Source organism: Colossoma macropomum, unplaced genomic scaffold (assembly GCF_904425465.1).
Source record: "Colossoma macropomum unplaced genomic scaffold, Colossoma_macropomum, whole genome shotgun sequence".
Classification (NCBI taxonomy): domain Eukaryota; kingdom Metazoa; phylum Chordata; class Actinopteri; order Characiformes; family Serrasalmidae; genus Colossoma; species Colossoma macropomum.
The window spans coordinates 20,244,069-20,506,484 of NW_023494789.1; the positions used below are offsets into that span (position 1 = coordinate 20,244,069).

The 262,416-nt window shown below is 38.6% G+C and overlaps 11 protein-coding genes across 22 annotated transcripts; 3 read left to right on the top strand and 8 right to left on the bottom strand.

Annotated features, from left to right (window-relative positions):
• The first annotated feature begins 6,000 nt into the window (after window positions 1-6,000).
• On the top strand, window positions 6,001-49,995 carry rapgef4b (Rap guanine nucleotide exchange factor 4b). 4 transcript variants are annotated; one of them, XM_036570460.1, is made up of 30 exons: window positions 6,001-6,157; window positions 9,752-9,894; window positions 10,023-10,111; window positions 15,515-15,661; window positions 25,573-25,645; window positions 26,503-26,567; window positions 27,959-28,065; window positions 28,393-28,514; window positions 28,899-29,082; window positions 31,476-31,560; window positions 31,756-31,816; window positions 31,987-32,063; window positions 32,161-32,307; window positions 32,420-32,526; window positions 32,662-32,747; window positions 32,903-32,981; window positions 33,202-33,352; window positions 34,466-34,554; window positions 34,665-34,695; window positions 34,813-34,891; window positions 35,022-35,168; window positions 37,980-38,077; window positions 38,163-38,288; window positions 40,237-40,415; window positions 42,523-42,613; window positions 43,389-43,439; window positions 43,545-43,632; window positions 43,804-43,868; window positions 44,425-44,479; window positions 46,186-49,995. In XM_036570460.1, the coding sequence occupies exons 1-30, from the start codon at window positions 6,090-6,092 to the stop codon at window positions 46,311-46,313; spliced, it is 3,018 nt and encodes a 1,005-aa protein (XP_036426353.1). In that variant the 5' UTR covers window positions 6,001-6,089; the 3' UTR covers window positions 46,314-49,995. The 4 variants fall into 4 exon arrangements, with proteins under 4 accessions (XP_036426353.1, XP_036426352.1, XP_036426354.1 ...); XM_036570459.1 differs by lacking the exon at window positions 6,001-6,157 and having other exon boundaries at window positions 7,566-9,894; XM_036570461.1 differs by lacking the exons at window positions 6,001-6,157; window positions 9,752-9,894; window positions 10,023-10,111; window positions 15,515-15,661 and adding an exon at window positions 21,910-22,078.
• A 1,404-nt stretch (window positions 49,996-51,399) lies between these two features.
• LOC118808074 (mitogen-activated protein kinase kinase kinase 20) lies at window positions 51,400-68,600 on the top strand. 2 transcript variants are annotated; one of them, XM_036570464.1, is made up of 12 exons: window positions 51,400-51,530; window positions 54,289-54,485; window positions 56,527-56,614; window positions 59,961-60,062; window positions 60,350-60,415; window positions 61,673-61,701; window positions 61,853-61,990; window positions 62,754-62,840; window positions 63,896-63,970; window positions 64,647-64,753; window positions 66,365-66,506; window positions 67,579-68,572. In XM_036570464.1, the coding sequence occupies exons 2-12, from the start codon at window positions 54,327-54,329 to the stop codon at window positions 67,924-67,926; spliced, it is 1,341 nt and encodes a 446-aa protein (XP_036426357.1). In that variant the 5' UTR covers window positions 51,400-51,530; window positions 54,289-54,326; the 3' UTR covers window positions 67,927-68,572. The 2 variants fall into 2 exon arrangements, with proteins under 2 accessions (XP_036426357.1, XP_036426358.1); XM_036570465.1 differs by lacking the exon at window positions 51,400-51,530 and having other exon boundaries at window positions 67,579-68,600.
• A 5,179-nt stretch (window positions 68,601-73,779) lies between these two features.
• LOC118808075 (tubulin alpha chain-like) lies at window positions 73,780-78,225 on the bottom strand. The gene is made up of 4 exons (XM_036570466.1): window positions 78,099-78,225; window positions 75,702-75,924; window positions 75,283-75,431; window positions 73,780-74,928 (listed from the first exon to the last, which is right to left on the bottom strand). The coding sequence occupies exons 1-4, from the start codon at window positions 78,099-78,101 to the stop codon at window positions 73,951-73,953; spliced, it is 1,353 nt and encodes a 450-aa protein (XP_036426359.1). The 5' UTR covers window positions 78,102-78,225; the 3' UTR covers window positions 73,780-73,950.
• Window positions 78,226-79,513: 1,288 nt separating this feature from the next.
• Window positions 79,514-83,074, bottom strand: LOC118808077 (tubulin alpha-1A chain-like). The gene is made up of 4 exons (XM_036570467.1): window positions 82,882-83,074; window positions 81,348-81,570; window positions 81,092-81,240; window positions 79,514-80,986 (listed from the first exon to the last, which is right to left on the bottom strand). The coding sequence occupies exons 1-4, from the start codon at window positions 82,882-82,884 to the stop codon at window positions 80,006-80,008; spliced, it is 1,356 nt and encodes a 451-aa protein (XP_036426360.1). The 5' UTR covers window positions 82,885-83,074; the 3' UTR covers window positions 79,514-80,005.
• Window positions 83,075-87,712: 4,638 nt separating this feature from the next.
• On the bottom strand, window positions 87,713-110,595 carry bin1b (bridging integrator 1b). 6 transcript variants are annotated; one of them, XM_036570468.1, is made up of 17 exons: window positions 110,183-110,594; window positions 103,123-103,203; window positions 102,292-102,346; window positions 101,561-101,655; window positions 99,795-99,890; window positions 99,604-99,711; window positions 99,136-99,228; window positions 98,079-98,164; window positions 97,851-97,926; window positions 97,689-97,744; window positions 97,522-97,548; window positions 97,164-97,230; window positions 96,418-96,543; window positions 91,940-91,966; window positions 91,313-91,378; window positions 91,106-91,207; window positions 87,714-90,540 (listed from the first exon to the last, which is right to left on the bottom strand). In XM_036570468.1, the coding sequence occupies exons 1-17, from the start codon at window positions 110,261-110,263 to the stop codon at window positions 90,439-90,441; spliced, it is 1,344 nt and encodes a 447-aa protein (XP_036426361.1). In that variant the 5' UTR covers window positions 110,264-110,594; the 3' UTR covers window positions 87,714-90,438. The 6 variants fall into 6 exon arrangements, with proteins under 6 accessions (XP_036426362.1, XP_036426361.1, XP_036426365.1 ...); XM_036570469.1 differs by lacking the exon at window positions 97,522-97,548 and having other exon boundaries at window positions 87,713-90,540; window positions 110,183-110,595; XM_036570472.1 differs by lacking the exon at window positions 96,418-96,543 and having other exon boundaries at window positions 110,183-110,590.
• Window positions 110,596-111,037: 442 nt separating this feature from the next.
• ihhb (Indian hedgehog signaling molecule b) lies at window positions 111,038-120,155 on the bottom strand. Its single transcript, XM_036570475.1, has 3 exons — window positions 119,856-120,155; window positions 114,942-115,203; window positions 111,038-111,977 (listed from the first exon to the last, which is right to left on the bottom strand). The coding sequence occupies exons 1-3, from the start codon at window positions 120,153-120,155 to the stop codon at window positions 111,292-111,294; spliced, it is 1,248 nt and encodes a 415-aa protein (XP_036426368.1). The 3' UTR covers window positions 111,038-111,291.
• A 986-nt stretch (window positions 120,156-121,141) lies between these two features.
• Window positions 121,142-140,379, bottom strand: nhej1 (nonhomologous end-joining factor 1). Its single transcript, XM_036570476.1, has 8 exons — window positions 140,283-140,379; window positions 139,693-139,926; window positions 138,947-139,165; window positions 138,658-138,796; window positions 137,087-137,145; window positions 122,995-123,193; window positions 122,810-122,895; window positions 121,142-121,438 (listed from the first exon to the last, which is right to left on the bottom strand). The coding sequence occupies exons 2-8, from the start codon at window positions 139,900-139,902 to the stop codon at window positions 121,352-121,354; spliced, it is 999 nt and encodes a 332-aa protein (XP_036426369.1). The 5' UTR covers window positions 139,903-139,926; window positions 140,283-140,379; the 3' UTR covers window positions 121,142-121,351.
• Window positions 140,380-158,636: 18,257 nt separating this feature from the next.
• Window positions 158,637-168,048, bottom strand: atg3 (autophagy related 3). The gene is made up of 12 exons (XM_036570477.1): window positions 167,843-168,048; window positions 167,279-167,320; window positions 167,131-167,180; window positions 165,964-166,034; window positions 164,008-164,115; window positions 163,876-163,925; window positions 163,614-163,701; window positions 162,236-162,270; window positions 161,917-162,072; window positions 161,676-161,803; window positions 159,943-160,011; window positions 158,637-159,583 (listed from the first exon to the last, which is right to left on the bottom strand). Exons 1-12 carry the CDS (start codon window positions 167,912-167,914, stop codon window positions 159,502-159,504), a joined length of 951 nt encoding a protein of 316 aa, XP_036426370.1. The 5' UTR covers window positions 167,915-168,048; the 3' UTR covers window positions 158,637-159,501.
• Window positions 168,049-168,840: 792 nt separating this feature from the next.
• gpr161b (G protein-coupled receptor 161b) lies at window positions 168,841-187,934 on the top strand. The gene is given in 6 exon segments (XM_036570481.1): window positions 168,841-169,593; window positions 171,526-171,954; window positions 175,529-176,232; window positions 176,584-176,691; window positions 187,256-187,587; window positions 187,589-187,934. Coding segments are annotated over 5 exon segments (1,767 nt in total). The 5' UTR covers window positions 168,841-169,593; window positions 171,526-171,595; the 3' UTR covers window positions 187,853-187,934.
• On the bottom strand, window positions 180,938-199,886 carry LOC118808082 (DDB1- and CUL4-associated factor 6-like). 3 transcript variants are annotated; one of them, XM_036570479.1, is made up of 19 exons: window positions 199,700-199,882; window positions 199,030-199,091; window positions 198,853-198,945; window positions 198,586-198,768; window positions 197,312-197,425; window positions 197,055-197,190; window positions 196,400-196,611; window positions 195,329-195,416; window positions 194,391-194,507; window positions 194,057-194,233; window positions 192,302-192,407; window positions 192,121-192,218; window positions 188,860-189,022; window positions 188,709-188,750; window positions 184,683-184,821; window positions 184,183-184,339; window positions 183,872-183,960; window positions 181,903-182,008; window positions 180,938-181,759 (listed from the first exon to the last, which is right to left on the bottom strand). In XM_036570479.1, exons 1-19 carry the CDS (start codon window positions 199,788-199,790, stop codon window positions 181,707-181,709), a joined length of 2,226 nt encoding a protein of 741 aa, XP_036426372.1. In that variant the 5' UTR covers window positions 199,791-199,882; the 3' UTR covers window positions 180,938-181,706. The 3 variants fall into 3 exon arrangements, with proteins under 3 accessions (XP_036426372.1, XP_036426371.1, XP_036426373.1); XM_036570478.1 differs by having other exon boundaries at window positions 192,121-192,221; XM_036570480.1 differs by lacking the exons at window positions 180,938-181,759; window positions 181,903-182,008; window positions 183,872-183,960 and having other exon boundaries at window positions 184,183-184,342; window positions 192,121-192,221; window positions 199,700-199,886.
• Window positions 199,887-205,761: 5,875 nt separating this feature from the next.
• On the bottom strand, window positions 205,762-239,510 carry hs6st3a (heparan sulfate 6-O-sulfotransferase 3a). The gene is made up of 2 exons (XM_036570483.1): window positions 238,079-239,510; window positions 205,762-208,725 (listed from the first exon to the last, which is right to left on the bottom strand). Exons 1-2 carry the CDS (start codon window positions 238,633-238,635, stop codon window positions 207,984-207,986), a joined length of 1,299 nt encoding a protein of 432 aa, XP_036426376.1. The 5' UTR covers window positions 238,636-239,510; the 3' UTR covers window positions 205,762-207,983.
• Window positions 239,511-262,416: the final 22,906 nt, after the last annotated feature.

A 262,416-nucleotide genomic window follows, 5' to 3' on the forward strand; every position in this document is an offset into this window, starting at 1 on the left:
TTTTTTTGAAAAATATTTGCCCATTTTGAATTTGATGCCAAAAACACATTCCAAAAAAGTTGGGACGGGGCAACAAAATGCTGGTAAAGTTGTGTAATGATAAAAAACACCTGGTGGTTGTTTGGCAACAGGTCAGTAACATGATTGGGTATAAAATGAGCATCCCAGAGAGGCTGAGTCTTTCAGAAGGAAAGATGAGGTTCACCACTCTGTGAAGAGTCAACAATAATGTTTTTCAATGTAAGATAGCAAATAACCACTGTCTGTGAAAATAGTTTGGCGTTGCATCCACAAATGCAGGCTCACAAAACACAAAGAAGAAACCATATATAAACAGGACCCAGAAATGCTGTCGCCTTCTCTGGGCCCAAGCTCATTTAAAATGGACTGAGGGGAAGTGTAAAAGTGCCTTGTGGTCCAACAAATCAACATTTGAAATTCTTTTTAGAAAACATGGACACTGTGTCCTCCGGGCTAAAGACCACTCAGCTTGTTATCAGCGCACAGTTCAAAAGCCAGCATCCATGATAGTATAGGTGTGCATTAGTGCACATGGCATGGGTGACTGGTACATTTGTGAAGGAACCATTAATGCTAAATGATATATACATGTTTTGGCAACATATGCTGCCATCCAGATGACGTCTTTTTCAGGGAAGGCCTTGTTTATTTCAGCAAGACAATGTAAAACCACATTCTGCATGTATTACAACATCATTGCTCTGTATTAAAAGAGTCCAGGTGCTAAACTGGCCTGCCTGCAGTCTAGACCTGTCACCCACTGAAAACATTTTGCGCATTATGAAATTAAAAATACAACAAATGAGCCCCTGAACTGTTGAGCAGCTGAAATCCTATATCAAACAAGAATACGAAAACATTTCACTTTCAAAACTACAGCAATTGGTCTCCTCAGTTCCCAAATGCTTACAGAGTAGAAGAAGTAAAAGAAGAGGTGATGAAACACAGTGGTGCCCCCGTTACAACTTTTTTGAAACGTGTTGATGCCATCAAATTCAAAATGGGCATATATTGTTCAAAAAACAATTAAATTTCTCAGTCTCAACATTTGATTTGTTGTCTTTGTACTATTTTAAATGAAATATAGGGTTTAAATGATCTGCACATCATTGCATCATTTTTCAGCTTTCGACATAACGTGAAAGTGCCTGTTGCCCGTTACATAATGTATAAATTTCAATGGATCGTAAGAAAGGTCCAAAATTACTTGGAAAAATATCTGGTTACATTGACTTACATTAAAAGTAAAACGTTTTTTCCTTCTCCTGTAAAGTTACCATTTTGGAGATACAATGTTTTTTTTCTGACAGCAGTGCTATATATGCATATATATATATATATATATATATATATATATACACACACACATATATATATATATATATATACACACACATATATATATATATATATATATATATATATATATATATACACAACCCCAATTCCAAAAAAGTTGGGACGCTGTAAAATGTAAATAAATGTTAATAAAAACAGAATGTGATGATTTGCAAATCTCATAGACCCATATTTTATTCACAGAACATAAAACACATATCAGATGTTGAAAGTGAGACATTTTACCATTTCATGAAAAATGTTAACTCATGTTAACTCATTTATATAGTTTTAGGAGAGGAATGTTGTCCCATTCTTGTCTGATGTAGGACTCTAGCTGCTCAACAGTCCTGGGTCTTTGCTGGATTTTTCGTTTCATGATGTGGCAAATGTTTCCTATTGGTGACAGGTCTGGACTACAGGCAGGTCTGTTCAGCACCTGGACTCTTCTTCTGCAAAGCCATGCTATTGTGGTGGATGCTAGTGTAGTTTAGCATTGTCTTGCTGAAATATGCAAGGTCTTTTTTGAAAAAGACACTGTCTGGATGGCAGCATATGTTGCCAAAACCTGTATATTTCGTTCAGCATTAATGGTGCCTTCACAGATGTGCAAGTTACCCATGCCATGTGCACTAATGCTCCACCGTGCCATCATGGATGCTAGCTTTAGAACTAATAACAAGCTGGGAGGTCTTTAGTGTGGAGGATGCAGTGTCCATGATTTCCAAAAAGAATTTCATTGGACCACATGACACTTTTCCACTTTGCCTCAGTCCATCTTAAATGAGCTTGGGCCCAGAGAAGTTGGCAGCGTTTCTGGGTCCTGTTTATATATGATTTCTTCTTTGCATGATACAGCTTTAACCAGTGGTGGATGAAGTACACAAATCATGTACTTGAGTTAAAGTAGAGATACCCAAGGTAAAATATAGAAGTCCTCCCTTTAGACCTCTACAAAAGTATTTGCCTTCAAATGTACTTAAGTAGGGAGGCACGGTGGCGCAGTGGGTAGCGCTGTTGCCTCACAGCAAGAATGGCCTGGGTTCGATTCCCAGCCGGGCGGCCAGGGTTGTTTCTGTGTGGAGTTTGCATGTTCTCCCCGTGTCTGCGTGGGTTTCCTCCGGGTACTCCGGTTTCCTCCCATGTATGTATATGTCTGTCTGCCCTGCGATGGACTGGCGACCTGTCCAGGGTTTATCCTGCCTTCCGCGCAGTGACAGCTGGGATAGGCTCCAGCACCCCACCGCGACCCAGAAGGATGGGATAGGCTCCAGCACCCCACCGCGACCCAGAAGGATAAGTGGTTTAGATGATGGATGTATGTATGTATGTACTTAAGTATCAAAAGTAAAAGTACTAAAAGACTCTAATGTCTTATGATCATTTTTGTAACATGACTCTAGCTTCATTAATTCATATTAAGTGAAAATACTCCAGTGTCACTCTTGGTAAACCAATCTTTTAATAGAATGTCATTAATTAGTCTGTCACTGATGTCTACTAAAATTATAAGCACAAAACAATTTCCATTAGGTAGAACCAAGAGGCTATGGAAAGTTTAGTTTAAGATTTATTTGCAACTTAGTTACAAGTTTAAGTTTAAAGAAAACTTGCTTCAAACACAGATTCACAAATGAGTTTTCCTTTACTATGTTGCATCTGTAGGTCTCTGTTCATAAACATAAACTAGCAAAAAAAAATAATTTACTATAAAATGAAATATTGTTTGTATAAATTGAGAAAAAAGACACATGCCAGTCACAAGTGCATATGTGTACATATTTCTATATTGTGGTCTATGTACACAAAGTTAGGTTAGTTGCATCATTTATGTTGACATAGGCACCCCCAAAATTTTACACTGCTGCACTGACGTTGAACCATACGACGGCGTTTTAGGGTCACTGTTAATAAAAATAAAAATAGTAGACTTCAAGAATAAAGTCGTAGAATTACAACATTAAAGTGGCATTAATACCAGGAAAGGTTGCAATATTGTGGCCAAAAGCTTTGCAAAGGGAAGGTAGCACCTCCTGCTGTTAAAATGAGGGGCGGAGTTATACTTTCATATCGATTTCACCCATAAAGAAATACTCCTGACACATCAGCACCAGCCTGTTATTAGTATAAGAAATGGCTGAAACGGCAACTGTTCATTTAGAATAAAGAACCAGACTCGGAGGAAACCGTCTGTCTGTTTGTTGAAGGAGAATTGCAGGCAGGGTCGTCTACAAGGCTATCGGTGGCTACATCTCCGCGCCATTCAAAGAGGTCATGAAGTTTCACAGACCATGAGAATGGTAATCAAAATGATCGATCCACAAGCAGACAGGAGTGTGTGGAACTCTGGCACGCCAGTACAGCAACCAAGACCCCAACCCGTTATGGCAGCCCCCTACACTTAGCCCACTTTATCCTTGAAATATTACAACTTTTTTTCTCGAAATATCACAACTTTTTTCTCGAAATATAATGACTTGAGAGTAGCAGCAGAGATTGTGCTTTGATCTCTAAAACCAGATTGGAAGTCTGACAAAACTGAATTTCATGAAGAAATGTGTTAAGTTCACTACGGATTCTAAGATTTTGGCTAAGCATGACTAATTTGAGATGGGTCTGTAGTTATTAAGATCTGAGGTATCACCTCCTTTGTGAAGTGGAACTGCATGGCCTGTTTTCCAGATACTGGTAATTCTGCTTGATAAAATAGATAGGTTAAAATACATGTAATGCGTTCCAAAGTGATTGGGATCACAAGCTTCAGAAAAAATGGTCCAAACTATCCTCTCCTGTAATTTTTTCAGTGTTGATGGTGTTGACGCCTTTCATGACTATGCAAGGAAACAAAGGGTGAATTGTTAAGAGACCATATCTTTAGGGACCATATCGCAAGCTCATTTAAAATGTACTGATGCAAAGTGGAGAAGTGTCCTGTGGTCTAACGAATCAACATTTGAAATTCTTTTTGGAAATCATGGACGCTGTGATAAAGTGGGATAAAGACCACTCTGGGATAAAGACCACTTGGCTTGTTAGGCCTGTCACATTCATTTCATATGCCTGAAACATTTGCCGCATTATGGAATGAAAAATACAACAAAGAAGACCTCGAAATGTCGAGTCCCTGAAATCCTATATGAAATAAGAACGAGAAAGCATTTTACTTTCAAAATTACAGCAGTTGGTCTCCTCAGTTCCCAAACGCTTACAGAGTGTGGTTAAAAGAAGAGGTGATAAAACACAGTGGTAAACATGCCCCCATCCCAACTTTTTTGGAATGTGTTGTTAGCATCAAATTTGTTGTCTCTGTAGTATTTCCCTTTAAAAATATGGCTAACATGATTTAACCATATAACCATATTGCATTATATTTTTATTTACATTCTGCACAGCATCCCAACTTTTTTTGGAAATGGGGTTGTACAATGGCCAGGATATAAAACCAAAATAAGAACAATTGTGTCCTGGTCAAATACTGATAAAAATAATTAAAGATTTTGTTAACTGACAACTCTTTCATTCATTCATTCATTCATTCACATTTGCAACTTGTTGCCTTAAATGAATGAAGTTTTGAAACTCAGTTTTTAAATGGCCTAAAATTATACATGGAGTTAAACACACTCAAATTTTAAGTTAAATAAAGTATAAGTATATAGTATACATCATATAAACTCTTAAAGTTAATTTTTTAAATTTGGTTCAAATGTTTATATCATTTTTTTAATGTTTGAAGTTTCATGACATTGTAATACATAATATTAATGATCACAAGCTTAAGTGTAAAAGAAAACTTTTTAAATCACATATTTGAACAACAGTTTTGAGAAAAACTACTCAGTTGGCAGCAATTTAAGTTGTTTTGTTACAACCCAACTGACTACTCAGCAGAGACACTAAACACATTAATGGTTAGGATACCTAAAACATGTATAGTGCATCTTGCATTTAACCTACATATAGGTTATATATATATATATATATATATATATATATATATATATATATATATATATATATATATGCTCCAGTGCAAACATGCCTTGGCTGATCATGTCCATTTCGAGTAAACTGTGCAAATTTGATTGTCCGAACCACTGCTTTATTTTAGCCTGACCTCCTCCAGGGCAGGACGCTGTGCCTGACAGCATCTCATCACTTCCTCTCCCGCCCACTCTTCTTTCTCTGCTGCTGCAGCATCTAGGTTGTCACCACGGCGACAGTCTATTACTGTAGCGACTGACCCGCCTCGGCACCACCGCTCGACCCGTTTTCGGGGCAGCTGCCCCTGTGTCAGTACACACCTGCTACAGTCACCAGCACAGGGATAATGCTTATGGCCATGGTCCTTCACGACCACATGCTGTCCTTGACCCGCAGATCAGCTAGTGTGTTTAATTAGGTGTGAAACTTTGCCAAAAGCAACGCAGCCTGACCGTGTTTATCGTTTATAATGCATCCTTTAGGGTTTTCATTTGTTCATGAAAACATGACCTATACCCAATTTTTATGACACCTTGAAGTAGCTTTCCTGCCGGACGGTGCTATTGTTTCTGTGAGCTAACATAGCGAAACTGAATCCGCGCCACTGCAGTCAACGGCAGTGGTTGAGAGGGAGGGGTGCTAGGAGGTGCGGGGGGGGCTGTCAAACCCCTCGTAGACTAAAGCAGGCTGATGTAGCGTAGAGTAGCTTGCTAAAGCGTCTACGATACACAGCAGTCTAGCCGAAGATGGTAGCGGTGTACACCTCCGCCCAGTCAGTTGCCTCCACCGAGTGGATTGTCTGCCTTGACAAGAGGTGAGCAAAAATCCATGTAGGTGCTTTGCCACTGCGATTTGCACCCCTTCGTTCGAGCAACAAGGTGGACAGCGTGATGCCAATCCGCCATCGCCGTCCGCTGTTATTGCAGCATGGTTGTGCGTTTATAAGTGGACGTTTGATGATTTTGCCTGTTTTACCATGCTGTCCATGCAAGACTGTTAAATGCGCGTTCAGAAACTGCTTGTTTTAGGCTATTTGGCATTGCTGACTATCTCTAATAACGGTACGTGATTTTTAATCGAGCACTTGCGTATTCCCCAAACTGAAACGCCACGTTCACGATTTTCTAGCGTGTGTAAGGCTAAATGTCTCGCGGCCAGCAGAAGTGGCTGTGATGCTGCAGGGACACAAGCATGCACCAGACTGTGTGTGTATGTGTGTGAGAGAGAGACAGAGAGACTGACTAAAAGTGGAGACCCCTTTGTAATTCAAGCAAATAAGCGAGGAGGGAAGTTTCAAGGTGCTGTTAAGGTTAATGGCCAAATCTTTATCTGTTCACTGAATTCCGCGTGGCTGCGTGTCTCATTCTCACTGTGAAGATGTGCTGCATTGGCCCCCCTTCTCACTCCGAACCCCAGCCCCTTCTTAGCACACGCAGGTTACCATGGCAATATGAGGAAGTGTGAGATCACCTTTCTAGCTGGTGAGATTGGCCTGGCAGCAGCTGATGTCTTCTATTGAGTCTTTAAACCTATCAAAAGGAGATCATGTTTAAACGAATCAATATCATATTCATTCAGCGGATTTCTTTGCTTTCAGGGCCATGCACTTAACTCTGGAGCACTCAGCACCAGTCCTTTACACTCAAGATCAGCGCCCACAGCACAGAAGTGCCCCCCTGATGCTGAGCTCTGTGCTGCTCAAGCTGCCGCTGCACTTCAGAGACTCACTAAATTGTGTCTGTTCAGAGCAGAAAATATCTGCCTTCTTAATACAGGCAGTATTGTGGAAAATGTACATTCTTCTCAACAAGTATTTATTTATTTATCAGTTAGCCATTTCATTTATGGCATGCTGAGATGTCTGTTGTAAATGATTGACCGATACATTTTTGACAGTATCGTGAAATGAAGCAGTGAAGGCTAATCCTATGGGTTGGACAAGGAATCGGTTCAACTGGGGTTTGATGCAGCCTATTAACCTCTGTTCTACAGACTGTGAGATAGGTTGAGATACCTGTCTGAGCAAATATCCCTGCAGCCCTGAGATCAGGCAGAGGGGGTGGGGTGGTGCATTTACATCAGCTGTCTGAAGCAAAAGGGATGGGGACTACATAGCATGGCAGACCCAGTAGTATATATGAACACATCTGAGAGAGATGGAGGGAGAAGGGAAAGGAAGATTTTAGAAAAGACCATTTAGTTGATTTTGCAATTCACAATAGTAGAAGTGCTGGTGAGCAATGCAATTGTAATAAGACAGAGAGAGAGGGAATGCAGGCAATAGCAAGAGATGGCTTTACTCTGGTGGGGATCTGAAATGCACTTGCAATTCTGTGCCCAGTGGATGTGTTCTTGTTTCCACACCGCTGACTCCAAGCACATAATGCCTGGCCTTTAACACACACACTCACAAACACACTCTGAAGAATGCAGAATGACTGGTCAGGATCACTCAGGTCAACATGTTATGCCTCACTGTGACCTGCAGGCAAATGAACAAATACAAATCACACAAATTGCCATGCTTTGCAGTAACTCCACTGGACCATAATTTAGAATACACATTATATCTTTGACATTGTACATGTTCTTGGTACAGGAATTCGTCATATAGTACATGATGCATTCTTAGGCTTATGGCTTTGCCTGTGGTAATTTGATTAAGTACAGCCAAGCAGAGGGGCGTATAAAAGAATCATCAGTTATGTTGTAAGCAAAGCAACCTCTGATAAAGAGGCATCTTGTTTTAGACAGTTTTGTACTAAGTCTATAGTTTTTGAAGATCTATAAGATGGCCTGGGGGCTGATAGAAGTTATGATTATCATTATTGGCTTATTTAGATGCCTGTTAGCCAGGACAGCTACTCTTCCTTACATGATAACATACAGAATGTTATACAGCTTTACAAATGACAGTATATGAATAGAGCTAACTCAGTATAATACACAACACTTTATTCAAAGCATCAGCAGGGCATAATTGTTCTCCATGAACTCAATCAGGTGACCTAGAGAAGAGAAAATAATACAGCACTCAACACTGGTCAGGACCTTTAACATCAGCAGTATAATAGAATAGTGTTTCTTGGTATAGTATTTAGTAACCATTGCTTCTGTAAACATGTTTTTCTGCTTGGTAATCTATTGTTCTCTTACGTGTGGGCTACTGCATTGGAGTAACATTGCATTTTCCCGAAGGCTGAAAAACATGAGGTGTACTGCACTGTCTTTTTTTCTTTGTACTGCTACAAAAGCTTCATAACTGTCAATCAGCTGTGCTGGCTAGCTGTCATTATATCGTATAGGCAGAAATTTCAGGCACTTGCCTTTTTAGAAAGTGATCTGCTACTACCTAACAAGCATTGTCCATGTCACTGAAGACCTGCCTTAGCTTTTATCTGTTTGGTGAGCAAAGAAAAAAACACTCTTGACTTAGGCCACTTGACAGTGGCGCCTGGACTGCCCTGCACAAAAACAAAAACAGCAAGCAAAACCCGTCTCGACCTTTAAAAACAATTGAAAAACTGCAAAAATGCATACAGTGTAAATCTTTCTGCTAATGTGAGTGAGAGTATTTGATGAGCTCTTCTTGTCTCTAGCATCACCTTAAGTTACCATCTCTGTGGCAACATACTGATGTCCCTGATGCAGAGAATGTAATGAGGGTCCTGTCTTAGAGACAACGTATGATGCATTTACACAGTGTATGTACACACTCACTCTTAATAGTGAGTTGGGAACAGATGTAGACTATTCCTGTCAGACCATGCCGTTGAGCAGTTGGCAGCTGAACAACTATGGGAGCGAGTGCTTTAATGTATTGAACTTCCATTAGATTGGGATTCTGTTTGGTCTAATCTAAGTAAAATCTCTAAAAATTTGGCCCATCGGCTTGTCCACTATTAAACAATCCACAGATCATGCAACACCTTATAGAAGGTACTATATGCGTCACATTTCCAACTACAACTGCAGTGTCTGCTTAGTAACTGCTAAATGGCACAATTTATATTATTCCATTCAAGAACTCTAGAGGCTATTAATAGAGCAGTGGTAATTTTCTACCATGTGTTTTTTTTTGTGTATTTTTTTTTCTTTATGATGTTTGTTTTATAAACCTTTCAGCTGAACTTGTCACCCTGCCTCTCCCACCTCCTTCTCCTTGTTGTAAAAACCAAAAAATATGCATGTAGACTATCCATTGTTGCGTAACTCACATGTATGAGCACGGTTGTGTGTGTTAAGATGTGAAATATTAAGAATGGCAGTTTGTGTAACATGGTGTACTGCATTAAGTTCTATATAAATGATGACACTGCTGGCTTGACTATATGTTCCTTGCTCTTCTAACTATGTATATGTGCTGTGTATTTGTGTATGTGTATGCGTATTTATTTGTGCTACTCAGGCCAGCAGAGCGCTCAGGGGAGGATGTGGACATCATTCTGGCCAGGCTGAAGGTGGTGAAGGCCTTTGAGAAGTTTCACCCCAACCTCCTGCAGCAAATCTGTCTGTGTGGCTTCTATGAATACCTGGAGAAAGGAATCACCTGTAAGTGAAAGCCGTGCGCTGTGTTGGCTTCAGACCTACTGGAAATATTGTATCTAAAATTTAAAAAAAAAGGTGCAAACTAGATTACCCACTGAGACATCCCTCCCACCCCCCCCCTCCACCCCCAGTGTATCGACAGGGAGATATTGGCACTAGCTGGTATGCTGTTCTGTCTGGCTCGCTTGATGTGAAGGTGTCTGAGACTGCCAACTATCAGGTAAAAAAAAACACACACACTAAAAGTATTGCCTCAATTTAGAACATTCATGAGGTTGTGAGTTATTTTTTTTGTTTTAGATATAATTGTGTCAGTGTGCTCATACACAGACAGTTTGAGTGGGTGGTGATCCCGGTCACTGGCTTCTTGAATGTTTTGTCGCGTGTGTAGGTGGTGGGAGTACTGTGGAGAATCTGATCATGTTTCTTAAAGAGCAGGGGATCCGATGAGTCACGCTTAAAGCTCTGTTCACTGGCCCTAAAGGAAAAGGGATTCTAGAAGACTCTGAAAAAAGCTTAAAGATTCTGCTATGGGCCTATACTTACAATTGATACAGTTTTATTAGTACATGATAGATGAGAAGTAAGCAGAATTGCTCTGCAGTTTACACCTCAGTTAGATGTTAATATTGAGATTTGTACATATAGGCCTGCTCTCCAGTAAATAGTTAAGATATTGTCTCCAATAGTTAGAGAGAGAAATAACAACAAGGCCTCTTTTAGTCAGCAGCATACACCACACTACTACACTACTACCTAAGCCCACATATTCAATCAACCATTATTATACAACATTATTTCTGGAGTGTGGGATATGTTTCCATCCACAAAGGGAAGGCATATAGTGGACCATTCTGTTTTATTGAAAATGTTAGAGTACACATGATAATCTGTGCTTACATTTAAACATTTTTATCACCTATTATGTGTTTTATATAAGCAATAAAAATCATGTATTTCAGATCCAAGATGAAAAATGATTAAATTAATTTGTAAATCTTGTAGATTTAAAAAAATAGTCACACACATCAGGGGCATTTCAGTCTGAAGATAGTAGCTTTCTGTATTATTATTATTATTATTTATTTTTGAAAAAATGTTCCAAGTACACAAACTGCAATGCTTTTTCATAACTATATACAATTTTTCATTTTAGCGAAACTGCAGATCTGCATATCTCCAGTTAGGGCAGTTCTTTTTTTGTCAAAGAATCACTGAGAATGAAACAAATATGCACAGTAAACTGTTGGGCACGTTAGCCAGTATAGCCAAGGACAGATACACCCAGAAGCAATAGTGGCAGATAGGACAATACATTTTCTAAATGGGAGAGAATCCCTTTTAAATTTTTATATTGTTTAATTACAGCAGCTGACAGCATCTTATACACACAGATTTTGCAACATATTTAGCAAATAGTTAACTGATTCCATCAGTATAACGTATTAGACATTTAATCAACATTCAGCTTAAATCCTGCATAGCTGAAACCTACATTAAGATTTACATTAAAGGGTGATTGGCCTAGTTGTAACTATGTCCACATTTCTTTTGTTAAATATGCTCTAAATACTCTACCATTTTTTTCAAAGGTTCAAATCACTTTGATGTCATTGGAATCATTCCTTCTTTCTGTATTGTTCATTAATTGTTTAGCACGGAATAGCTTTTCAACCAGAGCAGCATCTGTGAACTTCCACAGCACACTATCTGAATAGGTTCAATAAGCTACAGTTTGAAATTGTAGATAAACAACTGTTAAGGCTACATATTAAAAACTCATCCAAGAAGACTCTTTATGAGCGTACATGGTGGCTTGTAGGCTACTCATTAAATGCAATATTTATATCCAAGTGGTGAATTAATTAAGGTTAGTCTATAAATTCTTACTCTGACAGAAGTGTTATTGTGGCATTTGGAGTCTTTTAATAAGGTGGTAATTCCATTAAAATTTTTGACATCTGGTTTATAGGGATCTACAAGAATTCTAGCAAATTTGTTGGCCTACCTGTGAAGTATTGTACTTACTTACCTGAAATGTTGCTAAACATCCCTTAGAATGTTTTGTACTGAAATCCTTAAAACTCAAGAAATGCTATTTTTTTCGGTAAGGTTAGGCTTTTAGGATGATGACTAGGGTTAGGATATGATATATATACACACAGTATATGTATCCAACAGGTTAAATAGCCTAATCTTTATACTAGGCTATGATTTGAACTAGATTTGCACTTGTATGACCAGAGTAGAGTAGTGTTTTGTAAAACTATTCCAGAAGCCTTTTTGAGTGAAGTAAAGGATATTAGAAGGTTTTAATTGCCAAACTGTGTCACTCTTTAATTTAGGCTATTTTCTGCAGGATATGTCAGTAGGTGGCAGTACATCTTAAATCTATCAGCACAGGAACTGAAGTTTGTTATTTTATTTTTTTTTGGTACATGCTTGGTCTAAAATTGGGAAAAAAAGCAAAACCACGAAAGTCTGAGGTGTAATTAATCACAAAGCAGTGCAGATGCTGTTATCAGTAACATACTGTTACCATGTAACATAAAGAAACAGAATAAAGGAATTAGTAACTAAATGTTGAAGATTAAAAGGTAATTATGTAAAACTTTGATAATGTTCCTCACAAATATTTTTAATAAGAAGTAAAAGTACTGTCACTTGAAAGTACTCAGAAAAGAGTAATACTATCAAAATATTACTTGAGTAAATGTTGCTGAATAAATTTTACTACCTACTTCTGCAACAGCATACAAGTGAAAGGCATTTAATACAATGGTAATCGTTGCAAGAAGTAGGCGTCCCCCCTAAAATGCCAGAGAGAATAATAGAAGAGGAAAAATCAATGAAGAACGCTGAACAGACATGGCATCTATGCAAAGGCCCCCGAGAAGAAGCCTCTTTTGTCGAAAAAAGAGCAGAGCTATCCATCTGACGTTTGTCAGAGACCCCTTGGACAAGCCTAATGAGTTCTGGAAGATTGATCTCAGGATATATCCTGAAGTTGTCCGAAGTAGTCCGAAGTTGAACTACAACCTTGTTTCCAAAAAAGTTGGGACACTGCAAAATGTAAATACAACCTCAGTTCCAAAAAAATTGGGACATTGTGCAGAATTGAAATAAAAATAGAATGCAATGATTTGCAAATCAAGTAAGCCACATATTTAAAGGAAAATACTACAAAGAAAACATATCAAATGTTGAAACTTTTTTTGTTTTTATTGTTTTTTGAAAAATATATGCCCATTTTGAATTTGATGCCGACAACATATTCCAAAAAAGTTGAGACAGGGGTATGTTTACCACTGTGTTTCATCACCTCTTCTTTTAACAACACGTTTGGGAGCTCAGGAGACCAGTTGCTGTAGTTTTGAAAGTGAAATGTTTTCCTGTTCTTGTTTGATATAGGATTTCAGCTGCTCAACAACTTGGGGGCTAATTTGCAGTATTTTTCATTCCATAATGCGCAAAATGTTTTCAGTGGTGACAGGTTTGGACTGCAGGCAGGCCAGTTAAGCACCTGGACTCTTTTTATACAGAGCAATGCTGTTGTAATACATGCAGAATGTGGTTTTGCGCTGTCTTGCTGAAATAATCAAGGCCTTCCCTGAAAAAGACGTCATCTGGATGGCAGCATATGTTGCCAAAACATGTATATATCATTTAGCATTAATGGTGCCTTCATAGATGTGCACATCATCCATGCCATGTGCACTAATGCCCCCCATGCCATCATGAATACTGCACTGATAACAAGCTGAGTGGTCTTTAGCCTGAAGGACGCAGTGTCTATGATTTCCAAAAAGAATTTCAAATTTTGGTTTGTCAGATCAGAGGACACTTTTCCACTTTGCCTCAGTCCATTTAAAATTTTCAGAAGTGTTTCTGAGCCCATGCAGTGATTTCCACTAGAAAATCATGTCTGTTTTTAATGCAGTGCTGCCTGAGGGTCCAAAAATCATTGCCATCAAATACTGGTTTTGACCTTGTCCCTTGCATACAGAGATTTCTCCAGATTCTCTGAACCTTTTAATGACATTATGTACCATAGATGATGAAAAGCAAAAATTCTTTGCTAGCTTATGTTGAGAAACTTTATTTTTGAATTGTTGCACCATTTGCCCATGCTCTTTACTTCTTGAAGACTCAGCCTCTCTGCGATGCTCTTCTTATACCTGATCATGTTACTGACCTGTTGTCAATTACCATTATTAGTTCCGTCAGGTTTTTTTTTTTTTAAGCATAACACAACTTTACCAACCTTTTGTTGCCCCAGTCTTAACTTTTCTGAAACGTGTTGCTGGCATCAAATTCAAAATGGGCATATATATTCTTCAAAAAACAATAAAATCGCTCAGTTTCAACATTTGATATATTGTCTTTGTTTTTTTAATTAAACATAAGATTTAAATTATTTGAACATCATTGCATTCTGTTTTTATTTACATTTTACACAGCGTCCCAACTTTTTTGGAAATGAGATTGTACTTGGACAAAACAGGATAGTCTGTGTTTGGTGAAGAGCCAAGACAACCTACCACCAGCAACATCTTACATTGTCAAGCATGATAGTGGAATGGTGTCCTTGTATGATGTTTATCTCACTCTGGCCCTTGGCAGCTTAACATGATTTGGAAATCATGATGTCTGAGAAATATAATAGAATTATTGAGAAAACATCAGGCCAACGGATTGAAAATTCAAGCTTGGCACAAAGTGGGCGTTCCAACAGGTCAGTGATCCTAAACATTCACAGTGTCCTGGAACAGCCACAACAAAGCGCTGACCTGTGTCCTATTGATGCTTTGACAGGGTGTGGAGAGGCCTGTTCATGCAAAACAGTTTTGAAACATGGCAGAGTTTCGAAAAAACTCTACTCTGCTTGACTATAAATTATAATCCATGCAAGAGTTGCTGCTTGCCTTAGAAAGAGGAGAGTGGTGTCTCCAGTATCGGAGCTCAATGCCACTTCCTCTTTCTGGCAACTAGTCACAGAATCAATAGAGAACAATGCAGATATGATCTACTGTGCAATTCTTACTCTCTCTTTCTACAGAGACTGTCCTGCAGTCATGAATATTCACTTTCTACAGATATTTGTGTGGACGTGTGGTTTCACTAATAATATATTCATTCTGTTGTTGTAGCTGTGTGTGAGGCATGGATTTTTAAGCGCTCTGCGGGGTATTCTGCTGCCACAATGAAGCACTGATCAAATCAGTCTGAAACACATGGATTGGATGGCTCAGCAGTTCGTCCAGGGCAGTGGAGCAACACAAATACGCAGTGCTTAAAAACATGCTATTTGAAATGGCATTTTTGTTGCTAAAGGGCCTACATTCCTGGCCCTGTGATGTTTTGAGTAGCTTTCTTTTTGAGTAGTTATCTGTGTGTACTAGTCTGTTCAGCAAATTTGGAGTTAAATACATTCAGTAACATGAACATATGTGAAATATTTGTTGAAAGTGGTGTGTGTGTGTGTGGTGTCCACTATGTGATGCCATAGCTCTTGCCATTAGCAGTGACCTTTTTAAAGTCAGTATGAATAAATTTGAATAATTTGAAGATTAGCACATACTGTGATTCAGACTTAATTATTTTTCTGACTCTATCTTTCTAGGATGCTGTAACTATCTGTACGCTGGGAATAGGGACTGCGTTTGGAGAGTCTATCCTGGATAACACGCCACGGCATGCCACCATTGTCAGCCGAGAGAACAGTGAACTCCTGCGCATTGAACAGAGGGAGTTCAAGACCCTGTGGGAGGTGTGTGAGTCTGTTAGTCTGTTTGAGGTTTTAGAATATGGATGTGTGGGTCTGAGAGTGTGACCATAAAAATCTGCCTGCAGTAAAGTGCCATAGCTGTCCTCAGGAGGGTGCCATGTGGTTTTGAACATCATGGCACTTTTAGTAAAATGTTTGTGTGTGTGTGTGTACATACGTTTGTGTGCATGCACTTTGTAGAACAACCAGGGAAAACACATCAACATAAAAGTATTTGTATTTATAAAAGCTACAGTTGAATGCAAAAGTTTGAACACCCCTGGTCGAGTTAAATGTTTTTAAAATCACGTTTTGCATACAATTTTAAATGTACCATAAATGCACGTTTTTATGTTTCCAATATGTGAAATTCAGCAAATAAACAAGAATTGTAAATCCAACTGTACTATGAACTATGCTCTCTGTAGAGGATGTGTCCTTATTTTCATATCAATAAAAAAGTAATGTGACCATGGGCACCCAAACTTTTGCAAACAGCTTTATTTGTTAGTTTTCTGCAGGCCACTGTAGGCTGTGTATAGGTGTATTTGTGTGTTCTCCTCGGTAAGAAGCACATCATGGTCTTTATGTAATGCATTCTACATGTGGAGTCCTTTGAAATTGTGTGGTACAGAAAGAGCAGAGCAGCAAACACTGCACATAGAAAAAGGACAAATGATGAAAAAAAAACAAAGAGCTACCATTATAAAATATGGTATGTAGGTATGTTCATGGGTCTTTGTGTGGGTGTTTGCGTATGTACTGCCCACAGCTTGTGATCTCCATGATATTATGCTCACTGGCTCTTCAGTCTGTTATTGTTGGGCCATAAAACTCATCTGTTTATTTTGTTTTATATTTCAGTTGGAGTTGGGAGTTAAGTTTGTGAAAGCAAAAAGACACAGAATACTGTGTTTAAATGTCTGTTCAGAAATATCTTAAGCATAGTGTGAATATCAGCAGCCTATCTTAAAGCTCAAGCATCAGTAAACTCTGCCAAGCTTTTAGTCTCTCATAATTTCTGGCCTTCATAGATAATGTACAGAAAGTGTGTGTAAGTATGTACGCAAGTATGTATGAAAGGCAAAATTTATGCATTTACAATATCAGAGTAGTCTGAGCACATTTAGGCAGCTGTGTTGTTAATGCTGCCTATGTATGCTGTATCACCTCTTGCTCACAGTTTACAGATGACCATATGAGCTGCCTCTTTTTTGCATGTCTTGTTTATTTACATACACACTCACACACACAGACAGACACTTGTGATGTATTTGTGCACTCGCACACATACAGCCTGCTGGTGTGTTGTTTACTCATAGGTCAGAGTGAGATGCTGGTTTGAAAAGCTTTGAAAGCATAATTGGAAGGACCTCAGTGAAAAAATACAGCATGAATTATGTATCAGTTTTATGGAGCAAATGGTGCAAAGCTCTCTGTCTCTGTCCACCCCCCCTTTCTTTCTCTCTTTCTCTCTTTCCCTCTCACCTGCTATATTCTTATAGCTCCAAGTAAAGTGGATCCCTAAGAGGAAATTCAGCTGCAATGGCATGCATACACATGGTCTGTTCAATGTCATATCTTCAATAATTGATGAGACTGCCAGGTATATATATAGATATGTGTGTATATATGTGTGCACTCTGGACCAGTGGAAACATATTCTGTGAAGTGACAAATCACGCTTCTCTATCTGGCAGTCTAATAGATGAGTCTGGGTTTGGTGAATTCCAGGAGAAAGTTATCTGTGTGACTGCATTGTGCCAACTGTAAAGTTTGGTGGAGGAGGGATAATGCTATGGAGTTGCTTTTCAGGGGTTGGCGTAGGCCCCTGATCTAGAACGGAGATTGTGAGCCAGGCCCTCTTGTCCAACATCAGTGTCTGACCTCACAAATGACACACTTCAAAATCTTGTGAAAAGGCCTGTCTCATAGTAGCTAATGTTAATGTTTATGAGTCCACCGTTAGGAGAACACTGAACAACAATGGTGTGCATGGCAGGGTTGCAAAGAGAAAGCCGCTGCTCTCCAAAACAAACATTGCTGCCCGTCTGCAGTTTGCTAGATCACATGGACAAGTCAGAAGGAACAATGTTTTGTGGATGGATGAGACCAAAATAGATCTTTTTGGTTTAAATGAGAAACGTTATGTTTGGAGAAAGGAAAACACAGCATTACATCATAAAAACCGTATCCCCTCTGTTAAACATGGTGGTGGTGTCATGGTTTGGGTATGTTTTGTTGCATCCGGGCCAGGACAGCTTGCCATAATTGATGGAACAATGAACTCTGAATTATACCAGCAAATTCGAAAGGAAATGTCAGGACATCTGTCCGACAGCTGAGACTCAGGAGAATGTGGGTCATGCAGCAAAGACAATGACCCTAAGCACACAACTCATTCCACCAAAGAATGGTTAAGGAGGAAAAAAGGTACTGTTTTGGAATGTCATGACCTTAACCCTATAGAAATGTTGTGGAAGGACCTGTAGCAAGCAGTTCATTGGAGAAAACCCACTAACATAACAGAGTTGAAGCTGTTTTGTACAGAGGAATGGGCTAAAATTCCACCAAGCCAATGTGCTGGACTAATCAACAGTTACCAGTAACGTTTAGTTACAGTTATTACTGCACAAGGGGGTCACACTAATTACTAAAAGCAAAGGTTCACATAGTTTTGCCACTCATGTATTGGATCATTTTCCTCAATAAATACATGACCAAGTCTAATATTTTTATCTCATTTGGTTAATTTCCTTTTTTTCTACTCTAATCTACTATTGGGACTTGTGTGAAAATTTGATGAAATTTAAGTTCAAAGTTATACTTATGAATTATGAAAATTCTCCTGTCTCCCTTTCTGTTTGGAAGAGGGGTAACCTTCGCTGGCCTTGCGCACCTCGCAATGCTCCTACTCAGTCATCTTGTCCTAATGATTTGGCCCTTGTTAGAGTTGCTCAGGTGTTCATGCCTGCCCATTTTTCCTGCATCCAACATGTTCACTACATAAATTGAGTGTTCACGTATCATCTAATATATCTCAGACCTTGCCATGTCCCATTGTTATGAGGTAATCATCGTTTTTTGTTTCATCTGTGAATGGTCATAATGTTTTAGATTATTGTTGTATACACCAATTGGTCACTTCATTAAGTCCTTTTTACATTCATTGTCTGTTTTATCAGCTCCACTCACCATATAGGTGCGCTATGTAATTCTACAATTACAGACTTTAGTCTGTCTGTTTCTATGCATACTTTGTTCACCCCCTTTCCCCCTGTTCTTCAATATTCAGCAGCCCCACAGGACCACCAGAGAGCTGGTATAATTTGGGTGGTGGGTCATTTTCAGTACTGCAGTGACACTGACAGGGTTGTGGTGTGTTAGTGTGCATTGTGATGGTATGATTAGATCAGACACAGCAGTACTGCTGGAGTTTTTAAACATTGTGTCTGCTTACTGTCCAACCTATCTTGTTGGTCTACCTTGTAGATGTAAAGTGAGAGACAAAATTCATCAATTGCTGCACAGTTTCTGTAGGTCATCCTCTAGTCCTTAATCAGTGGTCACAGGATGCTGCTCAAAGGATATGTTTGGTTGGTAGACTCCAGCAGCACTGCTGTATCTGATCCACTTGTACCAGCACAACGCACACCACATGCCATCACCACTTCAAAGTCATTGTGGTGCTGAGAATGTTCCACCACCTGAATAATGCCTGCTCTGTGGTGGTCTTGTGGGGGTTCTGACTATTGAAGAACAGGGTAAAAGGAGATGGGCAGAATTGCTCAAAATGTTCTCCAGTTTTGCTACAGTCCTCTTCTTTGTCTCTGCCTCCAGTGACTCCAGAGTCAGTCTTGTGATGGTGCTGGCTTTTTTGATCAGTTTGCTGAGGTGCTTGGCTTCCTCTGCAATAACATTGCACCCCCAGTAGACCACTGCAGGGAAAAGAACACTGGCCACCACAGACTGAAAGAATAACCCCAGTTTGCACACCACTCAACAGGCTGAAAGAATGGTCCCTGTACACTTTGAAAGACCAGAGTATCCATAGAACAAAAAGTGTGCACTGGCCTTTTCTGTCCATGTTATCTTTTCAGTCCAGTCAGTAAGGAGGCTGTGGGTGCATCAGCCTGTATTGCCCTGAGCGTGTTTCCCAGTTGGAGGAGCAGGATGTGGTTTAAAGCTGGAGAAATCAAAGAACTTGGTTCTAAGTATGGCTGTGGCTTGTAATCTGTGTGAAGAATGTATATCAGAGCATTATCCTCACCTGTGTCTATCAGGTATCCAAACTTTTGGGGTGTCCTGATGGTTCATGACCAAAGTCAGGAGCTGTTTAAGGATCAGCCTCTCAAAGGTCTTCATGATGTATGATGTGAGTGAAACAGTTATTGAGGGTGCTAGACCATCCTGTCTTTGCCACTGGGATGAGTTAAGGCACTTTCTGCAGTCTCAGGGAAAAAGTGAGAACAGTTATGGTAGCATCCCACAGATCTGGCTGATACAGGTCTTCACTGAAGCAGGGATAGTGGAAATTAGGAGAGATGAGAGGGAAGTGGGGTTCCCTGGTTGGAGGAGTGAGGTGATGGGGGTTGGGGAGAGGAAATACAAGTGCTACAGGAAGGGGGGTGGGATACTACAATTGCTAGAAAAAAGCAGGTGGCACAACACAGTTGAAATTAGAGGTGTTGGTCATGGCTGGACTACTTAATAAGAGTCAAATATAATTAAAATAAAAACCTGACTTGCGCTCCAGTTCCTTCAGCTCTAACCACACTCATTTTCATTCCTGCAGGTCCTTGGTTCTGTGATTTTGTCATGGGGAAACAGTTGATTTAGCCTGTAATACAGTAGCTAAGATCTTCAGTGACCTCTCTATGCAATTCTCAGAGCACGTCTCCTTCTGTACAGCTTCCTTATCCTCTTATTTTCATTTTTTCATAGTCCTGGTGGTGACAGGCAGGCAGGGAAGAACAGGTAGAAGTGGAGGTGAGATGCAGCATGTTGTGTTCTGGCCTGCCCAATTGGGGCAACAGCTCTACACTTGTGTTGCAAACCCATGCTGTAACAGTTAGGTGCCCTGCAAAAAGAGCAAGTCCACCTTCTGCCCTCTTAATGCTGTCTTTTGTGTTCCTGTTCATTTTTTAGAGTGTACATGCAGGTTACTGTGTAATGGTATTGACAAGTACATAATAGAGTGTGCAAAATGTTCAGTGCATAACACATACAAAAAAAAATAACAATAAACATGCATGTGAACGTATTGCAAGCCTACACTATTGCTTAACATATGTCTAAAGTCTAATTAAACAGGTAAGGATAATTTAAATTTAGGTTTTAAATTATTGCAACCACACAGTACTAAAAGTGAAGTAAAAAAAATATACTTCATATAGAGGGAAACAGAGGGATTTGAGCATACACTAACGCTTATTCATGACCAAAAATGACTGATAACATTAGAGTAGTATTGACTTAAAGAAATTATTCAATTATTATTATTTCAAACTAACCTTTATCTGCTGCAACTTTGGCATATGATCAGTTTCCACAGACCATAGGAAACATGTTGCCTCAAACTACCCTTTTAATAGAAACCGACTGGCAGGCTCTGAAAGTGTGACCATTTGGTTGTATTGTAATGCTGGACTATTCCTTTAACTGTAACACTGAGTTGACTGACCGTAAAGGGCATTTGTTGTTTTTATTAGGCTCTTCCCCAGACATGTCTGGGAAGTTGTTACTTTGATGGGGACTGCTTTTAGTCAGAAAGACCTTCTTAAAACCTCCTATAAAAAACCTTCTATGCTAGATTAGCCAAGCTCTTCTCAAAGAAAGACAGACCAGTTTTAATATGCTAAATGTGATTTCTTTGTGCCTAATGGGTACACACACACACATACACACACACACACGCGCGCGCGACTGTCTGTCTGTTCAATGTAAATACAATTTAACATCTTCAATCATTGATGAGACTTTGCTCTCGAGAGCCTTTTAGCAGCCCATACACACATTCTCCTTGTCTCATCTTCTCTTTTTACCCTCTCTCTCCTTCACACTCACACTCTCTTCTTTATGCACGCTATCTTGCTTTCACATTCTCACTCTCTCTCTCTCTCTCTCGTATGAAGGGTGCATTGTGTGTAGCTCCCTGATTGGCTTACAGTAATCGCCTGGCAACGCCTGGTGTCCAATCACACACACACATACACACAAACTTACAGACATGAGTGTGTGGAAGAAGAGTTTTGTTTTGTGCGCATGCATCTGTGTGTGGAGGGTTTCTCTGATAGAGAGGAAGATTTGGGGGCTGTAGTAGATGATGCTGCCGTGTCGGCTTTGTTTTGAAAGTGACAGAGACAAGAGTCTTTTTTTTTGGAGGAATCTGTCAGACTGCACTACAAAAACCTTTCTTGGGTAAGTCTTGTCTGGGAAATCTTTTAGATTTTATTTAGCTGAAAGTGTAGTATAGTGTTTTGCTGTCTGATCTGTTGTCTATATGGTATACCGGTACTGGTGTCACACAACAATGTTATTCGTAGCTAGCAGTAACGTAGTTAACTGTAATGTTGTTTGTGGGTGCTTACGATTGTCTGTTTTAAAAGAATGATTAAAATACATAAAAGTAGTTAAATTAACTTAAAGAAATAAGATTTTTCTTTGGTTAATGTTTACATTACTGTGTATAATTCACGAGTTTGTGTAAGGAGGCTTGAGTTGAGTAATACACACTAGTACTGGTGGATTTAGTGCAGTGCAGTATGAAATGCTGAGTAATAATCATTGTACTCATAGGTTTGGTAATATTTAAATGTGGCACTGGTGGGGTATTCTATCTGTTCCAATTTATCTAACTTCAGAAAAAAATAAATATTGTGATGCATGTTTGTTTTGTCTGTTGTCTGTTTTGTAAAAAGTATTAAGAAACTGTATTTTTGCTATAGCAGCCATATTGATAATATGTATACTGAATGTGATAGAGTGATATAGATTGTGATCTATAATGATGTCTCCCATGACTAATATAGTGTAAACTTCCACAGGTTAGTGTTTAATCTATATCATTGTTTCTTACTCTACTGTTGGCCACTGGGATAGGTTGGGATAAAATCCTTGTGGCTATTGTCTGGTATTCTGCTTCTAGTGCAAACTCCACTAGTCATCATTGTTTGGACTACAGCAGCAGAAACTTGCAGGAACTGCTGTGAGCTGCATGTTGAGGAGCTTCTCTCTCAGATCTGAGATCAGCTTGTGTTCCAGGCAGGATGGGGCACAGCCTGACCTGGCAATGGCTTAAGAAAAGGAACACGCTTCCTGTGTGTGCGTGTGAATTACATAATCATGGTTTAATTATTCAACCTGTAAGAGAGCAGCCAGCTGGAAAGCAGAGAGAGAGAGCAGTTTTTTGTTTTAGTGTTTGTATGTAGCGAGGGGGCCTGGGGGCTATTTGCAAAAGAGTATATTGCCTTTTATTAAAGTGTAAGGATGCAAGGGCTCCCGAGTGGCGCAACCGTCTAAGCGTCTAAGCTCCTATCATCAGGAGATCGCGAGTTCGATCCCTGGTGATGCTACAGCCATCCGTAGCCGGGAGTCCGAGAGAGCACAATTGGCCTCCCTCTCTCTGGGTGGGTAGGATGACCCCTCCTTCTCCCCCCATCACTCAGCGCGATGCTAGTCAGCGCAGGCGTCTGTTAGCTGACGTAACAGATCTGGCGGTTGGCGCTTTCCTCCGAGCGCGTTCGGCTGTCCGGTGACGTTGCGTGAGCGGCAGTTCGAAAAGAAGCGGTGGTTGGCTTCACAGGTCTCGGGGGAAGCCTGTGTCACCTTCACCCTCCTAGCGTTGACAGCATCGTGTGATTGGGGGAGTCCTAACTAGCGGGTGGAATTGGAGACGACTAAATTAGGGAGAAAAATCGGGGTAAAAATTTTATTAAAAAAAAAAAAAGTGTAAGGATGCAGGGTTGCAGAATGGGTATGTTGAGCACACATATACAATTATATCTATACGGAATGTGTTACAGTTAATTTATAACATGCTGCAGATAGGTAGTAGTTCAAAAAATCCACGCGATGCAGTCAGTTTTATTTTATTTATTAGGTCCAGTTCAGCTGTGTCCTCTAATTTGTTCAGCCAGGCCCTCAGTTTCATCAAGGCTAAACATTTGGTGGTGTTCAAATTTCTTTTCTGTTTTTTAATGGTGCTCAATGGACACTTTTCTCAAGGAAACAAGTTTCTTTCCAGATGTTACTGTTTTAAAGCTCATAATCAGTTCTCGGCATGTTTGTCCCTGTGAAATAATGTCATGCTTATTCATCTGTCTCCCCAGTTATCCATAATCTGTCTGTAGGTGGGAAGGGATCCTGTGGATTTTACACATTAATCTGTGTCCTCAGCTGCTTAGCAGCTTCAGCTGTGCCAGAAAGGGCACATTAGCTTTACTATTCTTCAGTATATTGTAAATAAATGTAAATGTAAATTTGAATTTTAGATGATTGAAAGGTGTAATGCTGTAGATTTGCATGCAGGATTGTTTTTCTTCTTTCAGCAATTCTGTACTTGTGAACAACATGGAATGTAAGAGGCAATAATGTTTAAAATGGTATTGTAGTTGCCGATTAAAAAAGGTTGATTGACAGTCAAGGTTGCTGTCATTGCTGAGGTACTGTCCAAGACTAAATACAGAATTCTATTCGCTATGTAATGTCCACTATTTCCTATTTTACTATACAGCAGCGCTTTCTGTGATGAGTTTTCCATCAGACTGTGAGATTTACCCTAAATAAATTTTAGTATAATGGAGAAGCATTGTGATGAATTCACAATTTTGTTGTATGAAAGTGGCCTGTTTCTGTGATGACGATAATTAGTGAAGTCAAAGAAGACGAATAGACATATAATAAATGTGTAATGTGTAATAAAGAAGTTGTATAATAATAAAACATATTTTTAAAACAAAATCCAAAGCCTTGGACAATGTACAGTACTGTACATAAGTCAGAGACCAGAGACCCTTCATTTATTTAATTTAAAGGCAAAATGCCCATTAGGTTTAAGTTATATGTTTTTCAACAGATACTTCTGAGGAAATTAGGTATAAGATCACTTGCGTAAGAGTTTCCAAAACGGAGTTAAAAATGATTTAACTAATAGAGAAGAGGGGTCTAACAAATGTGTAGGATCTGATAGGCTGTCAAAATTGTGACCATCAGATAAACAGCACTGAAAAGACACCATTTTTGAGAAACAGGAGAAAACCATGTGGGTTTAGAGAAGCAGACAATGCAACCAGCTGAACTTTGGAGGTGTGGAAAAATTTTCCTGCAGACGTCTTTGAACAACTGAAAGAAAGTCTAATGAAATAAAGGCATGGTCTGAACACACTAAATTTGAAACATTTTATATGGTATTAAGTTGTTGAGGCTTCTGTGTAATTTCTTTGTTAAATGTATGTTTTCTGCTTTTTTCCTGACACTGCAAAATTATTAACATTTTGACTGAAAAACATGTTTTTATATGCATGAGTAAACGAACAGGACTTTCTGAGACAAATCTTTGAATGAAAATGACTGTGTGTGCACATGTGTGTGTATGTAGTGTACTTAGGTAAGGGTAGTTCGGTCATTTACAGACAGCTGTTCCCCCAGCTGCATCTATTACCTCATCATCCATTACCATGGAGACAAGGTGACACAAATACAGACTGGACAAAGACATAAATAAGGGAGGTATGAATATTCATAAGGACGGTTGCTAAGTCACGGGGGGCTTAACTCTAATTGGGTGGGCTCTCTATGGGGTGCTGGCTAAGAAGCTGTGGTGACAGGGTATCTTCTGAGGAAAGTGTTAATTCCATAAGTATGCAGTACATATGACTGATTCTCTCTGTAACATGTAGTAATGTGTATTACAGAAATACAGACAGTGCATGGCAGGACTGCTCGCCCCTCCTTATGGGGTGATGGAGAGCGGAGCTAGCAATGACAGTGAGTACCTATCTCTCTTGCTCTCTCACACACACAGACAAACATATCATTTAACTTAATTGATCTGAGTGGTCTTTTAATGGTTCTGTACAGTTGCAGAATCACAGTTGTTCTTAAAACCCTATTTCTGTGAATGAAATTGCTATAAATAGGGCCGTTTGTTAGTCTAGCTTCTGCTGATACATAAAGTTCTGTAGGGCTGGGACAATAAGCAATTTTGAAAAATCAGTAAATCAGGATAAAATTAAAAAAGTTTCATTCCAAAATGCATTATATCCATGTGTAACAATTTTGAATATAACAAGTTTTTGAAAAGAATAAGAACTGATATATAATATATGATGTATATAATTTCTTCTCTAATAAAGGTGGTATGAATCATAAAATAGCATTGATGTTTCTTATATATGTAAAGGCCAATCCCAACAAAGTATATCATAAAAAAAGAAAATACTTGAAAGTGGTGTGTAATGGTTTTTGGAATTAAACCTTTTGATAATTTATTTATAAATTGGTATTTTTATTATTTAAAAATGTTTACAGTTCAGCATTTAATAGGCATGTGTCTGGAAGCTTTAGACATGATGATTAAACATTCAACTAAAGTTCAACAAAGAAATATTCTTATTTAAAGCAATATTTTACAGGTCAAATCTTTAAATCTGGACCTTGAATCAAGTTTTAGGTCTTGGAATTTGTAATTTCTGGTAGTCAACTAAACTTTTGGTGTAACTGATTGGTCACCTAGTGTCATAACTACCAGCAATTACAAAATCCAGGACCAAATCTAGATTCAAGGTCTGGCTTTTAAGTTCTCTGCAAGATATATATATATAAATCTGTTTGCCTACCTGCAGGAATACCAGACAAGGACAATCTCTGCACAGATCCCCTGAATTTTATGTCAAAAAATCTGAACAAGGTACATTTTCCCTCCTGTTTATTATCTGTTGTTAAATGCTATTTACTATAAGTTGTGTTTTTTGGAATTGCAAAGAAACGTTTTTCTGTGCCGTCACTTTTTCAAAACTCTTCACATACTTCTCTGCAGAAACACACAGCTCATCACAACAGGTAATTTTATACAAAGTGTTGCAAACCTATACAAACACTGTCAGTTATAGCACAGTCACCTCAAAAACACTAAAAACTGTTGCCTTTAAGGTAGTTTTTGAGATTTGAATTGATGTAAAATATTTGTTTTGTTTATCTGCATTTTTTCATTAAAATTATTTGAGTTGGAAAAAAAAACTGTTATTTTGCTTGTCACCACATTGAACTGACAAACCATTTGTTACAGGGAATAAAAAACTCATTACATCAGAAACATTACTAAACAGAATGATATATCTTTGCTGCTGAAGAGGAACAAACAGAAACTAAAAAACCCAATACAAAGTCACAGATACTGTGGATGCTTACTCTACATGGTCTGCATCATTTGGCCACATGTTCTCATTCACATCAAACATTTATGTCCCTTTTTCTTTATACACATACATAAAAGCACTTACTGATCACTTGCTGTGCCCATAATGGAGCACTGTGAACAAAATAACTTTAGAAGTGACCCCTTTTTAGAAATGCTCAACTCTGTAGAATCAGTATCATTTTGTGGGCTTTGATTGTTGACCAGTATCGTATTTGTGACTTAGCAAATTGATATGCAGTGTATTTTCCTGTTCAGTGGAGATCAGTGTTTTGATAGTTTTGCAAAAGTGCTTGCAAGTATTTACAAATTAAGCTACAGAAATAATAACCGTTTTGTTACAGCTGAGACACAATTTTTGGAATTATGGTCACTGAATGCATATTTTGTTCAAGCATGAACATTTTTTTTCATGGTTTAATCCAAACAAATTGTTATTGTTATAACTGTATGAAGAGTTTTGAAAAAGAGAACTCCTTAAACAAAAATGCTTGTAAATGATTATAAAAAAATGTAATTTACGAGACATAACTGCTCATTTAATTGTTTCCCAGTAGTCCTCACTGGGATGTACACTCCTACATGGCTTCAGGTTATTGTCACTTGTTTCACAGAAATACAATGGAATTGTGTTCATAGAGAATAGAAAGGGTCATTTGCTGCTGCCAGTCTTTTATGTCATCAGTGTCAGCCAGGTGTACATATGGATTTGTGCTCTTGTTTTTTTAGATTTAGATTGTTACATCTAAAGGCTTTATCTCTCTTTGTTTCAATCCACCTCTCTTTCCATCACTCTCTTTTCTTGCTCTTTTTCTATTCCTATCTCCCTCTGTCTCACTGTCTCTCTTTTTTCCATTCTCCCCATTTCCTTATCTCTCTCTCAGGTCCCATCAGAAAAGATTTTGAGGGCAGGCAAGGTCTTACGTAATGCAGTTTTGGCGAGAGCTCCCCACATGATCAGAGACAGAAAATACCATTTGAAAACATACAGGTACATTTTGCACATGGCTTTTTTCAGTTAACGTGATGTGCATAACATGTATCTGCATCTCATTGCTTATAATCACTGTGCTGATATTAGTTATATATAGGTGATTTTTAGTAATTAGTTTGAATATAGTCAAATAGCTATCAGTCCTTCGATACATGTAAAATGGCATTTGTGTTTTAGTTTTAGATGCTGAATATATTCACTTTGATATAGCACAGAGTTGTCAGAATTGTCTAATATTGAAATAGAAAAGAACTCATCAACACATCATTTTCAGTGCCAAGCATTCATGTTCATTTGTGCATTCTGTTTGTTTTGTATCTACAGGCAATGTTGTGTGGGCACTGAGCTGGTTGATTGGCTATTACAGCAGAGTTCATGTGTTCACAGTCGAGCCCATGCAGTTGGCATGTGGCAGGCTTTGCTAGAGGAGGGAATTCTCAACCATGGTGAGACTGCTACTTGCACATATCTATCTGTCTAACTATCTATCTATCTTATCTATCTATCTATCTATCTATCTATCTATATATCTATCTATCTATCTATCTATCTATCTATCTATCTATCTGTCTGTCTGTCTGTCTATCTAATGTCTTTCTGTCGTAGCTTGGTGGTTTGGAGATACAATGTTTCGTTCTGACAGCAAAGATATGTGTAGCTAATAGTCATATTACAACACTACTATCAAGATTTTAGTATTACTCTTCATGGCCTCATTCAACAACTTTAGAAATGTCAGAGTCAATCTACAAAGAAGCACACAGCACTCAGTTCCATACAGACTGTAAGAAGCTTTTGAATTTTTTAATCATTGAGATCTTCTTCTACAGTGGATCAAGAGCTTAACTTTCAAGACAAGTACCTGTTCTATCGTTTCCTTGATGATGAAGAGGAGGATGCGGTGTTGCCTAATGAAGATGAGAAACGAGAAGCAGAGGAAGAGCTGCAGGAGACCCTCCTCTTCCTCTCACAGATTGGCCCAGATGCACACATGCGCATGATTCTCAGCAAAGTGTGAGTGGACCACCGCAGTACCCACAAGTTAACAAAATTGAGTTAGTTTGAATTACAATTAGGAGAGACTAACACTTTCTGTTTTAGTTGTTTGTGCTTTACCTTTAAAATGCAGATACAAGATAACCATATTGCGTGTTACAAATAACAGTAGTGTAGAAATCTGCTTCCATTGTTACAGTCTAACCCATTACTAAGGAGAGGTGTAATAGGGCCGGGAGTGACTTATACTTTTATACGATTGCCAACATACATTTCTTCTATTTCTTCTATTACCTCTATTACTTGTTTTAAAAACTCTTCACATAGTTAGCACAACAACGCTCTGTTTAAACCAAACTATAAGCATGTTTTTCTTTGCTTAAATATAAGCATTCAGTGACCCATGATTTCCAAAATTCTTTTATTCTCACTCAGTGTTTGCCTTTAATAGATTTGTGTATTTCTGGAGCGCAGTTAGCAAATGCTTATGTACACTGTTTCAAAAGGTGTTACACTTATCTCCAAAATTTAACCTGAAAATACACTGCATATCAGTGTACCAAATAACAAATACTATATCAGACAACAGTCAAAGTCCAAATAATTATAATGGTTATAAAGACAAACTGCCAATTAAATGTATATAAATAAGCCAGTCACAACTGATTCCTGTCTGATCTGAAGTCCTACCCAAGTGTTGACCATCTATAAAACAGGATAAGCTAGGGCTTATTTGCATGTGTACAAGCAAGAGAGGACATTAGTTGTGGTGTGGATGAGCATAAGATTAAATTATGGAACAGTAAGCATTTATAGTACCTGCAATTTTTTCTTTGCTAGATAATGAAAAGTATTGGATTTGTAGTTTCTATCACTTCATTTGTTTATATACAGTAAAGAATTGTCATTTCTGATGTCATGATTTTTTTTCACTGTAAATAATGGTTCAGCTGTCGGGACCAAGGGCTATCCCCTTCAACCCCAGGCCTCCAGCATAATATTAAAAAAGAAATCTTTTAATACCGGCTTAACATTTACACTAATAACTGTTTTAAGTCTAAGTTCTCAAAAGATGTCAAAAAGGAAATAGTCTTCATACACTGAGTTTGTGGAAAGAGAGGAAAAAGGCTGCTTCTTTATTTCAGCATCAAGTAGCACAACTGCACAAACAGTGTTTCAAACAACAGTTTATATACCATTTTCTGGGGTAATTTGATATCCCCCCTGCCTTACTTCTCAAATTTTGATATTAGTTTATTCTCTAATAGGTGTATCTCTTCGTTAATCAATTTTGCCATTGCATGTTGCAGTTACTCCTAAAAACTGGTTTCAACCACTTTTTACCAGTCTTTACCAGTATGCGCAGGCCTCTCTGTGAACCCAGGGGCATTCCAGTGTCTAGAATCTCCTATGCAGACAGGCTAAGGCCTACCCTTTGTGAGAGAATTATTATTCTCTGTTAGCCAATACTACCTATTTGGTTATTGATTACAATATCTATTCTGTTTGATTACTGAGGGAACATTGATTCAAAATCTCCATCACAGCATAAAAAAATAAAAATAGTAATAATAAAAATCCATGTGGTGTCAAACTATTTATTTGATTATATACAACTTAAATATTTTCGATGAAACAATGCAAAGCTAGATGTTCGTTTATATTTTAAAAAATCAACATTTTACATCAATTCAAACCTGAAAAACACTTCAAATCAACTTCTGCCTTGTTCTGCTTTTTGCAGCGTTGTTCAGAAGATCAGTACACTAACACAACACAAAACAAAACTACAGAGCAAATAACTTTTTCACCTCTCCATAAATTTACATGAAAAAGGTGGGAATTAGTTTATTTTTAAATGTTTTTGCAGTTTTTTAGTTGCCCATTTTAGGTACAACATGATCTGTAGTTTTGAGTGTAATAACCTGTAATGAACTACAATTCTGATACACACAGAAAAAGGGAAGCAGTGGAACCCATTCTTTCTTTGTTGGTCATGACATTGCTAAGTTTTTTTTCTCCTGTACATGAAGAAATAGCATACATTTTACATATTAAATTAAACTAGAAGGAACAGTGATTTAGAATGTGTCAATTAGCACATTTAATCTTTGTTAGTATGAGCGCTAAGCAAATTATAATCACATGAAACTTCTGTTAGCTCAGAATGGTGATGTGCATCTACAGTAGGGAGATCACCCATTTTTGATTGTTGGAACCAGGGGTCACATCTTATCATCACATCTTAATATGTGATACAGTCCTCTCAAGTCTCACCTACTGCAAAGCAAAATACTGTAAGAAATATAGTCTGATTATTCTTCTATCAAAGAGAAATCACAGATTTTAAAAGAAAGAGATACTTTACCTGTTATTCTGTCTTTGCTCTTTTCTTATGCATTTCTGTGTAGGCCGGGGCAGAGGACACCTGAAGATCTGGAAATTATTTACGATGAGCTGCTGCATATTAAAGCTCTCGCTCACCTCTCCAACACTGTAAGATGTCTTTATATATATATTGACCTTGTTCGGTTACTCTTACACATGCATAGTGATTATCTGTTTTGTGTCCATACATGGCATGGAGATTACTGTTTATAGTATTTTGTAACACTGAAAATGTTTTGTTTTTAGTACATTGCATTGCAGTTGTACACAAAGAGTTACTTGTGGTTGTGTTGCTCTCTGCAGGTGAAAAGAGAGCTTGCTGGTGTGCTCATATTTGAATCACATGCCAAAGCAGGCACAGTGTGTAAGTGCAAGTAGTTTATAAATATTTACTTCTGTTCTTTGCTTAGAACATGTAGTAATAGGAAAGATCGCAGTTTTGTTCTAATATGCAGATTAATGTGCTTGTTTTCAAGTGGCTTGCTATGATAATCATAATTAATTAACCAATATGTTTTTGTATGTGCTATTTAGTGTTTAATCAGGGTGAGGAGGGCACATCCTGGTACATTATCCAGAAAGGATCTGTAAATGTTGTCATCTATGGCAAGGTGAGGCTCTTGACACGGTGGGACACACTGACTCTTACTGGTCTCATTACATGAGGCTCAGTGCAAATAAAATGTTGCATTGGCTCTGTGTTTGTAGGGGGTGGTTTGCACTCTGCATGAGGGTGATGACTTTGGCAAGTTGGCGTTGGTCAATGATGCTCCACGTGCTGCCTCCATAGTTCTGAGAGAGGACAACTGCCACTTTTTACGAGTGGACAAAGAAGACTTTAACCGCATACTCAGGGTGCAATACACACACACGACAGATGTTATTCAACTTATGAAAACACAGTTTAAAATAAAGAAAAGTCTTCCCCATTGTCTCAGTGATTGTCTAAATGCATGTGTATGTGCAGGATGTAGAGGCAAACACAGTACGCCTAAAGGAACATGATAAGGATGTATTGGTGCTTCAGAAGAGTCTTCGCCCCTCCAGCCATGGAAATGTCCCTGCCCATTTCAAGTATGCACCTGCCAATCAGTTTATAAATGGTTTATGAATGTGTTTAAGTTGTTTTTTCGTCTGTCTGTCTGTTCACCAACAATCAATTAATTTAACATCCATTGGTGTATTAATTAGTATGTATTTGGTCTGAAGGTACACTGTGATGTCAGGAACCCCAGAGAAGATTCTGGAACATTTGCTGGAGACAATGCGTCTGGATATTCATTTCTCTGACCCAGGTTAATAGTCCTTATTCGAAATTAGCAACATACATTTATTAAACTTATAGACCACACTGATAAAAAATAGAAATAAATAGATTAGTTTTGTTGATGAAATGGATGTTTGGATGGAAGATCTGACTGTTTGCTTAATTGCTGCCTTTCCAACACAGATCCTGCTCTGGATGACTTTGTTCTCATGCACTGTGTCTTCATGCCCAACAGCCAACTGTGCCCAGCCCTGCTGGCCCAATATCCTACTCAAAGTCATTCTCACAGTTCAGTTTTACATTCTGTTTCACATCTCCAAAATTTAGCTGCCCTAAGCTTTTTAGCAACTGATGCTATTAACAGTCAAAACATTTTAATTGAACCTGATTATAGTGAGTATTTTTACTTTCCTCATGATGAAGTAAGCCTCTTGTCTTCATACAGTTTGTGCTTATGTGTGTAGTCCTTAGCATGTGTGCACCTACCATTCTCAGGCGTCTCAGGGTTCAGAGCAGGAGCGCATGGACTATGCTGTGGCTAGTAAAAGACGTGTGCTGAGCCTGGCTCTGCGGTGGGCCAATCTGCAGGTCCACCATCTACTGGAGGATGACACTGCGCTCAGCTTTTTAGAGGTTAGACACATACAAACACACACACACAGTTGTCCTATCTGTGGGACTGTAGACACTCAAAACACTAACCACCAAACCACACTACAGTCCCCCAAATTACTGGGAGAATGATACTTCTTTTAGTTGTACATACAGACATGCTCTCTACTTACTATATAAACCGATGTGCCGGTTTAATAGGTACCTTGTACCTACACTTACTGACTGTTTTGTCAGGGACGCCCACTATATTGGTGCACTTTGTAGGCATTAATTACTGACTGCAGCCAAAGCTAAGTGGTATATATAGTGGTGTAAAACTCACTGCAGTTTGACTTTGGAGCAGTGGAAATGTGGTTCTATGGAGTGATTAATTATGCTTCACTATCAGGCAGTCTGATGAAGTTTAGGTTTGACGCCAGCAGAATGTTACCTCATTTAATGTATAATGCTGCCAACTGGAAAGTTTGTTGGAGGGGGAATAATAGTCTAGGGCTGTTCATTGTGGTGAGGGCCCCTCAGCAGTTAAAACTCCATAATGCTTCTAACTTAGGACAACACTTTGAGACCCTTTACTGTTTCAGAATAACACTGCCCTGGCACTCAAAGTGAGGGCCTTGCAGATGTGGTTTGTTGAGAGTGGAGTTTTGTCTGGCCTGCACAAAGCCCTAACCTCAACCTCAGTAAACACCTCTAAAGTGGTTTGGAAGACCCATTTGCAAGCCAGATCTATAGAGGCTATTGCTGCAGAAAACAGGGGCTCTTTATTCCCTTGAATTTGGAGCAAATATGTAATACAGCAAGTGTGCAGACACTTTTGTACATATAGTGCATGTACATAATACGTATTGCATATACCACTGAAAAAAAAACTTTTATCTCCAAAATGATATAGCTTTTACATCAGAAGGACAAAAAAAGTCCTTTAATAAACATAAATGTAAGATTTTATTCCATGTAATTTTTGAACATTTCTATTGGTCTATTTGAAGTGCTCAAGCTGCCATCTTCAAATGGTGTAAAAAATTAAACTATGAAGTTAGATATCACAGCAGTGTTATACATATATTCGAAATATGTAACATTGTACTGAAAAGCCTGTTTGTGTGTGTGTGTGAAATTGTGTGTATACAGGAGCTGTATGGTTTTATATCAAACGACGCCAGAGTTTTACGCCCACTGAGGGAACTACTACCAGAACTGGAGAAAATCATTAGGCAATAGTAAGCATATATGACATGTACAGTAAATTTATAGAATATGAATGAGTATATGAGTGTTGTGAAAACTGAAGCTCTTAGAAAGCAAACTCTTTTTTTCTTCTTTTTCTCAGTCCTGACGATGCTCGAACCTCTCAAAAAAAGGTGTTTTGCTAATTGTGTCAAACTGTTTTACATGCTTAATTATCCTCAATGATCTATCTAATAAAGTTATTGTGTGCTCCTGTTTTACTGTAATAAAACACTTCGTTTCACTTTTAGCATAAAGTTCTGTTGCGGCAGTTCAGCTCTGGAGAAGAGAGGCTTGCAAAGAAACAACCAATCAGGAGCTTTGATGACAGTGAGTATGAGTGTATTTGGTGCACATGTGGATAAATAACGTTAGCGTTATCAAATCTTATGTCCCGTTGTGTTGTCTCTCATTCTTGCCTTCTCGCTCTTTGTGTTGTATGTGCGTGTGTGTTGTTTAGTACTACTGAAAGTGTACTGCAGTGATCACACATATACCACCATCCGAGTTCCTGTGCTGGCGACTGGGAGAGAGGTGACAGCAGCCGTAGCCGATAAACTAGGTTCTACTGAGGAGCTACTTCTGATCAGCCTCAGTTCTTCTGGAGGTACTCTTATGTAAAAGAATGGTGGTAATACAATAAGAAACTCAAAAATTTCAGTAGTGCCATATGATACTACTATAATAATTTATAGAATAGCATATAATAATATGTGTAATTTTCTTGTAATATCCTCTGTGCATGACTTTAGAATGTACAGGAAAATTATGCAAAGACCAGCAGCAGTTTGTTGAAATAAAGTTAAACAGCATTGAATTTTCTCTTTACAGCACAGAAAAAGATTTTATAAAAGGCCATCTCACTGCTTACTTGGTGAAAGAAGTCTGCCTGGTGAATGTTTCAGCAGTTTTACAGAATGTATAATTTATATGTCAAAATAGAACACGAAAAGTTATATTGGTTAATATATATACCCCACCAGACAGTGAAAAACGTTTTTTAAAATCCTTATTTAGAATGATTGCTTCAGAATCAGAAGGCATTGTGATTTGTGGGGGAAATTTTAATGTAATTCTAGATTACAATCTAGAGCCAACAAGCCTTAAAAGGAATAAGATGCACATGACTAAATTCATGAATGCTTCTTTAAAGAAACAAAAATTGGTCGATGTTTAGAGAGAATTCCACCCATCGGAAAAAGATTATACACGTTACGCCTTCCCACATAACACTCAATCAAGAATTGATTGAGAATGTATTTATGAATAGCTGGGAATTACATAGGGTAACAGAATGTAAATTTGGGGCAGCTGATATGGACCATAATGCAATCTCTCTAGACATACATTTGGGCAATATACAGAAAAACACTGCCAGGAGACTAAATATAGGTATTTTGAGCAATAAAACCACAATTGAACAGAAATGATAAATTAAGAGATATATTGAGGAAAATGATATATAATAAATTAACACTACTATTTTATGGGATGCTCTGAAGGCTGTTATACGTGAGAAAGTTGATAGCTCCTACCTCTCTTTAGAAGAAACTTAAACGAGCTGCATATCTTAAAGGGGAACTCAAAAAGGGAATTTTTCAAAATGTGTGTATAATCAAATAGTTAAGATGTAAACAAAGTCATTCAGATTGGGTTGGTGTAAAATGTTTCATTCTAGAGAAACTTACAGACTCATATTTTTTACAGTGGCTGGAACCAGACGTCGCCAACACAAATATATATATAGTATATTTAAATATATCACTGTTGTCGGAACAAAACTTCGTATCTCCAAAATGAGAACTTTACAGGAGAATGAAAAAAACGTACTTTACTTTTAATGTAAATCAACAGAACCAGACTTTTTTCCAAATAATTTTGGGCTGTTGTAAAGGACAACAGGCATTTTCAAATTATGTCAAAAACTAAAAAAACGACAAAAATGGATATACAAGGTTTTGTCCCGACAACATCGATATATAAATATGTTTAGTGTTAGAGTGATTTGGTTTTAGCAAAGACTCAATTAAGTGTATCAAAACTATATATCAAAACCCAACAGCTAGGATCAAAAGGAATGTTAGCTTATTAGATTATTTTTCAGGCAGCATAACTTGGACCATTACTTAAATGGTGTGATGAAAGCTACAATGCAAGGTGGAAAGACATTGAGAAGACATTGGAAATATGAAATATGAAACTTACAAAGATATTAGAAGATTCACTAGATTCAATAAATTCCCATACACTAGACAATTGGTTTGATTTAATTAAATGGTATAGTTTGAAAGGCAAATAATAATAAGTTGGTTCACTTATGATGAGCGATTTAAACAAAGCCTGACTGACCAAAAAAAGGGCATCACTGCAGTGTGTAGAATTGTCAAGAATGGAAATGTGAGTTTCCAGGAATTAAAAGAGAATTATGGTTTAAGAGATAAGGGTTTTTTTGGGGTATTTACAACTAATGGATTATCTTACAATCAAAATACAAAATACAGAAACTTTCAAGCCTCTAAATTCAGTGGTAGATGCTGTAGTGAAGACATACAATGGGACAAAATTTGAGGTGACATCCCAGCTTTACCGCAGCCTGAGGGAATTTAAGCTTCCTCCACTCTGTACATTAAAGCTAAATGGGAGAGAGTTAAGCATTGATATTACAGAGGAAGAGCAGGCTAAAATGTGTATAACACAACACACAACCACTAATTTAAGGATGTGGAAAGAATTTGGATGAAAAAGTTAAACCTGCTATTTTATAATGTCTAAAATATTGAGTAAACAAACGGGTCATCAACAGCCATGTTGGAGAATATGTGGTAGTAAGGAGGCACATCTTTTAGAAATTATACCCTTTAGGGAAAATTAACAATAAAAACATTTTGAGCCATTCAGTTCCCAAAGAATGCAGCAAAGATATGTACCATTGAGATATAAATGATCATGTTATGGATAATGACAAGTATTTAACAAGAATACATCTAACCAACAAAAAAGCAATAACACGAAAGTGGTATAAGATTGTATCTCGTTTTATACAACAGTAGGTAGACAAATTCTGAGACAAATTTATGCGCTAGAAAAAATTACTTAGCAGCTTTGAGTGAGAGAAAACGTATTTGTTAACAGGTGGCAAAAATATACGACATATGACACCATAGAAACGCACAGGGATAAACAGACATGCAAGGATACTACACCTTTAAAATTGCTCTTTTGATCAGAGTTTTGTAACCACAGACAACCTTCCCCTTCCCTTCCCTTTTCGAAGTTGTTCTTATTGTGACATTCCTTCATTGAATATACCTACAGATGCTTGGAAAAATCTCAAAAATCACTTAGGTGTTAAAAAAAGATTAGGAAAAGACAAAAGGGTCAGCTGATTGGTACTTTTGGTGCTTTTGTTTCAATGAAGAGAAGCAGATTCTGAAGCCCAATGATGTGTCAGTGTTCCAGTCACTAGGAGTAAATGGGCGACTGTTTGTCTGTACAAGAGAACAGCTTGACTCACTGGTGAGATAATCCACTTATTAAAATATTTTGCATGTGTGTGAGAAGAAGTATGTTGTGATGCTAAGTATTCTGTGTATGTTTCCAGGCTTCTCTTCCAGAGCAAGAAGGTCCTTCCACAGGTTCCATGTCCAGTTTTGAGCTTATGAGTTCTAAAGACCTGGCTTTTCAGATGACCCTGTATGATTGGGAACTCTTCAGCTGTGTGCATGAGGTATAGATTATGCACACATACACACACATAGTATTACACACACTTGCTTTACTAGCTTAAGATTGTCCATCATGGCCAGTGATTACATCCTTCTCTACTCCCAGCACACCTGATCCAACTAATCAGCTAATTAAAAACATCTTGAGCTGAGTGAGTGTTTAGGGTAGGGTACTTCAGGACCATGACTGGGAACCACACTGTTCTAAAGGAATAGCCAGAAGATTCGAAATGTTTTCTAAGCAATTTTTAATTTAGGTATCCATCTGGACTTTTGTCCATTTTTAGTCTTCTTGCGTAGTGATAGTCCAATTGTAGCTGCATGGTAGTGCATTTAATGGCATCTAAATGGATTGCCAAACTGTGATGAAGGTTCTGAAGGTCTTGCAGATGGTTTTCTGGGTGTGGAAAATTACCATGCTAGATTGTTTTGTTCAGAATTCTCTTAACATATTATGTAACAAGACATAATAGGTGCAGCTATGGATTTGTACTGATGAAGAGAAACACTTGTAAATGTGGAGGATTGGTTGATTCTTGACGTAGAGTGTTTGTCTTTAGTACAGTGACAAACATTCCAATTAAGTTGTGTGCTCTTAAAACAGTTGAGAGTTTAAAGCTGCTTATAGTTATCGGGGGCATGAATGTGCATACTCAAGAGTGTGTTCTGATTGATCTACCTTAGAAACACCTGAAGAGAGAGTTCTATGTAGCCTCAAGTGCTGGGTCAGCCCACTCGCAGCTTTCATATCCGTGTACTGGGAGACTAGAAAATATGTTTAATAAGACCAGTGCAAGAACACAATTCAACACCAGTGACAACAGATATTTTGGTATTTTACTCAGCCATATTGCAGGTTGATGCATAAAGGAGCTTACAAATACCTTTGGTGAGACTTAAAACTAACTCTGGCATGAAAGTAGGATGTTATTTGTTATGGTGAAATGTGTGTATATATATATATATATATATATATATATATATATATATATATATATATTATGTTTTTTTTTTATATATATATAAAATATATATATATATATATATATATATATTTAAGGTGGAACGGGTAAATTTGAACAAGAAGCTGGAGAATAGGAAGCGACTTCAGCCTCGTAAAACAGTCGAACGTTGAGAGACATTTAACTGATCTACTTCTGAGGAAAAGTTTTCTGGCGGAGATGGGAGGAAAGCGGCTGTAGCTGAGCTAAAGCTTAAAGCAGAGTAAAGTAAATCTGCATTTTCGTTTATATTGTTTAGTCTATACTAGGACATTAACACATACTGAGACATACTGGACATTAAATGTTGCGGCTCCCAAGGTGGTTTGATTTTTGTTGAAAGGACAAAATGTTAATATTTGAGTTGTGCCTCCTGACCTAACCTGGCTTTAATGCAGAGGGAGCTGGTCGGATTTCTTGCTCATCCAGTTGTGTTTTTGTTATGTGCCACCACAGACTGTCCAGGTGCTGCACTTCCGCACTTCCAAGTTCCGCCTTTTGCGTTCCGTCAACATTACATTATAAATTAAATATTTAGAAAATCGGTTTTTGACATTTGTGAATCGATTCAGAATCATTCACGTCCTCATCATGATGCATCTAAGAGTCGATTTTTTCCTGCACCCCTAATATATATATATACATATGAACACTTTGTAATGTATTTATATTTAACTTATTTGTCATATACATTATTCTGTAGCACGGCATTGCTCTTTCAGCTGCTATGTTTTGACAAAATTCATGATTTTGTATCGTTATCATGTTTGCGTTCATCCATATTCTTCAAGTGTACTAATACCACCCTTAAATAATGTAAGTGGCAAAAAGATGCCATAGTAATGCCATAGGAGAATCACATTTGTTTCAACATTTGTTTTGTTGGATGGTTCTTTAAAGTAGTGTGTGTGTGTGTGTCTGTGTGTGTGTTTGTGTGTCTTTCCTGCAGTATGAACTGGTATATCACACATTTGGGCGGCAGGCATACCGTCGCTCCACAGCCAACCTGGAGCTGTTCCTGCGCCGCTTTAACCAAGTACAGCTGTGGGTAGTGACAGAGGTCAGCCTGTGTGGTACCCTCAGTAAACGGGTACAGCTGCTTAAGAAGTTCATCAAGATTGCTGCTCAGTAAGCAAAACACACACACATATTGTTTACGGGCAAACCTCAGGGACCACCCAGTGGTTTATTCCATGTCCAGCAGACATTAAATAAAAGTAATTTATTTTTCATGTCCATTTTGAATTTGATGCCAGCAACACATTTCAAAAACTTGGAATAGGGACAAACAAGGACTCTATAAAAAGAGCATCCCAGAGAGTCTTTCAGAAAGATGGGAGAGGAGTTCACTACTCTGTGAAAGTCTGTGTGGGCAAATAGTGCAACAATTCTAGAATAGCGTTTAAAAAAATAGCAAAGAACTTTTGCTTTTCATTATCTATGATACATAATAACATTACAAGATTCCAGAGAAATCTCTGTATGCAAGGGACAAGGATGAAAACCAGTATTGGCTGGCTTTTATCTTCAGGCCCTCAGGTGGCACTGCATCAAAAATAGATTACTGGGCTGAGGAACACTTTCGAAAACCATTGTCTGTGAACACAGTTTGTCACAGCGTCCACAATTGCAAGTTAAAACTCCAAAAATCCAAAAATGCCACTGCCTCCTCTGGGCCTGAGCTCATTTAAGATGGACTGAGGCAAAGTGCAAAAGTGTCCTGTGGTCCGACGAATAGAAATTTAAAATGCTTTTTGAAAATCATAGACGCCGCGTCCTCTGGTCTAAAGAGGAGAGGGAATATCTGGCTTGTTATCATCTCACAGTTCAAAAGCCAGCAACCATAGTGGTATGGGGTGCATTAGTGCACTTGGCATGAGTAAATTGCACATCTGTGAAGGCACCATTATTGCTGAACAACATGTACAGGTTTTGGAGCAACATGAGCTGCACTCTAGATGATGCCTTTTTCAGGGATGGCCTTGATTATTTCAACAGGACAATGCCAAATCACATTCTGCATGTATTACGACAGAACTGCTTCGAAGTAAAAGAGTCTGGGTGCTAAACTGACCTGGTTGCAGTCCAGACTTGACATCCATTGAAAACCCTTGGCACATTATGAAACAACAGTTACGACAAAGGCGTTTACAAACTGTTGAGCAGATGAAAACCCATATCAAGCAACAACGGGAAAACATTTCACTTCCAAACATACAGCAATTGGTCTCCTCAGTCCTAAATACTTACAGAGTGTTATTAAAAGAAGTGGTGATACAACACCTTTTAAAATGCCCCTGTCCCAACTTTTTTGAAACGTGTTGCTGGCATCAAACTCAAAATGGGTCAAAAAAGTCATTACATTCTGTTTTTATTTATATTTTGCACAGCACCCCAACTTTTTTGGAAAAGAGGTTGTATAATATCAAATTTATCAGTATTTAATTTGTCTACTCTTATCTTTGTGCATCCTACTGCCACTTTAACTCTTCCATTCTCCATCTTAAAACCAACAAAAGGTTCTCCAAAAAGTGTCACTGACATCTTCAGCGATGTCTTTAACACCCTTCAAAGACACACAAGCAACTATTTAAGCTAAACTACCACACTTTAGTCACTTTGCAAATGTCATTCTAATATGCATCTGAAATGGTTATATGAGGCATTTCTGAAGACATTAGAAACCTCAACACTATGGGTCTGAAATGATGTGTAGTTGTCAAGAAGCTGTTACTGAGAGAAGGATATAGGCAATAAAGAAGAAAATTTACACTCCAATGCTAAAACTGGACATCTGAGTTGTGCAGTAAGAATTTATGGACTGATGAGTTTAACTTTGTAATTGGGATTACTTGAATCGTGAGAAGCAAAAATGCAACCAAAAAAATATCCCTGCAGGTTTCTTTAAAAACTGAAAGCAATTCCCCCGTAAAGAATGGAAGCTGTAATAAAGGCAAAGAGTATACACACTAAATACTGAGAAAAGTGATATGCTTAGTTGTTAAAGTTTCTGTGTATTTTTCTGTGAAGTGTTTTCTGCTTTTGTCCTGATACTGAATAATTTGTACTTAAAGGCATTTTGACAGGAAATTAAATTTAAAAAGAGTGGTCTCTGATTGTTGTACAGTACTATATGCAACCTAATTCAATAGAAGTAGTAACAGTATTAACCTCTGAACAATGTCATTGGGTTTTTGAAGAGACTTAAAAAGAATGATGATCTATATTTCTTCAGCTGCAGAGAGTTTAGGAATCTCAACTCCTTTTTTGCTATCATAATGGGCATGTGCAATCCAGCTGTCAGCCGACTCAGTCAGACATGGGAGGTAAGTATAACACAAACAAGCACAATGTACCATATTCACAAACCTCAATTCCTGAACAATTGGGACAGTATTTCAGTTACTAATAAAAACAGCTGGAATTTGTAAATCCACTTTGACTTGACTTTAAATGAAAACAGTGCAAAGACATGATATATATTGTTTTACCACTTTATCAGTTTTATTGTGTTTTGTAAATATAAATTCATTTAAAAAAAGTTGAGACTGGGATCATTTAAAACTAGAAATGTTGTGAAATGTTCAAAAACATCTTGAACAGGTGATGCAGTCATGTTTGGGTATAAAAGGAGCATCTAAGGAAGGCCTAGTAATTATGAGCAAGGATGGGTTGAGGCTCTCCGCTAGTCGCAGGCTTGTACTAATGAATAATTCAATAGTTTAAGAACAATGTTCCTCAATGAGCAATCACAGTATTTTAGAGACTGTGCATAATATCATCAACAGATTTGGGAAATTGTGAGAAATTCTAAAGGGCGAGAACGAAAACCAAAACAGAATGGCTGTGACTTTCGACCCCTCAGTTTGCATTGAATTAAACACTGTCCCACCTTTTTTGGATTTTAAGTTTTTACATGTTGTATGAATTTAATGATGTATAATCACATGTCCATGTGTGAATGGGTGCGTGTTAAACAGCCTGTTAAAATAATCTGAGCCTCTGCTGGATGTCTAGAGGCAAATCAGTCACTCCTCTAGTAGTGATACAAACATTTAGCAAATACTAATACAATTTTTTTCTTTTCTTTTCTTTATGCAGAAGCTACCCAGTAAATTCAAGAAGTTCTACGCAGAGTTTGAGAGTTTACTAGTATGTATCATATCAGCTTGATGTTTAGCTTGTGATGTTTTTTTTCCCATATACATTCCTCACTGACTGTTTTAGCTGCCACTTATCAATGCTCTGTCTGAATAGGATCCATCCAGGAACCACCGTGTGTACCGCCTCACTGTGGCTAAGATGGAGCCACCAATCATTCCCTTCATGCCCCTCCTCATTAAAGGTAAGGCCAGATCCAAGCAAAATGATGGCTATTGAATGTGCCTTGTGTCATTTAGGTTTTTCTTCCCACAGTAAGTTACATTCACTAAGAGTAAGGGTGAGCTGGTGAATCATGAGCATATGCAACAAAATGTAATGAGTTTAACACCCAAATCAAAACTTCAATCAACAGACATGACGTTCACTCATGAGGGTAACAAGACATTTGTTGATGGACTGGTGAACTTTGAGAAAATGGTAAGTACAATTCAGTTAGCTTTTTAAACATATAGACATTTAAACACATAGACCAACCTAGAGGTGACAGCAGACATAGTCATGCTGCATGTCAATTCAATGTGGAGGTCAGTGAGCTGCCAAATAGCTGACAGTTGCATACATGGACAATATGTCAGTGACGTGCATCTCATGTAAACATGTTTCTACAGATACAGATAATAAAGCGTCATGGTTCTGTACTCTGATGCCTATGCATATTGCACAATAGACAATATTGTGCAAATATACAATATTGTATATTTGCCCACTACTGTTTACTGACCACACTAGTACTTTACTATTGGCACAAGTGTAATTTATCTGAGCCATGGCCTTCAAGACTCCTTGCACCCACAGTGACCTGCTTGTACCATTTACACTACATGCTCCTACTACTTTTAAAATTGTTATATGTGATATTGCTTTGATGGAGAACCACACACTGAATCTCATTGTACTTATACAATGACAATTAAAAGGTAAATCATTTTTATGTGGCCTTTGGTATATAATAATTTTCGTTTGCTTCCTTCAGCGTTTGATTGCTAATACAGTCCGGGCAGTGAGACACTGCAGGAGCCAGCCCTTCAGTAAGTTGACTTTAAAGATATGTTACATCTGTAGAATCTAATAAACCAAATAGGTCATTATTACATAATGAACTGATCGCAATTTGAGCAGATCACAATTATATGAGCTGACTGCAGTTATTTTCCATAGTTGTTTACAACATAACAAACAGAATTTAATTAGATGTGTTTTTATCATTTGTTTGAGGCAATTCATGTGAATAAAAGAAAGCAGAAAATACATTTATTGAGACACATCATTCATTTTACAAAAACAACAGAAGTTCTTACTTCTGACTGGTAAACATATTTAGAGTGCAGCATAATGTTTTTGTTAACTGAGCTTGATCTGTCTCTGTCATCAGTTCGGAGCTACTAAGTATTAACAGCTTACAAGCAAGATAGATAAACAGCCAATTTTTTGGGCATGTATTTTAATACAATTTAATTGTCTTTCACAAAAGACTATAACATTGTTAATTGCAATTATTTATGTGGCAATTATTCATTAGCTGAATATTCATGATCTTCAGGGACTTAAAATCAAAGGAAATTAATTTCATGAAAAAAATCAAGAAAAAAGAAAAAGTTCAGTAATACCAAATTCAGAAGGTGAATTTAACCAGTTTAAAAATCTGTAGGTGATTTCCAGTTTTGTATTTGCTAAACTGGAAATACTGACTGAGTAGAGACGTAACTGACCTCAGGTTGGGTTGTTAGTTAAAGAAAGTACAACCCCATTTCCAGAAAGTTGGGCGCTGGGCAAAATGTAAATAAAAACAAAATGCAATCATGTGCAATTCAGTTAAACCCTAAGAAATTTTCATGTTTTTGAAAAATATATGCACATTTTGAATTTGATGCCAGCAACATGTTTCAGCAAAGTTGGGACGGGTAAATGCTGAAAAAAACCTCTGGTGGTTAATTAGCATCAGGTCAGTAACATGATTGGGTATAAAAAGAGCATCCCAGAAAGGCTGAGTCTTTCAGAAGTAAAGATGAGGAGGGGTTCACCACTCTGTGAAAGACTACATGGGCAAATAGTGCAACAATCCAAGAATAATATTTCCTAACATAAAATAGCATGAATGATTTCATCATTTACTTTACATAATATCATTAAAAGATTCAGAGAAATCTCTGTATGCAAGGGACAAGGCCAAAAACCACACCAACATTGGCTAGCCATGATCTTCTGGCCCTCAGGCAGCACTGCATTAAAAACCGACATGATTCTGTAATGGAAATCACTGCATGGGCTCAGGAACACTTTCAGAAACCATTGTCTGTGAACACAGTTCATTGCTGCATCCACATATGCAAGTTAAAACTCCACAATGCAACGAAGAAATCATATCTAAGCAGGATGCAGAAACATCACCTTCTCTGGGCCCGAGCTCATTTAAGATGAACTGAGGCAAAGTGAACTAAACTGGCCTGCCTGCAGTCCAGACCTGTCACCACTGAAACCATTTGGAGACCCTGAACTGTTGAGCAGCTGAAATCCTATATCAGGCAAAACATGCAGTTGGTCTCCTCAGTTCCCAAATGGTTACAGAGTGTTGTTTAAAGACATGGGCATATATTTTTCAAAATGCAATAGAATTTCAGTTTTTGATTTGTTGTCTTTCTACTATATCATTGCATTCTATTTTTATTTACATTTTGCACAGCATCCCAACTTTTTTGGAAACTGAGCTGTAAGTTGTTTTGTCTATTTCTCCTAGATGTTGAGGCATCTCCAGCCAGTAAGAATCCCCAGGAAGTGCGCAACTATGTGCGACAGCTGTCTGTGATTGACAACCAGAGGACCCTATCCCAACTCTCCTTCAGACTGGAGCCAAGAAGAACCTAAGAGCCGAAATGCTCTGTGATCCCACTCTCCTCTACAGTATCTACATTTTCTTTCTTCTTTTTCTCATGCTCTCTCTCTGATACATCTCTCTATCTCTTCCTCTCTCTTTGACACACAGAAACACTCATCCATAGCCAGAAGTGGGTAGCATAGCCTAAACCAATATTCAAGTAAAAGCACTGAAATAATAACTCAAGTAAATGTAGAAGTATCTCTCCTAGTATCTTGCAGTTCAAAACCCTACTTAAAGTAGGGTACCAGTGATTTTTCAGAATGTTCGTATAATTCAGTCGTTGAGATGTAAAGAAAGTCATGTAAAGTTTGATGTAAAATGCTGCATTCTAGAGAAATTTACTGACTCAGATTTCCTTACACTGGTGGGGACAGGTGCCAGGGGTCACAATAAATGTGGCCATTTTATTTACTACCCAAAATGACCAGTGAACCTACACATCTTCTGAGTTTTTATATGTACTGTTGATGATGGTAAAATAGAGGAAAATCTGAAAATATTTGTTTGGGCACTGCATCGCCCTGTATCGCCCTACCTCTCAACCTTTAAATGTATTAAACATAAGCGTTTTAGAAAAACCTGTATCTCAAAACAATCATGAAACAATGTCTCAGGCATCAGGCAGCATGTGTAAAAATTTCACTCTTCGGACATTTGTTTCCTAACACCACCATTCCGAACAATTGTGGCTTTGTAAGTTTCTCTAGAATGCATCATTTCATACTAAACTACTCTTATGCAGCAGTTTTGAAAAATCTATTATAAAAAATCTGATCAACATCTATATGAAGTAAAGATTGTTAGCTTCTCTTCTCTATTTGATACAATCTTGGTCTAAAATAAAATAGCAAACCTCTAAAGAGGTCTAAGCAACAGTAAAGAAGTATACATGCTGTCTGTAATGGAGTAAAATGAAAAAGTTATTGACTGAAAGTTTGCATGAATGAACGGAAAGAAATGAAAGGAATGACTAAAATGCAGCAGTAAAAAGTATGTTACTTTCCTCTCAAGAAAGTTTGAAAATACTCAGCAAAATGCAAATCCAACAACATTAATATGAGTAAAGGTAACCAAGTAAATGGAACTAGCCACCTCTGTCCATAGCTTGCATACAGTGTCCACCATTAGTAAATCGAAGCTATACCTGTCAGCTGCAAAAACTGTTGAATACTTACTGTGTGTGCTACCACTGCCAATTGATCTGTGTGTATGTATAAGGGCATTCATTTCTGTCCAAATTTACGTTTTAAAATATGTGTATGCTGGGGGAGACGTGTGTTTGTACATTCAAATGCAAAACTATGAACACCCCTCGTTAAATGACATATTTTATTGATTATTATGAGTTAGTTAAAACATGCTTTACAGAGAACAATCATAAATATTACGTTTTTCCACACATTTTAAAGCAAAATCTCTATTTATTTGGTAGGTTTACAAAAAAACACAAAAAAATATATAGCTGCATTTATAGGGGTCCAAGCACTGTCAGCCTTCATTGGCACTATAAGTCTCCATTGACATCATAAGTTATTGATAAATATTAATTTTCAGTGTCTTACAAAGCTCTCAAGATACAAACCTCGCATTGCTTTAAATTGTCCTTTGCTTCAGTAAGGACAGCTCTGACAGGATTTGAACCTGAGCACCTTCTGATTGGAAGGGAGATGTTTTCATGCTGAGCCACAAGTGGCCCATGTTAACACTACATTTTTTGGGACAGTTTATTGGTAGAGAGCAATAAGGAACACCATTTTAGGGACTAGTTCCTTTCAGTTATTGTGATTATTAAGTAACATAATAGACCCTCTGTTTATCATTCTGTACAAATCTTTCAAATTTAGTTATAATAAAACAATTGCTGATATATTTGTAGCACTTTAAGTCAAACTAAGCCAGGTCGCATCAATTTGTTCAAATATTGCTGCCACACTCTGGTTAAAAGTTATGTTTTTAATAACTGTTTATCTTCAGACTCCACAGATTGTTCTAAGACAAATTTTGAGGTGATTTGATAAAAACTAAAGTAATAGCACCACCACATGGCCAACTGAGATCAAACATTATAGGCTATTAGAAAATGTCTGTGTGGACCTATTATTCAATTTGTGTGATGATTGTCCAGTGCTCTCCAAATGCCTGTTGAAATTATTTTGTCTTCTTTGTCCAGTGATTGAGTTGTCCCTAAGACCTTACTTATCAAGTGGCCCAAAGTTGCAGCATGCAAATTTTAAGCTTAATTGGCCAAGTGGCTGCTGAGAAACAGATTTTTGGTTGTTATAGTGCCCCTATTGAACTATCCTGATCTGTAGCTATTTAAGTAAATTTAGGTCCACCCAGAAAGGCTCAGTTGATATGTGGCAGCCATATTGTTTACAAATATCCAGATTTTGTAAATAAGTCTTGACCAGGAGTCTCCCATCCCATATAGATACAGTGAGGGTTTTTTTATGGAGTGATGCAAAGATTCAGATGACGAAAAAGGCCTCAGTTCAGGAGATATGGGCCAAAAATGTAAAATGTTGCTCTGTAGCGCTATCAGCAGGCCAGTTGGGCTCAATTTATTTGCTGGAGTAGTAGGTGCAAAACTACACCTATGCACCAAATTTGGTGTCTGGATCACTTACAGAGCCTACCCTACAATGTCAATAGTGTTCCATTCTCCTATGGTGCTTGGACCCGTAATGAAATATAAAATGTGCCATAACTTTTTCCAAGCCCACATTTTATGTTTATGTTTTACCAATATGTTAAATTAAAAAATAAACACTAATTTTGCTATAAAATGTGCAGAAGTAAAAGGATGTGTACTTTTTTTACTTAATCACAAAACATGTCATTTGATCAGGAATCCCAAAAGTTTTGCATACAACTGTATGTATGTGTATTTACTCCATACTAATTATTACTGCCAGTCATATCTGCAGATTTAAAAATTAACCTCATTTGCTGGCATTCGGAGAACTGATATTCAGTGTCGAATGACACATTTATTGTGTGTGCGTGTGTGTGTGTGTGTGTGTGCGCGTGCGTGTCTGTGTATTAGTGTCCTTAGATTCAACACAAAGTGTGCTAAAACAATCTGAATATGCCTTGTACTTTGAAAAGGCAGTCAAGTCATTACTATAGTAGACCATTACAGTACAGTGTAATCCTATTTTCAGTACTTGTGATACATCTGTATGTCCCTCAGAACACTACCTAGTCATAGAAGGTTTTTGAAGGTCTTTAAATACTACTTAACTGAGTTAAGGGGGGCCAGTAACTTAATGAAACATTACATGTGCAACTATGAAACATCACACTAATGATGCTTTGTTAAATCTCCAGATCTTGTGTTCTTTTATTTGAAGCCTTTTATAGTGGGCTACATCAGTATTTTTGCTCAAGGACTATTTTTATTGCTAGTATATTTCTGTGCTATCAATTTACCTCTTGCCATAGCCTGTAGCATTTTTGATGTCTTTTTGTATATTCGGACATATTTGAATATTTTTTGGTTGACATCATTTTGTTAATTTATATTTTAATGAACCTCAGAATGCCTTGTTTGTTTTCATCCTGCCTAGGAGAAAGCATCTCTTAGAAGCTGTAGAGTTCTTTATCTGTTGGAATATGCCTCTACTTACACTGTATATAGTATGATCTAAATAAACGTATTGCTCAATGCTTTCTGTCTGATTGCAACAATTTGCTGTGGCACCAAGTTATTAGGGCCCCAGATGAAATGTGAATGCTTTGTAGTACTCTGTGTGACTATGCACAAATTTTCTTTCTCTGATAAAACATGGTGGGCATCCAGGAACGTAATGCCTAGAAATACTAAATTTGCCATAAAGTGTAACTAGACCCTTACTAGTCAAGTATATGCCTCAAAGCTAACCACAATTTTTACTCCCATGGGGGTAGGGGGCAACTCAAAGACTTTATACTTGTATTGGACTAAAAACAATTTGATATTTGTCTGCAATGTATACCCACATTAACTATTATGCTTTATATTGAACTAAACTATTGTTCAGGACAGGGACGGGTCATGGTCTCACGTGGCCTTTGGGCACAAGTGTATTTAAAGGCCTCCCTCTGCCCCCTTACTCTGACAATAATGCAAAAAAATGAATTTTTAAAATGAATTCTGTGCTTCGCTGATGTCACAAAAGAGTTCATTTGCATATATCCACCTGTTCAGTCTACAGCAGTTTAGCGTGATCCACTCTTGCTGAAATTAAAAGGAGTGTTTCAGCTTGGACTGCTTTTTGAATGACTCCCAGTACAGGGCAGTCAGTAAGAACAGAGTTCAGTTAGATATAGCAGTCTTAAAGGCACAGTTACAGCTTGTTTAGTTTGAAGGAAAACAGAATAATAATCCACTTGTGTTTGTTTATGTACACTTTGAACAGTGCTGTAAAAATATAATGTAACTGAAATGAATAATTCTCTATTTGTTTCTATATTTCTGTATATTTTAGTGTTAGGAGGCTTTTAGTTATTTAAAACAGTGTATAATCATTAATTTGGTCATTACATATAACGGCTGTTTATTCATCTAATTTTTACATCTACAGCACACTGTCCCTTGTCTTTGAGCTTCCTAGGACCTTGTGGTCTAAGGGCTCCCGAGGCCAGTTCAGTAATTGATTCAGGGGTGTAAATAGTGGGGAGAAACTTAAGTGAAGGTATGAATACTGTGGTAGAATCTTAATTAAAAGTGTAAGCCAAAGATATACTTCAGTGAATGTCAATAAGACATCGACATTTAAAAATACTCAGTGCTGGCGGTCGAGCACTGAAGATCTAAATAAAAATGTTGGGAGTCAAAAGTATGTTTTTTTTCTCTTGGACATGTAATTAAGTAAGAGTACAAGTATTCACTTTTAATAGTACTTAAGTAAAGTACAAATCTTCTGTAATAGTACTTAAGTATAGTCAAAACGAACAATTACTTAAGTATTTGCCACCCCTGCCTTTGTTCAGTGAGCTTTTGCAAATGCAACTCCCGTCAGTGTCCCAGTTCCATATGTGGCCGTGGTGCGGCGCTGTAGGCTTTTGTTGAGTTTTATGGCGCACCGGGCCCCCGTCGCGTGTCCTGTTATGGAAGTGCAGTAACACGAGACAATAAGGCTCCGCATTATTTTATGACGCGGATTGTCCGGAGCGAGAGACCAACCGTTACTACAGGACGGTGCGGAAAACACGACGAACAGGTATGGAGGCATTATTTTATTGGCTTAATTCATCATACAGATAATGAAACAAGTTGTTTAATTAACTTTAATAAACATCTGGTAACAGCACATATGTTATAAACCATCGATATATCTTGGATGACATGGAGTGGATTAAGAGACTAGTCACATTTGAGTTTAATCTACATGTGAATCCTTAAATTATACCGCGTCGCTAATTCGGAAAGTGCGGATCTCCTGCTCAGACACACTGTTTAGAACCTGGAAACTGGAAGGTGGTGAGGAGGGCAAGAATATTCCAGATAATGTTAGCTGCATCTTTATTATGTCATATGCTCTGTTAGCGTGCTGAGTCAGTGTGTGGGGTGGGGGGTGCGGGGGGGGGGTTCTGTAACTGTCACTGTTGTTCACAAAATCAGCACTTTTAAGTTTTTTGTCCTTGAGAAAATGAGTGCACTGAGGAGCTGAGCTGGCCTGCAGGAGCTGCGTCTTGTCAGGAATATTTGAACGTGTGACACAGTGCACTCTGTTTTGCTCTGATGTCACCGTGCCCGCAGCCACACTGATCATTTGTTGTTTTTAGCGGCTGAGAATTTGATGTGTTAAAAGATAGGACTGTGTGAGTGGGGGGTCTGTGGGTGTTCATACCCTCGTAGTTCTACAAAAGTCCAGACAGGGGAAGTGTGGGGTAAACGGGGAACTTCAACTGTTTTTTTTCCCAAAATATCTGTATAATTCAATCGCTAAGATATATACATAGCAATTCAGAGTGGTCTGATGTGAAATGGCGCGTTTCAGAGAAACTTACCGACTCCGATTCTTTTACAGCGGTTTTTGATAGGAACCAGGAGTCGCAATGTCTATGACGCAAATATAACCATTTTATTTACTATACAGAACCACCAGTGACTAAACACGTCTTCTGAGTTTTTCTATGTAGCGTTGATAGTGTTAAAATAGTGGTAAATCTGAAGAACTAAGTTTACTTTGGGCTATTACTATTTTGCTTTACAACACTCTGCATGTACAACCCCATTTCCAAAAAAAGTTGGGACGCTGTGCAGAATGTAAATAAAAATAGAATGCAACAATATGCAAATTATGTAAACCGTATTTTTAAAGGAAAATACTACAAACACAACATAAAGAAATTGTATCGTTTTTTGAAAAATATATGCTCATTTTGAATTTGATGCCAACAACACATTCCAAAAAAGTTGGGAAGGGGGCATGTTCACCACTGTGTTTCATCACCTCTTCTTTTAACAACGCTCTGTAAGTGTTTGGGAACTGAGGAGACAGATGCTGTAGTTTTGAAAGTGAAAAGTTTCCCCATTCTTGTTTGATGTAAGATTTCATGCAGAATGTGGTTTGGCATCGTCTTGCTGAAATAAGCAAAGCCTTCCCTGAAAAAGACGTCTGGATGGCAGCATATGTTGCCAAAACATGTATATATCATTCAGCATTAATGGTGCCTTCACAGATGTGCACGTCATCCATGCCATGTGCACTAATGCACCCCCATGCCACCATGAATACTGGATTTTGACCTGTGCACTGATAACAAGCTGAGTGGTCTTTAGCTCAGAGGACACAGTGTCCATGATTTGATTTTTGAAAAAAAAATTCAAATGTTGATTCGTCGGACCACAGGACACTTTTCCACTTCCCCTTAGTCCATTTTAAATGAGCTCAGGCCCAGAGAAGGGGGCAGCGTTTCTGGATCATGTTTATACATGGTTTCTTCCTTGTGTTTTAAAGTTTTAACTTGCATTTGTGGATAAACTGTTTTCACAGACAGTGATTTTCAGAAGTTTTTCTGAGCCCATGCAGTGATTTCCACTACAGAATCATGTCTGTTTTAATGCAGTGCCGCCTGAGGGCCCAAAGATCATGGCCAGCAAACACTAGTTTTTGGCCTTGTCCCTTGCATACAGAGATTTCTCCAGATTCTCTGAATCTTTTAATATTATTATGTACCGTAAATTACAAAAAACAAAGATTCTTTGCTTTTTTATGTTGAGAAACGTTGTTCTACAATTGTTGGACTATTTGATTGTGCAGTCTTTCACAGAGTGGTGAACCCCTCCTCATCTTTACTTCTGAAAGACTCAGCCTCTCTGGGATGCTTTTTTATACCCAATCATGTTACTGACCTGTTGCCAATCAATCACCAAATATAATCACCAATATATATCTGGAGGTTTGTTCTAAGAGTTTTGTCTTAATTTTTCGTTCGCTTGATGGAAGAAGTAGCACTGAGAGTTGATTGTGATTAGCTGAGAGGCACATAAATCATTATTTTGCAATTTTATTTTGCAGCCAGTTACCAAATAACAGCTGTTATTTAAAAGGCCAGTATCACAGTAATGCATGACCATACATGATGTATAGTGCATGCAGCTTTATGTTGTGAAGGTGCTGCATAAGACAGAGGCAGTAACAGCAATGGGTCAAGTGGTCCTGGAAGCAGACGGACAGTCAGAACATGCTGTAAATCACACACAGAGGCCAGGCATTTCACACGTCTTTTCTTTGTACAGTGTCACGTGTGCCACTAGTGTCGAAGCAAATCCCCACTCATTGAAGACTGAAATGTTTTCCAGTGGTTATTAAAGCTGATGAAAGATAAAGGCACTGAATCACTGTATATATATATATATATATATATATATATATATATATATATATATATATATATATATATATATATATATATATATATATATTAAAAGGAATTACTTGCTTTTTGTCTCATCTCTCCCTCCTTCTGCAGATTGTGGCGTTTTGCGTGTGAGCACATGTCAGTATGAGATGTCGTCCCTCAGTGCAAGTTTCGTGCAGATACGTTTCGATGATGTTCACTTTTATGAGAACTGTGGTGGCGGGAGCTTCGGGAGTGTGTATCGGGCACGCTGGATCTCACAGGACAAAGAGGTGGCTGTCAAAAAGCTGCTGAAGATTGATAAAGAGGTGGGACATAAATATGAACCTACACAAATCAACTGCAGTGCTTTGTTTTATTTTGGTGTATAAGTTTGAGTTCCTTTTCGGTTGATGTGGCCCTTACTAAGGGGCCTTCCTATGATATGCTATTCTCATAAATACACTTTTCTGGGCATCATGTGTATTCTAGAATGTTGAACAACTGCATTAATCATAACAAACTGTATTATAGGAAAAACCAACAGCCTTTACATAGCAAGTGAATTTCAATCAATCAACCTTTATTTTCTCTCAGAAATACCTTAGGGTTGACCCTCATTTTAAATGCAACTGAGCATTTACAATGCAAAGGGAATGAAAAGAAATTAAAATGTAATTGAATCAGTTTAAACTGAAATAAACAGAACTACATAAATAATCAAACAAGCAAAATGGAAAAAGAAATTAAGAGGACAATTATGAATGAATTAAGAAGAGCAACAAGAAAAATAAATAAAACCAAGATATAGTAGTTAAAACCAGCTATAAATTTCAACTTAAAAGGATAAAAGAGGCAAATTAAGTAAAAGGATTGTAAAAAAGTAAAAAGATAAAATAAAACAGAATAAATTAAACAGTAATAGAATTAAGATCAAAATTAAAAAAAAGATTTTAATTAATTAATTTAAAAAAGAAAAACCTTAAACTCAACTAAAACACTCACAGGGTGTCTGAAGGTGGCTAGAGATTAAAAGTTTAAAATGACTTTAAAGACTCCCTCCTTGCTGGTGTGCTATAGCTAAAAGTAGATTTTCCCAGATCAGAAAAAACTCCTGGGTACCTGACAGGTGATCCAGTCACTAGAGCAAGTCTGATAATTACTGTTACCATTATTTACAGAGATCATAGATGGTGTATGGCTGGAGAGTGATTTATAAATAAAACTAAGCCAGTGTGTTTCCCTTTGTGCTGTTAGTGAGGACCAACCAGCTTTTTCATACAGTCTGCAGTGATAAGTGTTGTAAGGGTGATAGAATCAGTCTAGTGGTTTGAGGGTACTGGTGAACACATGTCTATAAACTACATCACTGTCGCTCAGAACTGATAGTAACGTTGCCTCCATGACCCTTTTTCTTGCATACATAGGCAGACAAGACTTATTTCGATAAAGGAATCCAAGTTTCTGCCGACGCTTACTGACTAGTTTTATTAATATGAGATTTTAATATAATTTTTTTTTTTATATACACTGTATAGTAACAAGCAGCTGATTGGAAAAAATACTTTAAAACAATGTCCCTGAGATCTAGCGGCATGTCTGTAACTATTTTGTGTACAGTTGTGTGCAAAAGTTTGAAATCCCCAATCTAATGACATTTTTTGTTGATTTTCTAAGTTAAATAAAACACATTGTCTTCAGGGAACATTTTTTCTGCAAATTTTAGTGCACAATGTCAAGTGTGATATATTTGAAAAAAAAAACATAAAATAAATAAAAAATAAATAAAAAAACAAAACCTGATTGTCTTCCCCTTCAGTTTTGCACAGATCACATTTTAATTTTGTGAATGTAAGATAAAAAAACATTAGAGTACTCGTAATTTGTAGCCTTTTTATACATGGCACTACTGTTTTAATAGCAGTTTCTCCCTGAGATATGTTCATTGTCTGAAGCATGGCAGAGGGCGAGAGGGAGCACCTGCCTAATATGAGATGCTTTCCAAGCACGGTTCTAGTCTTTCATGACTCTCTCTCATATCTGATATGTTCTATGTGTCAAATATAGTTGGTTCCTGCAGGCTCACAGCTTTCAGTAAGAGCCAGAGCCCCCCTCATGTTTGAGGATCACTGTGTTCTGCTGTTTACTGAACTTGAACTGTTCCCGCTGACCACTACACTTACTCAGCTTTTCTGGTCACTGCTGTAGTCTCATTTGGAGTTGCCTTTTGTGAAGAGGTTGCTGTTTCCAGTGTATAAATGATAATGATATAGCTTACTGGACATTTGTTAGGCATCCGTTAATCGGTTGGTCAAGTGTTTACCTGATTGTCTTCCCCTTTAAACAATTTGTTTCTTTTCTCATGTTCAGGCTGAGATTCTCAGTGTTCTGAGCCACAAAAACATCATTCAGTTTTATGGAGCGATTCTTGAGGCACCAAACTATGGCATTGTCACAGGTAACAAAAGTGTGAATGTGACTAGGGAGTTCATTATGCAGCTGATTTTCCCACTTATTTGTGGATTCTTGGTTTGAGCATTTTGCATGTATTTTTTATCATTATGGTTATCTTCCTCCTCTGCTCCTGGCTGCACATGTTCTGCCTGCTCTCTGTTAGCCTTCAGTTCTTAGTTCTGTTTTCCTTATTTGAAAGTTGAGAGCTGCATACACTTATAAAACAGGTTGACCACAGATTTTCTATTGAGAACAAATGAAAATGACATTATCTCAGTCATCTGTCCAAAACTGCCATTCATCATGCTTTGGTTGTTGTGGAAAATTACCTTATACTACTATGCTAAAGCTTATTCTGATGTTCCATGACTCTTACACTCTAACACTAATATGTGGGGTACTGAAAGAGTACTGATAGTACCTATTTGACAAGGTATAATGATTCACAGGAGTATTTTATAATAATGCACTCGCCACAAGCTAATATGTTTGCCCCAAATTAATACCCTTAGAGTATATGCTAGTATGCTTTTCCTCTCTGGTCTTGATTTTGAGATAAAGAAGAAACAATGTTTTCAGAGGAGGGAGGGTCTGCCCTCAGTGTAGGCTGATTGTTTAATTTTTATTGTACTTCATGCAATACGATCTGTATTAAACAGATTTGTACTTGCATTGAGAGGCTCATACTGAACGATACAGTATGACACCTTGCATTGATACATATAATTACCATCTTTCAGTAGATGAATGGCAACTGTAACTAGATTATAAAAAAAATGAATGACCTTGAGAATTAGAGGAAAGTTATTAAACAGTGCTCGGGGTAACATATAAAGTCCACCTTCATGAACAGTGTTTAAATAGGTGAATGATATATAATATAATACAATAATAATTTGGAAAGCCACTTACAATAGAATGTATAAGCAACTGCTTTAGTAATGAGCAGATGCCTTGCGTGTTATTTAGAAACAACAGTATGAAAAAATAGCACAAGAACACAGCACATTTATTTGAGATATTTAGCTGAGATTAGATTGAGAGATCACCGTTTTTTAAATATCTAATTTAAATAATTTATAAAAGTACACTTTTTATGCGCAAAAACATCTGTTAAAGGGTAATTTGTAATTATGCAATTTGTGACTGTCCACTTCTACTAGTAAAAAAACAGCTTGAGCTGGTCACACATTGCTATGCTTTCATTTTAGCACATAAAATTAAAGTTAGCATATATGAAACCTTGTGCTGCAGGTAGTTATGGAGCAGCACATTGTCAGTTCCGTGCTTACAGTAATCCATCCTGTCTCTTTCTGTCTTGCCTGTATTGTACTGGCTCTCCTGTCACACAGTAGATTTGTGGTTATGCTTTTAGCTGGCAGTACATTTGAAAGTTGATCTTGGCTGTTTATTACTGGGTTGATCAGCACTTAATGGCTTTGCTCATAGGAACGAAATTAGCTTAGTTGATGCTGTGTTTGTGCATGTGCTTTCATGTCCTCAACCCCAACTCTGACTTGCCCATGACCTTACCCTGTTCTTACTATGTGGAACCATTTTGTTGTTTGCATTGTTCTAGCAGTAGAATGACACAATGTGAAATATTAAAGCAAAACCTAAATCTAGCGTATATACTGGTGTTAAAAAATTTGCCATTTTTTGTTTTGGTTTCAGTATGTATAGTTTTGGTCCATGAAAGAGATCACTTTCTGTTAAAATGATAATTACACAAAGTCAAACATCCATCAAATTTTGGTCATTTAATAAGAATAAAAATTCCAGCTTTTAGATAGCTGCTACTTTTGTCTTTTGCTGAGTAATTTTGTTCATTTTTATAGATAATAGTGCTATACAGTGTCAGAAAAATCCAAATCAGTCCTATCTGTGATTACTTAACAATGTTATTACTCAGTAACATTAAGGCAAGTGTGTAATGAGTGAGGCCATTGTTTTCCAATCAGGGAATGCCCAGATTGGCCAAAATTTGCTCAAGCACACGCATCCTCAAGCAGACTTGTATCAGGTATTGAACAGGTCTTATTCAGAGTCATAACAAAGTTGGTTTAGTTTGTGCTCGGATGTATTGAGAGCAGAAGTAGAAAAAAGTACAAAGACAATGTAAGTGAAAAAGAAGAATACTGAATTGAACTCTCACTCAAGTGGAAAAGTGAAAGTACGGTGATAAAAATATTTTATAATTATATTATTTACTTTTTGGGTTAAAGTATAAAGTATCTGCATTTAAACATGCAAATATATAAAAGTAAAAAGGAAATGTTTTAAAAAATAACTTAAAAGATTTATTTTATTGGTGGTATGTGATGCGGTTATGTGATGCAATGTCTACTCAGGCAGTACTGATAAATTAGCTTAGCTGTTGGCACTTTCATTTTAAATTGATATGAATTTGGTTAGACATTTTAATAAAAACAACTAATTAAAATGCACAGGAACTCAGCTAATTGTGAGATTGGCTGGTCTTTAAAATGTGTACTTTGTACTTTAAGGTTTAAATGAAAATGTAAGGATTTAAAGTTTTTTCTCTCGAAAATGTGAGTGAGTACAAGTATTCAATTTCAATAATACTTGAGTACAGAAATGAAGTACAATACAGCTACTCAAATATTTTCCACCCCTTACTGAGAGCACCAAATAAATTTTCATTTATCTGAATACTCTCCTATTTCTGTTTTCTTGAAACCACACAAAGAGTGAACCTCAAATAAATTAACTTTGAAAAGGGAAAAATTACATTTTTGACATAAATCACTCACTACAATCTCCATGTGTTCTTAACCTGTCAAAAAATAAATAAAATATTTACTTTGAAAGAATGATTTGGGTTGAATAAGACTAGTTGAATTGTTTATTATCACATGAAGTAATGTTTTTAGGTTGAACAGACAAAGCATTTCTTATTGATTGTCTCTACTAAAATCACTGTAACATGGTTTATTTTTTATGTTTGCTGAGACACTTGGATTGGCTCTAACCCACTGGCTTACCCTGTTTCCCCTACTATTTTTGTCTTTTCTCTGTTATGCACACCTGATTTACTGCTCATGAAGGGTTGATAATTGCCTGATGAGTTGAGGTGAGTTAGAGCAGGGAGGCAACCACTATTGTAAGCAGTGTTTGCCTCTTCACTAGGAGTTATATGTGATAAATTAGCACCAGTGAATATCTCTCTCTTTGGTTTGGATAGATATTTGTCTGTTCTCTGTTTCTATGCTTGTTCTGAGGACAAATAAAATGTGTGCATCTGTGCAGGTTATGTTTGATCCTTGATACTGAACTACATCTGAATCTTACTCTTTGCATATATGTATGTCTTTGTACGTGTATGAAAGAATACGCCAATGGAGGGTCGCTGTACGAATATTTGTCTAGTCCAGACAGTGAAGAGATGGACATGGGTCAAGTAATGATGTGGGCAATGGATATCGCTAAAGGTAGGGATGTGTCTGCATACTTCTGCATCATGATCATATTCTAATTCAGGCATGTCAAACTAGAGACCTTCCAGGGTAAGGTGCTGTGAATAGTAATGTTTACCCTCATCTAACGCTCTGAGTTCAGTTCATGAAGGCCTTGTTAAGTAGCTGATGCGCTGAATCAGGTGTGTTTAATTAGGCTGTATGCTGAAGTCTGCAGTGTTTTTACCTGTGAGGACTGGAGCCTGACAAATATGTTCTAATGTAATGGGATTCTTATAATTGATGTGATTTTATTTTTTTAGGAATGCATTATTTACATGCAGAAGCTCCAGTGAAAGTCATTCACAGGGATCTGAAATCACGGAATGGCAAGTTTTTATGTTAATATATGTGTAGATGTGTAGTAGTGTGCACTCTATATGAAGGTACGTAAATGGTTCTTGGCTTGGATGTATGGTTATAGGAAAAATGGATGGGTGTAGAACTTTTACATTACGTGGATGTTAGTATAACATATTTTATTAAAAAAAAATGTCCTTTAAAGGGGAATTAAAATGATTTTTCAAAATGTCTATATTTAAATCCTTACAGTGTAAATGTAAATAATGCCATTCAGAATGATTTGATTCTTTAGGGAAATAAAAGTGGTTCTTCTATTGTATTGCTCAAAACAACCCCTTTTGGCACCTTTATTATATCTGTACATTTTCTAAGGAGATTTTTTCAATTATGGTTTATAAGCAGTAATGCAGTTAAATAAACTTAATGCCTTTTGCTAAATAAAGTTAGCATTAACACACGTAGTAAAGAGTGAGCATATTTCATACTCACTGTTAGTACTTAGTGGCACATTTTGAATGTAACAGCACCGCTCATAATCAACATCTCACTAGCAGTTATAGTGAGGCCCTCATGGGGAGCTCTTTTATCCACAGGCCACTGATTAGGAATATATAATAGCAGCTGTTCCATAAGTTATTCCAGTTTTGCAAATTTAAAAAAGAGAGAGGGCAATGCAACGTAATTGTATTTCAAATGTTCATATACTTTTATTTATAATAAATAAATTATATTGAATTAATTACTGATCTTCTGTTAGGAAATTTCCTAGGTTAAGAAAATTCATGAGATTCAACTTAAAAAAAAAATTGCATTTAAATATTATAAACTAGACACCAAGCACTTGTGGATGTTTCACTTAATGTTTCTAAAGTACTTTTGTCTCACACACACACTCCATCACAGGGCTACTTTTGTAACCTCTGTGTTTTTGAAGCTATGGAAAATCATCTACAGCGCTGTTCATGCATAAGTTATTTTTTTTCCAGCTGCCTAGCTTCTAAACGTGAAACATGTAACTAGCATATTTGAATAACTATATACATTTATTGGCAAATAGTTCTTATATAACATATTGATTCCAGACTTTCAAACAGTAAATCCATAGTGTACTTAGAACTCTGTTATTAAACCTAATATATCTATAGTTGCAAGGAGAGGAAATTCTGACGGCTTTAGAGTCTGTAAGAGGGGTGAACAAAGCTGTGTGTGTTTGTGTGCATGTGTGGGTGTTTGTGACAGAAATGTAATGGCTTTCTGAACTAACTCTGAGTTTTCTTTTTTAGTGGTGTTAGCTGCTGACAACGTACTGAAGGTACATATTATTTTAGCAAAGTTCAAATTCTTTGATATCTGTTTGTTGCGGCCGAATGTTCTGTCATTTGTAAGTAGCATGCTAATGTTGTTGTGTGTATATTACTGTCTTCCACCCTACGTACTTTCCACATATTTCACTTTTCCGTCAGATATGTGATTTTGGGGCATCTAAGTTCCTGTCTCACACCACACACATGTCGTTGGTGGGTACATTCCCCTGGATGGCCCCAGAGGTGATCCAGAGCCTGCCTGTATCTGAAACCTGCGACACATACTCGTATGGTGTGGTGAGTACTTGAGTGTGTTTTGCGTGAGTGTCTGTGTGTGTGTGTGTGTGTTTGTGAGAGAGAGAGAGAGAGAGAGAGAGAGAGAGAGATGGAACTGATCTGATACCATGTAGTGCTTCAGGCCAATATCAGCAGAAAATGCTGCATTGGATATTGAAGGGAAAAAGAATGAATCTGATCCTGTAACAAATCTAGCACATCCTCACATTGTGTGATGTACATTGTGTGATGTGATGTTGTTAGCTGTGTTTTTCTTTCTGTGGGATACTAGAGTTTTTAGTAGTTTGAGCATGATGGCATACATTCAAGTGCTCATCTTAGTGCTTCAATTAAAATGGCTCATTTTAAAGCTTAGCAGTTGTTTAAGAAGAAACATTGGATCAGTATTGGATGATACTCAAGATTTCAATATTGATATCCGTGTCAGAAAAAAGTGGTATTGTGCCATCTCTAATGTATGTAAGAGCCATGTCTGAGCATTGGATTGTGTGCATATGCGCACATGTTTATTGTCATATTGTCATATCGAAACTTCATCTCTCTGAAATGTTAACTTAATAAGACACGAAAAACCTTTTTTTGCATTAATGTTAAAACTTTGGACAATTTCTGTTGGTCCGTTTTGTTATAAAATGTCAACTAGCAATTTCATGCTAGAAAAATTGGAATTATGGGGTATTCATATGACTGCAATTATATGTGTTGTAGGGTGGGGTTTTTTCAGTATTGAGTAAGATTTTGAGGTGATAGTTTTGTCTTGCAGGTTTTATGGGAAATGCTGACCAGAGAGGTGCCCTTTAAAGGATTTGAGGGCTTGCAGGTGGCCTGGCTGGTTGTGGAAAAAAATGAGGTAAAACATTACATATCCCACAAATCTTCTGTGGCCTCTCCAGCTAGATGACTGGTAAGAGGAAGTTCACTGTTATGGCAGCATTTGAATGCTTGTTTATGTTTCTATTCCCACTTTAACTGCTCAGTTCATGATATTATTACCTCCCCTCCTCTCCCTGGTTAGAGGAACAGGATGATAATAGATTCCTGTGCATTTCTGGCTGGGTATTTATAGTGGGCTGATCTCAGACATCTGTGATTGAGTGAGGGAGCGAGACTCTGCTGCTTTTATGGAACATGAGTGCTCTTTACTCAGCCCGAGCATGATATCTGTAGTATATGGTTGTGTGTATATGTGCGTGTGTGTGTGTGTGTGTGTGTTTGTGATCTTCTCTGCCTGCTGTGGGCCTTGATCATAAGATCAGACCACAGTGCTTTAGTACAAGCATGTAATCCAGAAATGTACTTTAGATAAACAAACCCAGTGAGTGAGAGTGAGCGGAAGATGAAGAGAATGGAAAGAGATCTGAAAAGAAGTAAAACTAGAATTAAAACAGACTGACTATAAGAGGGAATGGGAGAGGTCAAAAGTTTGATGGAAAGATATTTTGGGGTGCGTTACTTTCCCAAAGGATTGCATTTTCCATGCTTTCCAGAGTTTAAGATTTCTGCTGTGCCTCTATAGTATCAGCAAAATAAAGTGGGTTACATGTGAGAGCTGCACTGCACTTCCCATTCAGCATACCACAGTGTCACTGTACGATGTGCACTTTCAACCATACTTTGTTTTGAAAGGTCATTTAGGGCTCATTTCTAATGTACAAGTATAAGCAACACTCACATTAAACATATTATTAATCCTATTATAGCATATTTGACTCTCAGGCTCTTTTCAATGTGTAGAAACAGCAGCACCACCACCACCCCCCACCCTAACCCCATGTTATAAACAGTCCTGAGGGAGAGATTTTTCCACTACTTTGTGGGCTGAAATTGAACTTGGGCTATAATTGGAATTTTATGTAATGATGGCCAAATGATTTTTGTGTGTGTGTGCGTGTGTGTGTTTTTCAGAGGCCGACCATTCCAAGCAGTTGCCCTGCCAGCTTTGCAGAGTTAATGAGATCATGCTGGGTGGCAGAGCCCAAGGTAAATGTGGTCCAATATGTCATTTTCAGTTAAAACTAGGAAAAATATTCACATAAGAAATAATTTGAATATTGATCTGGACAGTTATGCACTACAGAAGCTAGTAGGAACTTGCAGAGAATATATTGCCTGTTTGAAAAGGACAATACTCACTATCTCTGTCCATTTCCTTGATCTGTTCTTTGTAGCCTCATCTGTTAATTGCTTGCATTATCTGTTAGCATTCATTTCCACAAGATTACTTTAGGTTAACAGAAGAGTTTAATACTCAGTGTCATCACTAGTCTGGCAGAACGTCACCTGTCATCCCCCATTTAAGACAGCTTCTAGACAAAATTAAGTCTAGTCCTAGATTTCAGTGTAGAATACCTGCTTACAGTGTAATTTAGATTAAAACTAGACTTAGTCCATGTCCAGCAGTAAAGAAGGAAGAGTTGTTATAAAATCAAACTGACTGAGCTAATTGTTTGGTTCCTTTCGTATTGTTGTTCAGTTCTCATAAAATACTCTATAATAATACTCTATTGGCAATGTGCAGAAGCACCCCCCTAACCCTAATAATGTTATAAACACAGTGCTGGGGGAGAGAATAGCAGGGTCACCATAACTGTCAATAACATTTCAGTAATGAATATAAAGGATAGTTTCAATAAAAATGTTTTTCTTTTGTTCTCAGGAGAGGCCTGTGTTTAAACAGATCCTGGCTACTCTGGAGTCAATGTGTAATGACAGTAAGCTTCCTGACCAGTGCAATTCTTTCCTACACAACAAAGCAGAATGGAGGTATGTCCTTTTGCATACACACAAGGCTGTTTCATAACATTTGGAGGGCCCTCACCCACCTCTGTAATGTTATTTTGTATGTAAGAATGACAGTGGATTAATACAGCTTTTATTTTGAAGGCAATATAAACACAATATAAACTATAAACATGATGAACTACAGATGAAAAATAATCTTTTTTTCAGTGAAGATGTTTGTTTGCCAATATCCTGATAAGCATCAATGCAAAAGAAGGGCTATATACTCGCAGGGCCTCTTGTAGCTTGGGGACCTGAAATGACTGCATATATGGCTTTTAGCAAGAAATGACCCCTCCCCACACACACACACACACACACACATCCCAGCACACACAGACACACACACACACACATACACATACACACACACACATACATTGTGTGTAATGTCAATATCAGGAAGTTGTACAAGAAGTGTTCCTGCACACACAGAGAGGACACACAAGGCTGTAATGAGAAAGTCAGAATGTCTGTTTTTATAATTCCTGTTCCTGGTTGCAGTCTAAATAAAGGCAGGAAAGAGAGTGTGGGAGGGTTGAACAGAACACGAGAGGTTAAAGGAAAGAAAGGCAGCTGGAAGAGATGTATATGTGAGATGGGATCAGGGGCAAAAATAGTCAAGGGTTTGTTGTGGGAGTGTGTTCTGGATTCCCAGGAGCTAATACAGCCAAAATGGCAAGAGACAAACATCAAGAGTGCTCCACTCAAACAGATCTGCACCAGAGGAAAGAGAGTTCTCTTCAGAAAGGAACTGAGAGAGGTTGGAAAAAGAGGGTCTGAGGGAGAGAGAGAGAGAGAGAGAGAGAGAGAGAAGGAAAGAGAAAGTGTGTGCATGAGTCAGAGAGACAGAGACGGAGAGAGGGCGAGAAATTCAGAGAGTGTCTGTCAGTAAGTGGCAGAGAAACCAATTCTAGCAGCAGGAGGGAAGTTTGGAGAGTGTGTGTGTAGAGTGAGCTTGGCAGAAGCAGACAAGGCTTCAGGGGTAAAACACATGAGGAGGGGGTTTCTGGCCCTGCATCACATACCTGTTTATAAATAGCTGCACTAAGGGCTTTGTGTCTGAGCAGCCGTGGCCCTCTTACAGCATGGCACAGAATGACCCCTGCTGGTGTGGTGAGGTAATGTGCAGTAAGGTGCAAACACTGCTATTTAAAGTCAACCTGAAATCAAAATTGACTCAGGCTTTTTTTCCTTCTTAGTTTGTGCCCCTGGTCGTGTTAAGTACAATGATCATATAATATAAATAAATATCATATGATTAAAAATACAGTTTTGATTACACCGCTTTTAGTAGAAAATGACATCCTACCCACCAGTGGACGGGGAAAATAATAGTAACCAATAATATGGTTACTATAATATGGTCAATAATGTGGTCACCTTCCCCTCCCACCAGCCCACTTATCATCAAGCAAAAAAGTGTAGTATCTGCATTGTATGGAAGAACAATGTGTTACATATCATCCTAGCAATGTTACTGTGGCTTTCTGATTTGAGTGAAAAACGTATGATTTGTTTGTGATACAGTGATTTTTAGCATATGTAGTTTTTTTGTTCTTCTTTCTCCTTCTCTCCTTTTCTCTTTCCAAGGTGTGAGATTGATGCAACTCTGGAGCGGCTGAAGAGGCTGGAGAGAGAACTGACCTGCAAGGAACAAGAGCTGGAGGAAAGAGAGAGGAGACTGAGAGAGTGGGAGAACAGACTCATGGAGAGATCCAGATCATGCACTCCTGTAAGAATTTCAAAATGGACCCTTCAAAGTTTTACTTTACTTTGTACATGTATTCTCTGAGATTTTAGAGTCTTACCAGCATTAGTCTTTGTGTACAGTCAAGCTGTTTATCAATGAAAAATGCAGGTATGCATAAATGCATAAAAGGTTATTCTCATTAATACATTACAGTAGAGGTGCCCAGTCTTATCTGATTCCACTTGTTTAATTAATCTCAGTCATCAAATCATTGATCAAACCTTTGAAATGAAACCCTGCATAACTTGTGGATAAGGATGGATACCATTGCTTTATATGTTTGAAACAAATGTGTCTATTACATAAAAACAAATTTCTGTAAAACTCATTTTGAAAACTGACTGAAAGATTTCATTTCAAAAAGGAAAAACCTCACACAATATAAATATTCTTGTAATAAATTTGTTAAGGAATTATACTGACAAAAAATTACTTGATTTTAAATGTTGTTGTATATAAGTGTCATATATAGGCCTTTTTCAAAGTACAGTTAAAATTCGGCTCAAATCATTCTGTAAGCCATTCAATTCAATGTAGAAGATGTGATTTAGAGCCTGAAAATCTATTTGGAGCTCAGTATTGAAATTTTACATGGTAGAAAAAACAGAATTTTTTACTTGAATTGTTTCTTGGAAATCCATGACGTGAAATAGACTACAGAGTAGGGGTGTAAATATAACTTGGAACCATTAGGGGGAGTCAGAAACCTTATTATCTAGAACTTTACTTTTTCTGAACTTTACTTTTCCTTTAAGCGATGCCATAAAAGAATCACTTTTGGTTTCTTTCAGAACAATGTTTGAAAATGATTTGTGAGTGTGAAGAAACCCTAAATGCTTAAAGAACTTCACATAACATTAAGATTCTACACTCACACGTCCCAAAAATGGTTCTCTAAAGAGTAACCCATTGAAAGGTTATTTAGGGAACTAAAATAGTTTTTCTATGGCGTCGTGCAGGGAACCCTTTTTGGCACCTTTATTTCTAAGAATATGTTCTGATTTAAACCCTTTTTTTGGTATCCACATGCAAACTATCTTTCTCTCTTTCTCAGTTCTTCTCCCATATCTCCCCTCTGGCTGCCACCCTGAGCGCCGAGTCTTTCTATGAGTCTCACTCTGAGGAGACCAACAGCTCTGAGGTGAGCTGTCACATCTCCTCCTCCTGTAGTAACGGTGATCTGGGCGGGGCCAGCCTGCAGGCGATCATGCGTGGCTTTGGAGGCGTGTTTGACTTGGATGTGGGCATGCCTGGGAGCAGCCCAATGCGACAGTCAGGCATGCAGGTGAATATGCAGGCGAAGCAGAACTCCTCCAAGTCCTGCAGTGTGCGCGAGGGCCGCAAAGTCAATATGGCCATCACTATGGACCCCTTTGGCTGGTCCGACGACGACAGCGACTAAGAAGCTCTTTTGAAGGATGTGAGGGTCACTAGGCATGAGAGGGAACAAGCCATTAGGTCAGAGATAGGCCAAAGGTCAAATATCTATTTAAAGTGTTTAAAGTGAACCAATACATAAGATGACCTTAAGTCCACTGACTGGAATAAAAATTAATAGGAAGCCCAGAAAATCCCATCAAATATACTTAAATATCTGTCCTATGTCTTATGACCTAGTCTAAAAGCTTATGTTTTCCATTAGATCCTAAACAGATATGAACACCGCACTGCTCTGTAAGCAGTAGGACTGCTATTCTGTCTGTTAGTCAGTACCGAGTTAGCTTTTTACCAAGCCAAGCTAAGCATAGCCTAAAGGAACAATGTCAGAGTTTTATAATCAGAGGTTTAACTCAAGCTGTAAGTTGTGTAACTCCCCATATATGGCATAGTTTAGTCTTTCCGAATGAACTGTGCAGTCCCAGTCATTTCAAAAACACATTGCAATAGCAATTCTTGCTGAATTGAGTGAATGCAGTGTCACTGGCTGTTCCAGCATCTGTGAAGTGGTGAAGTATTTGATCTGAGGCCTGATGGTTATGATTTGTGAAGGTGTGTTTTTGTAAAGCCCTTGTTTTTTAATAAAGGAATCACTACAGAGTTTGTCTGAATTCTTTTCCAAATACAGATCAATATGAAGAAATAAAAGTGTTGTAGTTGGAGATTGTTTTGTTTTTCGATGAGTATTAATGGAGATAATTCTATAGCCTGTAAAAAAATGGAATTCTGTTTTTTGCAATTGTGCTGGTACTTTATTCTTCAAATTAGCTCAGAAGATATCAACTTTATAAAAAAACAAATTCTTGTTTACTGTATTTGTTTATTTACATCTAATGATATGCAGTATTTTTGCAAGCAAACTTTATTTCGACTCAGAAGTATATTGAGGGTGACCCTTACTTACCAGTGGTGGACAGTAACTAAGTAAATGTAATTCGTTACTGTACTTAAGTAGTTTTTTCGTGTATCTGTACTTTACTAATTTCCATTTTGGGCGACTTTTTACTTTCACTGCACTACATTTCAAAGTCAAATATATTACTTTTTACTCCACTACATTATGCGAAATCCATCGTTCCTTTTGGCTTATGTGTGCATAAAAACGTAACATGTCAAAACTAAAGAAGCGTGAAGCAAGAACACCAATCAGGTTACAGCACGCACTTTGTTTTGAGCTTGTTTTGACCTGTTGGATATACCTACCCAGTGCAAGCATATGGTTCAACGTCAGTGCAGCAGCGTAAATTTTTGGGAGTGCCTATGCCAACATAAATGGAACTAACCTAACTTTGTGTAAATAGACCACAATATAGTAATATGTACACATACGCAGTTGTGACTGGCATGTGTCTTTTTCTGAATTTATACAAACACTTTCATTTTATAGTACATTTGTTTCAGCTAGTTTATGTTTATGAACAGAGACCTACAGATGCAATATAGTAAAGGAAAACTCATTTGTGAACCTGTGTTTAAAGCAAGTTTTTTATTAAACTTAAACTTGTAACTAAGTTGCAAATAAATCTTAAACTGAAACTTTGCTTGTTTGCAAAAAGTTATTTCATAGCCACTTGGTTCTACCTAATGGAAATTTATTGTTTTGTGCTTATGATAACTTTAATAGACATCAGCGTCAGACTAATTAATGACATTCTATTAAAAGATTGGTTTACCAAGAATGACACTAGAGTATTTTCACCTAAAATAAGTTGATGAAGCAAAAGTCTTGTTACAAAAATGGTAATAGGACATTAGAGTCATAATTAATCTTTTAGTACTTTTACTTTCGATACTTAAGTACATTTGAGGGAAAATACTTTTGTACTTTTACTCAAGTGGAGGTCTCAAGGGAGGACTTCTACTTTTACTGGAGTAATATTTTACCTTGGGTATCTCTACTTTAACTCAAGTACATGATTTGTGTACTTCGTCCACCACTGTTATTTACAATGTAGCCAAGCAAGTTAAGCAGTGATTGAAAAAAACATTAAGAAGTTTATTAAATAAACCAATTCAAGATCAGCCAAACAAGATTTTTATAGAATAAAAGCAAATTGTTACAGTTCAAAAAACTCTAGATACCTGACAGGTGATCCAGTCACTAGAGTCAGTCTAATAATTACTTTCCTTTATAGAGCTCATAGATGAGATATAGGCTGGCACATGGCCAGAGTGATTTATGAGTAAAAATAAGTCAGTGTGTTTCCTGTCGTGCTGCTAAATAAATATTAAAGGATATATGGTTTTAAACTATATGCTTAGGTGCCTAAGACTTTTGCACAGTACTGTATATTTTAGACATGTTCTGGCAGTGAACCTCTGTACCCTGTGGTAACAGTATCTCTGGAAAGCTAAAGCCATAATCTCCATGCTAAAGCCTGGGCTGAAATCCAGCTTGCATAAGAGCACATACTGGTGTTCCTCTCTGTTTTTCGATGTCTGTCTCATGGTTTTTGTGAGATTGCAAATGGCTGTTTTTTGACACTGTTCCTAGTGTATGTGTGTGTGAGAGAGAGATAGGCTGGATGCCAACTCAGACATGGTATGCGATGGTCTGAGAAGCCCACCCTGCACCCTACATGCTCTACATGCTAAAGACATTGTATGTACACAGAGGCAGATCTACAGATGACTGCTCTGATAGCTGAAGGGCTTCAAATCTGTAAAGGTCTAGGAGTCTTTATGACTGCTTTCCCAAAAGTTCTGAATGTTTTCTTTTTCAAGCGTATGTGATCTAGCTTTACACTCACAAACACATTTCTCCCTGATGCAAATGGACATTTAATCTTAAAACTACCACAGAAAACAGTTTAGAGGACTACAGCCTGTCTACTGAAATTTGCCCACATTACAGAATTATGTGCACACTAAAGGTCACAGTTCCAAAATGTATCATTTCAGAATTTATTAGAATAGTTTATTTCATTATTTATCCATTTTATAGACAGATGGTCTATTCAAACCTTCAAGGATTCTGAGTTATTAAATCCTGTAATATAATACAGAGTGTGAATTATACAATGACAATCAGGAGAAAGGTAATGTCTGCAGTTTGTAGATCATGATGATAAATCTATTACACCAGCTCACTGGGCACATGCCACACAATAACCTTTGTAGTCTGGGGTCAACAAAGTATTCCAGAGGAAAACTGCCAGCAAGTCAAGTCAGAATCACACACACACAACAACAGCAGACCATCATTACACTCAAACACAGACCCACACAATGCTATGCCAGAAACGAAGATGCTATCAACATGCAAAAAAGGTAGGCATGTGTTACTACCATGAAGCATGTAGGCCTAGCCTGACTAACATTAAATGCATAGGTCACCCAATAATCTAACTCTGTCGGCTGTTGTCTTGTATTGAAAATTAACTGCATATTAGACAGGATCTTTATTCATGGAAAAGATAGTAGCTTTGGCTCTTGAGCTTTCTTTACTATCAATATCAAACACCTTATTAAAAGTCCTAGCATAGCTGAGAACAGTAGGGTACGATTGTTGTGCATCCCACCACTTTCTGAAAGTATTTACATTGTATGATGGCATACACCTCTACGTAGCCTCCTTTATAACTCACCTCTTTGCTAGTAGGTCATGTCTGGTCATTGTCTTCCTGACCTCCTCCTGCTGGCTGACTGCCATTCTGACCTTGCTCTGCTTCCTTAATACAGCAGCACAGAAATGTAAAACTCACCATGACCCATACTATTCTGCTCAGTATTAAGCCTGCATGACAATCACAGACAATACAGGCTGCATTATCATCACTGTGCCCTACTTCTTGCGAACTTCAACTTACTCTTTTTAGCACCAAGAAAGTTCTGTATATCTCCTCTCCTCTTGCTCATTTTTATTCTTTGACTGAAATCTAATCTGAGTACAAGAAAGTAATACATTTGAACTAATACAATTACTCGGGCCTTCCACACACATGGATTTTGATATTGTTCAGCTACCCATCCAGGAAAAACCCCTGAATTAAAACACAGAGGGCGCCTATTATAAAAGCTGGTAACAAAAGGCGAAAGATTAACTATACCACAGCTAAAGCTGAAGTTACAGTTTAGCTAACTAATGTCAGAAACTTTGAAAGTAAGAAAGTAGTGTATTAAACAAGTGATAGCCTGAACTACCCATTGTTTATTAAAACTACACCAAAACATCAACTGCAAAATACAGACACTTGCAATATTGAAAATATATATATGTATATATATATATATATATATATATATATATAAATCTTTTTTCAATATTGCAAGTGTATTTTTTTGTTGGAAACCTCGTATCTCCAAAATGGTAACTTTACACGAAAAGGAAAAAACATACTTCACTTTTATTGTAAGTCAATGGAACCAGAGTTTTTTCCAAGTCATTTTGGGCTGTTTCTTTCAGTCCATTCATCATAAAATTTCCATACAATGCAGAGGGTAACAGGTATTTTCAAATTATGTAAAAAACTTAAAAAATGTCAAAAATGGAGATACAAGTTTTCTTCTGACAACAACAATATATATAATACATCTTGAAATGTCCCTAAGAGGTAGGTCTGTAGCTGCTAAGTGTTTATATCGGTTGAACTGCTGTTGAAACACTGCAAGTCTGTTTGGTGATATAACTGGTGTGGAACTGTGTAGAAATGTGGTGTAACTGTTGTCCCATTAGATTGTTGTTGGTGGAAGGGAGTGGGAGTGCACATTGCGTTGCAGTGCACTGTGAAACAGGATAACGTTGATAAAAAATCGAAATAGTTTCACGGGTCTGATGCAGCCCCTGTGCCTTGCATTTGACCTATGGGATGTACAGTACCTACACAGGCTTGCGCAACAACAGCACTGGTGAGTAGAATGAGGCAGAGGAGGTACAAAACTAAAGTTAAGAAATTGTATGGTGCACTTCAGGGGTATCTGATATCATATTCTTCCAGGCATGAATATGGGAAATATGCTGTAATATTTATAATTACAGTTAAAAAGGATTAATAAATATTGGGAGGGGGTTCCAAGTCTTAATTAGGAAGGTGAGACCCCCCCAAGCCCCCCTATACTTCAAACCATGATTCCAACACCTGGAAGAGTTGAACACAATTTCTCAAATGAGGCAATGTGGATGTTAAATGTATCTTTGTGTTATTTAACTTGTTTCTTTGTGCCATCGAGTCCTTTTTAGAGTGATCTACAGCTTCATTCATTGTTATTTCTTACACCAACCAGTTACTTGAAATAGCTAGAATTGCATAAGAGCATACCAAATTCTTTTTTATGCATTCACTTGAAACCAAGTCAGTTTTTAAATGACTAAAAAAATCCAAACTTTGGAAGTGTCAAAAGCTTACATATGGCCCAGGGCACTGAAAGAAGTAATGAAGTGTTGGAGATGGTTTCTTTGAGTATGCTTCAGTTGCACTTGTGTATGAATTTTAAGAAGCCTAATTTAACACATCACAGCCACTGATGTGTCAAACTGTTGCCATCATTTTCCTGTGAAAACCACACTCGCCTCTTTTCTTAGAAATGCTAACCGACATCTTTTTTGCCTTTTCACTTATGCATATTGATCTATATTTGCTAATTGCATGCGCGCACACACACACACACACACACACACACAGAAAGAATAACTCTCCCAAACTTCTGTCCATAACTCAAAATCATTAATTTGCAGGTAGTCAGGCATGAATATTCTTCCAAGCATGAACAAGGGAAATTGAAGTTTTGGAATAGAACAGTTACAACCATGAAATTATAATCTTCATACATATTTGTGATTATAAATATAATAACCTCAAAATAAATACACAAACAAGAGCAAGATTTATTTATTTTTATTTAAAATGAATTCTAAGACTTCAAAGTGGTGGACTGTGCATTTAAATGGAATGATTTTTATACCAATTTCATATTCTTGCAGCAACAATACTATGTGCTGTTAGCTGGTTGTCTTCTCTTGATGAACTAGAGTAAACCCATTTTGGCCATTTTAGTACTCTTCTCCCTCCTCCCCCTCATCTCCAACGCTGTCTGTGCCCACTTCTTCGTAATCCTTCTCCAGGGCAGCCATGTCTTCTCTGGCTTCTGAGAACTCGCCCTCCTCCATGCCCTCTCCAACATACCAATGGACAAAGGCTCTCTTGGCATACATCAGGTCAAACTTGTGGTCTAGACGGGCCCACGCTTCAGCAATGGCTGTGGTGTTGCTCAGCATGCAAACTGCCCTTTGCACCTTGGCCAGGTCTCCTCCAGGAACAACAGTGGGGGGCTGATAGTTGATTCCCACCTTGAAGCCAGTGGGACACCAGTCCACAAACTGGATGGTACGCTTGGTCTTGATGGTAGCAATGGCAGAATTTACATCTTTAGGCACAACATCACCACGGTAGAGGAGACAGCAGGCCATGTACTTTCCATGGCGGGGATCACACTTTACCATCTGATTGGCTGGTTCAAAGCAGGCATTGGTGATGTCAGCAACAGAGAGTTGCTCATGGTATGCCTTTTCTGCAGATATCACAGGGGCATAGGTAGCCAGAGGGAAGTGAATGCGAGGGTAAGGCACCAGGTTGGTCTGGAACTCGGTCAGATCTACATTCAGGGCTCCATCGAAGCGCAGGGAGGCTGTGATGGAGGAAACGATCTGACCAATGAGCCTGTTGAGGTTGGTGTAAGTGGGGCGCTCAATATCGAGGTTCCTACGACAGATGTCGTAGATGGCTTCATTGTCCACCATGAAAGCACAGTCGGAGTGCTCCAGGGTTGTGTGGGTGGTCAGGATGGAGTTGTAAGGCTCCACTACAGCTGTGGAAACCTGAGGTGCTGGGTACACAGCAAACTCCAGCTTGGACTTCTTTCCATAATCGACTGACAGACGTTCCATCAGCAGGGAGGTGAAGCCAGAGCCAGTGCCTCCACCAAAACTGTGGAAGATCAGGAAGCCCTGAAGCCCAGTGCACTGGTCAGCCTGAAAGAAAGTTAAGTAGAATTTTACATCTTTGGACTAATATAGGAATATGCAGCTGCTCCAGTTCTGGAGAAGGCTAAACCAAAATTTAGTGTTTTCCCTGCTCAAACACCTTATTAGTTACCAGGTATATTTCAGAAGTGTACTGACCAAACTGTTCTGAATTAGACACTCCTCACTTAAATAATCTGGAATTACTTCTCCAATGACTTCAGAGTCATACACTTCTTAGCGGTCTTCAGCACCTCTAAATGTACACATGTGTCTAGCACACCCAAACACTGGCTTGGAGCATAGCAGCTAAATTTGCTCATGTCGGTAATTAGTTCAACACAGCCACCCTGGAAGTCTCACCAGTTTGCGGGTCCTGTCCAGCACAAGGTCAATGATCTCTTTGCCAATAGTGTAGTGACCACGGGCATAATTGTTGGCAGCATCTTCCTTCCCTGTGATTAGCTGTTCTGGGTGGAAGAGCTGGCGGTAGGTTCCTGTGCGCACCTCATCTGGAGTGGAGAAGAAAAAAGAACCATGTTAAAAGTTCTGCCATTAGTTACAATTGCATCTGATGGCCTAACAAAGTTCAAAATAAGCATTTATGTAGATTTATCTGTAAAACCATGCTCTGTCCCATCAGTCAAAAAACTACTACTACAAAAAAAAAAATCACAATTATTTTTATTTTGTGTATGCTACCAGTATTATTTTTACAAAAAATTCAGACATAGTCAAGTAAGAGTAATATTTTTCCTTTGATTAAAAGAGAGAACTGTTACCAATGACAGTGGGCTCCAGGTCTACAAAGACAGCTCGGGGAACGTGCTTGCCAGCTCCAGTCTCACTGAAGAAAGTGTTGAAAGAGTCGTCTCCTCCACCTATGGTTTTGTCGCTGGGCATCTGCCCATCTGGCTGGATCCCATGCTCCAGGCAGTACAACTCCCAGCATGCATTGCCCATCTGGGCTCCAGCTTGGCCAACATGCATGGAAATACACTCACGCTGGTGAAAGAAAAAAAGTGAGGGAGTTTCCACATTACTTACTGACATTTCAGCAAAGGGATAACAAGCATATCTAAGAGGTTTCATAACACCAGTTTCTGATATGTACATTTTTAAAAGCACCACAAGCATCAGATTATAAATAAAAAGCTGGAAAATGATTAGTTGTTTGACTGTTTCACTGTTATCAGGCTCTTGAGCGCTGCCCTTGTTTAAAGAGAGGGAGGAGACGACAATCCCGCCACACGTCTGTTTCAGTCATTATCAGAGATGGTGGTGGCGTTGCGTGTTGTGTAGGCACTCATTAAGGCAGGATGTTCCTCTGTTCATGCTAAACTATGACAAGACAAACCCATCTGTTCCATGCATTGTAACTCATTATCAGGCTGCCCTAAATAACCCTGTTCCAAAGATGTCATCAATTTAAGGAATGATCAATAGACCACACATTACCAAATCTCATCAATAAAAGCTGTGAGAGCAGGGACAGTCCTTTCAGCTAATAGTGTAACCTGATCAGCACTGGGTTTGCATTTACACATAATCTGTACTTCACAGATCTCAACTATAACTGGATCATCTTTATTTGCATAAACAGCACCATAACTGCATGGAAGGTACTCTGCACTGTTAGAAATAAAGGTTCTGTGCAGGTACATTTTTCATTCATCAAGGTACAAACAATGTAAATGTACCCTTAAACGGTAAAATAGTGATTTCAAGGTCCTTAAATAAGTACACGTGTACCTTTTCATAACCTAATGTTTTAAAACAGAACAGTAAACTACAAAGCCTGGAGACGAGTCGGGGTGTGTGGAGTCAATACAACTTAGACAACATAATTTTAATGGATTATGGTACAATTATGTTCCCTGACTAAAGATACTGAGATAGGGTATCACCCAGTGACAAGAGGGGTACTGTTCCCTCAGGGGACTTAAATTATGTAAAATACTCTCGACAAGTAACGCCATTTCAGTGTCCTTACTTTTTTTTTATTCGGCAGCCCATCCCCGCCAGTTTGATAAGGAAATAAACGCCGTTTTATTCTTCCTTCTCTGTTGCTAGCAGAAGCATGTTAAACTTTCTACTGAGCATAGTCAGTCTCTTTCTAAATAATTTGGCACAATGTCATTATGTAGAAAATAAAATAACTCATTATAATATTGAGAGAGAGAGAGAGAGAGAGAGAGAGAGAGAGAGAGAGAGAGAGAGAGAGAGAAAGAGAGAGAGAGAGAGAAAGAGAGAAAGAGGCGCCGAAGTTCAGTCCCCACCCCCCGCCTTTACCGCCAAACTTCCTCTATGACTTGGAGAAAAAAGAGAAATGGAGGGAAAAACAGTGATAGAGACAGCGACCTAAACGCAACGATACAACGACACCCGCGAGTTCATCCATCCCTCTACATTATTGCTGGCATTCAGGCTAAAATCCACTTTCCGCGTTCTATCACTTGCTAATCCTTATCGATTTTCAATATTTATTTTGCAAAATGCGAATGTCAGAGTACTTGAATTCCTTGTCTCACGGAAATATTGCAGTTAAACTCATTGGGATCATCTCAGACCGCAGAAGTTCTTGATATGAACATCAGATCCTGATTAGCATTTGAGTTAATGAATCAAGTCTTTTGCTTAACCTAAAAGATCAAATATATTTGGACTCATGCATCGATCTCACATTAAACGCCATCAATGGGTTCAATATGGCTACCGCTAGGAAGACTGCAGTGCAGAGCAACAGCCCATAATCTCAAAAGGGCATTTTGTTCATATTGGGCAACCCTACTTCAAAACTACGTGCTGCGCGTGATGCAAAGCCTAATCTCTTTTCTCTCGGGAGGAACCCGCTCACTCCTTTGCTCTACTGCTGTAATTATATTCACTTTCCTGGCATTTTTCCCGATAAGCTTTGGAATTCCTAAACCCTGGTCGCTGTACGTTTCTACGGCCACTGACTGAAGCGAGCCCTCTACACGGCTTTTGACTAAAGTAAAATACGCTAAGATAACGATCACGCGCGAAAAAAGTGTGCTAGTGTTATAACCTCCATCATGCAGTACCATCGCGGGGTTTGAAAAGTCAAATATGCTACAGTCAGAAAATATAACATGTACATGAATCATTCTACACGTTTGATTCTGACTGCAAACAGCTTTAACAAAAGTAAGACTCACCATTGTTCCGGATTTTCCCTCTGGGCCGACGTCGAGGATTCGGTAAATGAGGGCAGTATGGGTGGGGAGACGTCTATCTGTGTTTATATAGCATGGCGCCAGTCTTGGGCGCTGGCGTGGGGAGGGGCATAAAGTAGCTAATCATCAGTTTTCTATTGGCGGGAAGGACAGTTAGAAATCAGTAGGCGGGGCTTTAGTTTGAATAGGAAATACTTGCCAGACAGAGAGAGAGCTGTACACTCAAAAGTTGTCTTATCTCATACTAACACACGTATATCAACCTCACAAACACTGCTAAAAAGGTCAAACATCGCACACATTTGGGGGGAAAAAGTAAGCCTAGGGTTTACACATATCTGTCATATCTCTGCGCTGAGCTTGAACAGGGGACACGAGTGGACCACCCACAGTCATTTCCTCATCTTTGTCGCTACACAGGACTACACAATACATTTACTGAGAAATATACAATACCAGCTGAATAACTATAGAAAGTGTTATGCTACTAACTTCATCATTGTGATTTAGGTCATTTATATCAGAATAAATATGTATTTCATGCATTGGGCAAAGAAAGAATCTGGTAAAGTGTTTGTATGTACTGTGGTGTCCATAAATAATTAGACAGCAATACATTTTTATAAAATCTTTTAGATCTGTATTCCTTCTGGCCAAGAAACCATGTACTTAATTTATTCATTCATTTACTTACTGTCCTGTGAAAGATGAACACAATGTACATAAGGGGGCTGTGGTTACTATACACTTCACCCAGTATAAAAGCAAATACCCTTGAATTGAGAATTTTCTGCTCTTTAACTGTAGTTATTGTCTTTTCAAATCCAATGTGCTTGAGTGCAGTTATGTCACTGTTCGGTTATTTATGAACTGCACTTCATATGCTTAGAATAAGAATGTCCAGAATGTACCAAGCACAGTGTTTTTGTTTTTTTGTTTTTTTTTGTGAGAAGATATGTCAGCAAAGTGTCAGTCACAAAAGAGGAAAGAAATGAAGAGCAAAGTTCCTTCACTAAACTCCCCTGAGGCAAGAGGTTTGAAAGTTGAGCTGCAGGAGATGAGGGGACCGAGAGGTTTTTTTCTGTTTATATGTGTTACAGTAAGGTAAAATTCTAATATGCTACAGACTGACTTTTTAGAATGCAAATATCAGAGATATGTACATTGATAACTATTCATTCTCAACTGTCCATAGAGGTAAATATTCCCAGAGACTTAAATCATATCAAACCTATGCAAATTGGGGCCTGACAAAATGCAAAGCTATTCGTCTCCTTGGATCCCCTGCCTGTACTTGTCTGTTTTGCATTCATTGTATGAGAATAGTGGTCTTTCAAATGCATTATTCAAGAAAATGTATTGTTCACTGTAATTGTCTTAGCACTCAAGCTCTTCTTTCTTTTAAGTTCTTTATTTCAAAGCACATTTGTGAAACAAAAGAAAGGCACCAGTTATCACAGCTCATCACCGATTCCAGGAGTGTTTGTTACATTCCTCACTGCTGAACTATATACCTAAAAGACGGATACAGAGTAAATGTGCTACATTGATCTTATACAAAAAACAAGGGAATTTAATAAAATAACTTCAAAATCAAATCTGGTGTGTTTTTGCAATGTTTTACATCACAACAGACACATGTTGTGAGGATAACTAGGTATGTCATGTGCAGCTGTTGCAGTTTCAGTATCAGTCTTTCTTTTAACATATATTTGAAAATGCCATGGGTTGTTTGTTTTGTTTAAAATACCTTAGAATCAAAAAGATACTGTTAAAAATATAAATTTACTTGAAATGAAAATACTACAATTGTGTAACTGGAATGGTTTTAACACATGAAATACTTTGTTGCCTTTGTTTATAGGAGAAAAACTAAGACTTCACAGATGTTAATATTCTTCTCCCTCCTCCTCCCCTTCATCTCCAATGCTGTCTGTGCCCACTTCTTCGTAATCCTTCTCCAGGGCAGCCATGTCTTCTCTGGCTTCTGAGAACTCACCCTCCTCCATGCCCTCTCCAACATACCAATGGACAAAGGCTCTCTTGGCATACATCAGGTCAAACTTGTGGTCTAGACGGGCCCACGCTTCAGCAATGGCTGTGGTGTTGCTCAGCATGCAAACTGCCCTTTGCACCTTGGCCAGGTCTCCTCCAGGAACAACAGTGGGGGGCTGATAGTTGATTCCCACCTTGAAGCCAGTGGGACACCAGTCCACAAACTGGATGGTACGTTTGGTCTTGATGGTAGCAATGGCAGAATTTACATCTTTAGGCACAACGTCACCACGGTAGAGGAGACAGCAGGCCATGTACTTTCCATGGCGGGGATCACACTTTACCATCTGATTGGCTGGTTCAAAGCAGGCATTGGTGATCTCGGCAACAGAGAGTTGCTCATGGTATGCCTTTTCTGCAGATATCACAGGGGCATAGGTAGCCAGAGGGAAGTGAATGCGAGGGTAAGGCACCAGGTTGGTCTGGAACTCGGTCAGATCTACATTCAGGGCTCCATCGAAGCGTAGAGAGGCTGTGATGGAGGAAACGATCTGACCAATGAGCCTGTTGAGGTTGGTGTAAGTGGGACGCTCAATATCGAGGTTCCTACGACAGATGTCGTAGATGGCTTCATTGTCCACCATGAAAGCACAGTCGGAGTGCTCCAGGGTTGTGTGGGTGGTCAGGATGGAGTTGTAAGGCTCCACTACAGCTGTGGAAACCTGAGGAGCAGGATAAATGGCAAACTCCAATTTTGATTTCTTGCCGTAATCAACTGACAGACGCTCCATCAGCAGGGAGGTGAAGCCAGAGCCAGTGCCTCCACCAAAACTGTGGAAGATCAGGAAGCCCTGAAGCCCAGTGCACTGGTCAGCCTAGAATATTAAGAAAGAAGGTGATCTGTTTGTTTTCCAGGCAAAACAAAATCACAAAAGCAGAACTTCATTCTGTGTCTAAGGTAATGATGTGTTATTACTCACTAGTTTGCGGGTCCTGTCCAGCACGAGGTCAATGATCTCTTTGCCAATAGTGTAGTGACCACGGGCATAATTGTTGGCAGCATCTTCCTTCCCTGTGATTAGCTGTTCTGGGTGGAAGAGCTGGCGGTAGGTTCCTGTGCGGACTTCATCTGGAGAAAGATATCAGTAATTGTTTTATTTTTTTATGTTGATGAATAATGCTATCGTACTCTTAGTGACTATGTATATATATATATATATATATTTCCAATTATACCAATGACAGTGGGCTCCAGGTCTACAAAGACAGCTCGGGGAACGTGCTTGCCAGCTCCAGTCTCACTGAAGAAAGTGTTGAAAGAGTCGTCTCCTCCACCTATGGTTTTGTCACTGGGCATCTGACCATCTGGCTGGATCCCATGCTCCAGGCAGTACAACTCCCAGCATGCATTGCCCATCTGCACACCTGCCTGGCCAACATGGACTGAGATGCACTCACGCTGCAGAGAGAGGATTTAAAAATCAGAGCCAACTTAATCATATGGATCATTCTCCCGAATTAGTTGAAATGGAAGTCATTTAAACCCAAAGCATTAATAGAGATAGTAATTGGCTAAATATATAGGGCATGTTTTATTGGTAGGTAGCTGTTCCAAACCTTAACCATTACATTTCTGTGTAAAAATAATATATTTTTTTCTTTTTTAAAAATCTTTTTAAATTTCTTTTAAAGTGAAGAGGAATTATTTAGATTTATCATAAGTTCCATTTTTCATATCAGTACCGAAACAGAGTTTTAGTGCATTGTCGGAGCCTTATTTTAGCCACACCCCTACATTTTAGATCAAGAAATGAGACTGCATCCTTGTCCCTCATGACCACATGGTAAGCAGTTAGATCTCATTGTTTTAAAGTAAATGTGTCCCAAAGTCTGAAAATCACTGTTGATTTTCATTTAATAAATTAAACATAATTAAGGTATAGAATCACTCAAAGAAAAAAGATTTTAGTCTAAAGTCTGAGATAATAAAGGCCAAAATGGGTTCTAAACTTTGACTTTGAACCAGTTCAGTCGAATGATCCATATATTTGTTTTGCACATGTACACATGTAATCACTACAGACACACAAACCCATAGATATTTGTAGGTATATAATTTCATTTCATGGCTTTGGTTTAGAACACAAACTGTATACATGTGAGATTGTGATATGTACACGACATCTCCAAATGTTTGTAGACTCTTGCTTATTTAATGTTTTTTCCCCCAGTTATCAAAAGTATTCATAGAGTGTTTATTCCCCCTTCACTGCTACTTTGCCTTGAAAAGGTATTTTATGGTGCTCCATTACTCCAGAGAATGCATTGCCACTGCTCCACAGCTCAATGCTTGGAGGCTTTATACCCTTTTAGCTGACACTAGGCACTGGACGCGTGTGGCTATTCAAGAACATCCCATTCTTTTAGAAGTGCTTTTGTATGGAGATTATACAAGCTCTCTGTCTGCGGATGAACAGCTATGGTTGCAATGAGTGCACCATAAAGTGGCTGAATTTACTAATTAGAAGGAGATACTTTTGAATATATAGTGTAAATCCCTTTGAGAAACAAAGGTTATTTTTCCTGGTTTATCAACTTGTTTATCTATATTTGCCATCTGTTAGATACATATATATAACACATTGTCAACTTCCTTGTTAAGAGAGGACCCAACTTGCTGTTTTATAAACACAACCTTATGCTAACTTAACTTATAACTTCCTCAAAAACCTAAATGCAGTCAAATGATTGAGCAAATGAAATATCTTACCATTTTGGTTCTTTTTTCTGGCTGCCGTCAGGAGTGTGAAGGACAAATCTTATGTTTATGTCTCTGTGACGATGATATTGGTATATATAGGCCCAGATGATGCCGTGGAAACAAGCTTTGTTGTTGGCAACAACGGGGTTAAACCCGTTTTTGAGAACTGTTCGGTTGCCTGCCTGATTTAGAGGTGAGCCAGTCATACAGGTCTGTAGTGTACTGAATAAATAGTCACACATCAGTGCCACTCCTCTTCAGTACAACGCGCACACAGACACACATTAATATTTAACTCTGATCTGCAGAGATAAATGAACAACTAGTATCCCAGACCAGACTCTCATTCAGGCCACTGTAGGGTAAACTAGAATAAGACATAAAACAATAAAACAAGAAGCAAAATAATGCTCCTAGGTTTAGGATTTAATCTTGTTTTAAACTGCTTCATCCAAGTTGTAATTCAGCATGTTGATCCACTGCTATTATGATCAAATTACACCGCTCATCTCTTGCCTGGGGCAAACTTTTGCCTTGCCACCCCGCCCCCCCCCTCCTTCCCCAGACCACCATTCCTCAATTTTTTCCATTCTCTGACACCCACTCCCACCATGCATGCAGAATCTCTGTTGTGTTGTCATGCCAAGTTAGACGTATCCTAAGGTTACACATTGACATTGGAAACCAGCAATTGTCATGGTGACCCCTCCCTTCCTTGCTCAGAACTTGCTCTCCCTCTCTCAGTATATGAGCAGATCTCAGTGATCTATGCTCTCAGAAAGAGAGCTTGTAATAATATATAATAATATATCATAATAATAATAAATAATATATCATAATATATCATAATAATAAATAATAATATATCTGTCCCTTCAAAGTCTCTAATGATGTTACTGTCAGCAGTTTGGGGCACTTTTGACAAATTCAAAAAGAGCTTGTGATCATCTAGGCACCCAGACTAGGTTGGTACTTGCAAGAAAAGGGAATTCAGAAAAGAGAATAACTCTGCATGACAGATATTTATCCAGGGGCAATTAAGGCCTTATTTTGGAGGTGTTTGACCATAGAAAGTGTGGGGTTCATGTTTCTGTAATTGGAGATTACGTTTCTGTTTCTCAAATAACTCTGCTCTCTGGTCGGCAGGTTGGAGTCATCACCTCCAAAAACGTTACAAAACCAGACTTCACCTAGACTTCATTATACATTATACATTGTTTTTACTTTTAAAAGAGCTGAATTTAACTGAATTCAATTAAATACAACATCCAATGAGAGATCAAGGACCTGGCCAATTTCAGGCAGTGGCAAGAAAAAATACTTTATAATGCATGAGGAAGAAGCTATGATTAAAAAAAAAAACCTATGCTCCTTTTGACAGCACAGGAATGAGGTGGAGTGGAGTTTGTGATCCAGAACTGATTATCCAACATCAGTACCTGACCTTACTAATGCTCTTGTGGCTGAATGCAATTAAATCCTCACAACAATGTTCCAACATCCAGTACAAAGACTTCCCAGAAGAGTAGAGGCAGTTACTACAGCAAAAGGGGGACAAACTCTTTATTAATAGAATTGATTTTGGAAGAAACATTGAATGAGCAGTGTCAACGAACTTCTGGACAGACAGTGTAAATCAGTAATCGTTGATAAAGGTTGAGGGTGACTATTGCTTGAATGCTACAGATGATATACTACTATATACTACTATACTTAAGATGTGTATTATTCTATACTATAAATGTGTACATGGCAGGAATTTTGGGAGGCTGGTAATGTTTGTTGCAAAAGGTTGAACAGCACACACAAAACCCAGACCTGTATCAGACAGAGGCCATAAATAAATAAAAACTCAAAAACAGTGAGAAGCCAGGAGCAGAAAGTAGGCGGACCACAGAAGAGGTACTACAGCAAGAGCTCACAACAGTGGGTGGTCTGAGCCAGGAGGTAGTACAAGCGCATTTAATGCTCAAATGCTCAAAAGATGTAATGGATAGTGTATGGAGAAGTTGTAAATGATAGCATAGAAAACCTTTTTGCTGTAAACCTAAAAAAGAAGACAAAAAATGTCAGATTCTTCCAGTTTAATTTATAACTTGTAAAATGCATGTAAAAAGAAAGCAACATATAACAAACAAAACAAAGTAAATAAACCATAACAAAAAAGTTAATAAATGGGTTGGATAAGAGAAATTAATTAATACTTAGGTAGAAGTGCTTTTTGCTCACAGCTCAAAGTACAAAGTCTGTTTGAACTTATTTCAAGCACACTAAGAAGAGGAATGTTTGTGCTTTCCTTAGAGAATTTCTGTTGATGTACTGCCCTCTTCAGGCCATTTCAAAGATTTTCAAAGGCCCCTGACAAGTCCAGTCAAGGACATTTACTTTTCTATCCTTCAGTCACTGTTTTGGCAGTGTGGCATGTTTTTTGCATCATTCATTTTCCATTCTATGCTGAAAAGTTTCTCCATCTCATCTAAAGTTAAACACACCCACATCCACACATAGGCCGAAAGGGTTGCTTTGGGTTTCTTCTTGCAACAGCACCCTATGCTACATAGCTAAACATAAACAAGACTTTGTCTTTGGCTGCTCTTTGTCATGTAACCCATGATCATTGGCCAGATTTGTAGAGCAATTGCATTACTGTTGCACTTAAAAATCCAAACTTCATCACAAAGGCCTGCAGCTCTAAGTTGCTATCAGCCCTCCTAGTCAATAAACCAAGTTGGAGGGATCCAAGCATCTGGGTGGTGCCACACATTCAAATGCCAATACAAACACAAACATTGATTAGAAAATTCCATTTGGCATGTATTAAATTGAATACAGTCCAAAATCACAATGTTTTCACCTTATGAACTTTATTATTATGGTCATTCCAAATATGATGCCTGCAACATGTGCCAAAAAAGTTAAGACAGGATAATGTTTACCATGGTGTTGCATCACTTTCTCAGCACTTAATAAACGTGTGTTGACTGAAGACACCAATTTATTCAGTTTTGAACGCAGAATTTTTGGCCATGCTTCATTTGTCCAAGTCTTAACTGCGCAACCGTACGGGGCCTTCATTGCTGTATTTTGCACTTCATAATGCACCAAATATTTTCAATAGGAGACAGGAGGGCAATCTAGCACCCTCACTCTCTGATTACGCAGCCATGCTGTTGCCATTGTCATGTTGGAATAAGCATGGACATCCCTGAAAAAGATAGTGTCAAAAGACAGCATATGTTGCTCCAAAATGTGTATATATCACTCAGCATTTCACAGATGTACAAGTTACCCATGCCATGGGCACTAATTCACCCCCATACCATGTCAGGTTTCTGAACTTTATGCTGGTAACAATCTGGTTGGACATTTGCTTCTTTGGCCTGGAAAACATGACGTCCATTATTTCCTTAGACAATCTGAAAGGTTTACTTGGCAGACAATACATGTTTCCACTGTGCACTAGTACATTTCAGATGAACTCAAGCCTAGAGAACTCGGCAGCATTTCTAGATGTTTTAGTTCAAAAATGGACTCTATATGCACAAGGCTTCACTTTATTGACAGTGGTTGTTCAAAGTATTCCCGAACCTATGCTGTACTATCAATCACAGAAGCAAGGCAGTTCTTAATGCAGCATGCTTGTTTAAAGGACTAGGCCTTCCTGGGTGCTCCTTTTGTACTCAAGCATAATTACATCATCTAGTCTAAAACTGCCTCTTTTCTTTTTTTTGACCCAACATGCATTTTTTTCCCCAAGTTTTGGGGGGGATTTATATGCCGCAAAAAGTCAGGAACAAAAATCCACTTTAACCAAAATGTTAGTACTGAAAAAGTCATGAAAGTGTAAACAGCTGAGTGGGAAAAGCATATAAAAGTGATGCTGCTGGTAATTTCGCTGTAAAGATACGACTCATAAAATGACCTCTATAGGCATCCATGGAACAATGAACTGCATTCAAAAATTGACTATTTTAACAGACACAGTAAAAAATTTTAGCATAAGCTGCTTCAGTTCATAACCTTGACAGATAGGAAGCTGAATTTCACATGCTCAACTGTGAAAAGCAATAACATATGAAATCTATCACTACCAGAGCATAAAGCAGGAAAATAGATCAGCGCACATTTAAAGATTACGACCTGTTTGTTATCAGGCTTTGTCGTAGCTGGAGCATATTGTACATATGACTTTCCAAAAGCCATTTTGAACCTATGAGGTTATGTTTTGCATTGTTTAGATTTTAAACATCCAACATTTAAAAAAAAAACATTTCATTTTATCTGTTACAACATTTAGTCTTTACTTTTATATACTTTAATATATATAGGTGAATGCAAAACATTTAACACCTTTGGTCAAATTACATGTTTTGTTAGTTTTCTGAATTATATTAACACATCCTTGCATTTGTGTTTTACTTAAGTATGTTTTTGGCTGCACAAATTCAATTTTATAGTTCATTTTCTTTGTTTAACCGATCTGTCCTTACACTGACAACACAATGAGCCTTACATTGGTAATTTAATCTTGCTTAAAAAAGCAATGAAGCAATTTGTATTTTAAGTCTCAGATTGGGTAGTACAATCATTCCTGATTAAAGCTTGAGTAAATCACCTAATCTGACCTAGGGGAGCTCCTTTTATGAAAAAGATTTAATGAAATCTACACATAATCTAATTACAAGAACTGACCCAGAAGTATCAAATCACATATTACATTATTTACTATTTCTTATCAGCAACATCTGTATTTTTTAAAGAAACTACAAAACAAAATAACTCATAATGCGTAAAATGCATCCCTGGAGATGTGAATAAACACAGGAGAGACACGCAAGGTCACAGCTGGATACAATGTGTTGAATCAACATTTAATATTGAAATACTTCTCACGGTTTGTGAGACAGAGACAGAGTGCATTTACAGAGTCACAGCATGTTTGGACAGGTCAACCCAAGCTGCCTCACAATTTTCATCAAATCAAAATTGTGCTCATGTATGCAAAGGTTTGAAATCTCAAGTTATATGTTTTGTTGATTTTCTATGTGAAAATAACACATCCTCTAATATTTTTAACATTTATTTACTTGTATTTGATGAGGTTAACATACTCAAAAAGAAACCACATAAAATACAAAATGTGCCAGACCTAAATGTGCCATGACATTTGCACAGGCCACATTTTATGTTTTACTTTTCCCCCCAATATATTAAATTAAGCTAATAAACAGTAATTGCAGGGGAAGTATACTTATTTTCACTTAGAAAATCAACAAAACATGATGAAACGTGTCTTCACTTTTGCATATAACTGTAGCTAATGAAGTGATGCTTGTATAAAGATTCAACTTAACTTAAAATTTCATAACCAACAAGGACTTCTGACCTGCAGCTAATGTATCTTCCTAGAGAACAGTTCCATCATGCAGGACGTTTCAAATGAGCCATTATAACTGGTGTGATAAAGCTTAAAGTGTAAGGCTAAAAACAACAGTTTTTCCTTTTCTTATGTTAACAGGCATTCCATAGTCATTTTTAGCACGGTGGCATACTGTGTAGAAGCATAATTATCACTATTTATCGATTGTGGAGAAGAACACATTGGTTCTTTCAACTTCCCTTTCAAAATTACACATTCAGAGTCAAAAGCATTCAAATTAAACATCATTAGTGCTGCAAATTTGTAAATTAAATTTAAAGCTATTTATCTGGCAGCAAGCATGGATTTGCTCGTAAAACATTACAGTCAATACAAATAAACATTTAATACCATAAACAGTTATTTTGTGTGTTACTTGTCTCAATGTCTTGGCTTAACCATTTTCAGACCGCTCCTCAAAGCAGCCCAGTATTTACCATCCAATATTTGGTTCAGCTAAATTGAGCACATCCAACGGCTCTGGTGCATCCAGGAACCAGATCAATGTTCTTCTAATCATCTCAAAAGGGATCAATAATATTTTTGAAAGAAGAAGATGTTCTTGATATTACCGTATTAATGTTTATTTGTATTGATTCTAATGTGACATTGCATTTTTACCAATTAAGATACATCTACTGCCCACAGCTTTAAACAGTTTTCTCATTTAGTTCAATTTATTTAAAGAAACAGTCCTTCATTTGGGTCTGGCTCTTTCCTGATCTAGGCCAGATTAAACCAGTATCAAAACAGATATAAAAATATAATGCTTTGAGACTTAGCAGGTGCGATAATCGCAGCTCTGTAAACATATTTAAGAGAAGAAGACAGTGGGACAGAGAAAGAGAAATGCCTTTACTGTTGTTGATTGTAGAAGATGAGATAGAAAACAGCAATAAAGGATGTTATAGGTCACAGTACAGGTGAACATTAGGATCAGCCCTAGCAAAGGTTTCCTGATTTCACAACATGTCAGCAGCCAATTTACTAATAGCTTCAGACTTTTTGTGCTTGATGGATAAAATTATTAAACAATACTGAAGGAGCATTACCACACAAAGAGACAAGGAGCCAAACAGTGACCCTAAGTGCCATCACTGGCATATATCTCCTGAGGTGAAGAGATCAGAAATGAAAGATTAGCAGATTATATGGATTAGATTCATTTGAGAGATGGCATCTTTGTCCAGTCTATTCCAGAATTTCCAAGAGAGGTTTGAGGCATTATATGCACAATTCAACAAAGAAATATAAAATTATCATGCAATGACAAAATATTTAAAAGAACTGCAGTAGGTGTTTTAAACAACCAGTTGTTCATACAGTGTAACCAAACATACTGGTTTTGTCCAAGATAGGCTGTTTCTTTGTTCTTTGATCTTCATGTCAAATTCTTTTAATAATCGAGGACCACAAAAAGAACTAAAAAACACAAACATACTAAAAACCTAAAAGATGCAAGTATGTATGTATATAAAGTATGTAATTGTATGTCTCAATCTCTGAGGTTGTTTTCCACATGCAGGAATACTCCAGCTCCACTGCTGGAGGATTAAGTTTGTGAACATTCATTTGTCCTTTCTCACAGGACAAAGTCTAGAAAGTGAAAGGTGGGAGAGATGAAGGATCTTTGTTATAAGCAAGCTGCACAAATAAGAACTAGTCAAAAAAAGGTTTCCAAGTTCCGACCAAGTCATAAATTAACTGACTACAGAATAATTTCGGCAGTGATACGTGTCATATTTCCTCAGTAATAAGAATCTTACTGGCACTGTGTGTATTCATCTCACTAAAATCCACAACTTTAAAACCAAGCACACGCAAGATAATTAATACGTATAAAAAAGGTTTAAAAGTACCCACCACACTTCACTTTTATTGTTCCAGCAACAATAGTGTTGCACTGAGCTGTCCCGATGTCATACTGAGATAACTGAAGAATGGGGTACACTCAACCCCCACGCGATATACTACAGTGCAGGGAAAACTGCATTTGTAATGAAATCTAGATTTTTTTTTAGACAAGCCCTGTTCTTCAAAGATCACAAGAGAACATATCAGAGAAGAATAAAATGGGAGAAAATGCGTCAAAGAAAAAGAGTGGTTAAAAATCTCAGTGGAGTTAAGAAGTAATATGGACATCCTGCTCACAATCTCTGGGTGAAGTTTTCAGGGAATACTCCTTTAGCAGTAAGGTCCTTATTCACGAGCCAGTGTGACTCCTTCACACCAAGCAACCAGCCTTCGTCCTGCACATACACACACATGCATATACACATGAGAGCTCTGCATAAGAGAAATCACTTTTCTGTGGCAATGTAGTTTCATGAAGTCAGAGACCACCATTCACTGATTTAACTTCCAGTCAAAACGACCATTAAGTAAAATTTATTCATTTTCCACTGTCAGGAAAAAAACAGAAAGCATATATTTAACAGAAAATTACACAGACTTACTAAATATATCCATGTTTTTAGCATGTGTCCATTTCATCCCTTTCAGAGATTTGCTTTCAGTTCTTTAAACAAATCTGGAGAGATAATTTTCATAATTCCTCTAAAGTTCAGTCCTAGAAGTTGGTTGCGTTTCCAGCTTCTCATGATCCAAGTAATCCCAAACACATTTAGCCTTGGAATTACATGACTTTGACTTTCCCTTTACTTATGCAGTGGATTATTTGTCCTTAAAGGCCATTTCGATGAAATAAATGAATGGTGATCTCTGACTTCGGCATAGTACTATACACAATTGCTCAACACTAGCATTTAATTTTACAGTCATTATTGTCAGCTTATGGCTGGGACAGTTACTGACCTGTTCATCAGGGTTGTCAAATGGGAGTACAAGCACAATGTCACCTGCTTTGAGGTCTAGTTCATCACTGTCCGTGGCTGCATAATCATGCATTGCTTTCACCTGCCACACAAAGACACAAACATAGATATTAACACAAAACAATCTGCTACCACTGCCCGCAAGTACCCTACTGCAAATAAGCATTATCACACTATTCAGTCTGACCTTATAGGCAACACCTGAAGGAACCTCAGCATCTGACGAACCATTGGTCACAGTTGTAGCATCATTCTGAGCAAGGAAAACAAGCTCTTTTTGATAAGAAGTTAACATGGAGCATGCAAAAACTACTGCTAATTAGACAGAATCTGTACATACAAACTGACACTGAAGAACTAATATTCCTGATCCTGACATAGGTATTTGTTTTAATGAAATTGAATGCTGGAAAAATATGCACAATAGGAACACAGACACAGGCATTTTACATATATATATATATATATATATATATATATATATATATATATATATATATATATATACACATGTGTGTGTGTGTGTGTGTGTGTGTGTATAAAATAAGCTTAACATTATATTAATTTAATCATTTAACACCTGCAAATTATTAAAACACTAAATTTCTTAAGCAGAACAATTTTGCAATATCAGGTCAATGAATTGGCACATTCAGGGTTAGACTATATAATTTGGTTAAGATTAATGCAAAAAATTCACAAGTATATTTGCATTTTGAAATGTCCTTTTAGAAGAAAATATACATCAGATAGTAGATCTCGAGGAGAAACCATTGTTTTATGTGTACATTTTAAAATTTTTAATTGTACTTACTGGTGGGGTAGTAGCAGATGTATCAGTCTGAAAGAGATCACAGATATTATGACAATTCAGTACATACAAACGCACAGCTACATTTAGCACAACAAGACAGACTAACACTTAAATTTGCTGACATCTCACACACATTCAAAGCCTTGGAATCTGCTTCTGAAGCACAAAAACACTCCCACAATCCACTTCAGTTAGGCCTACTTCATCCAAAGTCCTTCATCTCTAACAATTTGCTCTTCCCACAGAAGAAGCTTAGATGCTGCCCACCCAATATGGGCCTGCAGAAGCCTGTGCAGCTTCAGCCTGCTCCTGTCCTACCTGTGCCCCTTCCTCGCCCCAGCCCGCCTCCTCTTCATCCTCCCAGCCTGGCTGGCTAGCCTCTGCTTCTGCTGCAGCACTGTGGTCTTCCCAAGCCTGCACAGCCGGAGTGGCCTCATCATCCCAGCTTGGGGTTTCACAGGTCTTCTTAGAAGAACAGCCCTTATTGTCCCAGCCAGGCTGCGCTCCTTCATCCAAGTACTGCTGCTTGTTTGCAGCTGAGGTCTGCTCAGGCTGGGGCAGGTGGTGGGTTAAGGGAAGAATCAGGAGGTTTTGCAGGTTTAATAGGAGATGGGTCATATAAGGTGGTCCAGGAACAAAACAGAGGCAAGAGCACATCCAGAAGGATGGGAGGGAGATCAAGGCAAGGGTGTGCGGGAGAGAATAATGATGTTTATGGAAATTACACTTCCAACGAGTGATCCATGTCTCATTTGTTTATATTCAGACTATTTGCAGAGTTGAATTTCATTCATCATGCAGTAATATTAATTAATTTTCACATTTTTCCAGGTCACTTTGATAAGGTTAGATCCATTGGCTTTATCCATTTCAAATAATCCAGTATCGAACCCCTACAATCAGCTGATTCCACTGAATTATTCACCCTTTGTTATCCTTTTATACGTAATGTTCAAAAATATTGTACAAAATGCAAGGTAGATGTGCAGTGTAATGTGCTAAGTTTGTAAAAAATGTTGACCATCAACATTGATGTCATCCGAACTCAATTCAGTTTTGAGGAACATCTGCAATTTTGAGAGATTTGCTTGTGATGGTAACAATAATTTAGATATAAGCACAATATTCAGTCAGTGTGACATACAGTCAATGGGTTTGGCAGACATTAGTTCATGCACTCAGTCAGCCTGGAAAATGGTCACAAACCGTCACGAGGGAGGCCCAATGGAATGTTGAGAATATTTTTTTACCAAAACACTGTGTCCTCCATAACCACAATGTTCTTACCTCCCATGAGTCCCATGAGGCTGCCTTCAGTGAGGCAGTGAGGAACAAGAAAGCAAGAAATAATAAAAATCTAGCAAACATAGACTTGTCACCAAGACAGCAAGAGGAGACAAGGACAACACTAAAGGAGCTAACATGTTCATAGAGACAGTTGTCTGATATGGCCTCTTAAATGAACCTGACAAACACTGCGGCACATCCATGAGAGGAAGTCATCTGTTCCAACCAACATGAAATGCTGAATTATGAGATAAATTGGGATTTTTGGCTTCCTTTACACAGTGTCCCTCCAGAAAATCCATATACTACTCTGTCGGTCACTTATTACATTCACTGATAGATGATCAGGCCACTGATGTTTGTAGTCAGTTGGAACAGGTGATCATGATTATGTCAGCATGTTTGTCTGATTTTCAGATCACTGAATAATGTGTGTGGCTGCTGGTTCTCCTCTTGTTTCGTAAAATTCAGAATGGTTTGACCAGTCAGCCTGTCTAAGCAAATGATTAGTTGTTAACATTTTCCTTGCATGCAGTGACTGGGCCACATGCATGCAGAAACAGCGCAGATCAACCAAGGGGAACAGTTCAGCTCTATATCTACTGACCTACTGTTTTCAGGTTATCTGATGCAGTGGATAAAGACCCTACACCATAAACTGTACAGGAACAGTGTTGCCACCAGAAATTTTTCTTATTTTATAGTTCTTAATTATCAGATGTGCGTTAGGGCTATCACAATTGGCCAAAAATTATGTTCTATTATTCCTTCTAAAAAATAATGTCAGATTATTCCTGCTAATATTTAAACCATTCGAAGATCTATTTTTGTGCATGTCCATGTCCATAAGAGGACAGATCAATACAACAAGTGCGTTGCATCAGATTCAGTTCCCCCTCAAATTCCCGTTCCCCTTCATTAATCAATGAATTATCAGGGGGAACGTGAAACTGAGGAGGAACTGACTCGGATGCATTTGAAGGCATATTTTCGAGATGTGGCCTTAGGCTGCTAGAGCTGGAACAGTATGCTAACTGTACCTTACATAACTTACATACAACTTTATCTAGAACTGACTCTATAAGTACTGCTCTGAAGTATATCCAAACGGGGCTGTTCATATTGCTTGGAGTGCAAATCACTCTCTGTGTTGCCGAGTTGAATTGTGAACTCTCATCAGTACCATACAGCTGTTGCTGAATTATTCGCTTGTTCCAGCTGGACCTACATGTCATTTTAAATCATGAAAGTGACGTTCTGTCCATCATACAATACATTCAGTGAAGCTGCTCTGCCTGTGGGAGAACTCGCGGACAGCTGTGGTAAGGATGCTTTTCTCACACTCAAATGTTAATTTTAACAACCGAATGTCTGTTTTCTTTCAATTCGATTATATAATCGAATTTAGAATATTAGTTGACAGCCCTAGCACCTAAATTAATGTAATAGATACAAGCTTATTATACAGCACATTATGCATATGCCACTCGCCAAGAGGGAGCCAGCACATGTATCAGAGGGCCCCCCTAGTCCCTCTTTGATGGCGCCATTATAAAGAAATAATTAAAAGGTTTTTCATAAAACTATACGTACAAGAGTGTAGAAGAGGCCTTCAAATTCTTATCTTTGTGCATACCCTTTCTCTGGTCACACTGAACAAAGCACTCAGTCTTGGTCTCCTCTGTGGGAGATCATGGAACTATATTTTGCCTTCCCCAGAGGTGTTCACGTTGACTCTGTGTTTGTATTTTCCAGAAAAAAAAAAGACCTCACAAAGCTCCCCTGGTTTTCCTGCCACTCTACAGCCTGGCGGCCCAAGATGACCACGTGGAGTAGGTATCTTAGCTCTCTTTCTGTTTTTGAACTTTCACTTTTGTCCTCCTGACCTTTGTCCTTTATCTTGACCTGTTACACCCACCTGGGGGTCTCGAGGAGCACTGATCACCTGCATAGCATCCATGTCCATATCCAGTAGACTGCCCACTGTGGGGGCATCAAACTGTCGCACGCACACACACGAGAAAAAGCACACAGCACCTTTACTGGGATGAGCTTATGGGGAGGCTTCTGAGCACTGGGAGAATACTCATGTTTATTGGAAATACTGTTTGTAAGACCTCTAAGAGCACGGTGGGTAACTGGCTGCTCAAGTCAATACTGAATTTAACATGCCCTTATCCACTTGGCCTTGCCATCTCCCCTTGAGGAATTCCCAATGCCTGGGCCATTACTTTATTAGCTCAAGTGAAGTGTATTAGATAAGCCCTCACAGTGGGAAGGGATCAAGTGAACATAAGTACCAACTTCAGTAGCAGAACTTGCCCAGAAATCATGGAGACCTAACGTATTTATATTTTCAAACCCAAATATATGGCGGACAAAGCCGTAACAGTTAAATATTTTAAAATACTTTTATATACTTCAAATTTATAACATAGATTTCACTATGTTCACAATGGGTTTAAGGTAACAAAGTTATGCATGCTGCCGACTGCTGATTCAACTTCATGACTTTATCCTGCTAGCCTGCTAGCTAACATGCTAAATGCTACACAGCTAGCAACAACAACAACAAAAACACTACACTGCATTTTCCCCACCGAATTTATGTACATTTTGTACAAATTTCTAAAAAAAAATAATTTTAAAGTTTGCATGGACAGCTATACAGCTCACCAAAGGTAATCTAGCTGAAGGTGAACGTACACCGATTGAGTTTTCCACCTCTCACTTTCCCCTCCACCCCTTGTACTGCAAGGGGCTATTTGTGTAAAGGTAGGTGTGATGCACTGTGGTGAGCTGAGGGTGGCGAGGGCATGTTAAAAAAACAGTACTGAAATGGGACCTGGGAAATATTAATTTCTGAACTGCATGCTGAAAAGCTCTCTGGCTTTTGGAGAGTGGATAGGTAATGGGAAAAGAATTATGGGGTGCTGAGTGAGCATGGTAGCTATAAAGTGACACCAAGAGGATTATGAAATACTTAATGTAGTAATGGTATTTTTAGAATGATGCATGTAAAAAGAAATGGATCTGCAGCAGGGGCTCCTGGATGGATGGGAAGTACAACTCTAAGAACGGAGGGTGGAAGTAAATGGAGTAGACAAACAGGTGAATGTTTGGATAAAGAAGGTGCTTTGGATAAAGAGGGGCTCACAGATTGAGAGGTAAACTGTAATTTGACCCCTAACCTGTGATGGTGTGGTAACGTTAATATCTGGTACCACTGCGTCCTCAAACAGGTTAATGATGTCCGTTTTCGCATCTTTAGCTGGAGAAGGCCTGGGGGGCCGTGGGACTGGAGGCCCCAGTCTCAACTGCCGCGCACACACACACACACAGACATGTGCCACACACAACATATGCGTGCAAATAGTAAAGAAGACAAATACACGTCATGTGATTAGTGAAATATCACAAAACAAGAAGGGCATTTCAAAATGTTGTTAGATTATAAATGTCTACTTTGGGTTAGTAATTGCATTGAAAAAGACAAGCAAACACTGTGTTTGACTATGTGTGTGTACTTGGTATAATGCTGTGTATGTGTACAGCTTTTCTTTGAATTTCCATTGCTTCCTACATCACATTACATACATGTGCAAAAGTCAGAGATCACCCTTCATTTATTTAATTTCCAATTTAAATGGCCTTTCAGTACAAGACATTTTTGAGGAGATTACGTATTAGATCTACTTCCATAAGGAAAGTGAAAGTCTCCCAAAATAGAATTCAAAGAGGATTAAAAGATTCAGTGAAAGTGTGGGGACTCCTAACAACCATGCAAGACCTGCTGACCATCAGAACTGTCACTGACAGTTTAATAACTGTTTCCACTGGAAATTAAATATATGAAGTTTGGTGTCTAACTTGTTCAGAACTGTCCATGGTTGGTTGTAAAACTGTCTCTCCCTCTCTCCCTCTCATGAAACAGTACCTTAGATGCTGGTGTAGTTGTGTCTGACTCAGATGCTGCTGTGGCATTGTGGTTGGCGGCTGCTTCACTGCAATTAAAAAAAAAGAAAAAAACTCAGCGTTTCTGCAATGTCTGAAAGTCGCCACTGTGTGGCAGCAGAGAGCCATGAGAAGCCATGCTGATATCAAATGGTAAGGCTATAACACTATGGATAAAAGAACTAATATCATAATATGCGCTTCATAAATATTTGTCCACATGCACATTCAGGCACAGACTGAAAACAAGGTAGCAAGTGTAAAGTATATCTGATGAGTAAACGAATGTTAATATTAGTGTCGCTCGAACCGTTTATACACACAAAAAAATACATATATACCTCTTCCCGGTAGTCTTGACAGGTTTTCTAGGGGAGGTTTGGATGAGGATTTGTTTAGTCTATAGGGAATACAGGAGCTCCCAATGCACATTTCTCAATAATATTGCAAAAATTAGACATAACAGACTCCTGAATTACAGAACTGACAAAATTCAGACAACACTTACTTGGCCTGTCGCTGTTCCTCCAGTTTGGTCATAATATCAAAAAGATTCTGGTTCAGCTGTGAATAAAAGAGAGCTTTATTCAGGGGGCAAGAATACTAATAATCTATGGCATGTCTTTATTCTGTTGTTACAGATGAGTTGATGAATCAGCAAAACTCTCACTTTGCCCATCTCTCTGTGGAACTTCTCTTCCAGTCCCGCTACATTCTGAAAGGTGGTCACATAGAAACCAACACGACTAAAGGAGGGGGGAGAGAGACACAGAGATATCATGTGAGAACCAAGCTGAGAGCAAGTGTTCCTTGTTTTAAGGATGAAGTATGGGTAAACAGAAGACGAAGAAAGAAAGAAAGATAAGTGGTGGCCGGTGAAAGATGAAGGGATTGGTACCTGTTCCACAGAGTTGGAAGCTCCTCTTGGAGATCATAACTGATCTCTTCAAACACCTTTTGTGCTTTCCCCAGCTCTTCCTCTGCCTAACAATACACACACACAAATAATTAATGTAATTACAGTTGTAAAGCTGTTTTAGCTGTATAGCTAAATTTAGTTGGCTAATTTGCTAACATTAGCCAATTACTTTGGTAACAGTCTTTTTTTGCTTCAGAGCTCGTCCCCTATTGCTTGATAAACCAGACAAGCTATTATTCTCAGATCATTTCCAGTGCTACTGTCTGTCTCCTTTTGTAAATGCAACCAATATAAAATACACTTGGCTAACATTGCCTAAACAGATATCTGACTGAGTGGACACTTACTTAACTAGTGGACACATGTGCTACCCAGCAGTCATATGAATAGTAATGTTAGTTAGTTATCGGTTATCTGTGGAAGAGCAGTTCAGATTAATCTATTCGAAGGGGATCGCAGCACAAGTCATGTTACAAAATTTTCTTCTGCACCTTTCGTGCAAGTTACATATATTTCCACCAGAGAGGTCCTTACAAAGTGCAGCTTTATGAACACCTTTAGCGTGTTAGCGGCAGTGAGTAATGGTAGTTTGTTTAATGTTTAGTAATAACACCTTTAGAGGGTAGTGGTGAGCAATTTGAGCTTGAGCTGTGTCTGTTGTCAGGTAGAAACTACTAAGTTTCAACAGCTAATAAGCAAAATAGCTAATCAGCCAATTTAGCAACCTTAGGCTAGTATTTTTATAGAACAAAACAAATCGTAAACTGCACTTAGTTATATGGTAATTAATCATCAGTTAAAATTTCATGATCAAGACAAGCCTAAGACTTTTTGCAGAGTTCTGTAGGTAAGATATATGTAAAATCACACTAAAATACATTTAAATTGCATTTGAATTACTGATTGTTCTGGAGTACTTTCATGACATAGCTTTATATAGCACAACTTTACATGACACAGCAGGCAGTTTAGTTTATGCCAAGACTCAGAGTCAACAGACGGGGGTTAGAACAAGGCAAAGTGACAGGTGTGTCACCTGGCTTCTGCTGAGGTTAGTTTGAGCAATTTGATGTGCTGTGATTATTCCCTGAGCCCAACCTGGAGCCGCTTTCTCCATCAGAGCCAGGGGCTAAACATGCAGAGAGAGGGAGAAAGAGAGAGAGAGAGAGAGAGAGAGAGAAAGAGAGAGAGAGAGAGAGAGAGAGTGTGAGAGTAAGTGAGTGAGTGAGAGAGAGAGAGAGGGGGGGGAGCGAGCGCATGAGTGAGAAAGAAAGAAAGAAAGAAAGAAAGAAAGAGAGTGTGTTTGTTAGCAAGCATATTAGCGCACACATTACACTGACTCAAAAAATCCAAATTGACAGCAAACTTATTTAGCTTTTTGCACAGAATCACAAACATACACATACATAACCACAGGATTAATTACACTGATTTTCCAAAAATAGAGAACAAACAGTTCACACAGACAGACAAGACAGGCTTTTTTACGGTACATCTCTGGTACCTTGGCGATTTTGGCCTCATCCTTCTTCTTGCTTTTCTGTATGGAGGCAAAATGATGTCTGGCACTGTCAAAGTCCACCAGCTTTCTCTCGCGCTTCGCAATACGAGCCTGGAGGGGGAGCCACACAGATCTCTGCTACAGGACATGTATTTTTCCACATCCATAATAGTGTAATAAAAGTTAAAGCTAACCTTAATTTCAGGAAACTGAGCCATGTAGGTATCCATGGAGATGAGAGCACTGTCCACAAGCTTCTGATAGAAATCGTCCCATATAACATCTGTGTCCTGCCAAGCAAAAGTCATTAGATCTACAGACACACAGACATACAGTGCTGAGCAAAAGTCAGACACCATCCTTCATTTATTTAATTTCCAGTCAAAATGTCCATAAAATACAAGTTATTCGTTTTTCATTAGATATTCCTGAGGAGATTAAATATAAGACAAGCCACTTGTATAAGGAAGGAGAGAGTAAAAGGAAAATAAGTAAACAAAAAGCAAGTGTTCCCAAAACTAAAGTTCAAAGAATTATTAACAGAGAAAGAGAAAAATGGACTTCTAACAACAGTAGTTTCATCTCTTTCTTCAGATCTGAAAAAAATCCACAGGTGTTTCTGTCCATCCTTCCACAGTGATAAAACAAGTCTGAAAGGATGTGTTGCTGTCAAGAAGCTGTTACTGAGAAAAGGAAATTTGGAAAGAAAAACAAATGTGCACTAGAACACCAAAACTGGAAATCTGAGATGTGGAGTAAAGATTTATGGACTAATGAGGCTAATTTCTCAGTGGGCTTACTTGGCTTTAGAGCTTGAACTTCTAAGGCTGAACTCTGCAGATTTCTTTGAAAAACTGAAAACAAGTTGCTCAAAAAGAATGCTGCAGTTATGAAGCTGCAACAAATGTAAAGGGTAGACACATTAAAGTGTTAGAGAAAAGATATATTTAGTTGAAACTTAAATACACGTTTTCTAAATGAGCAATTTGTACTTAACGGCAGTTTTGTCTGGAAATTAAATAAATGAAAAGGTGGTTTCTGACTGCACAGTACAAACAACAAACACAGATATCAACACTAACCTACCCTAACGAACAATTATTCACTACATGCAACTGACAAGCCTGAATACCAGACATGGAACACCAAAGTGCCAATGTATCTCGAATGCTAACACAGTGACTACACTTCACTAGACCCTAAAGCAACTACAGCTTGGAAGAGTCGTCCAACTACTTTACCTCCAGATTATTATCCATCTCCTTCTCTATTAATTCCTTCATGCAGGAGTAAGTGCACAGAATGAATGACAGAATAGGAATGTGAAAGAGTTAGACAGGAAGACAATGTAGACAAAATACTGAAAATGGAAAAATGGAAAAAGACAGAGCAAGAAGTTACAATTCTGTTATATTAGCATCTGTTATCTATATCTATTTGTTAGTAGTCAAGCACTTATTTTGACAATAACTGAGTTAGAGTTTAAAAAAAAAAGGTCAAATGAATAAATACTGACTTAACTGAACAAACCATGCATGGCCTTTTAAAGATTTCAAAAAACTTAACTGAAAAAGATAAACAAGCAAGCATCAGTATGTATGAAAAGCGCATACTGGTGTGAACATCTTTGTGTAAGAGATTACCATCACATCAAAGTGCCAACTAATCACTGTGTCAAATCAATAAGAAGGTCAATTTTATATGATTGAAGTTTAATTCGTCACTTGATCTATTATGACAGCTCTGGTTACAACATAGTTAAAACTTCAGAGTGTTGCTGACTTCTAACATATAGAAAGCTGAAAATGGTATTAAAAATCCTATAATGGTGACAAGCGGTGTCAATCTAATGATATCACATAGCACTTTACCACTCAACCTCACATAACCCATTTCGGTGTGAAAACACAAACACAAACACATCTGACGCAGGAAGCTTGGCAGTAATGGGCTTACACACCTCTGCGAGGGCATCCATCTCCTCCTTCCCAAACCAGTCTGGCTCATACATGTCTGCTAGACAGTCCTGCAGACGCTTGGAGCTTTCGTGCATTGCTGAGGAGAGACAGAAAGACAGACAGACAGCTGCCAGAAGAACTAAAAAACAACACGAGCACAGGAAAGCACAAAATACAATCTCCCACACATTCGTACATACTTATACACCCACACAGTGACAACTGAAAAAGCATTATCAGGAGCGTTAATTAGTACATTAATTACAGTTCATTCATAGTATACGTGAGGTACATAGAAAATCTAGTGGGCATAGAAGATATGTCAACATTACTTAAATATAATTTTTATTTATAAGTTGCGTTTATTAATACTAACATATTTCAGTGCATACTTATGTTTTAGAAAAGTACACTTACATGCATTTTATTAGTTGAATGTGTTTACATTTATTTATTGATATTTAGTTTAGATGCAGTAGAACTCAGTAAGTAGCACAGAAGTGTAGCAGTACATGAAGTATTTTCAACTTACACTGTTAAAAACAACACTCAAAAGCACTACTGAATGCATTTAATGTATATTTAAATCCATAAATTATCATAGGTTGTTCCAAAATAATATACTTAGTATGTATTAAAGTGTAACATAATGTAAAAACATGTACTTTTCATATTAAATACACTTTTGAAAAGTACACGTAAATGCATTTTTCTCTCACAAGGACTGACTTACTTTTTACTGCTGCCAGATATGCCCTCAGATCTCTTTGCAGTTTTGTGCCTTCAGTCTGTACACAGAGAAGGAGAGGACCAGCACTCCAATTAAAGGAAATGTATGGGGTTTTTTTTTAACCATAGTCACTTACTGCCTGTCACCTATCTATTTATAATCTATTTAGAAAGCGTTCTACCACTATGAGTCTCCTCCACAAAGTAATTTTCCCAGGGTTAATGGGACATGGGGCAAAGACACAAATAAAGGGTTACAACTTTAACATTATTATTAAACTCTTATTACATATCCTTAGGCTCAATATTCAGTAACTACATGGACTCCAATGCAACCTGGCAAATAAGTTATTCTTAAGTTATAGAAGCATGTAATAAATGGCAAACTAAGTGGTTACAAATTTAAAAGCTACCACGTCTTAAGGTGGCATACACTACCTTTTGACTGCATGCAACTCAAAGAAGCCTGGATTTCTACTCTATTCTTTTCTATGTAAACTTAACAAATATATGACAAAGAACAAATTTGCTAAACTTGCCAATCTTGTACCTTACCTGTTTAAAAACAAACATGTTTTGTACTCATTAACATAGATTGTAAGCCTTGTGAAAAGATAATATAATTGAAACCTTAGTTAAAATAAGTGTCTCAGCTGAATTACAGCATGCCATTACAAAAATAACATTTAAAAAATCAGATAAGAGATCTGACTTTGCCACTCACTGTTACAGCATAGCCTGTGTATGGATTAAAAACAGAGAGGCAGCATTAGGCTCAGAGGTCAGAGCTGAATAGTTAGGGGATAGAAAGACTGTGTATTAGAAAGGATCTCACCATCTGCTTGTTGAAGTTAGCCACACTTTCCTCAAATGCTGTATCTTTGGTCTCATCAGCTTTCCCCAACTTCTGCATCATCTAGAAATCAGACCAGATTTATTTTGACAATTAGTCGTGTAATTATGGTGTTTACCAAACAGTAAAAATGTTTTATTTTTATACTTAAAGCAGCATTATACGAGAATTGGTATTGTTTTTGCTTTTGTGCTCCCCCTACAGTTGCAGAGTGTATTTATTTCACTTTTACACTTACAACTTCACCTATATATATTCAGTGCTAGTAGTATTTTCTGATAGAGTAATTTAGGCCATTAAAATATCCTACCTAAAGTTTTATGTACAGCGCTACCTAAAAATATGTGGTATGGTAAGACATTTTGCACTATAGCACACTTTGTCAGCACCAGTCTCTTGGTCGATCACTCTCTCATGTTCTCTTTCTCGCTTTCTCTGACGTCTTCTGACTCTTCTCAGCCTCTGCCGTGATGTCCATGCTGGAAGTACCAAGCTATTTGAAGTTGTTGGTGTATGACGTGGTGCCGTAAAGCGTTACACAGTTATGGTACTGTTAAAATGTCCTACAGGCAGGTATGGTATGGTGATGTCGGAACATCACCCTGGATGACTGGAATCTCAGAACTACAGATCTGTTATCTCCTATGGTTATCTCTGATAAAGGGAATGTTGATTTTCTAAGTGAAAGATAAGTTCACACATCCTCTGCAGGGGGAAAAAAATAATAAATATAGTATTTTTTTCTAAATTTTAGTGCACAACTTTTATTTATTTGTAGAGTTTTTTTAAAAAAAAAACAAACAAAAAAAAAAGGTACAAAGTACAAAATGTGCCATAACTTTGCACAGGCCACATTTAATGTTTTACTTTTTCCCCCACCCAGTATGTTAAATTCCGCAAATAAACAGTGACTGTGCATTAATTATACAGAAGAGTGTAATCTCACTCTTTCAACAAAACACGTAACCTGACTGGGGCGCCCAAACCTTTGCATACGACTGTATACATCAAAATATAAAACCACTTCTTGACAAGAAATGCATATACATGAGTGTATGTATAAGACTCTGTTTCTTACTGTAAAAGAGGCTGGTATGAGATTTTAAAATGTGCATTATAATCATGCAAATCACGAACCAATTATTGAAGACTAAAATCAAGTGAACAAATAGACTGGGCTTCTAGGAACACTGTACTTTAAATACACACTTGTAAAACTCTAATAAAAACTGACAAGCTTTGTTTAACTCTTTCTTAATACAGTCAGGTTTTCCTTTTCCATATGCATAAAACAGACCCTAATTCTACTTGAAGTTACAAAATGGGAGATACTTAAACCATGCTTCAGGGCCAGTCTCAACATTTTCAGAACCAGAACTGAAATCTAAATAAGCTTTTTCATTGCTTTTCTTTGGCGACTGTTATCACTGATTGGCAAAGCTATATATATATATATATATATATATATATTTATATGCAATGTTATGCTTTCATTGCATATATAAAAAATTACACCACTTCAAAACGTTTCTTATTTCTTAGGAGTTTTTACTTGTTGCTGCTTAATGGCCCAGCAGACAACAAGCTCACATGAATCCAGGAAGGAATGGACAGAAAATTGATTTACCAGACCTTTACAACAAAATCAAACTTAATGGATAAAACTGGCAAAATCATTTACCAGACCTGCAATCATGACTCCACGCAAACACAATAAAACAGAGCAAACACAACAAAACTGAGCAAACACGATTTTATCTGAGCTAAGTAACGAGTGGAACATGGTGAAAGATCACTTGTATGTTTCTAACGTATCTTTCTAATGTGTGTAACGTGTACATCTATGAACAGTACTCGCAAACCTCACTTCTGTCAGTTAGTTTCATTTCTACATTTGTAGATTTCCACAACATAAACTTTTACTCATCAAGTTAGGCTGCTCAACAGTCTCAGCACTGACATAAAGACACAAAAGAAAGAGGAAAACTTATGAAAAGAACAAAAGGGGGAAAGACTATTGGAAAGGAATAATAGTGAAAAGGGTAAGGAGGAAGAGGCCTGACCAACCACATACTAAATCCTATTACAGAAGGGAATTAGAAGTGTGTTTACACCGAGCAAAGAAGGGGAGAGTGCTGCTCAATAAAGGACAGATACCTTCTCATCTGGTCACTTAAGTGCGCAGACACAAACACACGTATAAATACAAAGATTCAGTCACCAAGGCTAATTGTTCTTTTGATTTAAATAACAGTAGATTGATATTTCTACAAGAAATAGACAGTGTATCGTCACTGTTGGGACAAAACCTTGTATCTCCATGTTTTTTTTTTGAAGCAAGTTGGCCTTTACAATGTGTTAAAAAATCATGATGAATGAACCAATACACATGGTCCAAAATTACTTGAGACATCTTGTTACATTAACTTTTATTCAGTGAATGTCTTTTCTTTCTCCTGGTTTGGAGACATGAGATTTTTTTATTATCATTGTGTGTAATTGCAATTCAGTTGAGAACATTTTTTGGCCCAGGTTTTTTATATGACGGTATTGTAATGTGTTTAATTGTCACACTGTCTCCCCCCCTCTGGGAAACTCTAGTTGGACCTTCCCAGACCAGTTCACCTAGTCTATGGACTCATTACCTCTCATACATAGATACCTTCGTTTAGCCTTGGGCCGTGCAAAGCCTTGGTTCCTTATACAGTGAACTGAGCTGTCGTCTCCTTTGCCTGACTCCTGCTTGGTTTTCTGGATTTCCGTTCATGGATTTGCCTGTAATGTTGCCTTGTGTTACGCAGTCTGAAATTCAGATTTTGTTTGGAATACTTACGTGAAATAACCATTTTACAGTATTGTGAATACTCTACAATTTCAAATCGCAAAGTAGCTTGCTCGTTTCTCCTTTCATTGGGTTCTCCTTTCTTTGGATTTTTTGGGATTTTGCTATTTTATTTATCTTTTGTCCACATTTATCTGTGGATAGAATACAGAGAAAAAGAGACAGCAAGGAACAAAATGTCCACATTCAAACCTGATTACACAGGAGCTTTCCCACAATGTTGCCTTTTAGACAAGAAGATCTTGTCCCTTACACTGGAACATGGCAGGCATGCACTAGACAGCTATCTATCTAATGTAGACCATTTACAACTAATTACAACAAACTACCACAATCTCCAAGCCATTTGAAAAACTGCGGAAGAGGAAACTAGATCAGGGACAGCAACCTTCTACTGCTGCTATCCCCCTCCATGCTACGGGGTACATAATGTTTTGTGTGTGTATGCATCACTGATAATTGAGTGTGTAAAAGGTGATCTAAAAAAAACGTGGTATCCTCAATTATTCAGTTATTACTCTTAAAGTTTTTTACCCAGTAACTACTCTGAATTATGTGGTGATTTCCTCGAAACCTTTTGTAATGTATTTGGATTGGACTGAGGAACTGAAGTTTGTACCTGTAGACAGGACCTTAGAATTCCTCTCAATTTTGACATGCTCGTTTGAGAGCCCTAAAATTCTTATGCAGACTCTGAATACAGAAGGTAATACATTTATTCATTTACCCAGAGTCACTTGTTCAAAGAATAGAAATTTCATTAAAGTTATACAAAGTACCCAGACAAACTCTAAGGATCTATGACCTGAAAGAAAAGACTATAAAAGAATAGATTTCCAAAATGTGCTGCCACAAGATCGACCACAATATTGCCCCCGTTTTGTGTAGCTTTAGGCTTGCATAAGGCTGTAATGTTAGGATGGATCATAGTGAAGTAAAAACCTAAAACCCAGGCAGCTGTTCATTCAGGGTAGAGTAGGGAGGCCACTCCACACTGCCTGAGTCAGCCATCTTTCATTCATACTACTCTCAACAGACTGACTATTCTGAAGCAGCTGAATAAATCCTTTGCATGTGTGCCCAACAGAGAGAGAGAGGGACAGAGAGAGGGGGAGAGAGAGAGGAAGAGGTTTGCAGGATACCAATTACAACGACACATACTGAGAAACAGCAAACATACATGGTGATTCACACACACACAGCAGTCTTTAAGTGAAGTGGCTAGGCTCCATGAGTTTTCTTACATAGCTTTAGCCATCAGGTCGATGAGGCTTAGGTCACGGGAGACTTCCCAGGATTATTTTTTTGTATTTATTAGACATTTTTTTCATTTGTGTTTTATGGGCCCCACAGGCCTCTGACTGTTGTGCACTGGTGTTCAGTGACAGGTCCAAAAATATACCTGAGCCTCATTTAACCCTCCCCAGATCTAAAAACCCTTGTCACATTCTGTGGGATTAGCTCACAGGCTACAGACTGTCTGCTATTCATAGCCTTGCTTCATGTCCAAAGGCCTTCTGGATCAGAACAGGTGTGTGGGCGTGTACCTATGAGGAGGGGTGGTTGGGAATAAGTTGATTGACATATGGTCTGTTCACTGAAACTTGAGGGCAGAGGTCAGAGCAGAGCTGGGTGATACTGATAGAATCCAGCATATCATGGTATCACAGCATCAGATGATATTTAAGGTCACCAATAAGGCTAACAAATCTATGCTTTCTGAGTAATGGTAAGCTCAAATAACCAAGCAATGCTTGTTTTGATTCTTTTGCACTACAAGGACTCTTATAGTAAATTTCTACCAGTATAGCAACAGGGATGCCATTACTTATACAAGTGTATAATGCCTAATCTATCAATACTGCTTAAACTGAAAAACAATATTGTTGTGTGACACCCACACCAGTATAGACAATATATATCGGCCTGCACTAAGAGAAGGGCAGATGGACGTTTCCCTTTGTGGGGCAGGGTCAATGGGCTCCCTTCCTTATGAGTGTCTAATTTGGGAGCAGATGCCTGCGTGAATCTGATGCCTGATGGCTCTCCGCTCCCATTCCTCCCTGCTCTGATGTCACACTGACATATCAGACCCGAGACCATACATGTCTCTATAGCAACCGGACATGCCAACGTCTTTTCCAGTTTAACAGCAAGCCGCTGACCAGGAAGAGGAATGACTCAGGACAGGTGATGACCACAGTGGAAAATGGATGGGGTGGGGTGGGGCTACAGGGGCAAAAAGGAGAGAGGGAAAGATGGAGACACTGAGAGAGAGAAAGAGGGAAGACAGAGAGCAGAGAGATGGGGGTCTGCCAGAAGAGTGTTCTCCTCTGGCTGGCTGAGTTTCAGAAGGGAAGAAGAGACTATGACCTCCCCTCAGAGCAATCACATGGAGGGTCATATATCACAGGGAGGGAGAAAACACACATACACACATCTATGGTATCTGATGTGAAGCCCTGCCACATAAAAGCTAAAAGCTAGCTGACAAGACCGGATAGAGCATGCTAATGAACCACTGGAATGTAATAAATTAAAAGGGCCTGTATCCCATTTTTCTGATATTTTATTTCTTTACCCAACATCTAATTACAAAACTTGTAAGATTTTAGGTGCCAAAAACAGTCATAATTCTTTTTTACATGACCATTTTTCATCCTCTTTAACCTCTAGAATTAAACAGGCTGTATTTGTTACTCTGCCTTTAAGAATGATATATGTAAATAAGTTCTGTTCTGATTGGCTGCCCTGTATTGTATCTCATACAAAAAGCAGTCCCTTAAAGCTTTACTTATATTTACACAGGTTATTATAATTTTAGATGGTTGCTGCTGATCAATTTCTGCCAAGACTGCGATGATCAAGGTATTATAAGTAACTCATTCTTGTTCTGAATCTTACGCATTATAATAACTAGATATCAACCTCTGCTGAAAGTAATTCACAAGCAGAAGTGCTAGCCTTACATTTCTTATTTTTTCTAGAGGCTGAACCTTGTGGCACAGGCATATAGGAGGATGCGAGGAACGAGAAAAGTGATCCTCTATTAGATAAAAAGCAGCATATGGAAGATGAGGCAAGCAGAGAACATAATGAACTCTTTGTCCCTAAATGAGATATTGATACATACACACACACCCACACAATTAGGCAGCAGCATGCAGGTTTGAATCCAAGTAACAAAGAACGATATAACTTTTTCTCTAGAACCATCTGCAACCAGCCTAGCCCTTGTCCCTTCCCACTTGCACCTGTTTGTTCATAACAAGAGCCTTCAGACAAGCGAAAAGCTCCCAGCCCTCCTCAAGAGACAACGAATAAATGACTCACTGGAGACCAATATGTCTTAAACCTATACATAGCTTCCAGTGCCTGGGACCGGTCAGCTCATAATGCAGTCACTGATCAATGCCACATGGCACACATATGGATACTGGAGAGACCCCTGGCCCTCCAATCACATGAACTCCTACAAGACCCCAATACAAAAGACTTTAACTGCTGTACACATTTTATTTTCATACATATTTTAATACACATTAGGCTACATGGCGTGGGTCACAGAGGAAAAGGCACTTCCTGCCTGGAGGCCAATTCTAAATTTAGTTGTAGTTAAGTCGGATTCAGAACAAACCACAGTATCAGATTCATACAACCCCTAACCATTTCTTAGTAAAAGGCTCAGAACATCCTAAAACACGCACGTGGTTCGCTGTGAGTGAACTTTCCTATAAGGAAAAACTCCTCAGCTGCGACCGGCTGACAGGGAGGGACAGGGAAGATTCAGCTTGTGTTTTATCCGCTACAGTCAGTTTCCGCTCGTCTAGCGCTCCATCAAGGGAAGTAAACCACTGTTTATCAGTGAGTCCGCTGGAAAAGCATAAAGCACTGTAGTAGTAGTAAAGGACTGAACAGCGCCCTGCGAAACTATATCATATACGAAAGGAATGGATAAACAGCGCTAAAACTCAGTAAGCGATGTCTGCAATAGCAAACAGCAAATGGAGAAACGTTAAGGGTTTCAGTTCTCAGCCCACGGCGTTCCTGTTGCTTTGACATTTAGCGAGCTGACTGAAGTACAGACGGTCTCTGTACAAGCATGTGCACGTAGCTCTAGATATGCGAAGTGCCACAGAGCAGTAGATGAAAATTGTACAGACATTAGCAATGTTTTGGAAGTTTTTTTCTTTATCATACCTTCTCTTGTGCTCGAGTTATCCTCTTCTGTACATTACTAGCCAGTTTCCCGGCGTTCACCCCTTTCCCTGTCTCAGCCATGATAGTCAGTGCAGTCTCCCCAAGTCTGCCGTAAACAAACTAACGAAAAAGAAACTAAAGTGCAGGAGAAAATATGGAAGAGGTACGAAATGAAGCGGAAACAAAAGTGGAGGCTTGGAGGAACTCCACAACTCTTTCGAGTCTCCAGTCGATTCAGTGGTAAAAGCCTCTTAAAGGGATAGTGAGGACAGAGCGTAACTCTAATCCCTGACGACGACAGCCCCTTTAAAGGTGAGCTTCACTTATTATACTGGCGCGCCACCTAAATATACTCAAAGACACAGTGAATTGGAGAAAATTGTGTCGCTTGGTACGCTGCTACACCCATAGGGTAGCTTGTTTCTGGCAACACAGTTAATTAATTAGGAGCTCATAAATCAAATAGCGGGGATTATGTTACCCCTCCTCTGGACAGCCTCTTAAAGGCACAGTTAAAAGCCACAGTATTAGCCGACACTGTACTAGACACAGGAAGGATGTATTTATATATAACGGTCTCTAACTCTAGCTCAATAAACATCTTTATTTTAAATAGCGTTCTGCAGAACCACCAGGCACCACATCCATCACATCTGCCTGTAATAAAGAGTGTCCCAAGTAACAAAATAGCCCATATCTGATTTTAATCTCAAATTAATCATTTAATCTCAAAAATAAACCTTTAAATATTCTACTCTGTAACTTTGAACATTACAGACATTTTAATAAAACAGATAGAAAATGTTCATATTACATACACAGATATAAGATGAACAGATATTAATTTTGGGGATGGGCACCCTTTTCTGTACCAGAAGCTGCCAGTCATCCACCAAATAGAACAAAAAACATTTGATGACTGGAATTCTTGCAAAGCACAGATCAAGAGGTATGCTTTCTGTCTGTTTCTGGCATTTTGCAGCTCAGTCTTTTACAGAGGATTTTTGTTTAATCCTGGTGTCTCTATAGTGGCCTGCTTGCCCTAAGCCTCCATTTATTTTGCTTCTTCTTCTTTTTCTTCTGCCATGTCCTCTACATGTTCCAGACCTTTACCTATCAGTACCCTCCATGGCCCAGGGGTGAAAGAGTTCAGAGTCCAGCAGCAGTTTTCCCACCCAGCGCAAGGCATGAGCATACCAGTGTAGTCCCTCTCCGTGGACTCGATTTGGCCCAGTCCAACTGTAAAGCATGCGGAGTGGGCCAAAAGCCCAGTGAGCAAGCTGATGTTTTTCTACTGCAGCGTAGCATGAAGTCATTGCCCCATTGACCAGCAGACTTCCCTGGGTAGTGAGTGGGGCATATGCACCACGATCCTCCCACACACGCAGTCGGGTGATGCGCGAAAGCTGGCCATTTAGAAGCCCTTCGGCCCCTTCCTCCAGAGTCAGCAAACACTGCCCTGGGTGTGCATCACTGGCAAATATTGTACGCATAGCCCCTTCTGCTGGCAGGGTCCCACCAGTGCAGTTTCCATCCCACACAAAGAGCAAATGTGCTGCAGTCATGGAGAGAGTGGCCCCATTGTGTGTACTGATCACATAGAAGTGCTTCTTAATCGCTGGGTCACGGTCCAGGAAGGCGAGGACCTCACTATAGATGAGATTGCCACTCTCTGTCGATGCCAGGACACGATCACCAGCCTGCAGGTCACGCATTGACTTCCGACCCCCCTTTTCCAGTGTCACCCATGCCCTTCCTGGAAAGCAACCCCCCGTCTTAGCTGCCACAGAGTGTTCTGGAGAGCCAAGGGCCACACAGCAGAAGAGAGAGGGAAAGAGAAAGCAAGTGTGTGAGACAAAGAAGATAGATACATTTAGAAAATGAGGGCTAACACATTTTTTAGCTCAGTTATGTGGCTCTAGGAAAAACCTTTGGTATAGAACCTTTACATTTAAACATTAAAAAGTAAAATTGACACATCCACACATCTCATTTACAACAAAGTGTTTTTTAAGACCATTCCTTCTTGTATGGAATTCTATTCGCACCTAGGAACCCTTTAGGGTGCCTTTATAATTCCTTCCATTTTCTAAATTTCTACATATTTACATTTTTAAGATGCAAATAAAGTAATTCAGAGTGGTTTTATGTGAAAGGGTCCATTCTAGAGAAATGTACCGAGTTAGAAATGTTCACAGAGGTGGTGACAGAAATGTCTGGAGTGTTTAAAGCCTCTATAAGATCCCACACCGAATGTTTTTATACAAAATGGTTACAAATATGCTGCCTATTGCTTGAGACATTGTTGTTCAATTTTGGCCAATTTTAAAAAAATAATGGGGGAGAGGTACCTGGAGGGTGTTGCGAGGCAAAGTAGGACCCAAAGAAAACTTTTTTTTCCAGATTTACCACAATTTTATCATTATCACCATTACATGTTAAAAACCCAGAAGACATGTAAGTTCACTGATCATTTTGCACAGTTAATAATCATTTTTCTTTGCACTTTTAAAACATTTTGTCCATGCCAACCCTAACCAAGGCTAATACCTCTGTCTTCCTTTCCACTCACTGGTTGAGCTGATGTAGGTGATCAACAAGGTTCCTGATTGCGTTGAGCTATGCATTGGCCTTCATGTGCAATTCTCCAAAATGCAGTTTGGGAGCGCCTCCCAGTGGATTTTTTAAGACCAGTATTGCCAGCAATAGTTGCCTTATAGTTATCTTCTTAACTTTAAAGCTGAAAAAATACATTGTGGCTTCTCATCTCAAAATAATAATACATATTTGATAATATATAAATAAACATTTAATTTAGAGATAAAGTTTCTCTGTTCCCATCCAATCAAGTCAAGGACAGCGAACTTGCATAACGATCTGGGCAGAAAGGACAGTGGGAGAGAAAGCACAAGAAATTGGTAGAAAAGGAAAACACAAGAAATGGAAACAGAAAAGAGAGAACAAGAGAAAAAGAATATTACAGCTTTGATTATGAATACACAAAAAGAAAACTATAGTTGAGTGATGGCTGTTTTACTGCTCTCCAGTAACAGAAGGTCTTAATGCACAATTCGTGCACTAGTAACTAGAGATCTATCAAACAAACTTCACACTGATTACACAAATAGTTACATTTATACACATAATATACTTTGCCCAGTGTTGGAGGATAGGATAGCAAGACCAACAGACCCTCTTCCCCAACCTTCTATAAATATTGTACGTGTTACGTGTTAATCAGCCTTCAGCCTAAAGCTTGGTGAAGCCCATGACAGCCATTAAATAAGAAAGAAAATGCTGAAGCAGAATCAGGTAAATAGAGGAAATTAGAACAAGTTAGGGTATAATCAAAAGAATGTATTTATTAAAGAGCCCAGTCCTGGTTCAGGATATGCCAGTGCAGCACTGTGTTGCAAAAAGACAAATGCCCAAAACAACCACAAGAAACTTGTGAAAGAAATGAAGCACCTTTTCTGAAATTGGCATTTCTTAACATATGTGCATGTCACAGCGAAGAGTGAGTTTTTGGGCAGCTCCCGTGCTTCTGTTGTATGTATATTAAGTTGCCTGTTTATTAGGTACACCTATCTTGTACCTACACCTATTGTTATTTTATCAACACCTATCGCATACAGTAGGGTCCAAAAGTCTGAGACCACTAATGATGCTTCCATTTTGCATACTTTACTAGCGGAATACAAGGATTTTCATTACAAATGTTATTATAAGCATAACAATTTAAGTGAAAAGTAGAATCTTATTTTTTTAAATCGTTGTTTATTTCTAGGTTTAAATACAAAAATAAATCCCAGATTTTCAATGTGGTCTCAGACCTTTGGACCCTAGTGTAGTCACACTTTGTAGCTATACAGTTCAATTCAAGGTTGCTTTATTGGCATGAGAATTTACATACAATATATATACTATTACTGAATGGACCCCATCTGTTGCTCCACATTTTGCCAGCCATTCTCTACCCCTTCCTTCAATGTAAAAGGACCACCATAGGACAACCTCTGACCAGGAAGTGGATTATTCTCAGCACTGCTGTGACACCATGATGGTGAAATATTAGAGTGTGTTACACTGGCTCAAGTACAGCAGCTTTACTGTTTTTTTTTTTTTCTACAACTCAGTGTCACTGCAGAGTTAAGAATAGTCCACCAACCAAACAGTGGTGATGAAGGGCTAGCGATGAAGGGCTAGTGCATGACTAACACAAGACGTGGATGAAAAAAAATGAGCTATAGTCTCTAACTGTACACCAAAACAGTGCACTAGCAAACAAGCGGTGTCTAATAAAGTAGAAGCAGTCTAATAACATACTAACAACACTGCTGCATATGATAGACTCGCACCAGCAGAACTCTCACTAACATGTCACATGGTGTCATGGTGGTCCATTTTCAGTCATGGATGTGGTAGAGGGTGGCTGACAAATTGTGCAGCAACAAATGGGCTACAATGAGTAATTGTATTTCTACAATAGGTCAGTGATAAAATGGTCAATGAATGCAGCTACAAGGATGGTATACCTAATAAACTAGCCATAAACATGTACCGGCATGCTTGCCCAGTGCATTGTCCTGCTTGTGTAACTTGCGGTGAGAAGCTGCTTAGTTAGTTGTGGTTAGACAGAAAAGTGATATTCCACATTATCCAATCTCTAAGCCATAGTTATGCTCCTGACATTCTCCTTCTCCTGCTCCTAGTTTCTAAATTCCTCATTCTTCTTCTCACTCCACTCCATCCCTCTCACCTGACTTGACACTGCAGTGGATGTGGCCTTTGGACTCATAGTAAACCCAATCGAAACCGGCCTCTACAGCCAGACGGGCCAGCATGGCATATTTGTTACGGTCGCGGTCTGAAGTAGTGATGTCCACTGCTCTGCCCTCATAGTGCAGAGACTCTTCGGAGTGATGGCCATCCTCATCCCAGCCCTCCGTCACTCGCAGACGCACACCTGGCCATAAGTTCATCACTGAGATCGCCAGAGAGTTCAGCTTATCTTTACATCGCTACAGAGAGACATAGAAGGATGGACAATAGAATTAGAGATTTGTTTCTGATCTGCTCTGTTCAAGCAGGTATTTTTTTAAAGTGAAACAGGTCTGATTAGAAAGTCTGCAATATGAAATACTGCTGTAGTTTCTGTTTTGCTTTAACTCAGCTTCCAGTACACCTGTACCAGGTATGCAGTGTTCCTATTGGCTCAGTTCAGATGTGTCGGAAGCTGGGATAGACCAAAATTTGAACCATCTAGAAGGCCCAGAGGACAGGCTCGAGAACCACTGTTTCAAGTAAAACTTCTACAGAGTATCTTACTCTATACATTGATATTTAAATAATCAGCATCACTTCGAAGCAGCAGTTACCAACCCTGGTTCAGGACCTTCTTGCAGAATCTACCTTACTTGCTCTAGCTAATTACCTTCTAATTAACTACTGGATCCAGGCTGGGTCCAACATATTAGTGTTAGCTAAAAAGGGAGCAGCATGTTAGATACAGGTTGGATTTAAACTCTCCAGGAAAGTAGATCAGGGTTGGTAACCACTGCTTTAGAACATCATTTAGAGCATTTTTTTTTAAAGTATGACAAATTATGAACTGCTGTATTATATCTAGTGCACAATATAAACCCATATTTTTAGGAACACAGAAATAGATTTGTAACATTATAAAGTTTAAATTATTTTAATATGAAGTTATTTATTATTAATATTTTTAACCAAAAATAAAGGTGGCAAATGGAACTAAAAAGTGATGAAGATAGGAGAAAGTTATCCATCCTTTCAATGGATGTTTTTGTAAAGAAACATTTTTGTAAATGAGATATGTGACTGTTAAGAACTTTTTAAAAGTTTATCTAACCTATCTATATCAATTATATATATTTCCTAGAACCATATGTCCAAACCAGCAACATTTATTTTTTTAAGAGTATATGTGACTAAAAGATGAGCCAGATTTGGGATCAAAGAGAGACAGAAGTACAGAGAAGCACTGTGTCTGTGCTTGGGTTTTCAGGAAGCTGAGCATTTTCAGGCTGTCATGTCAAATACTCTGTGGTCTTCTACAGTAAGCCAATAGCCAAGAACCTTTTCAGTGCCAAGTGGCATGCAAATGCAAATACAAGACTAGTCACAATGCACTATGCAATGTACTTTCTTGCTTGCACATACACACACACCTATGGACAGTGTGGATGAGTTTGAAAACCAAGAACACAAGATAAAGACCACACTTAGGCTTATATAAAAAGGGGCTAATTTTGCACCATAATGGAAAGTAAGGTAAATAACACATACACTCTCTAAAAACTACACTCCCTGTCTTGTCTCCAGGCTTTTTATTGTATGTTTTAAAACATTAGGTTATAAAAAAGATACAAATATGTACTTTTCCCACTTATTTAGGGTACACAATTGGACCTCAAAACCACTGTTGTACCCTTGAGGGTACATTTATATTGTTTGTAATTTCTGAACGAAAAACGTACCTGCACAGTACCTTTATTTCTAATACTGTAAATTGAATCCTGTCTAGTTTCCAGTTGCACAGATCATGCATTACTTTTGATACTTTTTCAGCATCCGTGCTGAAAAATGGTATGCATAATGCAGATGTTAAAGTAGTTTTGAGCCCTTAATATCTAACCTAGTAGTATAATGTCTTTGTGAATCATCTATGCCATGCACTCCACTCAGCCCTGGTTGGCCTCCTCAGACCCCCCAAAATACAACTCCCACTTGCTGACCTGTGTTTGCTCTCTGCTGCCACCAAGTTCTCAGAAGCCTGAGGAAAAAGAAAAAGAGAGCAAGGAGAGAAGGACAGAGAGAAACAGACAGACAGGGGAAGGACTGAAGATTGTAAAAGATAAGAATAAGAATATGAATAATAGATTCTAATTCTAATAATAATGCATTTCTTTATTAATAAAGCAAACACAGATAAAAAATGGACAATACAAACTAGAAAGCTTTATTTATAATGGAAAAGCAGAAAATGTGTAGGATAGTGTTATTATTATTAATGGAAAGTGGGTAAAACGGCTCAACTGTTGAGGTAAAGGAATTCCAACATTGAGATGCTGCACTACAAAAGGTTCCATCACTGCAAAGATAACAGAGATGAGACAAAGGGACAGTAAGCAAGTCATTAGAGAGGGATGTAATGGGCAGGATTTGGGTAGGAGATCACGATGCACGATTGTTAGAACCTTCATTGGTGAGAAGTATTGAAGTTAACATGTCATGAGAAACCAGTGAAGACTGCAAAATGCAGGTGTAAGATTGAATATTGGAGAGAAAGACAGGCAGCAAATTCCTGGATAACAAAGTTTGAGGAGTCTAGACAAAATATTGATCACGAGCAAGTTGAGAGACAGGGTCTGAGTTTTGCAGTGTTATGAAGGTGAAATGTTTTTTATTAAGGAACTAACAAGACCATCAAATGACAAGGTCACAAACAACCTAGGGAGATAACTGTGTCACCGATATGAAGATTTATAGGTTTCTTAGCTAATTCTGCTAAGAGCTGATGAGGCAGTAAGAATAAATTCAGTCTTGTCGCTGTTGAGCTTGAGAAAATTATGCCTCATCCAAGCCTTGCTTTCTGATAAACAGGCTTCACTCTGGGTCAGATTATGAATGGAGTTTATGCTGAAGTAGATGTGAGTATAATCAGCATAGCATTGAAAAAAGTTAAAACAACAACAACAACAGCAATAATAGTAATAATAATAATAATAATAATAATGGACCAAGGACTGAGCTTTGGGGAACCCCCTGTGTAACAGTAGAGGGAGTGATAAAATATTTTCTATGGGTCAAATAAGAAGCGTAATCAGTTTAGTATAGTCCAGACAGTGCCTTCACAGAGCGTTGGAGAGCGGCTTGGAACACTGTATAACAGCCTGCCTCAAAATTGTGTTAAACTATTTTGTTACATTGAGTCAGTGAGAGGCTGAAGTCAAAACAGGTAGGCTAGCACATTCCCAGACCATAGCTGATGCATCAACAACGATAACACATATGTACTCTCCCACGCTCATATGTGCTGAGCCTCGCTCCAATTTTAAGATGGTGGGAGCAATGAACACTGAATATATCTGAGATATCTCAGAGAGCATAAAATCAATTCTGATTGTGCAAGGGTAAAGTGCTACCCTCAACATTATATTTTAAGTATTTTTTTTTTATGTGGGGCTCTATGTAGAACTAGTGGACTTCGATCCTTGTCCTACATTTGCGCCATTTACGCAGACACGTCTGATAAGCACGCAAGACTATGAAATCAATTTAAGGAGGCAGGAGCAGGCAGTTTAAACTGATTTTTATTGATACGTGTGTTTTGACATTGTCAGTCCAAAAAGAGAAGAAACATATATTGAGATTTTAGCAAAATAATTTTTCCGACCCCGTATCCAGACTTGTGGATAAGAATAGAATCTCGCGCAGTGGTAATAGATGCCCATTCACACTGTGGTGTGGATTTCAGCGCCCGTTTCTTTTTTTCACGTTGCGGTTACGAAAAGTGAACTGGACTTCATAAATCAGCCCGTGAACTGTTGGTTTAGCTTTCAAGGTGCAGCTCGGCGGTCTCCGAGCAGGAGCGCCTTCGCGCTGACCGCGGCCTGCGCAAACACAAACACGCGCCTGTGCGGGAGAGTCGCCGCTGCATCAAAAAACGAGCCCTGAAAATATGTGTATAATTAAGGCTTAAATGAATGCGAAGTAGGCTATTTTTACACTCTCTCGCGCTAGAAAAACAAACAGAATAAATAACACAAAATAAAATGAAATAAAATGAAAATAAGACAGAGCAGAGGTTGTCTCCGGCGCTCGCCGCAGTCTGGCCCTCATAAATTGTGCGCGGGCTGCGATGTGGCCCCCTCCATCCCCTGTTCGGCTCCCACGGGGGGGGTGCCGCCCGGACAGAACCGTTTGACCATTCAGAGGAAGCTCGCGGTCGTCGGAGCGCCGATTATAAATACTTTTATTCTGCGGGATAGGAGTCGAATAAATTCCACTCGCAGCCACATCAATGACGGAGTCATAAAAAATTCTGACAGGCACCAAAAAAAGGTGGTGGGGGGCACCCATGAGCAGTCGCGCTTAAGCTTACGGTAAACATTAAAACACTCCCAGGTCATGCTCGGATCTAAATGTGTCGAGGTCGTGTTTTCGTTTCCAAACGTGCGCCTGCAACAGAGAACACAGTGTTTTAATTAAACGCTTCGCCCCCCTCATTTTCTCCCCATTTCATTAAAAAAAAGCTTTGAGCGCGAGTTGGCCTGGTTGTTTAGTCCCATAAACTGAGCAGCCGCTTAGTGGCATTAAGTTTAAACTGGTGATAACCGATCCGGCTCTTGTTGCGCCTCTAAATAAAAATAGCCGCTCCGTATCACCCACCTGCAGGAAATAATACGTCTCGAGTCTCTTGGAATCTTCCATACAAGAGTGAGAGACGCGGGGCGCGTGGCGAATATCCGTTTCTCGCTTACTACCAGCAGCATTTGTGGTGCGTTATGGCGCAGCAGGCGCGCGCAATAGCGCGTGGATCCACTGAACGTTAGAGCTCACTGTGCCATGCGACACTGAACATTGAGCAGATAACGGTGGACCTAGACAAAGCGCGCTCCAGAGTCAGTGAGTGCTCCCGCCTTACCTGCGTCATCATCCGGTCCGCACCTGTATTCTCCTCATCCTTAAAGATGATGTCTGGGTTGTAGTTCGCCGTCAGCTCTTTAAAGCGCTCTGAATTGCGCGTGATCTTTCCTTCGTACCTTCCGCTCGCGCCTAAGGTTTTCTCGGCTACGTTGGGGCTGAACTGTTTGTAGGCCAAGGGCGTGAGCTTCCGGGGCGGCCGCCTCTTGCCGTAGCCTCTGCCCGGGCCGCAGCACGCACACGCCGAGGCGAGCAGCAGGACGCAGCCGGTGAGGAGCGGCACCCGCGTGGAGAGCCGCATCACACGAGCGCTCGCGGTTACTCCAAATAGTCCTCCCCCTGGTCGTGGCTTCTGTCCCCACGCCGGGTCACTGAGGGGGACTGGGGCTCGTGCTTAAGAGGGCATCATGTGCTGTTAATCCCGGACAGAAACGTCCGGCGTTTTTGGGCGCAAGGCCTTTAGACCGGTAGGGGTAGCGCCACGGTGCTTGTCTCGGGTCTCTGCAGCTCTCTCTCTCTTTTTCTCTTAGTCCTAGAATAAATAGCCACTTTCCGTTTGTCTTGGCACGCGCGCTGAGAGGCGCTGCGGTGGTGAGCAGCGCGCGCAGACGGAGAGCGCTGCGCTTTTTGCGCTGCGGTTATAGGGTGTCCCCGCCGCGGCTTGGCTCTGAATGCCGCCCTGTGGCACGCGGCTCTCAATGGAAATGGGCGAGAGAGCGGAGAGTTCAGATGGCGCTGGAGCAGACCGCACCCTGCCCGCCCTGCCCGGAGTCCCAGCCCACCTCTCCTCTCCTCCCCTCCCCTCAGCCTCGCTTTATTACCCGCGCTCCTCTCGCGCTACCACTCGTCTAACACACGCGCTTCATAGCCATTTAAAGTCCCGAACATCGGACACAGTCCTTGGGACCCAAGTGTTTTGTTGCAGGGTAAAGTCAGTGCATTGTACGTGCGTTATACACACACACAGGCGAAGTGAGAAACGCGCTAAATAGTAGCTGACAGGTCCAGACTGAACACCCTACACCCGGCCAATGCCAGCATGGTGCAAAGATAGCTGTTCTATTGGGAGAACTACGAGGGATCACTCTAGAGGGAAAAAAAACATCAGCATGGTTGGGCATATTAACTTCCCAAACAGAATTGTTAGCCAGCGCACGGACTGCTAGCTGCAGTTCATCTAAGGAATAGTAGAGGGCCGCAGGACTGTGCTGGTAATTTCTTGGACCTTATCTGTGCTCATACTGTACCATTAAATACCATCATCAAAGACAAAACTACCCAGTCTCATTGATTTCAAATAAAATAGCTTAGTTCTTTATTTCAATAAAATGTTGCATGTGGACAGTCTTAATTAAAACAGATAAAAAATCCAGAGAACAATTAAAAACACTCATTGTATCTAGATTTCTAAGTAGAATTGAACATAGAAAATCTAAGTAATAGTCCACTGAGAAAAGTTCTATACTATTGTGGAAGACATGCGAAAAAGACCTAACGTCACCGGAAGAGCCCCACCGCTTTCTTCTTCTTGGGCCGCAGAGTCGATCGGTTTGCAGATGCAGCAGCAGGTATGAGTGGAACAGTCTATTTGAAACATAAAAAAATGGCTACGGTTACTTGTCAAAATAATTAGTACTAAAATAACTGGTACTGCAATGGCGATAAAAGACTGGATAACTTTTACTCAGTTTAAAGGTCATCATGTATAACTCAGTGTTAACATTTCCAAAAAAAAGGTCCTATTGGCATATATAAAACCAAAGGGGTGCATGATGGCAGATTTCTGCTCCAAACAGGTCATCAGCTCATTTCTTATTTTTATTTTGGCTGTGTTATGTAATTACATGACATAATAGAAGTCAAGTGCATTCATGCCGTTTTTGAATGCTGCTCCCAAACCTGTACCAAATATGTATATAGCACTTCATTTGATTCATGTAATTTAAATAGGCACTTGATCATTAAAGAGCAAATAATATTATTTATACTGTGACTTTGCAAACAGAAACCACTGGAAATGCGCTAATGTGTTTCATGCGTTAATTTAGCCCACATAATAGAAGTCAGTTCCATTGAACAGATTTTTTTAATGAAAAATCTTTTAACGCTTTAAAAAGTCTGTTTATGCAAACTGTCAGTAATATTTTATAAAAGCAGACAAAACTTTTTTTGGTCAACTTCAGCAGATCAATTTTTGGTAATACTTGAAATATGAAAACTTGCACTGGAAATATTTTTTTCTGGAAAAAACACATTAATGCATAGGTAAAATTTCATTTCAAGTCACAGATTTCCCTAAGGGCCTTCTCAAAGCATACACAAAGAACATGGAAGAGAGGTACAGCTGAACTGAGGAGGAGATGAGAGCGTTTTTAAAAGAAACGCTACCACTTTTCAGCTTTTACAGAGAGAGATGTCCAGAAAAGGTTACAGCCTTTCTAACTTTAAAGTGCTCAAACAGCTTTTTATGGCAGAGAAATGTGATCTATTGCATAACGGTTCTGATGAAAAACATTACAATGAAAAAAAATAAATAAACAAAATTCCCTTATCAGTAGGTTGTCGGGAGGTCAGGGAAGCCAAAGGCACAAAAGTTGACATACACATGAAATCAAAGATGGAAACATGTCAAACACAACTTTTTTTTTTAATGGCTAACCAAAACTAATGTGTTTTTTGCAGGATACTATCATTATGTAAAGCAATTTTTGCTGAAAGTCAGACCAATGTAGGTAGGCTACTGGGCAACAAAAATCACAAACGTTTTTACTTATTTTCATTTTGCTTCCAAACTGCACAGAAAATTAATGGAAATGGAGCTAGTGTGAGCTTCAGAACAAAAGAAAAGAAAAATCAGCCATCAACCAATTTGGCTATAAAGATACCCAATTAATGAATGAATGAATGAATGAATGAATGAAATTGATGCTTAGGCAGAAATGAAAAACATCAAACCTGTTCACTGTCAGCCTCCTGGGTTTCTCCTAATGGCTGCTGGACATCATTTTGATTAGACCCAGGCCCAGATATAGGCCTCAAATCTAGAGAGAGATACAAGCAACAAAAATGGTAAGGCAGCATGGCCGGATTGTTGGTGAAGAAACAGATGATGAAAGTAAACATATGATGAATAAAGCAACCTGTAAGCAGACTGCTCTGGTCCTGGTCAGTCGTGTTATGTTCAGGAACAAAGCTGAAGCTGTCTGCTGAAGCAGAGTCATGCTCAGCAGAGCGTTTACGTTTCTCGCTGTTTCTCGCAGTGCTCACAGCCACATACATCTCCTGCAACCCAGAGTTAAACTCCAGACAGTCCTGCAGCATGCCCATCTGAGGAAGAATCTAATAAAGAGCAAAAAGAAGACATGTGAGAAATTGTCTAGGTATTTTACAGTTTCATTATATAACATAATGAAATATATATTAAAAAAAAAAATCCTAGTAGTGGCCTTGTGGGGGTGGGGGTGGGTGGTGCACTGTATCCAAGTGCCACAAAAAGAAAATTATTCAGGAGGAAACCAACAGCAGAGCCATATTTAAATATTTACATCTACTCATTTAGGAATCTATCATACCATAGCATACAGCGCATCCCCATATTGCAGCCAATACAAAGTGATGCATTCAAACCCTACCATGTTAATGAAGTCTTGTATATTGAGCACATGCAGGTCATTCACTGTCGCCTGCTGTTACAGATGCATGTACAACACGTAGTGGCTTTAGTAGAGCATTGTCCCACTAAATGACTCACTGACGCTGGGCCTAACACTAAAAACATTCGTACTAATATACGTATGTGTAGTCACTCACACAAACAGTCAGATAAATGCATACACACACAGAGATAAATGCACACCCATGTCTACTCAAACACACACTCTTTCACAACAGAGAGGACAAGCTCTCCAAATTAGCTCTCCAAATATTGACCTGGTGAAATTGGTGGTCGCACTCTGCTATCCGAGTGAGGGGCTCCTAAAAATACATGTAGGCTTTGGGGTTTACATATATTTATTTTTATTATTTGTTTGTTTAAATACTGTAAAAATAAATGTATGCTCTGGCTGCTTTGAGTTCCTCTTTGGGCACAGAGCAAGCAATGTGAAGGAAAAAAAGCCACACTGAACCAGGACACTCTTCCTTTCTCTCTTCTCCCCTCTGTTTTTTCCTCATCCCTTCATTTTTCTCTGGCTTCTAAATACTCCACAACTGTACATTGGAATCCCTTGTCATTACAAATGAAGGCTGTTGTTTCATTCAATAATGAATACAGTGTACATAATAAGCTAGACACCAGCATGCATTTTAAGAAGTTGTTTTTGGGGACACCAATAAGTTATTAAATGACAAGTAAAATACTGTAATGGTCTAATATCTTTACAACCTTATTTGCCTTACCATATTTCAAATACAAGGCATTCTGGTTGCTAATTTTATCATAACTTCATTCTCAATGTTATACAGTTTTCTCAATCATTATAGAATCATCTACAGTTCAGTTTATCATTCTGGACATTTCTTCCTATTTTACAGTTTCCTATGAATTAACAAGAAACCAATAACCATGTAAAGTAGTTGGCTCTTAATTTAATCTTTTTACATGCACCTTCAACAAATTAGTTTCGTAATATTAAAAAAGAAAAGATTTCGGACTTTTGAACGGTAGTGTATATCGCTACAAAAAACATGCAACTTCAAAAGGGTTATTTTATAGGAGAAGGAAAATAATATACATTACCATACATTAATGTAACAAGACTTTATTCAAAGCAATTTTCTTCACCATTTCTATCAATCCATTCATCATGAAATGTTCACATAATGTAAAACTGGTATTTTTAGTGTGAAAAAATACAGCACTTTTAATTCTGTTGTAATTTATGTCAAAGACAATATTTTTACTGACCCTAAATCAGGGAAAAACTTTACTTACACCCTGCTACATAACATACTACTGCTATTTACATAACTATGCCATAGATGTGTTATGGCAGATATTATATGCGGTCACGTGCTGTCAAGATAATGTCCAGTAATATAACCGTGTCATGTTACTATTACCATTGACTGTCCTCACGTGATTTGTTTCATGTTAAGCATACTTAGCAAAAATCAGCATATGACATGGGTCATAAGCCAGCATGAAATCAAGCATTATGGCATCTCTCATAATCATTACTGGTGATGGTCGTGAGAGACCATCACCTGCTACATAACATGTTATGTCAATGTTATGTAGCAGGGTTCAAGTAAAGTGTTACCAAACGTAGTTATATTAATAGCCAGGATAATACTAGCAGATGACTTACTTCTACACGTGAACTATTCATCATTTCATCAGTGTGTGTGTGTGTGTGTGTGTCAAAAGCCTCACTTGAAAGAAGAAAAAAAAGTACAGAGAGGTCAAAAAGAAATTAGTATATGCTTTTAGCATACAGGAAAAAAGAGAGGTGTATGTGTGTGTTTGTACCATGCTGACTCCCCCATTTATAGCGTGTAAACAACCACAGTCATTTTGCAGTGGTTGTTGTTGTTGTGTGTTGTTGTTTGTCTGGCTAGTTTACCTTCACACTCCACTCTAACCCAAGGCATCGCTCACGGAAGATTCCAGAAGACTGGTAAAGACTTTGAGAAGCTAAAGCCAACAGTGTGGACTCCCAACCGTCAGATCAACACCTTGAATCGAAAGGCCACTTTCATAGAAACACTGAGCCCCTTAAATATGACCTACACTGACCCAAAGGACTGTCTAATACTAACATTTTCCAAGCATCAGTTTTCACAGAGATCCTAAGTGACAGATTTTCATTTGGTGTTGAATAAAACGATAACCACATGTGGTTACATCACCTAGTCTATGGACACTGCAAACATTTCTAAAGCAAAGACATTTCTGCAATGTCACATCACTAAAACACCGACTAATATCAGGGCAACAGAAAAGCCTCTGAATGCTTCATTCTTCTTTGCCCACATTGACATGCATGCCAGTGTGTGCTCACATGGCCAAAGGAAAACAAACAGAAGCAGGTGAAGTTTTAACTAATCGTCTTGGAACGAACCCTGAAAAGAGCCTCACTTTACACACTCCCATAAATCTGTCTTCACTCACACACGGCCCCTTCTCTACTATCTATTCTTCCTTTTTTTATTTCTTTCTTTCTTCCCCTGTCTCCATCGCATATTCTAAGGTGCTGCTTTCAGATCCTAGTCCTCAATACCCTGACAATGTAAAATTGCCCACAAGTGATCAGCCAAGACATGTTTGGTGTCCAAATTTGGCTTCTTTAGTTTAGCATTGGTGCTAGACAGATAGTGTGCTAGCAAACACTAGAGGTCAACAGTCACTCAAGTCTACTTACATGCTCAAAACTTCCCTCAACATGCTCAATCTGTAGCCAGGTCTTTATTAATGTCACATAGGCTTGTCAATGTGGGTTATGGCATAATATGACTTACTGTGAACATAAATTTGAACAAAAGAAATTATGTAGCTGCACGTTGGGGGCAGCCATTTTAGATACGTTGTGCCAAATTCTCTTCACATGCAGACATATCACACATTAATTCGGGTTGAATTGTTTATAAACAAAAAAACTGAAATCACAAACATCTGTGGTATCCATTTGCCTGCATGACATGCGTGGACATAAAGAGGAGTCAGAATTTTGCACAACACATGGCTGCCCCTAGCGTTCAGTTCCATGGGAAAGTTTTATTTCCAAGACATACTGTGTTCTAAACAACGTTAACACACCTGAAAGACCTTAAAGAAGATTTTGGTTTAATCGAGCTGTTGAGAGAAGTTTTGGGCAAATTTTTACAAAAAAGATTTTGAGAAAATTGACACCCAGTGTTGTTTTTTTTTTGCCATCAAATGTTTTTATTTTTAAGATAATGCTCCAATGTAATACCAAATACAGTAGGCAACAAAAGACAGTTGTAATGACCTTAACAGTTACATCATTAAAATCTGGCTGATTTTTAAATGAAATGCAACACCTAGCTAAGCTACATTATTTACATTGGATCAAGTAGCGCAGCAGTGGAGAAGAGCAGGTTTTGTCAGAAAAGCACTGCTGTGCAGCTTTAAGTAAAGTATGATTCATAGTTTAGATGCTCCTCATCTTTCTCTTTTAACACCAATCACCGCAGCACAGTGACAGCAGTAGGAGCGTTTTCAAATAGAACCGTTTCATTAAAAACAATGCTGCATGCCGAGCTCAAGCAAACCCGCTGAGAAACTGAGCTACAACATCTTTTCTAACTTGTGCCACACAGTGCACTGAGGATAAAGCAGGCAGTGATGTACAATATGGTCTACGTACAGTCTATTTTACAAAAAAAAAAAAAATTCAATGTATTAACGTTAATAAATTAACATTCTAATCAGTCAAACACTAAAGTCACATACACAGACTTTGGTAGGAAATGTTGACTTTTTTTGCTTCAGTTTAGCTGGCCTACATGTCTCCACTCGTATTGAGGAACTGATCATGCTTGTGTTTGTTTAAAATGGGCTAAAGTCACACAGTGTATTCCTGGCGGGAACATTTAAACTGACCTTTGACAGAGTCAGTAACACGGCTCTGCGTGTGCAGACTCTCCTTCACTGCATTTGTTCAGTAGTGCGGAAGCTACACTCGGCTTATGTCACATGGTATCAACTGGCATCTGGATGTTGGTATCTGTGAATTTTTTGAGAACGAGGAAGCAAGCATGGGATCAGCCTGATACCTGATACCAGTATCAGTATCGATGCATCCCTAAACATAAGTGTACACTAAATAACTATTAAAAAAAGAAAGATTTAAAACAACTACAGAGGGCCTATAAACAACAACAACAACAACAACAACTACAACATCATCTACAACCAACTATATCACTGCTATCCAAAAAAAAACAAGTATTTTCAAATGGTAACTTTACAGGAGAGGACAAAACATTCCTAACTTTTAATGTAAGTTAATGTTTCTATTAGTCCATTCACTTTGAAATTTCCACACAAAGGGCTGCTTCTGTTCCAATATTGTATAAATTGTACATTTATTTTTTTGGATATTATATATTGACAATACAGTAACTGCACAAACTGTGACAAAAAGTAACCAACTGGATGTCACTGCCATTGTCTTGTTTTATTAATTTATTATTGTCTGAATCCTGTTCTTTTTCTTAACACTACTCAGTTTGTTATAGCATTTTCTCAAATGTGTCACTCCTGTTTTACAAGCACATTGTCTTTTACAATTTTTTTCACAAACCTAAAAAAAAAATTAATTGCAAAAATGTCTTCAAGTGTTGTGATGTTATATTTCTGTCATATTGCCTACCAGTAAGTGAAAGCTCCCCCCCTACTCCCTTTTTTCCCCACTGGCTTTCCTCTGTTCTCCTCAGCTACAGTCCAAGCTCCAACACAGCTTGAGTGTCAGGTTTGGGGAAAAAAAGGCATCAGCCATTTGATTGGGTTAAAAGAGGGATTATAGAACTGCCGAGATTTGAGAGATGTGCTTGCTCTTGTTGGGGTTCTTTGGCAAAGTGGACCTAACAAAGACAGTGAGAAAAACAGGAAAATACAGCAAAAGGCAGAAGAAAAAGAAAAGGGATGAGCTTAGCAATCACCTACGTACCTCAGCACGGTTCTTAGCTGGTTTCATGCTTATTGGTTAGGGGTGATTATGAAGCCCAGAGCAGGGGCTCAGTTACAGGCAACAACTGCCCATCTCTTCCCCATTTCAGTCAAACCTAAAGCCCACTCATTCTCTGATACCAAGCTACTGCTAGACATTGCTCAGCAATGTGAAGGTATTGCACCTTGACTGATCACACTATGCATGACTGTGCAAGCTATATATGTGAAGTTCTTTGGGATTCAAACATGAAAATCTGCAAACAACATCCTACATGTTTCTACAGTTTTACAAAGAAACCTTGCTTTCCATTGGCAATGTCTGTTTGGAAGACTAGACCAAGAAGCAAGCAAACTATTACACCATCATCTATTATGAAGCTACTTCTGTTTTTTTCCTATGAAGTCACAGCTGACACAGAAGGCTGAAATTCCTCAGGTCTCTGTCATTCGACTTGCCGTCTCTGTCAGAGTGAAACTGCCGATGTTTAACCTGCTGCATCTCAGCGAGGAAAGAGAAAGTTGTCACATGGTCATAAAACTCTCCTTAAAGACACAGCTCTTTTTTCCTCTTTTATTTTGAGGGCAATTGTGAGCAAATGTTAAACTGAAAGAGGGGTTATGTATTTATGAATACTAAATAATGGTGCAAGTTGTATTATTTGTTATTATATAGGCTTGTCACAATCATGAAGACTTAGTTGATGACTGTCATATAAATAACTGGGATTAAAAACAGAACTGTCTTCTGTGTCACTGTACGTATTATATGTACGTAACCACTAAAGCAGGGGTTCTCAACCTTTTTCACCGCAAGGCCCACCTGTTTATAACTATAGTCCATCGCGATTTCACTGAAAATACTCTTTCCCACAGGAGTAACTGTTTGGTCTCTTCAGTTTTCAGGGTTTTAGCGCCTCATTTGAAATAAACCTCACTCCACTCACTTGCATCAGCGTCGCTACAATCAACAATAATAATAAACCTTATATAATATCTGCTTCTTTGTCATTAGTTTATCAAGTTGAGTTTAACTACTCAGGTCGTAGATGCCAGAAATCAAACACAGATCTTCGCTATTATTTTATGGCTCATCTGTCGTTTTTATCAGCTGCAGCTCGAGTTGCAAGAACGATATGAGAGCAATAAATCAGGCGTTAAAACAGGCAGATTACACTAAACAGTATACAGTGCTGACGTGCTGGTAGGAGAAGAGGAAAGCCAGCTCTACTGATGAATTCCCGCGTTTCATCATAAAATGCGTTCCCTCCAGCAGTGAACTGAACAGGGTTCGGTTGGAAGCAGACCGAGACCCGCGGGTTTCAGCTGTTTGTTTCAGACCCCAACACAGGTGGACTGTTTACGCACGTCAAAACGGAGCGAACTAAAGAAAAAAGTTTGATAGGTCCGCACCGAACAAGGTAGAAGAAACACCGTGAGGAACCGATACGCGTGGCTAACTGCGCTGCATGCCCGCGGTTGCATTGTCTCAAACTGATGACGTCTAATTAGCCTGCGACTGCGGTGTTTTTGTTTATACGTCTCTTCCGGCCCACTACGAACTACTGCACCCCCCTAGTTCAGGTCCACTAGAGAGTGCTTCACGGCCCACTGGTTGAGAAACCCTGCATTAAACCAAACCGAATTGGCTCAACTGGTTTTCTTAGTGATCTAACTTCCTAGCATATGATACTTAGTAGCTCCTTACTGTGATATGGCTTAAGCTCAAATAAACAAACACCACTCACCACTGCCCTGTAATAAAAAAAAAAAACCTGGTTGAAAAAAATTAAGTCATCGATTAGTTGGCTTCTACTTCATCTACTAACAGCAAAGACTGCAAAATCGCTCCCTAGTTCAGTAGACAGGGTACTGCCCAGGATTCAGCCATTTTCTAGGGTGTCTCACTGTCAATATCATTCCACTGCACTGGACCATTCATTCTCTGGAAGTTCTCACAATGCACCATAAAAACCAGCAAGCACTGACTGTTCACTATGCCCCCTTACCTGAAATAGTGTCATGGCTGTATGTTATCTCATTTGCCACCTTTTGTTGGGAAAAAGTTTTTTTTTTGTGTGCATTTTCACACGCCTACCAAGAGTAAGTGTTGTGGTCTAGCAAGACACTTTATCACAGTTTATCCTTCATTATCAGTTTTCTACTGACTGAAATGTTCATAGGTTCCTGTCAGCTGAGCTTAGCTAACCAGTTACATTTGTTCCTGATTTAACTTTACTTATATGTTCATGTTTGCCTCTGACTACCTATACTACCCACAAAATAAAACCATATGCTATGTTTTATTAAACATGTTGTATTTCACTTTATTCATTTTATGAACAAGGCATTAAAATAGCCTCACCTCCTAACAGGCTATAGCTAGCAGGCTAACTAGTCCCCTTTGGAAATATTTAGTTGCAGACTAAGTTTAAATCTTTCCAGAAAGAATCAGATTTAATGTCTATTCAGTCATCAGTTGACTATGTTTTAACTACAGCTGCTATGAATTTCTTAGGTGAACCATGATTAGCTTGGTGTGAGCAATGCTTACCAAATTAGCATTTATGCTAGCAGTGTTGATTGCCTGAAGAAAGGCTTTTTTAATTTTTATTTTATTTTATTAAAATAAAAATATGCTATGTGTGACTGACACACAGCTGTATCTGGGTCTCCGGGTAAACAAAATGAAAGTGCTTATAAAATGAATGGAATATTCCATTCTAAAAATGACAACATGGCTAAGCACAGCACAGTGGAAGAGCTTCCCAGTCGATGTTGTGGGTACTTTATTGTTGCATGTAGTTATAATGATCGCTCATTATCTGTATGTCTGCTTTTAGTCTTAAGATGTAATGCTTCATGTATAGCCATGAACATTTCTCTGCATTTTCAACGGTTAAACGCTATGCCCAGGGGGAATAAGGAAGTTAAAATAAATGAGAAGAGGCCAGCCGAAGACCTGCACCCTGCAGCCTGTCAACATGCAGACAAAACTGCACCCTGTAGCCTCTAGGCCATATGTTGGGCCAAAAGTAATTCTTGGCCCACTGGCTGAGGACCATCATCAATGGTCCCCAGTGAGAGAGGTGGCGCAATATGATCTTGGAGTGCAGGCAGGTGGCTTTGGGATCCGTGGCTGGGGTTTGGCATTAGTGCTCAGCCACGGCTTGGGTACATGGAAGTTCCCGTGCAGCGAAAGCGGTGTGGCACTCAACTCAGTAGCATTCAAGAGTAACTGTTTAACCATGGAGCCGAAGACAGGGCTCAGAACTAAGAGCAGAAAGCGAATTGTCATCCCACATGCATTTGAAAGTGCGGACTGCTCCAGCCATACTTGGCCACGGCAATGAACTACATTCGCCACCAGTCTGCCATGACTCAGAGCCAGACAGCCAACCGGCTGAAGGGCAACGTTTAAAAGTTCGTCGGTTGCTATGTCGGTGCTAAGGCCTTGCAGAGCCAGGAAGCCAAGAGCAGAAGGAAGAGAGAGTTAACAATTCTGGCCATTCTAGTAGCCGTATTATGTGCCCTGAAAAAGAGCTTATCCATGTGTCTTCATTCCACACTGTGGGGGTATTCCACAACATGAGCTTATAAAAGCTGCGCTTATTGGAATTAGCCTCATTTAATTTAGCCACACACTCCAGGCTCACTGAGCTCCACTAACACAATCCAGGTGAGAACTGTAATTAAAAAAAAAAAATACATTTTTCACACATTAATAAAATTGCACTTCTAAAAAATCACATTAGCACATTAATTTTAGGAAGTGTATCAATGTCCCTCACAGCTCCACCATTCATGTGATTTTTAAAAGATCTTTCCCCTGTTTAAGCTTACAGTTTTGTCATCCTCACTGTGTTAAAATGTGCAAGCTGTCTCAGAGGCCCTCTGAGGAGTGATTAAGAGATGCGGCAGGTGGATAAAGTTGGACAGATTCTGAATAAGGTGTACACAGAAAAACACTGCTAACTCCTCACAGTAGGCCAGAAAATATGCACACAAGTAAGTGTTACAGTTACACTGACACAGGAAATAACTAAATTTTTTTGGGTGGTCAATGACTTTACCCTGAATAAACCTCTGATTTAAAGCACCTTTATGCATTTCAAGTCTTATTTATGACTAATGACAATTGAACTAAACCTTCGGGTTACTCATTCTAAATTAAACCCATTCTTGTTTATATACGGCTTTTTTATCGTATAGTATTTTTTAAGTAAATATATTGTCAAGTCTTATTAGGCCCCACAGTACATTCATAGTAAAATATTAAAAATAGTACACACTGTATGCAACAGTATATTACACAGTACTGAAGTAAAATGTTGTCCTAAGGTATTGTTTTAACTGGCGAGCCTCTGACGTTTAGTGAAACTGAAATTCTGGAAAGTTATCTGGGCTTTTTAATTAGTTCACCCTGGGGTGACGCGGGTCAGGGTGCACTCTATCTGGTGACACTACCAGAGAACTTGTAAAAAGGAGAATTAACACTCAGTAATGTCTTGCAGGTTTCTCATATGCTAGAGGGCATCCTGAGCAACCACAATGAATGGGTTAAGACAGAGCATTTGAGCAAAATCATAGTTTATAAATGCTTAAAAATGTTTAATACAAAATAATACATTCATTTCCCAAACACAGAGCAGCATAAAACATTTTAACACACTGTTATATTTTTGAGCACTTTTAAACTCGAGTTATAGGACATTCATGACATCAGTAAGCGGGAACAGCCAATGAGCTGCACCACTCGCCAACCACTCAGCATATATATATAATGGGGGAAATAGGAAGAGGCCTGGCTCCTCATTAACCGGCTCTGACACTACCTTAGAAGCAACACAAGCATCCACTGCTGGCACTGAAGCAAGATGGCATCCTCTGTGTTGAGTTAAAACCCGCTACAAATTGGGCGGCAAAATCCTCCCCAGTGGGAACATGCATGCATGATGAGATTATTCATTTTCAGGTCTGAGCTCAGCTTGAGTTGGAACATGGGCAACCGGCGCCACTGGACGGAGCACTTGCCTTGGAATGCTGTAAGGGCAAGCCAGAAAGAGGCTTCGGGGGGCTGGAGTGCCATCCGCCATAAAATTGGAATCCCCAGTCGGCTGCTATGTAGGCTTTTGCCTATAGTGACTGCCATGCTTGTCATTCAGTTCTTTGAAAAGGGTTTTTAGTTTTGCTAAGTCCTCAGAAAACAGGCCCATCTGTTTAGTCAGTACAGTGAACCGTTTTTATTACCATCTGGGGGCCGTTTAGCTGCTTTCTTTGCTGAACGCAGTGGCACTGGCAGCACAGCTTTGCTCCCAGCTTCCAGGCCCTTCAGCCTCTCTTGGCAATGAGCTAAGGGGATAACAGTGCAGTTTATGCACAAGTTAACCAGTGTCTCACAGAGGTGGTCTGACCCAAGGCACGAAAATTGTGGCCATCAACACTGTGTGTAGGCACCCTGGTAATACATGCTGCTAATCTCTATCACCAACACCAAGCTTGCTCAAGTTGAGGAGACAGCTATAATCCTCAGTGATCTGAGCCTACAATGAGATGCTCAGGTGTGCTCAGAGGGCATGGTGAAATACTAATATATCATTAAAACTGCAGTCAAAAGTAAAAAAAAACAAAAAAAAAACCAAAAAAAAACTGCATCATTATCTCCAACTAAGTCTGTTTTAGGTAGCAAATAGAATAAGCAGTCTTGGCTGAAGTGATGAGCTGCATTTTGAAACTGTTCATTTAAAATGCTTGGTTAAACTATAAGGTTGTCAGGGCTGCTTGTATCAGCTTGGATGTTTTTTATTTTTTTTCTCCAGGTTTTAGCCTTCATTCCGCACGAAAACAGAGCTTTAGGTCCCTGAGCTTTTTTTAAAATGTCTATTTTCAGCATTTGAATGTGGAAATGTAGACTGATAAAAATGTATATATTTGGAAATGCTGACATCACATGCATGGTTACTGCCATTTTATGTGTGATCAGCTGCTTAGTCTCCATATCTGACATAGCTGATGATCCATAATATCATATTTCATTATATGATGTTTTTGACAAAAGTTTTAATTTATTTTTGATTTTTCATGAGAGGAGAATATAGAAAAATTGTCTGTATAGGACTATCTTGGATTTGTTCTTTAATTGTTTTTGCACCTTTTAAAAATTCAGGAGCAATGTGGAAAATCTCTTTCTGTGCCCTTGATAAAAGCTCTTTTTTAGAAAATATGATTAAGAAGATAGAATAGTTGTCTTAAAAAAGGGATAATTAAGATTTTCTTCTGAAGTAGAGAAAAGTGTAAGACAGTGGCTATACAAAGTTCTGCAAATGGCCACAGTGCACAAGTTTGAAGAAATAAAACGGTTTAAATGATTAGTTTGGTAGAATAAATAGTGTTTAAGATTGGTAAAACGAATGCTGGGGTGTGGTGGGAAGAAAGGTCACTTATTGCCAAAACCCGAAAGCTTTCCCAACTCACCCAGTTTCGTTTGTTCTTTTTTTTCCCTCTAGCCCCAAAAACCAAGAGTATGCGTCACTAAAAGGCATACAGAAAAGGCACAAACTAAGACTCAATCTTTCTCTTTCTCTCTCTGCCCTCACGTACACACACCACTGAAACCTAACCATGCGTCATGGCACAAACACACCTCTCTCACACACATGCGCACATACACATGCCCGGCACTACACTGAGGCATGCGTCATGATTCTAAAGAAAACTGACCAAACAGACACTCTTTGAGTCACAGTGAGGTTACCCCATGCTGGACCATGCATCCATATATGGGCTTGGCAGGAAATGGAATTCAGCATCTCCACACCTTAAGCACAAACAGCTATGCATGAAAACACACACAACCACAGCTGAAGATAAAAGTACCTTTCAGTGCTCAGATCAAATAGGTTGACAACACACACACTTGCCACTTGCTCAAATGACCTCTGTTTTTCCAGGTACTTGCAATATTTGGTCAGCACTTCTATGAGAAATTTTTCCAAAATGTTTATTTCAGCTTTGAATTAAATTATAAAGAGTTCATCACTGCTATGCAGAAATCGACACTGTATTGAGACATGCAACAGCCTGTTGACATACAGTGCTGTGCAAATCTCAGAGACCCCCTTTTTGTCTGTTTAATTTCCAATCAAAACAGCCATTGGGTACAAGTTATTCAATTTTCAGTGACAAAAAAAAAGCAAGAAATACATTTTACAGAAAATTACACAAAGGCCTTCAACACTAAGTATAACAAATCTATTGGTATTTTATTTATTTTAATGCATCCTTCTGCCACTTTAACTCTTCAGTCTTTCCTATTTTAAAACCAATAAATTATGCCTGTATCCTCCCAACAAAAAATGTTCCCAAAGCTTTCTCTGACATTATGTCAAAAACTGTCATCAGATAAAAACATCAGATATTAAAGCTTTCATCTCTGAGAAGCCCTATACTTACATCAGGCCTAAAAATAAAGTGTGTCTGTCCATCCTCCATATGTAGACATTTTATTGGCTGATGACTCAAAATATGTAACTGGGATTACTTGGCTCATGAGAAAATGCAACCAACTTCTAAGACTGAACCCTAGAGGTGTGGAAACTAAAAGCAAGTCTCCTCAAAATAAAAGAAGCTGTAAGAAAGACAAAAGGGTGGGCACACTACTAAAGAATTTGATCTTATGGTTCATTGTTGATGCTTCTGTGTAATTTACATTTCTGCTTTTTCCCTGATGCTGAAAAATGACAAAAAAAAAATTGTACTTAATGGACGTTTTGACTGCAAGTTAAATGTAAAGGTGTTCTCTGACTTTGTACACACAGACGAAAACCAAACACACAGACACATCAAAGGACCCAGCAACTCAATGGCCTTGCTCCCAACACTAAGCAGCAGCAAAAGCAAACAGTGATGCAAAGCCTAACAAATCTCAGTCACAAAAAAACATCAGCAGGATATATGCACGCACACACACACACACACACACACACACACACACACACCTTCCAGGGTAATTCTTAATTGACCTTAATTGGGACTGCTGGGTAGGCTCCTCCTTGTGTGGTCAAAATGTTTGAGTGAGGCCAAGGCAAAGTGGTCAGGAATGTGCTACATCGGTCAGTGATTCAAAACAAAAACAGGAAAAATACTCTTGCTCTCTTCACCCTCACCCACACTTTGGGTGAAAAAACATACTATCAAAGGCTACTGAAAAGCTGTAGTGGCAAACACTTGCTATGCTCCACAAATCACACCATAGTCTAATTAACTAAAGCATATGTGTGGATCTGTATGACTAAGTGGAACAGAAAGCAGGAAATGAAGAAAGGAGAACAGTTTGTTTACGACAAAAATCAAGGTCACAAAAAAACTTACACTAAAACACTTGCAATTAAATTAATTTTCGATTCACATAGAGATGTCCAGCCCCCTGTGGGCTCTTGTCAGCTTCTCGTTCTTTTTTTTGCATGGTCACTCCACTCACATTTGAATTCTGTGGGTAAGTCTGAGCTGGAACTCATACAAGTTCATTTGGGGTACAGATTTGTGTTTAAAATTTTAAGACTTCGTCTAACTGTGTTTGTGTGTGAGAAAATGGCTCTCACCTGGGTGATAAAATTCTTTTGATAGGCTTCCTCCTCAAATGGCTCGGTCTGAAGCCTGCCTGCAGAGTCACAGATATATACATACACGACTGAGAAGATTACATGAGTTACCATATGTGTCTGCATGTGAGAGTGTTTAGAGAGGTCTGCAGGGACATGAAATTAAACCTGACCTGTACTCACAACTTTAAAGCCCCAACTTACCTGCTAAATTTGAAAACCAAACCTGATTTAAACCACTTACACGCACTGTTAGAGATGGATTACAGCTACGATACTTTGCTATGTTACTTAACTCTGCACTGCACTAAATTTCCTCTCACTACTTCTGGTATTTGCAGAAATGCTTAATACACTGTGACATTCACACCAACCCCACACATATCTCTCATAATCTATGGCTTCTACTCTATATGTCCAAAAGTATGTGGACACCACTTCTTATTAGTGAATTCAGCTGAATTAAAGTGCATTCACTGCTGACACAGGAGTTCAAATGCACACACACCTTGTATAGCCTTCACAGAAAAGCAGTGAGAATAGAACAGAATTCTCTACAGCAGCTGCACATGGGCCTAAGGTCACAATGTCCAATGCCAAGCGTAGGTTAGAGGAGTATAAAGACCCCCAGCACTGAGCTGTGGAGCAGTTGAACTGCGTTCTCTAGAGTGATAGAGTACCAACCAATACATTTGGGATGCACTGGAGCGCGTTTGTGATCCACAACTAATCACCCAACAGCAATACCTAATCTTACTAGTGCTTCTGCTGCTGAATGCAATCAAAACCTCACAAAAATGTTCCAACATTCAGTGTTAAGCCTTGCCCAAAAAGTAGAGAAAGTTACTACCGCAAAGAGGGACAAACTCCTTTTTACTACTCTTGGTTTTGGAAAAAACATTGGATGTGTCCACAAACTTTTGGCCTTATAGTATATGTGAGTGATGTATTGTTGAACTTCATCACTGGTTTCATTTAGGAACACGTTCACCCACTCCTTAAACTCCAGAGATATTCGAATGCAGCTATAGATTATAACTTTACAAGGGGGAGGGAGAGAGAACAAGAGAGAAAATGGGTGACAGTGCAGGAAATCTACTACATAAAAAAAAAAAAAACTTGAATCACAAACCCAACCAATATTGCATGTGAAAATACATGATGATATTTGTTTTCTTTTAAATACTAGCAAAAAACTATAAGTACGTTTTCAACATTATAAACTCTGTGCTTTAGTATATTCCGTTAAAAAGGATTACTTATACTGTCTTGCTGTTGCTTATGACTCTATCTACTATATGCCCAGAAAAGCATGTTGTGACATAAGTTATTGCAATAATGATGAAATAAAACCATATAGCCCAACCCTACTGTGAGTGCTGTGCAGGGTTCAAAATTTCTCGTCCTGAAGTGCTGCAATCCAGGACAGTTTGGTGATTTTTCCTGCTGTAACACCACTACCAATCCTTGTGATCAACACTGAGTTGAATCTGGTGTGAGTAGGGAAATCAAAATGTTTGCTGGACTCCATTACTGAAACCAACAAGCCCTGGTGCAGAAGAAGGTCTCACCTCTGCTAAGCACAGCTCCATTCTCTTTGTAGTCCTGTATCTCAGCATCTTTCCTAGCCAGCAGAGCGGCCAGCTCCCCAACCTGCCTTTGCAGTACAAGAGTCACAGCTAGGAGGGGGCGCACCAGCTGTCTGGACACCTTTTATGCAAGACATAAACACAGCAGATACATAAGAGTATTGTATTAAAAACACACTGTACATTATAAGCTCTCATGATGTTTTACAGTCATCTCACAGAAATTTCGAGACCACATAACAGCTGCTGCTTATGTAAAAACACAACATACCACTTCTACCGGGGCAGGGGTGCATCGGAACTCCCAATAGAAGGGCATTCCTGCTAGCTCGCTTTTGAGTTTGACAGTTAGATGGCTGCCGCGAGGCTCAAGAGAGAAGTATGATGCTGTGCTCTGGTCATCTGACTGCCCGGAGAGACATGGGACTGCCAAAGAGCGCAGGTGAGCAAAGAACGCCTGTACTGGAGCCCTCAAACGCTTATTCAGATCCTGAGAGAGAGAGTTAATTAGCTCCAAAAGGAAAAAAAAAGTTGTTCTTAAGATCAACCTTTTTTTTGTCTCAAGAGAAATAAAACAGATCTCAACGTTGCATTAATGATCACCGATTTCTAAATTTAAGAGGAGTTTAACATAAGCATTTAATTATAAGACGTTCTGGAGACAAAAGAGGGAAACATGTTATCTTCTCCGACACTGACAGATGGCTAAAGGATTTTTGAGAGCGATATAAGATGTGAATATTACTCAATTAAGACTTTGGTGAGTGGAAATCTAAGGGTTGTTTCTCAGGAGCAGAATTACAGAAATAGGAGAATCCTGCTCACACTGATTTCAAATAGAATTTGAACTAAGTCTTGGAGACATGAATGACATTTAAAGCAGATCTTATCTAAGTATATAGTGTATTTCTTTCCTCTTAGTATGCAGCAGCACATGTAGTGTTGTTTGCACGAATTGTCTACGGTCAAAACACTGTCCAACCAGTCCTAAGCGCTGTATGAATGTAACATGCTTGCCTGAGCTCGACTCTGGATACTGTCTCTGCTCATCTCTTCCTCCCACACGTTGGTGAGGTCGCTCAGAAGCACTTTATATTCTGTGTCACCGAACCAGGCTTTGGCCAGCATTTTAGAGTCCCCCACGTTTACAGGCACCCACGGCAGCGCCGAAATAGCTGCCTCAAAGCGAGCCGTGGTCTCCATAACACCGTACCGCAGGACCACCATCCACCTGAGCAATGGATCTTACAACTGGCAAGACAGAGAATAAAACACTGGTCTAAAAAGAGGCAGGGTAGCCAGCTTTGGTCTAACCCCTTAGTTGTCAGGAGCATGTAAACATCTCACTCGTGACATTAGCTAGCTTACCTTTTAGACAGTTAGCTAACTTAGTAGTAAGTTGGTTAGCTTGCTAGCTAATTGACTGTAAACCAAGTTTTGACTCGGACTGTATGACTCCACAAACCATAATTATAGGCTATATAGTGAGAATTTAATTATTGGGTACGTGCCCCTGTGTTATGAAGAAACGTAAAAGGCGAAGGAGAGCATTTAAAAAACAGTTTAGAGAGGTGATGACTTATATCAAACACAATTTGGTTACTTACTGTTTGGGGACCGTTCCGCTGCATGTACTATTCCCCAGATCTACAACCTAGACCAAAGAGTTCCGCTTTGAGAAGTATCTCTGTGGGTGCGTGTGTGAAAACGTTAACATCTGAAATAAAACACTTAAATCTACTGTGACAACATTTTTAATCAAAAGCCGAGGCGTAAATTATACTTTTCCTTTATATCACTGCCATAATCTCACTTTCATGCCCTACAACTCTTTTAGCATCACTGAACAGGACATATTGTGTGTGTGTGTGTGTGTGTTTGGAGGGGAGGGGGTAAATCTGCTCCAGTATACTCGTACTTTTTTCATTTCCAGGTGTGGATCTGCTCTGGAGACTGGCTGGTAGGAAATCAAACCACTGTGGAGGGGAGTGATAATCCTCTCAGAGAAGACAGACTACTAATCCGAAGATTCAACAGCAGGACCGAGGTCGCTGCACTTAACCGGGTGAAGATCTGAGTCAGTCATTATTTCCTCTGCTGCCCTCACCAGGCCAAACTGCAGAGAGCCGACATGCCAGTGAGCCCCTTCCACAGACGCTGCTGACACGAGTGTCTGGGAGCAAGTTTGGAAAAAGGTGTGGCTCAGATGGAAAGAGGTAAGAGTGGAAAAAGGTGGGAATTACATGCAGTTGGTGGTCTTAGCGGTGAGTAGACTGATGGAGCTCCTTTGTTGTCTGTCATTGGCTCTGTGCTTAATTTAATCGTTTAGATGTAAACAAAGTTGTTTAGTTAATTACAGGGAAACTTACCAGCTCAGATTTCTTTACAGTGGTGGTGATAGGAACGAGTCGCCTTGTCTGTGGTGTAAACATATCAATTTCATTTAGCCTACTATGCAAAATGACCAGTGAACCTACGCATGTCTCCTGAGGTTTTATATGTAATGCTGATAATTGTAAAATAGTGGTAAATCAGAAAAAATAAGATTTCTTTGGGGACAGTTTTGCCTTACAACGTCCTGCACGTACCTCTCCGCCATTAATAGATTTAAAAAATCCTTTTAGGCTGAAATCTCGAAACTATCATAAAACAATGTCTTAGACATCAGGCACCATTTTCATAATAATTTAGTGCAGTAGCTTTTTGTGTGGTCGTTTTGGGAGGCAACCTGTCACCACCATTGTGAGTGATTCTGCCTCTGTAGGCTTCCCTAGAATGGAGCATATAGCATCAAATCACTCTGAATGAATTTGTTTACATTTTAACCAGTTAATCATGCAGACATTTTGAAAAATCAGTCTGCTGCTGCTTTTTGCCCCAAAAAATCTAAAAATGTCAGGTGGTGAAACTATATATGTTGATTGCATAAACTACCAAAAAGGCAATTTAGTTATAGAACATTCTAAATAAAAGTGTCACAAAATAAGGCAAAATTAAAAGTGCTCAACTCACTGAAGAACTTTTGTCCGCAAGTCCCTGCTTCTTCAAATGTCAGGTGGTACAACCAAAAACAATGGGCTTTTATTTTGACATGCTTTTACAAAAGAAGCACTAGACTATTGCATCCTACAAATTTTGTGAAAAAAAAAAAAAATTGAGTCATGGTTATGATGGTTCAATATACCACGCCAGGTAGTATGAGCTCAGGAAAACCATGAAAATATGTAATTGTTAAATAATGTTTATTTATTCGAAAAATGTAAGCGTAAACTCAAGTTCAGTGACAAAGGATTATATTGGTGTCTAAGCAGATGCCTGTTTAATTTGAAATTAGTCTGAAAAGTCAGGTGGCACAGCCAGTCAATGTCAAATGGTGCAAAGAGAATTAAAAGCTTTGATAACTAACTGTATTTAAGACATAAAATGCACATAGATATAAACGCAAATATATACGATATATAATATATATATATATATATATATATATATATATATATATATATATATATATATATAGTAGCGGAGAGAACCTCTGGTATCTGTGAGCTTTCATCTTTTTCTGCTTTTCCTCTGTTTCTGTTCTTCTCACTTTCTGTTCTTTTATTTCTGTCTCTTGCTTTACTTCATGTTCTTGCCTTTCACATTTTCCTCTTTTGTTTTCACTTCCCCTCTTTCCCTTCTGTTCCTCCCTCAATCTTTTTTTCAACTGCCTTCTCTCTTCTTCTCCCCTCATCATGTTATCTGTCCTCTAATGGTCCACCCTGTTTCTTACCTCTTCATTTCATGTAAGTCTTTTGAAGCAAGCTCTGAAATATAAACCTTCACCCTTGAAAATAAGATTCTTTAAAGGTTCTGTAGTAAAGACAGTTGATCAAAAGGGTACTGCTAAGTCAAAATTTCTTTGGTACTATATAGAACTTTTTTACTAAGACTATACAATTAGACACATTCATGAAAGCCAGTGTTCTGTAAGTCAAGAACAAGAAGTTAAGAGAATTCCATAATAAAGTCCTTACAAACATGGCTTTTTATACCATTCCATATAGACAAGGAGAGAGCCTAAGTGCAGTGAGCTCATCTGAATGCTATATAATCAATTTATTTGGCTCTTAAAATTCATAGGACAAACTGGCACAAAAGTGGCACACGTGGAGGTAGAGAAGATTCTTCCTCACTTACTCCTTACTTCTTTCTCATTTGGAAATGTTAAAATATATCCTTTATAAATGAAATGGATGAAAAATAAAATTATGGTCTTTGTGTGTGTAGGTTAAGGTTCTTAGACAATGGCAAAGTGTCGCTATCTTAGTTACAATTTATGATCAAAATGGGACTGAGCAGTGTTTCCCAGGCCTGGTTGAAACACATTGATACCATTTGTAGCACTCCAGGACAAATCCTAAGCAGGTACACACAGAAATCTGCATGGACAGAGAGAGAGAGCCAACACAGCAAAATGTGATTAACTATGAAATCAAATCAACTATAAATAGTGAAGTTACTATTTTCCAACCTTATTCATAAATCTTAAGAAAAGTCTTCCATCTAATTATTTCACTACTTAAAAAATCTCCCACACAATTCTCCCCTTTGTGAGGTCTGAAAATCACAACACTGCTTATTGTTAATTCTCCCCTCTTTTGTGACTGGAAGAGCAATTAGACTGATTACAACAACCAACAATATAACCCATCATGAACATAGTCACATTGTGTAGTGGGAAGAACCTCACCACACTTCTTAAAATCTCCATCATCTATTACCTTACTTACAATTTGATTTCAATTCAAGGTAACATTTTCAATCAGTCCTTCACATCTGGGCATCCCTGAGGGACAAAGCCACGATAAACTTAATCCAAGATACATAAACAATAAATTGGCAACAAAACAAAAACAATTGAATTCTATGTGCCAGATGCCCTTGTCTTAGGCACAAAATTGTCTTAAGTAATCACTTTTCTACGCTGTGAGCAGCGGATCTAGTTGTCTCTGCTCTGCTGCCTCCACACCTTCAGCTTTAGGTTGCTATACATGTTCCTCAGTGAACGGCCTGGATCTGGAACTCTGTAACTGTGTTTCAAATGATACCGCAACTTCTTGCATTTCACCTTACCGACATTGACAGGACCACACTGGAATGCAATTCTTCTTCCTGTTGCAGACTTTGATGTAGACTTGAAGCCACTTTTTTCACCTCCACATCACATATTTTGGAGACCCATTTAACTAGGGTTCCTTTTACCTCCCCCCCGGAATCAACAGTCACTCCCCCTATATAAAAGGCTCAGACAGTTCTGGGTGCATATCACTTTCATGTTCTATGGGTTATAGGGAATGACGTAAATACCCTGCAGGTTCACCATTGTAGATGGAATGAGTACTTGAGTACAGAGTGTGCCACTGCATAGTCTATATTTACTTACCTATGACTGTTAATGTGTCTTGTTTGCTCCTTTGTGATCCAGCTTGTGATATTTCGAGTATTGAGTCATTGACAGAAAGTAAGTGGCTGCTGCTGTTGTGTTTATACCTCGTAAGTTCAACCCCGCATTCGCATTTGTTCAGTGAGAGAACAGACATTGCCAATCATGTTATGATGTTCATGGAATAAGAGACTGCAGGAAGTATTAAACTAGTTATTAAAGAAGGATGTGATCCTTCATATATTTCAGTTAACGTGAGACCGTTGCATCGTAGTGAAGGGTCAGCAGTGCTTTATGTGGGGAAAATTGGCACAGTATGTAAGCGCCATTATGCAGTACCCAAGGGGACAGCCAGGTGGTGTTGCTATTGTCCTTTACGTAACCTGGTCAATGATAAATAAACGTGAGTGCATTTATTTCTCTGAAGAGTAATATTTGCATTTGTATGTAACTCTAGGTGCTGAAAGGGCACTTTAATGTTTACTGATAAGTTTGTTTATGTTTGATTGCTGATTTATTCTGTTATTTCAGACTGATGGCAATACTGAATATCAAACTGTACTGATAAATACTGCTGGAACACAACACAGTTAAAAGAAGGAATTACAGCTCCTCATCTTCATTCCTGTGTCCTGACCGATATACCATCCTGTTTCCTGCCAAACCTAAATGGGCTAGCCCTACCTAATTACCTCACGAACACCCCTCTTCAGAACAAAATAAGATAATCAGTTCCATGGCCATTGGCATGACATCTAGGAGGCGATGGGAAAAAACAACATTCCTCCAGGACCATGGTGCAACACAGGAACATAAGTGCAAAACAATGCAATTTACACTGTGCAGACAATACAGTGCAATAAATACAAAAGACTTACAGTAAATACAAAACAGGACACAGCTAGTACACAGTACTGAGAATATGCAGAGAGTGCAAAGCAGAATGTAACATACTATGAGATGTTAGCAGATAGTTTAGCATATATGAACATAGCACTCACTGAGGAGCAGTGGACATGCTGGGGCCTATTGTGCACCAGTCCCCATGTGACACTCTTCCAGCTCTCTGTTAACCTGAAGTCTTGCCCATCAATCAGATATCTCTCAAAGATCTTCAGCATCTTGTCTTCATAGGTAGGGTTCACTGCAGAGCAAGAATTTCTCACAACATGGGACATAAACAGGTGTATTAGGATTCTTAATGCTGTGTGCTAATACTTGGCTTGGTGCTGAGTCATCTTCTCTCTACTTTTGCAATCTGTAAATAATAAGCTAAACAGCAAGTTAGAAAAATCCCAAATGTTACATAAAGCTAAATAAATGACAGAGGTTTTAGCTGACACACTGGCTCATTACTGTGCTGTTAAGAACAGACGTTTGCTACTAAAGAAAAACAGTTTCAACAGCTGGTAACACCTTTAGTTTCTGTGTCTGTGCATTTGAGCTGTCAAAGCAGTGAAAATTCAGCAGAGCAAAATCTTTGAGGACCAAAGACCTCACCAAAGCAGACCTTAATATTATACACTAGTGTATATAAGCAATGGACCAGATAACAAATTAATCACTTAAGCTACATAATTTATATTGCAGTGTGACACAAATTAATTTGTTTATCCAAACATTCCAACTTCCCGATGTAAAAGAGGCCTAAGAGAAAATGGCCACAGTGGCTGTAATTTGCCTCGCTGCAGTCTCTGATAAAGTACTGCTGACAATCTAATGGAACAGGTTGTTTATGAGCAAAGCTGAAACATCATATCAAACCAAAGAGAGTTGAGAAATGCAGGCTTTGAGGAAAAACCAAAGAGAGTTTAGAAATATAAGCTCTGAAGAAAAACATGCTCTCTCAGCCACCTGTTTTTCTGTTAACAGATAAACTAGATAATCATTTTGAGTCACCACCAGATTTGAGGTTTCATGTAAATTAAATTTTCCATGTACTACACGAGGCAAACCAAAAGAGACACATTTGATTGTCTCACCCTCCCTTATTGAAAATCGTGTTTTAAAAAGGTTCTCATCATCTGAGTTTCACTCATTCAGGCTGAGGTGTTAGAGTACCATGACGTCATCAGGCAGGCCGGGCCGCTGGGGTGTTTTTGTGCTCTGCTCAGACTGCAGGTTACACTCCAACAGCATTGATTCCGGGGTCATAACACAGTGGAGGAAGCAGGAGGAGAAAGAAACAGCCTCCCAACAGCTCTGCTCCCCCAAATCTGTAACCTCAGTCACAGAACATCAGCCCTTATTTCCACATCAAAGATGCAGCACTCGCGTGCAGCAGATGACTCCAGTTCAGTCAATGAAGTGCACAGCATGCTGTAGGTCCCATGCAGAGGAGCAGTGATTTTCCAAACTGTGGAAGCCCCCTGTTTGTAAGGGTCCTGAAAACAGTTCCAGACTTTCTCAGAGACCCCCTTTTCTGAGGTTCCCCAAGAAGCGCAAAATTCCAGTAACTGAAGACAAAACGGCAAAAAGTGAATATAATTCAGTCCAAAAATATTCTGTATCATGGAGGGGTTTTGTCCTTTTAGCCTCATGCGAGTATGAAGTACACCAGAATCCAAACAAAACCAAGCACTGAAAAACATATTAAAGACTACCAATTTCTGTTATGTTACTCTAATGGGGACATGCAGCCATGAGCAGACAGACAAGCTGTTCATTACTTTAAGAAAGCAAAATATAAACTCATTATTATTTTTTATTATTATCATCATCATCCTGGTTAAGACAAATATGAAATCATTTATTCTTTTTTTCTTAAACCCTTTTAACATTTCACAACCCTACTCAATAGAGCACCTAATTGTTACTTCAGTAAATATTTTAACTCTCTTACACACCTATCTTTAAGATTAGTTGGGAGGAAAATGTCTAGAACATCAGTATCTGATACTGACGGAAGATAATACTGTCTCCTTCGCTGTGGCCTAAAAACATTGAAACATACTAAAACTTAACATGTTGAATCATTTGTTGATTTTACTTTGGATCCAACTCAAACGCACAGAAGCTTACACAGATTGTGACAAATAGTTCAAATTGAAAATAAATGTAGGTCAGCTGTCAGACAGAAACACACACATAAGATGAATTAAAGGCACAGTAAGAGTTGCGAGCATGTTGTGTCTTTCTCAGGGCTTAATGGCTCATGACAGGCCTACTGCAGCCTTTGTAACACATACACACACACACACAGGCCCAGTAGAGAAAACAGACTCACTCACACATTCTCTTTCATGCACACAGACAAACACAAGAAAAGCTCCTGTAGTGCTGAACATACCCAAAAATAAATGTAGTCTTCAATAAGAACATTTCTGTGACAAGATATACCCAAAGAAAACAAAAAGAGGAGGCAACACATAAAAAGCAAAACAGGTCACACAGTTCTAACAAGAAACATGTTCTTCAGGACTACAGGCACATGGAAAAAAAGGAATAATTAAAATAATCGATAAATATGGATAAAAATAATCTCAACAGGTTAAACATGTTCCCACATAACCTCACATGTAAAGGCTCCACCAAGACAAAAGCCTAATAAAATCAGTGGGCCAAAACTCTAAACGTCGTGAGAGGTAGAAAAGGAGAGAGAAAGAGAGAGGAAGAAATTGTGGTGGGGAGGAGGGAGAAAGAGAGAGGAAGAAAGGGTGGTGGGGGAGAGATCACCTGTAGGTGTCTTCCCCATCCAACACAGGCTTGGTTAAAGCAGTTATAGCTTTATGTAAATTATAAAAGTAGACAAACTACACACACAATTGGGTCATTCTACAGAAATGTCCACTTTTCTAGCTCTCCATAGGTGTCACTGGTGTGACACATAATGTTTACATTTTTAAATGAAAAATGCATTTTACAAAATGGCTGCTACAGAGCATCAAACCACATGTAGTCAATCATGGAATATCCACTAAAATATGTAATTTCATCCGTTTGTATTCTATTTTTTCACAATTACCTAAGAATAAAGTAGGTCACACCAGTGACATCAACTAAAAGCTTCATATGAAATCATGAGCTAAAATTTCTGATAACTGAAAGACACAGTGGACTTACCATCTGCTTTTGTTCATAGAGTCTCAGAAAATAGGTAAAAGGAAATCAAGTGATGTCATCAGTGTGATTTTTATTTCAAAATAAGAGATTTTTGTTACACGGTCACACCAGTGACACAACTCCTGGGGACAACAACTTTCATTATATATTTTATAATATTTATTTAGCATTTGTTTTCTTTCTCTCATTTAATTCATACATTCCATAGTCTTGTATAGATTATTGTAGTTAAAATTGCACGTTTTTTTCTTTAAAATGTGGCACTCGCCCTTTACACATGACTGTGGGGACAAGCACTTCTGTGGTGCTTGAAATTCTAGATAATTGATTTAACAACCAGTATTGCTAAATTGAGGCTCAAGAAGGTGTAATTGTTAAAATAACTTGTTTTATCTTAAAATAACAAAAATTGTAACCCTAACGTTTTTTTTTTTTAAGTGTAATATATCTATAAACACTAGGGACACAAAAATGGACGTTTCTGTAGAATGACCCAATTACTGATTCACCATTATAAATCAAAACTGCTATAATGCAGGCTTAGATGAGCTCCAAAACAAAACTGAACACAGTGATATTGATGAGAGTCAATAAAGATGTCCCTCTTAATGATGTCAGCAAAAGTCGCTCTCAGTCAGGCTAAAGGCCTTGACGTTTCTTAAATGGTCACCTTTCATCCAGTTATATGAAAACAGAAAACCCCATATTCAACTCCTGTACCACTCACTGTAAAACATAATAATCGCACTGACTTGTGTTTTGAATTCCTTTACTAATTTGTTAAATTTACAAATACAAATCTAGTAACACATACTATTGTATAGTCCTTAGCTACTAAGGTAAATCTAGTTAAAATCAGTTTTAGGTTGGATAAGTCCTACAGACTGAATTGTGCCCACAAAAAAAATGCTGCCCAGCATTCTTAGTGGTTTTGCTGGTTTCTGATAATTAACTCTTATTTTTTAGTTTCTAATTATAATTCTCTGTTGCAAAATATATATATATATATATATATATATATATATATAATATTTGTTATCATTTTCTCATGTTAAATATGAAGTTTAGATGCATTTTACATGTAAATCAAATGTAACCAAATGCGTGACTTACTGATTACCAAAGTTATAGCACTGTTTTGTGAAAAGTTCTTTCCCTCTTTAGGTGATAGGTAATAGTATAAAATGCTTTACCTCCCCTCTGCTAGATGTCTAAGATGTCAGGTGCAAACTGTATATGGCTGATTGGACTTCAAGGACAATAGTACAATGCTTTCCACTGCTTTTTTGTCAGTGTTTTAGTTAATGGGAATGGCACGTACCCCACTACTACTTCACAATTCTTAATTCAGGATAATGGTTTTAAAAATACCCCCCTTTAGGATTTTTGCAATTTTGTCTGATTAATTCTAATATCTGGACTTAAGTCATTCCCTGTAGATTTCCCTGTGTATTTCTTCTTCTAATTTCTCTACTGTTTTTGCTTTACAGCTGGGTACTTTTCTACAGTATTCAGACCTCAAGTGAATTTCCCTTGTCTATTAATATGGATGTGGCTAAACCCCTTTCCCACTGTACTTTCAATTTAATAATTGTAATTTATGATCTTAGTTCTTGACATCAACAGCTTCCTTGTCCAAATCTGTTTCATTCTCTCTCATAATCTAATATATGAAAAAATTAGTTCTGTGTCTTAACAGATTAACCCTGTCAGTTAACAGTCACAATTCTCACTAATTAGCTTGTCTGACTGCCAGTGTTATTTTCATTCTAAATCTCTGTATGTACATTTAAGCCAGAAAGGTGTATGTATTCCTTGTGTTTCTCTTAATAGTCCATTACCCATTTATTTAGTTCACATTTTGAGTTTCAGCTGGTTTTAGGCTACTCTGTTTAGACCAACTCAATTGTTTATATATTCAGTTAGCCACTGTTAGAGTCTGTTAGAGTAAATTCAATCTGCCCGTCCACTGATCTCTTAAGCATTCAGTTTTATGGTGAACACACTTAGCGGAAACTACTGTTATCAGTAGTATACGTAATGCTGCTTATTGGTTTTAGACTACATGAGATGATCATTACCCCTTTTACTTTGTTCTCTGGCCAAACAACATTATTTTTACAGACTTGAATGATACTAAAGGCACTGGTGTACACACCAATAGTTTCTCTTTAGAATTACGAGATCAACCAAAGAGATACAAGTGGTACATTACTTGTTGTATTTTAATGAACTCTACTGAAAAATTTTCTGAACTTTGTGACTCATACTAGACAAAAATTTCCATCCGCTACAGCGTAGAGCAGTGATGTCCAATCTTATCCGCAAAGGGCCGGTGTGGCTGCAGGTTTTCATTGCAACAAAGCAAGAGCGCACATGATCAGTTGTTTAAAGACTGAGACTGACTAATTAAACGAGTAGAATCAAGTGTGCTCTATTTCGTTTGGAATGAATACCTGCACCCACACTGGCCCATGTACCACTCAATAATACATCATTTTTCATTTATTTATTGACTGTCACTGTACAGATGTTTACATTGTATACTGTAGAACTTATTAAATCTGAACATTTTTAATATTATTGCGATTATAGTAAAGATTCTTGTTCTTACTACAATTAATACAAAAGTTCTTCTGCTTATTCCTATCACAGACATGAATTCATGTGCATTCAAATATTTTAGGCCTTTTTATTCACACATTTAATTCTGTCCTTCACTTTAATTACTCCCAGGCTCCTAAAGGGTCACCTATGTTGCTCTCACACAGTGCTTTAAATCACTTGTACATCTTACACTTAGACCCTTGTAATCTTGTCCAGGCTCTGGGACCAACCACGCCGCTACTCCTGACGGCAGTCACCCTAAGCTTAACTGAAGACAGACACACTACACCTAGGTGGCGAGGTATGCTCTCCTAATGGACTTCTCTCTGGGTCCCTAACTGTCCCTTACTACAGAGCTCTACATGTTTTCACTTCTTTTATTTCCACATACTTATTGTGTTCTCTTATTCTCTTCTTTTTCACTTTTTATCTTATCTGTTGACTTGCTTCATCTGCTCACTTTTTAATATCATATCATGCACACATGTAGTTTTCTACCATTCCTGGTCCTTAAACACTCAATTGCTTACTTGTTCAGAGGTTATTGGGTCCACAGGAACCAACCACTAGCCCATGGACTAGGGCTGATCTCCTCACCCAAATATGCAGAATTCAAACAGGTTTCTACTCACCTTTCTTATAGGCCTGCAGTGAGTATCAGGCCCAGCCCATAGTCCAGCCACAATCCCGGTGGCTCCCTCGGATCCTCACCTCTCGTTTTTTTTCAGCACCAATTAATGTTGTGGGAAAGTGGCATGTGTCTAATTTAGCTGCCCCAGCTGCAACTAAAAAACAGGAAAATCAAATCTTTTTTTATACTGCTCCGGGGAGAGGACCCCACCCCACTACCTCATCACACCTGATCTGTCTTACCATCACATGCAACTCTACTTCTATAACTGCAACATTTTTGTACCTTTTACATACACTTTTTTTTTCAATTAGCCTTAGCCTTCTGTAACAGACACCTTGATTTTCTTCCAAAAATGCCATGTCATCCTTCATCAGCCATTTCAGTTCTATTTATTCATATTCCATTATGTAAAATAATAATTACTGGCATTAAGCCATTGCATTTGATTATACCACCATCTATATGCCAATACACACTTTAGGAAGATCTCACTTTTCCATTTTTTTCATTGATCAAAAAAGTACAAAAGAAGGTTTAAAATACAAAAAGGAAGTATTAAAATATATGCTTTGTAAATGAAATAGATGAAAAAGTTATGGTCAACACCAGGTCAATGTGTGTGTGTGTGTTTGTGTGTGTAGGCCAAGGCTCTTAGACAATGGCTAAGTGTCCTTATCATAGTTACAATTTATGTTCAAGATGTTTCCCAGGCCTGATTGAAACACAGCGTTAAAAGTTGTAGCACTCCAGGACCTGAGTATATACACACAGAGGCCTGCATGGACAGAGAGAACAAACACAGCATAATGTGACATTAACTATGAAAATCACATCAACCATAAATAGTGAAGTATCTTCATTAACCTTTAGAAGACTGCAGTTGACCATCATTTCATACTTCCTTTCAACACTGCATAAGAGGAGCCTCTAGAGTCAAAGGGGAACTAAACAACCCTTCACAGCTGCTACCCGGCATCTCTGGAGCTACTCAATCCTCCATGGATACTTGTTCTGTTTTTGGCAATTGACATTTGAAGATTTTTAGATGGAAGCACAGAAGATAAGAGGTTTGTTTTACTACATTTGCTTGTTGAGCCTAGTTTATGCATTAGCAGTAATGATAAACAGTAAGTTATGATTTGGTTCAGTGTGACAATTATCTAATGACATCTGAAATGACTGAGCATCTGAACATATGAAATGATGAAGAGAAGGTGTTATATGTTTAATCATAATAAAATTAATATAATACTACTTGGTAAACAGTTTACTATTGCATGTGATTCCAAGCCTTGGAACGACAGTGAAGAAGCAAAAAAAAGCAAACACTTCCCCCAACTTACTTAAGAAGTAGCAGTCACTTCACCTGGCACATTAAGAAGCAACAGACACTTCACTCTGCACTTTTTAGAAGCAGGAGCCATTTTATCGATCACATTTAGAAGTCGCAGCAACTTCAGCTGGCACATTTTTGTAGCTGTAGCAGGACATATAGCTACCATTGAGAAGCAGAAGCCACAGACTAGTTAACTGCTAGATAAATTAACACACACCTGTGCTGTTGAGATGATTTAAGTGTATGTATTCTCCAGGGAACAATTAAATGTACAGTTCTTGTTCGAATTTTCCCGTTCCACCTTAAATTGTGCAGCTTTCGGCACCACAAAGTGACTGCTGCAGCACGATCAGTTGTTACAGAAATAAAAGCTACCGAGAACAGCCCGGGCAACCTAGATTAATCAATGTCTGAGGATTATAAAACAAATTTGGTGAAAATCGGTTGAATAATGAGGAAGCTGTGGCTGATGTAATCCTGAGAATTCATCATCTTTCAATACAAGTGAATTTGTTCAAAAGCGGATCTTGACCGTTACAACGTGACGGACGCGCAGACGGACCGCCTTAGACAGAGAACAACAGACAGCGCGGCATCTAGGTATGTATATCTATGAGAGCTGCCCAACAACAGTTTGTGCCTTTTTTCTTATTGGACTGCAGTCAGTCCGAACTGGAGGGGTAGCAGCAATCAGTGGACTGACATCTTACGTTTTTTCTGCCACAGGCATGAAAGGAAATGACGTTTAACGTGCCACTGGCACAGTGGTGGACAGTAACAAAGTAAATGTAATTCGTTAATGTACTTAAGTAGTTTTTTCGTGTATCTGTACTTTACTGAAGTATTTGCATTTTGGGCGACTTTTTACTTTCACTCCACTACATTTAAAGTCAAATATCTTACTTTTTACTCCACTACATTATGCAAAATCTGTCGTTCCTTTTGGCTTATGTGTGCATAACGTAACGTCAAAACGAAAGAAGCATGAAGCAAGAACACTAATCAGGGTACGGCGCACACTTTGTTTTGAGCTTGTTTTGACCTGTTGGACATACCTACCCAGTGCAGCAGCGTAAAATTTTGGGAGTGCCTACCTAAATGAGGGAACTCACCTAACTTTGTGTAAATAGTCCACAATATAGTAATACGTACACATATGCAGTTGTGACTGAAATGCGTCTTTTTTCTGACTTTATACAAACACTTTCATTTTATAGTAAATTCGTTTTGGCTAGTTTATGTTTACGAACAGAGACCTACAGATGCAATATAGTTAAGGAAAACTCATTGGTGAACCTGTGTTTAAAGCAAGTTTTTCTTAAACTTAAACTTGTAACTAAGTTGCAAATAAACCTTAACCTGACACTTTGCACGTTTGCAAAAAGTTATTTCATAGCCACTTGGTTCTACCTAATGGACATTGTTGGCCTTCAGTGTTTTGTGCTTATGATCATTTTAATAAACATCAGCATCAGACTAATTAATCACATTCTATTAAAAGATTGGTTTACTAAGAGTGACACTAGAGTATTTTCACCTAAAATAAGTTGATGAAGCAAGATTCTTGTTTTACTGGAGTAATATTTTACCTTGGGTATCTCTACTTTAACTCAAGTACATGATTTGTGTACTTCGTCCACCACTGCACTGGCACATATGCTGCCTTCAAGTCTTGTTGGAAATATGGGATTGACGAGATGAATGCACGTGTGGGAAACTAGTGGAAAACTCTGATTTTTTAATGAGCTCTGAGTTTCCGAGTTGGGGGCGTGTCAACAAAAAAGCTGATAAACTCACTGTATTTCAGTTACTAATCAGCCACACTCTTACTGCAATCCAAAACCATCCACACATGGAAATACAGATATAAGCACGTTATGTGATAAATAACGTTATCTGCTCTTCACTTTGTTGCAGTGACACAAAATACACAGACAGAAAAACAAAAATAAACCAAAAACATTATTTCCAGTGTATCTGTCTTATTTCCAACCAAAACCACACACACACACACACACACACACACACACACACACACACTTTCTGAAAACACTTATCCTTCTGGGTCCAACCAAACCCACTTGAATGCAAATCAAGTCATACTTATAAATGTCCGAGAAGGACTTGAAGGCAGCAATAGACCACTGTAGTTGTGTGTCATTCTGTAGTCCCCTTTATGCCCATATTAGGAACTCCAGGTCTAAGCTCCATTTCTCTATGACCAGAATGAATAGAGTTTAGATTTTTGAAAAGTCGCCTCTATCGCACCCTGTGTTAAATAAAAAATGTTCAGAACCCGATACATTTTGTCCTGTGTATATTTTTCTCCCGAATACCACTGGATCCCCCGAATGATGAGGTCGTTAAAGAGCTATAATACTAATTTTGCTACATGCAAGCTAAAGCTACTGCGCATCAATTTGATGTCACTAATGTACAATCCGACCTGTCCAGGGTGTATCCGCCTTCCACCCAATGACTGCTGGCATAGGATCCAGCTCCCTCCACGACCCAGAAGGATAAGCGGCTTAGAAAGTGTGTGTATGTGTAAGCTACACTCTGTTGTAATCAGGGACAGCAACTTCTCAGAAGGCAAAAAGGCCTTTCTCAGATCTTCATCATCAACCAGTATGAATCCTGTGGTAAATGATGTCATCACTCCTGACAAAAACTGTTTATCCAATGTCTTAAGAATTAAAAGAGCACAAAACATTTCTTTTATCAGCACAAAATAGCACAAATGCAGCACAAACAAATGAGACCATTCTGGCGCTTTTTGGATGTTGCTGGGGGGACTGAGTGACGTCACGTGCCAAATCTTGTTGCTTAATAACTTGTACATTAAGAGCACAAACATTTAGCAGCACAAACGCAGCACAAACGAATGAGACTGTACGTCAAATCATATTGCCTAATAACTTAAAAAAACTAAAACAGCACAAAAGTTTATTTAACACAAACGCAGCACAAATGAATGAGACTGTTTTGGCGCGATTTGGACGTTGATGGGGGTGAGTGACATCATTCATCGAAACTTTATGGCTTTATAACTAGAGAATTAAAACAGCACAAACGCAGCACAAACGAATGAGACCATGTTTGCGCCATTTAGACGTTGATGGGAGGCAGAGTGACGTCACGTAATAAATTGAATGCTTAGTTTCTCCAAAACGCTGCCAACACAAACAATGATTCCTACAAACCAGCATAAACACAGCACAAACGAATAGAGGTATTTTTATTCCATTGTCACCACATGGGAGGCCAGCTTTATGGAGGTGAAGTGAACTGCTAAATTGGTTTGTAACTATAGCTGCTCTCAGCAATACAAGTAAAACTAAATGATATGTTAATTTCTGTCTCTGGTTCTTATAAGTTATATTAGTAGTCTTGTATAGTTCTACAGTTGAGTTTGCACGCTGCGTGTTTCTTTTAAGTTAGTGATTAGCCAGCTCCAGGCTCACTATAGCTGATTGTTGCTATTCACTGGAGTTGGATTATTGAGTAGGTATAAAATAATTTTACAGAAGGCAACACGATTAGTTTTATTTAGCGAGCAAGGTAAATCTTCCAGCTTGGATAGGTGGCGCATTGAAAACAGCAACCCTCACCCCCAGTGCATGCTGCCTCAGCTTTCAAGCCCAGTAGTCCCCAGTCGAGCCCAGCACATTTACCAACACTGAGCAAAGCGTTACTGCCTTGGTGTCACAAGCAGCAAACATCCATCCTCCACAAAATCTTTTACATTTTTTAATTCTAACTTATCTGAAGCTTTCTAAACTATTTAATCTCTTTAATTTTATTCTCTCCAGAATTCCAATATTCTACAAATGCAATTCCAAAAAGGTTGGGCCAGTAGGTGAAATACATATAAAAACAGAAAGCAGTGATTTGTAAGTTCACTTAAACTTGTGTAAATGTTAAAATCACCAAGGCTCACCACTGCTGATAAATGTGTACATATACATTTTGTAGCAACACATGCTGCTATCCACACTCTTAAAAAAGATAGTTCTTTAGTAATGAAAATGGCTCTACTGAACACTCAAAGAACCATTTGCATGATCAAAAGATTCTTTGCATTGTGAAAGGGTTCTTCAAAATTGATGGAGAATGTCAAGTCAAGTCAAAGTTTATTTATATCGCACTTTTTACAACAGGTGTTGTTACAAAGCAGCTTTACAGAAAAATCTGGGTCCAAGCCCCCATGAGCAAGCCAATGGTAACAGTGGCAAGGAAAAACTCCCTAAGAGCAAGAGGAAGAAACCTTAAGAGCGAGAGGAAGAAACCTTGAGAGGAGCAAAGACTCTTCCTCTTCTGGTCAACACTGGATAGCAAACAGCATTAGTATAAAATATTAGAATACAAAACGGGGAAAAACAGGCGGAGCAATGGTTAATTAGATAGTTTGAGTTTATGCAGCAGCAGAAGCAGCAGCAGGGTCAGTTCATGAAGGTCAGGTTTGCACAGCGTTGTACAGCATGAAGCTCAATGGTGGTCAAAACGGTCCAGAAGGCTGAAACGGTCCAGAAGGCTAGCAAGCAGTGGGCACCCGATCAAGGCAGAAGAAGCAACAGCATCAGACCACACAGGATGGGGAGTTGAATGTGCTATATATAGTTATACAACACGCCCTGCAACACATTCTCCATCAATCTGAAGAACGATTTTACTATACAAAGACCCTTTTAATTATGCCAAGGGTTCTTTGAGTGTTCATAAAGAACCATCTTTTTTAAGTGCGTAGACAACATCTAGGTATTTCAGGTACGTCCCTGCTTGTTTCAGCAAGCCAACGCTAAGCCACATTCTGCACGAGTTACATCAACACAATAAGGGAGTACTGGTGTCTGCCCGCAGTCCAGATCTATCTCCCTTTAAAACCGTGTGGAGCATTATGAATCGCATTGTATGACAATGGAAACATGAAACTGTTGAGTAGCTGAAAAAGAACTACAATCAGTCTCAAAGCAATTATTAAGTGCATTTAAAAAGGAAAGGTGATGGAACACAGTGATAAACATCACCTGTCCCAATGTCACTGAACATGTTGCAGGCATCAAATTTAGAATAAGAATACATAGACAACGACCAGACACCTCATAACCTACTGTTTAAAGTTACTGCTATTGCATGAACTAGGCTCAACAAGCAAACGCAGTGAAAGAAACCCATTACCTCTTGTAGTGCCATCTAAAAAATCTTCATGCATCAAAAAGAACAAGTATCCGCGGAGCCTTAAGCCACTCGAGAAACGCTGGATAGCAGCCGTAAAAGCTCGACCACCTTTAACCTTGGTGGCTGTTCTTAGGCCAGGGGTGTCCCATCTTAACCACAAAGGACCAGTGTGGCTACAGGTTTTCATTCAAAATAAGCTGGAGCACACCTGATTCCACTTGTTTAATCAGTTGGTTTCAGTCTTCAAACTGCTAATCAGGTGATCTCCTGCTTTGTTAAAATGAAAACCTGCAGGCACACTGGGCCTTTGTGGATAAGATTGGACACCCCTGTCTTAGGCAGTGTCGGAAAGGCCCTTGCTGAATGTGCCGGAGTGAAATGACGAAGTGCCTGTGCAGTGACTGAAGCGGCTGCTTCCTACCGTCACAAGAGCCGCCATTTCCGCCTGTCATGCGGCACACAAAGATTAAGGCCCTACAGTAAAAAGACAACTTTGCATTGGCTTCTTTAAATTGACTAAATGCTGCCTCTTACCAACAATGCAACAGGACTGAGTTTAACATTAGAGAGGGAAAAAAAAACAAAGTTTAATAGCCAATTTAAACTCATAGTCAAAAGCTTGTGTGGGAAAAAATGTAAGCGGTTTATGAGTATAGGGCCAATTTTGATTTAGACTGCATGAGAAGAAAAAACAGCCACCTCTAAAATTAGATATTTATTCATAAATTCACATTATTTCAAAATGTACACAGCAACAATGAAACAGCCCAACTTTATATATATCATAAGAGGCAGGTGATAGTGCCAACACCAAAACAAGATATCAACCTTAATACCTACAATATCTTCTTGCACAGTGTTTCACAGTGTCTGAAAAAGCCACTGCTGCTGGGATGCTGATTCAGCAACACTGTCACAGGACAAGCATTTCACTGCAAACTATGGGATATGCATATTGGAAGTCTTGAGTCCATAAATATGTTACAATCAATTTGGTGTAAACTCTATTGATATTAAAAAAACAGTTAGTGGAAATGAACGTACAGCAGACTTACAGCACTTTAACACGACAGTGGCCCGAAGCCAAGACACTAATTCCAACATTCAAAGAGCAAAGCATTAAGACAACCTGGCATAAATGACTGTTTTACAAGAATCAACAGGTCCAACACCATAAAACGTTTATTGCACACCAGTCAGAAGCGACAAAGGACAGAAGGAATGCTGGTTAGATTAATAATGCATTTCATAGCTATTTTCATGATAGATAATCTGGCAGCACTGTTTAAATCCAATGTAAATATATAAAATACTTTTAGCAAGAGGACATCAGCAGGACAGTGAGCGCCTTATACAGAAAATGAGGAAGGTTGCCATGTTGAAGTTACTGCTAGGGCATAGTGTGGCTATTTGTCATTCAGCAGATCCTTTCCTCATGCAACAAAGGCTATTTCATACAATATGTAACATTTCTTAATTATTTCTGAGAACCTGTCTAAATGTGTTAGTAGCCACTGCCTGCACACTGTAAAACAGCTTCCACTTGCAAAGAAGACATAGGTGTAATTCTGGGAGGCTTGATGTTTACATGGTGAAATGCCTTGTGTAATCATATTCTATTGTTGGAATGACAGCTTGCACAAATTTCAAGAAAATCAGAAGATACCTGGATGTCATAGTTAAGGAAAATTATTGTATACTTTTCTGGTATTAAAATGTATTGTATCAAAATAAATTATTCTTTCCAACATTCTAAAAAGGGAAACAACAGTAGTAATTCACAAATGTATGTGTGGGTAATAAGGAGACGTTATACACTTTGATTCACTTGCTCAGATATTGATAAAGACACAGTCAGGAATTTGAATTTCCAAATCAGCACATACATTTTCTACACTTAATAGATGTTCACTGAGCTAGGGCAGTTCCTCTTGTACTTTTGTTTAAGATCAAAATGAACACATCCCTTTATTTTGGTATTTTTGAGTTTTTAAATTGTATTCGCCCAAGACTAAGAAAGGATACATATGAACTCCAAGCTCTCCTCCACCTTCAGCCACTGTCTCAATGATCTTCTTCATGACTTCGGCATGTCTGTGAGGAAAAAAAAAGACAATTTACAGCTCAAATGTAATTGATTAAGCTCTACTGACAGTGTGCCTCTTTTGTTTTAAATTAACTGCTCAGACTTCTTTTAAGGCCATCATAGATGTGACAGTGATCTTCTTGCTTCTTCCTGGTTTGCATAACTTCTTCAAATAGGTTGTTCAAAAAACACAACAAGCCAGTAGTAACCTTCAATGCATTTAGACGTTTTGAAAGTATTTCATTTGTATTTCATCAGCTTTTATTCATTTAATGAATAAAAGCTATTTTACATACAGCAGACACTATGTGGTTAGTATAGTTATTTCCAAGTACACCTGGCATAGGTATGCCTTTAATATAATGAACTATTTTGAAGTGGGGAAAACAGAAGACTTTGTAACATTTTGAGGATTTAGAGAAATATTTTATAATGAAATTTTACTCTGCCGTTTCCACCATGTTTTTACAGTAAGTTCAGGTAAGGTCATCTGGTATTAATATTGTATGTTTCATTAATGATTCTCCCAAAGAAGTAATTACAAGTTAGGACAGTATGTGTAATGCAAATAAAAACAAAAAGCAGTGATTTGTAAATCCACTTTGACCTGTACAAAACAGTACAAAGACAAGATATTTCATGTTTTACATTATTACATTATTAACTTCATTGTTTTTTGTGAACATTTGCTAATTTTGGAATTGATGTATGCAACACATTCCAAAAAAAAAAAATGGGCAATGACCTCTCTGGGCTTAATCTCATCTCATCAATAGACCGGGGAAATGTATATTTGACCTTTCAGACTGTTTATGGAAATATAGATGTCATTTTCTTCAGGCCAAAGAGGAAAAAGAACCATCCATTTTAAAGTTAAAAATCCAGGGTCTATCACAGTAAAGGGGTGTATTAGTGGGAATGGCATGGGTTACTTGCATATCTCTGAAAGTACCATTAACGCTGAAAGATATATAAACAGTTAGGAGTAACATATCTTCTAGATGACGTCTTGTTAAGACCATGCATGTTTATTTCAACATTCGCCAAGCCCCATTTTGAAGAATATCAAATTTTGATTTATCAGACCACAGGACACTTTTCCAGTTCACCTCAGTCCATCTTAAATGACCTCAGGCCCAGAGAAGGAGGCAGCGTTTCTTGATCCTGTTTACATATGGTTTCTTCTTGCACAGAAGTGTTTTGACTACCAGTGTTTCAGTGTGCCGCCTGAGGGTCCAAAGATCACCTTTTGCCAATTAACCTAATTATTTTGTGAGACGTTCCACCAAGTGTTTTTTTAGCATTATACAACTTGACCAGTCTTTGTTGCCACTGTCCCAACTTTTTTTGAAATGTGTTGCTGGCATCAAATTCAAAATGGGCATATATTTAAAAAAAAACAACAACACAATTTCTCAGTTTCAACATATGTTGTCTTTGTACTATTTTCAATTAAATATAGGGTTTAAATGCTTTTGAATGATTTACACAACATTACTGTTTTTTTATTTACATTTTACCAAGTATCCCAATGTTTTTGGAAATGTATCTTCCAACATTTTTGGAATTAAGGTTTGCAATTAAACATGTATGTGAGCAACAGCTATCATCACTAACACAGCTTAGCAATTCGGAACAAATTTCAGGAAAGACTCGGTTTGAGTTTTAGTACCTGCATGGATGCACAGAGCACATGGCAGGAGGAGGCAAGTGTGGGTGGTTTTCAATGGTGACAGTTTTCTTCACATGATCCTGACTGATGTCTTCATACATTTGATCCACAGTGAGAGGCTGTCTTTCCTGAGAAACAGCACAAAAGAACAAAACAAATGATTGCACTGCATGACCTCAAATTACTATTTGAAAAAACCTTCAGCATTGGACTACTGAAGCTCTCTGTTTTAAAGCTGAACCTCATCATATCCAAAGAGCCACAGCCTGGGAGTTTGATAGTATTTGTCATAAGTGATGTACAGGTCGTAGGTTCTTGTTTGTAGAATGGCATCTTCTCCGACCGCTTCAACCTTGCATTTGGCTGTATCCGGAATTTTACTTGTGTCAAGTGTGGCCTATACAAATGAAATGAAATTAGCAAACAAACAATTACAACTAGGTTAACTAATAAATCACCATGGGCTAAAACAGAATATTATATAAGGGGGAGAAAATATATTATATATATATAAATAAATAAATAAATAAATCAGTTAACAAGCCCTGATCTCACTGTACCTCGTCTGTTTCCAAGAGCCCACTTTCTTCATATTCTGAAATACAAACATCAGGTTTATATCAAATTAAGACAAAGTAACTATATTTTTGATTCAAGAAGAAAATCAACATTCCACCAGAAGCATTACAGGGATCTATTTCCATTAGTGTACAAACACCGTCTGACAGTACTACAACATACTGATATTTTTATGACTGCAAAGTTCCTTTTGATAAATTTGTGCCTTGTACAATGAGAAGCACACAAGCACAGAACAGAAGGTGTTTTCACAAAGATGTAAGATTGCGCAAAAATGTTCAAGAACTATGTCAATTTTCAGCGCAACATCTACAACCCAGCACAATCTGCTATATGAAGGTGTAACGGTCACAAAGAGCCACAAAGGGCCAGTGTAGCTGCAGGTTTTCACTTCAACAAAGCAGATCACCTGATCAGTTTGAAGACTGAAACCAACTGATTAAACAAGTGGAATCAGGTGTGCTCCAGCTTGTTTTCAGCGAAAATCTGCAGCCACACCGGTCCTTTGTGGTTTAGATTGGACACGCCTGTGTTAGACATTAGGTGCAAATATAATGCATGCTGAAAATGTATAGCTGTTACAGTGTGTGATAATGTTCTTGACTTTACTGACACCAATGGCAATAGATGGATATGATTTCTAACATACATCTTTTATGATTGAACTCAAATACCTATTTAACTGAGGCCTTTACCTAACTAACCTTTACCTAACATACAAAAAAGGATATAGGTGAGATGCAAACTTCACAATACTCAAATCCTATTCTACATAACATTTCCATCTGTATTTGCTGCATTGCACAGACTTGGTTTTAAATGCTAATTTCTGGTGAAGAGCCTACCTTTACTTAATATGCTGATATTTAACACAGTAATGGAAGATGTAAGTTCAAAGAGAACAGGATGAAGGCACAGGGAGAGGCTGGATGGGCAAAGGATGACACATACTTATCAAACCTCTCACTTTGAAAATGCTGATCTGGGATCAGTTTTTGCTTTTTACATAGCATTGAACAAGACAACAGAATTATAAGGTCTGATGAGGCCAGATCTTAGATCTTCTTACTTTGTGGTGGATGAATACGGTAATGTTAGCAGTGAAATATTAGAGACACTGCAATGACGGGTCAACTCCAGTGTTTAGGCACTCTTCTTAGGCTACAGAAGATGCTTACAAACTTGGGACAATATGATCCACTGAAAAGATACTAACAACCATGCCCTCCTGTTGATATTCTACTTTAGCTAGCCCTGCTGCGCTTAGTTTGCATGGACTGGCTTGCATGAACACACATCAGTTTGTGCTGCATGGAAGTTTGTGAGCTTTGAGTGACAAAACAATTGCCTAACTTTTACCTTCCATATCTGCTGCCTCTCCCTCATCATCATCGTCATCATCATCACCATTTCCACTGCCCACATTCACATTCATGTTTATATTGTCCTTCAAAAGGGGAGAAGGCACACAGTAAGACATGCTATGCTCAATTATGAACTTGCCAATTGGAAGTTGATAATATCCAGCTCAAAAAACAAACAGATCTTGCCTTTTTCAACATCAGTTAAAAATGTCTAAGGTCTCAGAATTTACCCAATGACATTCATATTACAGTCTTACTTTGTTATCCAAAGAGATCTCCCGAACTGCCTCGGTCATTCCTGTCACACCTGGCAAAGTGACAAATTTTGTAAATCTTACTGTCTAACACTTTTATCACACATTATTTATTAACAGATGCTTATGTCTCACCAGAGTTATGATAGGTGTCAACCCATCCTCCATCTCCATCATCCTCTTCTATAATAGCCTCCAACTCATCAGAGTATTCCATTTGTTTACAACGTTTGTAACATGGCACTGAGATAGAGGGACATAAGATAGAAACTGTGCATGTAATTTAAAGACCAGGGCCCATATTACAGAAGCATCCTATCTTTTTGTCTTAACTTACAATCTGACAGATCAAGATAAGATTTTCACAAACTTGTATTACAGAAGCAAATCTTATCTTAATTTAGAAATCGTATATTACAGCATCTTAAGTTAGAACATCTTAACTTACTCGATCAAAGTTGACAATTAACTGTCATGTCTGTTACCTAGCAACTGACCATATGTGCACAGCTGAAACACGTAATCAAAATAATCAAGTTAGTTAGCAAGACAGCTAGCTATCCTTACTGATGTAAAAAAAAAAAAAAGTCAAAAACACCCAAAGTGCTAGAAGCCTGAAGTTAAGAATATTGTGACAGTGCTTCATGATGTTCATCAGTGTCTGCACTCTCCATTTTTAGTTTCCCCAAATGCTTTAGCCAACCACGCTAACATTATTCCTCCTAATAAACAGACAAACGTTCAGCTCTGTCTCCTCATTATTCACCACCATCACCATCATATTTTATCTGATATGTTTGATATAACAATAACACAAGAAGGTAATACGAAGGGGCATTGAAGATCTTGTCTGCAGTGTCTAGGGCTTTTAAAACACTGTTAGAAAAAAAACATAAGACCTTGTTAATCAAAGCACCATTTTCAGTGTACATAAATGTTACATCTTTATGCTAGTTATAGTGAACTATGCTGCCTGTGACTGCATAAAATGATAGAAACAGATGGTTAAAGTTAGGATGTTCCTGTAATCCTGTTTTCTAATCTGGACTTAATGGGTAAGATTATGAATTTAGGAGCTTCTTAGGAGTGATTAAGCAGATGAGATTTCAGACGCAAGACGTTTCTGCAATACAGCCCCAGATTTATATGGACTATTCTAATGAATTAGTTCAAACTGCAGTTCCACTGTAATTAAATAAAAGAAATTACATATTCAGACCTTAGAGATTTACGAGGATAATGTTATGATCTATTTAAACTCAAGTACTTTCTACTGGGAGGTGTCTGTCCCAAACCCAAAAATTCAATTTTTTTGTGAAAATAATACTTAGTTGATTTTGTATTTTTGCAGTGTTTATTTAAAACATTTTTTTTATTTTAAAGTGATGTTGAAATATTTAGATTTATCATGAGCTTAATTTTTTAAATTAAAACGCTTTATTCAAAAAATGCTGTCCCACATTTTCATGTCACTATCAAAACACAAAGGCAGAGCCTTTTTTTTAGCCACACCCCTGCACTTTAGAGCAGGAAGTGATACTGCATCGCTGTTCATCATGGCCACATGGCGAGCAGTTAAATCTCATTGTTTTCAAGTAAATGTGTCCCAAAGTCTGAAAATCACATTGTAACCTTAAGAATTGTTACTAACAAAACATATTTTCTGCAATGAAGTAAATTTTGTGTTTTAATAGAAAAATATTATGATTTTGTGTGTGTACAACTGTTCAAAGCTGTGTTTGCTAGTCATGTACTGGCTAGCATTTGTGAGTTAGCTACAATTGTCACTACCAGTAATTGTTTTGGTAGTAAAAAACTGAATGTTCAATCGTTAGTTTTAAATCAACATAATTAAAGTACAGGCTCATTCAAAGCAAAATGATTTTTGTAGGTCAGTTAAAAGTCTGAAAGTCAGTTTTAAAAGTCCAAGTCAGTTAAAAGTCTGAAATATATTTTGAGTTCTGGTCCAAATCCGTAGAATAAACCATGTACACCCAGCGACTCATGAACAAAGGCTAAGCCTAATTTAATTTTGTATTTATAAATGAGTACTGCAGCTCCCGCCATTCAGTTAGGTGCCGTCTTTCTTACCATTTCGAGTTAATAGGAACTGCTTGTCTTTGGGCAAATACGGCTTCACCTTTGCTTCTTCACCAGATGCCCTACAGATAAACAAATTTGTCTTAACTGTGTGCTATTACTGACCAAGGACAAACAGTGAACTTTCTGCATGCTAGTTATTCAAGTTAAACCCTAAATCAACATAATGTAGTAGCAATTGACAGGATAACAGGATTTTAGATGCCAACTGCTGTAGATAAGTAGGCTGGTTATCATGTATGTAATTACTAAGTTAGGATTCACCCATTACTAGATCAAAACAGCTGCACCACCAGACTAGGTTCTAGGAGGGCAAGTTGTGACAACACAGGAAAACAAAGAGACAGGTAATGTGAAAAAGACTTGCAAAGCAAAAAAGTCAACCTCTGTCTTTCATCATAGCCTGCTGATTTGTTCTGAATTTATCACTGTCATAGTAAAGCATCAGTGCTTTCTTGGGTATATAAGGTACTGTGCAAAAGTCTTAGACATCTGAGGAAATGATATATAAAGCCATTGATCTGGGCAATAAGCATATATTTGTTAAAAAACAATAACATTAGAATAACTACAAACAAGCAATACATTGTGGTTTTGTTTATGTGCATCAGGGTGTTCATTTAATCATTTCCGACCAGTTCTTGAGGAAGCCCAGTTACCATCCAGTACCTAGTTTTGCCTAATCAATACTTCTTTACTTCATTCTTATACCTGTATTCTTCTGACCAAGATATTAATAGCTTCTTTAAAAACACACCAAAAAGTTATGTTTTACTGTGTTTATGTTTATTTATTTTTACTGGCAAGATAACCACCAAAATAAATAACTTTTAAACAATTGTCAAAGACTTCTGCACAGTAATGTACATCCTAGTTCTTATTAGCCAAGATATTACTTACAGACTGGTGGTGCAACCCAGTTTTCTTTAAAACCAACTAGTGGTAACTAAGGATTTATTAAAGACATAATAAACAAAATCACAGACTTCTGCCTAATCAGAGCAACCCAGGCCAGGTTTCAGCAAGAACCCAGGAAGCTTGAAATTTCAATGACAGCTAAACTCACGAATCACATTGCAAGAGCACATCTACAAGGGTACAATGAGAGCTCTCCAGAGAGATGGAGCTGAGTGCTGAAAAAGATGCCAGAGTTCTTACCATTTCCATGTGGGGCAGTGATGAACTAGATGATCTCCGGCAGCAACAAACTGCACAAAGACATACATTTAAGAAAAGTTTACAATCTAATATTACAATCTAAAACTGTAATTTAATATTCAGCACAACACTACCAAAAAACATTTACCTCCTCAGGAGTTATAACTCCAGTTTCTTTAAATTTGGATTCCTGCAAAACAACACGAGGCACGTTGAAACAATGACTCTGCAAAAAAGCTTTCGCGGTCAGACTGAGGTAAGCACTTAATGGCAGAAATTTTCCCACGTTCATGAGGATCAGTGTAAAACTTAACAGCTACTTCGTGTGTAGCCTAATATATCTTGCGAGTATCATTTTGTAGCATTTCCACAATTAATAACGACGTTTACAGGACTAACGTTACCAAACGTTTTCATGTATTATTTTCGGTCGCATTCCTGTATTTATCTGGAAGAGGAAAAAGTTAGTGAACTCTGTCAGTTGTCAAGGCACCCCTGACAAGCACAACAAAGCTAATTAAATCAGAAGGGCTCGATTTACACAGGCCTTTAACAATACGATCGTACCGGTTTATGAAGCAGTTTATGGCTGAATTTTACAACTCCTGCCTAACAACATGACACACGAAAAGATACTGCACATTATCTCGTTGGAGCATTTTGCTGGCTATACCACCTAGCAAACATGACTGCCGAGCACACGACGGCTTACCTTCAGAACTGGTGTTAAAAACTCAGCCACCCCTAGAGCTGTGCCCTTCATAGAATTAATCACGTTCTGCATGCTGGCAGTGGGCTGTTTAAACAGCTTCTGTCTGTGGCAAAAATGACCTGCTTTTTCAATGAATCGAGCAACAAACGAGCACTGTTTACAGACTTTCTCGGCATCGAGCTTCCCCACATCACATACCACATGACCTAAATCATCTGACTAGTACTTCCGGCACTAAAGTCTCGCGAGAACCCTGCGCTCGTTCACGAGGATCTGACCTCACGGCGTGCGGCAAAAAATCACTGATCTTCAAGCACCACGCGCCTGGAATGTGTTGGCGTGTATGAGTTGTAGAGCGCAGGATTTGTGCAGCGTCTGCGCGGCCTTACCAGTCGGCTGTGCTCTTTCGATATGAAAGCTACTTTGAAATAGACTTTCTGCATAAGGTGACTATATTTGAGGCTTATCACACGTTCTGGCTTGATGCAGCAAAAGAACGTCCCCAAAGAGGCTTAATATTTTGTTTCTGCTGCAGTGTTTTACTTCTACAGGACCAATGCAGTAAAACAAATGTAGTAAATAGAAACGAAAACGAAACCTAAAACTGAAAACATGAATAAATCTAATTAGGCACGGTGTAAACGCAGGTCACGTGTGTTTATTGCACCGAGGCCTTAGGAACGTTGTTTCGTTCTGCTGTATACTTATATACACTGTCTACGTTAAATATTATCAGACAGTTGTGAATTAGACTTATGTCAAGCTCATGATTGCTGCTCCATTAGAAACAACTATACAATGGTTCGCAACACATGCATTTTGACACATTTTTTTTAGTTGTTGAGACACTGTCTGTAGAGTCATGCCAAACAGATGAGAACACAATTACCGGGACATTACATCATCTGAAGGGGTATTTCCTAGTCTTTTAACAGGAAATCTCACTCTCGGGACTATTATGGCTTGCTATAAGAAATAAGAAGGTATGTTTACAACAGAAGTAGCAATGGTTAAATTTTTCATTTTAGCTAGAGTGCCTCTTTAAGTGCTTTACAGGGCCCATTAAATGGTTAGCTACAAAATGGGCACAAAGGGTGGTGTTAGGGAAAATTTGCGTTGATGATCCTAACTGATTTTAAACCATCAGGTGATTTGGAGTGAAAAAATGCCTATGCTTTCAAAATCAGTCAAAAACAATGTAAGTGTGAACAAATGTGCAAAACATCATGAATATGTATGTATGTCACATCACATGTCAATTAGTCTCACTTTAGCTTGTGTATTTAGGGCTGCTCTGCAGCTTTAGCAGCCGAAAAGCAATAGTCAACTGAACTATTTTCCCTATACAGGATGCTCATGGGATATCGGTAACTCCACTGATTAAATCCCTTCATTAGCAGTGCCCTGCAACATAATCAAAGAAAGTAGTGATAGGCTAAACTTTCATGTCTAGTTCCTCAGTAGTGATGAAATCATCAATTCCCATTAAAAAAATCCATTTGAACATTTTCATTCTCTCTAGTCTTATTACTTAAAATATCTGATACCCTGCTCAGTCTGCTCTGCAGGGGACTATTAGACTGACTCGAATCTACCCTTTAACTGAGCCCTTCAAAGATCTACACTTTATAGTGAGGTACTTGCGATGCCCCCTTTTAGAGCTGAAAAAGTGAAGAGAAGAGATTGGATTAAACATAGATCTGGAATCCTGTCATTGCTCTTTGCAAGAACTACCTAAGTGCACGTATGTGGTAAGTAGACCTCATAAAATGGACAATAAATATGATTACAAGATAAGTGTACTTATTAAAATGTCTGATATGCAGGGTATATAGGGGTGCCCAATAAAGGTCCTGGAGATCCACCACCTCGCAGAGTTTAGCTTCAACCCAAACTAACATGCCTAATCCAGGTAATGAAGGCCTGGAGAAGGCATCTGAATAATAGAGCCAGGCATGTTGGATTTGAACTCTCCAGGGTAGTAGATCTCCAGGATCAGGATTGGGCACCCCTGGTGTATGTTATGTCAAGGTTTAAAAGCACAAACCACCACTGCTTTACAGAAGCTGAGAAAAAAAGTATTACAACACTCACTAGTCTCCCCAGTTTTATAGGCTTAGACCTTATACATTTATAAAGCAACCAAACTGAAAATTTATGCAAGATAACAGTAGATCTACTACAACTGCATCAGAAGCATACAATAAACTCATTTTCTTTTTTATTCCTAGTAAACACTGTCAATTCAAAAGCACCAAATTGAAACTGAAATGAGTACAGATAACTGCAATCTTATGTTGAAAACAGCAAACACATATAACTTTGAACATAATGCTGAGAGTAAAGCAATGACTGTGTGAGGATGTCCTTTTCCTATTAAAACCAATTGCTCTTGTTGGGAAATGCATGCCCATAAAACTCAATCTGGGGTACTGAAAACACACACACACACACATTTTCTAAAACGCTTTTCCTTCTGGGTCGCTGGGGTTGCTGGAGCCTATCCCAGCAGTAATTAGGCGGAAGGCAGGAAACACCCTGGACAGGTCGCCAGTCCATCACAGGGCAGACAGACAGACATACACATTCTCACACACTCACGGTTCTGAAAACACTGTCTCTTAAGCCAAAGGAGTTAGGGTGGTCGTTGTCAGCTAAATAATTGGTCAAGAGTGATCACGTGACCAAAATGACGTAGTCTGCGGGAATCTTTAATCATCTTTGGTGGTCCATAATCTTTCACAGATTAACAACAAAGTATCAAAATATATAGAAGTCAGTGTCTCATGAACGATCAGTATAGTGTTGCATTGCCAATGGCGCTGAATAGTAACCCCCCTCTGAACGGAGTCGCCTACAGCACAGATGAACGCACAGATGAACGTTTTACTGACTTAATCAAAATCCATAACAAAGAATACACTATACATTCCGATACATAACTATGTTTTCCATGTGACTACATTACTTTTAGGATTCATTCTCTTGAATATAAATTAGATTCTTATTTCCAAAAGTTACAGCGGTCAAAGAAAGACCACACACACTAATATCCTGGGAAAAGAGGAAAGGAGAGAGAAGTTCGGCGCCATTGCATTAGTGTTCGCCTCTCACCCAGTCTCTCTCCATCTATCTCTGCCTCTTTCTCCCCATCAGCATGAACGTGCGTTTTCTTTGCGATCTCTGAATAGTCTATCTTGTAACATTGACTTGGACTTAAAAGTGGAAATTCGCAATTTAAATACTGAGGTAAGTTACACTGGTAGCATGTGAAGTGTTTCCATTCTTGAACTAGACAACCGAACACTAATGAAGTGGCGTTGGACTTAAAGCCACATTGTAAGAAATCCTTAGCTAACTTCGTTTCTGATGGGCAAACTTGACCTAGAACTTCTCCATAGTTTGGCATGTTAGCCTACCAAGATAAAAAAAAGAAAAGAAAAAGTTTGCAGAAAGGAGGTTAACGCTTCAATCTCTGTTCTTTTACTTCGAAATGCCTAGAGTACAAGTTTAGTAGTCCTAACACTTATAGTCTGCTGGTGTATGCTGAAGACATTTTTTCCTATTTGTCGTGTAGGCAACGGCATAACAAATGGTTCCCAGATTCCCCCACCTTTTTTGATTTTTACTCCAAGGTTTTGCAAAGTCATAGGAAAACTTGAGCACTGTTTTCCTCAACACAGGTCTGTGTGAGATGACCAAGCCATGGATCTCCAACCTCGGTCACCGCTTGGATGACCCAGCTTCCCTATAATGAATACTAGCAGCAGCGAGGTTCTGCTGGGGAATGCTACAGACGTGGGAGACGGCAACATCAGAGTGGCTGAAACCATTTTTATTTTGGTCATCACTCTATTAGTTTTTCTTAGCAACCTGCTCGTAGTATTAACCCTTTACCGGAAGCCTTACTTGCTAACACCGAGCAACAAGTTTGTTTTCAGCCTGTCACTGTCTAACCTTCTGCTGTCTGTGTTGGTTCTGCCATTTGTGGTTGCCAGCTCTCTACAGCAGGAATGGCTGTTTGGTGTAGTGTGGTGCAACTTCACAGCACTGCTGTATCTGCTCATCAGTGCTGCAAGCATGCTCACATTGGGAGCCATTGCCATCGACAGGTGAGGCTGTTTCTTATACCTTTTCGATTCTAGATTTGCAGTGGAATATTATGACATCATTTAGCTACAGTACTGTGCAAAATTCAGAGACTGTGCTTCCATTTATTTATTTTCCATTCAAAACAGCCACCGAGGGCAAGTTAGTCTTTTTTAGTGTCAGGGGGAAAAAAGTAGTAAACATATTTAACTGGAAATTATATAAAAGCCTCCAAGACCAAGCATGTCAAATCTATTAGTATTAACTTAGTGCACTCTTTACTTTTGTGCATCCTGCTGTCAGTTTAAATCCTGCTTTGAATCTTAAAGCTTCCCACTCAACAAAGGATGTCCCCAGAGGTGTCACTGACATATGTTAGCCTGAAAAGATACACTAACATTCATAGAGATCCACTTGCATAGAGGTTCACAAAAAATGATTAAAAGACATAAAGAAGAGGGGACTCCTATAACAACCGTGCAAAGCCTCGTGGACAACCAAGTTGACCACCATTAGATAAACAATACATAAAGCACACTTGCTTCAGATTTGAAAAATCCACAAAGTATTTCTGCTCATCCTTTTACTGTGAGAAGACAACTTAACACTATAGGTCTGAAAGAACATATGGCCATCAAGGAGTTATCCCTAAGAAACAAAAAAAGAGGAAAATTTACACTAGAACACCACAACTGGACATTTACAATTTGGAGTAAGGTTTTATGGCATGATAAGTCTGAATTCGTAATTGGTTTGGATTACTTGGTTTGTGGAAAATGCAACCATCTAAAACTGAACTTTGGAAAACTCCCAAAAAGGATGGAAGCTGTAATCAAGAGTCGACATGCTAAATGCTGAAAAATTTGAGATTATATTTAGTTGTTGAGGTTTTTGTGTAATGTTCTGTTAAATATTTTTGCTGCTTTTTTTCTAAGGCTCAAAAATCAATCAGTTGTACTTAGACATTTTTACTGGAAATTATATAAGGCTAGGTTCACATTACAAGCCTCGTTGCTCAAATCCGATCTCTCTGACAGGATGGTTCACACTCCTTTAGGTAAGTGATTATAATCTGTAACTAGAAAGGGAAAGTTCGTGAACTTTAAACTTTAAAACTCCAAACTTTAAGTTGGCTTGAAAAAGCCAGTTAATTACGTTAAAACGTTAAAATGGTTGAAGACTGTTGATAGTTGTTAAAATGTTGCCAAAATTTAGTTAAGCAGAAGCTGCAGAATCCTTGGTGGATGGAAATTTTTTGCTAAATTCTACTGAGAATGAAGTTCCACCTTAAATTCTGTGCCACCTTAAATTTAGTGCTATGTTCATAGTGGTTCCACCTTAAATTTAATGCTATGTTAATTCCAGTTCCACCTTTAATTCTGTGCCACCTTAAATAAAGTCCCACCTTAAATTCTGTGCCACCTTAAATTTAGTGCTATGGTAATTGCAGTTCCACCTTAAATTTAGTGATTACGTTAATAGCAGTTCCACCTTAAATTTAATGCTATGTTAATTGAAGTTCCACCTTAAAATAAGTCATATGTTAATAGCAGTTCCACCTTCATTTTAATGCTAGGTTAACTGAAATTCCACCTCAAATTCTGTGTCATCTTTAATTTAGTGTTATGTTGATTGAAGTTCCACCTTAAATTTATTGTTATGCTAATTGAAGTTCCACCTTAAATTCAGTGCTAGCTAAGTGCAGTTCCACCTTAACAAATCATTATGTGTGCTGATACTGCTGAGCATTAGGCTGTGAGCATGGGAGACATTGGGCTCCGTGCGTGAGTTTGAATGTGTGTGAGAGAGAGGTGGCCATTGTGACATCATGTTTGGCATGCTGCCAACAGTCCGCCCATTCATTTCCTATGGGAAAAATATCGGCTTTGAACGTTAATTTTCCGGAAACCGTACATCGGATCGGTCCAAAAAACACAAGCGCACTATTCCCGTATATGAGGAACGCTTGTGCAAAATTTGGTGGTTGTACGTCAAAAACTGCGGGCCGTGAAAAGTTTACAAAATTTGAGCGTAGAATAATAATAATAATAATAATAATAATAATAATAAGATCACGAAGAACAGTAAGTTGGCTTTTTCAAGCCAACTTAATTAATGTTAACAAACCAGCGTCCTGAAATGACCTGCATGTGCACATCCTGCTCAGTAACGTCACGTGAATGAACCCCGTGCGTCACGCGCATTATAAGTAAACTATCGAGCAAAACGAGCCTTCGCTGCGAAGATAATTAACTCTGATCACCTCTCAGCTGTTCATTATTAGAGCGAGACGAAGTTGAAAAGGGTGAGATGTGTTGCTTTTCCACCGTTTGCAGGCAACTTCTGTTCGGCACTGCTGCCATTGGTAACGCTGAATGATGGCGCACGCGCAGTGGAGAAAAAGCACATGAATTCCGATCTCAGCGTTCACATCAAGGTCGCGTGGCCACGAATCGGATACGTATCCGATCCATGACCACATATGAAAGGCTACGTTCACATTACCAGGCTGAAGTAGCACAAATCCGATATTTTGCCCTAATGTGACTCAGATCTGATGTTTTCAGGGCTGTGTGGACACGCAAATCAGATCTTTTCAAATCCTACCTGTGTCACTTTCATATGTGGTCCTAGATCGGATAAGTATCTGATTCGTGGTCATGCGACCTTAATGAGAACGCTCAGATCGATTTTCATGTCCTTTTTTTCCACTGCGCGTGCGCCATCATTCAGCGTTACCATGGCAGCAGTGCCGAACAGAAGCTAAAGCCTGTAAAAGGTGGAAAAGCAACGCATCTCACCTTTTTCGCATTCGTCTCGCTCTAATAATGAACAGCTGAGAGCTTGTTAGTTTGTTTGCTGATGATGCACGTGACGCACGCGATTCATTCACGTGACGTTACTGAGTAGGATGTGCGCATGCGGGTCATTTCAGGACGCCGGTGCGTCCACCTTAATGACAGTTTTGAATCACTTACCTAAACCCGTGTGAACCATCCTGTCAGAGAGATCGGATTTGAGCAAAAAATCGGATTTGAACAATGAGGCTTCTAATGTGAACGTAGCTAAAGTGGTTCAGGTCGGATTTGAAAAGATCAGATTTGCATGTCCACACAGCTCTTAAAACATCAGATCTGAGTCACATTAGGGCAAAAAATCGGATCTGTGCCACTTGAACCAGGTAATGTGAACGTAGCCTAAATGAAAAGGTGGTCTCTGACTTCTGCAAAGTATGTGACATAAATTGCTAATGTGAAGTGTGATAATCAAAAATTTCAGTTTACATTATTAGCCAGTAGTGAACAAATGTGTATGTAAGCCTCAGCTGTTCATAATACATCTGTCATAGTCTCAAGACTGTACACAAAAATCAGTATACAAGGCATCCTCTAGTGAAAATGGTATTAGACGGTCCTGTTGGTATGCTAGCAGTCCCTGTAGTATTGGTCCTAACCCTTCTAGTTCATGACTCCATTATATCTTTACTCAAATTAGATGCTTCAGTAGAGAATTATTTTTATATAATTTTGCCAAGATTGTCCTTGCTAGTACACTAACTAATACACCGGTGCACCTGTTTCCTGTGTGTTTGTTTAGGTACTATGCAGTATTGTACCCCATTATCTATCCTACGAAGATCACAGGAAACCGGGCAGTTATGGCCATCATCTATGTGTGGCTCCATTCCATGGTGGGATGTCTGCCGCCTCTCTTTGGCTGGTCCACATTTGAGTTTGACCATTCCAAGCAGGCATGCATGGCGGCTTGGCACCGAGAGGTCAGCTACACATTCTTCTGGGTCATTTGGTGTGGGCTGCCTCCACTCTTTGTTATGCTGGTGTGCTATGGCTTCATATTCCAGGTGGCACATCACAAAGCTCGCAAGGTGCACTGTGGAACTATAGTTGTGGCACAGGAAGCCACTCTTTCTTCACAGAGAAACAGGCACAAGAGTTCAACCACATCCATCTCCTCTGCTGGGAGCCAGAGGTGCATGGTGTATGCTAGCAGCCAATGCGAAACTCTGGTCACCATTTTGGTGGTGGTTGGGATGTTCCTATTGACTTGGGGGCCGTATATAATTGTGTGGGGGGAAGGGAGTGTGTCTCCAGGGTTGGAGACAATGGTGACCTTGCTGTCTTTCCTCAGTGCTGCCTGTCATCCTCTCATCTATGGGCTGTGGAATAAAAGTGTGCACAAAGAGCTGCTGGGGATGTGCTTTGGTGACCGCTACTACAGAGAGTCATTTGTCATCCAACACAGGAGTTCACACCTCTTCAGCATCTCAAACCGGATCACAGGTCGGGAAAGTTTTGATTTTTGTGTCGGGACAATATGCTTGTATGTGCAGATGCATAGAAACGTATCTCTTTTTTGTTGCCGCAATGTTGTGTCCTGAGAGGATTTCCATTCTTTGTCCATATTGCTCTGAAATAATTGTATTGAATGAGCTCATGGCTAGAGCTCATGGTTTTTAAAACTCATGCATGGAAAGGAAGCAAAAGCTTATTTCAGTGATGAAGGGTGACAAAACACAAAGTTCAAAGATGTTTTCATACAGTACTGATTCACTTGCCTACATGCAGGAATTATTTGGCTTTTTTTAAATTCTACAAACATTACAATCAATAACCTTATTTCTTATTCTGTAGATCTCAGCATGTCTCCACACCTGACAGCTATGTTCGTGGTTGGAGGTCAGCTATTAGGAGCAGGAAGCAGCACAGGAGATACTGACTTCAGCTTCTCGCAGGACTCAGGTATTTTTCTTACCAGGAACATTATGGAGAAGCTGCCATGACTGTGATTTGCTAAACTGCCTATATGTTACCCATAGTAATATTAAGGGTTACTGTGCAGGCACAAGTATCATGTTGTTGGAGAATACTGAGACTTCAAAAATGCCACACTACAGTGCGGTATTTAGCAAGCGCAGAAGCTCCGTGACCTTTGAGAATAAACAGGGGGATCAACTTCCTAAAGGTACTCTAGTTGCATGAACAGTGAAGTGTTGGGGGAAAAAAAACAGTCCAAAAGAAATTTTGTGTTAATGTTCTACAGCTATATAAAAAGGGCTGGCATGATTTACTTATATAAACTTTTAATTTTCTCAACTAAAATTCACTTCCAGTGCATCTATTCAATTTATATTTAAACTCAGTGTCTTTTGACTTTGTACTTAGGAATATAAGCAAAAATTCATAAGCAAAAAGGAATACATTTTTAAAAACAAACTTAATTGGGACAAATATATTCAAATTACACTACAAATTAATAACATTAATATTTTGTTGCATAGCTGTTTTTGATAATTGCAGCCTTGAGACATGTACAGTGAGAAGGAATTAGGTTTTTGCAGCATTCTGGTTAAATTTTGGCCCATTTCTTTTGGCAGTTCATCTTAAATTTCCCAAGGTTATGAGCACCACTTTGATGGACATTTCAAATAAATTTTACATAAATTTTCAATAAGATTCAAGTCAGGAGATTGGCTAGGCCACGCATGCACCTTCACCTTCTTTTTCAGATGGCTGTAAGTTTGCGGTCATTTGCGGTGTTGTTGAAAGATCCATGGTCTCCACTTTCTTGGCCGACAAGATTAAATTGTCCTCTAATATATCCTGGAACATCACTTCTACTTATTTTGTCTTCAGTGATGTATAACGCCCCATTACCATTTGTAGAGAGGCAGCACCCTTTCACAATGCTCCTACCTCCATACTTCACTGTGAGGATGGGGTTCTTGGGATCATAGTCCTTTTTTTTATTTTGTCTGATCAGAGTACGTTGCTCTGATTTGTCTAAATGGTTGTGTGCAACTTCTGGATGTGGATCTCTGTACTTCTCTTTAAGCAGAGGAGTGTTGTGTGGGATGCAGGATGATACAGAGATGATTGTGGTGCAGTTCATTGCTCATTGTTCTCTGTGTAACTATTGTTCATGCTGCTTTCAGGTTGACCTGCAACTGTTTTTGAGTGGCTGCCACCTTATCTTTTACCTTTCTTGTCATCAGTCTGAGAGCGTGAAATCGGATGATTAATTGTTGGTTCAAAGAACATTACACTTACATATGATCGACCCAGTCATGCTGTGAGGGATGATTTAAGGTCTTTTCCTCTGCAGCTTTTTCTATTCCTGTTATTTACATATATTGTCCCTGAGAACTTTAGGAAGCTCCTTCCCCATGATTGCTACCTTTTACATGAAATCTTACCCAACAATGGCAACATCTTTTATAATGACGCCAGGTGCAATTTGCATGAGAAAATTTTTTGTGGGCATTTATATCTAGAGCTCAATATAATGTCATGTAACCTTTAAACACATGTATTTTAATAGTGTCTGAATATGTTTTCCCTGTCAATTGTTTATGCTTGTGAATAAATACTTGCTTTTTGGTTCACATTTATAAGTACAAAGTGAAAAGACAAGTTGATACATGCACTGGAAGCATATTAAATTACAAAAAGTGTCTGAATACTTGTTTTCCCTTATTGTAGTTTGTAGTGACAGTCCTATATGTACTACTAATAAAGTAAAACAGAATAAAATAGAAAATGATCCAAACTCCATGTAGCTGAGTTGTATGATCTTTTAGTATGTAATAATTATGTCATGTCATTTGAATTACGTCAGTGCTGATTCCTCTCCTATACAGGTGAAAACCTCAGTCAGTACACAAATGAGGTGACCGCTGAGATTCACCAGTCCATTGACAATTATGCGTCTCACTTGGCAAAGGCCATTGAGAGTGATGCCAAACGGCAGCTCATTGAAGGTGGATCTTTAGCTGAAAGTGTCTTGCTTGTATGCCCACCAGAGAGAGGTCTGCGTCACCGTGATGGTCTGAGGGTCCGTCTGGAGAGCATTGATGAGGGAATAGTGAACGATGAGAAGGAGGAAGATGAAATAGAAGAAATCTTTGTATAGTGTTGCTGAATGTCAGCAGTGTCAGTCTTTTGCTTGTCACTTTAGTGACATAATGGACTTTTCTGATTAAAGACTGTTTTGTTCTCAGGCGTTTTTAAGTCTTCTGTGTAACGCATTTGAGAGAGCGAAAAGCCACTCTTTCATAGATTAAATGCACAGTCATATTTGCTTTAATTCAACATAATTACTTATGTTTGGTTTAGCATATTTGAACTATGAAGAGAATATTCTGAAATTTGGTGCAGACAGTATCACTAACTGCTCCCCCACATTTAACAGTTTGCAGCTTTGCACATAGCTTTATAGACATGGAAGACTGGAAGTGTGCAAGTTTTGGATCATTTCAGTCCGACTACAAGCACTGGTCTGTTTCAGTATTGTCTTTCAATGATTGTGAATTTAACATGTTATTAGCAGTTGATATATTTTATAGTGGCCTAAATACATATGTAAATAATTCATATAGTGCTAGACTGGAACACAACAGTATAGTTAATTTGATGCTTTATGTTATTTCAAATGGGTATCATTTGAACAATAATTATTTATTACTGTAACAATGAGTACAGTGATGTCTTTTGATTGTTTATAAGACAAGCTGATATTAGTTCAGATGTTTTTAAGGGGGAGTTGTGATGTTCATCAGAGTTGTGAAGGTTTGTGTCATTTTATATTTTATCTGAAACTAAAGTTGAAAATAAGGCTAGGCATATTCTCTACATACAAGCAATGAAAAAGATGTCTCCTATATTTTTAACTGTCTAAACTGACTGGTGCACTTAAGGGAAATATAACCATTTAGCCTACAGCAATTAGCAATGCATTTAGGAGTTACAGATGTCAGTAATTGTGATGTTTTTTTTTTTTAATCATTTGAATAATTTTACATCACTGAGGTAAAAGGTTGGATATTTTCACTAATCCTCCCCTGCATACCAATGTTCATACCATTCCATCTTTTTCTTAAATAAAGACCAAAAAGATTTTGTGTAAGGTAGTGGTAAAAAGACTTTTCTGAAAAGCTTGCTTTGTTGTCATCATGTGATCAACATTGCTCTGTTTAGGGACAATAGGGATTTCATTATACTTGGCAGGCTCTTAATACTGTCTGAACGATGTGGGTACCTGATGCAGAGCTTCATGTCTGTGCCTATGTTTTCTGTGAAGTAGGACTGGAGGAAGAATTTCTCAACATAATGAGAACTCTTTACAATTCAGAACCCACTTAAAATGCACAGTAACAGTCTGACATCTCTAACAGTCTGACATCAATTTAATTCGGGAACCAGGTAGACTAAACTGCTCATATCAATGGCAAGGAGAATCAGTATGCTCTAGACCAGTTTTATATACTTCTGAATCTTTTTCAGTCAAGCTGTTCTACATCCACCAACTTCCTGTTTTAATTTAAAGGAAAGAATATATAGTATAATGCAAAAGTCTTAGGCAGCAATGAAGATTGTTTAAAACTGTTTCACTTAGCAGCAAGTGTGTTTAGCCAATAAAGATTATAGATTATAGATTTCGCAAATAAACCAAGGCAGCACAATGTTTGGTTTGGTATATATATATATATATAAGTTTTGCAAATTACTAAAAACAGTTTTATTTTGCACTCAGACTGTGCCTCCTTAATATTTTGCCTAAGGATTTTAGGATGATTAAAAAAGATAGCTCCTGTTAAAGGTTAAGCAGGTAATAGCCTACACATAAAAGAAAGAGCAGTGTCCCAGCTTATCACTGTGGTTCAATAGAATGACAAATGTTCTCATTTAAGAAAAGATTACTTGTTTTAAGTAAGATAAAAAATGTCAAATTTGAAATAATACATAAATACATTTAAGCCGTTTGTAATTCATCCTTACCTATAAAATGTATTAAATAAACCTACATTTTGAAGAATTGAATAGTTTGAAATAGTTGCCAAGTTTTCTTGCATTGTTTTTGCTCTAAAATTAGCTCAGACATACTTACTATCTCAAGCCAGAACTCTGCTAGCAGTAAAACCCATTCAAAACTTTCAAAACATTTTTGACCAGTTCAAACATGCAGGGTGAATGACAGAGAGACAGAAAGTTCAGTGGAAACCGAAGTGTTATTTTCACTTATTATAAACCAAGGTGGTGCTTCAGATCTTACAGAACACTTCAGATACAATGATTTGAATGCGTACATTCTCACATACTTATGGTGAATCACAGGACCAGCAGGAATCTCATGAGTGTAGAGGGCAAAGAAACAAGCTCACTACCTATCCTTGCACCAAGATAAATTTAGACAAGAGGTCTCGCACTTTGCAGTTACAGTAGAGGCACAGTTATAAACAACCACATAAACATAAGCCTGGTGAAGGAAGAAAATTATCCTTATGAGCTTCCATTTTTGATTCACTCCATAAATTCAGTCATTGCGAATAATGAGTAATTGTGCATATGAATATTACTTACGTGCAAGGTAGCAAGTCTTATCAAAAACATCTTCTCTTAATCAAAAACAAATACTGATTACTGCTGTTTATTTATCCAGTTGTGGTTTACAGTGTCATCAGTGCAAGTCTATATCTTTGGTCATTATTAAGGCTTCTGTTTTTATTTCTGCACCCTCTATTTCAGATATCATAACAGAATCAACTCTGCAGCTCATCAGAACACTCTAATAGAGTCACTATTGCTAGTAGAAAAGTGCCAGACAGAGTCTGTGGGGGAAAACTAAAAGTAATACCATCCAAGATTCAGGATGGATTTTGCCAGGCTACACAAGCATGTCCTTCTATCTATAAATATATTGCACTTCAAAGAACACTAATTTATGCAGCATTACCTATTGCTTAATATAATGTCTTGCATCAGTCCTCATTCTCTTGTCCTGAGCCTTCTGATGGGTCTCCTTCAAATCGATCTGCAAAAAAGGGTACCATAGTCAGCTCAAAAATCTTACTTCTTAATTAAGCATGAACTGATCTGATCTGTATCTTTAGAAGACCATGAGCCATTAAAATAACAAATATGATGTGTTACTGGAGATGCAGAGAGCAGACTGACCTGCCCTGATGTGGCTAAGGGAAGCCAGCATTCTGAGCATGAATGATGCCGGGACAGTTACAGTGTTTCTGTTCTCTTCCAACATCAGCTCATTACGCAGGATCACCTACAGATGGTGTTACCCATACATATTAACGTATTTCATATAAAATATGTCTGAACTGCTCCATTTAATGAACATGAAGTACTGTGAAAAATCTAAGACCTTCATTTATTCAATTTCCAGTTAAAACAACCATTAAGTACAAGTTATTCATTTTTAGGAGGCATTTCTGAGGAGATTAGATATAAGATAATCTACTTGCATAATGAAGGGAAAATTCTCCAAAACTAGAATTAAAAAGTATTAGAAGATGCAGAGAAAGTGTAGGAACAACCATGCAACACCTGCTGTACATCAGAACTGCTCCATATGGTAAACAATACTTAAACTTTTCATCTTAACTGGTTTTAAAATTACTTGGATCCTGAAAAGCAGAAAATACAACCAACTTCTAAGACTGAACTTTGAAAGTGTAGAACTGAAAGCAAGTCTCCCAAAAAGAATGGAAGCTGTAATAAAGGTGAAGGCTGGAAACATTTAGTACTGAAAAAATTATTTTATATATTTGGTTGTTGAGGCCTCTGTCTAACCGTTTTAAATATGTTTTCTTTTTTATGACAATAAAAAAAGAAAATCTTAATTACTGTTTAGACTGGAAAATTAATGAAGGGTGGTTTCTGACTTTTGTGCTACACTGCATGTACTGTGAAACCATTATTTTTACATACCAATTGACATTACATGTACAACCCCAAAAAAGTTGGGACGCTGTGCAAAATGGTTTGGCATCGTCTTGCTGAAATAAGCAAGTCCTTCCCTGAAAAAGACGTTGTCTGGATGGCAGAATATGTTGTCAAAACATGTTTATATCATTCAGCATTAATGGTGCCTTCACAGATGTACATGTCACCCATGCCATGTGCACTAATGCACCCCATACCATCATGAATACTGGCTTTTGGACTGTGCACTGATAATAAGCTGAGTGGTCTTTAGGCCGAAGGGTACAGCGTCCATGATTTCCAAAAAGAATTTCAAATTCGTCATACCACAGAGTTTTAACTTGCATTTGTGGATGCAGCGACAAACTGTCTTCACAAACAGTGGTTTTGAGAAGTGTTTCTGAGCCCATGCAGTGATTTCCTCTACAGATGTCTGTTTTTAACGCTTGAGGGCCCAAAGATCACAGCCAGCAAATACTGGTTTTTGGACTTGTCCCTTACATACAGAGATTTCTCCAAATTGTCTAAATCTTTTAATGTTATTATGTATTGCAGATGATGAAAAGTTCTTTGCTGTTTTATGTTAAGAAACGTTACTGTTGAATTGTTGCACTTAGCCTCTCTGGGATGCTTTTTATACCCAATCATGTTATTTTGTGTTGCCAATTTTTTTTAGCATTACATAACTTTACCAGCCTTTTGTTGCCCCCGTCCCAACTTTTTTGGAAGGTGTTGTTGGCATCAAATTCAAAATGGGCATATTTTTTCAAAAAACAATAAAATTTCTCTATGTATATCTCATATGTTGTGTTTGTACTATTGTCAATTAAATATAGGGTTTAAATGATTTGCACATTATTGCATTTTGTTTTTATTTACATTTTGCACACTGTCCCAACTTTTTTGGAAATGGGGTTGTATGTCAAACTGACTTATGAATTAGCAGTGAGTATAAGACAGAGACAACCAGGTCAATTAACACAGTGTCCCACCAGATAGTGTAGATTTTTGTTCTAACCTAGCTCCCAGTTTCCTGGTATCTGTATTCAGTGTTCTTAATGGCATGGTGTTGGGAGCTGGAATAGAGCAAAAATGTGGAGTAGCAGGTGGGCCACAACAAGATGAGAAACAGAATTAACAGTTTTCCATGAACAGTATATGGAATTACTGCTCATGCTTGAAAATGAGGTTTCTGTGCACTTACTTCCTCAGTCAGCACTCTGTCAAATGATGGAAGCTCCTCCATAGGTGACCAGATCTTTATATCATAATCAATTCCAGAAGATGCTAGCACTGAACAAAACATATGTACATATTTAAGACATCATTTTGTTCAACAATGTACCTAGTAGTAAAACCACTTAGAACTAATAATCACCATGGAGCCATCAAAGTCTCATGAAGAATATTTCAGTATTTCATGTCCCACTGTTCACAAGAACCATACAGAATCAATGCAGTGTTTTAAACAGCTCTGCTGAGCACTGTTCTCCATTAGGTGCTGGAAATACTCACATGGTTCGAATGGGTGTGGTTGTAGGCAGTTCACTACATGATTATCAGCCTCAAGTAGCATCACATGTTCTCCAGTGTGGCGGTCCCATATAAAGATGTGTCCACAGTCCGAACCACTCAGCACAAAGTTTTTTCCCCAGAAACACGCCTCTTTAATCTACTTTAGCAGACAAATGAACAGCATCTCACCAGGTTTAATGAACATCATACAGTATAAGTTATAAATGTCTTTATTGTGTTGTGCTAATGACTGCCTGTAAATTCAGTTTGGCATCATCCAATCAGATGCAGCATCTACAAAGACCTTGGCAATCCATATATTTGCCGCATGCCAGTTCTAAACACTGCTGACAGATGTAATTAAATGCTGTACGATGACAATTTCTTGAATTTGATGTAGTAGGCATTCAGACAACTATGTTGTGGACTGGTTAAGAGTCCCTGAGGACTGGGTTAAGAATGTTTGACTCTGTTTCTGATGTTGTAAACTATGACTATACCATGGTCCTGGAGTTACGGTGGCCCTTGAAAGACATTTTGGCAACAGGTCTTCTGATACCAAGTGCCTCGGTCTCCTCCATCTCTCTGCGCTCCTTTCTTCTACGGAAAATCTCCTGGATCCTGGCAGCTGCTGTACGTCTGAACAAGAGGAACAGTCATAGAGACGTTCATTAAGTTTTTAAGTATTTGAGCACATTCACAGATTAACTTACCCATTATTTCAACAGTGGCTGCCTCACAGAGCATGTAGACATATGTGGAATCCAGCTCCTTGGCAACAAAGGAAACTTCTGCTGCACATGAATTATTCAAGCAACTTTTCACAGACAAGTTTCTAAGTAGCCACACATTCCACTGTATGATGGCAGCGCGAATACTGATCAGAACGCAGTCTGTAAGGAAATTTTGAGTTTACATGTATGGTCAATGGTGATGGTAAAAGCACACATATATTTGAATGCAAAAGTTTGGTTGCCCCTGGTCAAATTACATATTTTGTGGAAAAAAAAGTACACACCCTCTACTGGGAAAAAATTTCTGCACATTTTAATGCAGTGTTTTAATGTGAACCTGTTCATTGTAGAGAAACTTGCAGACTTTCTTTAAAGTGGTGGTGATAGGAACCACCAGATTATGATGTCTACAATGCAAATCTAACCATTTTTTTGCGTTGCAAAGTAGGGCTGGGCGATAAAACGATAACGATAATTATCGCAATATAACTTTTCCTGGATAGAGCGATACGACATGTTCGATAAATGTTCGATATAATACACCATTCTCACACTTCCACGTTCAGCGAAAGCCTTGGTGGCATTTTCTACTGCTAGGAAAGCGACACTACTCTGCTGTCGCCAGGAGAGAGCATACTTCCGAGTTTTTCGACATGATTTAGAGAGGGAGAGGGCCAGGAGTAAGATGAGTTTAGCAACGGCTGAAACGCGGAGTTATACATTCCCTGTTTGAGTGGAGCAACCGACGATCTGTTCTCCTGTGACCGAGTGTGAGTGACGAAGTCAGTGGTGTAACTATACTGTCCTACAGTGAACTCACCTCTTTCCTAACATCCTAACCAGCTTTAGCAGCGTTAAATCACAATCACAATCCTCACAACTAAACTCAATTCGGACAGTCATATTTAAGTATTGGTGCGTTCGCAAGCAACGAAAGTGAAAGAAAGAAGTGAGTTCATGTAAATTACAGCCCTGATTTAAAGGAAAGTAAACTGAGGATGCTGTGAGGCATTGGAGAGCGGGAGAGCGCTAGCTTTCCAGGCTAGCTGTTTTTAGCAGCTGGCTAACTTGAAGCAGCGCTCCGTCACTGCACAACAAGGAGAATTGATGATGCTGTAGATCAAACACGACACAAAAGCACTGCTTTCAGTTTAAACATACCTAAAAGGACGACTCCGTTTGTCTGGTGTTAGATATATTAAACTACTACGATAGTATAGAGAAATCCAGTCGTCGCTAGCTGGTGTCTGAATACTGTGATGTCATTTGTAACGGGGTAGCCGAGCGCTCGTCACCAGCTAAAAAATAATCTGTTTTCTTTCTTAAATTATGACTATTACAAAATAGCCATGCTTTTCCAGCTGGTAAAAACAGCTCACCAGACACTTTCTCCCACTCTCCCATGACAGATTTGTGAACTGTTCCACTGTTTGCCGAGTGTTTGTCATGTTCAGACCATAAAGGATAGTTTAAAACAGCAATTAACCACCCAGGAGCAAAAATCAGCCTTCAAACTTGAAAGAAATAATGATTTTATATTTATCGCGATATGTATCGATATCGAATGATATGAATTTTGTTTATCGTGATAACATTTTTGGCCATATCGCCCAGCTCTAATGCAAAGTAGGAAGTGAATCTACATGTGTCTTCTGAATTTTCATATATATATATGTATGTGTATGTATATATATATATATATATATATATATATATATATGTATGTTAATAATGGTTAAAAAAGGGTAACGTTTTCTATGAGTACTATTTTGCCCATGAATGGATTTAGGACATTTTATATGAAACTTTTTCTCAAAACGACTGTAAAACATGTCTCAGGCACAAGGCAGCATATTCCTAACCATTTCCTGTAATAACTTTCAGTAGAAGAGCTTGTACAGGCATTTCAACTCTCCAGATGTCTGGTTCCTATCACCACCTCTGACTTGGTACATTTCTCTAGAATGGACCCTTTCACATCACACCACTCAGAATGACTTTATTTACATCTTAATGATTTAATTATGTAGAATTTTAGAAAATGGAAGGAATGCCCTTTTAAGTATAAAGGCGCCCTAAAGGGTTCCTTGGTGCTAAAAGAATACCATAGAAGAACTTTTAAACGAATGGTATTTAAAAAACTTTGTTGTAAATGAGATGTGTGTGATTTTTTTAATGTTTAAATGTAAAGGTTCTATACCAAAGGTTTTTCCTAGAGCCACATACCTGAGCTAAAAAATGTGTTAGCCCTCATTTTCTAAATGTATTTATCGTCTTTTTCTCACACACTTGCTTTCTCTTTCCCTCTCTCTTCTGCTGTGTGGCCCTTGGCTCTCCAGAACACTCTGTGGCAGCTAAGACGGGGGGTTGCTTTCCAGGAAGGGCATGGGTGACACTGGAAAAAGGGGATCAGAAGTCAACGCGTGACCTGCAGGCTGGTGATCGTGTCCTGGCATCGACAGAGAGTGGCAATCTCATCTACAGTGAGGTCCTCGCCTTCCTGGACCGTGACCCAGCGATTAAGAAGCACTTCTATGTGATCAGTACACACAATGGGGCCACTCTCTCCATGACTGCAGCACATTTGCTCTTTGTTTGGGACGGAAATTGCACTGGTGGGGCCCTGCCAGCAGAAGGGGCTATGCGTACAATATTTGCCAGTGATGCACACCCAAGGCAGTGGGCTGATTGTGGAGGAAGGGGCTGAGGGGCTTCTAAAGGGCTGGCTTTTGCACATCACCAGACTGTGTGTGTGGGAGGACCGTAGTGCATATGCCCCACTCACTGCCCAGGGAAGCCTGCTTGTCAATGGGGCAATGACTTCACGCTACGCTGCAGTAGAAAAACATCAGCTTGCTCACTGGGCTTTTGGCCCACTCTGCATGTTTTACAGCAGGATAAATAATACCACTAAAAAGCAGGTATTATTTGAATAGTGGATCATTCTCAGCACTGCAATGACACTGACATGGTAGTGTGTGTTGCGCTGGTATGAGTGAATCAGACACAGCTTTGCTGCTGGAGGAAGCACCTTGGTGTCACTGCTGGACTAAGAATAGTCCACCAACCAAAAATATCCATCCAACAGCATCCCGTGGGCAGCATACTGTGTCCACTGAAGAAGGACTAGAGGATGACCAACACACACTGTGCAGCAACAGATGAGCTATTGCCTCTGACTTGACATCTACAAGGTGGACCAATAAATTATGCGTGTCTAATAGAAAGGACAGTGAGCAAGCTTAGAAACTCCAGCAGCGCTGCTGATCCACTTATACCAGTGCAACACACGCACTAACAGGTGAACATTATGTCAGTGTCACTGCAGTGCTGAGAATGAACCACCACCCAAATAATACCTGCTCTGTGGAAGTCCTGTAGGGGTCCTGACTACTGAAGAACAGGGTGAAATGGGGCAAACAAAGGTATGCTGAGAAACAGATAGACTACAGTCTGTAACTGCAGAACTACAAAGTGCACCTATATGGTAAATGGATTTGCTACAATGGACAGAGTGTAGATACAAGGTAGGTGTAGTTAATAAATTAGCCGGTGGGTGTACATCAGTAACTACTAAGCAGTAAACAAACAAACAAACAAATAAAGATGGCATTGATAACGTATAAATCAGGAGAAATACATTTAGAGAAAAAAAACTGTCTAACCAAGCTTTTGTCCAGTAGGTGGTGCTAAAGAACAAAACACACACACACACACACACACACAAACAAAAACATAAATAATCATTTTAGGGATGGTAAGCAAGTTATATATCAGAATAGCAGTATTTACCTGAGAACCCGTTCACCTATAGCTGATCCCCTAAAGCTAAACCTGTATGATGAAGGAAAAAAGCAAAATATAATACAGACAGAAGCCAATCATTTTCACCATCAATACACTGTTGTGGAATGCTTTAATTATATATGTTGGGCGTGTATACCTTTCAGTTGGACCTCTCAGTGTGTGTACAGAGGAGGTGCGTACTGCCTCATCATCGCTGTCATCTGAGCCCATTGCTTGCACTGCTGCCTGACTGTGTCTACTCAACTCTGCATGAGACTGCCTCTCAGCCTCTACACCGTGTTCATTGAGCCCTTCCATCTCTGTCCCAGTGTGCACACACAAACACACACACACACATATACCAAGCATAAGTCATAATCATGCCTGATATATTCTTAATAGCAGCCACATGTGGCCTAACATTAACATAAGAACAAGTAGCTAGCTAAGTATTAGCCTTCACATTATATAGCCATGTTTGTTTGTTTTGTTTTTTTAGCAAAGTTTCAATCTAAAGATGTTTTAATTGTTCAAAAATGTTTGTTAATGTCAGTTATAGAAACAGAAATTGTCATTTTATCAATGTTGACAAATTTTTTTTCAGCTCAACTTTCGTGGAAAAATTGTTTGTCACTACCTGAAATGTAGTGAAAACCTACATTGAAAACATTTTTCGCGAAAAATAACATTTACACATAAATTTAGTGTCATGTGACAGATTCCCTCACGTGTCAAAACAGCAAACAGCAGCATGTCATTACAAGTTATCATTTTCCAGTACTATGTCAATATTTCAAATAAACAAGTCACTATTTCGTTATTTTCTCAAAATAACAGTGATGATCTATAATTTATATCAGTATACCATAATACTGACATACAATTTCCTGTTTGAGTGATATATTTAGTGACATATTTAATAGACAGGGACCATTTAATTTTGTGCACTTTACTTAAAGTATGCAGTCCTTTATAAAAAATAAGCAAACTCAGGAAACATTTTATTAAGTTTACTAATGTTAAACTGTATCACCTGATAGCATGATACTGTGGTATGTTTGAAAATACCATGATATTGAATATATGAATTCAATATTTAAATATTATTAGCTAGTAAGTCAAAATGCAGTTCAAATGCAACGAGTCAACCTGAAATCTGACCCATGTTCGGATATCTGCACCAGGTTTAACACTCCAACATCAGAGAACGGACCTTTCATTTTGCTCAATACATTAACTTTTTATAATTTCAGAGCCTTTACGTTTTGTTTCAACTCCTCCATATTCTCAAGTTACGAAACCATCAGTCATGTGTGGGTAGACGGATGACGACAAACCGGATATTCCATTATTTACCATAAAGCCGCAAAGCTCCGCAGACCGCAGTGGTGAGCGGAATGCTCCATCAAGAGTTCAATTCTCAAGAGTTCAAGTACTATGGAATAAACTGGATGTTAATTTTTTGGGAGCCATGGATGCCAAACGTCCCATTGTTGAATTCCAGACGAACACAGTTTTGTACAACAAAAATAAAAGAGTACAGAGCATCCTCTGCCTTTTCCCACCTTAAATAAACAATTTCCTCTCCAACAAACCAAACAAACCTCTCCTCTGATAATCATATAATGCTGTCAACATGCCAACATTTGCATGGCTTCATGTTTTTTTGTTTTTTAAACTCAAACGTGTGAACTCAACAGCACTAATGGCTGCAGCACATTTGTTTAGCTGCCGCAGTGCAGACCAAGCGCTGTTACTCACAGTGATGAAGTCAGTCACGCAGGTCTTGGTGTAAGAAGCAGCAGTGGTGTGTTTTACCTCTTTAATTTGGCTTGTTAATTCATCTTCTCCAGTGTTTGAATGTCAAAACATCTTCCACAGCACACACTTCACGGATGTTACGTCTTAGCTAGCCAAGATTCATATTAACAACGTTATTAAAGCTGGTCCACGTGCAGATACATTAGTCTCGGTCTTGATGCTTTTTGCAATCTAAACTCTTCAAATGTGATGAGATGACGAACTGCATGGGGGAAAAGTCCAGAAAATTCTAGGATTTTTCCAGCACATATTATTTTCCATGACTTTTCTAGGCCTCATACATTGATTCATTTTCTAAGATGTTTATCCTCCTGGGTCGTGGGGGTGGTGCTGGAGCTGATCTCAGCACTCGTTGGGCAGAAGGCAGGAAACACCCTGGACAGGTCACCAGTCCATTACAGGGCAGACACACAGACATATACATTCACACACACACTCACACCTAGGGGCAATTTAGTGTCTCCAATTGGCCTGACTGCATGTCTTTGGACAGTGACTGTGTGAACCCTGGCAGTAAAAATAAAAAGAAGAAAAAACTATTATAGAAAAAAATAGAAAAAAACTATTTCCTTATCAGTAGATTATGGAAAAGTCAGGGAAGCCACATACTGTGACATAAATGCAAGAGATGGAAACATCTCAAAAACTTTTTTTAAACCAAAACCTGAACTTATGACAATAGTTTTTTTTTTTTTATTGGGAAATGTCATCACTACGTAAAGTAATTTTATCACAAAGTAAGCTTGACAGAAACATGCTCCTAGGCAGCAAAAATTGGAAGCAATGCTTTCATTTTATTGCTTGCGATTTGCATAGAAAGTCAAAAGAAGCCTAACTTGTTAACTCAGGGGAGTCAAACTGGGTTCCTTCAGGGCCACAGCACTGCAGACTTCAGAATTCATCTTAATTAAGTACACCCAAGTCAGTTCAATGTGTGTGAAATTTGGCTGATATCTTCTTTTGGGATCACACACCTATTATATAGGTGTTCCCCAATGATAGCTATTTATGGTGTGATTTGTAGATGGTCGCTAAACTATCAAAGTAATTATACAGAAATTAAGTCTACAGAAATTAACAAAAAAACTATTCCAGCCAAAGCAAAGTGGTAGCTGACTGTTTTGGTTTCAAACAATGATAATTTGCACATTAACCTTTTTGCCATCTGTTATTAAAGAAAAAAAATCTGAATATGTGAAAATGAAACTCTCTTTTCATGTTTTGGTAAAGTTAGCTTGGTTCTGGTGGGTCCATAAAAATTAAATTCTGCATCTATGTGTTGGCTGAATAATGGCATAAAATGCTGCTGTACTGTGTTTAGGGGAAAGGAAGAGTTCTACCTTGGAATTCTCTGTTGGCAGTAGACCCCACCCATTCCCAAAATTAAAAACTCAGCAAATCTTACAATTCACGTGAATAGCATATCCATCGCTTAAAAATGGCGATGATAGTTTGCATATATGGTAGCAGAAATAAAATACTGTATCTCGATCAGACAGTACCCAAGATTTTGCAATTAGTATAAGACACAAAAAAGTGGTGCCATCTCTAATTCCTTAGTTACTGTGTCAGGTAATGTGCTGTTTTGAGACTTTACCTGGCTGCTTCGGCTCTGTGCTTTGTGCAGCCCTGCTGCTCTCTCCTTCATCGGACCTCCTGCTGCTATGGGATCTACAGCATGATCCTGTTTCACTCCTGCTTAGACCACAAACACACATGCATAAAAACAGCTGACAGACGCACCAACATGTGCAGATCTGACAATCAGCTTCACTTACCACTGGTGTGTGAAGTCTAGCTTGATAGTGCTGGTGGTGGTACCCTCTGAACTGTACTGCAGACTGATAACTGGCTCTGCTGAGGCTGCAAGAGCACCTGTGGAGCCTTGCAGTAATACAGAATTTGTTTTATTTTTTTTCCACCATTCAAAAATGCTTACAAATGTAACAATCTATAACTATAATATATTTTATAGTTACACTATAGTCTATAATAATTGCTTTTGCATTTGTTTATAAAAAAAAGCTTTTATTTGCTACTGAAGACCTCTGAATAGAGCCATTAATCCCTGTTTTCTAATTCATAGTGCTGTGCTACACTTCTATTTAACATGATTGCTTAACTGTGCAGGTTTAGAATGAAAGCTAGGAAGATGTCTTGCTACATATATCCACCTCTTAAACCTACCGCAGTTTAGCTTCACCCATTTACAATGAAGTTATAAAGTGTGTTTCAGCTCGGACTGTTTTTTTGAATAAGGCACAAAACAGGGCAGTCAATCAGAATAGAGGTTTTTATATATGTCAATCTTAAAGGCACAGTAACAAAACCAGCCAGTTAAATTCTAAGGCAAAATAAATAAAATATAAGAAATACGTAGGATGCGGGCCCTTCCTCAAGTAATCATGAAAAATCAGTAGGCGAAACGTCAGTATGTGTACAGTATGTGTAAACCTATTTTTCTGGGCAGTAAGTGTGGTTGTGCTTGTAAAGTACTACATAACATTAGAATAATGCTGGTAATTAAGCATGCTAGCAAACTTACAGCTGACCCCTCTCATCCTGGGCAACACTTTTTTTTCCAGCCACTCCCCTCTGGTAAAAGATTCAGGGCCATTAAAACCAGCACAACCAGACATGCCAAAAGCTTCTTCCCACACATCTCTTTAAGTCCTTTCACGTTGTCTCTTTATTATTCTTTGTATTTTTTATTCTATTTATTGCGTTTTTATTTTATTTGTCCCATGGTTGAATATCTGTTAACAGTCTGTGTGCTTGTCTAGTCTGTTCAGTATGTTACATGTCAAACGTGTGCACTCACCAAGATAAACTCCTTTTATGTTTGACATAAAAGGAAGTGATTCAGATTCTGATAATACCGTAAAAAGAAACAAGAATTCCTTATTTTTCAGAGAAGGCATTGAAATCTTGTGAGATAATTAAAAGCTCTAGTTCCTCTTAACCTGAATGCACTGCAGCCACTGGATCTGTTAAACTCCATCACCAGCACAACTGATTGATTGATTAGCTGAATCAGGGACTGGACAATAACCACAGAAACTGGGCATCCTTTTGGGGCATGTTTGGAAATGATTAAGCTAACACTAAAACTACAATTTATTGTATTATTACTTATTGCATTGATTCTAAAATTTGTGTTTTCCCAAATAAATAAAGGCTTATTACCCAGATAAAAAGCTTTAAATTGAATTGATGACCTAAGACCTATGAATTAGTCTGAAGATAAAGACCAGAATAAAACCTGATGTTTATGCTTTGGAAGTAAAGAAAATCTGAGCACTGTTAAAAGTATGGCTAAATAGAAAACATTGTTAGTGGAACAATATTCTCTATATGGCAAAGGGCACAGAAGCTTGTCTATATAACATTTTAGCCATTAAAAACACTTTCAAATCTTGCCCTGCCATTTAACATGGCACTGCTTTTCATATAATTATCTCCAAACCAAAACTAGATCCGGTAAATCACTGCAAATTGTCCTATACATGAGAAATGAAGTAGACTTCACTCACCATGATACTGTGCACTATGAGATGTGGAGGAGGACCGGGGTGAGGAGGTCCCTGTAGTTGAGTTAGAGGCTGGGAAAGGTATGTTCTCTGCATCGGCTTGTGTAGGACTCTCACCACCGGACCCTGTCTGATCTCCTGCAGAAGACATGCTAGTACTGGCTGACTGAGTGATGTTTCCTAAAAAGAAAAACAGTATAACAATCTAACATGTCCACAAGGTATGCACTGCAGCTGTAAAAACCTCGTAAATTCAGGTCTTAGCTTTAGCAGAAGCCACAGTGGAAAAGAAAAGTGTCAAATGTGGGATCATGCTTGAAAGTGTGAAAACACTCACCACTTGAGCGTGAACGTAAGTGGGCCCTGTTATTCTGAGCCTGACTGGCTTCCTCAAACCAGCGAGATAACATCCCTGACATTCTCTGCATCAGTGACATGTTAGAACTGGACTCTCCTAAAAGAAGCAGAAGCACATTAAACAATCCCAAAACCCATAAAATGTAGATTATTTAATATAAAATGCTCAACATACATCTGTTTAAATTTAGTGCTAGCACACTCGATCTGAATTCTAAAAAAATGGAAAACTGCCATGTATTACTAAGTTTATAAGCCCTTTATTTATTTGTAAATACTTTATACAATTTTTATACTCACCAATTAAGCTTCAGTAAAGGATTAAAAAAATGTATCTATGGCAATTTAAAGGAGAATTACAACACTTAAAAAAAATTCCACATAATTTATTCGTTGAGATGTAAACGAAGTCATTCAGAGTGGTTTAATGTGACACGGTTCATTATTGAGAAACTTGTTGATCTGGATTTTTTTACAGTAGTGGTGATACAAATGAGGGATTGTGATGTCAACAATGCAAAATATGCATTTTATTTACTGTCCAAAATGACCAGTAAACCTAAACATGATTTCTGAGTTTTTAAATCTTAAATCTCAAAAACTATCATAAAACAATGTCTTAGGAATCAGGCAGTGTATTTGTAGCCGTTTAACTTTCTGTGAGGGATCTAAGCTTAAAAGCTTTAAGCCACCACATTGAGCAATTCTGACTTGCTAAGTTTCTCTAGAACGGAGCATTTCACAACAAACCACTCAGAATGTCTTTGTTCACATCTTTTAACAACCATTTAATTACAGAGAAAGACTGAAAAATTTGGTGGAATTTCTCTTTAACTCTGGTTGTCTAGAAATCCAATCTGAGTATTATGGTATTTTCCTGTGTGTGTGCATGTCTGTGTTATTTTAGTCTCCTCTTACCAGTTCGTTCTCTCTCACTTTCAGGACGGGCCCTGGGACCAGTATCTGACCAATCACCTCTCAGTCGCAAGCGCTTCACGGGTGGTTGCTGCAGTTGTAAGTGACATCATCAAGATTCTGTTAAACATCACACAGCTAACAAAAATAGCCCTACTGCCAGCCCTCCCTCTCAGCTTACTTTCTACTGGCTTTCTCAGCTGGGTTTGCACCTGGCACTGTAAACTCACCAGCACAAGATCAATGCTCAATTACACACTCATAGTCTTTCTGGAACACTCCATCTGCTAGCCCTGTATTCAGCAAATTAAGAAAAAAGTCTTATGTAAGATTTGTGTCCCATTAAAATGTAAATAATAACCCTACATCTAGACTGTTCTTTTACTATTACATGAAGTTATTAAACAGCAGAGGTAAGTGATTGAGGCAGAGGTAAGTGACTGAGACCCAGTTTGACAAAATTAAGTGTTAATATAAATTCTTAATAGTGATACAGTCTTTGTTCTAGGACATATGTCACATACAGTGGTGCCTGGTAAATAAGGCAAGGCTAAGTAAAAGTACTCCTGCCGAGACAGTTACTGCCACTTCTGTTTTATTTCTGTCTACATTCACTAGCTGCCTGTATTGGAGGCTGTTTTGGGAAAGGCATTTAAGCCTGCCCACTCAGACACACAGCCTGCTGGGAAAACAATATCATGTGCCACTTGGACATTTTGTTCCACAGCAAAATGTGAACTGGTCCCTGTTAGCGTTGGTGAATGCTAGCTTAGAACCAACAATATGTGATGATGCAACGGTGTTACGACAGTGTCGTTCTCAAGTTAATTGTGATTCAGCAAGGACCTTTTTTAATGTTGGTAAATAAAGCACACATGACAGCCTGGTTATAATGATCTCTGCTGACCTTCAATCATTTTGACAGACAGACAGACAGACAGACAGACAGACAATTTTGTACTAGGCAACAATTTATCCAACTGGATTCAGGGGAGCTAAAACTCTGTATTCAAGCTAGGCTTTTGTATCTCTAGATATGCCTCTAGCTAAACTAATTCTCTCCTTTAACCTCACCTCCTGTCTCCTGTTTTCAGATAGGCCTTTTAACTTGGAGGCCTGGTCATCTTTGGGGTCAAACAGATAGACGTAATCTGAGGAGTAGCTGGCAAGCACTTCTTGCCCATCGGCACTGTAACATAATGAGGTCACGCGGCACGACCTACCAGTCAGGTGAGGAGGCACAAAGCGTAGGCAGATACCTGTAGTTCCTGCAGTGGAAAAGCCCCCTGGTTAACATGAAAGAAAGAAAAGAGAACACTGACTCTCTAGAACATAGTTCTATAAAATAGTAAAGTCAAAGATTTTGTGTTCTGGTAAGATACATGTGAGGATTAAGCGCATGTACAGTTATATGCAAAAGTTCGTTCACATTACACAATTTGTTGATTTTCTAAACGAGAATATATTGGGTTTTACAAATTAGGAAAAAAAAACTATAACACAGGGCACATTTTATGTTCTTTTTTTACCCAATATGTTAAATTCAGCAAATAAACAGTAATTTTTGTTGAATTAAAAAAAAAAAATGTTTTACTGTTTTTCTGGTAGATTTTGTCCACTCTAACGCTCGGTTATATTTTTGCCATATCACACACCCTTAGCTTCAGGAAGACAATTTCTGCTCTCCAAACCAAGTCATCCTCTATTCCTCAAACACCTTTAGTCGCACCTGTAGTGATGGTCCCCAGCATCCTCCTATCGTATATGCGTACTGAGCTGTCAGAGCAGCCCAAAGCAAGGTAACAGGGCTCAACAGGGGAGACAGTCATGGAGCTGACCGCCCTGCGACATTTTATAAGAACATCCTGACAACAGGACAACAATAAATACCATTAAACAGAACAACGACAATACTGAACCAGCAAACAGACGTCATACATGCAAAGCAAAACATAATTTGTTCTTTGTTTAAAATGCATTCCATACATCTCCGCATCTACTTTGGCTGCATTCATTTTTTAATCTGGTGTCGAACCAGCAGACGGTTCCATCCTCTCCACAAGACAGAAAAGTGTGTGGGTCATTGGGCACTGTAAGAATCTGTAAGAAATCCAAAAATCAGTGTCGGATCACTAACAGTATGCCACATCAGAGAGCATCCTTCATTTATTTAATTCCTAGTGAAAATAGCCGTTAAGTACAAGTTACTCTGTTTTCTATGGAGAACAGACATACAATAATCCACTTGCAAAAGCAAGGGGAAAGACTAAAGAAGATAAACGAAAACCAAACTGAGACAAAGTGACTCTAAACAACCATGCAAGAACTAGTAGGCCACCAAAACCCTTCAAAGCAACACTAACATTCACACAGGCGGCTACCCAAACACACCTTTGTGATCTTGCGAATTTCTTTTGCATGTAAATCTGCAATTTGCATTCTGAAGAGCTTAGATAAAAAAATGACCCACTCCCACTAGGAAAAGTCAAAGGATACTCTTAAATAACTTCAAAGGATAAGTGAACAAACGAGGAGCTTCCGAACATAAACGTTTCCACATGTTTTTTTTGTCCATCCTTCCACTGTGAGCAGATAACCCAATGCTATGGGTCTTCAAGGATGTGTAGTTGTCAAGAAGTTATTATGGAGAAAAGGAAACAGATAAAAAGAAAAAAATTTGCAAATCAAAAAGAAGCTGTGGGTGTTCTCAGAATACTAGACTGTCCACTCCAGAGCCCAAACTTTAACATCACTAAAAGCTTTTGGGATGACTTGAATCACAAGTCAAGATGAAAATACAACCAACTTCTAAGACTGAACTTTGGAGTTGTGGAAAAATATCCATGCAGATTTCCTTGACAAACTGATAGCAAGTCTTCTGAAAAGAATGGAAGCTGTAATGAAGGCAAAGGGTGGACATGCTAAATATAATGATATTAATTTTAGTTGTTAAGGCCTCTGTGTAATTTACTGTTAAATATATGTTTTTGTTTTTTTCTGTGATGCTGACAAATGAATTACTTGTACTTAATAGCTGTTTTGACTGGAAATTAAATAAAGGGTCTCTAACTCATGCACAGTCCTGTACATGAAAAAAAATATTGTTCATTCACTATAATAGACACTACTGACAACAGCTTACTAAGCCCATGTGATACACCTGTCAGAGTGACAGTTATCTCCAGAATTCAAAGATGCCATGTAATCCTCCAGTGGATCCTTAAGGAGTTAGCTGAAATGATTCTTTTGAGCTGCTGTACCTCATAAACAGTGCCATAGTGGCAGGTAAACTTGTGTTGCGTGATGTCAGGGCTCCTGCTGATGTTGGTATAATGGATGTGTCCATCTCCTGCTGATGAAACAATCCAGTGATCACAAGACGCTGGCATGAATTTGGCACTGTAGATGTTGGCTCGATGATGAGAGGGGACATTAACTAGAACCTAGCGAAGACAGAAAGCATAGTCTGGCAGAATCAAACCATGAAAGGGGAACTTTTTACAGTTTTTTACAACTTTTCTTTATACCTTCCTAGTAAAAGGGTCTGTGATGACAAGGTTGGTGTCATCTGATCCTGATAGGAGGTATTCACCAGTATCATTCCAGCATATTGTGTTTACCTGGCAGAAAGGGGAAAAAACAGTATGTATACCTCTTTGTAAAGCTATAGGCTATAATGACAGAGTTCATTATGGGCCACTTACACAGCCATCATGGACAGGTAGGGCAGCTTCAAGTTTTAGTCTCTGGACAAACTCTCGTGTGCCTGTAGCAATTGTACAATCAATCAATCAATCAATCAACAAATATTGGCAACATATAATAATAAGAACAGCTAGAGATTAGGAAAAATATAGTAAACAGTAATAGTGGGCAATATAGTGATATGTATCGTCACTGTGACAAATTACATCACATTACAACACAACATGCTTTTTTTCTCATTACACAGTGGATATAATTACTAGGTAAAGAACACTGAGCCACTGCATGTATAATTACAAAGACAAATTAGGCCTGATTAATTAAGTCAGAGAAGTGTAAAACACTGAAAAAAAGTTTTAGTACATTTGTACATGTACTTTTTCCTAGTCTTTTTAAAGACGTGGCTTGCAAGTTCGTTTCTCTCTGTTCCAATTTATCGAACATCAGCAAAAGTAAACATAAGTGATGCAACGCGTGTATCGAAAAAATATCTTGAAGTAGCTATATTGGACACTTCTACGTAGCTAGTTTTGGAAATACTGGAAATAGCTTTTATTTCGGAGATAGAAACGGGACACTTGAGTTCAACTCCTAATTCGTTCTTTTTTCACTATACCACCGTCCAAAGGAGGCTGAGAATATACTAACTACATTTCTGCGTTTTCCTACCTAAATAATCCGCCCGCACAAAATTGCTTCTCTGATCCAAGCCGAGTGAGCGTTTCCTTAAATCCCAAATCAGTTTGCTAGAGCGAGGCATGATTCAACCACCGCCGTCCTGCGGGAGTGATTCAGCTTATCGCTACTCTTGTTGCTTTACAGGTTGTGCAAGACTCCGTAGTTCGTGTGAAACTTCAGTGGACTGTCGTCCTGTGAGCGTTGAGAAAGTTTGTGCTGAACGCCACACTTATGCACTACTCAGAGGCCGGTGAATGAACAGCATACAGGCCCATCCGTGTGCATTGACTATCAGTGTAGCACATGAGGGTAAATTGTCTCGGGTGGAAACACGGGAGCTGTGTGTATGTGTCCGCACTAACCCGTTCGGATCTGTTCGATCTCAGAAATTCTGGAGTCGACACTGATTCTGAGTGATGGGAACCGATGGAGTCGATTTGCACACAATCACTTTCTTGATTCTTGAGTCCGAAACATAAGGAAGGATATAAAAAGTACAATATTAATTAAGTGCATAATACACTCTGGGTAGGCACGAGAGTCGGGAGGATTCCAAGCGGGCCGGTTTCTGTGAGCCAAAGTAAAAAATCACGTATATAAGCAGGAACGTTCAGACAAACCATAAATGATGTTTTGCACATCTGTAGTAATTCAGAAGTTAAACCAGTAGCCCCCCTCAAGTGGGAGAGCCCCGGTTTCCTGATTGAGTCTCGTATAATGAACAAAGATTCTTGTTTCTTGTTCCACCTTAAATGTTGTAGCAGTTACATTCAGACTTTTGTATGAGCTAAAGCAATGGGCGCTGTCGTGTAACTGCTGCAGGATTTAAACTCAGAGTGAATCGGAAATCTTTAGAGCGCATTTTTCTTCCTTGACGTGACCGATTCGAAACAGAATTAGGCTGGGAAATAATTGTGGGTTAGACCTGACTTTATTCTTAGACTGGAATGTGAAAAGTTTTTCTTGTTGTTTCTGAAACATAAGTCATATTTGTTGAAAGTTTGATTTTAATGTGTGTGTTGTGTTTTTACTTTTTAAGACGTCGACTATGGCAGCATATTCTGGACTTTTTCAAATTCAAATGCACATCTGAAAATTTAAATGTAATTCAAATGCAAATTTGAAAATGTTAATTCAGTTGTGCATTTAAAATTGCATTTCCAATGTGAGTACGCATTAGACATGAAGACATAATTCAAATTCAAATGTGCATTTGCATTTCTGTGCATAATGGCTGTTAACGTTAATATGGAAATGCAAAGTGCTTTTGGCATTTCATTTTCTTTGCCTGACTCTTGACATTAAAAATGGAAAAACATTTGCCATTTCACTTCAGCTCTGCCAAAATGAAAATGCAATTGCAATCCTGTTTGCAACTGCATTTTCACTGTCAATCAGGCTGGGTGGGAAGGGCTTTTTAGTGTGGGGCATGTTTTAAGAGGAAGTGAGTCTAAACTTTGGCAGTACTGGAGACTTAGATGCTTGTTTAAAATACAGAGCAGGCATTAGCAACCACTGAGTGACGTTTTAACACTCGCTAACCAGGCCGCGGAAAATTCTGTCCGAAGTGATTTTCGAGTAAAAGTGATGCTTGAATGACTAGAAGAGCTCGTGGCAGCACACACACCAGTGTTAGTGGCACTGTGACCACTATTCTGGCGATTTGTGGTACTTTGTCGAATTGTTCTATCGCAGAGGAAACTGAAGGCAGCTTATCATTTAAATTTTCCCGTTCCACCTTAAATGGTGAAGCAGTTACATTACGGCGCCTGAGGGGCCAGGATATAACTGCTGCACCATTTATGATACATTCGAAAAATTTGATTAAGAAGCTGACGTCAGCTTCGTCATAGCTGATATTTACAGGGAGGATGTTTTCAGGCACAGGACTGTTGGAGGACCTAGATGGCCAATGATGTAAATCCTTATTAAGGAGGTGCAGGGCCACTGTGGATTAGTGCAGTATTTCCCAACCCTGGTCCCACAGAATAGGGTGATGCAACCAAACGTCAGATGCCGTTTAGAGACTGGCGAAAGCCCACATGAGTTCCTGATTTATGAATACGCTGGTTCATGCTAGTCTGGTGCTGGTTTAGTTGGTCACCCAGCGGCTTGACCAGCATACCGGCATCCAAAGCACAATACATTCTGGTTTCGGTGTTGATGAGCCTAGCAGCTTCCACTGCTGCTGACCAGCATACCAGTGTCCACAACACAACACATGCTGGTTTTGCCTGTGACCATCCATTCTGGTTTTTATATCAGTGCTGACTTATCTAGCATTAGTGTGTAGCATATTCACTGTCATGATTATGTCACAGTTCAGATACAATACTTTTGCTAGTTTTTATCACTAGTTATCTCAGTGTATAATATGAGTAATAAATAAGAGTAAGAAATGAAGAAGATGAAAATGCACAGATTTAAAAACAGTGTATAGCAAGAGAAATCTAGTTAGAGTTTGGGGTAGGCTGGTTTGCATCACGTAAGTCAAGTCCCACACTGACCCTGCACTATGATTAATGGTATGAATGAGAAGAGATCTTCACACAGTAACTACATGTGCGACCACTTCAGTTGCTCTTCATGGACACGAAGTCAGAACTATCTGATCTTAGCAAGGCAGTTTGGAGAGCTAATACTAGCCAAATGAGCTAGTCATTGGGGCCTAGCTAAACTGATTTTCCTCTTTCATCTAGATGTTTCAGCACTGCTGAACCTGACTGTAAGCCATTTTTTTATTACAAAGTGTAGATTTTATTTTATTTTATGCTTTCTCCAAAGTTAAGTTCAGCCAGTGGAGTGATGCATGTGTTGTGGAAGGATGCGTTTTTCAGCCAGGCTGTCTAGACAGTGACAGCAGAATATCTGTGAGGTAGTGGGAGGTAGTGTGCGACTCTTTTTGGGCTCAACTCCCAGCCCTATAGTGAGCTTGACTTTTCTCAAGTTTTAGCCACTGGCATAAAGTGCAGAAACTACACAGATAAAAGAAATGAATATGCTGGTATGTAATAAAGTATGGTTGGCAGTTTTGGCAAATCACATTTAGTACAATGATGCTACTTTCCTTTGGAAATATAACACACATGGTATTTTTGTACCACTCGCACAGCAGAAATGTTATTGGACCAGGGAAGAAAGCATTGAAGCTCCATATAAAAGTACATCTGCCCCCTCTTCTGGCTCCTGTTACGTCACACACTTTTTTCTAAATACATAAAGGCATGTAAGTGGGCATACCCACCAGGCAACAACTAAAATATATGCACGAAGTCTTTGATATCCTTCTCTGTCTTACACTGTGTGGGAGGGGTAGAGTTCTCTATTTCTTTCACATAAAGTTGAAATTAGTCAACAGTGCCTTTACCTTGTTGTGAGATGCACCTTAGTCTGAAAAGCAGGGGATGAGTCATAGCATAGAATTCAGTTGTGTAAGACCATCACCATTATAGTCCAGCATACTGCAATGTGACTCATAAAAGACAGCAGACTCTTATTCACATAAATGACCCCGTCTCCTCCTCAGGCACAGACATAAGCCCACGGCAGAGTAGAGAGCAGCAACATGGTATACATATTAGACCAACCTTCACATGAACTTTAGCAACTTTCTGTAAAATTGACATAGAAACTATATCATCTGTTAGCAGTAGCAGCTTCATCCTCACACACACAAAAAATAAATATTACAATGCCTCTCTGAGGCTAGGCTCATTATCCACTTGAAAAGGAATTCCACCATTTTTTCAAAATGTCTGCATAAGTGAATCATTAAGATATAATCAAAGTCATTCAGAGTGGTTTCATGTAATATGCTCCAGCAGAATATCTGCTGTAGTGTGAGGCAGTACCTCACAGATATTCTGCTGGCGCATGTTACATATATCCATTCTAGAGAAACTTATGAAATCAAAATGATCACAGCAGTGCTGATAGGAACCAGACATCTGAAGCATTTAATGCCACTTAAAGCTAAAATAGTACAAAAATTGTATTTTTGTTTTGAAAAATATATGCCCATTTTAAATTTGACGTCAGCAACATGTTTCAGAAAAGTTGGGACAAGGGCATGTTTACCACTGTGTTGCATCACCTCTTCTTTCAACAACACTCTGTAAGTGTGTGAGATCTGAAGACACCAATTGCTGTCATTTTGAAAGTGAAATGTTTTCCCGTTTTGCTTTAAAACCTGTATATATCATTCAGCATTAATGGTGCCTTCACAGTTGTGCAAATCACCCATACCATGTGCACTAATCCATCTCTATACCATCAGAGATGCTGGCTTTTGAACTGTGCACTGATAACAAGTTGGATGGTCCTTCTCACCTTTAGCCCAGAAGACGTGAGGCCATGATTTCCAAAAAAAAAAAAGGTCAAATTTTGATTCATCAGACCACAGGACACTTTTCTACTTCGCCCCAGTCGATCTTAAATGAGCTGAGACCCAGAGAAAGCAGTGGCGTTTCTGGATCCTGTTTGTAGATGGTTTCTTCATGGTAAAGATTAACTTGCATTTGTAGATGCAGCAACAAACTCTCTTCAAAGACAATGTATTTTGAAAATGTTTCCGAGCCCTTGCACTACAGAATCATGTCTGTTTCTAATGCAGTGCTACCCGAGGGCCCAAGGATCAGGGCCATCCAATACTGTTTTTTCAGCCATGTCCCTTCCATACAGTGGTTTCTCTGGATTCTCTGAATCTTTTAATGATATTATGTACTATAGATGATGAAACCCCCCAAGGTCTTTTATATTTTACATTTCCTAACTTTATCATAACTTTATATTTATTACTTTAAACTTATATTTTTCAAAACACAGTAAAATTTCTCAGTTTCAACATTTTAGCAGTTTTCTTTGTACCATTTTCAATTAAATATAGACTTTAAATGATTTACACATCATTGCATTCTGCTTCAACTTACAATTTGCACAGTGTCCCAAGATTTTTGGATATACATGAAATGGTTGCAAATATGGTGCCCCATGCCTCAGTATTTTACAATAGTTCTGAGATAGTTGGGGCCTAAAACTTCTTTCTTTTTAAAGAAAGAAGTACATGCAGGGTGTTGTAAAGCATAACAGTGCCCAAAGGACTATTTTTCATATTTACCATTTATCATCAACATTTCATAAAAAACCTCAAAAGACAATTTGAATTCACTGGTAATTTTTGATGGTAAATAAAATCTACAGTTTGTGTTGTGGACATCACCACGTCTGGTTCCTGACGTCACCACAGTCAGTAAGTTTCTCAACAATGCACCATTTCACATCAAACCACCTGAATGACTTTGTTTATACGTCAAGAATTTAATTATACAGATTTTTTAAAAATATCAGTAGTAATTCCCCTTTATAATGTTTACGGTGTTCACAATGGTTGCATATCAGTAACCAGAAAGTAGCAAAGCTTAAATGGACTAGTTCTTTTCCCTCTATTAAATAGTAATTACATTTATAGCATTTGGCAGACACTCTTATCCAGAGCAACTTACAATTTGATCGCTTCACACAGGTAGGCAAAGGTAGTGTTAGAAGTCTTGCCCAAGGAGTCTTATTGGTATAGCACAGGGTGCTTGCCCCGGTGGGCGATAGAACCCCAGTCTACAGCATGAAAGGCAGAGGTGTTACTATACTTATTCATACATGTGTACCTTGTACATCTTTATGCTTCTTCCCAAAGTCAGATCTATTCACATACTTTCATACAACAGTGATCAGGACAACTGTTCCTTCCAAACTTCACTGACTAAAATGCAGAAGCTTAAAAGGGCTCACACTGCACTTTTGAGCTGGAGTAGTATTACATATCTACATCATTAAAGTGAATCAAACACTAAACTCATATATAATCTTTGAGGCATTTGTTCTTAAGATTACCTTTTAAATTATTATCAGACAGATTTTAATAGCTACTGGGGCAATGGGGAAAGATCCATGCATACTTTGTCATCTTTGTATTTATTCAGTGGAGAGCAAAGAAATACAACTGTGTGGCAGAATGGGTATTGACTGAGATGTACTAAGATGTATCTATATAATTAATGTGGATTTATGATTTTTTTTTATTTTAGTCATTAAGTACACTTAGATAACAGCAATTTACAGCAATTTGCAGTGACGATATTAATCACTGGCCCAAATCATCCACAATTCTTCCACTTAGTCATTTTCCTCCTCTAAGGCTTATATTGTCAATGTTTTACAATCCCAGGAGAACATTTTAACATAAAAAAAATAAAAATTCAAGTAGACATATTGATATGTTCAGGCCTGTTCCTGGTTCATTAATCTAGTCCAGTGAAATCAGAGATGATAACATAGTATATACACAAATTCCATTTGTTCTGTTAAAAAAAGATGTTTTCACAATGTTTCAGAGTGTGTGATTGTGTTATCAAATTGATAACATCGATCTTTAATGTACTCTAAAGTCATTACCAAGTCGTATCTGTTCCATTACAAAGACAGAGCCACAATACAGCAGCAGTGGCTGGGGATGGTTAAGCTATTTCATAAACATGTACATTAAACTCTTTCTCCCTTTGTCTGAATAAATTAAAACACCAACACGGCTTGTGCAGTAGCGCTGTGATAGACCTCCTGGGTGCAGCGCTCATCAAAGAGCAAGACAGAGGCGGAGTGGAGGATGGAAAAAGATGAATAAACTGCTGAGAATGAGACAGAGAGATAAAGAGAAAGAGACCCCTGCATATGAATACTGTTTTTAACACACCCTCACCTACTTCGTCTCATTATTCGGAAGTGCATACCACCTACATTACATACAAGTGGCCGCCCTTAGGATGAGGGGAACAGGGGACAAAGGGGTACAGCTTTTACAATCAGAGCTGTTGTGTGTTGTCCTGTGATTTTTTTTTCTTTTTTGTTAGCTGTGTGGCCAAGAATAGTTTTGAAATGTTAAGTATTTTAGTGTATTAAATATTACAAAATTTAAATATTAAGTATTTTATTGCTCTGGCTTGTGGGTTTGAAAAGGTTTGAAAAGAAATGCTAGTAACATAAAATAATATTTCATCAGATCGCTATGATTTATGTTCACTCAGTCCCTTGTCTCTCAAAGGGGTTATCATAAGCCCTTTTCACCTGTGTGTTTACGGGGGTATTTAAAAATAATTAAACAGGAAGGGGTTAAGTGTGACCCCAAGATGAAGCCGAAATCCTGGGAAGATTGACGAAGCAAAAAAAAACCTGGCACAATGCTTGTAAAATTACCGCACGGGTTTATGTGTGAACATTACTAGTAAAGTTGTATAAAAAACTAAATAATGTATCAGCTTCTGTTGTATTTGCATTCAAGTTTTCAGTTTTTGTAAATGGAAAGCAACATGGGGATGGATGATTGTTGTGACATACTGCTAAAGACAAGCACCAAGAAAATGCCCCTTTGAGTGTGCGTGGTCACTACTGCGCAAAAGCAAAACAGCACCACTGGCAAAGTGGAATGTTTCTATTTTTGTTTTTACAGTAAAGTTTTCAGTTTTTGCACAAGAAAAAATAGCAGGAGTACATGATTAAAAATTGAAGAGGTGTTGGACATTCATGCTAAGGATTTCATGTCCTGTTCATCGAGAATTTTATAGCTAATGTGAACACAAGCATCCCAGTAAACTGCTGTTAAAGGGCTACAGTTGTGAAAAGCCCCCTTTACATATCGCTGCTGTCAGAACAAAATCTTGTATCTCCAAAATGATAACTTTACAGGAGAAGAAAAAATCCTACTTTACTTTTAATGGAAGTCAGCGGAACCAGAATATTTTCCAAGTAATTTTGGGCCGTTTCTTTTGGTCCATTCATCATGAAATTTACACAATATAAAGGCCAACAGGCATTTTCAGATTATGTCAAAAACTGAAAATCAACAAACATGGAGATACAAGGTTTTCTTCCGACAGCAGCGATATGTACTTTAACAGTAATTAAACAGGAAAGGGGTTAAGTGTGAACACAACTCGAACAAACTTTACTTGAGATAATACAGTATTGGAAGGAATTCCCCATAGGGGGAAATGGTGAGGCCAAAGCTGTGCTCCCTATTAGAAAAGAGTGCACTTTGCTGTGTAGCGATCAGCTTTTTTGCCGCGTTGTTTGAATTCACAGCAGTAAATCTGTGAGTCGTTCTGTCAGTCGTGCTCTTTCCTAAGTCCACTCCATAGCAAACACTATTGTCAACACTGAGCAAGTGAACGAGGGCCAGTTAAAAACAGTATTGAAATGGAAGGAGGGAGAGAGACAGAGAGGTACAGATTCACCATCGCACCACCTGACTGCTGTAGTCCTCCGTAACACCCATGATCCTCTCCTTCCCCTCTTCTTCCCTACCCTCCTCTTCCTCCCCTCCCCATTGCCTGAGCTGCGAGGCCCTGTGCTCCCACATCCTCCTACGCTGCTCTCTTTTCCTCGCTCTCTCCCTGCGCCTCTCCTGCTGGTGGCAGTGCTGCACGCGTCGCAGGAAGAGCTCGCGCGCGTACTCGTACAGCTGCACGTCCAGCGCGTTGAGCCCCTCGATGCGGAGGCGCACGGCCGGATCCACGGCCACGCCCGCAGCGCGCGTACTGTTGATCTGCGTGAAGGGCGCGATGAAGCGCAGGCCGAACGTCCTCTCGAACAGAAACTGCGTCTTGCGCTGGAACTCCGTCAGGCCGAAGAAGGCCATGCGCTGCAGGTTGCGCTTGGCGCTGTCCAGCAGCAGCTCGGCCCGCCGGCCCTCGCTCATAGAAGACAGGTTGTAGCAGCCGACCAAGCTCAGGTCGGCCAGCATGCGCGTCTGGCGATTGTTGGCCAGGTTGGACTGACAGGCCATGAAGTCAGCCAGGGACACCCCGGTCCAGTCCTCGCTGCTGTAGCAGGCGGGCAGCTCGGCGGGTGTGGGCGGGCGACCGTCGCACATGTGGAGCGCCGTCTTCCACGTGGCGCCACGCTGCACGTGCTTCCATTCGCTGAGGTAACGGGACACAGGGTCCCGCAGCAGCGTGATATAGTAGAAGTTCCTGCGAACACACGAGATGGGGCTGTTTTGTAAATGATGTCACTTTATTTACAGTATTTCTCAGTCATAGCTAACAGATTCGTTCCAAGCTTTCAATACCACCTTTGTGTTCATACGTGGAAATGTTTTGTTTGATTTTATTTGAGTTTGATGAAAAGTTATTGCTTTATGGTTTTTTGCGTATTGAAAAATACAAACCAAATTCGAAAAAAGCCGGGACAGTGTGTAAAATGCAAATAAAAAACAAGAAACAGTGATTAGCAAGTTCTGTTTGACCTGTTTTAAATAGACATAACAAAAAGACAATATTTAATGTTTTACCTTATGAATTTGTTGGATTTACTTAATCCAGTTATGTCAACAACTTCCATGAAACTGTCATGTGTTAGATATAATTTAATAGTATTATTAAGATGGCAATAACTGACTTATATGCAACCAGCATGACTTTATTAGGCAGTTCCAACATTATCTGGTGAACTTGGATTTAATTAATAGATCAGTGTCCAGGTAACTAAACTGAACAACTTGGCATTAATCAATACAGTAAGTAAAGCAAAAGAAATAGCATTTTGTTGAATTCATGTTGTTCAGTTCAGAATATGCTGTCCTACAGGAACCCCTCTAGGACATTCTTATTGTACCGTTTTGATTGTGTGATTTACTCAACACTGTTATGTTGTATCAAATCAGTCAGTTTTTGTGGCTTTAAGATAAAGTGAACTAGATTTAAAAAGCTATAACAACTCAATTAATATGTTAATTGAACTGGATATAGGTGCATTTATTTAACTCAACGACTCACAAAGTTCACTTTTGTCAATATAATTTATATGTACAGCCAACAATGTGGCTAGGCTGTTAACTGTGGAGTTTAAGAAAGATACACGCACAAATGGAAGGTAGGCCGGGGCAAAGACAACACCAAGAGGGTGAGTAAAACAAGTAAGACAATATGCAATAGAGTCTCAACTAGATCACATTGACCAAACAAACACTTAAGAAGTAAGCCTGATAACTTATTTAATTTCATTGAAACAACTCAGCTGACTCAGTTTCACTGATGTACGAGCATTTGCTAAGTAAGATCAACAAGAGAAAACTGACTGAAACCAACAACAGTGATTTAATTTTTATAAGGGTTTCTTGCTGTATTTTGCACTTAATAATGCACCACACATGTTCAAGAGGAGACAAGCAGGACATCAGGCCAGAGAAGCCCAGACAATCGGTGGCATTTCCGGAGCTGTTGACATATGGCTTCCACTGTGCATAATACAGTCTAAACTTGAATTTGTAGATGCAGTGAAGAATGGCATTTATTGACAGCACTTCGTCAAAGTATTCCTGAGCCCATGTGATGGTGTCACTTCCCAAAAGCATGCCATTTTTTTAATGCAGTGTCGTCTGAGGGATCGAAGGCCAGATGTGTTCAGTTGTGGTTTTTTGCCTTGCCTGTTCACGTGGATATTTCTCAAGATCCCTGAATCTTTAATGTCATGATGCACTGAGGAGGGTGAAATACCTAAAATCCTTGCAATTACTCATTGAGGAATTTGTTTTTCTAACTTTTACGTTATTTGCTGACGCATTTTTTGCAAAGTAGCGTGCCTCGACCCATCCTTGCTCATAAAGGTCTAGGAGTTTCTTGGAGATTTCCCTTTTATACCCGAGCATAATTGCACCATCTGTTGAAGATGTTTTTGAACATTTTACAACGTTCCTAGTTTTAAATTCCCCAACTTTTTTGGAACGTGTTCCAGGCATCAATTTCAGAATGAGAGTATATTTACAAAAAACAATGAAGTTGATAAGATAAAACATTAATTATCTTGTCTTTGTACTGTTTTCATTTAAATACAGGTCAAAATGGATTTACAAGCACAAGCGTCTTTGAAGGCCCCCCACCCTCTGACAATAACACACATACATAAAATAGACCTGAAAATAACTTTATTAAATAGTCAAGTCAAGTCAAGTCAAGTCATCTTTATTTATATAGCACATTTAAAAGACAACGAGTGCTGGCCAAAGTGCTGTACAATAAGATCATATAACACAAACCTATTTTAAAATAATACAATCATGTAAAAGAACCTGATGACAAGTCAGAGTCGACCAAGACAAAACAGACAACTAATAGCATAATCTGCTCAGGACTCAAATGCCTGAGAGAAAAGATGGGTTTTTAAGTTGGACTTAACAGTGTCCACTGTAGCTGATTCCCTTATAAAAAGTGGAAGTTTATTCCAAAGTTTTGGAGCAGCTACAGAAAAGGCCCGATCACCTTTGAATTTGAATAGTGCATATAAATGTGCATTTTTGTTTGTTTAAACAAACAAAACCACAGTTTATAAAATTCTCAATTAACGTGCAATAGCCTATTATTTCTTGCCTTGTTATATTTCTGCACATTGTTGGTCTGAAAGGGGCTTTTAAAAGTTTTATTATACACTTCTATGACCTAAGAATGGCTCAGTCAGTTTGCGTTGGAGTCCCTATAGTTACTGAATAATAAGGCTTAGTATGTAATAAGCCTGGGATTTTAAGGGGTCAATTATTTGAAATACAGTTGCAGGATGTGGGCTTTATTTCATTTATTTAGCCATCATCTGTTCAAAGGCTCTTCATATATAGTTTTTACATCTGTAGTGGACTGCCCTGAGTCTTTGAGCCACCTTGGACCTTGTGGTTTGAGGTTTCCAGTGGACCCTGGCAGTCAGAGGCCCTGGACACTGGCCCCACTTGCCTGGTTAGTATGGCAGCCTCAGCAGCAGCCTCTTTCTCAAATTTCTTTGAGATACAGGCAAAGCCCAATCAGAGTGGACAGTTTTGTTTACAGCTGTCCGAACAACTGGCAAAGAAAGAGATATGCAAGCAATGCAAAAGCATTTGTTTGTTGATTTAACTTGCGATTGAGCCGCATAATGCTTGTGCACACACAAAAGCTGCACATCGCACAAGTCTGCCTTAAATGCACACTTGTAAAATTAGAGCTATCTAGGTCTCTTGCCCTCTACGTCTGCATGTAGAGGAGGACTGGGACTTTAAACTATTAGTCTCAGCCTCAGACACCTCCACCCTACACTACAGATTTCACAGATTTCATTCCAGTAGTAGTAGCTAGTAACTAACACATCCTCGTGTGATGGCCAATGCATACTACTTGAATTCAGAACCATCCCCGGGGACCCCGGGGAGCAGTTGGGGGTTAGGTGCCTTGCTCAAGGGCACTTCAGTCACGTACTGTCGGCCAAGGGGATGGAACCGGTGACCTTCTAGTCACAAGTCTCCAGCCCACGACTGCCCAGGTCATTTTTGTTTTCGTGCAGGTCTGTTTTCTTAAGAATGGCTTCCATACATGTCAGAATAAACAATGGTCTGTGGTAGGTTATTTTGCCTGTCTGCAAATTACCATTTCCTGATAAAGTAGGTGGTTCTTGGCCATGTTGAGCAACTAAACCCACTGGACTCTTTGATGATGCAGTCTACAGTTTAACAAGCTTAACAAGTCATATGATAAGTGTAGAGAATCTTCGAAATATGATTGTGAAAAGGTTTAGCTGGTTTAGCTCATTTTGTTTCATAACTGTGAACTAATAGACAGTCAGCATGCATTCATAAAATAATAACAAAGTCCAGAAAACAAAAACTCTATCTTTAAGTCATAAGAGTAAATGGCACATATCTAAAGTTTGCAGATACAAACAGTTTGTCTTCAATGATTCATCTCTCTACATGTACAGTGAATCCCAAAAATAGATTTCAGCATTTGCCTCCTGCCTCCAAAATAAACTAATTGGTCAAATTAGCATAAAGTTACTCTGTAATAGTTACAGAGTGTCATAGCACTGCTAGTTGTGTGACAGTGTGTCAGGGCTGGGAGCTGAAGAGAGGAGATGAATCTCACAGTTTAGCTATATTTACATTGAGCCCAGTGACAGCAGCTCTTACTACTGTAAGAAAAACAGGGACATGAAGTGGTGGTTTCTGGCAACACTTGTGATTTAAATGATCACATTTACTTTACATCACACAAACTTTAAATGACACACATAGCACTTTTGTGATAACTAAATTGGTAACTGCAAACTTGATTGTGCTAGAGAACAAATGAATGAAGAACTCTTCTCTAATGTCTCGCTCATTTTCTCTGCTCACTACACAGGGAGAGCACATTATTTTTGTCTAACACATTGTGAGGTATGCTGCAGAGTGTTAATGTAATTCCAACTGGACACAACCCCCTCGACAAATGCAGGTAATCATTTCAAAGCTAACGTGAATTTCTAGCTTAGGGAGAGTGCAGGCCTATATGACACAAATAAACATTCACCAAAATCTGCATGGACAAACTGTATGTTTGTATTATATGAATGTATGTCTTAATTACATTATTGTATTTCATGTAGCAGTGGGTTTTCCTTCTACCTGATTGGACTTTGCAGAGAGATGTTGTACAGTGTACGTGTAGCAGTGGTGCCCCCAAAACTTTTTAACCCAGTTTTTCTGAATATCTTGGGGTAGCACACCAAAAGCAAGAGCCACAACTGAATTTCAGGAATTCTATTATGCTATTGCAGTATATAAAACTCATTATGAGAGTTAAGGAATTGCATACTGATATAGTTTGGTTTCTTATTTTACAGTTAAATGTTATTCATTATCTGATGTGCATTAGGGCTGTCAAAATTGACCAAAAAATGATGTTCAATTATTCCTTCTAAAATTGGTTCAAACCATTTGAATAGCTATTTATGTGCATTATGACCATAAGAGAGCAAACCAGTACAACAAGAGTGTTGCATCAGATTCAGTTCCCCCCTCAAATTCCCATTCCCCTTCATGAATTTCTGAATTATCAGGGGGAACATGAACCTAAAGTGGAACTACATCGGATGCATTTGGGTGCATATTTTCAAGATGTGGCCTCAGGTTGCTAGTACTGGAATGGTGCTAGAACAACTTTATCTCAAGCTTTCACAATTCTGCTGTGTACTGATCTATAAGTACTGCTCTGAAGTATTTCCAAATGGGGCTGTTCAGATTGTTCAGAGTGCAAATCACTCTATCTGTGGCCGAGTTGAATTGTGAACTCTACCATCAATACCAATACCATACGGCTGTGGTTGAATTATTTGCTCATTTTAGATGGACCTACATGTCATTTTTAATCATGAAAGTGACGTTGTGTGACTTCTGTCCACCATACAATGCATTCAGTGCAGCTGCTCAGGCCCGTGGGAGAACTCGCCGCTGTAAGACTGCTTTTCTCATAAACGAATATTCATTTTCACAACTGAATGTCTGTTTTTTTACGATTCAATTATATAATTGAATTCAGAATATTAGTTGACAGCCCTAGTACCTAATGTAATATAATCGATGCAAGCATGTTATGTAACATATTATGCACATGCCACCTGCCAAGGTTGTATCAGGGTGGCCATGGCCCTGGTTGTCCATGCCCCCCCCAGCCCCCTCATTCCCCCGCCCGCCCCTTGATGGCACCATTGATGTGTAGATGTTGGCAGGCTCACTAGCCGATCTACCACAACCATCATTATTAAATAACAGTCTAGCATATCTTGCTCATAATGTAGTCAAATCAATACAACTCTTTCATTGCCGTCCTTCTGCCCTTTAGCATTGACCTATTGAAAAAAGACCTACTAAAATGCTAAACTGCTCAATAAAGTCAAGCCATGCAAGACATGATCTGAAGACATAGATGAGGTCAGTAGGCACAAAGAAGAGAAACTACGGATCCTGTTGCATTATACATCTACACTGAAAAAATATAAATTCATAAATACATAATTCACATGTGTACAGTGTATATTATTTCCACATGAATAAAATATATTATGTCAACCCAATTAATGCCAAAAGTAAGTAACTGAGACAAGTTGGTTGGCATGGTGTTAAGGTATAGATCAGTGGGGAGACTTCTCAAATGAAATGTTAATCTGCTACAGTTTTCATTTTTTAAACTTTTGAAACATCTCCCTGAGTATGTACATTATAGAAATGTTTTGCAGAGAGATAGCATGAAAATATATGACTTTTTGTTACATTTTTGTTGCCTCATTGTATGAAACTATAGCCCTGTTACAACAAATGTAGTACCAACCACCCCATAACATGGGCCAACTAACCCCATGTTTAGTCATGAATGCACTAATTCACACTAAACCGTACATTTTCTGAAAGTGTTTTGTCTATCTAAGACATTTACCTTTCATTTGCTGCTATGTGGGTTACCCTTAATGTATAGTATGCCTGGAATATATGACAGAGAGTGAAAATTGTGCCAACCAACCCTGGTTTCCCCTCAACAGAAAGACAAAACTATGTTGATATATTCATATGTAGAAGATCTATGCATTTGAATCAAGTACACCCAATACATTACCGTTTTCAGTCACGTAAAATGTCAAATAAGAAGTCAAAATAAATCGGAAAACTAATAGGAAAGGAAGTCAGACAGAGAAAGATAGAAAGGTGGGGGTGCATTTCAAAGCTATTAACTCATACATTTGGAGGTCAGTTGATGTTTACTGTGTGAGATGTCACATTAGAAGACATAGATTCTTACAATTAATCTCATAAATATGGAACAGGAAGTCCTCATTTTCAAATTAAGAAGCTCCTTCACTGACAGTGCATGCTAATGAATCTTGAAATCACTTTCCAATTACACCATCTAATTAGTCAGCTCAAATTCTATTAGTGTGACTCAAAGAGCAGGCAGTCCTTTCTTATTATAGATCCAGCATGTCCTTGCTAAAGCAACATTTAACATCAGCTCCAGCAAAATAGAGTCTTTCTAAATCTGGGACAAAACTCTCCTAATGAAGGCATGCATATGCACATACAAACACACATACACAGAGCGAGGCAAATGTGATCTCTCACTTTTCATAGTTATCCATCATATTCCTAACACAGTTAACTTGATGTTTTTATTTTCTAATAACACACTCTCACTCTGAATGGAATCAGAACACATAACTTCATCTTCACATGGACAACCTCTAATGCTTTGCCCATTTTAGGTGCCCCTGATACTACAATTAATGAGGAAAATCCATTTAAAATTGAACAATGAAAGACAAAGAGAAAGCAGAGAGAGAGAAAAACACATTATATGTAATGTTGAATAAATCTATGACGAGCTTTTTCTATACTACATAATAATTAATTGTTTTTCAATTCAAATAGTTAAAGTTGTCATGTAACCTTGAGCATCAAAAGACAAGCAATTTAAATCCACAGATATAAACAATCAAACCCATTCTCTATAGTCCAAAAATCTGCTTTGATTCACTGTACAACTTAACATGTTGCTTTAAAAGAAACAGGCGGAGGGAGCATTAGGGGTCCATTACGCAGAGCAGGGTGTGAATGGACTAGGATGCTAAAATGGTTAGCAAAACAGAGAGGTTTTTAGATGTCTGTAGCTTCTGGAAGAGATGCTCATTTAAATAGCCTGAGCTGAGGAGAGACCCAACAGGATCTCATAGCCACTTTTTGTTATTGTTACAAACTAAAACACTTGATTTTGCAACAACTTTTCCCATAATTTGCAGCAATATTTGCACTTTGTGTCTTGGGCTACAGGAGGCAGCAACAGAACTCTAGTTTTTAAGTCTGCTGTATTTCTTTAACATATTGAATGTAATCTAGTTAGTTCCCAATAAAAACAAGGGAGAAACAAACTGTGTACCTCTAAGAACGAAGAACATACAGAGAACAGAGTGAAAATAAAAAATACTACAGCACTGACTACAAGTCTTGAAGAAAATAACTTTTAATATTATACATTGAAATGATGAAACGAAACTAACTGTACAAAATAATCACCAGTCCAATATTCAGGAAAGATGAAAAATAAAGTGCTCTTAACTTATATTTGGTAGAACACTCAGCAGTTGGCAACCTGAATGCAGCATCTAACGTTCTTTGCACAAATCAATGAAGTGAAATTTGTCCATAAAAGAACCGAAAATCAAGTTGAAGTTTTATGGTAAAAAGTGGGAGTCAGTTGTCCTTTGTCATTTGTTATCCACAACAATGTTGCAACAGTTTCCATCCTGCTTTCATATAAAACATCTGGCAACTGGTGTACCTTGTCTTTAACTGAAATATTCATTGCCAAATCAACGATTTACACATTAATGCGTAAGTAATGCGAAAATCGTGATTGGTTGAATTTGGTTGAACTTCCTTTTTTGCCTTTTCAGAGCAAATCAAGCCAATCCTCCAAAGCTTCTTTCTGATCTTAACCCCAGTCACCAAACGACTAATCTCAGAAATCCCTTTAAAAAGCCATAATAACAGAAAGTCTCTGAGATGCCCAGTATTTTTCAAACGCCCTCGATATGCTAAGTGAAATTTTTAATCAATATTTAATTCTGCTGTGATCTTCACTGTCCCTTACTGATGTCTTCAACTGAAGACGGCCGAGGACAGATTAAACCGCAAGGCTCTATGCTACCTAACACTGCACACAGGATTTAACTGCTGTCTGTCTTATGCCCTGGAAAAGTATCTGTATTCTATGATTGAACTGTGTGATTAATACTATGAGTCATTTGAAAGAAAATACAAGGAACAAAAATGTCTGTCACAGCCACAGATGGGACAAGTACTACATGGATCTAATAGCTAAAATCCATATAGTCCTGAGATCGCATTACCTGATTTAAATGTCTGATTTACTTACAGATGAAAGATAAGTGGTCCGCCGTTTGCCTATATGCTGAAACCAAACCCATCTTTTAGTCACATAGTGTGTCTGCATTTATTTGCACATTTATGTTTAACTGGAGGATCAAAATACATACAGAGCGGACATCTGTGCTCTATTGGTAGAGATCCACATACTGCTGGTCTGAAATCACATCTATATATTTCTAAAGGCAATAGAAGTCTGATTTAGAGAGTCTGGTATTTATGTTAATTTATGCAACAACTGCACATATTTAACTGTTCAAACCACATCTTTAGATTCACATATTTAAATGTGTATGCATTTATAATGTAACTGTACATACTATCCCATACAGTCCTCATTTATAATGCAACTGTATATTATTCATATCCACTTACATTCACATATCTACAGATGCATTTACAAATCAAAAAATAAATCATGAAAAAATGAGTGGAGAAACATAATGAGTGTAGATGCTTCAAAATAGGTGTACTGCATGATACAATTAAGCAATTAACAATTTTATGATGATCTGTATGATGTACATAATGCTGAGCAGGTGCAGTTGACCTTGACTTTATATCAAGATGGCAAGAGATAAAGATCTAGGGTTCATTTTTGAGGGTGGCAGGAGCTTCAGTCCCAAAAACTGCTTAACTGGCTAGAGTTTTTATAGGAACAGTGAAAAAGTGAGATCTGCATTTAAACCTATGGGAAAGACATCAGAAAATAGGGTTGAAAATTGTGGTCAAAGTACACATTCATTGACAGTGATGTGTTGTGCATTAGTGCGAACAACAGAAGAGCAACTGTCCCTCAGGTGACTGAAAATGGCAGTGCAGGTTGTGATCAGACTATGTCAGCAAGAACAGTCTGAAAATCATATGCACTGCACTATAGAAATGTGGGAAAAGTGAAATGCTCAGACAAGTCATCCTTCACTATCCTTGACAAGTGGGCGAGTGCATGTGTGTGGTGTACACCAAGAAAACAGTAGAGACCTGAATGCTTGACTCCTACTGCGAGGGGGTCCAGTGGATCAGTTATGCTGTGGGGGGCATTTACTGGCAAGGTCTGTCTCCAGTTTTCCCCTTACAATGAAGCATCACTGCAAATCAATACAAAGTTATTTGGACTGATCAACTATGAAGAAACATTTCTCTTTTGATGGGAGTGGTTTCCTCTAGGATGACAGTGCCTCCATCCATCAGGCACATGCAGTCACTGAATGGTTAGATGAGTATGAAAACTATGTAAATAATATGCTATGGCCTTCGCAGTCACCAGATCTTAGTCCAACTGAACATCTGTGGGAGATTTTAGACCAAAGTGTTAGACAGAGTTCTCTACCACCATCATCAAAACACCAAAAAGACAACAAAAAAATGAGGGAATATCATTTGGAAGAATCCACCCAGTACAGATCCACTGTCTTGTAGAATCTGTGCTAAGGTGCACTGAATCTGTCCTAGTGGCTCATAGCAACTTACTAAGACCTTTTTGTTTTGATATTACAAATGCACATATTCATTACTGCACATCTATTCTACTTATTTTGAGAGTGGTGTTGTCTATTGTATATTTGTTATTTCTGTTGACACCGACATCCATAAAAATTCCTTGTACATCCGTACTTAGTGAATAAAAATTTTGATTCTTATTCTAAAGACTGAAGTTCAGTCTTTTCTCTCTAAGTCAGGGGGCCATTTAGCTCAAACTTTATCTGGACCAAATCAGCACCTCACCTCTGTCAGAGTCACAAACAAGGCTGTATTGATTGGGGTGAGTGCCGGTTGAACATGATGCTTCATCTATGGCCCACTCACAAGGGTAGGCCTGAGGAAATGAGGACTGTGCAATCGATACCACGAGACAATTTTCATTCATTAGCATCAAGAATCCAGGTGTCATTGAATAGTCTGTTCTTGGAAAATGGTTACACTAACAAGATCACTCAGAAGTCTGTTCTTTCCCAGAGGAGGACAAAAAAACACACATACATTTACACATGAGGTATCCAGTAACACACATAGGCACATACTCATATATTCAGAAGCACATCAGCACATCTACTTTTCTATCAAAACATTATACCGCCATAAGGCCTTTTCACGTAATTTTACACACACACACACACACTGCTGTGTATCAAATATATATTAAAACGTGATTGATTACTCTGCCGCTTCGTAATTATGTTGTTAGTTAATCTAACACGTTAGGCCTTCTCTTCTGCTCAGCCTCAACTAAAAGGAGAACTCACTTCACTATATCTACCTAGATACCACAGTAAAAAACAGTTCTTGATTGGCCTTAAAAGCATGTAAAATTGACTTCTGCCCTATTTCACTTTATACAGTGTGCTTTGTGCTTAACTGGATTCACTTAATTGATGACCAATTAAACGGACTGATCATGCCTGAATGTTACAACAGTGTGATACAAAGTGGCAAGTAAAGTCACCTCCCTGTGGTCTGCCAAGAAGAAAAATGTCAGAATGCTGAGTCATCATTGTTCAGGTCCATAAAAACCTGCAGTTTTGCTCTTTTACTTCCTTCCACTATTGGTGTGATCTTTTGTAGCCTTTAACAATCTTTCTGACCTTCACATATCCTTTCCATTCTGAGCAAGGGATCATCTTGGTGTATGAGTCATTCTTTGAGACTAGAAAGCATGCTGTGCAGGGAAGAGTTTTGCACTATGGGGGAAAAATGCAAAATAGATTAGGGAGATGTTTGTTCAAATTCCTGGAAGTGTAATGAACCTGGCCATTTGGATAATGCAGCCAAATTACAAAACAAATTTAAAATGCTGCTGCCTTGATTATGTCACTTCGCTCAGAATGAGTATAACAAGGATTTGTGTATGATTACAAGTTAATAGGACTACACATGTCTCTGAAGTGATGTAATTGGCAAATTGTGCTATTAAACAGATGAAATAAGACATCAAACCTTTGAGGTGAAAAAATAAAGATGCCAAAAAAGGGTTTATTTGGAGTGATGCCATAGAATAGCCAAAGTTTAGCTCTCTAAAGAGCCTCTCATTAGACGATTCTTTAACAAATCATTTTTGTAAATGAGATGTGCAAATGTTAAAAGAAACACCTCCACATAATGTAAAAACTCTATATCAATAAAAGCTTTTCCAAACTAACAACCATTCAGGAAATGTATTTTTAGACTGTAAGCCAAAATGTTTCTCCTAAAACAGAGAAGTTCCACAGATAGCAGCTATGCTGCTATGTTATTAGAATTTAGATATAAAAAGAGCGATAGTTTGACCTGTGCAGCTCTGCAAATGTAGCTTGAACATCCAGCCAGTTTCTTGACTGACTATGCTCACAGAAGATTCAAAATGTCACTTACAGACATACTTGGAAAAGTGAAATCCTGATGTAATACTGAGTTGAGAGTCACTTCAGAGAATTCTGTAGCTGTATTAACCCAGTTCACACAAAAAACTACTGCTGTGTACCTCTACACACTACACTTCCGTATCTCCCTGATCATCTGTGTCATTTCACAAGGGTTAACCAAAGCACTCCAAAGCACAGGCCAGATGGAGAGTGTGAAAAGCACACTTTATTTTTTCATACCACAGTGAGGCTGTGACAGACAACGGTGATAACGCCTGTCACACACATACTCTCTCTCTCTGACACACAGACAAGGACACAAAATGGACGGTGAATGGTGATGAAATTCGCATTCCAAACACAGATGCATTGTTAATAGTCTGATTGTCCCTATACACTGCAGTGCTTTGAGAAACTGTATGTTTCTTTCAGTTGCGTCGCCACTTGAGAAATTGGAGCAGATGGCAGATTTTACAGTCAATCAGGGATGCGGCAAGGCTCAAGCCATATCAGCAGCCACAGAGGCTACAGAACAAACAGCTTGCCATTACCATACAGACAGCAAAGCACGAAGCCCCCTAAAGGCCGTCTTTAACCCCTCTGCCTGTATGCGCTGATTCATCGGCTGCTAGCCGCAGCAGTCTGGGGCGCCCCGGGCTCTAACACAAACAGGCATGGGTGTAGATAGAGGAGGGAAAATGTAGCTGGATGAAAACCAAAGTAATGTGAAACTCGCCCACCTGTAATTTACTACAATCCTGTTAGTTCAGTGTAGAGAGATCAAAGCCCTTTACTGGTGACACATGCTATGATACCTTCTCATAGCATCAAAACATCTGAGATTCTAAGGAGTTGTACTTTAGTAGGAACCAACATAGCCCCTCTGTAACCATGCCAATCACTCATCAATGTCATCAGCTTATTTTACAGATCTCTCCACTCTTGATCCCACTCTATTTATTCTCACTCATAAACTTGTGGTATGATAATTAACCAATGCATGCTCCACCCACAAGGGTATTCTTTTGTACATTGCTGCTTGTACAGTAAGTGAGCAACCTAATGTGCAATTGTAGCGATCTTTTTCAGAGTTGCTACATTGAGTTATCAGTTTAAAATGCTATGCTACAGAATTGGACTACATCATTGTAGCTAATTGTAAAAATCTAGGTAGGTTGGAGGCAACTAATTTGTCACCATGCATGTAAGTTTTATCACACAACAAAAAACTACATCTAACCTATCCTAACAGTGTGACCTTTTACACCGATCTTGTCTGCAAAGGGCTAATGTAGCTGCACATCTTCATTCCAAACAAAGCAGGGGCACACATGATCAGTTGTTTGAAGACTCAGCTTGTTTGCAATGAAAACCTGCAGCCACACTGGCCCTTTGCAGACAACACTGGATACACCTGTTTTACACACACACACACACACACACACACACACACACACACACATACATTATCTAAGCCGCTCATCCTTCTGGGTTGCAGGGCCTGCTGGAGCCTGCCCCAGCGCTCATTGAGTGGAAGCCAGGAGACAGCATGGACAGGTCGGCAGTCCATCGCAGGGCAGCCAGACAGACATATACATTCACACACACATTTACACTTAGGGGCAAGTTAGCATCTCCAATCAGCCTGACTGCATATCTTTGGACTGTGGGAGAAAACTGGAGGAAACCCACGCAGACATGGGGGCAACATTCAAATTCCACCCAGAAAAGACACTCGTCGCCCAGCCAGCAAATCAAACCCAGTCCTGTCTTGCTGTCACTGTTTTAAATGCATGCAAAATAAATACCATTAGAAATTAATAATACACTCTACACACGCAGCTTAAGAGCTAACTTAACAGGCTTTAAACAGGGTAATCTCTTCCCACTCTATGAGAGTGACCAAGTACAATTACCAAACCAGTGCTGTAGCTCTTGATAAGGGGCCCCCTAAAATAATATAGGCTTGGTTGTATCATTTACAGTCTATCTGTGTTCTTGTGTTTATATGTGTAGGTATGTGTATACTAGAAGTATGTGTACGTATTCTAGCCCAAAACGTTACTTGCACACTGGAGATTCTCTGATCCATTTACCACTCCACTCAAGTTTTGTAAAGCTTATCAAATCTTGTGACAGTTGCTACAAAATAAATAAGTAATTAAGATGTATTTGTGTGCAGAGCATGGTAGGTCAATTGGTGTTAACCAGAAGAGGATGGTTCCTCCTATGACTTAGGAACTAACTCTTAGGAACCTTTTCCTGCCAATTTCAAAGCGGCTTTGTGAAAATGTTGTAAAACATGCTATACAAGTAAAATACAAATACATGATTAACACTAAGACCAGTTTGGAATTAAATCTCCCCAAATCTCATTTCCATAAAGGACACATCCATAAACCTCTCAACGTAACCAGACACTTTAAGGTGTTATGGTAATGAGGAGGTGTTTATTAGGGCTTTTCACATGCTTAAATGCGTACATCAAGAAATCGTCACAGAATTATGGCAGAGATTACTCCTACCAACCAGAAACAAGCATCTGTTTAGGTGTAATATGAGGGCATATGTGTGCTCTATATCATTTTACATGTAGCAGGCTTCAAAAAGTATGTCTTAGTAATACATGTACATATAGTGGTGTGAAAAAGTGTTTGCCCCCTTCCTGGTTTCTTATTCTTTTGCATGTTTGTCACACGTAAATGTTTCAGATCACCAAACAAATTTAAATATTAGACAAAGATAACACAAGTAAACACAAAATGCAGTTTACAAATGAAGATCTTTATTATTAAGGGGAAAAGAAATCCAAACCTACAGGGCCCTGTGTGAAAAAGTGATTGCCCCCTAAACCTAATAACTGGTTGGGCCACCCTTAGCAGCAACAACTGCAATCAAGCGTTTGCGATAACTGACAATGAGTCTTTTACAGCTCGTACATTTTTGCTCAGTCTCTTTCTTATGGTGGAGTCATGAACACTGACCTTAACTGAGGCAAGTGAGGCCTGCAGTTCTTTGGATGTTGCTGTGGGGTCTTTTGTGACCTCTTGGATGAGTCGTCGCTGCGCTCTTGGGGTAATTTTGGTCGGCCAGCCACTTCTGGGAAGGTCCACCACTGTTCCATGTTTTCGCCATTTGTGGATAATGGTTCTCACTGTGGTTCGCTGGAGTCCCAAATCAGTTTTTCACACAGGGCCCTGTAGGTTTGGATTTCTTTTTCCCTTAATAATAAAGACCTTAATTTATAAACTGCATTTTGTGTTTACTTGTGTTATCTTTGTCTAATATTTAAATTTGTTTGGTGATCTGAAACATTTAAGTGTGACAAACACGCAAAAGAATAAGAAATCAGGAAGGGGCAAACACTTTTTCACACCGCTGTATGTACATAAAAACATGCTACTAGCCTTTAGAAGTTCAGTGTGTTAGATGCAATGATAAGTGACATACTGCCAATTTAATTATAATCCTGTACATGAGGGCGAATATAGACATGTCTGAATGAATTCATCAGTGTCATAAAGATGATATTTACAGCTTGGCTAGATTGAAGAACCCTCCCTTCTCTCTCCAAGCCTGTCACAAAGACATCTCAGCTTCCACGCCATGCTCAGGAATGGTTTCCACCTAACTGGGGTGTCAGCTAGCTTCCAAGCTCCCTTAGTAAAAGGATCGCAGCTCTAAATGCCGCATTTTGGAATGTAATTGATTTTATAATAACAAACACAAGATCATTTTCCAGCTTGCGGATGATCAGCTAATTTTCCAGGAAACGCCATGAGGAGATACTAGAGAGCGGTCATTAGCAGCTGTGCATAAATCAAACCTGACAATGACCTTTCGCCCCTGTTTAATGGTGGGGAGCTGCTTAACAGTCCATTAAAGCTATCACTAGCACATGTTTCCAGCCATTGTCTCCTGCAGAGCAGGTCTATTAGTTGACCACCTCATGCAGAACAGGACTACTAAAAATCATGGTGAAATCCTCAAGACCAGCTGTAGTAAGAGCAAGACCTATTAAACATCTTTTAACTGGATTAGTCCTTGTTGAGAACAGGAGTGAGGCAGAGCAGAAGCAGAGCAATTTTGCATAGGGCTTTTATTCACATCCGCTGTGACTCAGATGATTTATATCACCAGTGTGTGGACACCTCTCCTAATTATTGAGTTCAGGTGTTTTTGCCACTCATTGCTGAAAGATATATAAATCAAGCACATAGGCATGCAATCTCCATAGATAAACAATGGAAGTAGAATGTGTTGAACTGAAAAGCTCAGTGACTTTAAATGTAGCACTTTTGCCACAAGTTAGTTTGTGAAATTTCTGTCCTGCTGGATCTGCCCTGGTCAACAACAGCTGAGCCACGAAAAGGTAGACTGTACAAACTCGCAGAACAAAGCTACAACTAAAGAAGAGTATTGCGTGAAAAATTCCCTAGAGTATCATTCACTACTATCATTTACTACAGAGTTCCAAACTGCCTCTAGAAGCAAAATCAGCACAATAACTCTGCATTGGGAGCTTCATGAAATGGGATTTCATGGCCAAGCAGTTGCACACAAACCGAAGATCACAATGTACAATGCCAAGCATTAAGTGCAGTAGTGTAAAGCACACAGCTACTGGACTCTGTAGCAGTGGAAACATATTCTCTGAAGTGATAAATCATGCTTCACTATTTGGCAGTCTGGTGGACGAATGTGGGTTTGGCAGATGCCAGGAGAACACTACTTACCAGAATGCATAGTTCCCACAGGAAAGTTTGGTGGAGGAGGGATAATGGTCTGGGTCTGTTTTTCAAGGTTTGTGCTTGGCCCCTTAGTTCCAGAGAAGAGTAATGTTAATGCTACAGCATACAAAGACATTTTAGACAATTATATGCTTTCAACTTTGTGGCAACCGTTTGGGTAAGGCCCTCTCCTGTTCCAGTATGACTGTGCCCTTGTGCACAAAGCAAGGTCCACAAGGACATGGTTTGATGAGTTTGGTGTGGAGGAACTCCAGTTCACTGCACAGAGCCCTGTCTACTACCCCACTGAACACCTTTGTATGAATTGAGATGTGGATTGCAAGCCAGGCCTTTTCATCCAATATCATTGCCTGTCCTCACAAATTCCCACAGACACACTCCAAAGTCTTGTGGAAAAGCCTTCCTAGAAGAGTTGAAGATGTTACAGCTGCAAAGGGTTGGTGGGGGGGAATCTCCATAATAATGCCCAAGGTTTTGGAATGGGACGTGCCACTAGTTAACTTATTTTATAGTTCATAGTATCTTTATGTGAATAACACCTTGCAAATGCTCAGAAATGCAATATAAGGAAAATACTGTATATCAAGTCTTTGCTAAAGCCTATAATGTTCACTGCAGGGTAAAATATTGATATTAAAGAATATGTTTAACTGAAATGTTTTCTGATCTTGGTCTAAAACTGCTGCATTTTTAGCATACACCTGATTACAGAAAGTAATAATTTCCCTGTGGTTTACCCAGTAAAAACTTCTTGACTAAAAAATATGTATAATAGAAGTCTATAGGAAGGTTCTTTGAGGTTCTTTTGGATTCATGCTGTTTTGGTATTTATTGTTTTGTTTATGATGTAAATTGTTATTGTCTGTGGTAATCAATGGTATACTGCAGACACAGAAGAGGCAGAGATTAAAGGGGAATTCTACCAAATTTAAAAAGGTTTCTATATGAAATGTTGATAATTACAATAAATAAACAAACAAACAAACAAATAAATAAAAGTTTAATTTGGTAAATATTTTGGCCTAATAACCCCCTGAATGGACCTCTCCAATGAACGCAGTTAAAAAATACATTTTTGGCTATTGTATTGTACTATTGTAAAACAATGCCTCAGGTATAATCAACATATTCTTAACTATTTCATGTAATAATTTTCTGTGATTTACCTCTAGAGGCATTAAACATCTAGTTCCTATCACCACCACTGTGAAAAATTCAAAATTTCTTTAGAATGGCACATTTCACATCAAATCTTCTTAATAACTTTGCACTCTTAACCATTAAATTATGCCATTAAATTATGCTATTCTTTTTTATGATGAAAAACACTGGAGTGCTCCTTTACAGAGCAGAATGATAGGAGAACTCCAAGTCATGAGCGCGCCTGTATGAACTTTTCACACACAATAACATATTTTCTCCTTTCTCTCCCCCGTCCTCTCTCTCTCTGTCCCTCTCTCTCTCTCTAACCATCTGCCTGCATTAATTACATACATGCCAAAAGGAAAGGAAAAGAGGGGAGATAAGGCTAATGCTTGCTTACTCATTTAGCTCATTTTGGCAACAAAAGGCTCTGCTTGGGAGGGGTTTCACTTTGATCCATTTTCATTAGATAAGAGCTGCAGACAAGACTTGCTGCTATGATCCCACATGCTGAGCTCACATGAAAAACACATCTCTACAACTCACAGCAGTGTGTGTGTGTGTGTGTGTGAGAGAGAGAGAGAGAGAGAGAGAGAGAGAGAGAGAGAGAGAGTGGGTATGCGTGTGTGCGCTCAAATGGCTGAATATCTGCAAGAGTCAGCTACTCTTTGGCATCATAGCATTAATTTTCCCGAAGGGCTGGTTTGCTGAACCCTAGCTTTAGGTAGGACAGTGGGACATGTAAACGAAAATATCTTTAAAATATACTTGATCAATGAAGAAAAAACAGAAGATTTTTTGTAACATGCACATATATGGGATAACACTAATAGCAGTAAAGGGAATACTCCAATACTCCATCTGCCGTGTCTCTAGCATATAAACTATTACCATGGATGATAATATTCCTGCACTTAGTAAAGAACAGAAAACCCACTGACTGAAAACATACTTATAATAACCAGTGGGAAGATGTTTCAGCTCCTGTACATGGGTTTATATTTTAAGGGTGTTTTGAATTAAGAGGTTTTCTGCTCTCATACAAAGTACAGGAAAACATGTCTAATTGTTGTTCAGGTAATTAAGCTTATGCTGCAGATGGGTAAAGAGCAAGACTGAATAATGATGTAGTATTCCTTTAATGAAAAAATTGTACAATAAAATAATATTAATTAAAGCAGTCATACATAAAAGTCCTTTACTTTTTCATTAGGGTCACTGCATAGCAGCCTTTGTAAAGGATGGAGAATAATACATCATTACCTTTGTGGTGTTGTGTCTTGGGTAACTGTCATGCTGTGACAGATTAAATGTTCGTGTTCAGTGCCATCAGGTCTCCAAGGTAAATAAAGTAAGTTTAAATCACAATTTCCTTTCAAATACTTGACATGCCTCACTTTCCTGACCTTAGTGCTGCTTTGGTTATTTATTTAATTTTATCTCACATAATTTATTACTGCAGGAGTTCAGGTATAACTAGCAGGGGAGCTTTCACACACATACATCAACACAAAGGGAAAATGTTTATAGTGATCTGCAGAACAGTCTGAAAGTTTTAGAAAGCAAGTCCTTCAATTCTGACAATGACGCCTTGCCTGGTGCACTCACGCAAGAGGCTCAAATATAAATTCAGGGAAGGGTCATTGTTTTGGTGCTTCACTCACAATTGCAGAGCATCTGTCTTTGGTTTTTAGCTGACCAGAGATGCAGCACTGGTCTGACTTTTGGTGGTGCTGTAGCAAACTGGTTCACCTAGTTGTTCCTTCATAGCCTAACAACCGTAACTATGCCCAGGAACTTGCCCAATTTCCCAAGAAGTGAAAATAGTAAACTAATTTCTCAAATCAATGACAAAAGAGAAGATGTGTAAGATCTCAGTTAATGTGAGGAAGAGCGCATTACCAAACTAGAAAAGAGCTTTTTCAAAAGTACAATTGTTAAACCAAACATTTTGCTGCCATTAAAGCTAGCATCAGCACCACTATGACGAGTGAGTTAGCAGCCAGCCAACTCTGAAGTAGCCAGCCAACATGGGACCCCCTGAATACCAGGGGGTATTTCACACACTGCTCGTGAGTCCAATTTTGGATGGCATAGACATTCCCAGTGGGGACAGGGGAACTGACTTGGTGTTGTTATGTTGGATGCTGCTACCTTTTGTATGTTGCAGACATCTATGAGACAGGAAAGATTGGGTTGCTGTGTGCCTGTATTTTCAAGGTGTGCCATTGACATGATCCTGTGTGCATTTCTCTAGCTTTTTTGTTTGCCCCATGTGAGTATACTGAAAAGCAGCTGATTTGGAATCCTATATTCTTCCATGCAAATTGTATAATGACTCATCTATACCTTTCTATAGAAGTTGTGCCTTAGTTATCATTGCTTCAATGCTCGTAGTCATTACACTGTCAAGGACCTGCAGATTTGTGATTCTGTCAACAAATGCCAAGTTTAAATGTAGGCTTCACATCTTTACCTTTCAAACTGTGGACTATGTAAATAAGACTACTTTTATGAGAAAAGAAAGATTTAAATCTTAATTTTCTAGATTATGTATATTCATATTCTCTGCTAAAGTGACTCGATGTTTTAAAGAAAGCCACTGCATGATATTTGAGTTTTACGTTACGTTGATGTCACGTCTTCTTCTGTGAGTTTTTTGGCTGGTTGCAAGGCAGAGATCTGATTATTGCCTGACTCATGTGGACCAGGAGTTTTCCCATTATTTGATTACTCCAGTGCATGTAAACGTGGTCAACAGATTACTGACAAAATCTGATTTTCTGCTGTTATCAGATTATTAAGTGCATGTAAATGCACTCATTAACTCAGACTGTAGTGACTACACAGCAACAGATAAGCGATTACAGAAAGAAGCCTGGTCTTAGCAATTCAGGTAAAGGGCTCCTGTTAGCGTGTTTTTCCTATGAAATACTGCCAATACAGATTTTGCCATGAGTATGAAGTTCTGTCTGCTTGTGTGCATGCATGTGTCAGCAGGAACTGGTGTCGGTCATAGGGCTAGGAATCCCCAGTGCTTATATCAGTAGCCTATGGTTGCCAACCCAACATAATGAAAAAGATTATTCCATGACAAGCAAAATAGACCACTGAAGTTGACATTTTGTAGTCAGCATCAATGCCATATCAGGACATCTGGGTCTAAGCAGATTTCCCTATGGTAAAAATACAGTTTTCCTTCCAATGTATCTGGATTCTGCGAATTATGAGGTTGTTTATCATCCAAAATGTGAATAATGCTACATGCAAGCTAAAACTGCTATGCGTTAAACTGACATTATAAGCCTGGCTACCTCACCAAACTACGCCACGCAAACCAGCAAGCTTCAAATCTAGTAGTTAAGCTGCCTAGCCTACCGTTTGAGTATATGGTGTTATACTCTGTCAGGAAAAAAAGGGAATTGTACAGGAATATCTTTGTTCATCAAGGTATCAAAAAAAAAAATACAGAAACCATGTGATTCATGCAGTAATCCGCATGTGTATCTTCAATATTAAAGTCAAAAAGGCACTGAAAACAGGCTTTCTTTGTGACGTGGAATACACTATGGAGGAGTGCACTGAACCATGAAGGTTAAGGAAGCATAGCATGCTTCATGTATACCAGCATGCTCCACTCACAGTCTAGACACACACTAACATTGCTATGTGTGGGCTATTCGAGCACACACATGCACACATACACACAAACACAACACAGCTCTGACATGTACACACCCAAACACCCACATGACGCTCTCGCGCACACACACAGACACACACACACTCAGCCATAATACACAGACACCCACACCCTCACACATGTGCACTCATACATACACATTGAGCGAGATAAAGAGGTCTGCTTGCTAGGAAGTAACTTTTCATAGCAGATGCCAGCTGGTTGGTGCCCCATTGGTGACTGGCACACACTCTAAAAGCTGCACAAAGATGTTGGCTCTCAGTTTTGCTCTGGCCTACTTTGATCTGTCAGACTGTCAGAGAATATCACTGAGGCAAACTCTCTGCTCCACACCAGACGGCATGTTGTTAGCGGTCTGAGGCTAAAGCTTTACCTCGGCCAACCAAGGCCACACACTCTCACCTGTTAGGGGTGGGCTGCAAGAGACTCGTTTAGGAGGTGTATCATCACTGGCGCAGATAAATGAAAGTGATGCTCTGAGCTTCATAGTGCATGGCTCCTCTTGCTGTTCATTTTTCAGGTTTAGACAGGTCTGACAGGCTGTAATTCTGAAATGCGGTTAAAATTTAAATAACTACTGAGTGCACCCTTCTTTTCCTGGAATCTTGAGAGCACTGCACGAGAGGGGAAAAAAAAGGAGATTCACAAGTGCAGGCCAGAGGGAAGACAAATGGAACCTTCACCTCTGTGGCAGAAATGGAATATGTAAGTGGTGTCAAAAAATGAAAAACAGCATATCTGCTCTGGAACGAGAGTGCATATTAAAACTGCACTGTATGTGATCTTCTGTTTGCCCTCTATAGGGAAACACAGTGTTCAGGAGTGGAGAGAGAGAGAGACAGGCGGACCCTCGGGGAAAGCATTCTACTTCATCCTTTTTTTTAGCACTTGAGTAAGGGAAGAGAGACCAGAACATGTGCAGAGGTGTAGGCTTTCCTTGTAAGAGCAAGCTGGTGTGTGTGTGTGTGTGTGTGTGTGTGTGTGTGTGTGTGTGTGTGTGTGTTACTTGATACTACACACATATCAGTTTCACTGCAGCCAGTACAGTGTTCTTCACCACTCATCCTAGACCTTAGAGTAAGTTATTCTGGGAAGTCCAGGAAAGCCTTGGGGGAATAGGGTCTGGAGGTAGAGGAGGAAAATTATCATTTTCGGCAAGAGAAAAAAAGAAAGAGAGCAAGACTTATGTTATTCCAAATTTACTTAATTTCCAGGCAAAGAAAAAAGTAGAAACATAATTAACAGAAAATGACACAGAATGACACATCAACAACTAAGAATAGAAGTTGAATTTTCTGCTTCTTGTGATTCATTTAATCCCAAACATTTTAATGATGTTGAGGTCTGAGCTTTGTGGTGAGCAGTCCATTGCTCTGAGAACACCAGCAGCTTCTTTGTTGATTTGCAAATTTTGTTTTGTATTGTTCTTTTCTCAGAAACAACTCCTTGACAGCTATACGTTCTTACAGACGTATCATTAGCATTGAGTTGTCACAGTGGAACGATGGACAGAAACATGTGGACTTTTTCAGATCTGAAGCAACAGTGGAGCTTAATTTTCTCAATGTCTTTTAATATTGTTTTTCACTTGCTTTCCCTTTTCTTGTATATTATATCTAATCTTCTCAGAAATATCTCCTATAGCCATTTTAGATGCACATTAGAAAGAAATTTGCAAGGCAGCTAAAGTGTGTTAGCTGCTTGCGAGAATGTTAGTGTCCCTTTGAAGGGTAGCATAATGCCAGTGACACTCTGGGGTGTTTTGGAAGGACAAGTGACAAACTCTTCCTTTCTGCTGGAAGAGTTGGATTGGCAATAGGGCAGACTAATACTGATAGATTTGACATTGTGCCTAGTGTAGACTTTTGTGTCATTTTTGTTAAATATATGTTTTCTGTTTTTTTCTAATGCTGAAAACTGAATATTTTTTACCATTTTCACTGGAACTTACATAACGAAACGGTGGTCTCTGACTTTTTTGCTCAGTACTGTACATTTATGTGTGTGTGTGTGTGTGTGTGTGTGTGTGTGTGTGTGTGTGTGTTTCTGCAAATGTGTAATGGTATTCATGCATAAATCTCAACATTACTTAACAAAGTAGACGGAGTGCTTGGAAACTGGATAATAGTTAAAGCTCCATCTAAGTCCCATGGCACTTGGACCACAGTTAATGTATTTCAGCCACTTGGCCTTACACATTTCTCTCTCCCTCTCTCCAGCACTCTCCCTCTCTCTCATTTTTTTTCTGCATTAGCTCTTAAGTTGAAGGTGGCCACTCTCCAATCATTTGCATGTCATTTATAGATTGTCGTGGTTCAGTTAAAACAATGCTGCACCGTTGAACCAACTTTATTCTTTTCTCACAAGTGACCATGGGCTAGAGCAAATCACTTGGATACAATCTTTTGCTACGTGCCCATCTGCCACGTAAAAATACATGAATCAAAAATGTCAAAAATCTCTGTCTGTATTCCTGTGATAAGAGTGCACCCTGTGCCTTGCACATAGCAGGCTTAATCAGCTACATTCAGCCTAAAATGCCATTCACAAATGGAATCTGATAATAACCTGGCAGCCAGGAAATATAACACAAAATATTATGCCAAAGTAACTTCCATGAACTTGAGTTATGGTTGATTATCCTGTATATATATATATATATATATATATATATATATATATAATGCACATACTCTAGACCCTTTTCCTCTGGTTTCTATACTGTGTAGCACTGATACGGCATGTAAGAGTGCTGATTTATGGTGCCACTACATAAAGCAAACTTCATGGTTTGGTTTGTTGGTTTTTAGAAAATAATTTTTTTACACACGTGATATTTATGAACGAAGGTGACAGCAATAGTGAATGAAAAAGGACCAACAAAGTAAAAATCACATTAGACGTGGGATCATGGCAGCCAATGACAGTTATCTTTAGTGTGTCAGGGTGATGTGCCACTCATATCAAGACAGAGATTTCAGCATAAATCTGGACAGTAATCTCCCCCTGAATGATAAGATGTCTTATCTAGCCGGCACTAATCTTCCTGGAAGAATCTGGAAATTACAAATGTCTCCTGAATTCTTCACTAGTACACTAGCCACTGCTGCTCTCATTAGAGTCTGACCACAGAAAGGGTGAAAGATCATGTAGAATAAGGTTAATCCTCATATACACCCACTTATACAAAAACATCTACATGTCATGCATAGAAAGAGAGAACAATAAAGAGAAAGAAAGACAGGGGCAGTGAGATGATGACATAGCATTTTCAGCTGTGATCCAATAAAGTTAGGCAATCATTTCACATTTCTTAACAGAGTGCAGCTGTACGCTAAGTGTGTCTCATGTGATAGTGAATGTGATAAGTAACATGACCAGCATGCCTGGAGTGCAACTATAGAGGCCTGACTATGTCTCTTTATTGGTGACATGAAATGACAAGGCTTCTATCTCTTAGTAAATGGAAGTATATCAGTACTAAAATTAGAATGTAAAATGTAAAATGGCAATGTATTTGTATGTTTACATTTCCCACTCCTATATGCAATGTTGAGCTCAAAATGAAAATTTAAATTCAATACTGTGATTTTAAATGCCATTTGGTATACTAGTATTAACATTTCTTTTACACAAAGATTTGGATGCTTTATGAGCAGTTTTATTTAAATTAAAATATATTTCCACAACTGCACATTTATGCTTAATGTGATTACGCAATAATTGTGTCAAAATTATAATTAGAATGTAATTTATCTTATATGCATTTTCACTTACTAATGATGTATTTAAATCACATTATTAAAGAGAACAACAAACTAGAAAGATGGCAAAATTCAAATGTAACTACATACATTTTTGTGGCAAAATGTAATTAAAAATGCATTTGACTAGATTGCATTTTCATTATCATGGACAATGGCTACTCTTACGTTAACAGCCACTTGAGATGACATCTCTTTATACAGGACCCCATGTTGAAGTGTTCAATCAAATGTGTGGCCAAGTTTCCTGGTTTAAGATTGTTAAAGATTGGGGCTGTTTTTCTTACAACGGTTTATTTACATATTTACACAGTATGTATATACCATATATAAATATGCAGTGCTGGTCAGTGGTCTCAGGCGATACATGTAACTTTATCTGGAGAGTAAGCATATATTTGTTCAAATTACACTCAAATAAAATTTGAATAAATACAAATAAATAAATAAACAATACTTTTTGAATTTATGTCTGTCACTGTCCTTGAGGAAGCTCAGTATTTACAGTTTCCCTTCAATGCCTAGCTTGGCTGACCAATCCTTCATTACATTAAATCAGGTGTGCAGTTGATGGAATAGAACAAATACAAACAATGGCTGGAGTGTACTGAGAAGTCAGGAACTAAACTGTATTCTTCTAAACAAGATACTAATGACTTTAAAAGCACACACACGCTGCTCAGATGTGTAGGAGTGTATTTTAAGCATATTTGTACTATATATACATATGCTGTGACCAGGGGCACCTAAACTTTTGTATATGAATGTATATAAATAAAGGTGCCAGAAGAGTTTAACCTTTTGGGGTCTAAAGGCATTTTCTTGATTTCCAAAATTAAACTTTCCAAACTACTGCAGCAACTTCAGCAGCTGTACACTTTTTGCATTGAATTTCATGTCTCTGATTTCAACTGAACGAAGACTGAAGGGTTTCCAACATGATGGGTAAGTCCTTAGGCATTTCCTGAGTGTCCATTGGTCAGTTTCACACAAAATGTAGACACATATGAATCCACCTATTACACATGGTGAGAGGCAGATGATGTGTATCTTAACCCCTCTTCATAACCTCATTACTCTTCCTGTGAGTCACATATAATTTTGCGATGCCATGGAATGGAAGGGACCAACTCCACAGATTCATGAAATGTTTGACCCATATTTCTGCGCTGTATTATCACAAAGATGGAGAAACATATATAGAACCATCAAAGTTGACACATGGGCGAGTTTGTGGACCCCAGAAGGTTAAGGTGGAACAAACAATTTGAAAAAGGCAGTTCTAAATTAAAGAGACATCCGATGTTTCTAAAAGACATTCCATGTTTTACATGTTTTTAGCTTGTGACAGACATATTAACATATAGTACCTTGAAGCAGTTTCACAATGACTCTTTCTGTAGTGAGCTCTGGTGTTAGCTACCTAAAAACTACATCTACCCCTTTTGTTTCCATCCTTAACAATAAAACAAGTTGCAGAGTTTAAAATTATGCATGATTCTATCTGATAAAAAGTAACAAAAAAATTACAGATATGCATTTTTAAGTTTTGGTTCTGAAGACCTAGAAGGCCCTGAGGATTGCCCTCTGGTTGATTCACTGGTTTTTCTTTTCTTTTTTTAAATACAGGGAAAACATCTAAATTACTGTCCATGGTACACTACACATGTAACAGATAGAGAAGAAAAGCTAGCGGATCCTTTTAAAGAATGATCTACTGAAAGGCCTGTTAGCGAACCACAAGGTTTATTTATGGCACTACAAAGAACCTTTTTTGCACCTTTATGTTTAAGGGTGTATGAGTCTATGAAGTGAAAGGCCTCATTCATTTTCTACACACATTATGCAGTGACCTTTCTCTAGTTAATTCAGTACTCTCGCACTCCTGACTTTTATGCCTTTTCTCAGGTAGGACTTTATTAGCGGGCCCCAGGACAGCAACTGCCCTCCGCAGAGCTAAACTGATCTGAGTTAATGGAGCATGAAGAGAAAGCAAAGCTTGAGCCTCAATTTACTCCAGTGCAAATCCAGTTGGCAATTAAAAGTACTAAAGTAACATAGTGTTATGAGTGCTATACCAGCAGTACAGGAACTGCTGTGTGCTGAGAGCTGCAGTCACCAAAGGTAAATAATATCTAGAGCAACGCCGTCTTAATGAAATTCTACTCACATGAGGCTCATGTTAAGTATGTGTTACAAGGTTTTCATATGACAGAGAATATACAGGTCTGATTTTCTATAAACCATTTAAGAAACTCAGTCTGTGAGTGTTAGAGTTCAGAGAACTGTAGTGCATCTAATGTATGTTGAAAATGCAGCAGTCCGTCATGCATTGCTAATTTAATACCCCCGGTTCCTCATTCAATTTCAAACATGTTGGACATGCATGGACAGACAATGGCACACCATCTTCCATATCAAAGCCTCTCGGCTTACGGGGGTGTGTCCCTGACACCTGCACACACATCAGCTGATCACTGCTGCTTTATTTTTGCTGTTTACCTGTCACACTCTAACTAATGCAAATATAAAATGCAATTGTACAAACTGAGTTCTGTCTCTTTCTTGAAAGAAATAACATTTTCTCCATGTGGCGTCTTGAGCTTAGGATTTACCGGATGAGAGATTTCAGTGCAGGGTAGGATTAATGTCCTGAAATAAGCTAACAGATGGACAGTTTCTCCTATTGTTTACTCAAGACCTTGTGTTGCAATATGACACCAACTACAACGTCAGTGATCTTGAAAATGTCACCACTCTGCATCGTTATCTCTTGCAGTATAAAGGGGCAACTGGAACGCTCTTGCTGTACAAAGTCTGGTCCTTTGTTTCTCTGTGAACTTTACCTCTTGCCTGTGGCTGACAGATTGGGTCATTGTGTAATGTAGTGCAAAGACATCCTGTATTGCTGAATGAGTGAACTCCAAGACTTTAAGGCCAACTTGAAATTAATGAGATGCACTTCCTTAAAGGACATGTCCAGGGAAAACCTGCTTTCTCCAAATTTCACCTGTTAGTCCAAATGAACCGCTAACCTGGGGAAATGAGAACATTTGTAGCAGCAGATTAAAGTGCTGTGCTTTTATCTTGTTGTCATAGGTAGCAGTATGATAAAGCGATGAGAGTACAAGTCTCATCAGCAGCCCTACCCCACTTTTCTAGAGGTTCTCATTAATCTTCAGTGGTAAGGAGTCCCTTTAGTGGAGGGCTGTAAACATGCACTTGCGCTAGCGGTGGAATACTCATGAGAATATAAGGGGCAGGAAGATGACAAAGGAGCAGAGTGGGATGCGTGTTTAGAGGAACAGTATTCTATGACTACAGAGTACACATGAGCCTGCGGTTCAGTACAGAGCTCTGGTACAGAGGTCTGTGTGTGGTAGGTTGCATTTAACAGCACATACAAAACAAAGGTTCATACCTTGAAGTTGAAATAATGTTGAGTAACTATAAGCACTCACAGCACTTCTGAAGCCCTGAGTGCAGTACCATAAAAGAGTTTCAGAATGATTTCATTAAGCTTCTTCTCTCATGTGCCAGTTAGAACCAGGCAGCTTTCACAGTGTCCTTCAGCTGCCTTATATTGTCTCAAATGCTTGTTCGCTCACTCCATCAGGGAATCAATGGAACACACTCTCATGCTCTAATGGTGCCAAAAAGACTCCTCTGGAGCAATGCCGTAGAAGTGCCCAAAAAATTATTTTTTATTGCAAGGTTTGAATGGAACCGTATTTTAAATGTTCTGAATGGAAGTGATCCAAGTAACCCATTCTGACATCTTTATTTTAAATGAGAAAAATTCATTTAGTATGTGTGGTTTTCTCATAAGAAACACTTCATTGTCTCCAAGACTCAAATTAGAGTTAACTTCAGTTAATTGCAATGAGTGGATTTCCACGCTTGTAAAGACACTCACCTTCGCTGCTGCGGCACGTCTTTTCTTTGCTTTTTGTTCATGACAGCGGGCACGCAGCTGGTCAGCTCGGTCCAGTCCGCGTGCAGACCGCAGCTCCAGCCGGTGGAGAAGCGCGAGAAGAGCCACGAATCTGCTTTGCCAGGTCGGTGGCACGTGCACTTCTTCTGGCCGGGCTTGCAGTCGCACGGCCGCTCCAGGTGGATGTTCCTCACCAGGTGCCTCCCGAACGTGGTGCCCCCGGTCTTCTGTATATGCAGGAATACGATCACGTCGCTGCCCTTGATGTCGAATTCCACGTGGCGCTCGAGGTCTTCAATGGTGAAGTTGAACTTGGACGGAAACGTCCCTGGACCCTGCTCGTCCGGCTCTCGCGCGTCCGCGTCGCCGTCCAGCCCCGGCGAGTATTGGGACAGCAAAGGGCTGAACGCGCCAGAGCTCTGTCCGCTCCGGAGCCGACAAGACGTACTGTCCGCTGGACAGATGTACTGATAGCCGATCATTACGAACAGAACGGCCAGGACAGGGATGAGAAGGAGTTTGTTGGATTTATCATCCATTGCAAACAGAGCAAGTCGATGATTACGCCATTGGTAACTCTCCGTTCACTGGGACAGTCCAGGTGGGGCACGCTGAAAGCTCACCATCTCAGCGACCGCACCGTCCAAGAAGTTCAACTCACAGACCGTCGCTGTTACTTCAGGCAAGGCTGAACAAGTTTGGATCCGCGCGCGCGATTTCCATTCAGGATCTATAAAGCTCACGATGTTCCCTTATGACAATATATCTATCAGTTTGAAGGCTGCATAAGAACGAGTCTTAAGTGTTTTCATTTCGCCCAACTTTGAGACGACGTCTTCCAGAACACTTAACCCGAAAAGAGCACCTGAAAACCGGTCGATCGTGAATGAAAAACTGCAGATATTTGTCGTTCAGCCCTTTTCCCCATTGAATTAGTACCTCCCTGTGAAGGTGGAAGTCCCTGAGTGGAAAAGCTTCAGACGAGGGGAGGGAAGCCTGCAGTCTCCCACAGTCTCCATCCCGCAGCTCCCCGCCTAAATACCAAAACCTGGAACAAAATATCAAACAGATTCACAGCTCATCTCCCAGAGCCCGTCAGTGTGTCTTCGAGAAGATATAATTCAAGCGTCTGCCTGAGCGCAAGATCTGGAAACACAAACAAAAAAACAAGTTGCTCTTGGACGCCTCTGCGATCCGCAGCAGAGAGAGAAAGCTCTGTGTGCTTCGCCGTCAGACGGAGATTGAAAGCACGGGTAGCCCGCTGTAATTATCCAATCATAACGGAGTGCTGCAGAAATGTGGACCAATACAAAAATACACATCGACCCACTGCAGCCAATACCGGTTCAAACAATGGACTATAATATCAGCGCTGCCAATAGATTTCGCGGAGTAGCTGTAAGCATAGACTGAAACGGCGACCATTAGCTCTGAGAGCTTATCTGCACGTTATGATTTACAGTAGCGTCCAAAGGTCGTTACGACATACCATAATATCCTGAGTTTCCATTTTAGTTTACCTTTGAAGTGAGTCTTGTGATAAAGAACAATAGATCGCTCTTTCTGATAAAGTTTAAACGGCGTCGTTATGTAGAAATACATACTGATAAAGGTTACTATTACTGGAAATAGTGATGCATCACTTCACTCAAACGAGTACATCATTCCCGCATCAATAAAATCCACTGCCGTACAACAGTTTAGGATAACATGTCAGTGTTTACTAATAACTGCTGTTCTTTTTTGTTATCTTACTAGGTTAATAACCTATTCAGTATACCTCAAAATACTGGCTAAAAGGGATTTCAAGATGTTTTGTTCAGTATTTCAAGTTTTGGCAACACTAACAAGTCAGCAGATGACAATTAATACACTGAAATGATCTTTAGCATCTGTAGATCATCTGTAGATCATCTATGGGGACCATCAAAATAAAGTGTAAAAGTTAATTTTATTATAACTTTATTATCAATGTTGTACAGTTTTCCAACCATCACAGAATCATCCACAGCTTTGTTCATCATTCTGGCCACATCTTACATTTCTTCACTTCAGTCGAAACTCGTGACTTTGTAGAGAAGTAGTATCTCAATACAATCATGTTATCTTGTATCATAATATGTATCGTTGAAAATTTGGTTTTATATAAATGAAAACAGTTATTCCAAGCTTTTGAATGGTGATTCTTAGCCTTAGAACTTCACATTATCAAACATCATCGTAATTCTGCCTTTCAGTTTGCTGACTTTTGGCACTAATTGTGATGATGTCGTATATTTTGTTCACATGAAAATTTTGTACATCTGATTTTACCCTCGTAAATTAAACACATTCATTTATTCAGTGTATGCAGACAGTCATCTCTTCGCTCTGCAGTGTGCTGTTGGAGTCTTTAAACTATTATAGGTTTTAAACAAAGACATTTGACATATGCCACTTTCGACAGTTAGAGTGTATCATACTTCATGGTGTCAATGTAGACGATTCTTCAATCTCTGGAGTTTGGAGAAATTAGGTAATATGCAGTCTGTGTACAGGAAGCAGTTTTTCAAAATCTGGTCATCATACAGTGAGAACTTGGTGAACCACGATGCACTCAAGGAACAACACTCATCTCAAAATGGGTGGCTTTTCAGCACCAAGGACAGTTCAGAACAAAAAGTTCAATTTTCTGTGTGGCTTATGTTCTAAAGGGAGCTCCACCAACACCAAACAGATCATCGCAACCTGTACCATTTCAATCTCCCAGAAGAGAGTTGTAAACATAAACACAGCCATTATCTGTTGTTTTGTAATCACCCATCTAGTAGCCTAGCACTTGTCTCATTGGGATTCATCTGCATCTGGGATCACTAGATGTGGCATTCCCTTTCCAGTTTCTTTTCCTTAATGTCAGTTCTTTTCTACATATCAGCCTGTTTGTGGGAAATGAAACAAAAAACTACCACAGCAGTTCTTCTTCTGCCCTTTGACTTTCTTGACCTTCACTGAAACTTGTCAATGAAATATGGAATTTATCTGTTTAATGAAATGTGCCCTAAAGATTACTATGTACTACTTTTGAACTACAACTGACGAAAGTTGGTCTGCTAAAGCTGTTTTATTGTGTTATTGACTTCCTGGTAAAGCTGGTCAACTTTTATCTGAGTTCACTAAATTTCTGTTATTAAGCCGGACAAAGTGATATTAGCTGGTGATTTTAAATTGCATATCGATGATGCCACAGATTGTACAGCCACAGAATTTCTTAATATTATGGATTCAAGACGGCTCTTTTGAAGCTTTCAAATGATATCCTACTGGACTCCACTGCAAACTGGTTGAGCTATTCTTACATTACAAAAATGTGTAATAAAACTCAGCTTAATACTGATAAGACAGAGGTTTTGATTGTTGCTCCAGAAAAGGTTTCCCACTTGATCAAACACAGTCTTGGGCTTCTTTCCTCTGCTGCCCACTCCAGCCTGCATAAATTGGGGGTTATATCAGTCCTCATCAGTCCTCACCCCTATTAAGCAGCTGACCAGGTCTTGTTTTTTCCACTTTAGAAATATAAGTAAACTGAAATCTGTAGTTTCTTAGACTTAGACAGACTTTATTGTCATTCAAACTCGAGTTAGAGATGCTTACACATGGCTTGTATTTACTACTGTAATGCTCTTTTTTCCTCACTTAATATGTCTGTTCTTGATCATTTGCAGGCAATTCAGAATGCTGGTGCAAGACTACTTACTAGGTCTAACAGACAGTCTCACATAACTCCTTTACTCATATCTCTTTGCTGGCTCCCTGTTGCATATAGGATCCAGTTTAAAATACTTGTTCTTGTACTTTCAGTGCATTGCAAAGTCAGGCTCCTGTGTATGTGACTGGTCACTCATCAGCTCATTCTTTTAGGTGAAATAAGCTAAGTTTAAGTTCCACGTCACACCTCAAGACCTGTTGGAGTTTTTGAGTTTGTAGTATTTAAACTGTGGAACACTTAGTCCATTTTTTTTAGAAACTGCTGATTCTGTGGAGTTTTTAAATTACAAATCTTTTGAAAAGGTCATTTGGGTAATTCAAATGCACCAGTTCTGCATTTTATCTAATATATGTTTTACTGCGAGGTGTGTATTTTTGTCATGTATTTGTGTTTGTACTTTTGACGTTGTGAAACATTTTTTTAAATACATTTTACTTTCACTTTCTTACTCACTTACTTATGAAATCAGGTGTACACAATGAAAAGGGCATGAGGGCAGTGGCAAAAGGGGGCCCACCGTGCCCAAACCAGAATTTTTTTGCACCGGGCCCCTCCAGGCTCAGACTGCCATCTGGAGTACCGGGAGATTTTATGACCGGTAGCCTGACCTGCCAATTGCACAAAGGGTGAACTAGAGCACAGCGCAGCCACATTCATGAACATGGGGAAAAAACTCCTCCTCCCCTGATCTCTCACTTGATTGGACCTCTTAAAGCACGTTCATGGTCTATGTACAATAAACAGTATTTAATCAGAGATGTGCTGTAGAACTAGCTGGCTAGCTAGTTTAGCCATTAAACTGGCCTTCAGCATCACAGTTTGTGTTCACAACTTTTCAAAAAAGATAAAAGGAGAAGAGAGAGGTGGAGCTGAGAGGTAAAGAGAGAACATCCTCAGAATAACTAATTCAGCAACAGAGCAACAGGCCAGTCTTCAGCCTCCTCTGCTCACTTGATCACTTAGCTAGCTGCTACTGCTGTAGGCTGTTTATCTTTGTCAGGAAATAGCACATCAATCCACTTCCGACCGAGATGATCTCTATTATTACCGGTGGCATGTTCAGCGTTCACTAACAAAAATAGTCCTGGTTCTGCTTCCTAGCATATTCATCTTACAACTGATTTTCCACAAACAGAATCTAAGAATCTAATCTTCAACCATATGGAACCTTTTCTTCCATTTTTAGTTTTGTCTCAGACCGAGTAAAGTTTTCTATTTTAAAATGTTTTTTATTTTTAATTATTTTCAGAGATATTACAGAGTACATACATTTCATATACATACAAAAATACAGTTACATTTAAAGGATTAGAGGTATCACTGGGCTTTAACTTCACTTATGCTAGTATTTTAAATATCGTCTGGAATGGAGCATTATTTACGCTGGAAGGTTTCATTGAATAAGCTGATGATGCTAGTGTGATACGTCATGGATAGGTATCATACAAAGGTATCATAAGGCTATTCCATATCACATGATATACACTTTAAGTCTGGAATCACTTCTTAGTAAATAAACAATAACAAGCTTTTTAGAAAATTACATGTGTATGAGTTATTTATCTGGGCAGTAAGTGTCTATTTGTTCCAAAAACCCTAACATTAGAATAAATCAAATAAACAACTAAAGAATCCATTGTGATTTGATATGTGTTAGCTCAATCATTTTCTTAATCTCTCCTGGATTAAGTTCAGCAGTTACCATCCAAGACCTAGTTTAAAAAGCAGTTCTTCGTTAAATTAAATCAGGAGCTGCCGATGGAATTGAACATGTGATGGCTGGGGTACATCAAGAAGTCAGGAACCAATTCTGTGTTCTTTCAACTGTATTCATCTAACCTAATAAATAACTTCACTGGCAAACATCAGATTATTTTTACTGTATTTGGGTTTATTTGTATTTTTTCAGTGTCATATAGCAAACCAAATATATTAGATTCTAGTGGCTGAAATGGTGTGCATCAAGAGCATCAACTTGTTTTAGACATTACAATACTTAAAAAAACATGCAAATTAAATTGTCTTTTTTTTTATTAATCGAAACTTATCTTGTATGGGACGGGCATTAACTGTTTTTGCACTGTGGCCTATAAGATCCTAGTTGCGCCACTGTATGAGGGGGAGGTCATTTTTCCAAAGCTTGGTTGTTTTTTTTTTCCTTTTTGATAAAAGTTCCCTCACGAATGCCTCCCCCTACAACCCCACCCCAGACCAAGTTGGAAACCAGAGGTTTTAATTTATCAAACGCGCTTACTCACCGGCATGGCACAACAACACGGATTAGAGTGCAGGAGAGAGAAATGTCAGACTGCTCTCTCATGTAAGCCTGTCTAACACATGGCAACTTCTAAAAGCATTCCCCTAAATTCCTGAATAACACAAAGCCTCACTGTAGCTACAGAAAAAGAAAAAACGCCCTCATGTTAGTGTCATGGTTCAGAAAATGGTGTCACAAAAATATCTAGATTAAATCCAATGTGAATGCATGACTTGGTCCAAAAACATAGATCTAATGAAACAGCGGAATTCCACCAGCTTTTCAAAATGTCTGCAGTATTTTACCACTATTAAGAGTGACATATGTGGGTTCACACACAGGTCATTTTAAATAGTAATAAATTTACATTGCTGACATTAGGACCCCTGGTTCCTATCACCATCATTGTGAAATAAATATGAGTCTGTAAGATTCTCTACAATGCACCATTTCACATCAAACCACTCTGAATGACTTTGATTACTCAACAGTTTTTTTGAATTATGCAGAAAATATGCTAAATCATTGGAATTCTCCTTTAAATGTGAGTTATCTTCAATACTATTCAATTTTGTCCTTTTCTTAGAAAAATGAGGAATTTCATATTGTATTAGTGTAAATGTGTCTCGTTTTGTGTTCGAATCTCATGTCATCACATTTGTAATTATAGCCCTCAGGTGACAGATTTAAATGACAGAAATTCATCGCAGTATGCAGTGAGAGACACCCATGACAGCCTAATGATGAGCTGACTCTGTGTCTCTGCCTGTGGATGCATGCAGTCGGCTATCTTTAGAACGCAATAACCAGAAAACAGTAATTCTTCCCTTGCTTCTAATTGGATTTGTCTTAATGCCAGCATAGTAAGTCATTAAAACGAGTTAGTAATTACAAGTACCTTGACAACATGATGAACACAATCATTCTGTGTTAAAAAGTACATAAAACAGCTAGTGGGTATGCATCGGGAAGATGAGTGTGTTAAGTAGTAGAGACGTCATAAGATGATTCTTATATAGGATTCTATTGCTTCAAAGCATTTAGCTAAGATATATGCAATGTGTTTGCCTGTGCAAGTATGTGTGTGGGAACTCAACTTGTTCTCATAACAAATCATGTAATAAGCACATTCTTTTAAATTTGCTGTCATGAACCCATGCAGGAAATATACATGACAGACTTTACCTTTAAATTTAACTTTATTCTGGTACCAGTTTGGATGGTCTTTTTCTTCTTTGGACCAGAGAACAAATTTAATTATTTCCATAAACAGTCTCAAAGACTGGCTCATCAGACCATGATAGATGTTTCCAATGTGCATCTGTCCATTTCAGGTGAACTTGAGCCCTGGAAGTCTTCACCAACACCAGAGTTCAAAGACATCAGTTTTTTTCCTGTCCCACTTTTTTATTGTCCAATCTTCACAACCATAACAAACCACAGGGAAAAATATTGTCCTTAAAAACCGTAAGTCTTAAGATTAATAATTGAATAATGATACTAGGGGTCAAGGAATTAACACTGGGCATTTACCCTGCACCCTATTTTTACTATTTTTACTAGAGTTTGTGGAGTGATAATAAACAAGACCTCTTAGAGTTGAGATGATGCAGATTATAATGTTTATTAAGCAGGAATATCTGACTAAAAGCCTAGTGATTGTGCAGAGAGAGATAACGAGGTTATGTAGGACACTGAGTCACTGAGCAAACTTTGTGAGCTGAGAACTAAGTTTGGCATTTCTGGTGCATTGCTTTGTCAGGGGAATGCCGAGAGCAAGCCTTAAACCACATATTAAATAAACACCAATTTGGACATTAAGGTTTTTAAGTAAAACTTCTGCCATGTTTTTGTGGAGGGAGTAACAATGTGTTTGACTCTCTAAAGGCTTATATACACTATATGGCCAAAAGTATGTGCGCACCTGGCCATCACACTTGTATGGCCATCACACTTGTGGTTTAGGTCACGACTCTGTGCAGGCCCCTGGAGTTCCTCCACACAAACCACGTCTGTATGGACCTATAACTTTCTAAAATTACCTTGTATCCTGTAGCATTAACATTACCCTTCATTGGAACAAAGGGGTCTAACCCAAACTTGGAAAAACAGCCCCAGACCATTATCCCTGTACTATATACCTTTAAAACCCTACTGATTTAGAGATGCATCATGTATGATTTGCTCTTAATCATGAGCATGAACGATAAAGAATCTGACACCCCTTTGCATGCATGCAGGCATATGGACGCTACAGTTCATACTCGTGATTTTTTTATTTGTATGTGTAAATAGCCAAAATCGCAAGTGTCTTTAGGGCCCATATGCCTGCATAATGCACACGCATGTGAAGGTCAGTCACATTCTGCCTGGGAGTTGGAATTTGGCACAACACTGGCAAACACAACATCAGAAGAGAAAGAACCATGTCGACTTACAAGGTGGAATAATATAACAGGATTTTTTTTATAGGAGGTTGCAAACTCATTTGACAAAGACTGACTAGACTTTTTAGCATGGGAATTTCTTTGCGTGCCAGCCTGAAATGGGACTGAGGTAAGATGACTTTTGGCATCAGGAAAAATTACAAAACTCCATGACACAGGGACGACACAGATAAGGTGACAGCCTACATTACAATGTTTCATAAGTAACATTGGCAGGGATGTACATTCTAACTTGTTTTCCTGTTGGCCATTTTAAGTTAGTGTACCCTCAAAATTGTTTGGAAGATGTTATTTTAAGGTAAATATGTTACATAATGTTGCTCTAATGAGGCTTGTAATACTACTACTACTACTAATAATAATAATAATAATAATTATAATAATAATAATAACAATAACAATAATATGTTGTATTTATCTAATGCTTTTCAATTACCTAATGACATGTACAGTAAGTGCTTTATATATGTAGTCTTTCTAGTCCTACACCATAATGTACAGCAAAAGCTAGCCACCCTGCGGGCTTGTAGTTGTTGGTAAGGAGGTATTCATATGGGAGTTTGATTAATGCTCTTGCTCTGAGCCTTGGTCCTACATTCCTCTACCTGTGAAAGAAAATCAGTCTTGTTCTGAGTGTGTGTGAACAAGGGGGTTCTTACCTCATTTGTTTGGTGATTTTGTTTCACAATATGCTCTGATGTACCTGCCAGTAATGATTACAGGTACAGAGGGGGGGTGATGTTCACTTGCTGTTTGTGTGTTGGTTGGGTAAATTTATTTTAAAATTTCAGCACTTCAGGGCTGGACTTGAACAATGTTCTACTTATACTTACTACTTACACTCCTGCAGCAGTACAGCTTTCATGGCTCATTAAAAAACATTCTAACCAAGAATCCTGTGATTCAACATTCTTTCAACATTCAATGTTTCATTAAACAGTTAAATCATTATTTATCTCATTATTATTACATGAATACATAAAATAAATTTAGGTCTAAATTTCCCAAATTGACCAGTGAGTGGTAATGCTCCTTACAAACAAAATGGGGATCAGTAGAACCTCCTTTAGCTGCAGCAGTGGATGATGGAGCGCCTTGCCATCTGTGCAGCATCTCATCATTAGCTGTTTGCTTATAATCCAGCTGTGTAGTATGACGTGCCTCACACACACACTCATTGTTGCCTGTGGTTTTTATGGAGCCATTGACTGAGACAGAATGATGAGAAACTGCCCTCCAAAGATCACTGACTCAGCGCCTCTCACTGTCGCAGATATACAACCCTGAGAAGGTGGCCAGGTTTGGCAAAATTGAATTTGAGACCCGCCCCCCACCACCACCACTCCCAACCACCACCATCACTACTGTGAAAGAAGAGAGTTCAGCAGAGTGATTGGAATGGCTGCTTAATGGTCATTGCTCATACTGTCTAGTCCCAAAGAAAGACAACAAATAACAATGAATCAGAGCGTATTCTACAATCAGGGTTTAGACGAGGCATCTATTGACAGTAAAATAAAAAGTGATCAAATTAAACTGCACTTTGTAATGTCACACAACTAAATGTGACATTATACAAACGAAGGTGCCTCAGGTATATGAATGGCTCATGATACGAAAGTAACAGATACAAGGGCATCTTTAGAAATTTAGATTGTCCACTATTACACATAAAATATCAGAACGTTATGGTGAATTGTGTTGTATTCAGGAGACTTTGAGGGAGTGAAGTGATCTTAGCCCTCAGTTGCTAATGCATGGCTATGTCTCTCCCCTTGCCCCCATCTCCCAGAGCCCTCTGTGCCACCTTCCAGGCTCACAGTGCCAACTTTCCGCCAGTACTGCCCTGGGCACATGCCAACTCCATCCCCTCGCCCACACTTGGCATAGCTTTAAAGTTCTCATAACCAGCATGACAGGCTGGAATGGCAAAGAGCCGGAATTGGACCAGGCCAGAGCCATGCGTCCGCCTCGCTGACTGGGGTGCATTAGTGCCACATCGGCGTGAACAGGAAGCAGGAAGCAGGTAGCAGGGGTGAGGGATCATCCGCTGTGCGGTGTCTGCCACCCCTTTAGACTCAGCCCGGCGCTGCCAAAAGTGAGAGAGAGAGACAAGTTAGTTCCACCACAGTGAGAGAGAGGTGAGAGAAAACGAAAAGGGGGTGAGAATTAGATGAAAGAAAGCTGATGGGAGGGAGAAAGAGGGGAAGAGGAATAGAGAGAGAGGGAGAAAGAGAGGAAGCTGGAAAACTTTCATGCAAGACAAAATCATTGCTGTCAAAACCTAGTATCTCCAAAATGGTAACTTCATAGGAGAAGGAAAAACTGTTTGTAACGCAATGAGACTTTATCAAGGTGGAAACCACAGGGCTTTCTTTGCCTTCAAAGAAGGTCTAATGATTTCTGGGAACTAAAAAAAATGTCTGTACATTTTTTTTTTGTTATTTATTTCAAACTCTGCAAGTATTACATTACAGCTTGTTCCATTGTTATGTGTAGATTGGAATCAAAATGGTTAAATTCTTGAAACACCCAGTGGAAAATTGGCCAATCAGGATTTTTTTTTCTCTATGGTATCTAGGTGAATACAGTCAAGTGAGCTTTCATATTGGTCATGTTTTGAGTTCCTATGGGCAGGTACAATTTTGTGAGAGAAAAAAAACATCACTCTGGGCCTGTAGTCTCCAGTTCTAGTGCTGGAGAGATACCTTCTTGCAGAGTTTTACTCCAACATGTATCCACTTAAGCTGTCCTGCTCATTACTTAACCCTAATGCAGCTGATCCAGCCAATCAGGGACTTGGGAAAAGGACGTTTAGCTGGAACAGTTGTGCCAAATTGTGTTTGAAAGAGGCTGTGCAGGAAGGTAGCTCTCTGGGACCAGGGTTGGGGACCACTGCTTTAGGCCTTTTAGAAGTCCTGACTGTGAATATCAGCAGCAGCCTTATCAGTGGACAGATAGAAATGGAAAATAGTGGTGGCAGCTCAATACCAGAGCTCTCTACTGAAAAAACCTCGGTGAACTTATAGTTTACAAGGTAAACTATATGCTAATATGTCTGTCATAAGGTTCAAGTATAGCATGGAATTTCTTTTAGAAAATACTAGCATGTTTTTTGCTTTTGTGTGTTCATTGCTGTATGGCACATTAGGTTGTACTGTAAGCTATGATTTTAAGACTGTCCCACTCCAAGCGTATACGCATAATCTATAATTATGACTGTCCTTGCAGTGGACAAAACTGGCAAATCATCCTGAGCCAATTGAGGCTATATTTATTACATGAACTGCTACAGAGACTCCACATTCCATGAAAGGAAAGAAAACGTCTCCAGCAAATGATATCTCCTGAATGCACTCAAACATTCATGCATAGTTTAAGACACATGTGTATTGTACGATTCAGTGGGATGTATTTTAAGTGCACTCTCTGTCCTCTCTAGTCTATCTGGAAGACTTTGATGGCGGCTTTTCTATCTAGTCCCACTGGCACTGGACAGCAAACGTTAGACAAACACCATGGCAGGCTCGCCGGCAGCACTGTGCTCTCTGTTTGGCTGGGAGGTTAGGGGTTCTGGGGACCTTCAAAAGTAATGAAGGATGCTCACATGGCCTCTCAGAACATCTCCTACTCACATTTCCACAAGCAAGGGTAGCGATTAGATATTAGAAGTTATGTTTATTGTTGGTGATAATGAAAACATGGTGTGAATTATTACCCATACCTATTAGTACCTTTTCTAAGCTTTCAGTCAATACCACATTTGTGTTTTTAAGTATAAGAGAAATTGTTTTATTTGTATTTGCTGCATACAATCTTGTTTTGCTAAATGAAAGAAACCTCCTGTAGATTTTTGCCATGTTTTTGTCTTATTGTCTGTGTTGAAATTTATTGTTCAAATTAAAAAAGGAAGACTTGTATTGACCTGTCAATACAGAACCTACGCTGAATGCATTGAGTTGTCCTCTCACAGTGGAAGGAAAGACAGAGGCACCTGTGGGTTTTTTGCAGATCTGAAGCAAGAGTGAAGTTTGATTTTCTTCTATCTCTCAAAGATGAAAGCTTTAAGTACTATTTATCTGAGTTTATTTAAGTACTATTTATTTAAGTGCTATTATCCCATTTTCTCTAAATCTTTTAATATTGTTTCCAAAAATCCTACAGTTTGGGATATTCCTGTTTTTCCTTCTTATTTTCCTTTATGCAAGTAGATTATTTTCTATCTAACCTGGAAAAGAAATAGGATGAAGTGTGGTCTCTGACTTTTGCACACTACTGTAGTTGCATATCACACACTGTGCAGAAAACTGCTGATCACAGTACTTCCCCATGGGCACCACAAAGAGCTGGCTGTTGCAGTGATTCCAGCTATATTTAGCCTAACACATGGCCTCTCAAAACCAAGAGACTGGGAGGAGATGTTTGGACATACTCCCTCCAAAACATGTCAGGCGATACACATTTATTTGCACTGGCATATTTTTGTAAAGACACATTTCATAAATCTGTCCACATAGCCCCTTTGCAGCTGCCTTTCAGCTCTTGTGAATTTGTCATAGTAAGGCCATTTTTCTATCAGGCTCTGTATGTAAGTCATATCAATTCCACTGTAACTTTAAAAAAGAAAACGTGAAAAACTTGGTCTAACAATATGTCAAGCACAAATCACTCCTAAATTTGTTTAATATGATATAGACTGTCCAAAATGCCTGGTTCACTACTATGTGGCCAATAAATGTTTATGGGTTTTTATACTGAAAGTGTCTGGGGTATTTTTGAGTTTACAGGAGCTTTAGAGGACTAAGCAGGCTGTAGCAGCAGGCAAGGTGAGCTGCTGGAAAGTTCAGTCTGAATCCCAATAAATCATTATCTGTGAAAAACACATTGGGTTTTCTTCCCTCGAGGAGTGCTTCAAAAGGATACCTTATTATTGATCGCAGACACATGCCGGTGGAGCGGAGTTTTACTGGGGAAAATCTTTAGAAAACAAAAAATGCTTGTAGCTTGCCTGCCTGGGTCAGTACAGCCAACAACCGGACATCAAAGGCAGCAGTTTACTGAGTAACAGTGAGTAGAATGCCACCAAACTGATAATTCTCCAGGGAGAACTGCATATGGGTTCATTCTCTATAAGAACCTTAAACAAATACACAGAGAAATGGCCTAGAAGTCAGAGTGTAACAGAGGATATTAAAACTGTAAAATGTTTGTGTGTGCATGTATGCGTGTGTATGTCCAGAAGAAAAATATTCTATTTTACCTGTCAGTATGCAGTTCTGTGCTTAACCTGTGCTGTTATGCTTACTGCATAAACTGTAAAAGATGTATCAGTTCTGAGTGATCATTCCTGATGTTACAGAATTTGTGACTTGTGGCTCATCCATCTCCATGTTGAACTATTTATCATGTCTTGCTGTGACAGATAAATCTTTTCTAAAAGATTTATTTCTAAATATATAATTTTTTTTACAGTTATTTTATTATTACAATTATTTTATGATTCTTGGTACTAATGAACAAGATTGAGGCATAATATGAAAATCAATGCAATAAATTACAGTTATAGAAAAAATGAGATTACAGATATTTTATCTTATACTTTATATAAGTAAGCTGATTAGTGATAGTCATCATATGGAGCACTGCACCTTCCTTGATAAGTAAACCAAAAAAAAAAAAATGATGCACTAAGCGTGGTTTTCTGTACAAGATTCATGAATCTACCGACTGCAACCACTCTTCATTTTGCATATCACTTATTGGTGTCTGAAAAGCATCTTACAAGAAATGAAATGTCTTCAGGTGATCTTAGGAGGTTCTCTACAATGACTGATCAATGTAAATATTTGAATTGTAACAAGACAAACCTACCTGTGGTGCACACAGATATTTGGATCTTTATACAGTGAGTGTAACTCTGCATAACATTATTGCGTTTTTAAGAAGACCAAGAGAACTAGACAAAGAGAACTGGAGAGAAACCCCCAGAACATTTGTTTTATCAGACTGAGGAAAAGAGCGCCATGAAAACTGCCATGAAGTTGTGAAATAAATATTATTATTGATATCATTGGCGTCAAAATCACAGCTGAGTTGCTTAACTAACTTGGTTTCAGATATTTCAGAATCCTCATTGCAAACAATGTTCATGGTTATTTCTGGTAGGAAGCTCTGAGTCATGAAGTTCATGTCAAACTGACACATCTCCCTGATTCTGGTGTCTTCCATCTAGTGCTGGTTCATAGTGCTAAAAAAAGGCTAAAAAAATCTGTTTATAGCTTTCTGGAAAAGTTGTAAAAAGAATGGCTGAAGTACCTTTTTTTATACTTTAGCCTTTTACATTCAGCTGAAATTTTTAAAATACTAGCTAATGCCTTGAAATAAGTAAAATCTTGCCTCAGGATCAATGGAGTGGTTTTGCTGGGGACAGGGGTAGGCAGAGTCATTCCCAACCTAGCACATGAAAGAAATATTCTTCATATCATAACCATATTTTTTTTCTAAAACCTATACTTAAGCAAATTACTACATTCTAATGGCACACACAAAAGCTACTTGAGCACTAATAGTTCTCCCTTGTGGACAACCTTCAGCCTGTTAAAGTGTGAGTGTGAGTTACAAACCAGGTCCATGAGGCGCATATAACAAAAACACATGACAAAACAGCTAGGCAGCACATATGACCACCATCAAGCACATCAACCTACAGATAAACTGTACAAAACTAACTGAATCCTTCCACAACCAGCCTGTTCAAAAACTCTGTCAGTGTATCATGAATATATTTAATATATTTACACTACACTGATGATGCAGTGTAAATATATTTAATATAAAACACAGTCAGTGCAGCGTAAATATATTTAATGTACTTAATCTTCAAAAATAAGATATTGGGAGTCACTGAAATTAGCACAATTACATGCCAATTTATACAGAACATTGACCACAGAGCTGAGAAATCATAACAACCAGAATAGTCTAAAAACATACAACAGTAATAAACTTATCAGACTGGTAACATGAAAAATACTTTTACATTCTAAAATGACATGACAGAGCAAATAAATATTGAACAATGCATAAAGGAAAATGTGCAAGTAATCAAACAAAAAAAATCAGCATACTATATGAAACCAAAGAAAATTCAGCTCGCTGAGTTGAATGCTGAGGTTAATGCTTTGTCAGATGTACATTTTTGTTTTCTTTCATATGTATGATGGGTCACAAAACAATCTACAAACCCCATTTCCAGAAAAGTTGGGACATTTTGTAAAAAGCAATAAAAATCTGTGATATGTTAATTTTCTTAAACCTTCATTTAACTGACAAAAGTATAAGGAAATGATTTTAATGTTTTGGCTAACAAACTTGATTGTATTTTGTAAATACAGACAAGTTGTGAATTTGAAGCCTGCAACACACTCTAAAAAAGTTGAGACAGAGGTAAAAAGTTTATAGAATACTGAAGTTAACCTTGTTTGGAAACATTCCACAATAACAATAATAATACCACCTACCGTATGTAATATTCTGAAATGATTCAGGGAATCCGGAGAAATCTAAGTCTGTACAGGGTGAAGCCTAAAGCCACTGTTGAATGAGCGTAACCTTCAAGCCCTTAGATGTCAGTGCAATAAGAGCCATCATGCTGCTGTGTATACCCTTAAATGGCAGGCCCAAAGTTTTATTACATACTTCTAGAACCTAGGAACAGCTCAGTCAGTTTGCATTGAAGTCCCTGTAGTTACTGAATAATAAGCCTTGGTATGCAATAAGCTTGGGATTTTAAAGGGTTAAATATAGCCCCCATGCATCAATACTATGCAGAAATACCACCAAGTTCTTTGGGCCAAGCTGCACCAAGCTCACCTCAGAGGGTTTGAAAGACAGTGGAAATGTGTGCTGTGGTCAGAAAAGTCCACATTTCAACTTGTATTGGGGAAAAACAGATGTCGAGTCCTCCATACCAAAGACAAAAGGACTTTTATCAACAAAAGGTACAAAAGCCAACATCTATCAAAGTATGGTGCATCATTTTTGAGTGTGTTGCAAGCATCAATTTCTAATTTTGTTTATATTTGCAAAATACAATTAAGTTGGTCTGTGAAAACATTGTAAATCTTTTTTTTTTTTGCACTTTTGTCAGTTAATAAGATTCTTATTTTTATTGCATTTTACACAATGTCCCTACTTTTCTGGAAATAGGGTTTGTAATTTGGACGTCAAACGTACGCCTTAATACCGGTGAAAATGAGAAAATATTTGTACAAGGCTTAAGAAAGAGTTGGACAAATAGACCAAATCATTATCAAAAAGATGTACTCAGTGGAATTTGAGCAGTAGGCTTCACACCTTGGTCATATAGACTAAGGCACATGTGTAGTTTAAATCAAAGGAGTTCAAAGCATATTTTACGTAAGGGCAACATCAAAACAATGTACATTTCTGATGTATAAACATATAAACTCAATAAACACACATCTGCCTGACATGAATGCTTTTTTCTTATGTTTTAACATATTTCAATGTTTAATCCAAAACTATGGCGGAACGACGTATGTGCTATCTGTGTAGCTGTTGTAAATATGATTTATAAACTGTAATTATTTTTTACAAGCATAACATACACATTTTGTAAATAAATGCTTTGTCTGGCTTAAGCTTCAGTTTGTTTTTATAGCTGTGTAGCCCTTAGCATCCCTGCTAGATAAACCAGCATAGACCTTCATGGCCAGTCACCATCAAAACCAGCATACACTAAATGGACGAAAGTACTGGGACATACCTCTTAATGATTGAATGCAGGTGTTTCATTCAGTCCCATTGCCATAAGTGTATAAAATCAACCACCTAGTCTTTCAGTCTGCCTTTACATGCATTTGTAAAAGAACGAGTCGTAAAGAGCTCACTGAATTCGAGCGTGGACTGTAATAGGATGTCACTATTGTAATGTCAGTTCAAGAAATTTGTTTACTTCTAGATTCCATGCTCAACTGCGAGTGATATTATTGAAAAGTGGAAGCATTTAGGAACCACAGCATCTCAGCCACGAAGTGTCAGACCACGTAAAGTTACAGAGTGGGTCGCCGAGTGCTGAGATGCATAGTGCATAACACTCTGCTGACACAGTTACTGCAGAGTTACAAACCTCTGACTTTAACATCAGCACAAAAACTGTGCTTGGAGCTTCGTGGAATGGGTTTCCATGGCTGAGCAGCTGCAACTGCATGTCTTACATCACCAAACACAATGCCAAGTGTTGGATGGAGTGGTGTAAAGTATGCCATCACTGGACTCTGGAGCAGTGGAAGCATATTCTGTAGAGTGACGAATCATGCTTCTCTATCTGGCAGTCTGATGGAGGAGCTTGGGGGCTTGGTGAATGCCAGGAGAACATTATCTGTCTGACTGCATTGTGCCAACTGTAAAGTTTGGTGGAGGAGGGATAATGCTATGGGGTTGTTTTTCAGGGTGACATAGACCCCTGAGTTCCAGTGAAGGGAAATCTTAATGTTTCAGCAGACCAAGACATTTTGGACAATTGTATGCTTCCAACTTTGTGGGAACAGTTTGGGGAAGGCCCTTTTCTGTTCCAGCCTAACTGTGTTCCTGTGCACAAAGAAAGGTCCATAAAGGCATGGCTGGGTGAGTTTGGTGTGGAAGAACTTGACCGGCACAGATCCATGACCTCAACCCCATCTAACACCTTCAGGATGAGCTAGAACAGAGATTGTGAGCTAGGCCCTCTCGTCCAACATAAGTGTCTGACCTCACAAATGAGATCACTATTTTTTTTTTCTACAGTGATGCTAACTAGCAAAATAGGAGAGTAAAGTAAGAAAGTTACATCAGCATGTCTATCGGTTGGAGTGGTTTTCTACATAAAGTTAAATCACACTTTTGAAATATTGCGTATTTTATTGCTCTTGCTTATAAACAGCTGCGTTTTTATTCTGGTTTGTAAAGAAAGATGTGCTATTGTTATTGTACATATATGTTGTCCTGATCTCTTGCCCCATCATATAAGAAACTTCACTTGAGCTAATACTGTAATGAGACTGCCCCTGAGGGTGTATTGAAATGGAAAGATCTGCTGTAGTGTTTTTTTTGTTTTTTTTTGATCTTAGAGGTCAGAACCCACATGCACAGCTAGAATAAAAACTGTCTGAATCTCAGCGTCATCATTTTGAGGTCTGTGTGGAAATATATAGTGTCAGCATTGATAAAAACTTGATATAATCTTGAGTGACACAGCTAATATTTCCATCGCTGCTTGTCCGCTGTGCCATCCAGCATCCAGTGCCAGTCAGCAGATCTAGCATTTTATATATTTTGATATAACACAGAGACATGCCTGGACGCTTACTCTCATTTGTCTTAGTTATGTGTCAGTCAGAACATGGGTTTAAACATGCTCTTTAACTCACTACAGCTTCCAAAAAGTGACTTATTTCTCCTTTCCTCTGGTCCTATATTGTGTCTGCTACATGTGTAATCATAGGTCTGCCTGACATCACCTAGCCTCTGATACTTGAGAATGTTTTGGAACAGTGAGCATGGTGGATATAAAACCTCCTCAGTGCATTCAACAAGAACATACATGTAGAGAGCTTCTAGTTATGTACCTCTAAGAAAGCTTTCCTGTCCAATTGTCGTGTGAAGTTCTGCTCTATTCCTCTTTGGGCGAGGATGCAATCATCCTTAAACCTCAAGAGGTGAACAGAGCTCAAGCTGTAGTGTATGTGTATGTGTCGGTGTGTAGCTGTCAGAGAATGGAGTAGGTGAGCAGTGATGTGGTTACTGAGGCGTTTCTCTCCTCCAAATGAGACTCCTTCACTGCACACTTCATTCTTGAAGACAAGTGATTTTTTTTTTGAGTGCAATTCTCTCTCTTTTTTTGGGTTTTCTAGCAATCTTAGCCTGAGTAGGAGAAATGCCTCTTGATAGACAGTGACTCATAGTCTCACAATGCTCATTAAGACAACACAGTAGTGTGATACTGCTTTTTTTTAAATCTCATAAAAATATGAGAATGTGCTTCGCTTTGTGGAGCCCTTATAGTGTATTATAAAGTCATTTTTAAAAGGTGTATAAAACTAAATGTGCAGTGTATATGACAAGATCTCCATAAAAACTAGATGTTCTATAAAGAAAATAGATAGATAGATAGATAGATAGATAGATAGATAGATAGATAGATAGATAGATAAGTTAAAGTAAAAGAGAGTAGAAATAAAAAATAAAAGTATCTCTATTTGCATATTTACCTAGCATATAAGACAGATTTGTTGTATTTACGTGATAGCAGGCATTAAGTGGTATGAGGTAGTCTAAAAGCACAATAGTATAGACATATAGACTAGGAGTTGCAGCAATAAGTGTGAAGTGCGTAGTAAGAGTGTCATTACAGTAGCAGTTATGATATATTGTTAACATGTCACGCATTCAGTGAACTCTGACGAGGAGACAGAATCCATTTCCCAGACTCCTCGGGGAAGTCACGTGACCGAGCAACTTCCCTCCGACTCGGATTCAGACATGGACTCCTTTGCCCACGATTCAAGGGGAGATCACATGACTCCTGACTCTCGCTCACGCTCCAATCAGCGCTCAAACTCCCCAGAGTACTAACTGGGGACACCTGTGAACTTGGTCATATGACTAGTTAGTTTCCTTTATAAGCCCAGGCTCGAGTTAGGTTCATTGTGAAGTATTGTGTCGTTACGACCTCCTGGGTGTTCACTATTGACTGCCTGTATTCCGTTTTGCTGACCTCCATTTTGTTCTTCTCGACTTTGTCTTTTTGCCTGATCCTTTTGTACTGTTGCCTGATTTTGACTGACCCGTGTTTTGAACCTTACTGCCTGTTTTTGACCCTGACTTCAGCTCTGCCCTTTTTGCTTTGTTTGCTCGACTATATTAAAATTTTACATCCGCGAACGTCTGTATTCTATTGACACATCACAGTTCAGCACAGTTCAGACAGCAGGAGATCAGTACCATCTCTGCAGTAAGGAGACTCACTGAAGAGCCTTATAGCAGTGGGTAAGAAAGATCTTAAACGGCGCTCTTTAACACAGCGCAGCTGTAACAGTCGGCTGCTGAATGTGCTTCTCTGTTTTTCCAGTGTAGCATGCAGGGGGTGTGGTGTTGTCCAAGATGGCTAACAGCTTGTTGAGCGTCTTTTGTTCTGCCACAACCTCTAGTCCAGTCACAAATGTAAAAACTGAACAGTCCACAATGGCGATTAAAATGAAGATTTGGCCATTCTAGATGAACACATTTGAAGCTTGTAAAAGACATTTCATGTTTTATTTGAACCTTGTAACAGACCTAACATCATATATTTTAACTTCTAACAGTGACCCCTTTAGAGCTTTGGTGCAGAGATATTGCATTTCTAACTTCTGACTGAAATGCACTGGTCAGACTGCTGCTGGTACTCACAGTCAGTGATGTATCTAAGACTTCCAGAAGGCCTGGAATGATATTTTTATCACAAAATTGTTCTCACCCATTGTACAACAAAATGTGATTGGTTCCTTTGGCTGTTCCTAGTATTAGTAGTGGTTAATCTGATACATAAGCACTGCAGTTCGGCTCCTGAAGTCCTAACCAATGGAAGAGCTCGCTTGGCTGTATCTACCTAGGTACTTTTGAGAAAAAAAATGGGAAATGGATAATTTTCTGTTGGGTGGTTAACTCTTTTGTTTTGAACCAAAAGTTAACAATTAAATAAGAAAATTTCCACCATACTTGCAAAGTTTAAATACAACAAGCATGATGATACTATAGATAGCATGAAAATAAAATGTATTTCAATGTTATCCTGCAGATATTTGTTGTTCTCCTTAGAGGACTAAAACAAATTTGACGGTTTCCACGTTGCCTCTTTCTACTAATAATATTGATTGTGATGCATATATTTTATGTATTTAGATCTGTGTGCAGGGGCTGTGTGCACTGTGCCTTTGTGTATGGACCTGGTAATCAAAGACAAATGTGGGCTAGTCTAAGTTGTGATTGATTGTCTTAAAGCTGTGTTTTATTGGATAAGGGGTGGATAATTGAGCATTCCTGGAAGCGGAAAGAGAAGAGCAGTTTGAGGGATGATGGTTGGCTGTGTCAGAGTTATTTTAATGAGATGATCACTTTAGCCTCTTGGAGCAAGGCCAGGAAGAGACAGGAGCAGCAGCAATATGCCACAGTGCACTCTGTGGAAATACCCATAGTGTGCTCAATCATATGGCGGTGCTATTAAACGCCCACCAAACATCAAATCATCTTACTGTGGTCATAATAGTATGCTGGTGAAATTGTGCTTACCTGGATGTCCATAAAAGAAGATACTGCATAAATGCATTAAAAAAGTTCCACGTTCTTTTGCACAGTGACTTTACTGTGAATCATTCTGACCTTACTTGCAATTGTAAGTGGGAGACAGTAAAGAGATTAGTTGAATCTGTTACTTCTCTTCTGCCTGTTGCCCTCCAGACATGCATTCCAGTCAAAAATAGACAATAAAGTGAAGCAAATGAAGGTAGAATATTGTGTTGGCGGACTGCAGTGATGTGATTTTGATTTGTATTGCTGGATAGTTGCTGATTGTTCTGTGTATTCAATAGATGATGTAATACTCCCTTCAGTAAACGACACTAACGCTTGAATGACTACAGGCAATTGGGCTTTTGTTTGGTGGTCTCCATGGCAAAATGGGTGGAGATGGGTTTTGGACAGTGCTGTGTGTTCTCTGGCATGTGGTGAGTTGTCATGCCCAGAGGAGATGGGAGGTGCCATCTTAATGTTAATGCCCATTTATTGATGTACAGTTTTTCTTGGCCATCCTCAACCCTTCAACAGTGACTTTCATTCCATATATATCAATGTTCATTAAATATTTCCTGTTTGGCTTGCCATAATATACATATATATATATATATATATATATATATATATATATATATATATATATATATATATTTGCACCTTAGTTTCCCTATGGTTCATGCTGAAACGTTAGAGAGCTCATTTCTGAAGGGTTTAGAAAAGCAGATATCAATGTTCATTCAGTATATCTCAGTAGAACAAAGATTGATATTTATGGAACGAACATTGATATATATTGAATGAACATTGATATATATGGAATGAACATTGATATATATTGAATGAAACTTGATGTACATGGATCGAACATTGAGATGGAAAAATGAATAATATAATTCATAAAATGTTTTGTTTAGACAGAGAGGGACTTTTGGGGTTGTGTGTGATGTAGCCTTGCACTAAACAAACAGACTGTTTACATTGTTATTTAATGTTGCTATGTTGTTGTTCTTCATTTACAGTGTGTGTATGTGTTTACTGTGTTATTTTGTGTCTAGCTCAGAGTTAGTGAAAGTGTGTTGGTGTTTGGTGACCATCAGAAAAAAGAGTAGGGCTAGGAGTGACCTACCTCAATTTTCAGTTGCTTTTCAAGTGGCACTGTTTTCCTTTGCTCTCAATAAAAGAGCATTTTTCAAACAGAAATTATGGCCTCATCTGAATCTTCTTCTGCACCATGTCAAATTATGTATATATTGAAGCTCCACCCATCTGTGTCTTCACATCATTTATCAGCCACTCTCAGGTCACTCTGTCCACGGAATCACTGTGTGTAGATACTGGCCACTTTATCAGAATTCCCTTCCTTTAAGCTCCACCTGGAGTTTGTTAATGCCCATTTATTGATGTACAGTTTTTCTTGGCCATCCTCAACCCTTCAACAGCAACTTTCATTCAATATATATCAATGTTCATTCCATATATATCAATATTCATTAAATATTTCCTGTTTTAGCTTGCCATAATATATATATATATATATATATATATGTGTGTGTGTGTGTGTGTGTGTGCGTGTGTGTGTATATATACATATATATATATATATATATATATGTATATATACATCCTCAGTGTTGATATTTGCAGTGCAACTTTTTTTGCTTGCTTTGAAATAGCAGCAGTTGACAGATTTAGTACAGAATATTTTAAAGGCATATATTCTATACTCAGTTTGTACTTCAGACTGTTCACACTTTTCACCCAGTCATAATTGAGTTGGAGACTTATCTCGGCATGCCTGCTTGCAGTAACTCAAAATTTTAAACTAACAGCTCCAAAAGGATGACAGGGTTTCATTTGAAGAAGAACTGTAAATAGGTTATAGATAAGGGAGAACAGTGAACTCTGCAGTTGAATTAAGGCTCTGCAGTTAGAATAGGACACACTCTCTTGAATACATATGATAGGATGCTCTTCCTCTCCCTCTGGCCACTGTGGTCCCCTTCAGCCATTACTCATACTGAGCCAAGTGATAGGTCCCAGGCGCTCTGGGAATTGTAGGTAATGTTGCAGTGCCTTCTCCCTTCATGGGGATATTATTCTTGTTTGCAGAGAAGTCCATGCACAGCTTTTACGAATGATTTACACTTTCAGAATTGATGTGCAGTTTCAAGCTTCTCCTAAAACTCTTGAAATCATATTCTCTGGAAAACATAACCAGGTCACAGATAAATATCCTGGTTTCATTCAGCTTCATGTATTAAAAAAATTGTTATGGTCCGTAAGACTCCCCAAGTTGGAGTCTCATGGTTTATTACTGTAATAATGAATGTGATTAACTGCAATATAAGGAATGCCCAATATTTAAACAGTAAACTTCAAACAGTAAGATTGTCATTAACCTTCATAAAGTACTGTATATGGACCCACACTTCAATTCCTCACTTTCATACCTGCTTCATTTGAATATTAGTTTTTAATTACTGAACAAATATAAGCCTTAATTTAAGTATAATAAGCCTTAAGATTAATAACTGAATAA

Excerpts from the sequence above, each read along its gene's own strand:
- rapgef4b (XM_036570459.1), top strand. The coding sequence starts at position 9,675 with ATGTTCCTTGCTCTTCTAACTATGTATATGTGCTGTGTATTTGTGTAT. Across the intron at positions 32,982-33,201 it reads TGCCCAGCCCTGCTGGCCCA|CTACCATTCTCAGGCGTCTC; the intron begins ATATCCTACTCA and ends GCATGTGTGCAC. Across the intron at positions 43,633-43,803 it reads CATGCCCCTCCTCATTAAAG|ACATGACGTTCACTCATGAG; the intron begins GTAAGGCCAGAT and ends TTCAATCAACAG.
- LOC118808074 (XM_036570464.1), top strand. The coding sequence starts at position 54,327 with ATGTCGTCCCTCAGTGCAAGTTTCGTGCAGATACGTTTCGATGATGTT. Across the intron at positions 54,486-56,526 it reads TGCTGAAGATTGATAAAGAG|GCTGAGATTCTCAGTGTTCT; the intron begins GTGGGACATAAA and ends TCTCATGTTCAG. Across the intron at positions 61,702-61,852 it reads CTGCTGACAACGTACTGAAG|ATATGTGATTTTGGGGCATC; the intron begins GTACATATTATT and ends CTTTTCCGTCAG.
- LOC118808075 (XM_036570466.1), bottom strand. Across the intron at positions 75,432-75,701 it reads CCTGGAGCCCACTGTCATTG|ATGAGGTGCGCACAGGAACC; the intron begins GTAACAGTTCTC and ends TCTCCACTCCAG. Across the intron at positions 74,929-75,282 it reads TGGACAGGACCCGCAAACTG|GCTGACCAGTGCACTGGGCT; the intron begins GTGAGACTTCCA and ends ACTTTCTTTCAG.
- LOC118808077 (XM_036570467.1), bottom strand. Across the intron at positions 81,241-81,347 it reads CCTGGAGCCCACTGTCATTG|ATGAAGTCCGCACAGGAACC; the intron begins GTATAATTGGAA and ends ATCTTTCTCCAG. Across the intron at positions 80,987-81,091 it reads TGGACAGGACCCGCAAACTA|GCTGACCAGTGCACTGGGCT; the intron begins GTGAGTAATAAC and ends TTAATATTCTAG.
- bin1b (XM_036570468.1), bottom strand. The coding sequence starts at position 110,263 with ATGGCTGAGACAGGGAAAGGGGTGAACGCCGGGAAACTGGCTAGTAAT. Across the intron at positions 103,204-110,182 it reads TAACTCGAGCACAAGAGAAG|ATGATGCAGAAGTTGGGGAA; the intron begins GTATGATAAAGA and ends TCTGATTTCTAG. Across the intron at positions 99,891-101,560 it reads AGATGGATGCCCTCGCAGAG|GACACAGATGTTATATGGGA; the intron begins GTGTGTAAGCCC and ends TTTGCTTGGCAG.
- ihhb (XM_036570475.1), bottom strand. The coding sequence starts at position 120,155 with ATGCGGCTCTCCACGCGGGTGCCGCTCCTCACCGGCTGCGTCCTGCTG. Across the intron at positions 115,204-119,855 it reads CGGACCGGATGATGACGCAG|CGATGTAAAGATAAGCTGAA; the intron begins GTAAGGCGGGAG and ends GTCTCTCTGTAG. Across the intron at positions 111,978-114,941 it reads CCACTGCAGTGTCAAGTCAG|AACACTCTGTGGCAGCTAAG; the intron begins GTGAGAGGGATG and ends TTGGCTCTCCAG.
- nhej1 (XM_036570476.1), bottom strand. The coding sequence starts at position 139,902 with ATGGTGGTCCTGCGGTACGGTGTTATGGAGACCACGGCTCGCTTTGAG. Across the intron at positions 137,146-138,657 it reads TGGAGCTGTGCTTAGCAGAG|GCAGGCTTCAGACCGAGCCA; the intron begins GTGAGACCTTCT and ends GTGACTCTGCAG. Across the intron at positions 123,194-137,086 it reads AAAAGAATTTTATCACCCAG|ATTCTTCCTCAGATGGGCAT; the intron begins GTGAGAGCCATT and ends GCTCTTTATTAG.
- atg3 (XM_036570477.1), bottom strand. The coding sequence starts at position 167,914 with ATGCAGAACGTGATTAATTCTATGAAGGGCACAGCTCTAGGGGTGGCT. Across the intron at positions 167,321-167,842 it reads TTTTAACACCAGTTCTGAAG|GAATCCAAATTTAAAGAAAC; the intron begins GTAAGCCGTCGT and ends GTTGTTTTGCAG. Across the intron at positions 161,804-161,916 it reads GGCTCTTTGGATATGATGAG|GAAAGACAGCCTCTCACTGT; the intron begins GTTCAGCTTTAA and ends GCTGTTTCTCAG.
- LOC118808082 (XM_036570478.1), bottom strand. The coding sequence starts at position 199,790 with ATGCCTCGCTCTAGCAAACTGATTTGGGATTTAAGGAAACGCTCACTC. Across the intron at positions 192,408-194,056 it reads TCATAGTGCACAGTATCATG|GCTCCACAGGTGCTCTTGCA; the intron begins GTGAGTGAAGTC and ends TATTACTGCAAG. Across the intron at positions 189,023-192,120 it reads CACAGAGCCGAAGCAGCCAG|AGATGGAAGGGCTCAATGAA; the intron begins GTAAAGTCTCAA and ends ACACTGGGACAG.
- hs6st3a (XM_036570483.1), bottom strand. The coding sequence starts at position 238,635 with ATGGATGATAAATCCAACAAACTCCTTCTCATCCCTGTCCTGGCCGTT. Across the intron at positions 208,726-238,078 it reads GACGTGCCGCAGCAGCGAAG|GAACTTCTACTATATCACGC; the intron begins GTGAGTGTCTTT and ends GTGTGTTCGCAG.